The 288358-nt window shown below is 39.6% G+C and overlaps 4 protein-coding genes across 4 annotated transcripts; 1 reads left to right on the forward strand and 3 right to left on the reverse strand.

Moving 5' to 3' along the window:
- Window positions 1-22423: 22423 nt before the first annotated feature.
- On the forward strand, window positions 22424-28060 carry C6H11orf58 (chromosome 6 C11orf58 homolog). Its single transcript, XM_066320826.1, has 5 exons — window positions 22424-22579; window positions 22765-22845; window positions 24104-24164; window positions 25668-25777; window positions 26543-28060. Exons 1-5 carry the CDS (start codon window positions 22520-22522, stop codon window positions 26750-26752), a joined length of 522 nt encoding a protein of 173 aa, XP_066176923.1. The 5' UTR covers window positions 22424-22519; the 3' UTR covers window positions 26753-28060.
- A 5464-nt stretch (window positions 28061-33524) lies between these two features.
- PLEKHA7 (pleckstrin homology domain containing A7) lies at window positions 33525-183565 on the reverse strand. Its single transcript, XM_066320827.1, has 28 exons — window positions 183398-183565; window positions 183219-183295; window positions 183028-183085; window positions 95651-95734; window positions 88313-88424; window positions 82580-82684; window positions 80769-80841; window positions 79365-79465; window positions 72899-73077; window positions 70604-71089; window positions 64762-65278; window positions 62590-62676; window positions 60294-60347; window positions 56034-56102; window positions 55792-55872; window positions 54810-54959; window positions 53782-53883; window positions 50213-50321; window positions 49095-49333; window positions 48562-48750; window positions 48133-48250; window positions 47186-47265; window positions 46599-46799; window positions 43349-43501; window positions 40734-40867; window positions 39793-39935; window positions 36367-36475; window positions 33525-35151 (listed from the first exon to the last, which is right to left on the reverse strand). Exons 1-27 carry the CDS (start codon window positions 183478-183480, stop codon window positions 36378-36380), a joined length of 3882 nt encoding a protein of 1293 aa, XP_066176924.1. The 5' UTR covers window positions 183481-183565; the 3' UTR covers window positions 33525-35151; window positions 36367-36377.
- A 44382-nt stretch (window positions 183566-227947) lies between these two features.
- Window positions 227948-232022, reverse strand: RPS13 (ribosomal protein S13). Its single transcript, XM_066320828.1, has 6 exons — window positions 231941-232022; window positions 231648-231696; window positions 230205-230283; window positions 229133-229302; window positions 228707-228807; window positions 227948-228023 (listed from the first exon to the last, which is right to left on the reverse strand). The coding sequence occupies exons 1-6, from the start codon at window positions 231961-231963 to the stop codon at window positions 227990-227992; spliced, it is 456 nt and encodes a 151-aa protein (XP_066176925.1). The 5' UTR covers window positions 231964-232022; the 3' UTR covers window positions 227948-227989.
- Window positions 232023-232126: 104 nt separating this feature from the next.
- Window positions 232127-282765, reverse strand: PIK3C2A (phosphatidylinositol-4-phosphate 3-kinase catalytic subunit type 2 alpha). Its single transcript, XM_066320829.1, is given in 40 exon segments — window positions 232127-235151; window positions 235685-235810; window positions 236046-236155; window positions 236574-236655; window positions 236748-236865; window positions 237273-237397; window positions 239188-239395; window positions 240560-240669; window positions 241091-241247; window positions 241564-241664; window positions 241666-241734; window positions 242392-242528; window positions 243961-243975; window positions 243978-244070; window positions 244073-244088; window positions 244330-244422; window positions 245449-245553; window positions 246093-246181; window positions 246184-246272; window positions 246630-246724; window positions 246979-247072; window positions 247549-247737; window positions 248369-248511; window positions 249252-249360; window positions 251516-251683; window positions 253095-253217; window positions 253310-253487; window positions 253490-253522; window positions 253613-253655; window positions 255651-255794; window positions 258090-258153; window positions 258262-258341; window positions 258879-258990; window positions 259630-259750; window positions 262629-262697; window positions 262700-262762; window positions 262765-262784; window positions 264363-264463; window positions 269966-271140; window positions 282681-282765. Coding segments are annotated over 39 exon segments (5085 nt in total). The 5' UTR covers window positions 271076-271140; window positions 282681-282765; the 3' UTR covers window positions 232127-234968.
- Window positions 282766-288358: the final 5593 nt, after the last annotated feature.

Raw genomic sequence — 288358 nt, forward strand, 5'->3', positions numbered from 1 at the left:
GTTTCTTTTAAATTAACTTAGGAAATGTTTATGGTGTTCATCAAAGGAGCCCATATTCCTGGAAGTTGGAATTAAAAGGAAAAACATGTCAAGCAAAAAAAGAGCACTTTAGAATCAATATGGTCACACACCCCCCAGATCCCCAACTCATATAGTCAGCAAGCAATCATTTCTTTAGTATGGCAATTTTCCACTTAAGCACTGAAACCTCAACCTTGATTGTAAAGCAGTATTCAGGGGGTCATAGCTTCTGTCTGCTTTTCTTGTCCTTTCTACAACCAAGAGTTGCAAAGGAAATTTTTCATGTTATGTTGTTTTAATGTACAAAAGAGGGGAGAGCTGAATGTGGAATTAGCAATGTATTGGATTTGAATGCACACTTTTACCACAGCCCCACGTGATGAGCTTTTTCTAGAGCATCCTCCACAGCCGTGTTCAGCACAGGGAGTAATTCCTGAGAAACAACACTAAATTCTCTGACACACTTCCTAAGGTTCTGGGTCAAAGCAAGAGAAACAGGGATTTGTCAAGATCTATTTAATGAGTCTGAGACAGGAAAACACTCAAATCTGTGGTTTACATGTACTACACTATACCAAATCTTCTTTTTTTTTTTTTTTTTTTTTTTAATTAAAAAAAAAATCATCCCTCTCCTATACAGTATTTGGCACACTTGTTTTCCAAGAGTGAGATTCAAACTTTTCAAAGCCCTTACATAAGAAACTTGCTTCTTTTTGCTCAAAAAATTAATGAATGATACAAATCCTTTGATTTAGAGAGAAGCTTTATTTTGTGGAGAATATTAAGAGATTTTACTGTTGATATTTCCACATTAATATACATTATTTATCTCCACAGGGTGGCGAAAAAGAGAAAATTGCAAAGACTTACTGGGTGGCAGGAAGTGGGATTCACTATAATCAACAGCAGCAGGGGACTCTTTGAGGTTGTGTTGCAAGATATATTCAAGATTTTAGCAGAAAGAAAATAATTGCATTTAATATTGTGCTGGTGGGAAATAACATATGTTCAATCTTTTCCAGCTTTTACACTTACATTTAGATTTATACTCTTGCCCTTTCGATGCAGAGATGCTACTCCTTAAAATCTGGATTTATTTTTTTTTTAATTCTTATTTTTAACCACACTTATGCAGAGAATATCCTGTTATTAGCCAGTTAGATTTTTATGCTACTTGCAAATTTTACTTCAAAAATTTACTAAGGTTTCATGAACATACTCAGTGGACTAAATAAATAGCTCTACGTTCAATAGGCAAGCTATTGCCAAAACACAGTAAAGTTTCCAGCATTATTTTATTTTAGATTTTTTTTAATGTAAAACCCAAAGATTATATATTTTCTCTGATGTTTGCTTCAAATTTCTTTCTGGTTCAAATCACTACAGTTCTTAGAAATTCAGAACTTCTTAAAAATGGATGCAGCTCTTTCTGTGTAAAGAGTAACTAGTAAGTTGAGGAAATTTTTTCAGTTGGCTAATACAAAAAAGCTGACAGTCATATAAAGGTTTTCCACACTTAAAGGGATTAAAAATTTGTACATATGATAATTGAACTTCAGTCTTAGTTTATAGCTCATAAAAGTTCAGGAAATTAAAAGTAGCTGTCTAGTATAAGATAATTGTGCAGAATTCCTTTATAATCAAATACATACATACATACATACATACAGAGAGGTATCACTATAGCACATTTCAATATTGCTCAGTTTGCCCATGAAGTAGAAGAGAAACTGGCACTGGAGATGTTTGTCCCTTTCTCCCACCTTAAAAAAGACCTAGAAACAATTAATTTAGGGTAGATACCAGTATTTTTGAGACTAAGGCAAGTGAAGTGAATTCCAACTTGCACAATAATTGCAACTCTTGTCTAGTCTTACTGTTTACCTTTAGTCCTTCCCTGCTTTGTGCTACTCCAGAATGGGTGTCTCTGGGCAAATCATCATCTGTGCAAAAGGCTAAAGGAACAGTCATCATTTAGGTCAATAGGATCAGCCTATTCTTCCCTATGAATTTAGTTGCACACTTCAGGGAACCATATGAAATAATTTTTCAATGAAAATCTGTTCAAGTTGTTTTGGTTTTTTTTCCAGAACTCTATTGCCTTATTGATTTTTTCCATAAACATATGTATATATGTGTAAAAACACATCATGGATTTCTGGAATATGAAAGAGGCCAGACCTGGACTTCTTGACAGGGGCTTACAGGTGGCTACCAAAAGACTTAAAGTAGGAGTTGTGAGTGGGAAGAGGAGGTGGGGAAGAACAATCTTTCATTCAAGAACAGTCTTCTTAAAAGTCACGTCAACGCTAAACAGGCTGGTTCATTGGTAAAATGTAATAAATATATATACATATACTTCACAAGCTGCAATTCCACGGTTACTTTACATGGCTTAATGACTGGCATGTACTTTTTCTACTTTTTCTACTTTTTTTACTTTTTAAAAGAAATATTTACTTTTCTTGCTCCACCCTCACTGCCAGGAGTAACATGACATGGCTCTATGCTCTGTCAGCTGAAGCAACCTTTGTGGTTTTGGGGGGCAGGGAGAGGGGTTCTGTTGTGATTTGGAAAGCACACAAAAAGTCGTGCTGGCTCCAGAGGGAACAGCGGCAGGGAATGGCCAGAGAAATGTGGAACTGCAGCCTGCGGGTGGGATCCGATGGCACCTTAAACCTTTAAAGAATTCAAGTCGTCAGAGCCTCATCTACCAACCAAGGCTTTCTATTCTTTCCCTTGCCTCAGCGCTAACACCCACAGGAGCCAACCCAGGGAGGCTGCTGGTCTGTAAACTAACCCCACGAATGTGAAGAGGAAAAAAAAAAATAGAAGAACAACGAAACAACAAAAACGTTTCAGCCAGATCTGCTCCAAGGAGCAATTCACAGAAGGATCAGACAAGAGCCAGTGCCAGCACAGCGCAGAAGGTGGAAACACAGAGCCAGAGCCAATAGAGGAGAGGACAAGGCAGCCCAGACTTAGATCAACTCCAGCTGTGATGGACCCAGAGCTGGAGCCAGCCTGACCGCTTAGAAGCTTCCTAAAACCTCTGCACTTTCTCTGAAAACGCTGAGATAGAATGAGTAAGTATACGGAGTTTAAATTACCACAATACCAGAGAAATAAAATCAGGATTCTTACTTAAACACGGAACGGGTCAAGAAGCAAGAAAAAGCCCTCATGGTCCTAAAGGTATCTAGGAGAGTTTCTGTAGGGTGTAAAGGGTGTAACAGGCCAGGAAAAATCCTTCCTGAGCTACACAGATCATATTTTCTAAGCCTTCATTGTAGATGAGAAGATCAGGTAGAAGCCATTAGAGAAGGACTGAAAAAGACTGAAACCCATCAAGGGTAAGAGCTTGCATTTAGAAAATTAGTACTGTGGAAAACAGCACATTTTTCTCTGTGCAAATATCTAAATTCTGCCATCCCACACCCTTAAAATATGAATATTTTCTTACTTGAGGATGTATAGGTTTAGATTTATCTGGCTATTTGTAGGGCAATTACATACACATGAAGAAGTGCTGGAAAACTGGTTTACAAGAAAGGAGAAAAATATTTAGGAGACATCAAGTCCAGAACAAAAAGATTTCTAATATTACACTCAGACTGTAAATAAAACAAACAAAATCTAATATGTTGACTACAGTAACAGCAGCAAGGAAAAAAAGTCTCTGTAAAAGATCACTTTGGAAATTGCAGACAAAAGCTACAAAAGATTGGTGTATTAATTCCTAAAAGAGAATAGGCTATCTGGAAGTCCATAAATAAACAGTTATTAGTTAGTAAGTTTAGCTTTCCCATAGAAGATTGCACTAGTTGGAAGGAAGATAAAAACTGTCACTGATTTTGGGGAAAGCACCTAAAAATTTTAGAAAAGTTTGTATTGACCATATACTTGCCAAAAAGGCCCAGAACGAAGAATTCTAGCAGACAACAAGGTTGGACTGTTCCCAGATATACATTGAGTAGTAGGCAGGTCTTTGACTATGACTAGGCTAAATCAGTATTTAGAGATACTTTAGTACTCCCACCTCCTGCCTTCTGCTGATAATTTAGGAAATTAGTATAAATTATTTGCAGACACAAAAAGAGATGTCCAAAAGTATAGTAGCATGGTCAAGGTATATGAAAGGTTAACACAAACACATTCTGGAGGACAGCAGTGGAAAGCAGTATGGAAAGAGTGTAAGGATACTTCAAGAGGTAAATGGTGCAAATGAGAGGAATTCAAAGCAAAGAAAAGCGGCAAAAGTAATTCACATGCGATCAACACATTTTCAGATTTGGAGAATTATTACTGCATGACAGATTCCTGGAAATAAAAGTTTCTCAAAAATAAAGGTTTTATGTGTGATGTCCTCTGGTCCTATGTACAGTTATTGAAGAGATTGAAGGTAAGGAACTTGATTTTTCAAGTTTTGTTTACTGCCCTGCCCTGGCTGAGATAATAAAAGCAAAGTTTGGCTAATCCAATTTGAATATGTATTGATTTGTTGTTGTTAACAGCATTGCTCTACTATACTTTCTGTGTCCTTGAGCAAGCAGGAAGAAACCTGGGAAAGGAGAAATTCATGGCATGGGGAAGGATAGGGTGGCATCCCTGAGGCTGGGAAGATGAAATATGGGCTTTTATGATACAGCTACAAAAACACCTGTAAAAGCCACATCCTTCTGCTCAGCTTTGTTTATACGCATTTGGTATATCCAGTCCTCAAAACTGGATTTTTATTAGTCAAGAAGATCAAGTCGGTTGAACTCAAACTGCCTGTAGGAGCACAGCTCAAGGATTCAACCACCCTTAGTGGAGGGACTTAATTCGATTCAACACCTGATCAATTAGATTCAACACATTTCCTTAGGGAATTTGTCAGAAACAAGACATTTTTTAATTGTTGTCAAAACAAACAAACAAAACCCCAAAAAACCAAACCAAAAATAATGAAGCAGTAGTTTCTTAACAGTAGACATATGAGCAAGAATAAAATGACAACAGATGTACTTTCCCATGTACATTAGTTTAACCTAGAAACTACAACTCTTGTCTAAGCCAGTCTCCACAGAGTGGAGTGCCCAGATTTTGACCAATATTCTGTTTAATCAGTATGTGTAGATATACAACTGTGTACCTTGAGGGCAGCCTGGAACTGCTGTCGTCAGAGCAGACAATGCAGGCAACGCTTGGCAATTATCCCATGCTGTGTGCCATGGGGTTGTTCAATCCAGCATGCTTCCTCACAGTCCTGCCATCACAACAAATTATGATATAAGCATAGGAAACTTGACAATAATACAATTATGAACTAACCACCTTAATTTACTAGAGCACAGAGTATTCCAAAACAGTAACACGTTTCTTACCTTAAAAGGTTATTACAAGTGGGCAGAAATCACTGGTCTCCTTTTGTAATGAGCTCATGATATCAAATATCCTCTTTATTGAATGTTGGTCACTGGGCAAATTCATGGGTAATCAGTGAAGTTTTAAAATTTGCTGTATTGTCACTCATCTCCTGTAATACCTTAAGAAATACGTCCCTGCCTGATTAGATGTTTTGGTAGCATAAAAAGGAAATAAAAAACCCTCCAAAACACAGAGAATTTCAGATCTGCAAATGCATATCAGTGCAGCAAATATAAATTGGCCTGTTTTATTAAATGCCTTATTTTAGTATTATAAAAGCTTTAAAGTAGTTAACCAGCTCACCAGGACCCTAAAAACTAAGGCTGTCTTTTGTTTTGTTTTGTTTTGTTTTTAAACAGACTAAAGCCATCTCAACTCACCCAAAATCTTAGCTCCCCTGTGAAAAGACACATAAAAGGTTAAATCCTTAGAGAACAAAGAGAAATCCAAAGAAATTCCTCCATCCTAAATTGTCACCAGGATTACAGTTTAACTAATTGCAATACAAGAATGTGAACTGGGCTGCTTTTAGGACAGTGTGCAAATTTAAAACTGGTGAATACTAAAGGGGTTTTTTTATTCACACTGTCCTCGACTAGAACCTCTTTTCCTGCAAAACTATTAAAAGTGCCTGCAAGTGTACGTACACTCTGCATGTTTCTCAGGAATTACAGATATGAACATTTGAAGTTAAGAATTCTGAATTAAATCATAAATAGTTACATAATGTCTTTCTTACAATTGTAATTGTTTTGAATATGCAGTACTTACCTACTTACACATTGAAAAGTTGTACTTTAAAATGGAAACAGTTATGGTTCCAATCTGCTACTCATAACATACAAAAATAACAGATATACATATTTCAGTAGGCACTGTAATTTATTACTTTATCCTTTACCAAGAAAAACATTTTCAAGGATTTTTTTTTTACCAGAAGTTTATGAACTGAAGTTGGAAAGGTGGTTCTATAAGCCAAGTAAACAATTTCACTATCAATTACTTTCTCCCTTGCTTCCAAGTATCTGTTACACACAGACACTTCATTAAAGCAGATTGCAAAAAAAAAAATGTGCAACAGTATTTGCCTTTCATGTTGCAGCTTTAATTTACTTCAGTATGTTATCACACCCTTTCAAATAAGTAACTTTTGATTTACAATAACTTATTTTTTCACCACAGTCTAAAAAAATAATTGTTCTTTTAATATGGTAAATATTAATTTTCTTGATAAAAATTATTTATATTGTTATCCAAGAACAACAAAGCCATCATCAAAGATAAAAATAGCCATTGTCTGCATGTTCATTTCATTACGTATGTAAAAGATTGTTACCTCTGTTCAATTGCTCAACAGTCAGAATTCATTTTTATCACCCCAACAAAATAAACTCAGTCACTTTTAGCTGTGATACAAAATGACCAAAGAATAGACAACCAAACTCACAGCTGCATCTTATTCTACCAGGCACTACTCATAGATAGAAGATACACAGTAAAAGGAGATTCTATCCTGGTAAGTCCAAAGTTTGACAGACAAGAGAAACAGAAGGCATGAGGAAAGAATGTAATGCCTAAACAAAGGTGAGGGACATGGGGAAAAGAGAAGGTAAGAAAATGGCTATATGGTCACAGCCACTACATGACACAAACATACATTTGCATTCCTACAGATATATACATTCATATTTATAGATAATGATATAGATGTATATTTATATTCATGAAGACATAGGAAGACACATACATAGAAGATACACATTGATGATTTTACTTCCTGAAGAAATCCAAACATTTTGAAGAAACAGAAAAACACTTTGCTTGACCATACTCTTTACCTGTTAATGAACTGCTAATTAAGACTTAGCAAAATGCCTGGTCATAAATTTTACTATAGACTTTTTTCTCAAGGAAAACCTTTGTCCAGCAGATTTCCAATCATACAAACTAAATATTTTTTTGTTCTATCTGAATAATAGATGTATCTTTTTTGTGTGTCTTAACATGTATAATCAGAAAGCAAAAACAATTCACAGCTTTCTAACAGAAGTGAAATTAATGCCTATAATAAGAGAAGCTAATCAGGGCCAGCAAAACAAATAAAAAAATAAAATTGGGTTTCTTCATGGTCTTTCTGACACATCTCTTCCTATGCCAGACTGTGCAATGCTCTCTTTCATTGGCTGTTTCTCTAATCCTAATCCTTTCCTCTGTGACAGAAGACATGAGTTTCATGGCAGCCAAAGCAAAGCTGATCACTAGTACAAGATGTATGCTCAGACAAGGTCAAAACACTCATGGAAACAGGGAAATCAATGCCCACTCCAAGATCCAGCATCACCCTTCAACATGACTTCAAAGCTCCCCTGCTCACTTTGGTGTTGCAATCCCTGACCAAAATCTCTGTCCCACCTCAAACATGAACAGGTACCATTGCGGTCCCCAAGCTGCTGCTGAGGCCACAGAGTGGTAGTTTGACATAAAGGCAATAGTGTTTAGCAGAGATGCGAAACGAGATAAATGATGTGTTCTGCTGAGCCCCACAGAGGTGTACTGGCACCATGAAAACCCTGAAAGAATTCTGCACCTGCTTAAATTCAGAACAATCTTCCAACAAAAGGTAAGATTTTATTTTAGGTGCAACCTATCCTTTTTCTTCTGCTGTATTTCTGCAAGCACACTTGCCCACCATTTTACTTTAATTATCACAAATTACATGTTTCGTTGTTTTGTCCAGCAGAGATTTTGTCATTCTTATTATTGCCCGAGGACACGAGCCAGAACAATAAACAGCTCCTAATAAGTTCCCCTTACACAGCCTTGGACATGGCTAAAAACTTACCTCCTAAAGCCTGACCACACATGAATTGTGTTCAAACTTTGTCAGTCCTTAAAACAGAAAGTTTTCATTTATCCTGACATAAACATGAAGAAATATAGATTTAAAACTTCATTTTAAAAAACCAAAACAACGCATCACTTAAACACAGATCTAAATGTTGTATTTCACAGTGGCAGTGAAGGAGAGCACTCTGTATGCTCATTTAAAACAGAAAGTAAATATGAAATATATACATGAAATACAATGCATAGGCTTGTCAAACGGAAGGAATATTGTAACAGCAGATCCAGGGCTGTTCCTTTCTTACTTTCACTAGTCTACAAAAATTTCTCCTGACTTCCATTAACAAGATTGCTACCACTGGTAAGTCTCTGCATTTGACATGAAAATGAACAGAAGACTAATTTTAGGAATATTATAAACATCTTTCTAAAAGTATATCACTTTTTTTTCAATATGCAAAACATTTTCTTCCTGAATACCAAGGAGAAAACAGATATTTATTATCTAAGTTCCTCCTCAAAAGTATAGCTCCCCCACATTTCTCAGTTTTAGAACAGCTGGCCATCAATAGGGAACAGAGTGCTTAAATTCTTAAAATAATTGACAAGACACTGTGCAGACTCCAAAAAGCTTTTTGTAACAAGTGTCTCCTAAATCAAATATTAGAGCATTTCCCTGAGTGTATAATATGTGTGATATAGTCCAATGATTTGCTCATTACAGTAATTTTCCTTCTCTTCTGTTTTCAAGTTCCTTGGTCTTTTTTGGTTCACATTTGTGTCTATTCCCTTTTTTTTAAATACACAGTATATATTAAGAGCTGTCCAAAGAACATTTATGGTAAGAGATTATCCAATAAACACTGTTTTAAATGTCACAGAATAAGTTACACAGCTCACAAAGCACCCAAATAAATGGTTATTGTCTTGAAGCCTTTAGCACCTTTAACACTGTCCACAGCAAACCAAAGTTGTTTGAACAATTGAAAATGCAGAGAGAGCCTATACTGGTCCATTTCTAACACAACGGCTTAAGCAGCATGTCTTCATTCACTAAGCAGAGATTCCTGAAAGACATCACATTTTTGGGAGAGCAGTATTGCCCATTAACAAATGCTTTTCAAATCCCAACACTCAGTGGAGCCGTATTGTACTTTAAAGGTAACTACATGTACCTTTCAAAAATATTAAAGCATGTCCTCTAATAGCCCACTGAGTGTGGCAAATAAATCATTGCTGTGTCTGCATGTGCTGTACCTACAAAAAAAAGAGATCTAAAACAAAGACTTTATTTACCCCCCCTACAAAAACCATCTGTCACATAACTGCAAGAAAAACTCTGACCTCTCAAGTCTCTGTGCCTTAACCACTTGACCAACATAGACACCCACAAACACTCCTTGGCAATTATTTCCCAAGCAAAACTGCAGCACAGATAGATTGAAATAATTCTTCAACTGCTTGTACTTGCAGATGTAAACAGTACACAGCTCATAATCCACCTGCAGTTTTCAGAAGGTTTTGATGTCAACACTGTTCAAACACATCCTCTAAAATGTTGAGTCTATAATCCCACAATATGTGTCAGATAAAGGATTTCTTATTGATTTGAGGTCAGGATTTCAGCATAATGAAACTCATGCAAACTTAAGGCTTTTTATGTTGTTTCTTTTCCTTTGTCTGGCTACTCCCTTTCCACTTTTAAACATGCAATCTGTGATCCACTAGACTTAGGAAAAAATCCAAAACTGTTTTCCTTGTAATTCAGTACATCCAGATAAAACCATGCTAGAAGGTTATTACTGATGCCTTGTTTGCTCATGCTACACTCACAATCTATTATATGTAATCCCTGGATATTCTGAAAAATCACTGCTAGAATTAAAGAACCTTTGTTTGAACTTAAAATTTTGGTGAGTGAAAGGCATCTGCTAATAGAAGACAAGCTTGGAAAAAACCTGCAGAAAACTGTATTTCCTTTTCAAACTAGACACAAAAACAGCATCCAACCTCAACAAATTGGTTCAGGTGCCTAAGGTTAATATTCACAGTGTTTTCCTGGGACATATCTTGCCCTCCTTAACACATCCAGTGCTGCATCATTAACTCATTAAGTTTATTTAAAAACCCATCTCCCTGTTTGCGTGATAGGCTGCAGCTAACAGCCTGTTTTGTAAACTGAGCAAGTTTATTCTTGGTCTGTGTTCATGCAATGCTGAAGATTTGTCTACATACAAAAGTTATGCCTAATTACACTGATTTAATTTAATCAGCTCAAGCCCTCTACTGTGATGAGATAAGGTTGCCTTCTACATGTGAAGTTTCTCATTGGGAAAGATGGACACAACCCTTCTATGTTACTAAAGTTGCATTCATATGCTGGCTACACCTGCACAATTACTTAAATAAAACATAAAGTGCACATTTACACTTCTCTAGAACCTGAGTTTCAAACCTGAGACACATCTGGGAGTACATGGCCCTTAGAATTTTTGCTAAGAGATTTTACCAGGAATTAATGTACTTTTATTTGAGAGCTGATGCAAAGGTTCATATGTAATAGTTTCTGGTCTGAGTTTTGGCAGAACTAACTTCCTGAGCTTCTGTGGCATCCCAGTAGTTGAGAAGGTGTTGCAGTTTTCACTGTGACTGACTTTGGATGCTTTTAAATAGCATTCAGATGCATTTCTATTTGTTGCTCAGTAAACTAAAAACTGAAGTTGCAAAGTCACCTGAGCCAACATAACCCAGTAAATATTTGAAATTTTAAAAAGTACTGAAAATATTTCAGATTTTTTCCAACTTAGAATGAGATTCTTTTCAGTAGATTGCAAAATTAAATGGCTCTTCATTCCATGGTAGCACAGAACTATAAAACAATGTGAAACATTCATAATCTTAAATTTTATTAGTGGAAATACCTAATAAGAACCTTAATCATTGATGACATTGGTGTTTTTACAATTGAGGAGGAATCTCTATTCTAGGGCAGCAGGAACTGAGGAAAAATAACATTTAAGTATTACAAAGCCCTAGAATAAGTGGCTTTAATAATGGAATTTCAACAGTTATGTTTTAATAAACAGATTGTTCTGTAAGCAGTGGAAATGTTCATTGTGTGGCTACCACGTGACCATGTGTGCTGCAAAGCAATCCTCTACTTCAATAGTATATAAACATTATTAACTCTATGGATATGATGACAGAAACATTTTAAATGCTAGCAGACTGCAAAAGTAGTAGGTTATAGACTCTTGGATTGCTGGGGACAAGGTTATGGAACAGCCTATATGAGTTTTCAGTGCTCAGTAAATAACATCATTTGCATGTGGAAATTTTTAGGTGTAATATTCTTTCCTCACAAGATGCATAGAGATAAAAACACAACAAAAAATAAGATTTTTATATACATATACATATATATGCAAATCGCAGACTGCATGAAAAAGACTATGTATTATATAAAGATTATAGATGCATATTCCCTTATGAATTGAATATCTTATGAAATTCAGTGTAAGATAATGAAAATACAGATGGAGTGTTTAGGCTTCTCACTCAAATTACTGTTATCAACTATAAAGCAAAAATAGTCTGAAATGGCCAAGACTGTCTACAACAGACACAGCTTTTTTAGCTGGATAGATGAAAGATACACATGGCCCAAAAACTTTCATGTTATAAATCATTCCAGAAATAGTGATGGATTTATAGCCCCCTCTCAATAGTGCAGACAAGCAGTACTCTGATCCAAACCCCTGGGATCAGGCAGGTGGCCTGATACACCCTCACTTCAGACCGTGTGAATCCACCCAAGCATCAGCACTGAAAGTCATTAGCAAGGCATAAAGCATTTGGAACTGTAGCATATTTACCATTGTTCATATTTGAAATGTGGGTTTAAATATTTGGTGACTACCTGAAATTTTATTGAGGAACATTTGTTGGTTAATAAATCACTCCCCCACCCTGTTGCTCTACAGAACAACACTGAACTCTCTTGAAGGCTTGGGTGGCCCAAGAGTCTGTGGCTGCTCTCGGACTTCCCTTCCTAGATATATTTACCTTACTCCTACCATTTCATATGGAATTATTTGTTGGTTTCAGTGCCATTCCTTCCTCTGAGGCTGCACTTTCATCTCACTGAATTTTTATCTTTTAGTTTCATTTCGCCTCTTCATATGTTTTCTCAATACAGAAACCGAGGAAATGATTTCAAATGTAACTTCCTACGCTTCCCATCTCTTTGTGATTAGCAGGCACATTCTGAAAAGCACAATGATAGATTCCTTTGTATAGCGATTTCTCTGCAGATCTCACAAATAAGCAACAAAAAAATTCTCAGCATATATGGAATTTCAGCTTAGATGGTCACAAATTAAGCAGAGAAGGGTGTATGTTAGTTTAAACAAATTATTCACATTTTCCATTTTTGGTCTATAGCACAAGAAATTAGATAGTTAAATTTAAATGCAAAACTTTGTACAGGGTGCAAATCATGTCTGTATGTCAAAGTAAAATAACAAACTTAATGAGGAATGTTAAAAAAGCAAGACCCATTAGTTTAAAGATACATGGAAGCAGCCAAAGATGACAAACATGCATAAAATTCAAAACATGATGGAAAAAGGAACAGGCACTGAACCACATAAATCAGTGTTTTGAATTCTATTTCTCTGTGGGTATAATTGTACCTTAGTTTCTTATAATGATTTATTGAGGTAAATAGTCTGTATGGTTTAACAGCTACAGCTTCAAAGTGTCAGGCACAGACTCTCCTTTATTCATGAGGCAGCTGAGTATTGGGATGTGAATCAGCTTCTGTATTCTGGGACTTGGCAAAGTTTGTTTTTAAGGTCCTTATAAAGGATTCATGTTGATGCAGCTATTCAAATGTGAAAAACACTGTGCCGTAATGGATGAAATAGAAAAGCTTACAGTAATTCTGGAGGAAAAAAGTAAAAACACAGAAATAAACCATTCAGAATTACCTTCAGGAAAAAAAAAAAAAAAAAGGAACATCCCAGAGTTAATTTTAATACATTATATCATTAGGGGGAACACAGAAAAAAGCTAATTTCTTGATGAAGCACAAAAGTGTGATGGGATTCCAGAATTTACTTTTAAGTTAAAACAAAATCAAGTGCAAGAAAGAAATGGTAGAAGTTTAAGCTGCGACATTCGCATTTTGGGTTGATTGCCAAACCACACGTTCTATTGCTCTCAGACCAGGATAAACCAACCATTAACTAATCAAAAGAATCATTATCCATGAAAGCCATGATGGCATTTTAACAGTTCTTAATCTATTAATAAGAAAGAATAATTTGCAAAATATATTCCCTCTTCTGTTTACGTTCACAGGGCCATTCTTAGCAGAAATTATATGTAGGCTCCCATGGTGTAGAAACCCTATGAAAGCCATGAAAATTCACTAAGCTTCCTTATGTCCCGTGCCAAGATATTCAGCAGGAACTTTGGTCGTTGCCAAGAAACACGTGTGTGCCTCAGATACAGAAGCTCTGCGTGTACCGGTATTTCAACATTCCTGGAGAGAAATGTGACCCCTTGATGCATACACTGGTTTGCTGGCATGCTCACATTCCTCCCCATCTGTCAGAGTGGCATGCTGCCTTCTCACAAGGTGGGATGCCAGTTCTAGAGCACAGGTGCCAACCAAATATAGGTTCAGACTAATACTCTGCAAAATGTGGCAAATGACATTTCACCTGCAAGAGGACCATCCTACCTGTGGCCCATGCCAAATTAGGATTGCATGCTTCATTAGCAAAGGGGGTCATCAGCTGAAAATCACAAGCAGAACCAGAAATGCTGGCTTTCTGGATAACACCTCCTAGCTGAGAGCCTGCAGCAGCGAGGTTTAATCTACAATACACCAAATTTTCCTAACATTGCAGCCATACAGCCCTTTGGAGCAAGATGCAGCAGACCATGGACAGAGATCTCTGGAATTCATCCTCCCAGGCTCATTTCTGACAAATTTCAAGATTCTTAAAAAAGGCAAATGAATTAACAGTGGGGGGAAAGCATAAATAAAGATTTGTGTTTCCTCTAAGGGAGTTTCTAGCACTGCAAAGAAAACCATCTTCCTTTCAACTGTCGAAAAAACCCAAACTAAAAATAAAACTATTTTCAACCAAACTGCTCATATAATTCTAAAATGCTTAAAGTCTATAAAATATTTTTATAGAGATTGACATACAATATAAAAAGTATTTAGTTTCTAATCTGACTATTTATGTACACATGAAAGTCATGAACAGCCATTACACAAAAAATCATTCAACATGCAGTGACAACACTGGGTAATACATTAAATGGTATTTCAATATCCTCAGAATTAAGTATAGTTTGAACACTTTCATTCATAAAAATATTCCACACCATATTAATCTAACAAGAAAAATTTAATATTCAGTTGATCAATAAAATAGCCACAAAGTAGTGTTGGTTTTGCCTCCAAATTAGCACAGCCTACTTCATTTATAAATGTACAGAAAAAAGAGAAGACTTGCTAGACTGAAAAAATTACCAGTTTTCAGGAAACAATTTGCTACCCCTTCTTTGGTAATTTACTATGATTTCTGTAATTTATTTATCCCAGGATGTACCTGATATATCATCAGCTTTAGGCGGTTTTGTTAAACTGGCTATCCAAGAATTAGTCATATTACGCAGAATTCTGCTTTATTTAGGCTATTCAGAAGGCACACCACTGCTATTCCCAAATAACAAACTCAGAGCTATTAATTCTTACAAGCACAAAATTATAACCCAATCCATTCAATTCTATAATTACAATTCAACACACTAAGATGCAAAGTCCTGCCTCTGAGATGGAATAACCCCAAGCAACAGTACAGGCTGGGGGCCAACTGGCTAGAAAGCCTATTTGCAGGGAAAAAACTGGAGGTCCCTGTGGACAAACTGAATCATGAGACAGCAGTGTGCCCTGGCAGCAAAGGCAGCCAACAGCATCCCAGGCTGTTTTAAGAGAAGCACTGGCAGCAGATTGAGGGACCTGGTAATTTCCCTCTTCCTGGCATTTGAAAGACTGCATCAGGAGCAATGCTCCAGCTCTGGTCTTCCCAGGACAACACAGATACTGAAACAGTGAAGCAAGACACAACTGGGAGACTGCAGGGTCATATACAAGACAGAGAAGAAGCTGAGAGAGCTGGGCTCGCACAGCCTGGGGAAGGACAGCTGAAGGTCAGAGCTTATTGCTGCCTGCAACAGCCTAATAAGAGGGTGAAGGGAAGATGGAACAAGGCTCCTTGCAGAGGTGCACAGGGACATGACAAGAGCCAATGGACACAAGATGAACTATTCCAATTCAATATAAGGGGAAAAGAAATTACCTTGAGGGTGGTCAAACACTGGGCTAAGCTGCCAAGAAACACTGTGGCATCAGCATCCTTGGACTCAGTCCAGCTTGACTGGAGATGGCCCTGTGTAACCTGCTCTAATTGGACCTGCACCGAGCAAGAGTTAGGACTGGATGGCCCCCAGGTGGTGCTTTCCAATCTACTTATTTCTATGAAATGTGAGCTAGGATTTTGTATGATACGCATCCCAGTTTTAGCAATGTACAGGAACATTTCAGGGTATCACACTCCAGGCAATCACTGAACTATTCAGGGACAGCAGCCAGCCTTACGTTTGCTTTTCTTGTCTTTTCTTTCAAACAAAGTCTTCAGTCTTTTGTACAAAACTTACTTCTAGTAAATGAACAGCATTAGACATGGCTTTTATGCTATGCCTTCCCACTTTGAATCCCAAATGCTCTAGAAATGATGCATTACTTAACATAGAAACAGGCTCCTGTTATGCCCCCAGCAAAACAAGGAAGGTGGCATAAAGTCAGTAGAACAGCATATTTTTCTTCCTGGCACACTGTGCCTGTATGTCACAACCACTATCCTAATGTAAAGGAGATTGTCCTGCCTACAATTCCATGAGAGTCTTGGGCCAGCCATAAATATCATCATATTAAATGGACATGCTCTTTCATGCCTAGGTAAATTTATTTTAAATTTTTTATTTCAGATAAATAAAAATGTATTATTTCAGATTAAGAAAAATATCCTGATGCTTGGGCTGCAAATTTCCATGTTCAAAGTCAAAATGTACATCAATTGCTGCAGTATTGCACCTGCAACTTACTGTCATTTAGTATTAGAGTATGAATATCAAAATGGTAAAGTCTACTATAGTGCAGGCAGAGTGTACAGTAGGTTCTTGGCAATGCTGCCGTATAGCTTATAGTTTATTAATAGAGTGTAGATCTTGAAAACATCACTACATTAATTTTAAAGGCTTGATGTAAGAGAGAAGATATTGGTGTTAAATAGGTAAAAGAGCAATTAATTTCCCTTTTATTTTTGTGCTTCTTGCAGTCACTCAAAGCCAATAGGCTGTGACTGAAACACAATTAATAACCCATGAACCCAGTAGAGAAATAAAGCAAATATGTATTTTTATGTCCTTTGTAGAGTAGAGGTCTTCCAGTAGCTACGAGGAGCAAAAATCAGCATTGCCAAGGAGACACTCTGCCTGTGTTTTAAGGAACAAAGGTCACAGAACACATCCAAACAGCCCAAATTAGAGGGGTAATGAGTGATATACATTTTAAACAGATACTGTCAGAACACAAATTAATGAAAACATTTTTGCAGCAGGAAAAATCTTTCTGATGCAGTGGCAGCAGACAGTATTGTGATATAGCTCCATCAGGGAGGTGCAGGAGATTGGCAAGAAAAAAAAGCCTTCTGCAGTCTTCAAAGGTTGTTTGGACACTGGGTATATATGCAAAGTCTCTGTGCTCTACTGATGATGAAAGTTGAGGAGAAACATTTCTTTTCAAAAAGGACCCTGACATGGGAGCTGTGCAGATATATCAGAGCTTTAGCACACCTGGTTTTTTCACACTTTTAAAACATTTCTCTAAGGACCAAGTGAAACCAGCAGGATGAAGATACCTGGTGCTATTTCTTATTCCTTTCCACTGACCATTTCCACAAATGTTACCAAAGTCCCTAGGGAGAAAAACTACTACAAACATACAGGGTTAGGAAGGAGAACACACAGAGTCACAGTTTTTCCCATACCACTTACATTTCCTTCTAATTTCTCTTTGTTCATCCAATAAAAGATTCAAAGGTGTTAGGAACAGAAACAGCTATATGAAGAGACAAATTCTGTTTGCAGACAATTTTCAGCAGACTTCAAAGATTTTGGCTTACACAGCACTGTGAGACTCAAGAAAAAGGACAATGTTAATTTTGTTCAACCTTTTCCAACAGAGTCTTACTCACTAGAGTATGTTAAGCAGTGGTTAGTGCACACCATCTTCAATTACTCATGTGTTAAATTCACCAAGACAAACAGATAAAAATATCAACATTCTCTTTTTCCCTAAAGTATTCTGATTTACTACAGTGGATGAAACAGTATAGCAGAGGAAACAGAAGATACACCCAAGGAAGGATCTACAGAGTTTCCACCCTAAACAAACACAATTCATTTTGATAATACCGAAGACTTTCTCCTCATTCAGACTCACAGGAGAATAATTGAACTTGGCAGATACTTTCTGTGAAATGTCTTGTCTTTATTGGGGTTTTTATGTGCTAGCAAGCACAAAAGAAAAAGAAGGAAAGAAGTGAGACCTATAAAGCTTTGTCTTCACTGCAATAAAAATGATTTTTACTCAGGTACATTATTCTAGTGCTGTAGCTTGTACAGTGGGAAGTGAATAGGCCTAGTCTGTTTAACACAATGTAAAATCTTAAGAAAGAAAACAACTCTATCTCCTTATTTTGGGGTAGCTGGTACACATCAACGCCAAGTAGGAGATACATTGTTGGCCTTGCCTGGCTACACTGATATAAAAACTACCTGGGAACTGTCTGCAATAGGACTGCACCAAAACAAAGCTTCTTAATATACCTTTTAGGATGTTAGAAAATGGGAACTTTTAAAAATTCTTTGCAGAAGCCTAATGCATGTAGGGTTACTAGAAGCCTGCACAGACCTAGGTTCAAGGACATAATCTCTCCATTCTTTGTTTTCTTCCTTTGTTAAACTCGGGAAACAATTCTTTTTTTCTCTGGTGTTGAATAATGGCCTTTTCTGCTAGTCCAGAAATAAAAGTAAGTGAAGATAGTCTTTGAATTGATGTGCTGTCTGTCTTGTTTATGACAGAAACTATTTTAGTTTTAGATGGGAAGTGTTCTAAAAAAGCTTTTACAACAGGTTCAGAAATATAAAAGCCATTTCAGGATGAGGACTTCTCTATCCTTTATTTTGTTAGTCCTTGAAAGAGCTTTTTAAATGTTAACAGCTATGACTGCCTTCGCTCAACTGATGCTCCCTTCTCAGCACTCCTTCTGTTGACATCTCTTTCTTTGCTCTTAGCTCGTCTCTCCTTCTTCCCAGCAACTCCTTAAAAGAAAACTTAACAAGAGGCTGGAATTGAACTTTTGGCAGACATAGGGCCACTAAAACACATTGAATAAGTCTGTTGGCCAAGTCAGATTTCAGTAAAAGCGTTTCTTTCCTCGCTTTCAGTGCTACACAGAATATTTCCCACTCTTCCCTGTGGCACCCTCCACATATTGCAGTGACAACTACTAAGCAAAGCTGCTCAGAAAACAGCAAGCATTTTCAGCTTAAACAGGTTGAAAGAGATGAAAAGCTGGGTAATGTCATGCTTCTTTTTGATATGAAATAAAGTTTTTTGTCTAAAAAAATGTAATTTAAACTGTGCACTTAAAGTAGGTGTATGTGTACATATTTGGGGTTTTTTCAAGCTAAAAGATGGCATTAGTTTCCTTGTTAAGCTTTCTTACAGACAGGTACTGGCAGCATTCCCTGCCTCATGGTGATAGCTACTTTGAGTATCAGAAGTTCATTAGTAAAAATTAAACATTCTACAGCACTTGAGAAGAGGTTGATCCTGTTTTATAAGCCAATGTCAGTGAGCATATTACAAATTACAGTATCCAATTACTCTACAGCTAATATTTAGCACTTACACTGTGCTTTGAACACACACTCCTGCAACTGATAATTAATTCTTAATGCTGGCATGCAGATATATTATCCTAATTTCACAGATAAAGCAGAAAAGTGAGATAATTTGCCAAAAGCCACTCAATCTTGAGTGGAGTCAGGACTAAGCAGGGGAAGATTCAACCCTGTATCCATAGCTTCCAAGCCAAGGCTGACCACTATCTTGGTCACTATCTTGGTCACCATGGGAGAGTTTTATTATTGCAGCTTAGTCAATCACTGCATGGCAAAGACATCCTTATCACATTATACTATGAGAAATTATTTTGGCACTCAGATCTGGCTCTACTTTAATCTACCTTACAAGAAAAAAAAAAGATAAAATTAAAAATAATTGTAAAGAATTTATATCAGGATCTTCACTCTTCACACTGCTTCCACAAGATCTAGTTAGGCCTCAGCTTTCCCACTCCCATCCCTTTCCATGAAAGGAAATGAAATCTCATTATTTCAATGAGCATCATTTCAGCAAGATTCAGTCCATTTCACTGCACTTTGCCTCATACCATTCTATCTAATTGTTTTCACTTAAATTCAGAATTGCCTTTTTCTCCTTAACAAGGTTTTGTCTGCCTGCAAGTTTTTATAATACAGATTGCTGAGCTTCAAAACTTGGAAACTCCTCAATCAAGTGATTTTTCTGGCCTGACCTGTAACAGAGCTGGTGTGCACCTACCCTGCATCTGCAGAGATGGTTCCCATCCACAGACTGCAGCTCACCACAGCAGCAGCAATATATTGAAAAGTCTAAGGGGAGAACTGTACATGACAGCAAATAATTCTGTTGCCTTACTTGTCATTTCAGCTCATCTCACTCTTGACTCTTTTAATGTCCAACAATCGTTCCTCCCTCTACACAGGCAGCCATTTGCTTGAGGTTCTGTTTCTGCATCATAGCCAGTTTGTGCTTCATGACAAAACCTCAGCTCCTGTGAACAGAATGTTAACTTCAGGACAGCATCTTCAGAGAGACTATATCAAAACTGTGGAAAACTCTCACAAATATTGTCCAGAAGCCTTACTTACTGTTTTGTTTGTATTCCAGAACAGCCTCAGAGATTGGAGAAGACAGGTTTCTTCACAGAGACTCAGTGTCCCTTGTTGTGTGAATAATGACATTTCTCTGTTGCTCAAAAGAATACAGCAAATATAACACTGAATCCCAGCATGACAGCATTTTCAGAACTCCTTTCTTATAATTTTTTTAGTTACTGGAATTATAAGAAGCTCATGAGTCACACAACCTCAGACTTATCTGTAATACCTGCAGGAAGATAAGCAAAACCAAGATAAGCATAACCATTCTGCAACTGAGAGAATCCACATTTTTGTGAGCATTCAGATCACTCCATTTTTAAGTGATCCCACAGGCAGATGGTTGCCATTTAATGTTTAGAATATCTTTGTTTGGTAAGGTACATCTTTGCAAAAACAGAGCATTTCAAACAAGGGAGCAATAAACTAAGGAAGAAAAAAAATTTGTAAAAGCCTCTCGCTAAAATAACAGCACCAAAACATTATTCAAAATGTAAATAAAAACAAAATTAACAAACCATTAGTTGGACACATAAACATTTGTTCATTTCAGTTGTCCTGAAAAAGACTTGAACTTAACAATAAGCCACAAGACACAATCATAATAGCTGATTTGAGCAGTCTTGTTTTTTACACCTTTTTCCCCAAAGACAAAACTTCTCTATTTGTCCCGCAAGGGAAATACAGCCATGAAGTTACATTTTCACGCTTGTTTTTTATTGAGATATAGGTCTTTAAGTCTTTAACACTAACAACAACTTAACTTTAGAAAAAATGGAAAAATACCGTTTCACTGGTATTAGATTACCCCAATTCTTATTAATTTAAACAGACTAAAAATGCTGCTAGACACTACTAAAAAGTTGGGGTTTTAATTCATAAAGTAATGTCGTTTTCAGGGGTTGTTTTTTATAATTTTGCTTTTTGTTAGAAATAATTTTTAAATGCTAATATTTAAATTAATCTATTACTACAGTCTCTACTCTGTAGTACTACAATTATAATAGTCTGTACTTTTAAATATACAAAATAAGTTTAAAGAGGCATATATGCTATTCTCTCAGATTAATTCTCACTTCTGCTTTTATTGCTGTTACACAAGGACCACAGAACCTGCAGAAAACAAATGTAACAACTGTGCCTTTCTAATTGGTTTTGCACGCTCAAGCAGAGCAGTCACGCAAACGTGAAATAAAACATCATTATCCTAGTGTTAGTCTGCATAAAGAGCCGTTGAAAATAAATATATTCTACGTATCACATCATATTTCATACCATATATCGTATCGTAGTCATAGTTTGGGTTGGAATGGACCTAATCCATTCAAGAGCTAATTAAGACACTAACTTTTGCTCTTGAGGGGAAAAAAAAAAATTGCAATCGTTTGTTTTAAATGTTTCCATAGAAGGAGATTCCCTGGGCAGTCTGTTCCAGTGCTCTGCCACCCTCGCTGTAAGGAAATTTTTGCTCCTGTTGAAGGGGAACTTCTTGTTTATGGAGCCGTCGCTCCTCGTCCTGCAGCACTGTGAAGGGTTTGGCACCACCTCCTCTGCACCCGCCTTTGAGATACTTAAATACATAAAGCATGTTTATGTACGCACCAATAAATCTGTGGGCAGTGCGTGAATTTGTGCTTTGTACCCGTGTGGGAGCGATGGAACAACAGCGGCGGGGAACAGCCAGAGGCGCTGAGGGCTAAAGGGAACACCCGGAGCTCCGCACACACCGCTCCACGCGGGGCACACCAACTGCGGACCCGGCGGGCACTGCAGGACTCAAGTCCCCGCTCCGCCATCCCCGCTCCCGAGCGCCGAGAGAAGCGGGAAGCGCCGGGAAGCGCCGATAAACACCGTGAAGCGCCGATAAACCCCGGGAAGCGCCGGCACCCGTCCGCCGGCAGCGCGGCCGCCCGCCCCGAGGCGCAGCGCGGCCCGGCCCGCCCGTCACGGCCGCGGCGCCGCGGGGGCCTCTGGGACACGTAGTCCCCGCCGGCCCGCGCAGCGCCGCCGCCGCCCGCCCGGAACTACCGGTCCCGGCGCGCCCCGCGCCCGCCCCCGAGGGAGCGGCTCCGGCAGGAAGGCGGCAGCGCGGCCCGGTCAGCCAGCCGCGGCCATGAGCTCAGCCCGGGAGTCCCAGAGCCACCACGGCCTCAAGCGAGCGGCCTCCCCCGATGTAACCGGGCGCGGGGCGGCAGCGCGGCGGGAGGGGGTTGGCGGCGCGGGGGGCGGCGGCAGGGCCGCGGCTCGGCGGCGGAGCCCCCGGCGGGACGCGGGCAGGCCGCGGCCGCTCGGGCGGGCCGCGGCGGGGCGGAGGGGCCGCTCGGGGCGGGCGGGCGCAGTGAGCGTGTGCTCCCGCAGGGCTCCAGCAGCTGGGAGGCGGCGGACCTCGGCAACGAGGAGAGGAAGCAGAAATTCCTGCGGCTGATGGGCGCCGCGAAGGTGAGGCCGCCCCGCTGCCCATCGCTCCCACCCGGGGGGCGGGCACAGGGACCGGGTGCTCCCGGCGGGGCGCGGGGTGCTGCGGGGCGATCTGAGCGGAGTTACAACCACCCAGAGCTGCCGGGACTCGGGGCAGCTTCCCGAGGAGGAATCCTCCCAGGAGCATTTGGGTTTCACCGCTGTTGTGTCAGCAGCCGTGTTACACAAAACGTCGCTCGGAATGTGACGAGTCCCTGCGCCGCAGCTTCATCCCCACCCCACGCCTTAAATGCTTTCAGACCAGCTCCTAAAGTTATTTGTTGGCGCTTCCGAGAGAGAGGCCTTGTTACAAACTAACAAACTTACGTGCTAGGTCTGTAACTTTCTCTGTCGCTGAAAGGAAAAAAAAAACCACCCAACTTTGAAAGAGTGATAGCTGATAGACTAAACAGCTAAAGCAGTAAACCTAGGGAATATTTTTAAAGAGAAAATACGCAAAAACTAAGTTCTATGACGTTTGCTGCAAAACAGGTTCAATGTAATAATGCATTTTTCATGTATAAAATGTTGGTGTAATATTGCACTTCTACTTACTTTTAAAAAACATTTTTACTTGTAGTAACTTATTTTGCTTGAATACAGTAATTTTGTAAGCTAAAATAGCTAACTGTGCTAAAGAGGTGAAAGTTAGGCCTTTGTAGTGGATAGGGATACAATGCCCCATTAAAGCATCCCACTAGCACTAATCTTAATGCCTGCTTGGGTACTTAGTGCTGCTTGCTGTGTAATGCCAGTTCTTGCCTATTGGGACACATTTGCTAATGAGCAACTACTGAGCCAATAAATTAATCATCACTGTGAAGGTCTTACCTGACACTGTGAGCAGTCTAAAAGTGGGATCGTCGTAAGATGCGTGGTCTGAACTATTGCAGAGTGTCAAAGAAAGGGTGAATGATCAGAACATGGGTGTACACATCTTTCTAGCATTGTGTAGTATAGTTTTCCTATCAGTGGCAAGAAACAGAGTGAAATAGAACCGCCTCTGGGGTCTGGGAAGAGCAAAGAGTGTTTAGTTCTTGGGGCTTTGTTTGCAGAAAATTCAGCCAAAGAAAGATGAAAAAAGTTCACTTAGAGGCAGCAGCTGTTAGCCAGTAAAGCTTCCAGTCCTGCAGTTGGGTGGCAGGGTTTGACAGCAAACCTTTTCCATTCAAATGTCCAGGATGTTGGCGGAGCTGTCAGTGCACCCTGAAGCTCCAAAACAAACTGCCTTTTCTTTTAGAAAGAACATACTGGCCGCCTTGTTATCGGAGACCACAGATCAACCTCTCACTTCAGGACAGGTCAGTTTATCCAACAGCTGATACAAAGCTGGAAATCTAACCCTTATTTAGGAACATCCCAGTGCTCTGAGCTTGTAGATACGGCAGGGAGGGATTTCAGGTTTCGTGGCTGCAGCTGTAGGTGGGTGAGGTTGTGGAGTTGAAGTTCCTTATTTCCTAGATTACTGACAGATGGTTTCTCTGACTCTGCTCACTTGCCTTTTAGTCCAGTTTATGCCAGGATATCCAAACTAAATTATACATAGAAAAGGACAGGCGTTGATTTCTTCCTGACCTGGTTACCTGTTGAATAGAAAGATCTCTGCCCTAAAGCAATGAGGTAAAAGATCTGCAAGGTCATCTTGGTAGTCAGCAATAATTGGATGTCATGTAGGAGCATGGTTACTCCTTATCATGCTGTCTTAGGAAGTCAAAGTACATGGCACCAAGCTGGGTTGGACTGCACTGCCTGAGAGAAGCCTTGACAAAGCTTTGTGGAATAGCAGCTGTCACCATTCCAGAAAACTTCCCCTCATATTCCAGGAAGCTTTCCCTAATGCTCTGCACTGGTCATTTTTCACATGATAAAAAATTATCTACAGACCAAAATAAGCCTGAGGATTGGTTCCAGGTGCTGCTGCTGTTAGATTACAGAGACTGAGAATCACTCCTTCATACCTCAATTTCTAGAAACGAAGTTATGCTTCTCCTTAAAGTCATAAAGAATCAGTACTCATTTGTTAATAGCAAAAAGTTAAAATGCTGGGGTTTTAACACTTCTTTGTCCAACGTACAGTTCTTGGCCTTTTACAATAACATACAGCTCTAACTTCCAAATGAGGAAATGTGGGTTTGCAACACCACAAATAAAAGAGATACAAATTAAAAGCTAGTGTTGTAGGCCTCCTGGGGAGAATTAGAGATTTCTACCTTTTCCAACTACATAGGGCCCTTAACTATTTTAGACCACTACTCAAGTAAATAAAGGAGCTGTAGAAGTAGCTCATGAAAATTAGTTTTTCTGCTAATGCCCAAGGATGGAAAAATGCAGAGCTGTAGTAACTGCTCCTTGTAATTTGGGATGCATGAGAGAGTTTCAGAAAGGGCTCCATAAACAAGAGTGGTGCTATTGTCCCAAGGCGTGATGCTATATCTGAGGGATGATTTAATCACAGTAATCCCGTGTTATGTAGCGAAGGTCACAAAGTTTCTCCTTGCTGGGGCATGTTGCAGAGTTGGCTGGAGCACAGAGTACTCACACTGATTACATTTACCTTGTTCTGTAGAACATAACACTGCATAGCGCAGCTCTGGAATGCATCAGGTCTCAGGAACTTCCCTCTTTGTATCCTGCTTGCACACTTGCTGCTGTTGCTTTAGTCTGATGGTTTGTATGCAGTAATACTGGATCCTAGTTTAGAATGGTTATATTTAAACTTCTTGCCTTTGAAAATGTGACTTCCTGTAATTCGGTGTCTTTGTTAATTTGAACGAACCATAACCAAAGTACCCTGGACAATGCAGGGGAAGAAGACAAGAAAATGAACGAGGAGTTGGAGTCTCAGTACCAGCAGAGCATGGACAGCACCATGTCGGGGCGGAACCGGCGCCACTGCGGGCTTGGGTTCAGTGAGGTACTGAGTTCATTCCTGCAGTGACTTGGCTTTCCCTTCACTAACACAAGGTGCTGCTGGGTTTACAAGTCCAAGCACACTTCCATGGTTTGGGTTAAAGGACAGGCTTATTGCAGGCACTTGACTGCTGTTTGTGTACACTGTGGTGGCCATTTAAGGGCTCATAAATGGCTGATGCTTCTCGTTGTTCTGAGAAGTGATAAGACATGCCTTCATGCTTCAGAGCAGTCAGGGCACAAAGTGACTTCTCTTTAAATCAGGGTATTGCTGAGGAATACGTAAGTAGCCAGGATAACCATCTGCATTGTTTTTAGCAGTATCACTGGATTACTTCAGCATTCCTTATGCTGTAGTTAGCTAAGTGTCCTTTCAGAGATCAGTCACACATGTGAATTCTTGATGGTCTAGCCTTTAGTTCCGTTATGTTACACTCTGTGACAGGTATTCCAGTGTCACTACTGGAATTACTGAACTGATGTGATCTGGAACTTCAGACTCATTGAATGATGTCTTTAGGATTTCTGCTGTAACTAAATAAACCAGTGGCTGATGTATCCATGCATGTCACAGCTGGCATGATTAACCAGGGAGTTGCTTTCTGATTAATAATTCATGTCTTACAGGCCTCTGTTAAACAACACGGCCCATTTTAGTTCCAAAAGGACAGGAGCCATTAAGTGAAACAATCTCACTGGGGAATTTTAAAGGCTGCAATGGAGTTGCCACGGAATAATATTTTGTCTCTCTCATAATCTGAACTTACAGTTTCAGGAAGATGAACAAGAAGAGGAGGCAGCTGGACACTCCTCTGATGAGAGTTCAGAGGATTCTGAAAGTGGCTCTGACTCAGAGCAAGAGGAGTCTGCAGAGGAGCTACAAGCTACTGAAAAACATGATGAAGCTGAGGTTCCAGAAAACAAAAAAGAAGCAAAAAGTAATTATAAGATGATGTTTGTGAAAGCCAGTGGTTCATAACTGCAGATGTAACAGCTTTGTATTTAAAGTACAGTAAGCCTTATTGTTACAGTGCAAAGTGGAGGACTGCTACAGCACAAATCTTTGTATTTTGATTTTAAAAAGACCCTGTTAGATGACAAAAAGTAGTATTTGCTTTCTGTTGCCATGGATAACATTTTTATGGGCGCAGTGATATTACTGGTTTTTGTAAAGTGTATAAAATCCTGGATGGAGAAATAAATTTGTTTTGTTCCTGCCCAATCTTTACAATGTTATCTGAACTATCCCTTCCCTTATTCCATGCCAGATAAGGAAAGCTTCATGTTAGTGGTTTATTCAGTTAGTATCCCAGTCTTGAATTTTTAACTATTAAGATTACATGTGAATTACGTGATGTTGCATTAGTTGTAAAATACCAATATCAGCATTATTCTGTGATGTACTAGAGCTTTGAAAAATGATTTTGTCTATAGATGCTAGTGTTGGCAGGGCTGAGGAGAAATTCTTCACTTTTGTGACAGCATTGATCACTGTATCCATCTGAAGTCCTACAGCAGCTGCATAGAGAATATGTTTTAGAAAAGCATAACACAACAGAAGGCTCTAATTGCTTCTTTGGCCTTCTAACAAGGGGAAGGAGCTGTAGTTGTTTCTACCTTTCAGTAGAAAAGAGTGATTTTTTGAATTACTGGTTCCTGGCTAGAGCACTGAGCTGTTATTAAAAATAACACCTCCCAAAGAAACCAGTTTACTTTGAAAGAGAAAGTATACTTTGATAATGAAAAGGATATACAAATCATTTTAGCTTTTTTAAAATAGAGAATAAAGAGTTAAGTATGCGAGCCCTTCTTCCTTTTCTCCCTGCACATGTATCACTTGGAGGTCTTTTGCACAAGGCTGTACCTGTCAAGTCCAGCTGATATGCCTAGAAAGCCAGGAGTTCAGCAACTCCTTCCAGCAAGAATTAAACACATCCATTCCTCTGCAAAGTCATTGCATTCACGTAATGAATAAATTATCAGAGCTTTTTAGACTTCTTTTTCCTCTTAGTATGTCAGACAGATCTCCTGGCTGGGAGAACAGGACATCTGCCCTGTACCTCTATACTGCCACAGCAGCGTTCCAGGGGACACTTGGGATGCTCCTGGAGATTCCATTCTGTGTACAATTCCTGATGTGCAGACAACATTTCCAAGCCAGTCGGCTGAAGGAAAGCAGCAGTTTGTACTATCATTGCCTAGTTGAATGTAAACGCTGCAGCATCAGCTATTGGGGGAGGACCTGGAATAAGTATGGAAAAAATAAAAGTAATATTGTAAATAGAAACCGAGTGTAGATTTTGATTTCTGTGTTTTACTACATCTAAAAGCTTTTCCACTCATTCCATTTTAAGAGCAATGTTGCAGCAGCCACTGTCAGTCATTTGTACTTGATTTGCAGATTTGTTTTCCCAATACTGCAACCTTCTAATACATAGAGAAAAAGTTTTAAGTTGCTTGAGCATTCTAAAGAGAAAAAAACCTCTTCATGACTTTGGAAAGCTGCTCTGTCTCAAGGAGAGTGAGACGCCTCCCTAAGAGACCACCTGATTACTTTCCTAATAGACCCATTTCACATTTTCCTGGTTAGACACTCAAGATAAACTCGAACCAGCAGTTTTAGATTTCTAAAATGCTTTAGCTGTGGCTGCCACTCACCTCTCTGCCTTCTCTGTCCCAGCACCACTGCTCTCTGAGCTCTCCCACCAGCATGCAGCCATGCAGAGATTCACGTTGGGATCAGGAAAAGCAGATCCAGCTGGCCAGTCTGTACTGACAGAAACAATGAGGAGCTCTTCCACTTAGCCTCTGGCCTCCCTGATTGGGCCATAAGTTTCTGCTATAAATAAATAGAACACACAAAAATTTTAAAACACTATTCTAGATATAGCTCTGACCAGGGGAAGAAAAAAAAAAAAGGAAAAAATCAGCAGAGCTTCCATTCCCCAAAAGTAGAACACCAAATATGAACATCTGATGAGGTGTGGGGTAACATCTGTGATGCTGACCCAAGATTCACCTGCTCAAAATAGGAAGAGTTCTACACAGTCTGTTTCTGTCTAACATTTATAAACATTCTAAGAACTTGCAGACTGAGGCAGCATAAGCTGCTCCCTCTGTACCATGAAAGGCTGATTTAGCTCAGTTTGTGCAGTGAAGGTTTCAATTCAGGAGTCAGTTTTAGCAACATTTGATACAACAGTATCAGCAGTAGGGGCATGGATAGGAGCAAGATGGTTTCAGCTCACTGGAGACAGGGAACACAGGAAAATCAAAGTCAGTGTCTCGGCTGACTCCAGTCAGCCCTTTGCTTTTTCAAGTTAGTATGGAAGGAGCTCCCAGAGATGACAGCAGAACACATCATAAGCAGACACTGACTAATAAGAAGGGCAGCTGCATTTGTTAATGAAAACAAGATTTGTCCCCTGAAATTCATCAACTCAAAGACCAGTTAATTTCCATCTCAACAGAAAGGCAGAAGTCTGCCTGTTCTACACCTCGGGGAAGGACAGAAGTTAGGGCACAGAGGTTTGTCACAGAACAACCATCGCATCTGGTAAGCTTTCACCTGTTTCTAAACCACCCTTCTACACAAAGAGCAATACAGGTGCATTCTCAGCACTTGGCTTTGGAAAACACCTGAATGAGGGCAAATGCACTGGAGTGCTTGTTCCCCTTCCATTTGCCTGGGACAAGGAACCCCTCCAGGTGAGCTCCATCACAGCCCCAGTGCCCATAGGTCTGGCAGACACCACAGAGGGTGCTTCTAAGCCAGGCAAAAAGGGGATTCTCAGCATCCTATAGGAATTCTCTGAGGCCAAGGGAACCAGATCTGTAACTTGCCCTGTAGTTTCTTGCAAGTGCTTTGCAGTTTACTCTCCCTTTCTTCCTGAAGAGCAGGCTGACAACTCGATTCCTGAAAGCACAGTTTATAGGCCAGCTTCAAAGCAATAGGTCCCTCTAAGGCTCTGGTTGGGGAATTCACATGAAAGACGACGTGCACATGTTGTTCTGATGCCAGAGAGGACGGTTGGTAGAAATCTCCGTGGATTTGCTACAGTCCCCAGTACAGGGATTAAATTATGCACTGAAGCTGCCTCTGTAAACTGCAGGAGACAAAGAGAATAAGTGGCAGTGCAATATCTCATAATCAAAGCCTGGCACGGCTCTTTGCATCAGTCTCTTGGAAGCTGTCAGGGGATTAAGAGAAGGGACATCTGTCAAGGTACCCTCAACTGAAGGGACAAAGCAAAAATTGGTTTTGTTTGCTTTTAAACCTGTCACCTCTGCACTTTTCCTGAGAAAAATTTAGTGCAAGAGGAGTACCGCATTGTGATGCATTTCCTCAGTTTTTGCACAGCATTAAAGGAACACAGTATTTGGTGATTTAACCCAAGATGAGTTAATTTTGATGTGCAGGTGCAGAACAAGCTCACACTAACAGTTTGTGCTATTATCTATCCCAACCCAGTACCATTTATGGTGACCATATGAGGATTCAGTGGAGAAAAATAAAAAGGGAAGAGTGGTAAGAACTTTAGATGCTGTCTCGGAACAGAACACAGCCACCAGCAATAGAAAGACAATTGTGCTGCTACCAAAACACTACCCTGGAGTCATTATTAAATTCTCCTTCATCCACTACTACCATCAACATACCACTCCATTGTTTAACTCTTCCACAAGGCATTTTTTGTACTAGGACATGAAACATTGTCATTCGCCAGCTATTCCTTCTTACCTTCTCCACTACAATTTAGGCCAAGTCCTTTCATTGAAGTATTTTGCTGCTGTCCATGTCTATGTATTTCAGCTCTTTGCATCTTTTTATTACCTCTCATTTCCCTCCACCAGCTGTTCTCCACCCTCACCTTCAGCCTCTTACACCTTGCTTGCAGATACATCTCTGCCACTATTTTCTACAACCTCACTACACAACTTTGATTTCTTAATCTCTTCTTTCTTTTAGTGCTTCCTCATGCTACAGCTCCTGGTAAGAGGATTCAAGAAAACATCACTGTCCTTCAAGTTTACATCTGGTAACACAATTTCACCAACAGCTGCTCCAAAAATGCTAACTGTTACTGTTTTCTTTGGAGGCCCTTTTCCACTCTCTGTAAGGCAACCAGGAGCACTGACAAGTAAATAACAAGTCAACAGTGCTCAAATGAGCATATACTTTCTATATGCACTTTTTACACATATTCAATACTTTCTGGTCTTATTTACTTTATAATTAGCACTTGAAGTTATTCCACCATCTCCCAGCAATTTCATGGCAGCCTTTATAATTTCACCTCCCTCCTATATTTACCTGTACTTTAACATTCCAAGCGTGGTTGTTGCACAGGATACCTCAACAGACTTGTATTAAAAATGCTCTTTAAAATTCCAGAGCTTTGAACTAAAGAAATATCTCAAGAAGTTTTCATGGAAAGTTCATCGCGGTTGGTTCAATTCAGCTGCAGTTAGATGCACCTTTTCAAATAATGGGGGAAAAAAATGTAAAGGGGTCAGACCCAATCAATACAGTTGTTCAAACAGAATTTCAGGCACTGTGATGTGGGGATTTTTTGTGCTCTTTCTTTGTACTGCTCCACTATGAAGAAAGGTTGCTTTTGCTAGTAGAGCAATAAAAATCTTAGCCTTTTGAATACAGCCAAATAACCAATGGGGATCTTTACCAGGTGTGGAAAGTATAGCAATTTTTTCATGTTTTTCTTGCGCATGGCTTTGTTCTTTTTATAACCGCGCAGTACACGGGCACGCAGACACACACACAGAGCACAAGCAAACACTTTAAAATACCCACAGACGACATAAATCAGAGGGGTAGCATCACATCCTGCCTTCTGCATCTTCTAAGTTTTGACACCAAGTAAATCTGGTCTTTCCTTCATAGAACATTCAGAAGTTAATTGCTAAGACACCTGAGAAATAGGTGGTTTCCTAGAGGGGAACAGATGCTGATCTAAAATACACACACATATATTGGAAGACCTGGAAGCCAGAGGAGTAAATGGTGCAGGGGGGGAAAAAATGGTGTAAAGTACCAGAATGTGTCAGGAGCACTCTGCCTTCTCAAAACACCAAACACTCCCTCCAAAGGCTGTGGGGTACCCAAGACCACCTTGATGGGCTTTAAGAGCTTTTCGAAATAGTAGCATCCTTTACTAGCTTTTCCTTCCACACCTAATATACTTTTCAGAAGAGACTCTCTCAGTAGTTTCCTGAAAGACCTTTTTACCTACTTCTGAGGGGTTTTGGGGTTTTTTTGTTGGTAGTGGTTTTTTCTGCCCAAACGTTCCAAAACAGTCAGGATGTCTCTAAGTACTGCTTACCTGCCTGGTCCTTTAAAAGAATCAGCATAAATACAGATGCACAGACAAACAGTGCTGTAGCTCAGCAGGATTCCTTGCAGCCCAGCAATGCAAACAAACTCAAAATAATAGTGAAAAACAGGGGTGGGGGTTGTTGTGCAAGTCCAAAAAGGTGAAAGAGGTGCTACTTACAACTATCAGGCTGTACTTTTATAAATGCAGCTGGGCAGTAAAAGTTTAGTAACTTCAGCAGAAGAAATTGGAAACAGCTGTATATGGGAAGAGAATTCAGTCTGCAAAATTTTTGCTTGGCATAACATTACAAAATATTAATTAAAAACCAGCACAATCCGAGGAACTGACACTGCTTTCTAATGAGTGTGTTCAACTGGTCCCAAATGCTTCACTGTATAATAGGCAGAGGGGAAAAAGGGCCACTTTCTGACCAAAATTATATTGATCTGCAAGTTAACAATTGGGTTTTTTCTAGTTTTAATATTAGAAAGTAGCTTGTAACACCCTGAAAAGAGCATCTTGATTAAAAAAAACAGAAGTGAAAAAAGAAATTGACCCAAACCACTCTATGCATAGGAAAAACTAGCCACTACAATTTAAAAACTACACCCATCCTTACAAAAGATGGTCACTAAGAATAGCATTTCACACATTCAACAAAAAGGTTAGGAAGAAAAACAATCTTATAATTTTTTCCCCAAATATGGGATTGACTATGGAATAACCAAAATCCTTCGATCAAGACTGGCTTTATTGAAAATGTTAATGATGTCACTGTTTAGGGCAAAATCCTTTTCTTCCACATAAGCTTGAATGAGCAGATTTTGTGTGCAATCAAAGGAAGGAGAATTAACATCTCCCCCGGCCTGCAGAGCAGCAGTGCCTGTGCTCCTTTCCCTTCATTGCTTTGTCGTGCCCCACAAAAACAGGATGAGCACATGCTATGAAGCTCAGCTCCCAGTTTCTGCCACTCACATTCAAAGGCCAAGGACTCACAGCCACACTCACCCTCGAGTTGGTGCAGTCAACACTAAGCCATAGAGACATTTGTAATTGTTTTTTTCAAAAGGATTCAACACTTCCAGGGTTCTCCATCAAGCTGGTGCCTTTTGAGGGAACTGCTGGAAAGCCAAATGCTGCCAGTGAGCTGCAGCTTTGCCAGTGCCCACCACCTTCCCCTCAGCCAACACCCCACTCTTGCTATTCAAGAATAAAGATAGATTTCATCAAATGCTTAGAAAACATTTCTGAAAACAAAACAAAAGATCAACTAATAATCATCATCATCAAAATGCAGAATTGGTGTAGAGAGAGCCTGATTCAAATCTAAAATAAGTGCAAAACTGGGGAACTTCAACAGGATTTGAACCAAAGAAGAGCAAAACGTGATAAAAGCACAGATTGCTCCAAATTTCCAACTCGCTGGACACTGGTAAGAGAGCAGACAAGACAGAGGCAACAGGAGGCAGTTATGTTAATATTTTAATCTGTACATATACCATTTTCCAAACGGTTACATTTTATTTAAATTAATGTTTTCTTGCAAAATATTCATTTATGCTTTCAAAACTTTTTTTTTATAAAGGCAAAAAATAAATCATTATTTTGGCAAAAGGTTTTGTAGTTGATACTGGCAGTATTGAGGTAAAACAGATTGCATTAGCTAAATATATACTTTTAAGAATATTTCTGCGTATAGTGTTAATATAATATGATTTGTCTTACAGTCTGGAACACAGAGGTCAATTCCAAGGGGTTTTTAGCTTCTACTTGAATACAGGGAATAAAAACAAGTTAGTGGTTTCACAAAATACTGCAGAAGTATTTCTCAGTTATTTCTCATCCAGAGCTGAATTCAGCTACTAATTACATAACATTGGGAAGCTTTTGTATGTCTTGCATTTGATGCATACACAGGGTTTGTTATTAAAGTGTAGTTGCAGCAATTCATTTAACCTTATTTTCTCCTTAATTTAACCACCTCACCCTTCGCCCTATGCAGAAGTACAGCACAGAATTTCAAAGTTTGGCAAAGATAAGCACCAGGTGAATATACAAACAAAATTAGCAGGTGCCACATTCCATTAGTTCTGCTGTTTCCAGGATAAATACCAGTCAGTACGTTATATTGTAATGCCTATTGAAAACAAAAAATCAGATGAAAAATATATATCTACTAGCCAAATGATACATTATATTTTTTTATTGCTTACTTCACGTATTTTAATTAAAAGTCATCTTCTTTCACATCTCAACTTGCAAAAAAAAAATATTGTTAGCTGTTTGTTACAGAGGGGGCAGCACTACTGTCAAGGGCAACCTAACAAACTGTGGATTGATACCAGAAAGTTAATAATCTGGAATAAAAAAAAAAAAAGGGGGGGAGTTAAAAATGGCTTTTGTTGTGGCTTTCTTGAGAAATTTCAGCCATACTATGGTTACTAATATTTAGAAAGTCAAGCTAACAGTTCTTGCAATGGATTATTTAATGGGCAAAAGGGTGGGTGGGTAACTCTACAAAAATATTCAATCTGAAACACCCTTTCACCAAACCTGTCACAGGTGTTAGCTCTCTATCCACACCCTATCAATGTGCCTCTAGGTTTACTCAAATTTTCAGGTTTTTTTTTCACAAAACTTTACAATGTGCATCTGAGCCTGAGGGGGAAGTAACAGCATCTTTTAGTATCTATGCAAGTAGTGTCTTTTAAAATTAATTCAGCCCTTGATTTAAAAAAAAAAAATCTAAAATACATTGTTCTAAAAATACATTGTCAGTATTTTACAGAGTTTATTAAAAGTGCCGTTTATTCATATAAAAAGTGTGAACTAAACCGAAGTAAATAAAAAAAATGATCTGCAGTTTTCTTCATTTTCATAGAAAATTCCTCTATCATTCTCTGAATGCCTTTCCAGAAGGAGGTGTCATCAGCCAATGAGTATCTCCACAGAAACCTGGAAAAGAATCTCCTCTGTCTTCCACGTGGTGTCTCAAAGTGGGATTGGCCTCGAGTCTCTCATCAGTGTTCACTTACTGCTTTGGCTGGTGTGAAGGAAAATAAAACACGGTTAAATACTGAAGGGATCAACCAATGCCAAGCAGTAAGAAATTGCTGGAAACATTTTCTTTAAAGCCCTTTGCTGTTTGACAGGAGGAACAATTCACAAAGGCACGTTAAGTGAACAATTATCTCCTGATGCCACTGATGCTCAACTTCCTGTGTCCTCTGCACATCACAGCTACTTTCTTTCTCTGAAGACAAGGTAATTCTATATAAATATATATTTGTAGCTGTATATCTATGTGTATATATTTGTACAGACATGTGCTAGGCATGTTTTTAAGTCAGTCTGGAACCACAGAATGGCTGGGGTAGGAAGGGACCTCTGAAGGTCAGCCCCAGCCTCCTGCTCGAGTCTCTGGCACTGTACATTTGAGTTACTCAAGCAACCCTCTTTACTACTTCATCTGTGCTTTGTCTTCTAGTTCATTTTCAGGCAGTAAAATTAAGCCAAAGGAAATCAGAAAGGTAAGAATAATATAAACTGAAAATATGGATGCACAGCAAGTGCCTTAACTAGGGGCACACTTGGCAGTTGCATACAATATTTACACCTTTTCCTACTTCCAACTTCAAACAGGGAAAACTCTGCAAATCCTACCAAGAGGAGATACAAATACAGATTTTTTTTTAATTTTTTTTTTTGTAAGGACAACAAAATCATCACAATTTTAATACTTGAAGTGGCAAAATAACCTAACCAGAGATAAAAACCAATCCTCTCTTAACACGATGCAATAAAAGGCATGATCCAAACAAAACACTGCAGAATTAGTTACAAAGGGCCAAATTTTCAGCTCACCTCAGCTAAGAACTCCGATGCCAGCTCATGTGTAGGATACCAGCCCTCAAAGGAAGCCCCTTGCTTGTACAAGGGTGCACTTTGGTACACCAGAGTACAGAAGGCTGCTGAAAACCTGGCCCCCTGTTACCCAGAGCACAGATGTCTCCTCCCTTCACCACAGCAGGACCGAGGAAGCACCTCACCTGCAGAGCGACAGCACTTCACTGAAGACTTCATCAGCCCACGTGTTAGCTCATTAGAAGCAATATTTACAGGAATAAAAGCTTTCTGAAAAAGGAGCTGCATGCGTTCATTCGGTTGTAATTTCGGTTTAGTAAAGAAGTTAAAATTTAGCAAGCCACAGCACAGGCACGATGGCAAATCAGACATGCTGAGAGCAGTTAGTTCTTACTTGGAAGGTGTTTAAACAAATGTGTAGTGAAATCCATTGCTTAAGGGGGAGTGAGGTGGCTGTGGTGCAGAAGGTGAGGGTGCTTTGGGTGGGTAGGTCAACTGCTGAGCTAGAAGGGATCACACACAGGAATTAGGCTGCACAATCAAACATTCACATCATAAATGGTGTCACCTTAATTTTCTACCACATGAATAGGAAACCTGGTTAGCAATGAGTGAGGTGCTGCACTATTTTAGTCACGTGGAACACAAGGTAAACCACATTTCTACCTGCTGCTTTTTTCTACTCCTTGTATAAATTAAACAAATTAAGATTCCTCTTTGGATGAGAATATGGACAAGCTATCTTAAGATGAAATTTCACTGGAACACTACAAAGGCACACAACATTGACATACTCTCATCAGCCCTGCTTTTAAAGCTTTTGAAGCTCTGGACCAGCACTTATATTTGCTAATTTGATTTCCAGACTTCACTGAGACTGTACAGGTTTTCAACATTTTCTTTGTTATATGCCAGTGAGCAGAAACCAAAATAATATACAGAAAAATAATGTTTACAAAATTACATACACATATAACATTTTGCTTAGTGCAGCGCATGATACAGTAAATACATTTTCATACCTCAGCTTGAAAATACAGGATAAAGAATACAACGATTAGAACTATCCTTGTTTATAAACCAGAGTAATGGTATAGTATTAGAAGAAAATAATAATAAAATTGAAAAAATTGAAACTCGGTATAAAATTCTGCTTTTACGTTTTTGAGGGCCAAAGCACACAACAGGAAACAACTTGTTAATACTCTTGTATTTGACTTCAATCTTCCAGATCCTTGGCATGATTTCCACTCAAAAGGTTGATTTCTTATTAGGAACAAAGGAAACTCTTAAAATGCTAAGATTAGATAAATGTACAGCTTATCTTAGAAGATTTATATTAGCATAGTATCCTAACATAACTGCTTGCCCCCGAAAAATGGGCTAAGTTAAGCTTCACAGTCTTTTTCACAACAAATCTTTATAAAACAATCTACATAATTAGTTTGGGATTTTCAGGTCTGCTTCATCATCAAGGAGCAAATGATAACCCATACTTCAAAAATCAAACTACAAAAATAAGAATGTGAAGGAATCTGTAATATGAGACTAAATGAGAATGTAAAATCAGCTGTGCAAAGTGTCAAATTCTTTTATTTTAATCACCTTAGATCATCAGAAAATAGACCATCATTAAAAGACCTGAACTCTTTTCTGGTTTGTAGATTTTCTATTAAAACCAACCCACTCTGGCTTTTATTTTTTTTTTAGAATACTGTGAAAGGTGTTTGCTTTTAAAGGAGTAAGAAATAACTGAAATCAAAGCAAGACATGTTTCATGAAGTGAGTTTCTGACGTACAACTGTGGCAACAAAAGCTGTGCACAAACATAAACATTTGGAATTCCTTAAAAACCCTTAGTCTTTAGCTACTGCGCTGGGGTTTCTTTAAGTGTCTGAAAGATAAAATTGGTAGCTGCTATGCTTTACAAAGAAAACCTAAAGCCTTTCTCACAACTGACTGCAAATTTTCTGAAGTAGCATTTAAACATTTCCATGCTAATACACACTTTAATTTCCTCTTTGAAGAAAACTAAAGAATTAAGATTTTTGTGGTTGCATGTGTCTAAAAATTTTTGATGGATCACACTTTTGAAACAATTAATATTAAAAAAATTAAAATATAACAAATAAAATACCTATAGCAATGAATACTGAATTCAATACACAACGTTTTTAAAAATCAAGCCTATTTCAGTATTGTACACTGGCTACAAATTCAGGCACACCCAGAAGTAACTTAACCAGTCCCACAAAGACTTTTGAGTTGTGCTTTTGTGCTAATCACTTTCAAGGTAGCTTGAACTTTTTTATAGGTTTTATAGGTTTTTGTAAGTTTTTAGGACAAGTTCTTGGTTGCAGAGTAGAGCACATTTTTTACATAAACCTATAAAACAACTCTGCTCTTGTTGTACTGACACAGAAGAATAATTTCAAGTACTGGCTGTGTTCATCTGGGCTGATCTGAGCCCAAGATGTGTGTGTGACCTTTTCCCAGCAGAAGCTAGAACTCAAGTGGCAAAATGCTCCTCTGGCTCATACATCATGAAAAGAGTTCCCATTCCATAACACCAAAGGATTGGGGTACCTGTTACAAGGTTCTGGTCACTAGAACTGGGACCAAAGCACCTGTGGAAAAGCTCTGTTGATACACCAATGGGCCACAAGGTTATTCCTGAAATGCCCCCATGATTTTACAATTCTGTCTTTCTGTTTGTTTGGTCTAGCTTTATAATGTCTGGCCTCCTCAGCGAACAATTTTATCCCTGCCAGTCAGTTAAATTACCCACAGAAACTCTCTGAAGTCTCAAGATTCCTACCTTGGAAATGTATTCCATCCCCTCAAGATGCCATTCCCCTCAGGTTCAGCTGGCACTGCATCCCTGACTGTACAGCCACATTCAATCAACACTGTTACTGCAGATGCACGTTATGCATTCCGATATTGGAATAATCTGTCTTTAATGGGAAAGTCTCAAGGGCTGCTGTGGCAAGAGCCATAACTTTAAACTGACAACTTTGGATGAGAAATGTGCGTATTTTTTCTCCATCATAGTTGAAGTTTCCATTATTTCCATTCTCCACTGGAACAGTGAATGGTGCCAGTTATAAATGGCCAGTCAGACACTTGGGGAAACCGCTGCTGCACGGATTACTGTGTGATACAAATCTCTTGACATTTCTTACTTATTTCAACTATAAAGCAATCAAGAGTGAAATTATCACTTTTAGCAACATATTGCAAAGGATCTATTAATTTCCAGGCATTGAGCAGAATTCCTGCAAAGCTGTCTTGCTCTGACCTCTCATCCTGGTCACCAGACAGAAGCATGCCAATCCCCATTTTACAATGTCTTTTGCAGCCTGCTGTCACACAGCTGAAGCTGCAAACGATTGTAGCCCCATCTCAATCACTGGACCAGGGAATTTTTTCTCTTTAAAAAAATACTTTAAATCCCCCTTCCTTGATTTTCTTTGAAGTTGCATATCAATTTACTTCTAAAAAATGAACATAGAAATATTTGATTTAATGTGTTCCTAGAGAATAAAAATGTTAATTCTTTTAGCACTATTAGAGAAAGTTTGCAAGTTCTGAACTTACTGATCCTACTATTTTAGGATCCCCTTTATCCTGTCCACTGGAGGTGGAATACTCAATGTAAATCATTAGCCCCTCTCCATCTGTTACCTACACACACTTTTCACTATTTTGAACAGGAATGACTAAAACTTGCTCTTGTGCCAGGAGTTCAGCAACAACCCCACACAACTTGAGAAGCTGGTAAGGAATAGCTGTTATTTTGTAAATAACTAAGCATTACCTGCTACCTCCTTGCTCCTCTGAGAGGCTTCAGAAGCCAGAGCATATGAAATGGTAATGATGCGCTCCTGCTCCTGCAGCTGTGAATCTAAATCAATCGAGTTGTGTTTGTCCTGGGCAACAGTAGGCTGCAGATTGTGCATACTGGGGGGAAAGCGAAAAACAACATTAACATTTGCAAACACAAAGAATCCACCATGCAGATAAGAACAAGCCTGGATTCAGACAGCAGCTTTCAGATCTCATCCATCAAGTTCTGCGTTTTATTGCGGTTCTTTAAAATAGGGTTGATGTTGGATGCAAATGCCTACAGCACACAAGGAAAAATGACACAGCCACCACACATTCAGTCACAATTTCTGCACAGCCTTAACAACATCTGAAAGTCCTTTTTTAGAAATACAATTCATGTGCTTAAATAAAAGCATTACAAAAGTGCTATTTTCTTTTTTTTTTTTTTTTGCAGTTAGTAAAATTCCTTGCTAATGCTCAGAGGAAAAGGAACCTGGTGCTCCTCAGGCTGTATCCCTTCCAAAGAGAAAGCAGGTATCTGACATGTGAAATTCTGTAAACTGAATGATTCTTTATTAGATGTAAGTAGCCAGAAGTGTTGTTTGACAACTCCAACTCTCTGACCACAACAGAAACTTGCTCTCATGCTGACTTTTCTTCTGCTTTTGGCCAGATTTGTGCCTTTCCTTCCCCCTCACTCTAACCTGCAAGTCATTTGGTAAGGACTCTGGACATATACAAAATTCATCATGATGTCTTCTGCCTTGTTTCAGGAAGCAGCTGTAGGTATAGCACATAAATTCCGAGTGCATTTTCCCAAAGCTTCAAATTACATTCAGGTAACAGAAATAAAGACGGCTGTATTTTGTTACTTCCCAATGTTTAACATGAGCCCCTGTGTAAGATTTGGAAAAAACCCTAAAACCTAACCTTGATTTTGTGAGAATATTCTTTATTTTTTCTGCTTTACGCTGCCTGGCCGCCAGTTCTTCTGTAGAAAGAGGCTCTTCTGGCTCCAGTTCAACATAACGTTCTGGAATTACAACCTTCTCAGGTTTTGACAACTGTAGAAAGAAAGCAAGCATCGAGTTTTCAATAACAAAGACTTAAAAGAAATTGAGATAAATCCTCCTCAATGGGAGAACACAGTGAAAAGAATAAAGCATGGATTTTCACAGTCAGTACATGTACCTGGCACTAAACACTTACTACTTCTGGATATCTAGCTGATGCCCTTTCAACAGTGCTCCGTCTGATTCTTTTTACTTCAGAAGACAGATTGAGCAAATATTTAAGGGGATTACAGAAGAAATCAGAATCAACAGAAAACCTTTCTTCCGCTCAGGCTCAGAGCCCAAAGTAGGACAGTGCCTAAAGCTCTCACAGGAGAAAGAAGCAATCACTATGAGACTGCCTGGACAACCTGAGATATCAGTGTCGTGATATTTGTGTCATGCCAGCCAGAACTTCCTACATCTGAGAGGAAATATCACTGAAAGTTTTAACCCACGGTGTCGTTCTTTTAAGACTGGATAATCTTCTGTGAGAGAAGAGGGGGAAAAAGCAAAAAGAATTGAGGGGGAAAAAGCACAAAGCTGTGCGATTGTGACAACACATTGCATAAATTAATTCTGCAGAAAAAGAATTAATATGATTGCATGAAAGCTAGAGACTTTTTTTTGCTAGGACAAATTACTTTGTGGGAAATTTTCACTCCATCCAATGAAAATATAGTTTACAAGCTTTGAAAATCAATTCTTATCATACTGAACAGACTGCTTTTACAAACAAAAATAGAGGATATGTGAATAAATGGAAACCAAGCAAAGGAGAACTATTTTTTTTCTTCTTCTTACTGGAATTTTGTTAAAACACTCATGAGGCAATGAGTTTTCATAATTCAAAGTTTTCAATGAAAATAATCCTAAGATTTCTCACCACTGAACTTGGTTCACGTTTTTTCAGTGGATTATGTAAAGTGGCCTGACCTAACCCCCAGTGCTTACAGACTGAGTGATTCACAGGAAATCCCATGCCAAGAGCACACACTGGCACACTCAACCATACTAAAATCACAGCATCAAGTTTTTATACTTTCTTTTCAAGAGACCCAAAACCAATGCCACCAGAAAAACCCTCATTTTTCCACTACACTTCCCTACTTTTCAATCCAGCTCCTCTCTGGAGGTCTAGATATAGACATATATATACTCTTTTTTAAATGTCTATCTCCATACGGTATCTAACCTACATTAGCCCATCCCGTCACTTTCAGAATATCAAACCCATTAATCATCACAACAGCAGATGGATTTCCTTAAAGATACAACTGAGTATGCTTCCTTCTGAGGCACAGAGGTACCTCAAACACAGAAGTGCCTGCCAGAATGGCCACATGCAATGGAAAAGGACAACAAGGCCAGGCTGGATGGAGCTCTGGTTCAATGGAAGGTGTCCCTGCCCATAGCAGGGGGTGGGAATTAGATGATCTTTACAACACAAATCTATGATTCTAACCTGGGTAAACTGAGAAAGAAGCTTTACACTCAGAGCTTCAGACCTACTTCAGTTACTCCGAAGCAGGACAGACAGAAATGCCTATGGGCAAAAATGTCTCCTATCCAAGGCTTAAAGGAAGTACAAAGTGATTTCCATAGCCCCAGGGGCCTTCTGGAAAAGAGAAATTAATAGCAAAGTGCAACAAGCAAAGGCAGAAGAACAGAAGCTATTTTCTGTTTCTGAAGTTTACAGAAGCATTGCATTTTCTGTAAAAATTATACAAAGATTATCTGAAAGAGACACTCATTAGTAGAATTCAACAGATAACTACTCAGAGTAAACCAGGTAGAAATATCTCTCTCTTTAAAATGATACCCTGCCAACAGCTTTCAGAAGAGTACAGGTGCTTTACTAGTTTAATTATCATTAATAGTTTTACTGGTTTGCCATCTCCCACAGCATTTATCACAGCATAAGGTACCCCCTGAAGCCTTTCCACTTGCTGTGTTCTCTCCTTCCCACCAGATGGCTCAATCGCATTTCAAACTGACATTTCCTCTGTTACTGGAGCTGAGGAAAAACCTCATGCCCAGAACAAGAGCTGACAGAAATGTTTTCAAGCCCAAATAAAGCAGTGCTTCCTTTTCTCTATCACCATTTGCCATTCAACATGAAAAGTAGTAAGGTAGCTCTGGGGAGCTAACTTATCCTTCATTTCTCATTTTTAAATCCCCATCATGTTGTTTTCTTGGTTTTTTTCCCAATTTATAGAACTTTCCTTAACTTACTCACTCTTCCCTTCATAAAGTCTGAGTTATGTATTTCAAAGAGTACAGCCAACTATTCAATTTCTTTGTTCCACTAAAACACAATACGAACACAAACCTTACCAAGGTGCCACGTCATACATTTTCAGTACCCAAAAGACTCCTTTTAGTTCAAACTTCCGGCTAGCTTATGGAAGAAAAGATGAGAATCCACTGCCTAAAACTTAGAAAGGTTAATGTTTTGGGACAGAGAATAGAAGGCAAAAGACTGAGTGTTACCTCTCTGCTGATATCTAAATCATAGTCTTGAGGCTCCAGGTCTGTCTCTGTCACTGCTACTGGCTGAACTTTCAACCATTCATTTTCATCCTTGTCTTCTCCACGAATTGCCCTCTCAAGTAACTGCAAATCAAATTCTTGCTCTCGTTTCCACTGGTAATAGACACAAAACAATTAACAGCATTCAAGCATACTGCCAAACTCACCATATAGCAACGTACATTACTACTGCTGCAAACGCTGCACTGCTGACAGTCAGCAGGGCAAACCCTCAAAGTGACAACAGAAAGAAAATAAAGCTGCATTTCTTTATTTTGAGCTCTAGCTGTGCTGTGAGGAATTCAGAGTATTGTATAATTTTACATGTTCAGCAGTATGAGATTGCAAGAAAATTTTTAACCCATATTTTACATTTTCTGATTAACATGGAACCAGCTACACATGGAACACCACCTCTGGAAGCACAGCTGTCACCAGCAGTGAGCCGACAGAGTAGTCCTTGGCTTTGTAAAGAGGCAGTGCTGTGTGGTTCTGAATCACTACACAGAAAGGCTATTTACACTGCTGGTTGAGAATCACAACGTGAAAATTTTATGTATCTTTTTAGAATACACTGTTCAAAGTTGATAATATTTTGTGTGTTAGCATTAACTTGTCTCAAATGAAAAAATAATTGACTTTTAAACTCATCAGACTTTACTAAAATCAGAATCTAGCTACCTGCAAAAGCCTTTCACACAGTCATTAAAAGCAATATAAATCAGAACTATTAAATAAATACTTATTGATATTTAAATTTTGCATATTTAAACTAAGCTGCATAATGTAGAGTACCCAAAATCACTGCACAGTACTCCCTTCACAACTTGACACAATACAGTCACATATCAACTCACACTTAAGGACACTACCAATACCTTTTTGTTCAAAAAATTAAGTTCAGTTGTAGCATCATTCCATCCAGTAGATCTGAGCAACTTTACCATACATGATATTAGAAGCAGTAGGAAAAAGAAGGGACAAAAACAACAACAACAACAACAAAATTATCTCCTCAAGGTTTTGAGGGAATCAACAGGAGAATGTTGCACTTTTATGCTCCTTAAAAACATCTCCAGTATTTCTGGTACAAATCTTTGGCTTGTTTTGGATGAAGTTTGAACTCGATGTGAAGTCCTTAGACTTCATTATGTCACTTGCATTAATAAATCTAATTGAAACCTATTCATGCACAAGCTCTCAGCATTCACTCAGAAGATAAGTATCTTCTACGTATATTAAAAAGTTAAGTAGGTAAAAGGCAATTGTATCTCAAAAATTAATATGTTACAGAATTCAACAGAGAAAAGAACATTTTCTCATATGGGTACTCCAAACTCATCCTTCTACTCATATTCGAACCAGGCCTGATTGATATAGTATATTTTAAATACACACTATCATTCTCAAAGTTGTTGTTATATAATAGGGAAGAAAAAGATCAAACCATTCTTATGAAGCAGTACTTTTATTGGCTTTGATGTTGCAACTTTTACATTAAAAGGGCATTTTATATAACAAATGAATTCATGTACTGTGATCCATACTTAAAATGTCATCCTACACTTGAGAGCTGACCAATTAAAAATTAGAATTACACATACAATGTATGTTTAAAGCAAATGTTACACACTGAGCAGCACTTCAATTATACATTTAACTGTTTGCCATTGTGGCTGCTAAATAATTGTAATGCTGTAAGTAATTGTGCTATCAAACATGCTTTTGCATATCAAAGCCCTATAGGTACAAGAGATGACCTCTACAAAACACTACTAGGGCTGAAAAACTCTTATTTTAATTCTTTACAGCAAGAAAAAGACCAAGATGGCACCCAAATTTATAAATAAAGCTTTTGCCACAAATGTTAATACTGAGTGTTATGAAAATGCTTCAATTTGACTTGTGTACGTTAAGTGAGTCAGAAAACACAAACAGCTCAGATTTATTTCTTCCAATTAAAGTATGAAAGTTACAGTGGTACTACAGTACTACAATTCCCAAACATTATGCACTGTCTTTAAAAAAATTTGTGATTGCAAAACCGAAGACAAAACAGATGAATGTCTCCAAGCAGTGCACTCGTATTTACTGGGAAAGTAAATACAAAAAGAACTGGCTGCAAATTAGTGCTACAGAACAGTGGGAATGAAAAGCTGAATATTATAAGGTTTTTTAATGCCAGCAATTAACACACATGTACTAAATGCAATTAAGCCTGGTAAAAATTGAGTAGCCCAGTTAGAAATTTTAAAGTAACTACAAAATTCTGCAAATTAAAAACAAGCAAAAAAAATAAAATAAAAAGAAGAGGCATTAGGTATGATGAGTGACAAATTTAAAAGCAAGAGATCTTGTGCAATGAATTAGGTAAAACAAAGTGATCATTCTAAAGCTCTAGTGGACCAAATAAAAAATAAATTAAAAGACCACAGCATAAGTGCAATTACAGTACAATCCTGGTTTAGCACCAAGTGAGCAACTGGGTAACTTCACCAATTAGAATTGCTTTGGTTAGTATCCAAAATGTATCATTATAAATTCATCATCTGCACAGCATTTACTCTCAGAAAGCAACAAAAATACTTCTCTTCAGCAGCCTAAATTTGAGCCTTATTAGAATATTCTACATTTTGAGCTTTAAAGAATTCGTATCAATTAAAATACATTAGCTCTCACATAAACTCCTAATCAGCATGATTAGATTTTAAAACTGAATATCCATTTATCATCTTTTTTAAAAAGAACAAACAAGCACCACCTTGGTCTGATATTACCACCAACTATCTTGCAGGCTGATTTATGAATTAAAAGGAAAAACAACCATGGTGGGAAAGAACATTCTAAAAGGCCCATTCCATTACGAAGCAGTTTTAAAACTGTACAAGCTTCTGACACTTTCTAAATACAATTCCAAGGGGAAAAAAAAAATCATGGCTCTGAAATCACCCCAATATACCAGCATCTCCACTCATCACTAACCTCTGACCAACTTACCTGCTGAACCTTCTACATTTAACTTAGCTACAAGTGAAAAATATCATCTGTTCCTCACACTCTCTGAACCCATTTGATACCACAGAACACTAATTTAATTGGACTAGAAGCACCACACACGCTCAAGTGAAAGTGCTTGCCAGGGGAAAAAAAAAAAAAAAAAGAAATCCAAAGATATTTTTAGTTTAGTCCTTTTAAGGCATATCTAACATACTGAGCCTACGTCTGCAGACACGGGCCTGATGAAAGACCGAGATGAAACAGGCTGCCTTTCTCCTTGGCTAAGAGTTCTCTTGCGTTCCCGCACTAATGCCTTCTGATGTCTCTTCATTCTTTCTAGCTGCTCCTCTGCACTCATCTTGCCTCTTTGGTGGTCTCCAGAGTATAAACGTTCCAAGGCACTCTTTGGTCTCTCCTGGAGAAGTCACAAGGCACACAAAAACACGTGTTGTAATTAATACTTTATAAGAAGTACACAAAAAAAATGAACTCCTTCTCCTATCTCATTACTAAATTTTATTCTATTAACTTGGCACTTCTTTGCATATTTCAACTCCATATTTCCTATTAGAATTTTTGGTTCTAAACCTTGTTTTATAAATCTATTTGAAATGCAGTAAGTTGTTTGTCTGTTTTCCAGTTCATTTAAGAAAGTGAAAAATTGGAGACTTCATTAGATCACAGCTCTTGGTCCTCCCCAAGGCTACTGCAATCCCACTTGCTGCCACACAAAATATACTCTGGGCTTAACTATTTCAAACAGTTCAGACATTTGCCTTTGGAAGTCTATTTAAAACTTACCTTGGACCTATCCCTTCGAAGTGTTGCAAACGATGAAATGGTAGATGACTGGTGCAATCTGGAAGTTGATCCAGACAAACCTTTACAAGGAAAAAGAGAATGCCTTAAAATCAAATAAGACGAACTAAGACAAGTATCAGGGGGTTTTTTTATTATTATTTTATTATACTGTTTCTGTGGCATTCTGGTCACTATCTGAGCACACATTTTGCAATTCAGAAGATCATAAGAGGCATGAAATTTCATTTCAGTCACACATAATGCGCTTCAGGTCGCTACTGATCAAAATTCAGAAAATCAATAACAGTTCAGAAGCTTGTATTAAAGGAAGGATAGGTTGAACTCTGCTGTACAAGAGTTGATAGGCTGTAGCACAGATAAACAAATAATCACATCTATTAAAAAAATAAAATCTTATTCACAGTGAGAAATGAAGAAATAAGTGAAAGGCTAAGAAATTATTCATTTTTAGTCCAAATATGATCTCTATCCTCATCTCTGAAACAGTTACAGGACCATAGCACAGTAGGGATAGAGTGTCAAGTCAGATGTAATGTTTGGGGCACTATATTCCTATGAATATGACTGAATTGACTTTATCAGTTACGTTTTAATGGTCATATGAGCATTTCAAAAGTACTTGGAGCTTGCAAAAGATAGCACAGAAATTATGAGGAAAAGTAACTCTGAATATAAGAGATACTCTAAGAGCCAATCCCATGCTTTGCTATGGGGTTTTTTAAGCCTTTATATATCAAGTTGCTTTCCCAAAGGCTGATGGTCTGTAAAAGCACCATTAAAATGCACAAAACCTGTAAACTTCCACTGAATAGTTAATCTAAAAACAGTGATCTGGTGATAAAGATCATCTCCAGGAAATCCTACAAGAGAAAAGCTCCTATACAGACAGTACTGTTAAAGATTAACTCTATAAATTCCTGGCTTACCACGAGTAGGTAATGTCTGGTATCCACTGTCAGGGCTTATTAAAGCACTGGAAGGGTGGCTGAGGTCACCCCCTAGCATTGCCAGTTCTGGTTCACTCATGTATGAACGCAGTTCCACCTATACAGAAAAATGCTCATCAGCTCAAGTGGAATCACAGACAGCAAGTTTTAATAATCCTAAAACAAATCCCAAAGCTTTGCTTCTGGATTGCTACATCTCCCTCTGCCATTGTTATATGGCATAGATCATTATTATTATCATCATCATTATTATTATCATCATTATTATGGTGTCATTATTATTTCCCTGCCATTCTATACCATGATTACTTTACTAAAGGTCCATATATTTTACAGACAACAAAAATATATTATCCTCAAGGTTCCCATATCTTTGAGGTGCGGGTGTAGAGGTGTGTGAGTGCTCACCCTGTAATCTCCATTTACATACTGGCCGAGTTCTCTGTCTCTCTTTCTCTCGTCAGACTGACGCTTCAGGCCCCGCACCGAGGTGTGCCTGATGACAGTGGCTTCCCTCGGGAGGGGTGGGACAGCTGGTGGCTGATCCTCAGGACTGTACAGCTGAGGGAGAGGAGGTCTGGGCGGTGCTTCATCTTCCTGGGAACAGGAAAGCACAGGGATTTGGCAAAGAGCACGGAAACAGTCTGGCATAAACGGTAAATAAAGGCCAGTGCATTATACAAATTATTTGTGACTGCTTCAGCGGGCTCTCCTCTGTCCACACCAGAGCATTTCCAGGGAAGGCTCTGAATATGAATATGTCCTAAACCAGTCTATGGCCACTGTACCATAGGCTCCACATGTATTGTGCTGCAATAGCTCCAACACAAACACCTGAGGTGCCTCCACACTGTGCACTTCCCAACCGTGACACTTCCACTGCTCCCGACGGAAGGGAAATGGAAACACTGCTGAATGAATCACACAAGAGCAGTACTTACAACCTTTGGCTTGAGCTTGACTGGTGACTGAAGAGGTGGCTCGATTTTTTTCAGCTGCTGTGCTTGGTGCTGTGTCCTGGTCTGGAAATAAGGCTGTGGATACAGCCTAACCTCCAGAGGGGATTTAACCGGGCTGCGTGGAGGGCTCTGCGGGACTGAGAGTTTGCTCTCCACAGCTGAAAGGGAAGCTGGTAAGGAAGGCACTGAAGACTGAGAAAACGAAGGCACTGTTTTTCTCTCTAGGGGAGAAATAGACAAAAAACATTTCTTGATGAGGATCCAGCAAGTCTTTCAGGCCAAAAGTAAAGTTGAGTATCACAAAGTTCAGTATCATCCCATAGAATTCCTGGTGGAGCGCAATGGGAGCAAAGGAAAGGAAAGCCTGGGAGTCATATGAAATCTGTCCATAAACTGCATCTGGCCCCGTGCCACAGATTCCTGAAGTTGCCTACAGATCTAGACCATCTCAGAACTATTTTATCTCTGTATGCCAAAGGTGAGGAAAGATACTTTAAACACAAAGTGAAATTTGCAGTAGGCGTTAACAGTCTCCTGCTATCCCAACACATTAGGTCCTGTCTTTGAAACGTAATAAAGCCACTGCAATGCAGACCACACACACTTTCCCTTCCTCTCTTGCAGAGCTGATGTTGCTCTGCCCACCAAATACCTGCCTGAACAGGGAGGGGAAAGGCAACTGCAGCAAGGGCAGCTGGGCTGCATCCAAGGGGAGAAAAGAAACAATAAACCCACAGAAAAAAAACAGAGAAAAGCTCCTGGACAGGATGCAGAATAGATACTACACCAGTATGGGCCTGGCATGTGAGAGAAATCCCTCCTGCAACTTTAAGAATTTAGCCCATTATTGTTATTGTTGTTCCCCTTTTTTAAATGGCTTGTTACATTCTAGCACCACCGGTATGTGAAAACAAACAACAAACCCCTTTTTGTCACCTCAAGCAAAGAAACACCAAGTTAATGCACTCAATCAACAGAGATTTCTGACAGCAGAATTAACTGGATTTTCTGTAGCAGAACAAACTTCCAGATTATTTGCACAGACCCAAAGATGCAGCTGCGTTGGTATATTTTTTATTTTTTCGTCATGTTCTCCTTACCTGGATTCTTTATAGAGTCTACTATGGTTTTGTAGTTTGCTTTATTTGCACTCAAGCCAGCTGTAACATCTTCAATTCTCCACAAATCTTTTTGTATTTGTGTTTTCTCCTGTTGTTTGTAGTAAAAGGGGAAAAAAAAAAACCAATTATACCTCAGTTTTAACTTATTATGGGCCTTTCCTCCCTTTAGAAGGAAATACTACACTTCCAGAAAAACTACAGTTTGAGAACATACATGAAAACCTAGAAGTTTAGAAATCAGTTAATTATTTTAAAATAAAAACTAAAAAAGACAACACCAAGGAACATATCTTGTCCATAAAATTTATCACAGCATTTTCTGACTCTTGGAAGACTTCCTATAGAAAACAGTGGAAAAGAGACAAGTCTATATTTTTCTAGAATATTCTTCAGGTTATAAAAACAGAGTTGAATGTTCTACATAAAATGACCTTCCAGAACCTTTTAATTTGACCTCTGTTCTTAAATCCTACACCTATCAAACTTAAGACTGCTAAAGCAGCCTTACGAAACACCTTATTACATTTAGGGGAAATAGCCAGTATTAAAAAAGCAAAAAACAAGCTCAGAAGTGCTTGACAATTTTAATTTCTGCTTATATTTGAGTTGTTAGGCCTACTTGCCATGATGTGTTGTAGGTTAAAACATTATATTGCTGCTGCTCCAGGACTTGGTCTCATCTTGCATTCTATTTACTTTACCAAGGATTTCCAGGAGGAAAGAAAAAAAGAAAGGGAAGTTATGTCTACAGACTGGACTCTGCCTTGAGCTGCATCCTGCAGCCTGGCTCCTGAAGCCACCACTTCAGTCATTCCAAGCATCTTAAATAGCTGCTGTCATCTAATTAATTAAAGCCTGGTAACACCGATTTCAAACATTTGCATCAAGAATAAACTTAGTAAAACCAATACTATTAAAGAAAGCGAAGGCAGTGAAACACTTAAGTTAAGAATTGCTTACAAACTGCTCAAGAACTCCAGAAATTCATCACTTGCCCTGAGCTGCAAAATAGCTACTAATTAATCCTATAAGGCTGAGGGTGGGAAAAAAAAAAACTTCAGTAAAAGCTGTTACACCTCATAGAGCTAAGGAATGCATATAAATTGCTTTCCACTTTCTGTCTTAAATCAGGAAATATGTTCAGCCAGGTTACAGATCAGCAAACAGGGTGCCAAGAACACAAACATTTAAATGATGGAGAATGTTATTTGCCTGTAGTAAACTCACTCGATAGATAGGACATATTTTGAAAGATTGTCAGGACACAAACTATAAATTTGCACATTTCATTTCATTTTTCTGAGATTAATCATATTACAAGGAACAAAGTGATGGATTTACAATAATCAAGCCTCAGAACTGGTGAAAAAAACAGTGTGTTGCACTGAACATCCTGCTTCAGAAACCACTCAGAAAATGTTTGATTAGCAATGTAGAAAAGTCAGATCTTTTAATATTATTTCTTCCCATTACTTAAATATTGATGTGAAGAGAATATTTTAGATCTAAAATGGACCCAGGCTGAACGATAAGCAGATGAATTAATTTTAAAATTATGAAAGCCAAGATTACTGCTTACAGAAGGGCATAAATAAGCTTTATTGGCAAGCACGAAAAGGTAACTTGGAGAGAAAATTTTATTTCTCTAACTTCCTTCAAACAGAAACATAATTTAGAATGACATAAAACCAGAGGAGAAACACTTACCAACTAAGAAGTTATCACTGATAAAATAACCCATCTCAGTTAAATCCAGCATGCCCAGATCCTCCCCAACCCTTAAGCAAAAGGCAATTGAAGCTACATTCTAAAAAGCAAGATTTCCTCTGACCAAGCTGCTTAAACATTTAGGTTTTAACCTCTTAATTAATGCTACATAGAAATAACATCAGTGGTCTCCTACAGCAACTTGAGCCCGCAAATTTCCTGAATTTTTAATAATATTCCACGAAGATTGCATTTTTAAAAAATACAGTATGTATTAATTTAGTGCTATTGGAAAATACTAGATAAACAATCTTGAGTCTACATGCCCTTGGGCAGAGATCAAAAAAATTCTACTATGGGTACTTCAAGTGAGACTTCTTTGAAGGAATACAGGGGTTTTTTTAGAATATTCAGTACTTTCTGAAAAAATCAGTTCCCCTTAGAATCTCCAAAATAGGTATTCAGAAACATTTTTTTAAAACTTAACCAAACATATCTGTGCATACTTATATGTATGGATATATAAAAGCATACACATATACAACTGATAATGTGCTTATGGCTGTGTGTGTATTTATAATTAATCACTTATGTGATATGAGATGATAATCAAACTGAATTAACATTTTTTTCTGTGCAAACCACATTCCTTTCCATATGTATTGGTGAATCCCATGCCACACATCCAGTATTTTTAAGCATGTTTAAAGCCTAACTGGAAATTTTATCTCAAAGTAGTCTAAAAAGGTATATTTTGTTTAAAGGGGCAATCTGCCTTTGTTAAGCTAAGTAATTTCATACAAGCACCATTTTATTCTAATATTCCCCTGGGATTTTTTCTTTAAAATATTTTCTACAGCTGAGCTCAATTACATATTCTGACTCCAGAAACTGAATCACTTAGCCCCATACCCCAAAATGAAAAGTAAAAGAAAACGTACTTTGAAGACTGATGCCATCAAAAAAGGTTTTACAAGTCTTGCTCTGATACAGAACTTTGATTCATTAATAGTGAAAATAAACAGGCTTCAAATTATATCTGATCAGATATTAACTGCAAATAAAAATGCTAAAAAATTTAACTAGTGAGCTCTTCTGGTCCAGGATATTTGGAAAAGTAGATTAAGAGTTGAGAAAAATGTATACATTAATTGTGTTCTTTGTGTTCTGTTCACACAAAGGAAAAATAACCCAGTATTCCCTGAGAATAAAGTCACCAGTCGTAAGCAGGTATGCAGAAATAATCTGGTATTCCACATCCATTTCTGCAAAGAAAATATCTGAGCTTCAAACAAAGCTTCTGTTTAAAATCTGAAACTGAATAATTGATTTAAAACTGAGATGCCTTTCAATTACTGATGGCTGTTAAACACTTATTCCACTTCACAAAACAATCTGCAGAGATGAATCTCCCATAAACAGAAGAACACGACAAAGAACAAGTAATGACAATAACAACCAGAGACTGATGTTCTTAAAAATGGATAAAGAAGCCAACAATGTCAGATCAAATAAAGGGAAGACTAAGAGGTCCTGCACGGTCTTATAAACTAAATATGTTCTCAATGTCAAGATGTCAGCATGTAATAAAAACGTAATAAAATAATGACAAATTTGCATAGACAACTTATGAGAAACTATGGCACGTGCTGCAAGACAACGTAGTGTGTTTTTTTCACTGCACAGCCATGCTGCTACAGTGCCTGAACTCTGGAAACCAAATTACAAGGCAGCTGAGCGCACTGCAAAAATGGCAGAGAAAATCTCTCTTACGAAATGGTAACCTGAAGTTCAGACTAAATCATCCTCTAAGCATTTACAGGGTCCGGAAAAGGACTCACCTGAGATACCAATGAACTGTTCATTTGCTCCTGTAAGGCTTTTTTCAGTTGGCTCACATCCTTTTCTAATTTCAGATACTCATTCCAGGCATTTTCCATTTCCTGTTAACAGAAGGAATACTCTAATACAGTGCTAACTTCAAAACCACTTTCTCCATCCTCTAATTGAGCACCAAAGTGTTTTGAAGTAACTGTTGTTCTATTATAAAAAGAAGTAAAGAGTCCATTTAGTCTAAATTGTTGCTTAGACTGGATTATACACCTGAAAACACTCTAGAGCTGGCAGGATCAAGTCAAGAACCTGTAGTTAAAAAACTCTGGCCAGTTTCCTGACACAAAACCAAATTGGCATGTAGCAGAACCTCTGCACCAGAACAGCCCTTTTTACAGGGACTTGCTATTTAAGCCCACAAATACACCTTAAATGCTGACTGTGAAAGTCACACATTTTCTACAGACACAAACTGACTCGATACATTTAAATAATACTGCCACTTTAGTGATCAGACCTCACTATAGGGAAGGTGTTCATGCAATTCTAAAAACAGTCTTACAAAGAGCTAGTCTCATATTTATGAAGCGATAGTAATAATAGAAAGAACACATTAAATTACATTTGAATTTTACTAAGTTATAATATGAACAATAAATTTTTACTGAAACATCAACAGATTTTTTTTTCCAATTTCTTTTACCCTGGAAAAATATCCTGGAATCACATTTATATTTATAATTATATATGTCATTTTTATATATCTGAAAGACTTGCAATTTAAGCCCACACTTAAAATATAAAGACACTGAAAAGATTAGGGGTTTTTGTTTAGTTTGGGGGGAGGGATGGGAGGCAGGCATTGAAAAGTAAAACTGGAGACATTGTTTAATTTATTTTTTGCTTAGTTTAGTATCCTGTACCTTAACCAAAACTGTTCAGAACTGGTCTTAACTCCCCTATCCAATGACCAATCCAGTTTTAGTCTAACTGGGATTTTAATTACGGTTTTCTTGAAGCAACCAAAAACAAGTACCGTTGAAACTTTGGATATTTCAGCCCGAATATGTATAAGGTCCTCTTGCAAAAGTCTCTGCTGATAAGATATTTTGTCTGCATGTTGTGGTTGGTCTTTGTACTGATCCATCTGCCTGTGTAAAACCTCCAAAACAGATTCCAGCTGATCCTAATAAAGAAGATGAGAGTAAGTTTGTAACATTTACATGGAAATTTATGCATCTACTTGCAGGAATATGAAAGGTGTTTTCCATGCCCCAAGTCTTCCCTCTAAACCAACAGAGGTTAGGATTGGCCTCCTGTTTTGGAGACTCACATGTAAACAAAAACTGCAAGAGCCTTAATTACCATTACCTATTGTATCCACAATTATCTGATATTTTCTATTAAATCCTCTCATTAAGCAGCCAAAACCGTTGAAAACACAAAGCAGCGGGAGGGGAATTTTTCTGTTTACACACTGTACAAAAGTATAATTTACAGTTTCAGAAAAATGCTCTTAAGCAGTATAGAACTATGACAGCCCTACCACAGCCCAGCATGAGCTGTTTGTTTAAGGACAGGCTTTCATTCACTGCTAGGGGGGAAACAGTCATGTGAGGGTTTAAAATATTGTCTAAAACATGAAACAGGCCCAATTCATTTAGTCAGAAGTAACATGGAATTAATTTTGCACAGGAGCTCTTCTGAAATAGTCACCTGAAAAGTACTTTTATTTTAGAATATATTTTTTTATGAACCACCTTAATTTATTGACAGCTATAGTTCACAGGCAGGGAAGCAGATGGGTTTAAAATGTTCACTTTCAAAAACATGTTTTCTTAGAATGGGTACTCAATCCTAAAATAAAACCCCATTCCTGTTATCACAGAAGTATATACACACTATAGTGCAATCAGCATCCATTAATTCAACATTTTCTTTATAATTTATTATTTTATATGTTATGATTAGATAAAAGTTTCTATTTTATTTTGCTAAGCCTTTTTAAATCTACTTACTTTATTTTCCTTAAGGGCTCTTAGCTTGTCCTCCAAGTCCTGCAGAATTCTGTCCTGCTCACAGAAAACACTTAGCTTCACCTGGAAATGAAATCATATACATACATAAGGTTAGATTTAAAAAACCAAGCAGAAAAGTAACCATTTGTAATATTTCAGCCCTAGGAGCACAATAATGATCATGTAATTGTACAACACAAATCGACAAATCAGTGCAGGAGGTGCTGGTGTTGGATACTTACATCAATGTCACTTTCTGCAATCTTGACAGGTTTTGTGCTTCTTTCTTTCAATGTGTCACGTCCTGTCACCTAAGAGGAACAGATTTTCAAAATGTAAGAGATTTGCTGCAAACTAAAACCTAATTATGCTTCAGCAGTGAAAAGAAAATCAAAAGTGAATATTTAACACAAGTCAAGGAAAAAATAATAACATTTTGGATACAAGTTCTTTCAAATCTGACTTTAGTTTTTGAGAAGCATTAACAAAAGGGATTACTAGTTATATTAGATTATTTAGTAACTCTTCCAGCAGCTTGGAATTCTGTACCAAACATAATCCCACCTTGTCTATGGTTACAAAATTCCTTTTTCTGCAAAATCTAGTAGTTTGAACAGCCCTCCTCTAATAGCTTTCTTGAAGCTGAAGGACTGGAATTTAAAGGGATGGTTGCCACAATAGCAGTATTCATTAACGACTAAAAATACAACTTTTGGCAAGTGCTTCGTTCTACAAAGGACAGTATCTTCCTCAGCACAGGGTGGATTTTACTAACGACAGACTGTTATAAAAATGCTATAGTGGAATTAAATGCAACTGATCTATTTTGATGTGGCTGTCACGTACCAAATCTCTCATTCCATAAATCACTGGTTGCATATTCCATTTCTGGTGAGATTATTTTCTCACATAACACAGTTTTAGAATCAGTACTGAAACAATACTCAATTGTACTTCCAACCTTCACATCAACCTTAAAAATTAAGGCATGTCTGCGTCTGCAGAAATGTTTATTATTTGCATTGCCTACACAGGAACCTCTTTGTGAATAAAAGAGGTTAAGAAAAGAGTAATATAATACAGTTTGTAAATAATGCATTTTTTAAAGCCTTAAATGCTAATGATTTAATATCACCTCTTTAGAACATGTTTTAAGATTCGTTAGAGCAAATACTATCTTACCACAGGACCACCTGGTGATCAGTAATATTCATATACAGCATATTCTTATTCATATACAGGCAAAAGTTTATGAAGAAAAATTCACCTCAGTGTTGTCTTCAGTAATATAAGAGGAGAGATTTTGATACAAAAGCTGAAGCTGTTGGCTCTTTTAGTGAGGTAGGAGGGGTATAAAGGGGCAGTTGGCTTTTTTACCAACAGGCAATCTCCAAACTTGAGGCTAAATATTCTGCTAATTAACTCAAGAGTCACCTGCAGGATGATGTCAGCTTTTTAAAAGTAATTAAATTCTACTCCAAGTGAGGTAAATACTGTCTTCTCTCCTCAAGTGGCAGACTCCATTTAAAGACTTCTCATGCACCTTTGTGTGGTGAAACATTACTTCACACCATCACAAACAACAGTATTTATTGCCTCTAGAAGCTTTCCATTTTTTCTTTCCTTCAACAGCTACATGCTACATAGAAGAAAAAACCTGTCTTTCAAAAGTATTAATGAAATTATTTAAATGCTAAATCCCATTTATAATTGTAACATTTAATTAAATATAAACATAATATACATAAACATAAAGTATCAGCATATCAAAACAAATAATTCTGCATATATAATTACCTGCAAGCTAAGACAATGCAAAAGCCTTTTTCAAAGCAACCAAATTAACATAAAAAACAAGTCTACAGAATTTAGGGATATTTTAAATTACATAATCAGAACTGTAAGGAATTTGTTAGCTATCAAGCAGTCAACATGACAACATAATGAAGATTAAGCATGCTTTCACATTTTCAAAATTTCACACAGGAGTCACTGCTTGACACATTCATTTTCAAAACATGATAAAATGAAACCAAACACAGAGGTCAGCCATAATTTCGCATACAGACTCCAAAAGAAGGGGACCAAAAAAAAAAAAAAAGGGGGGGAAGTAAAAAAAAAAAATCTTACAGAAAGCACTATTGTGTACCAAAAGACACCTGTAAAAGCCAGAACACTGACTGCTAATTGAGAAAGCGATGGGATGAGCACATTTCAATGCAAGCAGTCTTACATGTATACTGGATAGTAACCCTTGTGCTGAGTTCTTTAGCACTTTGTATATCATGTTGATCAGAGGTCCATTATTTTCTATCTGTTTCAAACAAAAGTTTAGTCATAGCTTGTTACAGACGTCAAGATTTAAACCCCCAAATGTTACATCTCAAAACTCCACGAGCAGCAGTGATCACACACTCTCAGGTCACACCTAAGCACTTTGCAGTTAATTGCTCAGACACAATTCCATGTTGAGAAGTTCTATTTCGAAACCTCTAAGAAAGATCTTCAGAAATAACGGAGTTTAACTCCAGTTCCAAAATATTCAGTCCTAATTGAAATTGTTTAATCAGGGTGGGTCCAATTCAAAGCCCAGTGAAGTCAAAAGAGTGACTTGAACCAACTGGCTTTCTATCTAAGTCTCCAGTGTCTTAAATGGAAGATATTACACACATTACCTGGGAATTTGCTGTTACTAACATCTGTATCATTTCCTTATAAAAGTGCACTCTCCTTTTTCCCTCATATCAAAGCATAGCTACATTTTGTGGCAAAACACAAATGTAACCAATACAAAGACAGCTTCTCGAATTTCACATGCTCTCTTTTAATCTCTCAGCAACCTGACCAGAAATTTTACATTTCTGGACCACGACTGAAAGAAGGTTATTATTTGAAAATTTACATCATTCCTTTGGAAACACACTTGACATTTTGAGTGTTAAGATTTTCAAATGGGAACCAACTGGCATTAAGTTTCTTTTCACAGAAGTATCAGGTGCCCCCATGCATTTTTCTTTCTGGCTGCTTTTGTTAGGTGCTACAGGCAGCAGGAAGGCACAAGGGGAGCTCCTGAGAGAGCAAATAACTCCTCATGTCCCATACTCCAACAACTGAATCTGGACAGACTCCATCAGAAAGTTCTAATAATTTTGCTAAGCATATCACAACATTTTCAGAAGTTTGACCTGTGGTCACTTCAACTATGGAAATTATTGTGTTTTATAAGGGACAAAACACTGTGATTATTAATAATCTATCACCTTGTAGGACTTACTAAATTATATTTTGTCATAAAATTCATCTGATGGCTTGAGCTGCAGTTACACTTGGCGAAGCCATGAACAGATCAAGGACAAGGCTTAAAACAAAATGTGTCCAACCAATTTTAAATCTGTATATTAATGATTCCAACAGTTTACATATTTGATCATTTAGACTACATATACCTCACCTATATTATACGCTAAATACTACATATTATACATGCATATATTTACATTATACATATATATATATATTTATATATGGTACTCCATGTATGCATAGTAGTTATTACTAATATTTTCCATTTATATATTTGGTTATATATTCAGGAATTTAAACATCAGATAAAACTGAAATACACATAGGTGCAGTCAGTTCATAGGGAACAAACACCCCATGGCATCAGGGAACTCTGTACACACAAACCAGACAGACAACAAGGTGTCAAATTTCCCTTCACCTCGATTTTCAGGAACACCACATGAATTATATATGGAAAGACATCCTACCAACTATAGAAAATGGCAAACTACTTTGCTAAACAAAACAATTTTATCTTTTTGCTGGTTTTTCTCCTTCAAGACCTGATATTAAGAATTCTAGGTTTGCTTTCAAATTGTCAATCATCAAGTGTATCAGAAGTCATTTAGAGAGATTATAGGACCCTGAGCATCATATTTAATTGTTTGTTAAAAAGAAGTATCTCCTGACATTACTTGATCAGATGCTATCTATGGATGGATGGATGGATGGGTGCATTTGAAATCTTTTAGCTGTAATAACATGAAAACAATGACAGTGCTAATTAATCACATTTTCACAAGAACATATGGCACATTATACAAATAAGGGAAAAGTCAGTTTAAGAAGATTGAAAGGGGAAAAGCTGGATTAAGAGAACACGAGTTTTAACTTAGAGGTGTTGACTTCATATTGGTACTAATGCTGCAGCAGAGAAACATTTTCAACCTGTTTTTTATCTGATTTCCCTAAACCCATGTATCATTCATCACCAGTAACACAAGTCGTTCTTACAAACTAAAGCAACCACATTTTCTGAGTTTGCACTTTAATTGTATAGTCACTACTGAAAAGACACTCAATACTCCAAGCACAACACAGGCAAGAGACAGCTTCCATTTCTTACTTTAACATTTGCAGGTACAAAGATGATACAAGAAAGACAACCGGGTTGGAAAAAAAAAAAAAAAAAAAAGTAGACTCATCCAAAATCTTACCTTTAGATCCAAATACTCCAGATCCTTTTTCAACTGGATGTAAGTGTCATCCGCCTTCAGGTAAGTACATAGGGGGAAAAAAACAGTAAAATGTATTTGAATGATTGAAACCATTTCAGAATAGTTGGGTTTGCTATATACAAGAAAACAGATGGAATAGAGAACAAAATAACATAGTAGGAGCACATAAATGAAGCACATTTGCTCCACCAGCATATTGCTATTTACAGCTAAAAAATGGGCAAAATATTTCCCTAGAGCATTGCTACCTCATCACCCCCGCCCAAATATCTAGATTTTTGTTTCCACCTCTAATAGGACACAGAACTACCTGAAACAATACATTTTCAAAAAACTATTTTTTCAAGATCAATTTCCACTGACTAGCCCTTCACGGAAAAAGTTACAGTGGTGTTACTGAATGTCAGATGTAACTAGAAGACATAATATAATATATCATTAGAATACTTTTGATCACAATTCATATGCATTCATTCTTTTATTCAGGGAAAGTATGAAATAAATTTTGTCAATAAAATCCTGAAAAATATCTCACTTATGCAATTAGACAATCCATTTTGTCTTTTAAGTAACAGCATTCAAGTTGATCCTTACTTTTCATTATCTCACCTGTAATTGCTATCAGCTTAATTTTACAGTTACACTCATCTAGCAACCTCTTTATTACAGTCCCTTCAAGGAAAACATGCACAGAAGTCATAACAAAGTTATTTCTCCTCTCTTGAAAGGGAATATTTGCAATACAAAATAAAGTTTAACTGTTGCAAATGTGCTACATGTAGTTAGCCAAAATGCCCAAAACTTCCTAGAATTTTAAATGCTATTTTATCATCTCGTATCCTGGGTGCAATTAACTTCAGAATAAAAGAAAAACACAACTATACCTTTTCTCAAGTTTTGAGCCAATGAGAATGTGTAGTTAGAAAAAGAAAAGAAAAACCCTTTATGCCATAAAATCAATAGATCACACTTGCATTTCTTTAGAGGTGTTCACTTACAATTTTTGTCAGATCAGCTTGTAAGGATGCTGAGGATTTGACTAGAAAGTCTGCCCATTTTTGGAGAAATCTCTGTTATTACCACCCATCTTAGAGCAATTGTTCTGTAGGTGAGGCAATCGGGAAATGAAACATTTCAATTCAAAAAAATCACTTTCGTTTTGGGCCAAAGCCTTCACCAATTCCAAGGAGAGTCACCAGATTTTATTCCCAGGTGGCTCCATGTTTTGAGGCTCTAATAGGAACCGGAGAGCTCTGTGAGTACATTTCTGTTTGATTTCAGATTTATAAGCTCCAGAACACCAGTGCAATCAAGAGCACCACTGATGACCCAAGACGCTCCTGAGCTTTTATGAACCAATGTTCACCTGCAGAACTGACACGGTTACAAGCTCATATGAATGTACAGACTGGCTGATGCATTTCAATTTGCAGGTGACACAGCATGTGGCACAGGGAGCCAACCCCATCATGAAAGCAGCACAAAGAAATGGTTTTGCTCTAGAATGAACTGATACGGTATTTTAACCCACATTTCTGAAGATGCAGCATTTTCAGAAATAGTATAAATACACAGCATAAAAAGGAAAGTAGACACTTTGAAACAGATGCGCTGGCACCCTGTAACTTAAAAATGCTCATCTTTCATAGCAAATACAGTAAGCAAAGAAAAACCGCAAACAACCTGGGCACTGTAGAATACCAAAGAATGGGCAAGGAAGCACAGACTCAAGCATGCCACCAATGAAGCATTTGCAGAGTCACAAAATGCCACAGATGAGCCACGCAGCAGCTGACCTGATAGGTGGAATTAGTTGGCAAGTGCTGCAGTAACTGAGCGATTGTGTAATTTCTTATACTAGCCAACTTAGCCTGATGTCTCCTTAATCGAATGAGAAGCAATGTTAGCTCTTCGGGCTGCAGGTATTTAGACACATTGTAAAGAGGAAATTAGCAGTCTTCAGGGAGAAGAACTATAATTACATTTTTCACCTCAGTGCCCAGAAAGCAGTTACTTGACATGACTAAGCAATTATTTAATTAACTTTGCATTTGGTCAAATAAACATAATAAAACTTGAATCCTGTAATAACAGACAGCTCGCCCCTGTTCATGTTGCAGATAAAGGCAAAAGTCCTATGGGCTTTACTGGGTTAAGATTAAGTTCTCATTCGAGTCACTTATGCTTTAACTAATAAAGTTAAGATTAAAGACTGGGTTTCAAAGCTCAGCTGCACTAGTGTGAGGACACAGGAGGAGCCGTGCTCTGCACTTACCGACTTGCCGTGCAAGCTGGGCGCGCTCACCGTGTGTGTCATGTAGCCCATGGCAGGCATGGAGCGCCGGTCCAGGTGAGTGGAGCTCTGCAAGAAGCCACAGCATGTGAGGACTGTGTCCAGTGGCAGCTGTGCTGCACCTGAGGGCAAATTCAGTCTGCACCTCTGCCACAGATTTTCTGTTTGAATTCATGGTGTGCTAGATCAGGGTAACGCTCACGGGCCAGCCCCGTCCTTTGACGATCAAAAACTTATGAATGAACAAATGCAAATTCAGCACCTGCAATGCTGGGCAGAGCAGAGGACTGTGGCAGCCCAAGATGCTTCAGCAGAACATGCAATGTAGCTTCCAGAAAATAAAAAAAAGGTCATGATGTTACCCCCACCCCCCAATGTCTCCTAGAAAAAGGTTTGTTTGCATGATGCCCTCCGACAGCAGGCCTGCACTGCACACAGTAACAACTGTGAATGCTCTCTTTTAGCCAGGGAACATGAAGCTACTGACATGACTGACACCTTGTGGCAATGGTTTCCATCAATACCAAGGGGTTTTTTAATAATCATCCTTGATATGCCCCTTTCTGCTTACAATAAGAAAGCCTACTGCACACTCATTCTTTCATCTTTCTCTTAAAGCCAAACTTCTATGGCTTTCTTCTTTTTGTAAATGTCTCACAGTTTATTTTTATTCCTGTCTCTGAATTTCACTGAATGCCACTTTGTTTTGCCTCCCCTGCCTTGATCTTTTTTAAGTGCGACTGGGTGGAATTTAATAAAGTAGTACAGGGAGCATGGAGTATCACGGATTTATGCAGACACACACACGTTTCAATGTAGAATGACGTTTTGTGTTTACATAGAAAAATGTGAGCATTTTTTTCTACAAACTTTCACAGAAGTTCCAGAGAGAAGTTTTAATGATGAGGAACTGTGTTTCCCAATATGGGTGAAGCCAAGATGCCATAAAAAAGCGCTTAAAATTTCTGCAGTTACATTGGACAGGAAAGGAAAAAAACTGCTGTACATGCCTTTGTAACGATGTAATGCTTGTTCAACTTATATATGGAGAAACCAATGTGTGGTAGAATATAATGAGTTAAAAAAAATATCAATCTCCAGCACTACAAATCACTAGACTATTTCACACTCTGACAGAATATTATAAACTTATAAATGCTGAAAGACACTCAACAGCTACACCACACATACACCAGGAAAAAGATCTGAACTGTGCATGAAGCAGCAGCCTAAATTCAGATTTTGAGGTCAGATACCCCCGCATTTGGTATCTGGATTTACAAGTCTCTCTCTTTGCAAACACTTCCCCTATCAGAGTCCATGGCTGAGGTCAAAGGATTAAGTGAATACAGAAGCTTTCAATACCAATTATTCCAGACTGACCAAGACAATTCAATCCTTCACTGATTCAACACAAATTTCCTCAAATTCCTTAGGCAACGAGATTTGGAGTACCAAAGAATGAAATCTCTGTCACCTTTGGATAAGAAGGTATAACAGTCCCTCCAAAAAAAGTCCACACTGAAACTGTGAAGAAGTTTGAAGTTTCAGACAAACACTATTTGGTTTTGTTTAGCCCAAAACTATTTTGTTTTGTTTAGACTGCAATGGACCTGAACTATTAAATGCATGAAAAATTATATATTTTACAATAATAATATAACAATAATGTAACTAAATAATAATACATTAATAATAATAATACAATATTAATAATGTAACTAAAAACAATCAGCTGCAAGACTAACTACTACTAACTGCAGAGAAAGCAGTCACGGCAATCACAAAGCTACATGCAAAACAAATAATCAAGGAAGATTTCATGCTGCTGAGTTTTATATTTTTGCCTTTATACTCTCTATTAAAATACTACCATCCGTATACTTTATGCATGGAAGCATATGTCTTCCAGTTTTTTATTAAAAGTATTCCAAACCTAAGTGATGTGACACCAATTTTCCTTTCCTAACCAACAGGAGTTAATAAATCTGATCAGAATGGCAAAAGCTTGAGGAGAAAATTATTCCTTGTATTAGTTTTCACGACTTACATCTTTCACACACGAGGAAGGATGCAATGAACCACGACTAAATAAACTCCCCATGCATGACACCACGTGTAGAATGGTTTGTAATCAGTTAAAAGGGTACCAACCTTTACAGCACGATTCCGTATCTTCCTGGGGGATCCAGCAAAAGGAACATCCACAGTCTGTCTCTCATCAGATGGTTTAACTGTGAGCCTTTCTGCAGGAGTATGTGGTCTCCGTGGGAGAAAGTTTTTGGGAGGTCCAGGTGGAGGAATATCAGACGGAGAGGGAGGAACAGATATTGACCGTGGAACATCCAATGAACTTTTTGACTTAGCACGATCAATAAGGTCTGAAGAACCTACATAAAGCGGGGCCGTGGGGCTGCCATGTTTGAACTGCTGTCTCTGCTGCCACTCATAGAGCTGCCAAACAGTTCCATCCTTATTTGCTTTCCTTTCCTCCTGGGACATCTTCAAGTGGCTTACACGATCTTGTGCATATTTGTAGTCGCTCGGCAAATTGCGGTTTGGTGGTGGTGAGCTCCCTGAAGGCTGCCTGGTATTCTTTGGCAAAGTGTGATAGTTTTCAGGAAAAGGAGGATTGGGACCCTGACGTGTAAGAGTCTGATCAGAAGCGAGGCTGTAAAAAAAGGGAAGAAAAGTGTCAATTTTAGCACACGCTGGCGAGTGGGAGTGACTGATAAAAAAACACCTCTAATGACACAGGCATAGGAGCTTCAAGACATCTAACAGACATTTCAAAAGAATTTACAGAAATATTAACAGAGTAATATTAATGACATCTATCCTGCACACATCTATCCCACACTGTATAAATACAGGATTTTAATTTAGTGTTTAACCTAGTATGAACTACTAGAAACAAACTTAGAGATCAGCAGCATTATGTACTTAAACTAAAAAGAAAGTCAAGAAGATGAAGAAACGAATTATTGTCATGTTTATCGCGTGATTCTGTAAATTAAAATACTCCTTTTCACAGAAAGTGTGCTCACCACTAGGTGGTGCAGTTTACGAAAACAAATGCATGTTCAATATAAATATCCTTAAAAGTAAGAAGAAATCTCACCAATCCCAGAATACTTCAGATAATTTTTGTTCATGTGAATGAAGCAAAAAGAAAATGGTAAGAAACTGCTCAAAGTCCTCAGGTCTGTATGATTTACTTTCACCTAATGCTACTGATTCTACTGACTGGAGCAACATGAGACTTTCTACAACAAAGGTCATTGACAAATTAGAATATAAAAAGAGGCATTACATTCTGGCTTTAGTACTGCACCCACAAAACACTTAAACTGTGCAAACTAGATATTTTAGTAGGTAGTCTTAAGACAGAACTAGCAGAAGTTTTAACAAAGTCCAGTTAGCTCCCTCTCCTGCTTTGGAGTCAAAATCTTTCCAAAGCCTCATACATAGGAGCCTGCCTGGCTAATTTCTGATTCTTCAGTCCAACATCTGAGGGTTTTATACTTGCAGTCATTTGCCCATTGATTCAGAATCTCCAAAGAGAAAAGCATTCAACTAGGCTTGCTACAAAGCATCAACACAAAAAAGCCTCAAAACTAAAACAAAAAACAACCCAGCACAAAACCACACAAAGAAAGAAACTCTGAGCATGTTTTCATCACTTCACTCGATAAGTTCCACTCTGCATGAGAGGGAGACCTCATGGTTTGGAAAATGCAGGAATTCCACATGAAAGAAAGGCCAGGATAGAAAAGAACATCTTTGTTCAGCATCCAAGAATAACTGAAGCAAGGAGGAAAGAATTGCTACCAGTAACTGCTGCTTAGGAGTTGCCACCATCTCTTTTTACTTGCAGGATTTGGCACTGTTGGACTGCCCTGAAATACGGATACTCTCAAGAGGAAACATAACTGCTCATGCCAGCAGGCAGAATAACTGCCCTGCAGTGCCTGGACAATTACAAATCTGTAAAGGCTCTGCTCTCTTACACCACAAAAACTCGCTGTTACCTCGAATTTCAGAGTGAAGGGTAAAGCAGGCAGGTAGTACGAACACAAGCAACTCAAAGACCAGCATACAGTGGTCCTGCAGCCTCTTTCAATTCTCTAATTCATTGCATCATATGCACTTTGAATGTCCTGTATTTCACTGCCAATTTTTTCCACATGTGGTAGAAATATATTTTCTCTAGATAGCAATAAGAACTGAGAATGCTTGGAGTGGATAATGCTTCAAAAGGACATTGGAGAGAGGCATGAAGCTAAGACAAATTTCTCTGTGGAAAAACAGAGTAGAGATTTTGAAAACTCCTATACTCCAATTTAATAGAGACCTCACGAAGGCAGGCCCTTCATGGATGTTCCAAACCATCTGTGTGTGATTATTTTCTAACTGGACATTAAAAAGCAGAGCAATGAGATCAGCTGGAATTGGTGGCACCTGCCCCTGAAAACCACCTGAAAGGCTCCTTTCAGACCTTCCAGTTATTGAGATCTCTCTGAAACACTGGCATGAATCTTACCAAAGCAGGTATTGGTGACTGAAGTCACCAGGGCTGGCAGCTTTAGGAACAAAACCAAAGACCACGTAAGCTTTGTTGGGGGCAAGGGGAATCATGCCTTCCTTCCAGAAAAGGATGAAATTTTCTGAGAAGAACTAAAAACCGTTATTTTGAAAATAGTACATGGAGCAGCTGATATGAGCCTGTTTCGTGCAATACTTCAGCCTGCTATAAAAAGAGAACAAAGTTGAATGTGCGTTACATTGCACAGGGAAAGTCATATTCAGAGCTGAACTTTGGAGGCAACTGCCTACATACAGGCACATTGTGTTTTTTCAGTATGTGAAGTAGGGAGAAACCTCAAGCTGAGATGACAAGCTTTAAGCTGATGGCATCTCTACCATACAAGGTTTGAGATGCTTAGGGATAATTTGCATCATATAAATATAGGCTCTGAGGCAACACAACTTCTAGGTAAAGACCAATGTCCCAAGTGGCTCAAATTAGTCCACAACAGACCATGGACTATTGCTTTCTCAGAGATTAAGTGCAGAAGTGACCAAAAGCAGCTGTTCTTGAGAATATCCCTCATTTGAATGATGAGGTATAGAGAATATAAAAAGGAAAGCAGACATTAAAGAGTGAATAAATGGCCTGATGTCATGTTATATGACTACTGGCCATGAAAATCATTCAGGGTCTGCCATGAGAAGCAACCACACAGAAGATATTGTAAAAAGAGAAGATAGATGTTCAAAAGACAACAAGTTCTATTATTAGAAACACTGTGCCCATTCATGGGAATGCACAGAAGCTAACAAAGACAAGTAATGTCTCTTCCTTAAGCAAATCAGGAAGGGACGGAAAGTTCTGTGCAACAAGAAAGGTTTTAACACTACTTGCAAGAAAGGAAGTAACTCAATATGACTGCATCTAGTGGGGAAATACTAAGCTTAATTGGATTCACATATTTTTAAAATGCAAGTAAATGTTAGAAATAGCAAATTCTTCATAATTATACATGGACTAAGTTTATGCAGACACTGGAACCAGATGAAAACCTAACAATTTTTTAACAGCTGCCGTTTGAGGTCCTGACCTTGACCTTTAATTCCTCAAACCCAAAACCACCTGAAAGCATCCTTTGAGACCTTCCAGTTCTTGAGATCTCTCTGAAAGGCTGGCATGAATGTTACCAAAGCAGGTATTCCTGCAGGTATCTGCTGACAACAGAGTGGGATTAGACGGCTACACTGGGTGTCACTGGAGTGCAGCTGAGAGGTCACTAACAGAGGTGGATGTCCAAAGTGACAGCTAACATTTACAACTCAGTGCTTTATTGAAAGGGGAAGTAAAACATCTGTTTGAAAGGTCAAAAGATCTATATAGAAGGTGCCATTCCTACAAATGATCATACTGGATTTGTGTGAACCCTTTAGCTGAAAAGACTTCACCCTCATCATAATCAACCTGCTGGCAAGCACTGCATCTGTACACACCTGAGCCAGTAAACAAATAAAGCTGTACTCATTCTGTGTTCAAGAATTATCCAGCTTTCTGAATCCTCAGAGGTCCTCCATTTATAACACTTCAGCTGGAATAACAACTAACATGGAGCTTTAAAAAATTAAGTGGTCAACTACTACTTGTTAAAATCAAAATGGAATGCCAATCAAATTATGATCTCTGGCTTAAATTTCTACACCGCGCAATCAGGAAGATATTTGACAACTAAAATTCAACGTCTATCCATCATTTGACTACACTGCAGCAACCTCAGCAGGCTAGGAAAAGGTGCCATTTAAAAGATGACTCTAACTATCTTTGGGAAGGTAACATGCAATTTATTCTGAACGCAGAGAATATAATGACATTTGTCAGGAAAAGGCAAAGAAAACAAGGTCAACTGAGCCGAACCAGACATTTTTAGAGATATGCATATGCAGATATAAAGCTATATCTAGAAATAGGTATACACACAGATATACATATCTATCTATATTTTTTCACTGAATACTTAGCAGCTCCAGCTGAGGTAGCTGGTTTCTTCTAGAACAAAGCTTGCAACAACACTATTTAACACTGCACCCGATACACACCTCTAAAGTTAATTTACTGGAAAGAGTAATTAGGAAGAAAACCATACTTATTTAGCTATCAGTCAAGCCTCTCACTGCCAGGACTTCTGATGTAAAAAACATCAACACAAGCTTTTTAAGCATGAGCTCATTAGTTCAATCATTTTCTCTATGATTTCAGGAAAATCAATGTGTGTAATAAGAACCAACTTACCAAGGACTTTTTTCATTAAACTTATATTCTTTTGGGAAGTACTGATTGATATACAAGCAAAAAAGATGGAAGTTAATTGACTCTAGCAGTCAAAAAGAACATTAAACAACATAAAAAGAAAAAAGAAAGCTTCTTCAAGGGTAATTTCAAGGATAAAAGAGTAGAAGAATGGACTTCTACACAAGTCTTAAACTTCTTACTGGCTCTGAATTGACAAACGTTAGCTTAAAAAAGCATTTTAAAAATTTCCAAAATGTTTTTTTCCTTCCTGAAAACCACATGCCAATGTCTCTTGTTTGCTTATGCTATAATTAGATTTGAGCAGATTCATAAAACACTAATTCAGTAGAATAAGGATATTTGAAAAATCCTCACAGTAGCATCAAGCCCAACTGTTTTTCCTGCCACTTGACACAAGGTGACATTCTGAACAGACACACATATCCATCACTTAATTTTTCCAACTGGTACTTAATCTGACTTTGAAAGCAAAACAATTACAAGATTTTCAAACCACAAAAGCATTCCAGTGTGCCATTTCACCTATTTGTACTATTTATGTAATTTTCAGGGACAGAAAATGGAGAACAGAATCCTGGAGACCTTCTTAGGATGTCTTAATTAACTAAATGAATATATGATGACCTTTCAATATGTGATACACACACTGTGACTCTGAATGCACTGATCTGATAGAGGACTGAATGGATGTTTGGAACAATAACAGAAGAGAGAAGAAAAGTAATGAGCATTCTATACTTTTTAAAGTGGGAAACAAACAATTACCTGTAATTTACATTGTGAAACTGTTTATGAATAAGAGACAACTGAAGGTTGCACTTCACTTTCTGGCTCTTCAAAATTTAGGCAAATTTTAAGAAGTTTTAAGCATCCACAGCAATTTAAAAAAGAAAATAAAATAGCATGCTAATCTCACTTATTCTCTTTGCAATACTGTGACAATATTAAAGAAATTTGAATAGCTAATCCCATATTGGCTTTCCCAGGAGATAAATGCTTGAATAATACCATTCTGCACTGAAGGAAAAAGTAAATTTCCTTATATATTGTCTCTGCCAAATATTGTTCTGATTTGCACCAAAGGTATTACTAACACACATTTTCCTTTAATTGAAGAAAATGCCACTTGGCCATCTAGTTAAAGATGGGCCTATTACTAACCTTTTTGTATCTCCTTTCTGGACTTTTACCCAGTGCTCCACTTGAGCCATGTTCGTTTTCCTTTGAAACTGCTTATCTGGATTTGTTCTGGGAACAAACCCTCTTTTATACGAGCCAGTACCATTCTGCTCCACTAGGCCAGCACTCCTACTTAATGAATTAGGAAGTGTTCCATTCTTCTCAGCTGGTTGAGGCTGAGCTACTTGGGACCACGATGCATTCGTTAAGTCGGGAAATAATGAATCAGCTTCTGTTAACGCATGCTTAGCCTTTCCCTTTTTGGTTTCCAGAGTTTCTTTTCTGTGGATGTAACGCTCCTCCTCCTCCTTTTCTCTTCTTATCTCCTCACGCTTATCGTATCCGAGCATTTCAGCTGATTTCTGATAACTTTCTTTTGTGTCTGTAATCTCTGCCTTCACACACTCTTTGCAGGCATCCACATGATTCACCTGGGGAACAGCCTGCTGATCCACTTTTTCGGTTTCCCTGAAAAGAAAATGCGTGTCAGTAATGAACACTGCTTAACTGAGAAAAGTTGGTGTGGTCTTGCTGCTCTTCCACAAAGGATACCCACAAAATCACTGTCTGCAGACCGTGATATATTTGATATGTTAGGATAAATATGCTCAGCAAAACTCAGTTGCTATCCCAGTTATACAAAAGTTACCTTTATTGTGCTTCCAAGGAAGCAGAAATTATTTGCATACATCTGTAGAAATGACTGAAAATACCAGTATTGTATGAAAGAAATGCTCAATATAACATTATGTACAAAAAAGCTATAAATAAAAAAAAACCCTTTCCCTCCTAGAAGGATAGGAAAAGAAAAAAAAAACCTGAAAGCCGAAAAAATCAAAACTAAGTTGGCAACTGCTCATGGCAAAATATAAAAAAAGTCTTTCATATCTCTGTAGATGCCTCAGGGACTAGTCTCTTCTGGCCGAGAGGACAGAGCAATATCTACATTTAAGTCAGTACTATTGCCCAGGGGATTTCTATGGGGGAGCTACTGCTGAAGAAAAAATTGCTCCATGCTGCAGTGCACACTAGTTTACTTATTCACCTTATTGCCCAAGTAATACCAGAAACCTTGACACTAAAATTTGAACACACTAAAAGATGTCTGAGGATTCTAAAGGTTTCATGTTGCTTTTGACACATAACATACTTCATTTGCAATTTTCCTCATCTCCTTATAACAACAAGCTTCTCAACAACTTTTTTTTTCTCTCACAATGTGATGTGTTCTCACTGATCTCAGGGCAGCACCTCATCTCTGAAATTAAGCTCAGCTTCTATAAAGCTTTACGGAAAGTAAATTCAGGCTAAGTGCCATGGCAAAATTGTTTTCATGTCAGTCTAATTAGAAAAGAATAGTCTACTTAGGAGTAAGGCTATTGGATCAATACTTCTAATGTGCCACACTTCCCCAATTTTTCTTTCAATTATTCCTGTCCTGACAAAAAAGATAAAGAAACAGGTACCAGTTTGTTTCTTGAAATTTAAATTGAATCTGAAAAGCCTTAACACAATATCATAGAAGATGTAAAGCTCTGGATGAGATGCTGATCCTTTGCTCATATTTGACTGGCCAGAAGAAAGCTGTGTGAGACACTCAGAGAACCTGCACCACAACATTTCAGTCCTCACAGCCCACAGTGGTTAAAGCAGAGTTGTCTCACAAAACAGTCATCTTCATGTGGAGGATCAGGGAAGGAGTCATATTCCAAAGCCAAAACATCAAGAAGGCTACACCAATTTAAGGAAAAAACTGGAAGCACATTTTGGCACAGCTGAATTTGCATTAATTAGTTGATATCCATTAACTCTATTGCATTTGTGATTTACCCATCCTTAGCATTCTTTTTCCTCCTTAACAGCACTTCAATCCTAGTTCTGAACACTCATTTGAAACAACTCAAACTTCTGATCATTCTCTTATACTTTTCTCTACCAAAGGCTGCCAATTGGCTGCTGCAGGTGTATGAATTTGCCCCAGAAACCGGAACTTTTTACCTGAAATTTCCTAAAATATTTTATATAGAGAAATTAATCCAGGTCACTAAACGTGGGCACACAACTTGCATGCATACACCAACACTGAACACCAGGTTTTCTCTACTAATATCAGTTGGCTATTTTGCAATAGAATGCGAATCAAAAATAATTATTTCTTTAAAAGGTGAAAGAGTTTTATGCACCTATCTACAAACAGCAGTGTCAGATACCACCACGGGTGAGACTTACGTGACATAGGTAAATTTTTTTTTAAAAAAGCTTGAGAGTGGAACTTGCCTCTTCAGTGAAGAGCGTGTCTGCATGAGAGCAGCCTGGTTCATGGCCCGGATCCAGGCGTTCATGTCCTCCTGGGTGTCAGCACTGAAGTAGTACGTCCTCATCCCGGTGTGCTCCGCCTGAGAGCCAATGACAGAATTCTTGTTGTAAATATATGCCCGCATACCTGTGTGAACAGCCTGGAAGAAAACAAGAAGAAATACTAGTCAGATGGCTCTTTCACGTTTCTGCCTAAAAATTAACTTAAAAAAAAACTTTTCCGATTCCTTGACTGTTTCTTGAATTTGGGGTGAATTATCACACTGCCACAATGGGCTATAAGTGCAGTAAACTCAAAAGGCATTCCAATTTTTACTGAAATTCTTCTGCATCTTTCTAGAGCTATTAAGCTGAAAGTCCAGTGCTTATGATTTTCACAGTGGGAAAATTCAGCTTTTCTTTTTCTTTTAATTGATACATTTCATTTGCCATAAATACTATACTAAACAAACTGAAGAAATCCCTGTACTAAACCAATTTAAGAAATTCTCAATGAGATATGCATCAGCAAGTCAATTTTTCCAGCTCATTTAATGAAGAAATTTATTCAGAGAAAACACAGACAAAAATCTTAAGTTTTAAGCAATTAAACTGCTAATTTAAGAATCGATTATAATGCATGTTAAAACCTTTTGGTTAAAGCGTGCACTCGAACACATATTAGCTGCAAAGTCACAAGACTTAGTGATAAAAGTTAGTAATATGATGGAATTATCACAGCACATAAAATACTGACAATTATCTCTGCACACCAAAATACTCCATGAAATTCCACTGTGAACTAGAGGCACTGGGCAATTTCTCTATAAATATATTCAATATTCAAATGGATTCAATATGGAATATCTTTGTAACTCTAGGCTAGTTGAATTTAATCAAATCTCATCCATATTTGCATTAGCAATAGTATAAATATTACCAAACCAGCTAAGTCCTGCAACACTTCAGATTAGCAGGGATTCATCTCCTTACTTTCCAAAAAAATTGAAGACCATATACTCTGCTTGAAAGCTCTTGTAATGATATTAAAATGAAATTAATAATTTAAACTTATTTTTATAAAACTAAGCCTGCTATCACATACAAAAGCTAATAGCATTGACTACTGCTGACATGGGGTTTTTTTAAAAGGAAAAGAATTATATCAAATTTTTAATTTGGCTACATCTGTTTCTAAAGGGTAAATGTATTTTGCAAGTCCTGCCTAAATAATGGGTCATTTTATATTGATGAAAGCCTCTTTTCCTCATTATTCTAAATCAAATTTTTAAAAAACTATCATAGAGACAATCATAGATTGCTTCAGAAATACAATAGTTTTGACTAAACCCAGGCTCTATTTAATCCAGAGCAGCCCTTCCTAAACATTATAACTTCAGTTGTTTACCTAGAATTTCCCAAATTACCATGACCTTGGAGACTCGTATCAACAACTCCAAAGAGCAAAATATATGCTTGCTATTACAGTGCTTTTAAGTAAGTTCTGTGCAAAATTTCCTCCCTTGCTATGGCAGGCTGTTCCCCTGAATGTGTGAAACGTGGCCTTTCCCTTCTGTGCCTCAAGCAAGGAAGCCTGAGTTTGTTTTGAAAACTGGAGACTGAAGTAGAACAGCCAGCTAGAAAAAGGAGGAGGAGGAGGAAAAGGAAGAGAAGGAAAAGGTTACATAAAGAAGTCAAGACTCTCTGCTGCTCAAAAGTCTCCACTTCCCAACAACATTGGCTGAAAAGGGAATACAAGGTGGTTTCTTCTCAATTCCCACCATTAGCTGCCTACCTGAACACAGGAAAACAGGATTTACATTAAACAATAGCTCTGATCAATCACATATCTAGAAATCAAAGGACTTTATTCGTGGTTGCCTGGTTGAGTTCTTTGGCTTTTCTTTGTTGTTATTGGGGGTTGTCTTTTTTCTCCATTTTCAGAACATGAGAATGCTCAAAGCAAATACTATTTGGAAGCATTAATTCATTCTAATTTACAGTTACAGTGTATGAAGAGACCAAAAACTGGCAGCTCCTGATACAAAGGAAAATGGTGACTTTAATGTGAGACTCCATGCCTACAGAGCTTCTTCAACAGAGCAGGTTGATCCCACAGAAGGTGTCAAAATTCAGAAGTGAATCGATTCCTGCAGCAAAGCAGACTCTGCATGTCCCACTGCAGATGATGCAGTAGCACACAACCATTCATTGGTTTTAGAATTGCTTTAAAACCCCAGAATTTTGGGTAACTATCTGCAGAGACCGCATACCACACCAAGAAATGGATTTAACAGCAGTCCTAAGTGACCTGTACGCCCTAATCAACATAACCCACCTGTGGTTTAGGTTTCTCTTTGAACACAGCTTGCAAGCACTGCCTAAGAGGTGCAGGTGAAAACAGCATCAAAATGCAAACTGTGCTGCACCACTCTTTCTTGAGAGACTGAAGCTCTCACAGCCTTTAACATTCCCAGCTTCAGAAGGGAGAGTGGAGATGGTGTGCGATTATCAAACACAATATCCTGAAGTTTACAATATGTAACACTGGTTAAGGAAAAATTCAAATTTATTTCAGTTATTTATTAGTAGTGTGTTTTATATGCAAGAAAGACACTTTGTGCCAACATCCTGTAGCTGTCCCTGCTGGCAGACAGAAGCTAGCAGGCCTTTTGGGTTTGGATTTTTTTTTTAAAGCCAAAGCTATTAGGATGGCTACAGCATACTAAAAAGCCTATAACACAGCACATGCTCACATGTACACCATACACACAACACTGAAAAAATAATATTGGTACCTATTCACGCATTCAGATGCCTTAATGTGGATAGATTGAGAAGAAAAGCAGTCTCTCTCCCATAGTGCACAGTAGGAGAAATGGACAGTAAACCCCAAGAGCATATCAACAGGACAAGACAAGGACAAAAAATTAAACAAGTTAAAATCATTAAAAGATTCACCTTAAAAAAAAAAAAAAAAAAAAAAAAAAAAAAACAAAAAAAAAAAAAAAAACCACCAGCAAAACAAAGCCCCCTCCAAAAAATCCCCAAAAAACACAACAACAGGCTCTACTAAAAGTAACTAATGCCTACAGCTGCTACGTTCATCTCCACTTGTTCAAAACACCTAAGAGAGAAAAGCCACCATTCACAGAACAAAGGGATAACTAAGAAAACAGTTTTCTAGTAACTGTAATCTCTCCAAGTTAGTTCTGTCAATAAGCTATATAATACAGAAAATTCTTCCTTCTCCTGAATTTTCATACTTATGAACCCTTTATGAGCAAAAATTGAAATAATACTCTGAGCCTTCACTACAAACTCAACAACATCCCCCTACAACCCAACTCATCTTTCACCTTTAAATACTATTGAGCTTCTTGAGGATTTCTAGAAGCTTGAACCCTCCCCCTCTTTCAAATTAGAAAACAGCACCTCTCAAATTTACAACCCTTGGCATTTCTTCACCTGACTCCCCAGACCCAGAGTAATATGGGAGCCTGAGGAAAAAACAGTGATTCAGAGAATATAAAGAAACAAACTATGTCAATTTTTTATTTTTTTTAAGGAAAACCAGTGAGATTAAAGAAACAGACAGGAAGTTTGTCCTTGTCTCAGCAGTCTAAGCAATGAACAAATACTTCCATTAGTAAGACCATTTAAAAATAATTTTAATGTTTGAGGACAAGGCCTCCAAAGAGACTGTGATGACACAAACCTCCATAAACTGATACTATTCCTGTCCAAAATTATTGTATTACTACAAAGTATAGTCATTTCTCTGTTAATCACAGGAAATATTTCCAGCTATATTATATTAACGTTTTGCAAGCCTTTTCACATTAAAATCTGGACACTGAATTTGTGCTCACTCATACTGGTACCAACAAAAAACTGTTATTTTAAAATGCAGCTATTAGATTAACTAAATATCTTTAGGATGCAAGGTGCTGAACTAAATGTGCAGTGAAGATCCTGAGTTTTAACTCACACACAGCTTAGAACAGTGCCTTCCAGCTAATCACAGCACTTTGACTGGCACAAATAAAGGAAGTGAAAAAACTGTCAAGAGTCAAAAACTGTATTAGGATAGAGAACTGAAACAAAGTTTCTAAAAAAAAAAAAAAAAAAATCCATATAGCGTTCTATTTCAAAGGAGGGGTTTGACTGCATTTCAAATGCCTGCACATAGTTCTGCAGGCCTGTAACTGTTAAACATCCAAAGAGACGTGAAAACTTATGCTGGACCTCAGGAATGATGAAAGGAAAAGGATTTTGAGAACTCCTACAGTGCACATTTTAACACTTTGCAGGGTTTAACACAGACCCCAGAGAGCATGCATTTTACAAGCCTCCTTCTAACCAGATCATATGCAAAAAGCATCCACATATTTGCTTAGCAAATCTCCCTCCTCTAGTTTCACAAACAAGAGAGTTCAATTTTTTTCCAGTTTTGCTCTTTCCCTAGCTTCCAAACTCATTGCCACTTCAAATGGGAGCCAATCGCTCTGTTGTAAGAGATTTACAACAATCTCAATAAAGAACAGGCCAAATGTAAGAAGTGCCATGGCTCATTCTCCCACTCATTCAGGTCTTAAATGCGAAAAAACCCCTTATCTTTCTGTTGGGCTTAATCTGCCTGTGTGTTCTATTTCTGGCTTCGAGACACAATGTCCATCTAAGCTCTGGGTCCCGAGGTGCTCTGAAGAGATAAAGGTAATGGCTGCTGAGTGATGGATGGCAGCACGGGTGTGCTCCTGCTGTGGGGTGCCCACAGCCAGCTCTGTGACCACTGACCATCACTGCTGGACAGGGTCTGCACTGCGCACAAAATCCCCCTCTGCCCTTGGAGCTGGGTCGGAATAAAATCAAACTGCAGGATCCAGCCTGCAGTCAGTCAAACACCTACAGCAGAGTTAAAACTGGCCTGACAAACTGACACATGAAATCTTGATTTATTTTTTTTTTTTACAGAGTTTTCTAGCATAACCTTTCTTTTGCTATCAACACCCTATTTCTATCTCTATCAACCTTTTAGTAATGACCCTGTGTTGAAAGTTTCAGGTTACTGGTTCATTATATTTTCAGAAGAAGACTCAGGTTAAATACCTGGTAGAGCTCATATAGATATGATAACCTAAAAAGGAACAGGGGAAGTCTACACTTGCTTCTGTAAAGCTTTAACCATGACCAAACCATGGATTCCACTCCACTTGGCCAGTGGTGACTTAAGAGCGTGTGTAAACACCGTATGAATAAAATCAAAAGCAAGCAACCCTAGAAGAAAGAGTACATCGAGTTCCCATCTTTCAGTACGTGCTTCCTCCTAGGAAAAGGCTCTAGAAAAGGAGAGCTTTATGAATCACACTCAGTAAATACTGGAGGTGAAATGTTTTTCTTAAGCAAAGATTTCTTTGTAGCTTTATCCTGATAACTCATGCTCAGTGCATTTGAAAAAGTACAATAAACATTTCCACAAAGTGCACTGAGTCTTTTTTAAACACATTTCAGAAGTTAATATTTGTTTAATAAATTTCAAACCATTATCCACTTGAGCACAGAACTGAAAGTAATAAAAGGCAGTTTCAATTTTAAAACACCTCAAAAAATCAAAATGCAAGAGAAAGTCAGATGTTCTTCGTACTTTCAGCACAGAAAATATTAAACAGAGATTCCTTCTAGATCTCCTAAAGTATGCCTGATCAAAACCTGATTTTTAAATTACTTTTAAATTTACACAGCTGATCTGCTTGATATAAAAACAAGCTCTGACTTGAAATCTGCCACAGGCACAGAAGTTCCTCAACTTTGCCTAAGTACTGCAGTTTTGACAATCATTTGGAGTCAGTTTGTTGCACTATCAAGAAGTACATGTTTTACTTCACATAACAAAGACTAGAACTGTAAATTATACAAATATACTTATTTATAGCAAAAAAAAGGGCACAAAACCACCCACAAACTAGAGTACATTTTCCTTTAAAAAGTCCAGACCACTTAGCATGACTAAGTGGTGTCATTTTCTAACTGTGAGATCTGAGTCGATTCTTTTCTTTTAAAAAAAACCACAACAAAACCAGACAGACATCAGTCCATTATGAGATCAAGCACTCTATTACAAAGTAAATAAGACAACTTTTCTTCCAATTTGTAAACAGTACTGGAGCAACTTGTCAATACTAATTTCTGATTTTAGAAACAGGCTCTTTACTCAGAGACACTTCATTAAGCTATAAGGACACTTACGAAGTAACAGACATGAATGTCAATTCATAAGCAAAAAAAAAAAAAGGTGCCACATCACATTTGAACAGGCAGTCAATACACCTGTCTGCTTTTAAAAACTAGTAACAAGTAAAACAGGAAAACAGATGATGTTCTTGTTTACAACAACAGCTTTTCTAATGCAAATAAATCATGAATAAGCTGATAAGCTTTGCAAATGTACCTTAAAAGAAAATTTGCGATTTATACGATCTTCAGGTCCAACTGGAGATATGACATAACTAGGCAATGGGATGCTGCCCAGAACAGACTCTTCTCTGCTGTCTGTGGAATAAAAAAAATAGAATTTAGTTCCCTGCACTGCTCAGCGGGCTAACAATGTATTCTCCTTTATGGACACAGAGAAAACAGGCATTAAGTAGAAACAAGAGTGGTTCAGACTGAATATAAGGAAAAGCATTTTCCAAGGACAGAGCAACAGGGGCAGAGGCCAAGGAAGAAGCTGTGCCATCTCCATCCTTGGAGCTTTTCAGTGCCTGACTTGATTAAGCCCTGAGCAACCTGGGCTGACTCTTTTCCTGACCCTGCTTTCAGCAGGCGCTGGGATGGGACACTTCCTGAAGTCCCTTCTGACGTGAATTCAGTTATGACTCAACACCAATAATACATGCAGAAAAACATGCTAGTTTTAAAGAAAAAAAGACTGGACTTGGTTTTCTTCATTTTCTCTGATTTTTCAAATCAGGTTCGGTTTTTATTGAGGGTGGGTTTTTTGTGTGTTTTTTTGGTTTTTGGGGTTTTTTGTTTGTTTGTGTTTTTTGGGGCTTTTTTGTTTTGTTTTGGTTTTGGGGAAGGGTTTTTTGGGGGGGAGGGGGGTGGGAGTTGGATGTTGCTTTTTAGCTTCCGCCAGAAGAATACACTTCAAGAATAAAGCTTATTCTGCCAAATGAACAGTGACAGGCTGGAAAACATGCTGGACTTTCCATTTAGCACTGTCCATCAAGGCTAATTGCTATGATTAGGAAACCTCTCTTACTGCTGGCTCCAAGTGATGAACAGCAGAAATGCAGCGTCTGGAAATATGAATTCCAAGTCTGCTATTTCTGTCAGGCTTTCCCAAAACTGTAGCACATGAAGTATTCAAAACTTGAAAATAACCTTAAGTAATACCTAGTTAGGTCTAAGATCACATCTAACCTTTTTTGGTAGAATTACTGGATTTAGAAGTTCTCACTGTTGCTTTGTCCCTTGGATTAAAACTGAACTAATGTTCTGATCTGGCCATTTTCGAGAGCATTCTATAAAAACTCAGATGTCCAAGTGCAAACTAGTAGATACCAGAACACAGATGGGAAAAATCTTATTTATTCCAGTCAGATGTTCTGCAACATAAACCATGACATATACCAAACATAAATTATGTGAAAAAGTACCATAGAGCATCCTTTGCTTCCCCTACTCTGGCTTAGAATTTGCTGTGCATTCAAGATGTCTGGTCAAGCAATTGTTTCACTGTTCATCACAGAACAACTAACTTTATCTGAGGAGTTCAGTTAGTTCACGCATTCACCACAATTTGTACAGATAAATTGTTCAGACTAACTCAAAGCAGCTCAGATCTACTCACCTTTGTAATAAAACAAGCAATAATCAGCAAGCACAAACCATCGTCTCTTCCATAACCGCATTCCAGAGCTATCCTGAAATGCAAGAAATGTGGCACACTTTTCATTTCAGGAAAGTTAACAGACACAGTGCTGATCCAGGCAGTAGTTTACCAGAAGTTTACCTAAATGCAACTGCTAATTGCAAGACAAATGGTTTATATCTTACCAAAATATTGTGTACTAAGAAACATAAGAGGCAAAACATCCAGCTATAAAATAATGAGGGCAAAATACTCAAACTGCTATTCTTCATTAATTAAACCCTCATCCCAAAGAGCATTCAGATTAACCTTGTACACAACCAACGCTTATTTTATCTGCAATAAAGAACTGAAGTGTATTTCTGGATGGCACAAACTCCAACAAAGATTGCCTGCAGACCAAAATGAAAATCACTACACAGCTGTGAAGTATGACCTCACATTTGAGGCAATGATATCCTATAATTCAATCACCATATGTTACCCATGCCTAAAATGTAATTTAATCAAATATTCCTTAGGAAATAAAACAGGATGCATAATGTGCAAATTTTAATGAAGTATAATATAATATGCCTGTGGAGGTATATATAGATATAGGTATATATAACCTTGTCAAAATGAGTAATATTTGCATTGAAATTAGTTTCTGAAGCTTTTAAAATTCCCAGACTATAACCTAGGCAAGCATCACTTTTTCAGCTCAGGTAGGTTTTGATGAGACCAGCAGCATGAAAAGCACCTTCTGATTTTAAGGGCTTACAAGCCAAGGTTAGGGGACAGAAGGAAACAGGATATACAACATTGCTCTAGCTATTTCCCTCCTCCTTTTTGCAATCAAATTAAGTATGGAAAGACTTTCTTCTCTTCCCATTTTCATGCTACAAGGCTAGCAACACATACTGTGAGTTCTGATTCTGTCCAGAAAACTAATGGACTTGGGTAGCGGATGTAAGAGAGCTGAGAGCAGAACACAGCAGAATTACACCTCTCCACCCAGGAGGAAGCAGACAGCTGTCAGCTACTTCACTTTCCTGTGCACGTAAAACCATAACTGTATGCCTCAGATTCCAGCCTTCTCCTGAAATCTGAGCTGCTAGATCCCTGGTGATAATCGGGTAGACACGGGCTGCCCAATGAGAAGCAGTGGAACTATTCCCCTACAACAAACAGCTTTGTTTACTTATTACACTCAAAGATGTGTTTCTGTCAGCTTAAGAGTTTAAGAGATGGCAGCTGTAGAATTCTGTTCAGTGGATGAAATTCTATGATCCAGACTCTGCTGGCTACTGGTCTTGGTGACAGCAATGTGTGGTGAATAGGGCCCCATTTCCCATAATTTTCTCCCTCCTGTTTCTGGAGAACAAAAGGGCGTAAGGATCATAATTGAACCTTTGATTAGGGTGGAAGTGTAAAACCAAGTAAATAGAATAAGGCCTTCACAGCCACCCTCAGGCTCACTGTGTTCTGAGGGAATCAAAGATCACCTTGACAACAAGCCAACAGCATAAACCAGGGAAAATAACCTTATTTATAGCCTCAATATTGAGCTGTGATGGTGACTGTCCATTTATCAGTTTCCTCTTCTGAATTATACCCATTTGTAAATCTTGGTTTTCACACTTGCCGAGCATGAATTCCTCCTCATGGAAGTCTGTGGAACAGACTGCCAACACTGCCCTGTGTCACCAATACTCAAGCTTCTGCTTTCTCATTTCCTTGGAAGGCACTGGCTCTTCCTTGATGATTGCATTGAAAAAAACGGAAAAAACAGGAGATCACACGCATACCTGTTTGTGCAGCCAGCCTCTTACTATCACAGGAACGTTGAGATTCCTCCTGATAGCTTGTTCCCTCTTCCCAAAGCTGTGAACTTTGTTTCCAGTCTTCACAACCTGTGAAGAAGTATAAATGCAGCAGTGGTTTCTGCACTGTACAGAGACTCATTTCACATTACAAACAGTTTCACTGCAATAACTTATACTTCATTACACAGCAACAAAGTATTCATGGCATTTTCAAGGGCAAGTAAACAGGCAACGATATTTACAGCAGAGCAAAGTCAATCTTCATCAGGATGGTGTTGCTGAAGAGCAGCAGCGCTGGTGTGTCAAGGCAGAAGGGCAGAACTGAGGAAATTTTAGTGTGCCTGGGAAGTTTTTTTGAGAGCTGCGTGCAAGTCTCTGGACAATACTGCACAAGCCTCTTACACGCAAAGGACTTGGAGCAGCTGAATTCCACTCTTACTCTTCTTTGTTTGGGTTTTTGAGGAGGGGTTGGGGTGGGGGTTTTTTGCGGATTTTAATTTTTCTTTCCTGTTTAAATTCAAACAACACTGGTAGTTTAATAAAATGCCTGGACTCTGGCCCTGCAAACAAAAGGAGAAGACAGTGGCGCTACCAGGGAAGAGACACACACGGCAGCCAGTGGAGCCACAAGGTAATGATTTGTGTCTTAACAAAACCTCCGTTTTGACTCACATGGACAAAACTATTTCAAAAACAAACAAGCAAGGCCCATCCACCTGTGTAAAAGCAAGAATCACTTAATGAGTAATTTGCCTGTTCTTTTCCAGTCTCAGACCAGTTTGCTCCTCCAATTGCTTTAGAACAGACTGATTCTTACAATTGACGCCAACTTCTCCAAGAAAAGAGCTTTCCTACAGTGTCTCTCTTTTTAATCTCTGAGCTTGTCAGGGTACAGATGCTCTGTGTACTGCAGGCAAACAAAGCTCTGGGAACAAGCATATTCATCATACACAAGGGATAACATCACAAAAATATCACAGTGTACTGCTCCTGCCAGTCAGGCAACATCTGGAGTAGAAGACGGCATATAATGAAAATAATTCTAGCAAAATATTATAACTTGAAATAGATTCTGTTGATTGGATTGATGAAGGCCAGACTTTACCAATCTGCACTAAATTTCCTGTCTTAATTAAGTGTTAAGATAATAGCTATAATCAGTATGAAAAAAAAGCACTTCTTTTTTGGTGCTGTGGCATATGAAACAGTGAGGTAGACTGAACAGTTGTGAGGAGCTGTCAAAGGGCAGGATTTCCCCAGCACCTACCAGTGCCCCAACACACCACAGGTGGTCACCTGAGGAAAAAAACCCATACCTGTCCGCCTGTCCATGGCTGTTGGCACAAACCCAGCAGAGCAGGTTGTAAAACAGGTTTCTGAGGAGGTGCCCCTGCCATCCAGCTGGCAAAAACCAGCTGATAGCAAAAGTCGGGTGAGAATGGTATCATCAAGATCTCCCAGGCTGTGTCTCTGCCACACCTGTGCTAAGGCACTCAGCTAACAGGCTGCAGAGCACTGGCTTGGGGCAAACACAGCCCTGTACAGGCAGTTTGCAAGAAAAATGAAAAGTAAGCAATACAGTTGAGTTCTTAAAAATTGTTGCCGAATGTTAAGACGCAACAGCTACATTAAAAGGGTGATGAAAAATAATGAGGCCCAAATTTGTTAAAGCTCTGAAAGTCAAAAATCTATTTTTATTCTGCTTTTACTTTATTTATACTTTGCAGCTGAACAGAAATCATTTTACAAAATGTACAGAATTTAGTTGCCTAATCTTTCTCTCATGTAGATCTTTGGAAGGGTGGAAGAACTGAGGAGCAGTTGAAGTGTAGCTGATCTAGCCTTACAGCAGCATTTAAATTTGTTTGGGTTTTTTTTTAAATCAGATCTTTTAATCAAGCACTTTCTTTGATAGTATTTTTTTTAAAAATGCAGATGACAATCTAGAAAAATCATCCTTGGACTTGGTCAAAAGACTGAACAATTTCTACGGCATGGGAGCAGGAACATTTTTCCAAAGGCTGTGTATTATATGTCAATCCAATACCCATAATGGAAACAAAATTATCATTTTAGGATACTTTATGTAATTAAAATTCTCATATAATCTTCAATATCGATCCTCTCATTCTGCTCTGGAATAAAACGAAGCATAACAGATACTGCATGTCATGCCTTGCTTCCACTGGCTAGACTAAGAAATTGGTTTAAAAGAAAAAGTATATTTTTAAACTATTTCTCTGTACTGCAGTAGTCTTTTCCTAACATAAAATATTCTGATATTATTGTCATGAGTTTAAAAATGCAGGTCAGCACAGCTATCTGTATCACTGAAGACACAAAAGTCACTTTTTACTTGAGTACATTTGTTATGCTGACTTGCTTGTGAATGACTGGAGAAACAGAACTCAAAAATGTCAAGAGCCAAAATTTTCAAATCCCTTTTCATCACTGCCTCATCTTCTTTATTACAGTAACTTGCAGTTGAGAAGGAAAGTTGCTAACTTACTTATATAATTTTTTTCTTTCTTTTAAACAAAAAAGTATAGACAGACTTTAATTTGGAACAGATTTTTTAAATAGTAAACAGGAAGACTGTATCTTGGTTAAAATATGCAAATACATATGCATAATACAACATGGAACTTTCAACCTCAAAGGAATTTGAAAAAAATCAACCCATAAAAAGCCACCTGTTGCAAACTCTTTAACTCAAAAAATCTCAGTGCTAAGGAATGAACTTATGAATACTTTCAGCATTTCTAAGAAAACAACATAAAATCCATATTTTTCAGATAGAAAAAACTGAAACTCTGCAAAAATCCTGCTCTTAATTTTGAGCATTCACATACAGTGGCTGTGAATGAGAGACCCTGTGTTCCACTCCAGCTCCAGACAGTCCCAGGGCTGGCACATCACATAGCTGTCACCACTGCTAGACCCATTCTTGACTTGTATTCCTCACCAGTTTATCTCAGAGAAATACCAGCAACTACCAGTGTCATCACTAATTCAATGACTTCTGTTATGCAGGATCCATCCAAAACATGCTCTCAAAATGTAGATAGTAAATATATTCCTTACTATACTTTCATTTTTGACTTGGCCCAAGTCCTGCAAGCCACAGCAACATTTACAAACTTCCATTCGCACCACCAGATGTTTTGAAAGACCAAATTCCAAATGGACCTTACTGTCAAAATGAAACAGATCCTTATTCCTCCACAGCCTAAATTAATAATCAATATAAATGGCTTTTAATATGGTTAATCATGTAATTGAATTTGCTACGAACGAGCAGATCGTTGGGACAGAGAATAATAACTGCAGTTTATCAAAATGCCTTTTTGCTTTTCATTTCCTCAACCCCTCAAACGTCAAAGAGCAGGAACAGACTTTAGACTGTATTGGTCTAAAGTCTTTAGATGACTTACTCAGACAACTCCTGAATCAAAATACTGGCCCCAAATTTGCACAGCTCTATAGAAAAACACAGTCTGAATTTGGCCAGGATTCCAACACCATATATACATCATTCTGTGATGGCATTTGCAGGACCAAATCATAGAAGCATTTCATTAAAAAAAAAAAATTAGCCGTGGCTAAGTAGAGAACATGTTCATGTCTAGCCTCATGTCTGCATCTGGGAACTCACTCTTTGAAAGAATCATTATGGAATTCAGGGAAGAAAACACTTAGAAATAGATGGAAAGACCTTAAAATCTACTCTCAACCTGCCAAAAATCCACCTCAAAGTGGAGGACACAGGTTATTTATGTTACAGCCTTTTTTCTCACTGCTAGTTCTCTTGAAATAATTTTTGTATTAGGCTGTGAAGGAATTCGACAGACCTTCTGATTCTTCACAACGAGAGAAGTGATTTCAAGCCTGTTAACACATGCAATGATCAAACAAAGCACATGTAAGAAAGATGTTGGTTCACCTTAATTAAAACTCCAGTATTCATTAAGGACCCAAAGTAGAATGGATCTTATAAAAACAAACTTGGTGGAGAAGCAAAGTACTGGCAAGGCCTCAGTGAGAGCTTTATTCTAAGTCTAAAGCTACCACGTGTTAAAAAAATCCATACCTGGGAGCCTGCCAGAAGCATGCATAGTCACCCTTACACTGGACTGCAAACAGAATTGAAAGAGACACCAAAAACCAGACCAACCAAAGCCTTGGGAGGCGATTCTGGATATTTTCTAAGCTGTGATGAAAAAAGCTTTACCCTCCCATTCAGCTGCGTGGTTCTGGCATGCCCAGTGAATTAACCTCCAGCATGTGGGTGGCCTGGGAGTGGAATCCAGTCCCCATTTTTAATCTCTGACTAGATCAGTGCAGGCACCTGACAAAGGGAAGCAGCAGGAGCAGGGGTCAGAGGATACACACTTTTTGGCAGAAGTGTGATCCTGGCTAAGTTTAAGCCAACTGTGTCACTGGAGAATTCCCCAGCTCAAAGCACTGTATCAGGTCTCCAGTAAGTTTGCTGGTTTAGAGAGCAGAAAAATTATCTTTTTGCCTCTAATCCAGGCTTTAGAAAAATCAGAGTAAGGAGGGTAAATACGGTAAAAGCAAATGCTGACATACTTTGGTAAGTTCAACTCTTCAAATATGAAAAATAAGCGTTTCAAGTAATTCAAGTAACCTACTACACTTACTGTTTGCAGTGATAATTTCATCTAGCACTTTAAAGATAAATGTATTCTTGAGATTTGATACACTACAATCTTTGTGTTGGTCCAATAACTTATACACTTGGGGTTTCAAAAAAATAATTTTAAAACAATTAATTTTAACTTCTCTTGAAATTGTATCATCTCCTATACTCAAGCACATCAAAACATTAGTAAAAAGATTTTAAGTATTCCAACTAAACAAAATATCCTTGCAATCAATTTGGTTAAGTCCTTTCTTAAACTCGGTTACATAAAAGGCTGCCCACTTTTGCATTTAAAAGAAAAAAACCAACTGGAAAGTTTACAAACTGCAGTCAAAGTTAAGAAAATTATCTTATCTCTGATAATTCTTTCAATATTGCTCTATCCTTTTTTATCCACCCACTACCATTCTCACTGTACTGTCATTTATTGTAAGGTCAAAGAAGCATTAAAATAGATGGTGACACTTCAAGTACAGCACTTTATTATATTTCGTTCAATAATGGACACAGGTCTTTTGTCAATGACAAGGCATGGACTTTTCCATTATTAAACATTATGTGTGTGAACTTGGTGCCTGCACTGCTCGTGCACTGCACTGATGGCAGAAAAGGATTTAATTGTTACAGAGAAGAGGAAAGGCAGTAAGATCTCATGACAAAGAAAGAACTGCAAATTCCTGGTATCACGCATCACTTCTTGCCATACACACTGGACCACCAAAACACTTGCTGAAATACTAATATTACATATATTTACTTCCATTTGTAAGACACTCAAACTTTCCATGTCACAATAATCACTGCGTTAGAAGTTCCCATTCGTGCTATCATGTGGGTATATTTAGTGCTTCTAAAAGAGCTGTAGCAGTGCTGTTACTGCTGTATACAGTGCTGCTAAAAGATTTGTGTCTGGGTAGAAGATGTTATCTCTTCTCTGAGGTCATACTGGATTTCTAGGCTGAATGCACAGCCCTACTGAAATAAGCATAAAAATACTGGATTTAAAATTAGGGAAGTTTTGATCAACAAGCTGAAAAAATCTTTTCCTTTACCTTAGAGCCAGGTTTTGTATCAACAGCGGACGTAGTTACTGCAGTGGACGTTTCACTGACCATGCTTGAAGGCCTTTGGTTTATTTGTTGGTTGGACATAGATGAATTCTGTCTAGAAAGCAAACAAAACCAAATAGTTGTTTTAAACATTCAGTTTGGCATTTTTATATTTAAAATTCACAGTGTGCAGATGAACGACAAGTTAGTCAAATATTTCCCATGTGCCTGCAAGTTCCTTTGCACCACTCCTGTTACTTTGATTTCAGGTCTTTCTGAAGCAGTGACATCTGATGATTGGTATTTGTCTATGCATCAGGAGGGAGAAATCTGCCAAACTGTCTGCAAACCCAAGAGAGAATCAAGATATAACAAGGAGGGTGGTAAGAGAGAAGATAAGGCCTATGCAGTGAAAGCAAACTGTGCCCAATTTAGAGACTTGGCCACAAACCTGTGAAAGAGCCAGTACTGGGAAGAAAAGGACAGGAATCAGCACTTGGCAATAACACTTGGCTTTTTATTTAAAATCAAACTGAGTCTAGACTGCTGTTAGATCTTTCACTAACTTAATGCTGTATCTTTGAATCTGCCCAAAATATGATTCATAGCATAATATGAATTATTAAAATACCTTTTAAGCAAAATGGTGCAATTCACGGCAGGTAATTGTCAGAAATGTGTAATTTCTGAGTCATCCTAAGATTCCAGAAATCCTGATAACTACCTCAGATATCCATTTAAAGCATAAGTGAGGTCAATCCTACCAGAACAACCTGTTCAACAGGCAAGAATTCAGTACAGCTACCCAGATTAAGAATCAAGAGGATAAATGGAAGGGCAAAATAAAATCTCTGTGAAGAGAAGCTTCAGCAGCCGAGCTTGACACCAGCATCAAATGAAATTAAAACCACAGGTGGCATTTTCAAAAATCACTAACAACATAATTTAGCAAATAACAAGTAGCAATACAGTCACATCAGAAAAGAAAACACAACAAAACAAACAATTAACAACACATGATTTTTTTTTCCCAGTCACCAAAGCCATTTCTTAGAAAAACCAGAAATAAGCTACACCAAACACGGTTGCTGCTACCACTGAAATGCAGATCTGAACACAACAGAGAACAGAAAAATTTTGAGGAGGTATCACGAGAACAGAGAAGAGTCTGTGATTTTAGTAGCTCAACACAAGGTTTAACAGAGGACAAAGTATTTGCCACCACTGCTTTTCCTCAGTTACAACCTGAACAATTAGCTGTCCAAAAGCTTGTATAGGTGGCTCGGTGTCAGGGAAAGCATATTTTTCCATTTGAGACCAGAGTTTCAATGAAGCTTGCAAGTAAGTAACACAATTTAGGTCCCATTTTATTTATACCCTGCATATCTGGCATAAATAGCTTCTTTCTAGATTTCATACGTAACCTCAGGTCCAAGAAATAAGAACAACCTACAGCAAGCCCCTAAAATTCCTGGCCATCCTTTAAAGCAAGAGAACTTAATCATGTCAGTTTGAGTCAATTCTCCTCACCTCTTACAGACCAGGTAATCCACTTCAGCTTTTAATCACATTTTGATCTAGTCTCTGCAAAAATGCAGATTAAGAAATTTCCCATATATGACACTGCCTGACTAAGCTATTTCTGTTGATGAAAATGAAAAATACACTTTAAGTTTAGACAAATTGGAATTAATTTTCCCAATAAAAATTCACAAAGAAGAAATAACCCAGGAGGAATGATCCTAATTCAAAATTTTTACTCTGGTTTAACAGATTTTCATTATTTCCCAAAATACTGTTTCACAGCACGTTAAAGACACTGCACTTTCAAAAAAATAAAATTACAGAGGAAAATAAGCTATATGTTTAACAAGACCATCATGAGAAAATCATAATACAATAGAGAATGATAAAAATGTAATTTCTAAGCATTTATGTGATCAGACAGTGATTTCTCTTCCACTTGCTACTAGAAGTGATCACTGCCAAGAAACCAGGCTTTCCCTTTCTAGTAGTATCAAATTAACGATAATCTTCAAATTCACAAGCAGAAAAATGCTTTTTAAAAAATGTGAGGTTGTTGCCATGGAAGAATTCAAATAGCAAGCAAAGGCGACATGAAGTCCATTGAAAGGGAAATTACATTATTATTCTCCTTTAAAAAGTCTTCAGCACCAAACACTGGTGATACAAACTTGTTGTACCCAACATTTAACAGAAAACACAAAACAATACTGCAAATTTATTTCAGTATTTGTATATAGTATTTCGAGGATAGAACAGACTTTCTGCATGAGATCAGAAAATAAAACTCAGGTATTCAAGTCTCTTAAGAGCTAATCAATATTCTCAGTGTTTTTAAAAGCAAACAAAAATTGGAATAATATGCAGAATCACCTGAAACACCCTGGCATGTTAAGGGAACTAACATTGTCCTAATCGTTTTTAGAGATTCAACTTTAAAAATAAATGACTACAGCATTGACTCTGTGCATTCAGAAACATTAGTTCAAAGTTGCTATTACAAAAGATATTTGATAATATCTGCTATCAAAGATACCCCGTTCTGTCTTCTGTACTGATGGTGTTTTACTATTTTCAGGCTAGTTTTCTTACTGCCTCCCACAAGTGTGTGAATACACACACAGAATTGCAGTGTGTCCATTTGGAGCTCCAGTACCGTGTAAATATTTTTAAGTACTTGAAAATAACACTCTATATAATATCTCCTGTCAAGCAACTCCCTGCTCTACTTAAACATTGCTAGTACATCTCCAGAAACCATATTTACCAGCTGAAAAAATTACATAGCCAACATTATGGTTATTAAAAAACCCCGACACCAAACAAGAACAATAAAAAGAAAATTACTACACCAGTAGCCCATATTGAAAATGCAATACTCACGAGAGATCATAAAGATCAGTCCACTTGGAAGATCCACATCCATACTGGCAACTTAAAAAGTTTATTTCTTGGAATCAGACATGATGCAATAATATTGTGTCAATGTAGTTTTATTACTAATAAATTTCCTAGTCAGCTAAATAGAAAAAAAAACAACCCTCTCCTAGTGCTACTATACATGTAAACAAGGTAGATATTTATTTTGGGGTTGTTTGGGTCTCCTCTTTCCTCTCCACCTGATATTTTTGCTGCTATAGTAACCAAATGCAATAGATAAAATAAGATGGCTCTCTCCCAAGAGGTGATACACAGGTTTTATCAGGCACACAAAAACAGGCAAGAAAGAGGATAGCTCTCATTGGATTAAGCACACTATATTTTCCCTCCATATGTCTACATTTATGTTCAAGTCTTATCTTTTTTAAAGTAAAATCTTCTCATTTGCAAACACACTGCTATGTGTGTTTATATACAGCTCCTAATACACAACTTGTGTGTTTAACATTAGTTCCATGGCTGCATGTGCCTGATTCTTCATTTCTGTCCACAATTACTTAAAGGACAGTCATTTAAACAAAGATATGAGAGGAGAAATCTACACATGATACACAACTATCCTAAGTAATTCTATCATAGATTCTTTTCAGGGAAAAGCATGTGTAACAATGCAGTTAACTAAAAACCTAAGACCTGTCTGGCAGACTTATCATTAATTCTCACTAGTCCATCAGCTGCTTAAGAAAGGTCCCTTTGTGGATTAAGGGTTCATCAAAAACCCTTAATGAAAGCAAAACACAGAAATCAAGGGGCAGTTGTGAAACGGATGGGCTTCCCATACAGCAAGACACTCAGATTATTTCAACGTGATCCTAAAAACTGTGAGGTGAACAAGTCAAAAGAACATAAAAATTATTCTAGACAAAAACTGAAACGCTGGCAGAAAGAGACAGAAAAATAATCTTCAGATACAAGCAACCATGATGCCAAACTTAATTCAATGCAAACAGCAGCAAAGTAATTCAAAGGAGGAAAAAATAAAAAACATCTCTGCAGTTCTATCACTCAGAACAACCTTGTCAAGGAAAGGTTATTTTTAAATATCAGCTCAATGAGTAACAGCAGCCAAAGTATGTTAAGAATTATTAGTAAAGGAATAGAGAAGGAAAAGTACAATTAAATTATTATAACAAACAATGAGCTCATAGGCTCAATCTTGCAGTCACCTATGATCAATCATTCCACCAGAAAAAAAGAAACCAAAAAGTGACATGCAGAAAAGCTGGCTCTCAAGCAGAGCTAGTGAAAGGTACAGAACACACATCCCACATACCAAGCGACCACAGCTGCTAAGCTTGGAAAAACAGAGTACAAGGTAGGGATTTGATAGTGGTCCTAGCTAAGAACGTTTTAGGAAATAAGGAATCACTACTTAAAAGAAAAAAGTAATCTAAATTAGAACACCTTTAGGAAGAAGGAATAGTATAAGGATCAAAAGATGATGTAATTCAAAAGTCACAGGTTCCAGCTTGAAAAGCAAAATTGATGTGATATTGTTTAAACGCCTTGGGAAAAGACCAGTGAAATATACTCTCAGCCTTCTACTGGAAGTGTCCATTTCTCATTTGATCAAGTGAATCAAGGGCATTTGGTTCACAACTGAGTCATAATCAAGCTAGGATTACATCACTCATTGGTGTAATTTTCCAAAACTTGTTCCCAAATCTTCTTGCCAGAACACTGCTTCCAGGATGAGGAATGGCCAGAGCAGTCCCCACATTCATCATTTCTACATGACTGTAAATTACTTTTCTGATGTAAAATGCATCCCTTTAAATAGATATGTGTATTGCAGCCTGAACAAGTTTGTGCTCACTTCTCCCTACTAGCTCCCAGTCAACATCTGTTGACATCTCCTCGGCCCTAATCTTAAATTAAAATCAACAGTCAGTAATAAATCATGTCACAACAGCACTGAAGAACAAATCACCTTTTATGAAACCCTGAAGAGTGCTACTGCTCCAGATAGGGTTCTTCAGTTATAGGAAAAAGCACTCTTGGTCAAAGGAACCCACAATGGAAAGTTTCCACAGACCATGCCAATGCAGAGAGTTGCCTCCCCGACCTGAGTCCTTCTGGTGGAAATCATTTCATCATGTGATAGGGATCTACAACACTGATCCCCAACTGATACATGATCAACACCACCAGTTCTGAGCAATCCCTGATGCCTGAGGGAAAAGGACTGAAAGCTCTTACAGTTCCTAGGCCTTAGGACAGGGAGGTGCCAACAGCTCCTCAGATTTCCCCAGGCACATCCACATATGTCAACATCATCTCCTGACAGGAACTCACACATGGTGAAGAGCCTCTGTGTCAACTCCCACTGCTGCACAGAAGTGGTACAAAACTAAGGAAACCAGAGCATCCCACACATTTGAAAAAGACATCTTTAAAGCAATTTTAACTGACAGATTAAAAGCAGCTGATTGTAAAAAACACTGTATGTTCTTGAGGCCAATAATAAAGCTTAGAGAAACATTCTTGCAAAGCCTGTTTCCTGAGCAGCGACTGGAAACATTTACTATTCTCTCTCCCTCCAGCCATTCCCTCTTCTTTTAGAACTGAAACCACCTCTCTCTACTAATTCTACTACAGTGTAGGATTTTTCCTGGTTTTGATACCATCTCAGTGCAAGTAACTGAAGTCTACATGTTCAGATCCTCCTCCAAATAAGCACTTCCATTTCTCTCCCAAAAAAGTTTCTAACATACATTAAAGATCGCTAAATCCATGTACCACCAACAAGTACTTCTTTCAATTCTGTTTTTAGTATTTTATCAGCTACCATGACTACAAATGAAAAACAGCCTAGGCAAGACTGACTCATCCAGGCAGGCACCCCAAGAGCCTATACAAACACCTATTTTCCAGTACATATGTTTAAATTCATATTAAATTTGACTGAACCTTTACAATGGATAAATCAAGAATCAATTAACAGATGGAACTTTGGAACACATGCTCAGTGGCTATTGTCCATACTTTCTGTGGGATTTGCTGGTTTGCAACATACCTGTTTGTCCTCTCCAGGAGAGAGAGGTGGAGCAGCTCGTTTCACACCTGTAAATGAGCTAAACCCAGCCAGGCAGCAAAGCACCTTCATACCCAATCCCAGGCCTCTCCTACAAGGTTATATTTGATGGTAGTTCTCATCGGGCATCTTAACATAGGATTGGCCTTGGCTTTGCTTTGACTTGGGGGAGAGCAACTCTTCAGCTGGTGGTTTTTAGGGGTTTTCTCCTATTGTTGGTTTTGGTTTTTAAACTCTTTGAGAAGTTCTTCTCAGGGCTTTTTATCAGAACCTCTGAGCTCTACAGCCATGTTCTACCTCTCCAAGTCACAGGAGAAGACATTGCTGGAAAAGGCTCAATCTCCTGGGAGTGCTGAACCGCCTTCCTCTAGACCTCATCCTTCTTAACTGCTTTTGACAGCAGTCCAACCAAAATGTAAAGCAAATTAAATGCCACAGAATTTGAAATGCAAAGAGCTCAGAACTGCATAGGCAGCCACAGAAACTCCACATCCAGGCCATCACAGCAGGATGCCCAGACTCTGCGACACATGAGGGGATAGAGGCTGTTTGAACCGGGCTGGAAAACTGGCCTGGAAAAGAAAAACTAGCTGGTGTTTTCCCATTCTTCCTGCCCTTTGGTTTTAGAAGGGATGGAGAATTATGTCCAAGACTCTCTTTTCTGTCTAGGGAAGATACCCAGTCGTTCCATTAGAGAAGGATTGCAGGAGCAATCTAGCAGGCAGCCAGGATGACAAGGAGGAGTAGAAGCCTACAGAGAAATAGTGCATGATCCAAGCCAAGACCAGCCCAAAGGTGACCGAATTCACCAGACTGAACACCTACATTTCTTACTTTTATTTGGTTTTTATCAGACAATCAAGATAAAATATGCTGGAAACAAATACATTCAACACCATTTTTCTAGAGCAAAGGAAAACACCTGATCAATATAGAACATCCTAAACAAAAGAAAACCAAGGAAATACAATGGAAACTAGTAGTATTTTGTGTATATCAATTTCAACCTTCCAATATGCTGCAAACGCACTTTACATTTACATTCTGTTTACCTGATATTTATGTAAGACTAAAGCACTATTGTTTAAGCATATTTATTATTTTGTTAGTTTATTCTTGGGTTTGTCTGGGTTTTTTTTGAAGATTTGATAATGACTTTCCTTCAAGTGCTAGCATGGAATCAAAAACATACTATTCACAATGAGAAGCAAAATTTTAAGCACAAACCTCAATTAAATTTTTCTGCAATACTGGAAGAACTGTCAATAAATTAAAGTACTAATCTACTGTAGGTAAATGTGTTAGTGTTTTAGGTTTCTTGACATGGGTATAAAACTACTTACTCTTCTCGTAAAATAAATTCAATATTTTCTGGAGAAACCTGTCCTGTCACAGGATGTCTAAATGACGTGGTCTGCTGATTATGGCTGAAAGGAAAAAAAAAGAAAAAAGGAAAAAGAAAATTAATATTGCTATACTCAGTAAAATACAAATCTCTAAAAGGCAGAACTTTTTATATTGATGCTTTGCTGCTCTATTCCAGAAATTAAACATATTTCTGAGGTACTTCTCAAGTCTGAAATGTTTTCAGCTCCTACCTATGTTCTTGTCGACTTTCCCAATGGCACATTGTGCCATTTAATTATTAAGCAGGTTGATGTTTTAAAAGTAAACTAGTTGCAATCTTTAAGACACACTTGATTTTTATGATTATTTACACCTGGCTGTTACCAGATTATTTAGATATAGCATAAAAATTACACAACACAAATTTCTGACTTGTGTTTCTGTAAATTTCGCAGAATAAAACCAATAAAATAACTTGAAATGCTGCTGCACAACATTTTACACAATTCTTGTTATTTAATGAGGTCACAGAGAGAAATTATGTGGAAGCCATTTCTTGCATGTTTCTTTTCCCTCTAATATGATACTTCTCTAAAGATTTATCTTTACACCTTCATGCAGAGGCCCACATATAACCTTAGCTGTGTGCCTGCATGGTCTATATAAAACAACATTATTTAGTACTTCATCAAAACTGAATTAAAGGGTTTCTATAAACCTTCCTCTCAGAGTGCTATCTATACATTTTGCTGTCCTCTGTGAAACATTTCTTTTCATCAAAGATAAATATCTCACCTATCTGTGAACCAAGCACTCATTTAAGATTCTAAATTTTTTCTGGGTTAACAATTCTTAGGTAAACACCATCCAAAACCAGAACTCACATCAAATGTAGCAAAATACTAACACGCTCTGAGTATGTTCAGAAAGTAAAAATAACAAGACCATTGAAAGAACTGTACCTCTAAGAGGCAAAAATGAAAACTTGATGTGTTTTCCTATTTAGAGGTTTGGAATTCTTCCTCTTGTAAGGCCTATTTGGTTTCAAGCATTACAGATTTGACCCTGCTCTCCAGCATACCAGGATGTCCCCAGCACAGAATAAAGAAATAAAGAAATAAAGATAACATTCTGCTGACTAAAGGGCAGCTAAGAATCAAACAGCTCACAAAGCCATAACATTCCAATGTAAATAGCTCAGGACATGTCTTGATTTAAAAAACAAACCAAAACCAAGCAAACCAAAACCAACCAACCTCTAACAACAACAAAAACCCCACAAACTGCTCACGTTAAGTCCCACTCAGGCCATAAACACAGACGTTTGGCATGTTATAAACTTCCCACCCTTTTCCAACACACCTTGCTACATCAAGTCAGATATAAGGAAACCATACAATGAACACTTCCAATAGTAAGCTGAAAGCTGTAACAACTTATGCAACATCAGAAGGCCTTTTTCCAGCCTCACCTATTACAAAAATGCTCACCCTAGAGCCATTGGAAACTGTGAACAAGATATGGGCTATCAATTCCACTGCACCAGGGATGGCTTTTGCTCCCCAGACTGCTGAGAACTGACCTGTCCTACAGCTGTGGGTTAATAAAGTTTCATAAAGGTTAATGAAGTTTCTAACTCTTCAGTTTTTCCATGAAATCAGATATTTAGAGAAAGTATCTTCAGTAAACACACAGTGCTAACATCTACAAAGTGACCAAGATCTACTTCCTCACAAAACCACTGATGATTATTGTTTTCTAAAAAAGCATAGTGGGAGATTTAATTTTGTGTCTACATCCAAAGAGTGGGATAGGAACTTGAGATGTTTTCACAGAAAACCATAAATAAATAAATTATCACTCTAACAATCTAACTCCATGTTTGTCACAGTCCAGTTTTAAGTTGAAAGCTTTTCCTTTCAAACCAGGCCTGATGCAGCCTGTTAAACCTTAGATGCTTAGGTGAGGACTGCTGTCAAAACAAGTGCAGATGCCTTGTTAGCTTAAAAAATGAAAGTACCTTGCCAGCTATATTCTCCAGTGGCAGAGGAACTGCCAACAAGGTCTCATCTGCAGGCTCTCAGTCATTAATAACTCACTCTCCAATTAAGACTAAGAAAAAGATGTATTCCAGAAGTGCTCTGAGCTTATTCAGGATGGGAAGTTTCCCATTATACCATACTAGCACATACACAAATGCTTTATTCTATCTCAGGAAATAAATTCACCAGAAGATGAATTAGTCCTTTTAGTTGCAAATAAAGAGCAAGTGCATTACCAATAAGACTGAATATTACTTACTAATAATAAAGCTTTCAGCTGGAAAGTAAGCACTTTTTAAAGTATCTGAGCAATGCATTTTAGAACAAGATTGCACGTCAAACAAACACTACAGCAGAGAAACAGAAGGATGGCTCTGTTGCTGCATAAAATGCAGATGGTAACTTCACAGACAAGAAGAGGGCACATAAACCCAAAACTTCCCACAAATCTGCAGCTTCAATCCATAGGACTTCACCGGGAAGAAAGAAATGAAACCCCTGCCACTAACAATTAGTTTTGCAGAACACAGTGGTTTATTTGAATTTGAAAAGTGAGAGTTTAAGTGTTTTGCCTCACAGGACTCATTAAGACTAAGCGATACTATTCAAAACAGCCTATACAACAGATGGCTAATGCCTTGCAACAAGGAATTAGATAGCAGGGAGATTTTCGCTCACAATGAGAGCAGTCAAACATTGGAAGAGGTTGCCTAGCAAGGCTGTGGAATCTCCTTCCTTGGAAACATCCGAAATGTAGCCAGATAAGGCTCCAGGCTACCACAAGCTTTCTAAGTTGGTTCCAACTTTGAAGCTGGCCTGGCTGGACGAGATGGGGTTCAGAGCCTCCTTCCAATATAAATTATTCTGTTCTGTCGTTCTCTGCTGCTCCCTCCATACTTTCTCTGCAAATACAATTGAATTCCCATACCACCTTTGACGCTTTCGCAGTATTTAAATGGATTTATTCCAAAACTATTAGCTTGTTTTCACCAGGATGAGGGAAATTGAATAGTTGCATTTTTAGATGATGATTTTTTGTTGTTGTTTTCATGTCTTTCTAACATTTGCTTAACAGTGATATCTGTTTACACAGCACTGATAACAATAACATCGCCAGTCAGTGTGCTCTAAACTTGTCGCAGTGCAAGTTTTCCTTCCTTTCCAAGCACAGACTAAGAAAAGACCTGGCAGAGTTTTTCTATGGACACAATAGCTACCCAAGAAGTAGTTAATCACCTGTATTTCCTCCAAATGGCAACTACTGAATGTGTTCCTATTGCCCAGAAATCTACCAGGTACAACAGGCACAATAGATGTGCCTTAATAAAAGGGCACGATAAGCTGTTCCACTCTCCATGCCCCTTTTATTTTATTTTTTTTTTCACTAGAGAAAGATGTAATAGCTTCAACAAAACTGGGAAAGGCTTATGATGCTTCACCACGTGAATTCTGAATGCCTTGGAGCTTGCATTAGTACAACACAATACATTTGAAATGCCAAGCTAAGTTTTCTAGCTACCCTACAAATTTTCTGTGTGATCAATTATGGCATTTTTTTTCCCCAGCAACCATCTTTTAATTTTAATAGTTTTATATTATCTTGATTTTGTACAGATACTGGTAATCAGAGTCATGAAAGCAAAGCAAGTATAAAAACATGAAAAATCCACAGAAAATTCATTTATTACTATCTACCACTACCAGCATTACTAAATTACACTACAGACTGTTATGTTACTCTGAATTTCAAAATTCCCACCATTTTCAAAGAACACCACTTTCCAAGGCTAGTAATAGTTAAGATTCATGAAAGAATCACAGTTCAAAATCATTTTCTTTGTAATTAGATACCTCACCACAAACTCCATGAATTCACAGCATGTATACACAACTTTTACCAACATAAGAACTCAGTCACCCACTATCTTGAGAGATGCAAACCAGGCTCTAACCCTATAGTATAATGGAGACAGGCAGGCACTTTTGCTTGCATGGATCCTTTTGCAGAACTCATAGTTAATATGTCTTCAATTAATTTTGTATTTGAGTCAAAGCCAAGTCCTAATTATTAATTTTTGGACATGGCTGATGCTGATGACCTTTCATTTGAAGTGAAGCAAGTGTATAGATTGTCTCTGGAGTAATTTAAATGCACAGGCAGCTGAAACTTGAAATGTGTGAATCCACTATTGATGGAGTCTACATCACATTAACAGCAAATTTATAAGCTGTGAGAAAAATTCATATTGTCATTGGACAGATGCCCTATAAATTAGTACAAGCCATTTCTACAGCATTTATTTTCCAGGCAGGCTGATTCCTTCACACTTACCTATAAGACTAGATGAGCATAAACATCTTTATGTTGAATACCTCAAATGGTGATGACAGTTAAGGGTGGGCACCCACCCACACTTCCATGGGTGATTTAGGTGTGGGTGCAGCTGACAGAAGAACTCGTGCAGTGAAGAACTTTTCAGCCATTGAATTGCTACTCCAAACAGGAGAAAGTGCTTGTATCTAACCAGGCAAACAGCCAGGAATAGTTTGCTTTATTTCATAATATATTTCTGAAATACATCAATGGCTTCAAAATAGTTCCAGCACTGCCTTCTGAGTATTTTTTGGATATTAGCTTTAAGAATTGGTTAGAACAAGTACCAACAAATAGTCCAGGAAAAACAGCACCCTCAAAGTTCTGCAAGCTGGAAGAAAAAGAGAGAGAGAATTTGAAAGGATTAGGAATACTAACTAATTGTATTACTCAAGCAAAAGCACTGACAAGCTGCACATACACAACTCCATCTTTTCAAGACACTGAACATGATCCAATACTTCAAAATAGTAGTGTCTCATCAGAGTATCAGGAAAATCCTTGTCCCACTATAAACAGTGTCCAGGAGACTTTGATAAAGTCAAAATTTCACACACACACCCCTCCCTTAGTTAAATTAGCATCCTAACCTAGAAATTACTCCGTAAGAATCACAGAGTAAAAGTGATTCTCTCAAATCTTACATCCTGCTCACATGAGAACTCGTAAGTGTTTAGTTGTTCAGTCTGAATACAATTCTGTAACTAGCAGCAGTCAACACAAGAGTCTGGGCTTATAAAGACAGATGAAAGGGGACGAGATGGCCTGACACCAGATTTTATCATATTTTCACTTCTGGTAGAAGCTCGCAGATAAGAAGAGTCTGAAACAAACAGTAAAGTGACAGTCACGCTCTCATGTCGTGTCATCCTTCTACCCAGTTCACTGATGATGAGGTTAAATGGGAACTGCAAGTTACCTTGGAAATGAAAAAAAAATCTCTTTTCCTGTCTTAATGAACTACTAAAGATATATGTAACATAGTATCCAGTAGTATCAGCAGGAAAGACTTTGTTAATGAAAATGCTTTTAAGAACGGAACTAATAAAACAATGGCAATCTAATATGGAAAATGCCACGGGAATCACTACAAATATTTTCAGTCATTAAAAGCACAGATAAGAGGATGAATACACTATCATCACAGGATCAACACAGATTTCCATGAGTAATGCAGGCTGAAGTCATCTGCTGATTCACAAATCCTTTTGATGCATAGCATGAGAAACTGTCAGGGGTTTATTAACTCACAAAAACAAAATGCATCCACTGAACTTGAAATTAAAGGGGAAAAGCATGTAAGTCTCAAAGACAAGGAAACCTTTAGAAAAGAAGAATTTGATTCTATTTCATGACTTCTGCAGTTTTAGAAAAATTGTAGTCCCTGCCTTCAAAATCAAAAATTAACTTTAAAACCTCTCTGATAACACAGACACACAAACTATCCATTCTCTAATAAAAAATAAAGTGGTGATATCTTGAAGCAACATGATTTAAAAACCCTGGGTAAAAGCAGCCCATTCTTACATTCCAATATCAACCATAGTGAGGAAGCCACCCAACAAGCAGTGCCACATAAAGATACTATTTTGGAAAAAGTATTTACGGGAAACTTTACACAAAAATATCACAGATCTTAGGGTTTAAGCCATAACAAAACTAGTTAAAATAAAATAGGTGTTCACATCCATAGCATCTAAATTTACCAAAGGAGGCTGAAAACCCTCAGTAGTGCTATTTGAACCTATTAAACTTTGATGCAAAGACATCATACATACAATAGACAACGAAATCCACTTTGTTCTAAATATCAAAGCAAATACAAGCTTTCCAGCATCCAGTTTTCATCTAAGTATCAAACCATACAGTGTAGAAAGTTGAAGCAATTTAACACAACCGCTATAAGAGCTGAATAAAACAGATTTTGAAAACTTGTTCTGCTGCCACACAGGGCATATAACCTCAAAACATTTTATCATCATTGGCTTTTTAATGCCAAAAATGGATTTTAACTTAAGATAAATGTACTCCTGATTTATTATTTATTGAATTTAATCCATAACACAAAAGATGTGATTATCAGAGGACCGTACTTCAGACTGAGACCTTGCTGTGTGTGCCCTCAGACAATGTGGAAATACACTGCCCTTTTCACCTCTCCATAAAATGGAAATGTTTTATCTACCACCTACACCATGGGAATGGCATTTTAATCAAATACAAAATCACAAGTGTCCAGGATGGAATGAAGGAATTATAGCCGGTATCCATCAAGTTGTCCCAGGGCTACAGTCTAGAATACTGAATCCAATTTTGGACTTCCTCATACAGGAAAGGCACCAACAAATCGAAGTGAGTGCAGCAGAGGGGCACTAAAGTGGTCCTGAGCACCTGTGGTGAGGAGAGAGCCAAGGAACCAAGCCCTGCCCAGCTTCAGAGGGCCCTGCCAGCACCAACCAAGAAGGTTCTTCACTGTGGTACCTCACGGGAGCAAGCATAAAATGAAACAAGAAACCTTCAGACTGCTTGGAGGAGAAGCTTCTTCCCCTCGAGGACACAACAGTGTACAGTAGGGATAGCAAAGCATTAGAACAGGCTGCCCAGAGAGGTTGGGCAGTCCCTACCCTTGAGGGTTTTCAACACTAGAGTGGAGGAAGAGCTGAGAAATCCGGTCTGACCTCAGCACTGACCATGGTCTGTGCAGAAGGCTGCAGAGAAGAGCTGAGGCCTCACCCAATCCAAGCTGCCCAACTATCATAAGGCTAGGTACAATTCCTACTAATATCACAAAAGGCAAACAAAACCCAAAACAGGCTAGCAAGTTTCACATAATAGATTTTGCTATGAGAAAAATGTAAAAATTACGTATCATTTACAGAGAAAAACTCAAAAGGGCATTAAAACACGGTTTGTTCCTCCAGTCTTTCATAACACTGTTAATTAACTCCTTCAGCAACTAAATAAATCTGAAGTCCATTTACATTCTACTAATAAATATTCTATTAAAGCAGAGAATTTATGCAGGCTGGGTTCCTGAGCTTTTTATTTGCTAGGACACAAGTTCCAACCAAAGTCTTTCCTAGTCAAGGTCATTCAAAACACCCACGGGTCTGTCTCAGCCCCTCTGTAGCCCTACCCATGTCCTGCACAGTTTCACAGTACTATTGAGGTTCTGACCATAACCCTACAAAGCTCATGCCCCTCAGAAAGCAGGCTACAGAATAAACAGGGATATCAACATCATATTAACTGAATTCATGTTTAGTGTGAAGAAACCACAATCCTCACAGAGCACACCTATTCCTGTGGGTTGGTTGGTTGGTAATGTTTACTGGCATATATATTAATAAAAGTTCCTTCATTAGTAACAAACTGCTCCAGCCTGTGGAAGCCTTGTGGTTAATTGTGAAACCCTTCAAATTCTATTCATCTGCAGCTTAGGAAAAAAAAAAAAAAAAAAAAAGAGGAAAATATTATAGCAACAAAGTTATTTCTTTTGGCTTGTGTGATTCTTGACTGTTTTAAAGGAGTTCCTCCTTCCCCTATCTCACTCAATTCACTGTATTGGATAAAATGCAATGCATCTCCTCCAAAGTTAAGTGCATTTGTAAAATGTTTTTTTTCTTATCAAATCTTAAGTATTAAATGGACTACAGTACTCCTGAGAGGCACATAATACCAAGTTTTTGTTTGAGAGAGGATTAGCAATGCAAGATCATCCTGCCTAGAGCAACAGGTATGAATTAATGGAGCTTTTCAGGCTGACTCTTTGGAGCTGTGAATTACACACCTCATTGCTACTTTCCTTTCCAAAGAAGCCCAGCACTGAAATACTGGCATGTTCTAAAGCCATGACATCAGCATCTGCTCACAGAATGCTACAGCAAATCACACACAGAGCCAAGATTAAGGTTTTAGGATAGGAACTGTCAAACAGATATGGAAAAATCTCTTTCTAGATTATGCACAGTGTATAAAGTACACAGAAAATATCTTCGTAATTCAACAAAAAGCTCAGCAGTACAGAAAAAAAAAGGGAGGATTTATTGCTATACAACTATAAAGATACAAAGCTACCTGAAGTTGATTATTTCAGTATACCTTGCCCAAAGAAACAACCCACAGCCAACCTGATCTTACAAAAATGTAGAAATACTCAGTGGCCTCAAGTAAGACAAGCACAAAAACTCCTCAGACATCTCCAAACACCCACAGAAATATTCCGGTAGCGTTCTTTTCTTTCGCATCTACAGAATGGAAAATATGCTAAAATATACATGACACTACTAGACAACATTTATACAATGAAGAAAAAATACAATCATTAGTACCATTTCAATACTGTACTAAGTAATTCCAACCTCTAAAACATCTTCAGTTTAATTCTCATTATTTGGTGCAAATGCAGAAAGCCAAACAAACTTTTGAAAATTAACTACTTTAGTGTGTGTAACTCCAGAATGTTCTTTGCTAAACACAAACCAATTAAGTCACTCTCCAGAAATACAACTATTTTCAGTTGTCCAGCGTCACCACTCCAGCCCCCAACTCCTCACTATGTAATCAAAGCATGTCAGGTCATAATATAACCTGCAGCAGTGGATTAATAACAATTTACATTACTGGCATAAGTTATGCTGAGTTTAGTGTACTGGATGTCACATTTTTTACATATACAGTTTAATGTACTGGATGTTCACATTTGGTATGTGAACCAAACATAAATGAAACTGAATATAACTCTCATATAATAACATTCTGTGCTACATTTCCTGAGTCAACACATTGCACTGTCAGAAGGTGAAAAATTGAGAATAAAATAATACAGTAAAATTCAATGGCAAGGGGGGCACTGAACCCAGCCACAGAAGAAACATTTGCATTTTCTTAATGTCACTAAGACACATTAACAGTGCCCAAACAACCAGTTCAGAAATAGTCCAGAGTACACACAACTGATGACAATATGTAGATTTAGTGGCTAAGGAAAATAGCACAAGTAATGCATCAAGAAGCACACTTTCACTCTTCCTGTGCTTAAGCTAGCAAACACACTTGTAAAATGACCTTGTTGGTTTTCTGTGAAGTGGCTCAGAGGTTTCATTTAGATTAGCAAACATGTGTATGCATTATTAGATACGATGCAGTCATCTGGGGACAGCATGAGGCTTCAAAATTGGTTCTGAATGACACTCTGCAGGAAACCACATTATTCCATTGGAGAAGATGAAAATCCCTTCCTTAGGCATGGAGACTGCTATTCTTTATTAAAGGAACTGGAAAGATGAAGCAACTACTATCTTTCACAATATGACTGGAAGTGAACAACCGCACAGGACGGCCAAAATGCCAACACAGACAAAAATCAGGCTCCTCAGCTCCAGGGAGCAACACTGCAGCACAACCCAGCCAAAAGCCAGCTCTTAGCACATCACTATCTATAGGGGAGCTATCAGCTGCATTCCTCCTGGGCCGCTTGAGCAGCATGCTGTGGCCTCTTGGCCTGGTTCTTGTCCTGTAGCTCCAGAGCGGTGTGGCCCCAGCAGAGCCCTCCCTTGTCACCAGAGTGAAGCCAGTGCAGAAAACACCTCCAAGGGCACAACAGTGCTGTTCCTGCTGCTTTGTCACCAGGGGACCCACAGCCTGCACAGCTCCACGGCATAGCTCACATCACTGAGCATCAGACACATGCCCTTAAACCAGACCTCAGCCAGGCAGCTGCAGCAACAACCACCTCCCTGTCACCTTGGCAGCACACGGACAAGCTCTCTGCCACGTCCCCAGACTGTGAGGACAGTCCCATGGGGGTCACTTCCCGCCCTCAAGGCATCCCCCCGTGTGATGCTGTCAAACAACAGGTCCAGGGCAGAGCAGAGGCACCCCTGGGACTGCAGGTCTCTGCTGGGCTGGCTCCCCCTGGCAGCCCAGGCACAGGCAAGGGCAGCGCTGCAGCAAGAGAAGCTGCCAGCGGGAGAACTCTCACACTGCTGACAAGGCCTGGGGTGAGAACGGGATTAGAGACTCAAAGAAATTCCAAAAAGACTTTTTCAGATCCTGCATTAAGTCCTTTCAATGCCAAGAAAGCCTCTATCAAGCATGTGACTGAAACTTGGCAGCTAAGGGGGGTGAAGTAACTTCACATGAAATAATATTTGTTCTTTAGGTAATTATTTAACAGAACATATGATGATAGAATGCCTTTGAAAAATGTAGATCTTTAAACTTACAGAAAACTTTGTAATCTCTTGAAAATACAGGTATTAAATAGTCCTTCACCACCCTGGGAGCTAATTTTTTTCCCTTTCAGATACAGCAAGAACAAAAATAAAGTGCTCCAAAGCATATGACTGAACAGAGCCAGACTAAGAGTTAGACAGTTCTGGTAAATTCACAGCAACATATAGTAAAAAGGTTTATATTCAATGCTAACTTTTAAAATGCAAACACTCCAAGTCTACCATGACAAGTATCATATGCATTAATACTTAATCAAAAGGATTACAAGCAACACAATACCTTTCCATGCTTTCATTAGTTCCATTGTATTCTAATTTACGAACAACAGAAATGTCAAAAATAACTTCTCTGAATATGTGCTGTCCCTGAAATAAAACTCAGTAGACTACAATTGCAGAGTCTACTTTAAAACAAATAAGAAAATTGAAACTGAATTAAGAAATCAGATGACTGATTTCTGCTGAATAAGTCTTCCCTTACACAGTGATTTTGCTTTGAAGTTATATTCATCAGTTTTGCATTATAAAGTTGAAAAAATTTGAATTCATGGCATAATGAATTTCACTTATTTTGGAAACCGGGCTGGGACTCAGAAATAAGTCTTTACAGAGAAATTAAGTTCTCCCTCAAGAAAAGCGAAAGAAGTGTCTGGATTTGCGGTATCTGAAGTTTTTCTGCATCATTAACAGATTAAAGAAGTTAATGGTTTTGGCAGTACTACATGGGAATTTGAGAGATCAGGATTCAGATTTTAGCTCTGAAGCAAATTTCCTGTACAGTCTTCCTTTTTATATGAAATCATCATTTTATTAAGACCTTCAAAAGAGAGAAAACGTGCCTACCAATTTAGACTCTCAACTTCATTTGCAGCTTTCAGGATGCTACTGCAGTACATACAAGTAAAAACATTCATTGTTTTTCAATAGCAGAAAGCACTACTTCAACCTTTCCAAAGAATTCCAGCAAAGCTGAGAAGAGAGAACAGGTTGAAACTCCTGAATCTAGATAAACAAGACACACTGCAGCCTTCCAGATTAATCATTTATGCATTTACTGCATAAATGATTATTTATCGTAATGAACAATCATTTAGAAAATCTCTCCCAGTGTCTAGAACTTTGTTCTTCAAAATATTTTCATCCAACATAAAATCATCTTTATTCTGAAAACAACATTTTGGCAACATCAGAGCTCTTTTCACTTCAAGAACTAATTGTATGGATGTGGGAAGAAGGCGGTTGCCTTTCCTCCTCCTGTACTCTTTCAGAGCTGTGAGGTAACACACTGTAAAACAGGATACGACTGTACAAGCATAATGAATCCTAATGCATTGCAACACCCACAAAGCAAGTTCAGCAAAATTACTTGGCAAGATTAAACTGCCAGTGCACTTCTTCTGAACTGAACCAATTAATGCCACCTGAAAACTTGCATCTCTAAATATAAGTCTCTCCAAAACTAAGCTCAGTCTGAGATGAACTTTCCTACACTATTTAATATCTTTCTGCTCAGTTACTTTCTAGTCTCTCTAAACTTACTTCACTCAGGTACAACTTATAAATAACCACACTGAAACATCATGTTCAGCCTAACATGACCCAGAAATTGTTTGCTTCTGTAGTATCATAGATTGACATTTTATTACTGTTCTTTGTAAACCATCTAAGAATCTAAACCTAAGCCATTGACGTTAATACAACAGATTTAATTCCAGAAGCAATGAGTGGCAATACTGATTCATCTCAAAGGACAACACTAGAAAGACACAACCACATTGCAATGCAAATTGGTGTCAAATCAAAGTGAAAGGAGGGAAAAGGTCCCATTTCTGAATACAAATACACTCTCTCTAGGAAAATTTAAACATAAGTTCATTGTTCTTAATTGTATAACACAGATTTTGTTTTCTATCCAGTATTCTGGGGTTCTCACATTATATGCCATAACTTCAAGCTTTAATGCCTCTGAATTTAATTACCATTAGAGAGCTCAAAAATCCTGCAAAGACCATGTGCATATTCTACATTCCTTGGATGTGGCAAGGTTTGCAGAATAAGATATTGTATTCTAAAGACATAAAGAGCAGCTTGAACTTTTTGGCACCTTAAGATGTTTGGTTCTAGATTCCTTACATACTTGTTTTCATTCTCAAATACTTCTATTGACATAAATATAGGCATGAGAACTACAAAATAGACACAAAAACTATTTTGTTGATGCCTTAGAAAATTACAAGTGAGAGTCACAGTGGGAAGGAAAGAAACCTCACTAACGTTCCATTTGGAAACAGACAGTATTTTGGAAATAGAGTTTTGTTTTAAGTAACAGGATCTAAAGAAAGTAAACAATGTAACTGATTAAAGTTCCACCAGGAATGTTTGTGACTACTCAGCACGCCCTGTAGGGAAGGACAACAAAAGAAAGGTATCAGCCAGGTACTTTGCTACGAATTGTGTGAGAGCCCATCCCCCTGCATCTTGTACTGAAAACTTGCCAGAAGAAAAAGAAAAAAGAGCCTTGACAGCAGGACTAAGAATCATGTTGTTTCCTAACAGTCTTCCCCAGAAGTTTACCCAAAGGAAGAAAAAACATGTACTCTTTTCTACTAAGTGATCTTACCCTATCCATAAAATCATAAATGCAAGGATGGTGGTTCAATTTTGAAGGTATTTTCTGCTATAGCTAAAAGCAAATTCATAAAGAAAAAAGAAATAATCCATATCCATGCCATGTAACACCAACTATTTTTGGAAGCAAGGAACATTCACCTAACGCCAAGTGGTGTGTATCAAAGACACATGCAAGATGCCACATTTCTAACTGCTTACCAACAGAAGAATAAAAAGGTCATTAATAAGCCAAGCAACAAATACAAGGGAATAATTGAACATTTTCAAGGACTGTCCTGTGAGCTGCATTAATAGTTTATATAACCTGACCTCCATTAGATGCTTGTAGAATTGATACGTCTGTGTATTTGGTAGAATAGGTAAAGAGGTCACTCAAGACAATAGAAGCACACATTAGCTCTACTGTTACCTTACATAACTGCTAAAAAGCTAGTGTACTTTTCAGCTGGAGCCTATTAAACCAGCCCTCAGGTAAAGTAATAGGATGCTTATCCTGTAAGTAATGTCACTCCAATGTAATGACCACAGAATCAGAAGGGTTTGCACTGCAAGGGACCCTATAGATGACTGATTTCCAATCCCCTGCCGTGGGCAGCACGCCTCCCACTAGGACAGGTGGGTCAGAGCCCCCCCCAATCTGTCCTTCAACTCTTCCAGGGATGAGGCATCCAAAACTTCTCTGGGCAACCCATTCCAGTGGCTCACTACCCTCACAGTAAAGAATTTCTTCCTAGTGTTTAATCTAAACATGCCTTCTTTCAGTTTAAAGCCATTACCCCACACTATCACCTCATTCCAATAATGAGATTATCCTCAACTATAAGTTCCCTGGAGCCTTCTTCAGGCTGAACAACTCCAACCCTCTCAGCCTTCCCTCTTGCAGGAGGTGCTCCAGCCCTCTGACCACCTTCACAGCCTCCCTCTGGACCCACCTAAGCTGGAAAACTACCCTGAGAGCTCAGAAACCAACTACTACCTGAAATTACCATGAGTGGCTGGACTAACAAAAAAATTACATGTCCTTCATTAGGCACATGGTATTGCAACACACAGAGCTCAGGTCACAGGACTTTCCCTTAGGCAAACAAAATTCCAGCAACTGAAGAAAGTCACAGAAACAGTGGAGAGATTTCCCTTGCTTCCTAATCCTCTACAACTGAGATGTTCTCTTCTGCTCCTTGAACTCCCAACTGTCCCCTCGGGCTCAAAGTACAGGTAGTTCCAGTTCTTCATAGAATTATCCTGTCCTCTTCCTCACACAACAACTAATGTATAACAATATTATAATCGAATTATAAACATATAGGTTATATTAATGCATAATTATACAACATTTACAATCCAGATCACTATATATTCATAAATTCACTAATCAAAACCAAAGTGTTAACTGACCTATGAGATTCCAAATTAAGGCAGACTTTTTAAGATGCAAAAAATTCAGAATGCAGAATGTGGGACATTAGCAGCAGTAGTTGTATCTACGAATTAAATCTCAATGGTATCAATTAGCAGATTTCTCAGGAAATAATTAAAATGGGATTCTCAATTCCATTTTCACAACACCACTTTAACAGCAACCTCCATAATATGAGAGAATCTTGGAAAACTTTTCATTTTAAATCTTCTCAGGGCCTGTATTTACAGCATTATTTTGCAAATATGTTTCAGACATTCCTATCTCCAAATATCATAGCAACACTGCATGTATTGCTTCAGGCTCTTCCACCCCCAGTCTCTCTAAACTCTTCACCCTCCAGCAGGATTTTCCCCATGCACCACTTTTAATCCAAACAGACTGTCATAACACTGGGGTCACTATAGAAATCCTGAACTACCAGCACAGACAGCAGAGACACATTCTATCTTCCAAAAACCAGCTGAAGTTCAAGACACATCCATCTCAACTTTCTCAAGAATATTTTCCAACAACTTTTTACATTCTTCATTCATGGAGAACTATCAACATCTGCAACAAGCTGGCACCAAAACATAAAGAGAAAACTAGAATGTAAGCCCTTGAGTTGCAAAATAACATTGCTCTGGCACACTTTCTCTTCCTTATTGTATTTTCTTCATCTCTTCCTTTTTACTTATTGAGATGTTTCCATTCACAATATTTTCTTGTTACTGAAATGTCAGAATGACCAAAGAGAGAAAACTGCACTACAGCGTCTCTGTATTTCCATTGTGGAGTTTCTAAGAACAAACTTTAACAGCAAAAAAACATGAACAAAACACTTCTTGCAACTAAAACCATATAACTTACTTTAACATCCACAAAGCCCTGAACTATAGCAGGTAACACTTGCTAATAATAAATTAAGAATTACTACAAAGCAGGAGGCAAAGTACAGATTAAGGTAGAAGCTGTAAAATGCCAATTTTTCCATCTAATATTTTTGTAGTTAAAAGTCTAATCACATTATTTTAACTGGCAAGAAGCAGAGTTCCTGTAGAGGACTAAAGAATGAAGTATGAGTTACAGGCCCTTATTATTATCTTCCAGTGTAAAATATGGTTATTTTACACAAAAGGCAGAGATCACATTGTTTGCTTACTGGATCACAAAGCAGCTTCGCCTCATACTGCCTATATTCACATTTTTAAATAACCTATTTTGAAATACTTCCATTTATTTTTGTTTAAATGACAAACTCCTGTGTGCATTCTTCTCTTGTGTACCAGAACAGAATCAGCTACTCTATTTTCTGAACTAGTACTCTGTATGTTATTCGAATGAAAATGCCAAGAAATTACTCATCACACTAAAAACTCCCTTAATGGAAAGTAATTATAATGGTCAATATGACTGTAGTATCAGAGGTATTTTTCCTAGTAAGAAAATAAAGCACACCACAGTTCAAAACACAAAGCAGTTTAAAACAAGCAAACAAAATATTGCTTAGAATTAATTAACCAGAAAGTGTATTATCTTCATAAGGAAGGGAAAAATTTCTGCACAGACAGAAGCCACAATTACCAAGGAACAGCAAGACTTCTACAACAGTGAAATAATAATACCCTTTGCATAGTTGAGACACATTAATGGTATCCTAAAAGTCTAAATTACAACCTTGGTAATAGTTAAACTACTTCATAGACCAAAATAAATCCATACGAATGAAACCTGAAAAAACTGAGATGGCATTTGCCTACTACAATGTATAAACTGATTACAGTTGTGATCTGTGAACAATGTAAAGACATGCCTTAGTTCAAACACTTCAAACAGGAGAACTCACACTTCTCAGTGTTTGCAGAATTAAGATCAACGGACAGCAAGCAGTACATCTCCTTCTGTCAGTCTGAAAAGGATTCTTACATACAATTTTTGCAAAAATAGATCTTAAATATCATTAGCCCCAGGAAGAGTTAAAACAGAGAGTGGTAATCTTGGGAAGTGTAAGTCTACTGAGAGAATATACAGAAAGCAATGATACCTAAAGCTTGTAGGCAGTAAAAAAATACACTTCAGTGCTCTTAATGTAATGTACTTAACCTCATGTTTAAACAGCGCTTTTCATGTAAGAACATGTTCTGAATCACTGAGCTCATAAAATCGTGAATCAGAAGCAAACAGAAAAAAAGGCTTTCAACATCCTCAGTTCACTTCTTCCTCAGCAAATGAAACCGAACCCCTGTCATGGTTTATCAAGCACAGAATGACAGTTCAGATCTAAGATATTTGATCACCTCTGAGAAAAATTTGGTCAAATGCACAATTATGAAGATTTCATTGCATAGTTTCAATGGATTTTTCCTCCAGTCTTTCAGCAGTCTTTCAGCTCATCTACTAGTTCAGTGACAGTCTGCACAAAACAAATTTTCCTGAACTACTATGTGGCCCAAACCAAAAATTAAAATGCACCTCTCCCCCAAAATATGTTTACAGGTACTTTTTCTTGTACTTTTATAGATACATATGCAAAAAGAAACATACACGTAAGATATGCACATGTAGGAACATATTTGCACACTTCAGGTTTTCACCTTGAAGCTCTAGTAATTTCTGAAATTACACAGATTTCCTGAAGATTAAAGTTCTCAAAATGCTCCAAGTTGATCTTTTACACACCTAGTAGCAGCATGTAGGTTTTGACTACGATGCCCTCCATGCAATAAAGGTATCAAGGCTGTCAAATTGCACCACTGAAAATCCAAGAGAAACCTTCAATTCAGCTGATTATCAGAAAGCTGATACATCAGTAAGCCAATATAAATTAATTCACACCTACCGATAGTAAGAACATGAACTCAGTCAGCCAGCTGAAAGCATAATAATGATGTTTGGGAAGAAAAAATTTCCCCTAAAACAGCTCTCAGAACTTAAAGAAAGTATCTTATATTTGAAGAAACCCAGATATCTGGTAATAAGGATGCGTGTGACTGGATTACTATTTGGAATTCAGAGTTTTAAGACAAACACAAACTTCAGTGCAGCACTACCTGATACAAACACAATTGTACCGTGAAAATCTCACTTCCCTCGTAATCTAAAATAATGGAATTTACAGGGATAAAAGCACTGTAGAAACTGTAAAATCAAGAATGCATAATTTCCCTTGCTGAGTATGTAATGTTCACCACACGTTTTGAAAACCCAGTGAAGAAACCCTATTTTGTCCTGAAATCCTTTCTGAAATACTGCAACTGTTCACAATGAAGCTCTGAGTAGCAATTACTCACTTTTGACTTGTCACTCAATTGTCACCATGACAACAACAAAAACCTTTTCATGCCTGGAGAAGACAATAGGAATTTTAATTGCTGAAATTCATTCTGCTGACAGTTGGAGTGAAACTAAACTCTACTTTCTAAAATAAAATTATAATACCAATTTAAAATTGCAAGAGTAATAGGATTTTTTTCCTCTTGAACATCCTGCTCTTTGTATTTATTTCCTCACGTTCAGATTTAGTACTTGCCATTTATCAAATACTTCGGTGAATATGATCTTCAGGATGGCTGGAAGAGTATTATTCATGGCAATGCAAACTAAGATTTGTCATTCACCTCAGCAGGAAATCTCAAATGTTTATCAGGGATTGATTGTCCAAGCCAATACCCCCACAGATTGGTTGGTTACCTGCAGAGGAGTGGAGGCAAAGCTGAGGCAAGATTTCTCTTGGTTTTTCTAGTCTTGGGGAAAAAAAATGAAAAAAACAATTATAAATGCAGATGTGGGCTTTTTAAAATATAATGGGTTAAATATTGTTTAAAAAATTAATTAAAAGGCATCATGGATTGAATCCTGCAGATTCTTAAACGTAAGTCTCTACCTTGACAGGGCTATTCATTGCTCACAGCATGCATAAACAATTCTGGGGATTAGAAAATATTTTCAGTTCCCTGCTAAAAATACTCAAGTGGATAAAAAGCAGAATGCTTGGTGTTAATTCTTCTCCATGCTACCACGAAGTACAAACTATAGAAGTTATTTATACAATCACATAGCCATGTTTGTCTCCAACAAACTGGAAAATGAATACACCTTGATAATGTCATAATTTGCTGTTATTTGTAGCTGTTCCTGTGCCTATCATCAAACAACAACATTTAAAGAAAATTCTGAACATCAATCAAGTAGCAAAGGACCAGTGGAGTTGACTTTTCTCAGCAAACTGATATTTTTCTACCAGAAGAACATCCTTTTGTGAAGAGTTAGTGTTGGATTAACAAAGTAAAAACTTGACTTCTTGGCCTATATCTACCATGACATGTCCTATCAGGAAACATTAAAAAAATAAAGTTATATGATGCAAGAATATACAAATTAGGATAAAAATGCAAAATTATGGTAAAACTAATAGTCATTCATGTTTCAGAAAATATCAATCAATTGACAATGTAGATAGATTGCCCGGAAAGGCAAAAATCCCATTTTCTTTTGATGTTAAAGATATGTGTTCAACAAGAGAAGAAAAAAAAAACCCATCAAACAGGACCACTAAGCATTCAGTTTGCATTATGCAAACAAAATTCATACAGATTCAGAATTACAGAAAAGACCTCTGAGATCATCGAGTCCAACCTATGAGCCCCACCATGCCAACCAGACCATGACACTGAGTGCCACATCCAGTCTTTCCTGAAACATCTCCTAGGACGGTGACTCCACCACCTTCCTGAGTATCCCATTCCAACGCTCAATCACTCTTTCTGAGAAGAAATTCATCCTGATGTCCAGCCTAAACCTTCCCCGACACACCCTAAAACTGTGTCCTCTCATCTTGTGGCTGGTTGTCTGGGAGGAGAGAGCTGACTACAACCTCCTTTCAGGCAGATGGAGTGAGTGATAAGGTCCCCCCAAGCCTCCTCTTCTCCAGGCTAAACACCCCCAACCGCAATAGGAAGAACAAAACAAATCAACAGAAGAAAAGCACGTGGGAACAAAGCAAATATTCTGATACCACAGCATGTCCTTAAGAACTGTGGACTCAACCCAGAAAGATCTTCTAGCGAAAGATTTGCAAAACAAATAATGAAGAAGGACACCTGGAAAGCATAAATTCCTACAAGATTTGGGCTCAATGGGGAACCTGTTCCATAAAGTGAGAAAGAGTAACTTTTTATTCTGATCAGTAAGACCCTGACATGACTGAGAAGGCAGCATTAAATGGAGAATGATGATTTCATCATTGATCTCTTGAAAGTAAACGACATTGCAGGAAACTTGAAATTTTGGGAGGATGCATAAAATCAAAGATTTGAGGAATTCATGTCTGAACCAAACATCCTCACTAATACCACAAATAGTACCGACAGCACTGCACTGAAGCCAAGTACTTCACAAACATTGCAGAAGCCTCCAAAATGTCTAGAAATAACTTTTTCACAGGAAGTGATTTAAACCACGAAATCATTAAAAGAACACAGATGGCAAAAAAAATCCTGTACACGTTAAAAAGTACATGGCTGTTAGATAAAATACATTTTAAAAATTTCATCTTAGTATTCAACTTCCTACATAGCTCAATGGTTTGGTTTATTATTTTTTCTAAGTCAAGGGCAGCATTTTTATTGTCATCCAGAACTCATCAAGGAACTCAATGAAGTAGCAAATCATTAAAATAGACTATTCTTAGAAAACATGTATGTATTTTTCTACCAAAAAGAAGTGTCCTTCTATGAAGAGTTAGTGCTGAATTGCTTATTACTCCAAGGGCAAGGAATGGTAGGGAGCCAAAGCCCTTTATTTCTGCATACTGTTCCAAACTATGATGAAGCAAGAGTGATGACTGCCTTTCTAAAATGCATAATTTAACAACAGCAGGCTTATTCACACAACCTAGCAAGTTCTACAGGCAGAATGCTCTAAATCAGCACCAAAAAAAAAAATTCTAGCATGTGTACTGATTAGAAAAAATCAACTAAATAAAAATCTATACAATTAATAACCTGTATTTACTTTGTTTAACTTGTCATACTAAAGAAGTTAAACATTTAAACCAGTAGAGACTTTCTATAACCAACATTGATTTCAATCAAATTTCCTAAAGCAACCAAACAACACAGGAGAGCTCCTGGAATTATTTACATCAATACCTTGAATCCAGACTGGGTTGGATAAAGACAGTAAACCACTTACATAGTACCCGAATAGAGGCTTTTATGAAATATTAAGGTATTCAATCCTTTTCACAAAAGCCTCACTTGATAGCAAGTGACAGCATCAATCGAAAAATCCAAGCCTTTTTAAGAAGGATTTTAAGAAGTGTCAGACCCAGCTATTTGTCTTAGAGCTGACCATTCATAGTTGTGCTTACTAGGAAGAAACACAGAGATGTGCGAGTTATTTGTGCTACAATATATCCCATCAGCTAAGATGCAGGGGAGTTCACTCCAGCAATGGGTAAGATTTTCTAGAGCAGCAAAGTAAAAAAAGATCAGAATTCAAGATGAACAATCCACAGCGTGACAGTGGTTCTAGAGCAGTATCTTTAGAAATAACCATTAAAACAATAATAAAATAACAAGTTGTATATACACACACAAACTCATTGTATGTTCTCTCCCACAGTAAAATTTGATCCTGTGTTAAACCTTAACCAGCATCCCAAGCTGGGTGAGAAGGGAGTGATCTTAGCTCCATGGAAATTCACTGTGGTCGTAACTGAAGACAAAGCATCCCTGAAAGCCAAATCTAAAATCAAGGAATAAACTTCCATCCTGCCAACTACCTAATTATTGCCTTAAATCACTCCAAACATTTTCCTGGCTATCTTTAGCACTCTGACTTGCACCTCTATCATATCCCATCTACATAATACATAAAAGGGATAAGAACAATTCTGTTACTGCAGTCGTTGGCCTTCCTCCGTTCTGGGAAAGAGACTTCATCTATTAGCAATAACTAATTACGTTTGTGCTCTACAGCACTTTTATGTTAGATTCCTTATATTTTAAAATTCATTAATAAAATTATGAAGTGATGGAAGCCACTATCCACTACCAACATGAACTCATAATATTAAACTAAAACAAGAAGAGCCAATAAGCCAATTCCAATTTTATTTGTTGAATTATAAAACCCTCATATTTAGCAATTTCTCAAATACTGTGAATGTTTCATAGAAGTTTGTTCTACGCACAGAAGCATTTAACTTCTGTTGATCAGAATGAAAAGCACTAGTTTTACTAGCAGAAAGGAGAACTGACTCAGGAGCAGCTGCTTCCAGACACCAATATTATTAATCACATTAATCAAGCTACTGGAATTATTTCAATAATTAGCTCATTTTCCTGGCGGATCTTAAAGAATTTCCAAAATCACAAACATCTGGATACACGTTATACACAGCAAGTAACATTTCAGTAACAATTCAGCATGGACATTAGATTTTTAAAGATACAAAATTTCAGCATGTGGTATATAGGGAAAGCAAGTTACGAGTTAAAACTACAACCACTGTTTCGGAAGTAGGAAATGAAAAATAATGCACATTTTATACTCTGCTCTGTAGTTGGAAATGTCAATATTTAGAGAAAAAGTTCTCCTTCATTTACACCACAAAATTATTTGCCTCAAGACTGTACTCAGACATACCAGCTGAGTTGCTGTTGCTCTCATGTAAGTGTCATTTGGCACTACAACCAGAGTTGAAAATCTTTTGCTCTTCACTAATCAAACAAAAGAATTATCTCAAGGAATTAATCCATTTATACTCCTAGTGATTACTTAGTGATGACCCTGCATCCATCACATCAGATCCCTGTGTAATTTGATGCAAACACCAAAACACAGCGATCCAAACAGGCAGGAAACAGACAACACATTTTCTGAAACACACTGAAGGGCACTGGTACTTTGCAAAACACAAGTGTGTTGTACATTACCAAAGTAAGGCTAAATTAATTCCATTTTCATTTAAAAACAAACAAACAAGCACCCATCAAAACAAACAGAATAAACCAAAGAAGGGCAGCAGAAGACCAAGCTGGATGGGAAGCACAATGGTAGATATAGTCAGGACACAGGGAAACAATCTTCATCTCCTCAAGCACCATTTGTGTGACTGCTGCTGATCCCACTACTTGGGCAGCAATTTTCCAGAAGAGTGCAAAACATCTGCTTAGGCAACCACCAAATTACCAATCACATCTGACAGAGGTAGTAAAACCATGGGGGGGTTGTGAAAATGTTAATTGATGTGCATGCAGCAGTTTTGCAGTTGTCTGATATGAATACTGAGAAGTCACCTTTGTCTTATGGGTATCTCCTACTTCTGCTTTCTGTCCTGGTTATCACCAAAGAAAACTTCTGTTTCTGTGTGAGAACTCTCCACAGAACACAGCGCTGTGTGCAAATGAGCACATCATGACCCAAGCCCTACCATGACAACTCTGAATCCAGAATAAATCAGCAGCTGAAAGAAAGCCAGAGATGCCAATTGGAAACAAATGATGTTTTGAGCTCAAGAAGATGGCCTTAGTACTGAGCACCATGATGGTTGGCATGCCTCTGACTTTGACTTTAAAGGCAAATATTGTCATGGGAAGGAAGCTGACTGTAGCATAGCGGCCTAGTCAAAGAACCTCTTACATTCCAACCAGTTTCTGCAGAGTCTCACGGGACAATTCATGCCATTTGAGTTTATCAGTTTGGCCTACAGCAGTTTCTTTCCACTGTCCAGAAAGGGCTCCTCTCTTAGAAAGAACTAATTCACCCATCTGAACCCCACTCCTAAACTCGAACCACAATTTCTTGCACAACACAAGGTGCCTCCGGCTGGGCTCCAGTCAAGGCTGCCAGTATTTCATCAGAGTTCTGTGAAATAAACACACATGCAGGGCTTTGATCCGAGACACATGTCCCAACACTTACACATCTCCACTTCCAAATCAGTGCACTTAACCGTGATCAGCAGATTCGCAATGATCACTCTATCAAAAAAGTTCTGTACCTAAGCAGAGCTTAATGTGCTGTATGTGATGCAAGGAGAAGCTGAATTAACTGTCAAGACTAATGTGCAGCATGAGGGTATTCACAACTGGAGAAACAACCAAGGAATAGGCAATAGTTTAAAAATAACAGAGCAGAGAAGAGATTCATGTATCGAGACACAACTGCTTAACAGAACTAGTCAGGCACCAGCATTGCTCCAAAGAGCTGCAGCCCAAACTCCTATTGTGGTTCCTGACACATCCTGTACTCAAGTGAAAAAAGAATAAACGGTGCCATTGACTCTCTATCTGTAATGCTTCCAGCTTCTAAAAATTCACAGTCATAATACAAAAAACAGATTATAGGAGTATGTTTGCAGACTTTTACCCAAGAAACTGGAAAGAGTAAAGAATATCTTAGAATACTATTTTAATATACATTAATACTGATAAAAGTATACAGGAAGTTTCTTTCAAATCACTGACTTAGGAAGTACAAATTTTCAATGCCTTGATTGTTAGGAAAATTTAGGGTTTAAAACATGCAAAATTATGACATTTAAGCAATTGAAGTTTTCAGAACAGCTTGTACTTCAAAATAAGGGGCTTATCTTCAGGAGCTTTTAGCATCCGAAATACAGCACATCATGACCCAGCAGGGTGAGAGTGGGCAGAAAAGAACACAAAGAGAAAGCACAATGGAGTGAAATCAAGACCCGTGGTGCAAAGCAATAGAAAACTTTACATTACCAAATCCACTGCACATTTGCCTAATGTTTTCAGCACATGGAAGTAAAGCAGGCCCAGCAGACAGCAGAAATAAATCCATAAAAGAAAAACACTTCCGCCAGGGAACATGAAAGACTCTTAGCAGGCATTAATAGATCCATGATGCTTTTCTTTAATTTAACAATTCTGAATTGTGAACTGAGATTTTCATATAACAAGCTGACACAGGCCATATACTAAATATTCTGTATTTCATCCATCTATAGTAATACAGTGCAGGGAGAAAACAAACTTGCCTTTAAGGTTTCCACATGAATTTCCAAAATCAGAATGAAAAATTTATTGCATCTTCCCCCATCCAAAAGCTATACCAACACTTCCTACTGGTCTTCATAGACACAGCACAGCTCAGAAAAGCTGGAGTTAAAACACCAGAAATACCTGGTGGACACACATGAAAAGCATTCTAAGTAAAACCCAGTCGATTTGCAATACAAATACATTTTTCTAATCATTACACACATGCTGACTTTTCATTAGTGCGAACAATTCACAGCAGAGAAATTCTTGTGAACAGTATTTCTGGATCTGTGAAATCACCTCAAACCTCACCCTCTCCAAGAGAAAACAAAGGCACAATTAAAAGACTCTACAATGATGGGCAATGCAAAGTTTTCCTTTTCTTCCCTTCAGGCAACCTTTTTTGTTTTTTAAGAGCAATGGAAAGGACCGAACAGCTGTAGGAAAATTAAGGGAAACACTCTAACTTTTACCTGAAAGGGGACAGGAAGAGGGAATTGAAAACAGTAAAAGCCAGGAGAAGCTCAGAAAGATCACACAATTACATTTTTCAGAACAGTAATACATGAATAACCAACAGTTATGAATTCCATAAGCCAGGATGTATTTCAAAACCAGAAATCTTACCTGGTAAACAGCACACAAGCATAAAGCAAGTAATTTTTATCACATCCACTTCTGAATAGGCTTAAGCAAAGGGAGTAACCTGGTAAAAAACCAGAGTGGGGACAGAGCTAATGACATGTCTTAAAGCAAGAAAGACAAGCTTGAACTTGATGCAGTTTAACAGGAGAGCCAAGAAACGGATTTTTCAAACGGATGATGTAGTTAAAGCAGCAGGTAAAATGTGGATTATTTAGACAGGAATAGGGAGGAGGAGGGGAAGTGCTACAGAGCTCCAAGAACGTTGCAGCAGCCCTGCAAAGAGACAAGGCCTTTCTCTAACAGGAGGCTCTCCAAAGCCAAAGGGAAAATGGGCAGGTCTACAACACCTTAGAGAGAGGAGCAGCAAAGCGCAGAGAGAGTTCAAATTTGAGAAGTGAAAGAACAGAGCAGAGATGCTGTCCCACTGTAGGAGAAGGCAGCAGCCATAGGGAACAGAAAACTAAGCCAATAATGTCACAGCAAGCAATGTTCAAGGGCATAACACCCAAGAGTTTCCAAGGAAAAACATGTAACAATGTCTGAAAATGACACAGGTCCTAATTTCTGAGGAAGTGCTCTATGGGATCAGATGTTTCACTTGGGGCAGGTCATAGCCCAGACACACCAGGGAAGCAGCATCCTCATGTAGTGCCCTGGCACCTTCCCCACATGAGCTCATAATCTCAGCCATTACACTCCTCTCCACTGTAATTGTCTGTTTCAGCAGATGATTATTCCTCAGCCAAAGCCACGAGTGAATGAAACCTCTTGCAGGAGCTGAAAACCTGATGTAAATTTTGAAAAGGCAAGCACCATCAGCATTATCTGCATTGCAGTCATCTCAGCAGCACAGAGACATTTCCACGTCAACAGGACCAAGCGTCTGCTGAAATAAGTGTCTTATTTAAGATGGCTCTCCTCAGCATGTGAGAAAAAACTAGTCTGGTTTTCTGCAAATAGTCTAAAAATGGAATATATAAGCACCCATTTTCTAAGTGCTCAGATTTATTCTCCTTTTCTGCAGGAAGATGTCCTTCAATGAATTGCAGGACTCATGAAACTGGATTAGCAATGTCATAAATCACACACCTGCCAAAATAACAGCATAAAAAGTGAGACTAAATATAACCTACATCTGATTTGAATAGATACAATCTATATTTAACAATTTGTTATAACTCAAATATTAGCAGACACTTATTCAAATATCAACATAAATCACAGCATTAGTTTTAATTTTCCTACAGTTAATTGTTTTAAAAACAACTTTTAGGCTTTTGTAATGCCCTCATTTATGATTTAATAAGTTTTGAATTTGCATAAAGAAGAAACTTGCAAATTTATGCTTCACAAATTTTCTGCCAGTACTCCAACCTTTTTCCTCCAAACCAAATTGTAACAAAATCCTAGTTTACATTTCTCAAATTATCAATGAAATGCTTCACAAACCAGGACTAGTTCTAGGACCATCATTTATACTGCAGGATTTAGTACAAGCCAAAATTTTTCTTACAAATACTGCAAAGAACAGTATTTCCCTATAGGCTCTATTTCTAAGACCCAAACTTAGTTTCCATATTTAATTTCAAAACCACTGTATTAAGAGCATAAACTCAGAGTGTTACAGAGTGATTCTGTGATCTATGTTTTACTGCTTAACATGAACTCTCTCAACACTCCAAGTAAATCTCAGAAAATCTCCAGACACATCCCTGCATGGATTTTAAAAAAGAAATCAAGAGCTACCCAGGCACCTTCAGCTCGAAGAGAATCAGAGTGGAAATCTGGGGAAGCACACTTCTAAATGAAGATCCATGATAATTCATTAACTTAATGATGCAAGTAGATTACTCAGCTGTTGAGGCAGAAATGGCAACAGAAAGAACCAAGGAGAATTCAGAACCATCATCATTCACAAAACCAAGTCGGCGTACATTTATACCAACACAGACAAAACTTTGTTTCAGAACACAGACTCAAATTCCCCTAAAACAGCAGAAATAATGCATGATGTTCCAAAAATAAAGGAACAAACTGCCACTTCATGCTGAAGTCCTCAGAATAATGAAAGTACAAAACATTTTACATCTGAATCTCTAGTTATACTAGACTTTTTCCTTTCTTCATAATGAATAATGTGTTAGAAAACAGCAGTTAAGAAAAAAGCCACGCAGAACTTGCTGTAACTGGTTCTGCCACCCAAATATCAATGTCATTAGAAGAACTGCAATTACATTTCTGTGAATAAGAGCCTGAAATACCTGAAAGCACAAGAAGAAATATTCAAAGTTTCAGTCAGAATTAATTAGAAAAGTAAGCAGTCCACATCACAACTACTGCTTTGCACCATTTGCAGTTTATTCTTTTGCCTCCTTTTAAGGACACTTAATAGATAACATTATCATAACGCTCATATTTTTCCTCAGAGTTTCCTCTTTCCTGACAGAATGATTTATAATGAATTGTTGCAATCAGCCACCCGTTCATCTGATTACACCCTTGCCAGCAAGTGTAACCTGAGCCACACTCGGAATGTGCACGGAGAGACCTGAGGAGCCCCAAGTGACACAGATGCCTAAAGAAGGCAATGCCCAATGGAACTCGGCAGAGGTGGAACAAGCCCAGCACCACTGCCAGCAGTTTCACGAGAGCTCAGTTTAACAGCAGGGCAGCATCAGCACACACAGCTCCACAGCTGGTCCTGCAGGGAGCCGTGGGCAGGAGGGTGTCCATCTCCTCGTCACTCACGGACAGTGGCTTTTCATTTCTGAGTAAGATGGGACAAAATAGGAGAGAGAAGAAAAATATGGAAAAAAGGAGATTAAACAGAGAGAGGAAAAATGGGGGATTGGCAGGAAAGCAAGAGGTAAGAGACCAGCAAGAGCAAAGAGATTTGCCATATCAGAGGCATTTTGTAAGAGAAGCATTCCTACCAGCTCCACTTTTCCAAGCAAGCGACTGAGGCAAGTCGTGCAATACCACAAGGAACCACAACTCCAACACACACCTTAATCAACATCGCTCACCACTTCTGTCTTCTGGACAAAAGTCAGATGATGACCTTGCCACCTGCCTCATCTCTAACAGTCTTCCTATCAATCCTGTCTTCTCAAAGAGCACCTTGTGCCTAAGATTTATTCCCGGCAAGCTGAACTCTTCTTTCAAGTCCAATCTTGCTTAACAAGTTACTTTTTATTATGGGAAGCTTTTTTATGCGTTGTTTGTTCTGTCAAGCCCAAATAACTGCTGACATTCTAATCATGAGGCCCCTAAGAAAAAAATATCTTTTGCTTAAAAGCAATCTTTTCATTTGCCTATAAAGCAATTATACATATATATAATGTTTAAATCATTTTAATATAAAAATAGCCTGCCCACATTTTAAATATTGCAGAGAATAAAATACATAAAACTGTCCTCTTCAGATTTTAATCATTCCCTCTCTTACTTAAATCTGAATTTAATATATTCCTACAGCAAATCTTTTTCTTTAGTAGTTCTTCCCAAGCCCTGAAGAAGGAATTATCTTTCTAAAAACCAGAGACCAATCTCCCTCTCCTTACATGAAAGCTACATTTTGTTGTAGCCATATATAAAAACCAAATTCTATGGGGAATCAGCTTCCACAGCCAGCGTGAATTTAGCACACCATGTTCTTGCATATATTTTGTCCATTGAGTCAAAAACTCTGCTCTCCCCTTTCTCCTCCTCTTCTCCCTACAGGAGAGGCAACAGCTCTGAACCAGCAAAGAACATAAAATACAGGAAGCTTTGCTCAACTGATTTAGTTATTCCAAGAAAAATGCAACAGTAAATCCCTGTCATACACATGCCTACTGCCAAATATTCAGAACAGCAATATTAAATAGCTACCTAGGACTTTCTCTAACACTAACAAACAAATGTAGTAATCTAATTTTTGTTATTCTTGATTACTGTTTGCCTGGGCACGTGACTTCTCAAAAGATTTTTATTTCAGGTAAACTTGCCAAATTATGCTACAAAGAAAACTGAGTAAATTTGTTTCTTTACAAGCGTTCAGTGTCTTCTAACACTGCACAACATGGAAGCGATCAAGATTTATTCCTCTGTCTAAAATACAGCAGGTTTTTTTTTAACTTAAGAAATGGATTCTGACAAAAGGCAACATTTGAAGTGGGGAGTGGCTCCCCCTTTAAAAGAAAAGCAGTGGCTTAATGCTGCAAAATCTCTTCCCTTCCACAGATAAGCTCTGCCCATTTGTTGCTTAGGCTATTGCTAAGACTGGATTTAATTTGCATCGACTGCATTCAGAATCAACTGCACAGGTGCAATTGACTCATACTGAATTCACAAGATTACAAGTTTTCACTATCAACTTTGGTTTTCAACTGGATGTTTTCCCCCTTTTCTTTATTAGCAGACAGAAGAGGTACAACAGCATGTGCAATTCGAAGACTTCTGTTGTGAACACGGTTTCCATTAACCTTGCTGGAAGCAGGAATTCCAGTATTGCATAGGGATGCAGAAGGTTCTTAGTTTGGTAAGGACAAAGGGTAATTTTCTTACAAAGAGTATCACAGCCCACCAGCAAAACTCCAGCTACATCACAGAAACACCATTAATTGCTCCATACCTGAGACACAGTTGGGTTTTGTATTATCCCACATCTCCACATAAGGAAAGAGATGTAACTCCTATTCAAAACTGTGTCTGAGCATGTATTTGTGAGGCAAACAAAAACAACAACATTTTTCTAAAATGGCTACAATCTGCTGATATCCCAGTGGAGCTGAAAGCTCTGGCTTCCCCCATAAAACATGTCTAGAATACCAGATGTCTTCTTTGCCAAAGGAATACTCACAAGACTACACTCTTCTTGTCTAGCAGCCTAAAGCAACGAGAGATAGCAAAAGTTCTTACAATAAACAGCTCTTGTCATACCAGGGCAACTGGGAGAAAGACATGAGTAAAGCCTTTGTTCTTAATCTCTGCTGATTAAGTTTATGAAAATCAAACATGGTGAGACTATTTTGAAAGACTTTTGAACAGACTTCCTTCTACACCATATGACATACAAAGAAAACCCAACATTACACGATAAAACAGGTGAAAAATGCAAGCTCTGTGGCTGATGTCATACTAGCCAGAGTAATGACAGGTTTACTTGCAGGCTTACTTTGTCTACCATTTAAATTTTAACAACAAATTCTACATTTGCTGCTACCTATCTTGAAGCAGATGAATTATAGACGGCCATATTTTCTCTGAATTTCTATATCAAATACCAAACCTGTAATAGAACAAAGACGATAAATTACTCCAAGTGTTTTTTTCAATCACATGAGGCTTTTTCTACAATAAATATCTAGATCAGATCTCCTTTACTGTGTCCTTATAAAAGAAAACAGGAGGGTTTTTTTATCACAGTCAACCTAAATAATATCAATGTCTAAATTTTGTTCAAATATGGAAGAGCAAGAAACACCAATTCTGCACTACATGGATACAAAAACCGAATTACAATATGGCTCAGAAAACACTGTTCCCAATCTGAACTCTGGATTCATGCAATGCCATAATCCACAGCCAACCAGGAGGCCATGCTACCCTGAGTGACCCAGTTTTGGAGACAGCATCTTGAGATGCATCTTTATCACCTGCAAGATAAACAATGCCCTGAGCAATCTTAGAAAACCATAAACGAACAAAACACTGACTGTGCATTCCTCCAGAACAGGCTCCCATCAATAATTTATCCGCATTTCTACAAAAATACTATTCCAAAACTATTATTCTTTATGGACAACAGAAAGCACAATCCATTCTGAACACTAGGCAATCCCAATGACAACTCTGATTCGTGGAAAATTAGTTTTATTTAAAAAAAATACTTCCTGAAGAGAGAGCTTTTCCAGAATTCTGTTCAGGACTTTTATGCCATCTCACTACCAAGCCACAGTAGATTTAATGTCAATATACAAATTTAGCATAATGTATACTAACCTTCCCACTAGAGATCACAAACCAATCATGACCACAAACCAATCATGATAAACAGCAGTCCCACTGCCTATTTATTTACTGGGGAAAGTTCACTCACCAGTAATGACAGGTAGAGTGCATTGGTGACTCTAATTCAGCCCTGTCTCTGTAAGGTACATTACTCCTCAAGCAATAATGGATGCATGTAACTATTCTGAAAGAAAAATTCTGCACTGAGGATGAGCTCTAAAAGGACTGCAGGAATACTAATTTTACATTTTACAGTTATCAGTGGTTGTAGACAATGTAAGAAACTTCTCTTCCTAGGCACTGAAACAGTTGCAAAGTCAGAATGACTTAGTCATTAAAGGAAGTTAGTCCACCCAACTTTGCACACATAAAGCAGGATCTTAATAAGCTCAGTTGCATATAACAGAAACTAATTATCTTATCTGAAAAGTATTTAACACAGACTTCACTGAAATGCTGAATAACTATTTAAAACTATGCAAGAAACAGAAAGGAAAGAATTAAAACCAAAATGCAGATAAGCAACAGGGATACAAAAGTTCAGGAACTTTAATCTCTCTCTCTTCACAACAGAGGACTTAGAACCCAGACAGACTTCTTAGGTCTCTCAGAACGAGACCTTCATTCTCGCCCAGAAGGTCACTGTGGAAACTTGGGAGTTGGGTTATGGCTCTGGACATTCTGCTGTTAAGGAGCAGGAGTGAAAAGCTGTGACTTTGACTAAGCACCTAACACACGGGTAGGAAGAGAGGGTTTTCACATCAGCTGCCATTTACTGAATTTCTGTTGTCTAATTTCCAGCTTATTCATGCCTTTTATCACAAAAAATGTCCAGAAAAAAAGGATAAAGCTTGCTAGTCTCCAGCATCCACTAAAGTCAGGCCAAAGGAAAATCAACAATGAGGAGCCACTGTGACTGACCTCTCAAGGGCTAACTCTGGTACCCTTGAGCAGACAGCCCCAGTAGTGCTACAGAAACACAAATATTTGAATTTATTTCAAGAAACATATAAAAAAGTGTTTAAATCAACTCTATGGAGAATCAGTCTTGTTTCTACTCACAAGTGACCACCACTGCAGCCTTACCAAACTAACCCATACCACTGTCTGTGCTGCAGTTCACAGAGATTGTCTGATTCATTCTCTAGATCCAAGTATGTTAATAATTAACTTATTCTCTTATCCTTCTCTTCATATGTCTTACTGAAAGATGAGTAATAGCACAAAACTCCCATCCTAACTCCCATTTTCCCCTCCCTCTGCTATTGTTGCAGGGACTGACTTCATATTTAGACACAATAAACAGGGATTACATTCCTTTATTAAGGTGTGCCAGAAACCTGAGCTCTTTCAGCCACAGAAGTACTGTAATACATTCCCTCTAATTATTATGCAATATTACAGTGTTCTACAGCAGTAAGAGTAATTTCATTGTTAGGATCCAGCCCATTCACTAGAAAACTGTTATACAGCACTTTCAGAAGGAAGGATTATCAATAAAACAGGAGTGTTGAAAGATTAAATAAGCCTGTACAATATAGCTTTACCACAACACTGATATTTATAACCATTTCACAGTGCACATTTTGTGTGAATGGTCTTAGAAGCAAAACGTCAGTAAGTACTTCTGTTTATTTACCTTATGTAATTATATGTGAAAAGACTTAAAATCATTAATGTTTTAGAAGTCTATATAATTTTCTTTTCCCAACACCATAACTATCTGACTCTCAATAAATGACAGAAATATCTGAATACATAACTCTCTTTAAAAAAATCTCCAAGGTTACAACTTAATTTTTCTAGTCAGAAAAACTCTGAAAATATTTAGTATATTAGAAATAAAAATATTTCCTTTAAATAAAAGTGAACTTAACTATAAGGTCAGGCACATAGCATTCTAAAATAGTATTTGTGGTTTTCAGCTTCTTAACTCTCCAATTTCATTTTTTTTTCTGAGAACAAAGAAATAGGGGAAAAAAAATTGGTTAACACACTCATCATGCTACAGCTCTATACGCAACTGCATTAAAAGGTAAAACTTAAAACACGATATACCTGCATGACACCTGGTAGAATGGATATCCTGGTAGAGGAAGAGAGTTTGAAAATCCAGACTGGCTCGACATTGCCTCCAGGTATTGTATCCACTTAAATCTCTTCTATATTCCATATGTTAATTCCCTGCTAAAAAAATACGTGCGCACGTATCCATCCGTACCTTCGTTCAGAGCTAACTAAAAAGAAACCAAGTGCATGCTCGAAGGTCTCGAGGATTCTGCCCGCATTTCAAACTGCTTCCTCAGTAGTGAAATTCCTAAAAGCCAACACCCTCATGACATCACATACTACAAAATCATAAACACGCCACTGCGAGGCAAGGACAGCCCGTGGGTTTTGGCTCGACAGAGAGCCCTGCACCGCATTCTTGTAGCGAGCACAGTGCCTTTCAGGCAGAGACCTGCTGCCTGGAACAGCAGCCCTGCTCTGGCAGGCAGCCAGCAACCAGCACAACTTATTGCCAATGCCGCAAATCCCTCCGACCGACCGCCTAATGAGCAGCCACACTGCAGGTGAAACACCGTTTCAGCCCCTTCACGAGGATTTCCTTCCCAAGGCAAGGGATCCGTGACCTTGAACTTGGTGACAAAAGCGTCATCGAAACATTTCAGCTAACTGCACGCTGCACACTGTTGTTTTGTAAGCGAGATCAGACTGCGCTGCACACCACGGTAGCAGGAGAAATCCTACCGAGCTTCCCCTGCTAAGGAAGAATCCTCTAATGCTACACCCCCAACTATGGGAAAAGCAGGAGGGAAGGAGAGGAGATGGAATCTTAAAACACGTTATTTAAGCTCCTGAATATAGATATAAAATTATGTGCATGCCTTCCTGCAGTATTTTACTACTGCTTAAATCAAAGAAATATCAAAAGCGATGTTTCTTTTGATATATAGTACAATGGTAAGTTACATGAAAGTTATTTGGACACGCTTTCCTCAAGAGAGAAAAAGACTGCTGGAAAGCAGGAAAACATGTGAGTAGTCACAGTATTGCCCAGTGGCATGACTGATGTCAAATAGACTTAAATGATTCTCTGCCTACACTACTCGTAAGGAAGGTGTACAATGCCCTCACACATGGATTTGCTTAATTTAAGGAAAATTTTAAATAAAAGAGATTCTTTAATTATTTCATTACCTATGCTAGCTGCACTGGAAAACATTAAAATGTTGAGTTTAATACCTCTATCCTATGACATACGATTTACTTTCAACTATTTTGCTTTTGGAAAAAGAATAATCAGTTTCACCTGGTTTATCACAAGTTTATTATCAACATGTCCATCATAAGAAAAATGGTACAAAACTTTGTCACTATTCTAGGTACCTTTTCAAGTTTGACTAAAAGACATAGGTCACTGCATAAGGCTCCGATTCCTTAAATCCTATAAAAGTGCCAGGATAACAAAGAGAGCACAGTCTGCCCAAAAAAGTTTTGGCGTTTGTTTTTGGTTTTTTTTTTTATTTGCACAACTCATACGCCATGAAAAACAAAGAAGCTTCTGGGTATGGAATTTTAAATAAGAGTTTCCCTTTCTCCTGGCTGTGAAGAGAGAGCCTGAAAAGGCAAATCAAGCACAAATATTGTTGTGGTATCAGCTGAAATTTTACAGACTTGAAAAAGCATCATCTCTCTCATGTCCAGTACAGAGCACTCACTCCACAAATAGACAGCTCTCAAAAACCACTTGGGGACCACCAAAGAAAGTTGTGCACATGAGAGAGGAAGAGAAAACTCTACTAAACCTGTGTAAGTCCCCTTTGCCTAATGAGGGATGTCAGGATAAATACTGCTTAACTTCCATGTCCATGGCCACAGCTGCTGAGGGACGTGCCTGTGGTGCCTCTGCACCGCTGGGGCTGGCCCTGAGGAGTCCCCTTGTGTGCACATCCCTGAAACACTTTTATTCTGTGTACCTACTCATCTTCTATTTGGTGTCTTCTCCACACTGATAATGGCAGCATTTATGCAGTAACTCTCATCTCAGAATAATTCCTCCTAGTCCCAGCCGGGATTGAGACTTCCCATTGGATTTGCCAGCTGAAAAAGAATGTTAGTGTCAAACTGGCAGATTACAAGTTTATAAATTAGGAGTCTTAGAGGTTGCCAGTGGCTTGCCGTGGCATTTTGCAAAAATCACATAGTCCCTTAATGCTTAGCTTATCCATATAATAAGGAAAATACTGCCTCATAGCAAAGGAATGATGTGAGGTTAATTTTTTTTGTAATTAAGTATTGAAATCCTCTGATTAAAGATTTATGAAGGGATAAAACAGCTGTAGCATTTGAGGGAAAAGATGTGTGGGAATATTCAGAATAGAGCTTTTTTTCTGTCTCCTGCTCCTAGCTCTTAACACAACAGAAACATTATTGCTCTGAAATTCTAATTTAAATATAAAAGCCATTTAAATTTTAAAGTATCGTGGAAAGTGCAGTTTTTAAATGGGTGAACAGCATTCCATAACATTTAAAGATGGAGATAAGTGAGATGACAAGAGGCAGACAAAAACTGTATTTAGGATGATCTTTACAGAAGCAGAATCCTTCACTGGTAGGCATCACACTTCAGTCACTTGGAAACAAAAAGGGAAAGTGTGGCTTAGGACAGAGAAAAGGGAAAGAAAATCTGATTGGGACCAAAGAGAAAGCCTCCCCACAATGAAACCCAACGGTTAACAATTGCCCTTTTTTAATTAGTTCCACAAGCAGACTGGATTGCAGAACACAACCACTTTTGAGATCCAGATCTAACTTGCCAAACACCACCTCCACTGAAAGAGACAAGCAGGTTTCATTCCAACTGCAGTCACATCTTTTGGAAATTTGCTTCCTTGTTTCAGAGCCAACGAGCTCACTTAAAAATAACCACCTCAGTATTGTTTGGCACAGCATGTCATGCAACACTTACTACTCTGCTGAAACAAAATTAAACCGAGAAAAGAAGTTTGAGACACAAGTACTGTGTGCTCCAGAATTTACAGTGACCTTAGTACTGAAGGAAGTGACCTGTTAGAACATTTAATGCTGCTGCTTGAAAAGGTATGAGATACTTAACTGAGATCTAACTGCAGTTCAAAAAGCAAGGACAGGCTGAAAGACTGAAGAACAAATTCATGACCATTTTCAGTTATTTCAAAGAAGTAGCATCCTTGGTAAACTAATGAAAAATTTCTTTAAAGCCAAGTCAGGCTGAAGAAAAAATAGAAACTAACCTCATAACTAACAATCAATTTCATCAAGTCTGGAACTGAGAGCAGGCATTCTGTAGACAATTATGTGACTGTATATCAAAATGCATATAAAATGTTCAGTATTCATAAAAATAGAATGAAGTGTCACACAAAAATTATTGTAACATCAATACGGTAAATCAGTAATTTACTCCCATCTAAAGTGTTATATTTGATATTTTTACCGCATGCTGTATTAGTGTCTAATAAATTAGACAGTGAATTAGAACAAAAACAAAAAATGTAAAATAAAATTACATGCAGTATGAAAAGAACAGTATTCACAAAGAAAATATTACAAAGATATTCAATATAATGAGTAGTATTTAGATGAAATAATGCAAAGTCTTTCCCTCCTTTCTGTACCAAACACAAAAATAAAGAAATATTCAACAATACTAAAGGATAATGGCAAATTTGCTAATGAAGAAGGACACTCCCTGGAAATGTAAAACGCATCCAGAGTTAAAAACTAACTGGATATTTACATAGGAAAAAAACAAACAAACAAAATTCCCCAAACCCGAACAACCCAGAAGTAGAGGCTGGAAGGAAAGAGGACTTATAAATAACATCAGTACTTTGTGAGAAAGCCATCTAACCTCACTGCCAATAAATGCCTCTCTTACTCTTGCCCAAGACTGACCGTGGGTTCAATGACAATAGATAATCTCTGCTGCACTCCTAAACTTGCTGGTCAAACAACTCAGCTAAATGTTGTTTCTTTTGCTAATGATTGTTAATAACCAGTAGAGGTCAAATCTCACATGTGGATACCAAGGAAAAAGTTGATCTCTTTTTCTTCCTTTTTTTTTTTTTTTTTTTTCGTTTCCCCAGTACTTTTTCATCTGACCTACCCAGGCATTCACTGGTTAACACAGGGTCCAGCTTCAAATTCAAAACTCCTCCAAAAGGAGATATCACATACAACGACTTGGATTGGAAGAGACCTTAATATCAACCCCTTCCATGGGCAGGGACACTAGATCAGGCTTCCCACACCCCATCCAGCCTGGTGTTGAACTCTTCCAGGGATGAGGCATTCACAGCTTCCTTGGGCAGCCTGTGCCACTACCCTCACAGGGAGAAAGGAAAGCAAAAGATGAAGACATCCTTCGCAAGGTAAAATGCCAACTCACTCCTCCCTGCTGACAAGACTGATGGAACTCCATAAAACGGAAATAGTAAGAGCCTTGAAGTGTAAAGTATCTGAAATTTAAGGAATTTATTTCCATTAAGGATTTGTCCTTCGAGGAAGAGTGAAGTAAATATAACGGGAAAACATAGCAGTAGGTTATATTTTAGGTAAGGACACATTTCTGCATCTAGAAGCTTTATCTTAAGGACATAGAATCACAGAATAATTAAGGTTAGAGAAGGTCTCCAAGATTAGCAAGCACAACCTGTGAAGAAACACCACCTTGTCAACTAAACCACAACACTCAGTGCCACGTCCAGTTGTTTCTTAAACACCCCCAGGGACAGTGACTTTACCACTTCCCTGGGTAGTCTGTTTCAATTCCTCAGTGAAAAAATTCTCCCTGATATCCCACCTGAACCTCCTCCAGTGCAGCTTGAGGCCATTTCCTCTCATCCTGTCACTGGATTTCTGGGAGGAGAGACCACTCCCAGCCGGAGACCAATAATTCCTGTATCCAAAAAAAGGTCTAGAACTTAGTTTAAATATCTGAGAATTCATAGTCGAGTTACTAGACTTACATGTCCACTTGCTACCTTAGTCCTTACAGACCTTCTTCCTTGGACTAAGAAATTATATTTTTAGCTTTTTTTTTTTTTTTTTTTACCCCCAATCTGGAACAAGAAGGAAGCCAATATTAAAGTCTTATCTAAATGAGATTTATTTCTAGGCCAAACATAAAACTGCTTTTAGCTACTTTACTAGAAAGGCTGTAAACATGTTCAGAGTCCAACACCATCACCCTGACTTGCAAGGCCACCTAAGCAGCATTACCCAAAAGCCATTCAGCCACCAGGAACTCCATGGGGACACCCTGCACATTCCAGTAACACATCAGGTCAAAAGTCACCGTTCACGCACTATTGCCACATTGTCATTAATACTCAAAGCACACCACCACAGCCTTTGTGCCCAAACCAGAGGTGACAGGCCTCCCTCTCTTTCCTTTTTCACTCTTCTTGCATGTTGGCACTCCACATTTATCCACAGCTGAAGGCTCCATTCCTTTTACTCTCCTCTGGGTGCTCAAGAGACAGCATCCTTCTTCAGGCTTTGCACATGAATGCAGCCATCATCACTGATTTCAGTTACTCCACAGCTCAGGTAACTTTTACCTGCTGCAGATGTTCAGCAGTCAGCCATGAATTCTCAACACTCTGAACGGCTCTCACACACATTCTGTGATACCAAACATGGGAAAAATCATGCACTAGAACTGAGATTTATAAACTGCAATCTGGATCTAGATGCCAGATAGGCAGCGTACATTTCTTTACTGTTTAGCAAGTGCTCAGGCAGAAGCTAAACAACTCTTCATGGTGGCCAAAGGTTCTCAATTGATTCATGAGTAACTGAGCATGGCTGGCACCCTGCCTGGCAGAGAGATAACCCCGTCCTGTTGAACTAGAGCAGTGAACCCTCCAGTCTGCACACCCAAAGCCACAAGGAGGTTGCTGTGTAACCAGCTGCTGTGTTCTCAACCAAGCCATTCTGCCCCGCAGCTGTCTGAACCAGCCTGTAACAATCTGCAGAAGGAGCAAGAAAAATCCTTGTCAGCAGTAAAACATCGGGATGTCTTCTGGGGCAGGGAAGAACACCTGAGCTGTAAATTAACCTCCTGCAAGTCATGAAACAACATAGACATAAAGCCATTGACCATGACAGAGACAAGAAGGGTGAAGGACCCTGCTTACAGCCTTGCCCTCCTCTCCAACTGCAATTCCAGCTGAAACAATTAGCCTCAAGAAACCTGCAACTGGAAACTAACCTCCAGGATTCACATGATCACTGGTGACAGTCTGAGGCACACAGACATTACCTATTCTGTACCTGAGCACATCAAACAGCCTGTACTGCACATCCCTGAATTCTAACCTAGGTAAACTCTGGGGGATGATCTCAACCTTAACACTAGGAAATGTTAGCACGTTCACTCTCTACCATCCCCATGACCTTTAGCCAGGAAAATGAGCAAACAGCACCTGGCCACACAGTCATTACCAGCAAGGGGGAAACTGCTCTTCCAGGAAAACAGGAGATCCACCCTACACAGCAAAGATTTTTAATGCCTGTACCTTCTACAGAGACCATTTCAGAGTGACAGTTCTATTTTCTGCTTACTGCATTTGTAAATACAAGAGTATAAATCCTGTGCACAGTGGAATCGGCCGGTATTACACATTTCAGCTCAAAGATAATGTGAGAATCAAATTACAGTCTCTCACTGTATGAAATAATTACATGTTCTTACATCTGAAATTACTTTTATAAAGACCAGGAAAATAGCGTTCGTGAAGACATTACATTATTATATATAGAGAAAAAAATAAATATGCAGAGCCAGAAATGGGATTAAGCTACTCTATCCTACTTAAAAATTAATTATACTGGCTAGAGACAAATACTTCCTGTCAAGTGACCTGAAAATATTCAGCAGAAAACGAACTAAAATGATTGAATTTGGAAAAAGACAAAAAAAAAAAAAAAAACCCACCAAAAAACAAAAACACAACACACCACCAAAAAAACCATGCACCAAAACTCTGAGTCAGCCAAATAAACTTCAAGGAACTAACTTTTGCTAAAACAAACAGGAAATCTAGTATTGCATAATTACTGAGCATGCATGCAAGTAAATTGGACTGAAGTGACTTAATTGGAACAGTCACTGCAAATATATGGAGAAGCCACAATGCTGATATTATATGCAAATATTTAAATTACTTTGAATTTAGACAGCAAGGTTACTTTCTATCATGGCGCAAATACTAACTTGTGTGGGCTACCAGAACATAGTAAATTCCTCTCTCCACAGACACAGTTTTTTAATACAAACTAAACAGATGCCTATTTAATGGCATTCAGCTTGCTGGCCCTTGATGAAGCTCCAGAGTAAATAATATACTTCTTGTAGGATAGCAAACATAGACAGGGAATCTATTTTTGAGGTTCAGGATAAATGAAAGTCTTCTGCACAAGAGGGGCATCACACAGTGTGCGTTTTAATCGAGACATATTTTAGGTTAACAGCCCTGATAAATTTTTATCTGTAATAATAACCTGTTCAAAATTCAAAAAAAACACTAGCAAATAAACTGTAACTACAATGCCTTGCAAATGGTGCAAATCACCTATCAGGTGACACAAAAGGTGTTACAAGTAGAGGCATATGTAGCACTGTCATCTCACTTTTAAGTTGGCATTTTGTGTCATTCCGTGCGCCTCCAAAGAACAAAAGTAAAAAGAAACTGTTGGGTGTACCAACACCTGCGGCCAGGGTGATAAATGAAACCATTTCCCAAATAAGCTTTCCTAATTAAGGACTGTAAACCAGAGCTGGCTTGCATTCAGTTATTACCACTGTTACAAGTAATCTGAAATATTCTTGATAAAATATTTTTAGCATCAACACCAGCATATTAAAACCAGTTGAAGGTCATAAGGGTGAAATAAATAAAAGTTCACACTCAGGAAAATATCAGATTCATTCCTAAAACTACACAGAAGTGTTGTGAAAACTCCCTATTTAAATCAGTTGAAGATTTTTTTAATAGTTATCATCTTAATATATTATAATCTGTGGATTTAAAAAATGAAACAGCATATCCATCCATTCTTGGATTACATCTATAATATTTTACTTATTCGTCCCCACAGGCACTCCTGGGCTACTAAAAAGGGTGAGTTTTCTTTTGTTAAAAGACAGAAACATTGCATACATAGTTTTAATCAATTTTATGTCTTCTCAACCTCCCTGAAGAAATATTTAATTTGCTTAATTAGACAGATGGCACTTTTTATTATACTTGTATTTGCACTTAAGAAAATTAATTTGCATAGCAAAATTTTTATTTTTTAGGTCAATCTGTGTGCCACTAAATTACAATTCAGAAGTACAAACTAAAGTATTATAAAATCTATTCTCTAAAATATAAGTATTTCATACTAGTATTTTTAAGCAGTGAACCACCGAAATTTTTCATTCTGTGTTGGTGTACAAACTTAAATTACTTTAGGCATACTCTTCTACATTAATTTACATTAATCTCAGGAAAAAAAAGCCAAAGAATTCTTTACATCCCTTTAACAGGAATCTGTTACATGACTATTATTTCCATACTATACCCAAACTTGAAGTGGAAGAAATTAAACTTTACTATGACGTTATACACTGCACATCTGACCCATAGTCACACTGTTAAGAATTGAATAGACTGCACGGAATTCGAAAAGAACAACGATATTTGCAAAAAAAGGAGAAAAAAAAATAAAACACCCACAAAAAAAAAAAAAAAAAAAACCTATAAGCATCAGGAATGGCCACTTGCTTTCAAAGGCAGAAGACGCATTTCTATGCAAAACAGGACATCTCTTAAAATGTACACTGACTTACACACACACACAAATCACTAATTATATTTCAATTAATCTTCTGAAGCCAGTGAAATGACTCATGTTTACAACACCTAACCTCAGGTGCTTTGTCAAAAGAGAAAGGCTTTTTTTTTTTTTCCCCTCCCCATAAGAACAAGAGGGATAAAAAGGTGAAGGATATAGACTCAAACTTGGACAATCAAACCTATGACTCAGCACCGTAAGAAAAAGCCAAGGTAAGGCATGATTTGATTTGCAACTAAGCTTTGGGTTGCTACAGCAACTTCATTACTTCAGAAGATATTAGGAATACTTCCATTCTTCCTCCCTCATAATTAAATCTGCTTAAATGCTTTGGAAATCATTCAAATACTTATTTTCCTTGATAAGAATTGATCATCAGTTTGAAGGCTAATTCTTATGAAGACCAAGAAACAATCAGGATTTTTCACAAATCCGGAATGTAAGTGCTGAGCCAAAGGCAGGAATATCTGACATTCACTGCCCTAATTACTGAAGATAATAGGACTCAGCCTTCAGACAGGTATTCTAAGCACAAAGCAAACTTTGCAAAACACACCATTAGGTAAACAGTGCACATTTAGAGTTTCTAGATGGAAAACTCAGGTTTAGTAAGACATCAGTACAAAATCCTCATATTACCTCAGGCATTCAGCACACAGGAAAAAAAACAGTTTCAAATGAAACATTATAAGTTGTTTGGTTTTTTTGCAAGGACTGAGCATTGATACATACCTAAAACAGTACCTTTTCATAACTCTGTTTGCAGACCCGTCAGCTCCAGTCAGCCATTAAGAGTTCTCATAATTAAGCCTGAAGCACTCATAAGCATTCAAAAGTGAAGCACAGTCATTAACAAGGACCATGCTTGCACTCTCCCTATTAGCTGGGAAAAAATTCATTAATGCCTTCACTCCTCTGTTTCTGCCCAGGGAAAGAAAGCAAGAGGAGGGAAGAAGATTAGAGCAGAACACCGCCCTACATTGCCATCATTTCCTCCAACAGGTCAGCCACACAGAGGAAAAGGACCAAAAATGGACTCAAATTGGCTTCAGGGCTTCAGACTGGCTTAAGAGGAACAAACCAGAATTAACTTGATTTATGTAACTGATGTGAGTTACATGTGGCCCTGCCACAACCATCCACTCAGTGCCATCATTCTCTCGTGTGTTTTGAGATAAAGGCAATACATTTAACTCAAGATATATCGAGAAACTGTAATTATGATATTATATCCAAGGTAATTCTTAAAACCAGAAAACAGATGTTTAAATGATGCATCATTTTTTAATTAGCTCTCAGCATTTTTCCCTACCCATTCAACTTCTGTGGTGGAGATCACAGCAGCTTTGCAGAATTAAGTTTATGGACAACCACCTTTTGGATTTTCTCCCATCTTGAACAAGTTAATCAGCTTGTTCTCTAAAGCTAAATTCAATATATTCTTTCAGGAAAATACCCCTACTCTGAATAATTACTTGAAGCAAAGCACAAACAGTTATTGCACACATGATTTTAATGGAAATTCTTACAAAATTGGAGCACTTAATGGATAGGGCAATTAAAACTGTAAATTTCTCCTCAGATGTATGAATTAAAAATCTCTGCACTTTGGTGAGGTATGAAATTTATTAAAAGAGCATTGACATGTTCCATGACTCCTACTTCAAAACAACCAAATTATCAGGAATTATTATGCATTATATTAAAACTGTCTTCAAAAATACCAAATGACTTCTGGTCTAAGTGCTTCAGTAAGTTTAAAACTTTCCTGTTACAAACTTCCATACAAACCAATCAGAAAACTCACTGTTAGTGCTCTCAGTAACTAAATTTTGTCTCAACAATACTCTGTGTGAAAACAATTACCTAACGTGTTATGTTAATATAAGTACCTCGCATTGTTTCAATTAGATTTGCCTTACAGCTCTTCCTAATAAATCTAGTTGCAAGAGACGGACTTGCCTTATTTTCTCTAAAACATTGCTAATTTAAAATTAAATATTAGACAACCCACAGTCTTTGAGAAACTCAACACGTTGCCTGCCACGTACATCAAAGCATATGGATTTTATATGAGTTTTGTTTTGCTGCAAACACACAGAGAAACCTTTGTCAAAATCCCACCAGTTACAAACGCATGACTGAAATTCTCCCTGCATTTGGGAGCAGAAGGGGGCTGTCATTTGTCACCAGGTTGCTTTGACTTTACTCTCATTGCTTGATACAACACAAACAATAAAAGGCAAAACTACCATACCCTTTATACAAAGGGATGTAATTCTAAAAGTAAGATAAAATCAAATAAAATTCTGTGAAACTGCAAGCCTTGTTTCCTTTCCTGTTCACCGAATATATGTGTGAGAAATAAAACCTTTACCTAAGCTTGTATTTTCCTCATCACCACAGGATCAAAAACTTCAAAAGTTTGGAAATAATCCAACTACTTCTTACTTACCTTATAAATGAGATATGAAAATACATGCAAAAAAGTGGTTCTAGAAGTAAATGCTATACAGGAACCTCCACCAAAATATACCAAGAGGTGAGATCTAGCAAGTAAGTGACAAGCTATCCTAACTCAACATTTGTTTTCGATTAATTTACATTTAATTGCAGGTGCTCACAAAGTTTAAAAAAGGAAAACATTGATCTCTGCTCACTGCAGAATATTTTATTCTGCAATCATAATATTAGAGAGTCACTTAGACGGTAAGTTACTTTTACTTTGAAATAATATTTACATAATGGTACACCAGCAAACAGGTCCCAGACAGCTCTTCCTAGGGGTGCATTAGACCAGAAACAACCAACATCAGGAAGAAGCTGCTGCCTCTCGGCTGAGCTGACAAACTTTCACTCTTCAACTTCATACAAATATAGCAGTAATTACTCGCTTAACCTGACTGCAGTTCCCACATTGTTCACTCCCACAGACTACATGGGCCAGGAGGGGATGACTGTCTTCCTGCAGTGCTACACGTAATGGCTGAAACCCCCATGTCCCTGCCGTCCTTCCAACAGCTCTTCAGGACCAACCAAAAGTGCCTTTTCCACACCTGAGGTGCCAGTAAAATCAATGCTTACACTCCCTGGCTGAAAGGGGGGGTTGCCTGTAGGGCTGTTTAAAAAACATCATTTAGCAGCTGAGTTGATTAGACTGCTCTATCCAGTTTTGGATATTTAACCAACCACTTCTCAGATTCCCCCAGTTTTCCCATCACCACCTCACCATGTTGGTGACTGTCTTTTTCTCCTCCATTTTCCAAGACTCCTATTGCCTCCACTCTCCCTAACACCTATTCTGCCCATTCCTAGTGGAACTATTACTTTTCAACCTGTTTTGAGCTTTATTTTGGCTTCAGGGAAAATACTGTTTCATATCTTCACCACTCCTCGAAAACCAGAACTGTCTCATTGCCAAGAAAAACACAACTTTTTACATGTTAATTTTAAATTCTAAAAGAGAATAGTTGATGAAATATACTAAAAAGAAAAGAAAAAAGAAAAAAGAAAAAAAAAGAAAAAAAGAAAAAAAAAGAAAAAAAAAAAGAAAAGAAAGAAAAAAAGAAGAATAAAAAAAAACATGAAACAAGACCACCTCTCTTTCCACAGCATTTTGATTAGAAAAGCTGAAGATTGCAACCTTACTTCATGGCTACTTTAGTACACCTGACCAGTTTTCTCACTTAAAAAACAGGGACGGAAGGGGAGACAGTCTTAAAGAGATTAGTCTTTAACGATGAAAAAGGAAGCATTAAGTATAAAATGAGACACAATATTCAAACTTCCAAAGGATCACTATAAAAATTCAACAGATGGGAATGTTAACTAGGGGATCTGTGTTACTGATGGCCTTTGAAGAGAGGAGAACAAGATGCCTGATGATTTGTGGACTTGCCTTCCAGATCTGGTATATCGTCTCAAATGGAATAGACACAGGATGTATCAATATGCTAAACAGATTTTCTGCACAGAGAAACACTCTGAAGGCCTGTGAAGCTGTCTGAACAGTTTTCATTAGGTCTATGCTTTTGGCATAGAAAACATAACTCTGTAAGGAGCTCCAATTAAAATCATAATGGCTCTACAAGTATTTAAAAACACACAAAATATCCCTTCAATGGATTTCTCCAAACCAAGAAAACACATCCCCTCAAGCATGACATGTTTGGTACTATAAAGAAATTAGAGCTGCAATACCACAGACTGTGAAGCTACTACTCTCTAAGACTAGACTTCAGATACTTCAAATTCTGATTTATTCCTATCTAACATCCTAAAATGTCAAAGCCACTCCCAGGTTACTTGTGTTCCAACAGATTAGTTTTGCCATTTTGCCAGACAGAGAAAAGCACTGCAATTCTACTACAGAAGCTTCCAAGTGTTTGTTCAGCCTAAAGACACACCGTAAACCTCACATCATAAGTGATGTGTTATTATAGAAGACTTTTCCTTCTGCATTGCAGGCTAAAAGCAGCATAATAATGATCTAGAAAACTACAGAGGATGTTCTCTGGGCTTTAATTCGAAATGTCAGAAGTACACTGCAGACTTCACCATATTTCTTCTAAAAAATTAATTATCAAAAGCACAGAAACACCAGATCTCCCAAGATTCACTTTTATACCTCATTCTATTTCTAAATGCTTGAGCTCAAAAGATTTCTAAATATTTTTTAAACCAATTTAATTATCTAAAGTATGCTACTAATTCTGTAAGCATGCTGAAAAACATTCCAAAGGTGCTTCAACAATCTCAACTGGTAATAATTTAAATGATGAATCAAGTACCACACTGCAGGAGCAGCTACTTGTAATAAAATTTCCTCATGATGGCAGCATAAACCATTCTCATGAAGTGCATTCCTACTCACAAAAGTGAGACCTCAGCTGCTCTAGAAATTGTGTTTGTTACCTTTTCTCCCCTCTTCACACTGTCATTTTTACACTACTTTCTTTACAGTCTTCGGATTTAGTCCCCAGAATTCCACAGGAGTATCATTCTCCTTCACACATGCAATTTACGAAGAAAGATGAGGCACTACCCTACAGAGTATTTTGACAAGGGATGGTTTTATGCAGCTTCCCCATACATCCCACTGGATTTTGTATCATTTGTATATTCTACTTTGGCAACTCTGCAACTGCACAATCTACACATCTGTGTGAATCACTGAGTTAATGCTTCAATCAAGATCTATGAAGTTCTTCTGAAGAATGATCTTCCATCAAGTTCTGTTTATGATCTTCCGTCAAGTTCTGTTTGCTTTTAGTTGTTTCTGCACTACAAAGAGGACAACACCATGACTTGCAAGATCCCACTGCCAGGATTCTGAAAATCTGGCACTTAGTCTTACTGACCCTCCACAGTGTACAAATCACCAGGATTTATAGGCAGTTGTGTACTTTTATAAGACATGAAATTCATTGAGTTCAAAACCTGCATAGATTTCAGCTCATGAGCAAATTACAACAATTAAGTCTGTGTTGACTAATAATAGGTTTGAGATTTAAAAAAATCATCGCCATGCAGGAAAGACTTTGTTTAAAAGCTGTTACTAGTGCAAATCACTCTTTTTAGACTGTGCTGCAAGCACAGCTTTGCTGAGGCTCCTATTGCTAAAAATCTCATTGCTTGAGATTGAAAAGGTCAGCCAATGCCCCCCTCAGATCAGTCACCACAAGCTGTTCCTTAACTGAGTCCTACCAAAATAATCCGACTTTTTCAAACCATACAGTAGAGTATAAAAGAACCCAGATCACTGAGACAGCAGCTGATGAAAGACAACATAAACAGTTAAGTTTAGCTGATCCTAGGGGACAGTAAGCTCCCTGAGACTGACCAGCAAGAATGAGTGATGTCCCCAATCTCCTGCTCAGTTACAAGTTTCATATCTGTCTACAGCCTTTAAAAGTGCACTAAGCCCTCACTTGTTTTACAATGCCTACACAGAGTCTAAAGACCAGAAGTGTATCTTGATATATTTCACCTTCATGTTACTGACTACCTCTGCTTAAATATACCTAGAAACCATCCCAATTTACGAGTTTACACTCTCTCTGATTAATTTCCAACTGCTTAAAGGAAGCAATCTTGAAACTCCATGAAAATGAAAATAAACAGCCACTCGTCCTACTTCTAGATGCTAACAAACCCTAAAAGAATAAACATCAGTGAAGAAATGAAAAATGCAAAAATTGCAAGTCTGGTTTGGATAGAACATAAGCTAGGAGAAACACAAATAAAATATTCTAGCCCATGAAATACAGGATAGATCTTGTTCTGGCTTGGCACCCCTGGACAGAGCAAACATTGTTGTAACACCCAAAAGCAGCAGCAAAGGTTATTTGGCTGTAGTTAAGTTTTTCCTCTCTCCTCTCATGTCTTGGCAGTTTTATCTGCACTAGGGTAAGGAGGGTGGTTAACGCTAATTTTCTCAAATCTGACCCAGATTACACTGATTGAAAAGACTGGCCCTATCTTAATTTGAGGGTTTACAATAAGAAGATTAAAACAAACCACCAGCATCTTTGGTTTTAAGCACTACACTCACTGAGGAGCAAACAAGTACCACATCATAGAAAAAGTAGCTGTCATTACACCACATCTCCCAAACACTTATGGTTTCTAAGAGAATTATCATCCCTCCAGAAACCTCCCATTTTCTTCTCCAAACACCAATACAGTACAGCTATTTTGGCCAAGACAGCAGCAGGGCTTTATCACATTTCCTCTGCTTAACAGGATTTTTCAAATGAGCAGCAAAGCCTGGGAGCAGCTGGAGCTTCTGAGGAGGATTGCCTCATTATTGTGGAGAGCCTGCCTGAGACCTGGCTGCGAGAGAAAGGACATAGCAGCCAGATCCAGCTAGTCTCTGTGTGAGGGGCTAGGCGCGTGTGGTGTACGTGACTAATCCAAGGGCAGAGCGCCCCTGAGCACAGATGTTAGATGACAACAGGGATGTTGAAAGTACATGGTATGCAGAAAAGTATATGGAATTAGGGAAGTTGCAACCACAAGGCTAACCGCAAGAGTTATATGTGTTAGAAGAGCTGTAACCAATCATGAGCTATGCTTTTGTAATATGTATGAGCTAATTACTGACTGTATAAGAATGTTGATTTTGATCACAATAAATCGAGATCTGTTGACCATGACAGCATGAGGCATTTCTCCCATCTTTTCCAATATCTGGTGACCCCGACGTGATGCGATGCGTCCCTACAGGAGTTGAGAAAAGATGATGGGTTCGGATCCTGCTGCAACCAGGATGGCATAAGGGCAATAAGCGAGGAAGCCCCGGCCCTGAGTGATCGCAACGGCGAGCTCAGCCGATACGTGCTGCCGAGACCTTGGAGAGGTTGCAACAGCGCTGACGTGAGTAATGGATAGGCAAGCAGCATATGAGTTATTTATCGCCTGCCTAAGGCAGAGACGGATACAGGGTATCGACCTGGATAAAGAGTTACTTTCACTTTTAAGACGTGAGGAGTCTTATGAGTTTTTTACTAATCCCCATACAGTTACGATTTGAGTGGACAGTTTTACCACAAGGTATGCGAAATTCACCAACCTTGTGTCAGCTTTATGTAGATGCAGCATTACAGCCTTTACGCCGGCAAATGCCAGAGACAGTTATCTACCATTATATGGATGATATCTTGTTTGCACAGCAACATGAATTTTTGCCTGATCAGGTGGAGTGTATCAAAACCACGCTGGCAGACCACTCTTTAGTCGTCGCCACAGAAAAAATCCAGAAGTCTGCTCCTTGGAAGTACCTTGGGTGGACCATAACGGAAAGTAGAATTAGACCGCAAAAACTGCTGGGGGCTGTCACCCTGACTACATTACACGAAGCGCAAAAACTTTTGGGGGATTTGCAGTGGCTCAAACCTGTTGTAGGTATCCCTAATACCTTGCTCCAGATTCTCCAGCCTCTTTTGAAAGGGACAGATCCCTGCACCCCGGTGTCTTTGACTCCTCGGCAGAAAGACGCTTTACATCAGATATTACGCTGTGTGGCTGAGGGGTTTGTTTCCCGTTTGGACCCTGCCTCCCCGGTGACTCTTACGGTATGGCACAGTCGATCGGGTCACCTGCTTGGGGCCCTTACGCAACACAAAAAAGAAAAGGGGGAGGCCCGGGTGCTAGAATGGATGTCCCCACCACTGCAAACAAAGAAAACAATAACAACAAAAATTGAAAATTTGGCACGACTGATACAACGAGGCAGACTGCGAGTCCTGGAAGTCATGGGTTGTGAACCAGCTATCATTTACCTCCCCCTGGAAAAAGCCACCCTGGACTGGTATTTGTTGAATTCTGCTGAGCTTGCAGAGGCACTGCTGGGATCGGGGGCTCACATAGAAACAGGCCCGCTCCGCCCAAAAGCGCTGCAGTGGTTGGGTGAATGGGATTGGATTGCCCGACCCCTACGTGAGGACAAGCCAATTGCTGGCGCTCTTACTGCTTTCACAGATGCCGGACGTAAATCCCGCAGTGCAGCTGTTGTTTGGCAAGAAAAGGGGGAATGGAAACAACATCTCCTAAAAGCAGAACCTGAGGACTCCTTACAGACGCTTGAACTACTGGCTGTGGTTTGGGCTGTATCGCACCTGAATGGACCCCTTAATGTTGTGTCGGACTCTCTTTATGTGGTGGGAGTGGCATCCCGGATTGAAGACTCCACGATTAAGGAAGTTGCCAACAAACGACTGTTTAGCTTGTTTATGCAGCTGAAACGGGCCTTGGGAGATAGAACAGAGCCCTATGCAATTATACACATCAGGAGCCATAAGTGGGACATTGGGTTGGGGGAAGGCAATAAGAAAGCAGATGAGCTAGTTTCTGCCGCTGTGATGCCAGCCTTGCCACCCTTCACAATGGCTAGGGAGGCCCATTCACTATATCATCAAAATGCGAGGGGGTTACAAAGGCAGTTTGGAATTACGAAAGCAGAAGCTACGAATATAGTGCGTAGCTGCCCTGTTTGTAGCAACCACAATCAGGGTTTTGGGCTGGGTCAAGGGGTAAATCCTAGAGGCACAGCTAGTAATCAGATTTGGCAGACTGATGTTACACATATAAATGCTTTTGGGAAGCTAAAATATGTCCATGTCACAGTAGACACCTTTAGTCATTATGTTTGGGCCACGGCGCAAGCAGGGGAAAAAGCGCTGCATGTTATTCGGCATTTATTATCATGCTTTGCTGTAATGGGGGTGTGTCAACAGTTGAAAACGGACAATGGGCCGGCATATGTTAGTAAAAAGGTTGAAGCATTTTTGATACAGTGGGGAATTAAACATGTTACAGGAATACCCCATAATCCACAAGGTCAAGCCATTGTGGAGCGAACACATGGCACCTTGAAAACATACTTAAACAAGTTTAAGGAGGTGAGGGATGTTCAGCAGCGATTAGCAAAGGCCTTATTTGTGATGAACCATTTGTGCATCTTTGGGTCAGCAACCACACCTGCTGCTGTCACCCACACTCTGGAGGAAAAGGAAGACAGTAGTGTACTAAAGAACACAGGGGTCTGGGTAAAATACAAATGCCCCAGGCTAGGGGAGTGGAAAGGCCCGGCTCAAGTACTATACTGGGGAAGGGGGTATCTCTGTGTTTCTACCCCTACAGGACCAGAGTGGATACCGGCTCGGAACGCGAGACCAGCGCTGCGGCCTCAAGCTGGAGCCAACCCACATCAGGAATCCCTGACTGAGACTGGGTCTGCTACTCAGAGTTAATCATAAACATGGGGTCAATTTTGATTATAGTGGCCATCATGCAAGGAGTAGAAGGTTTTTGGGTTCCCCCACAACCCAAAGAAAATGTATGGGTTACCTTGGCAAATCAGACAGGCCAAGAGGCAATTTGTCTGTCTCTCTCCTCTCTCGGTAACCCCTTTACCACCTGTTTGGTGGGATTGCCCACTGATGTGTGGCCATGTCCTAGCCAACTTCAGTCATTTGGCTTTTGTAATTCCAGCCAAAACTATACTGATCATTGGGACCAAATTGTTCCCTACCTCCCTCCAGCCCCTAGGGAACCTCAAGAGCTAGAGATACTTGGATCAGTGAAGGCAGATGCCTGCGTTATGTTTAACTGGACAAGTACCCTTCGAGCTAATGGTACCCCTAAGGGAAATCAAACTTTCCCTGTAATTGTTAATGCTACTATAGATGCATATAGAAATGCTACTGTTTGGTGCAATTATACAAGCCTCAATGTTTCCCTATCTTCTAATACTCCGCTTGCTTTGCCAAAAGGGATATTTTTTATTTGTGGGGATAGGGCATGGGCTGGTATTCCATCGAGGATAGAGGGTGGTCCGTGTACATTAGGAAGGTTGACTTTATTGACACCTAATATGACTATGATCCTACAAAAATACAGAAATCATACTCGACTAAGGTTAAAACGAATGATACATGCATACACCCGTGAGTGTAAGGATGAGGTAACTGTTTGGTCCCCAAGTGAAATCATTGCAATGTCATTTTTTGTTCCTCAAGCAGCAGCTGCTCGGGCGTTGACTTTATTAGATAGGATGGCCTGTTGGTTGGCTAAACAAACGAATGCTACTTCCCGAGCTATTTCGGACCTGCTGATTGATGTGGATTCAGTGCGGCATGCGACCCTTCAAAACAGAGCAGCTATCGACTTCTTGCTGCTGGCGCAGGGACATGGATGTGAAGAGTTTGAAGGAATGTGCTGCATGAACTTATCTGATCACTCGGTCTCCATTCATGCTCAAATTTCTAAACTGCAGGAACTAACCACACATTTGCAGAAGTCCACAGGCTTTGGGTTTGATGATTGGTTAAAGGGACTTGGGTTTGGCCCTTGGGTTACCTCAATACTACAACATGGGATAACTTTGATTATTGTGATTGGAGTTATGTTATTGCTATTGCCATGCTTTATAAAATGCTTGCAGCGTATGTTTATAAATATGATTGATGGTTATGGGAAACAATTTTTGTTGGCACAAAAAGAAAACGGGGGAAGTGTGGAGAGCCTGCCTGAGACCTGGCTGCGAGAGAAAGGACATAGCAGCCAGATCCAGCTAGTCTCTGTGTGAGGGGCTAGGCGCGTGTGGTGTACGTGACTAATCCAAGGGCAGAGCGCCCCTGAGCACAGATGTTAGATGACAACAGGGATGTTGAAAGTACATGGTATGCAGAAAAGTATATGGAATTAGGGAAGTTGCAACCACAAGGCTAACCGCAAGAGTTATATGTGTTAGAAGAGCTGTAACCAATCATGAGCTATGCTTTTGTAATATGTATGAGCTAATTACTGACTGTATAAGAATGTTGATTTTGATCACAATAAATCGAGATCTGTTGACCATGACAGCATGAGGCATTTCTCCCATCTTTTCCAATAATTATCAGTAGCAAGAAGCAGAATAAATGAAGCAGAGCAAAAAGCCAAGCTCTCCATCTGAAGGGACAGTTACTAGGTTTAAAAATCACAGCCTAAAATCAAGACTCTGCTGCTGGTACGTACATCTGTGTACATTATTATATAAAAACAATATCATATAGGAGTCCTAGGTGAATTTACAGCTTTTTGTTCCGTTATGTAACATTAGTTTAATTAGAGAAAGGTGATGGCAGTTGAGTTATGCGAAAGAATACCTAGATGCAATTAGAAACCACCACTTCTACCAGTTTCAGCCAGGCACTTCAAAAATATAATGAAATATTCATGGCCATATTGTGACATAAGAGCCTACAACCAGCTTAAAAGATGCAAGAGGAATTGCACAACAGCCTGTCACTCAAAAAAAGAGAAACAAAAATTATGAAAAGGTGTATTTAGCAAGACCAACTTTCCCTCTCAAATTGTTTTTTACTCTAGTCTTGTCTCTCATTGTTAGAAACTATCAGAAAACACTAATTTTTATACAGATGTAATGTTATAAATACTGCGTGAACAAGTTTTTTTGTCAATTATCAGACAAAAGTTTTAATATGTAGGACATTATTAGTTAAACACAAATTTAAGGAAGAAAAGCCTGAGGTTTTGAAAAGCAAAAGAAGTAGAACATTCAAAATTAGACCCAAAGTATGATCTAACAAGTGAAAGGAGAGAAATGCAGAGATAATGCATAATGAATGCCTGAGAGTAAACTGATCAGTAAGCAGGAGGCACCTAGCAGAAGTCACCACTGTAACAGGGCAGTGAAAAAGACAAAATTCAGTGCCAGGGTACATCATGACAGGTATTTCCAGAAGAGACAAGGAAATATCTCAAGCAGCCTTCAACTGTGTTTCAGCAAGTCTTCATCAAGATTATCATGCTACATTCTAGACAATCCACATTTAGAAACCATCAAATGGGTGCATGTAAAAAGAGCTTTGTGTACCTGGGGAAGAGATCAGGACACATCAAGTACAAACAAAAAAAAAATCCAGACGCAATTAATCAGTCCATGAGATGACAATGTGGTGAAAATCAGGAGACATAACTGAGTCACTACCTGCTTGCAGGCATCAGAAACAAAGGCAATTCACCAGTATGTCATAACACTGTTCATGCAAAGAATTTGTTGCTGTTTGCAAATATCAATAAATATTTTGGATTCTACTACATCTCTAAAACCATGAATCTTCTCCAATTGTGCAAACACCTGCTTGTTTCCAACTCCAAAACTTCTGAATCAAGAATTCTCAATAGAAGTCCTTCATCTCCAACATACTAGAAGATAATCTGTTATGAGTTTACCCTGCTAAGCTACTATGCAAAGTAGATTTAACTCTTCTTTTCTCGTGTCCTTAAACTGCCTTGATTCCAGCAAGAGTACTGGAATCTCTTCCTTACTCCCTCACTAATCAAATGAATGACAAGGGCATGTTCTTCTTTGCTGGCAAAGTAGGAGCTCAATTGTCATACAAAATTTCATTAGGAATATACCTCCTTCTGATATGATCCCAAGCCCATAAGCTGGAATTCCCAAGTCAGGAATCCCAGACTGCTCTGGATTCATTAGATTGCCCCAGAAGTATAAACCCACTTTGCTGCTGTTCAACCTGTGCAGTCAGGATGTCCAACCTACTGAGACACCAATGTTAAAAGCTTCAAACGATCTAACTAAATCTAGAGAAAGGAAGATATTCCTGCTTCATGCGTAAAAGAACAAACAGCAATACCCAAAATCTTGCCCCAAATTAATCTGAGGAAGACTTTGGAGATTAAGCCTCACCCTTTCCCAGTGAAGAATTGCAGGGACACAGAAAATCCTAGACAAGAACAGGTTTCAGGCAATCAGCCAGTCCAATCTTCTGCTGAAACTAAGACTTTAGATGATCCAGGGTCATCCAAACTCAATCTTGAATACTTCCAGCAAGGGAAATTCCACCCCTCCTCCAACATTTAACTGTTCCCAAAACGAAGAATCACCTTTCCTGACTGATCAGGGATGACAGGGAAGGCTCAGAATTGCTATGGATGGACGAGGCTAATGCTTTTACAGCCCCTTCAAGCCCCAAAGAATGGAAGCACCATCCTTGTAAGCACACAGCTTTTCTTAGGTGTGCATTTTTCAGAACTGTGGGGGGGAATAAGAGGATGGATTTGCTACACTCTTACTTATGCTAGAAATAAATATTACGTTAAATGAAACATTGATGTATTTTTAATCAATGTACCGTAAGTACCAAACCTGGCCATAGAGCAGCTGACAAGAACAACCACACTGGAACACATTTGGCTAAGAGGCACTTGTTCATTAGCACTCCAGCAAGAAGAGTCACGCAGAGTGGCATTAGCCAGGGAAATACACATTTCCAATTCTCTGGGCCAGCCCTGCCTTCAATCCAACAAAAAGCTTTTGGCAGGCAGCTAAGAGCTGCCATTTGCAAACAGAGGTGGTATTTGGCATCTTTACTCAGACCCCCAGCTCCTGGAATCATGTAATGACTTGAGAATGCATGCTTTCATCTTATAAAGATGGTCCCAACATTCCTATTTTAAGAGGAAAAATTGGCCCTAGAGATGCTCAGGTAAAAAAAAAAAAAAAAAAAAAAAAAAAAAAAAAAAAAGAGAGAGAGAGAGAGAGAGAGAGATAAATATGTGGGTATAAATACCAGAGAAGGCCAGTAAATCTAGAAAATGTTAAGCAATTCTACATAAGTATAGATTCCAGATATTTTATTGCACTCCATAGATAAACCATGATCAGGTGCACAATTATGCTGTTGTTGTTTTTTTTTCATTTTACTCAGAAGAGGCTCCTAACTCCCAAACTCTAACAATTTCCCTTGTATGTTTTTTTCCCTTCCCCCTGCAACAACAAAAAAAAAAAAAAAAAAAAAAAAAAAAAAAAAAAAAAAAAAAAAATCAGAATTTGACCTCACAGAGACAGTAGCTCAAAATGAATTTAAATAAAGCAAAACCAGGTACAATTCTCCATTTACTATTTCTCTGCTGCCTCATTTCTAGATACCTTTTTAAAACTAAACAAGCCATTTAAACTATTGGCATAATTGGCATATTTGGTCCCATAAGTGGGACCAAAAAAAGTTCCATTCAAGTAAATTCTACAAGGAAGCAAAGGCAATTTGGTGATTTTCTTATAAAGCTGCTGTAGTCCCTCACAATGAAGACCAAAGTAACACACATGGAAAAGTAACCATTTGAGCCAAGCACACTAAAGTCTTACAAGAATTAGAGCAAGACAATCACAGATGCCTGCACTGACATTTTTAAGTTGCTGTAACTGGCTTGAAGTTTTGCTATAGCATTAGTGACAATAATGGAGTTCTTCAGTAGCACTGGTTTGACTGAAAAAAGAAGAGTTTTTTTAAAACAAACATTTACCCACAAATATTTTAGCTCATACACTGAAAAATCACAATAAACAATGAAGATCTGCACAAACATCTCTCACAGAGCTCTCTACCGTTCTTTGGAAAAAAAAAAAAATCCAATCCAACAAGCACTCCTCTTCTGGGTTTGCCAAATTCATGAAGTTTCATAGCTGTATTATGTTATTTAAGCCAACTGAGCCAGAATAGATAAGCATTTCATGCACAGAGTACTAATAAGATCTAAAATTCAGGCTTGCCTTTCAGGGTGCTTACCAGACACAGCCACTCTTCACAGCATAGAGCTAAAAAGGAAACCAATGCAGAAGCCGACCAAAAGCCAAGCTCCATAAACCTTCTAAATTTACTAAGGCAGTTTTAAACAACACTAGACTACAGGCTATGTAGAGCTGCCATTTGGAGGGTGAAGAAATGCTGACAGAAACATGCTGACAGAAACCTCATGACATCCAAGAACGACAAATGCAGGCTCGTGGGATGGAATACCCCATGCAGCAAAGGCTGAAGAACAACTGCCTACAAAACAGCTTTTTACAAAGGGCTCCTAAGGGTCCTTGTGAAGAAGTTGAACACAATTTATTTATTTATGACACTACTTTCCTTCTACATCTTGATCTCTTCACTGTGTTAGAGCAGGGAAATGTAGAAAACAAACAAGAGAATCCATACTGAGAGAGTATTAAACACCTTCAAGTCTCCTAGAACAAGCAGCACCAGGAAAGGAAGGTCAGGAACAGATAGTCCTTGTCTCAAGACCAAGAACCAGCACATCACAATAAGCTGGTTCACTAATAAGGACTGACGGGCTCCTGCAGAAAAGCACAGGCTGACAAAAAGAATTATGGAAGCCTCATACTTTGCCAGCTGCAAGTTCCTTGTCCCCATCACCTGGAAACGCATCTAACAAAAATCAGTTTCAACAAAATTCAGAAAGACCCTCCTCACACACAGAGCTCCTTTGGTCCTCTCGGTGCACTCTCCAGAAGAACATTTCCATTATTTCCATGAAGCTGAATGTTCTCACTCTGAATAAAGACGAACATTTAACAAAGACAGAAATGGAAAATTACACCATTGATGCTCATTGTCTGTCTCAGATACAAACACTGAGATTTTTGAAATAAGTACTTTTTTCTATTTCTATTATTCATTCTAAACTTATTTCTCTTTAAAAAATATATGACATTCCTTTAAAACAGGCTTTGATAAGAATGGTTTCAAATTACATTTTATTCCAATATTTCTGTTTCCCCACTGTCTCAGGAATACTCACAAATGTAGATATAACCTTACACCATTGTATTCTTCAGATTCATCAGGAAATTTGCTTGGCTTAAATCTGTCTTCTTTAAAGCGTACATTTAAACATAAAATTTTATGCTCTTCCTGCCTGTTAATTCAGAAGACTTTGTCTAAATCTGACCAGCTTGTTTCCTTCTCAATTTTATTTAATTCTTTATGAACTATTGCTATAATTCTGAAAATTGTAGCCCCTCATCAAAACAAAGACATGTAAAATAATTGCATTAATTGCAACCTGGTATTTCCAGTAAAGAAGAAATGCAGAGAATCAAATGTGTGACAAGCCCATATTAAAGAAAATGCCTCATTCCCACAATTCTTTTTTTTCTTTCTACATTAAACAGTACTCTGTTATTTAGAAATCCTCACAATTGATACACTGGAGCTTAATTTTGGAATTATTTCTCACCGATTATATGCCATAATCACCAGTACATTCTACCAATATAATTTATTTTTGTAGATAATAAGTTACTGTTCCCAACTCTCCCCCACCCAAAGGCACAGAAAGAGCCACACTTGATCTAATAAAACTCTTAGGACTTAAGAAATATTCTAGCAGCTTTGTTACAAAACAAAACAACAAAACAAAACACCAAAACCCACTCACAATTCCTACGCTCTTTGTTAGATTTCATTATGAAATAGACATAGGACACCATTCAAATTCCCCACCTCAAGTTAAAAATATGAGTTTGTTTTGCCATCTGTGGAAACTATTTTGCAGGCAATCAATACCACAAAGATCAATAAACCCTATAATGGATTTCCTTCCCAAACCTTTACAAAATAGCTCCATATTAGCATAAAAAGCAGACAGCAGAAGACTGCAAATTAGCTGCCGTTTTCAACCTGACTACATAAACATCTGAACAACAATAAACAATTTATTCTATTTATTTAAATGAATCACTTCCATTTGCTCACCAGGAACTATATATGGGCAGGTAATCCTTCTGCTTTCTGGGATACAGAGAAGTGTGCCTTCTGTAATTGGGTTTAATCCACAAATGCTTCAAGAACACTGTCCAGCAGCAGAGTCCCATTCCCTCCATCGTCAACAAATGCCTTCTGCAGAAGTGAAAGGAAGGCATGCCATCTTGCAGGAAAGGTTCCCATTGCACTCATCCTTACAGTTTAGCTGGCCTTTCTTCACACTGTTAAGCAACACGTTTTGTTAAATGTCACACCAAGTGCATTCCATGAGATGGAATGTACCATGGTGTCCCCACAGAAAGCACATCCTCCCACCACAGCTGATGATTTCAACGCTTCTTTGTACTCCTTTTTTAAAAAAAAAAAAAAAAAAAAAAAAAATGGACAAAAATAGCAAGTTTTTTACAGTAGTAACTCCCCATGTACCAAAACAATAGCTTGGTATTTTCCAAAGCTCTTGAAAAGTTTGAAGTTCCCCATCTCAAAAAGTAGCAAAACAAAGTGCCCCATGCATAGGAAATTCTACAAACCTATAGTACATATCAGAATACATCAGTGATCTAACCTGCAGATCCTTACATTCAGTTTCCATAAATAGTACATTAAAGCCTAAACTATGTTAAAAGAATTCATATCTGTATTCTAAACTTCACAAGACATTCATTGTCTATAAGCATTGGTAAAGTGCCCATTTTTTAAAACAAGTTTAATGCTCTTCCAATAAAATTTTAATAAAGGCATTGTTTAGCAAATTCCTACTTTTTCTTACCTCTGTCAAAGGATTTTTGGCATAATAACTTCATTTTAAAGCTCACATGAAATCCAAGGTAAGCTTTCATAGGTAAAACTACTTAATTTTAATTATCTATTGTTTTTATTTAACTGGAGCTTATTTTAGTTCTGCTCAGGGAAGTGACATGCATAAAAACCAAAGGCTAGATAAGAGGGATCTAAGCAGATTAATGTAATAAAAAGTAAAATAAAATTACTGCAGATAGGAAGTGTAAAAACCAAACTTCAAGGACAACTGCCAAATCTCCAGAAATGTCTGCTCTCCTGGGAGGCGAAAATCTCCGAGATGTGCTCTACTTAATTTTCATCTGCCATGCAGTTCCACTGAACGAGTCACTGTAAAAAGTCCAACAAAGATCCCACTACTACGGAAAGGAACAGTCCCAGCTCCTGCCTTCCCAATATCTCCTCTGCACTGGTACTGGTGCCTGTGCAGCCCTGCAGCACAGCAAAGGGAAAGTGATCCAGCTCAAATCAGAACCCCACAGGATGTGCTCCCAGCTAGAGCAAAGAACGTGAGCTGGAGCATCAGGCTGCCAAACAAGGGTTCCAGGACTGGGCAGGAAAGGGCTGCAAAGGAAAGACACCAAGGAAATGTCGGCATCCCCCTCCACTGACAGCTCACTCTTGGAGTAATTTAAGCCCCACTGAAATTTATTTGTGGTGTGCTCATCCACAGCCATCAGGAAAGGACTTCACACCTTTCCCTTCTAATGAAATTGAAGCTGTTGGATTAATTTGCCTCTAACTCATCCATGCAGTAATACAAAACTCACTGGAATCACCAAGCTTCAGATTAGACCTTTAATGACCTAGAGTGGTGAAAGGACACAATTTACTTTCCTTGTCCTTTGTTTCCCAGAAATGCTCAGAAACAGGCACATGTTAATTCCTTTGCCTCTTCCACTCCCACACAACAGCTGTAAGTAGCTCTCTGTCTGCTGGCAAAAGCTACTTCAACCAAGCACATAACATCCCCCCTAACCAAAATAGTAACCCAAGAAAGAAATTCCAAAGTCCTAGGAAGCAACAACAGACCTTCCAGAGCACCATTTAAAGCTCCTCAGAATACACAAGGCATATGCCTATGATGCAGCGAGGGGACTTGAGAAATGGTACCACACAGAAGACAAAAGTACAGAAACTACCCAAGGCCACTTGTTTATAAAAAAAGTCTTGGTTCTCCTCCCCATTTGTTTTAAAACCTAAAAAAGGTGAACATCTACTGAAATGAAGGGGAAAAGAGAATATTCTCTTAAATAATATAACCTTCAAAATAGGTACTGCAGTACCCTTAATGATTTATTCATGGGTTTTCTGACTTACACAACTCCAGTTCTTTGTCTTTCACTTAGATACTCCCGCTGATGGTATTTTGTTAGCTGTTAGGAAACTGAAAGCTCACAACAGCTATTGTCACAAATGAGAAGCAAAACTAGGTCTTTTTTGAACAGCTTAATTATATACAGGCAGAAAACATTTGAGGGCCAAACAGAAAAACAGCAAGATATTTTAGAGTCTGTGTTCAGACTCTAAAATCAAAACTTTGTTTAATCCCAGAGTATCTAGACTAAATAAGAAAAAAAAAAAAACCATGAAATGTTACACTGCAGAAGCAACTATACATTCTGAAATAATAATATAAATTTCAAGGAAGACAGCATTACTGTTTTCTTTTTATAAATACTTGTTATTCCATCAGTCCCAGACTAGTAGAAAGCTGAAAATACTGCATAGCAAGGAGAGAGCTCTCCTCTCTGGACCCAAATCAACAAGGACAGCAGTTCACATGTAGGAATTAACTTCAGGATCTTTATTGAAAATATTTAAGGAAAGTTATTTACCCAGGTGACTTTTCTAGCCCTGTTCCAAGAAGACCCAGCATCAACCAGGTACCAGCTGCAGAGTGAATTGATAGAAAGCAGCTGCACATTAAGTTTTCACATAAGACACATTCTTGTATCTCTAAGCATCAATTGCTGAGCTAGTCACTGCATTGCAGTCCCCTGCATCTCACAGTGGAAAGAAAGGAAATTTGGAGGAACAAGTCACCAGATCTATTTTAGATGCCAAGATCCATGAAGCAGCCCTGGAAATTACATTCTGCTGCCTATACATGAACCCAAAAGTGACTTTCTCAGGTGTCATCTCTATACCTACAGCTAGACAAGAAGTAAACCTGTATGATTTCTAGCTGATGGGCTTCAAAGGAGAGCCATGGGTGAGCATCACACTTGACAGCTGGGCAATCATTAAAGACCCCTGTCAGTCCCCACAAGACTAAGCCTGGTTTGACAGTGGCACAGATTTCAGAACACTTTGTTTTGCGCACTCACCCTTCTGGCAGCTGACATCACACGGTCATATCAGGACACAAGGGTCCCAGACACCCTCAGCACAATCCCTCCTTCCCCTCTTAAGGGGCAAGAAAACCTGTAATTCTACTAAAAACATGATTTCAACATCCTTAGTAAAGATGATTCTAGAAAATAACCCATGCATAAATGTCTTTAAACACAGTATTAGTGAATAAAATAGCACAAGGAATGACAGATGCTAAAAAGCAGAACCAAAACAACACTTCTACTGAAGTAACAGTCAACAATGTAAAAGCATACTTAAAACTAATCCCACTTAATTCTAATGAATACTTCACTTCTTTATGTTAAATAAACTACAGGGCAATTATAAAGCATCTAAATTATTTGCATCTGTATTTATGAATGCTACTGTAAAAATGTTTCTAAATGTAAAACTTTTTAACAGACAGGACAGAAAATAATTTTGGAATTAATTGTATAGATTTGCATTTTTAAATATAAGTGTACCATATGGCTTTATATACAAGTACACATGTATATTTGTATTTATATGCATATTATATCTTTTTATATAAAGTATTCTGCCAATACTTCTGTTCAGTCTAAGACTGTACTGAAAAGATAAGATAAAATTATTATCTACCAAAGTAATTTATTAAATTAATAGCTATTGTTCTTCACCCAAGAGCAGCATACAGCTGAATACCCTCAAGTCACACAGTATTTATTGAGATACACATAGAATTGTGCAATTTCTACTGAACACTTGGAAGTTTCTCTCTCACAAAACCTACATATATAATACAAAAAATTAAAATTAAATATATATTGACAATGCTGTTCAACAAGTCCATGCTATCACAGCATTTTTTGCAAACACAACTGTGCCAGGAAAGAAGTTCACAGAAATAGGAATACAGAGACACTGAAAAGAGTAACTTTTAGATTGGAGCCTTCAGGATCAGATTACTTTAAGAATATCCAAGAACATAAAAGAAGCAAACACTGTTAGAACCAATCTATGCCAAAACTGAAAGCACAATTAAATGGCTGAATTGGTATCACAAGAAAGTCTAGCCAAAGAGCCTTTTTCCATTTTCTAAGGCAGGACTGCAGCTTGTCCTGGATCAGCAGGGAGTACAGGGGTCTTGTGCAGCAGGACTCCAATTTGGAAATTATTTTAAAAAGGAACTGCACTGCACATTGTGTAACTTCCAAATACACTTGGGGAGAGTAGACTGAATTATAATTTGCCCATGTGAGTCTGACTATAATGAAGTTGCCCAGAATACTTAAAAGGAATTAATTCAAACTTTAAAGTTTTGGGGAAAAAAAAAACAACAACAACAAAAAAACCCCAATTCACAACATTTAGTCATCACGCTGAAGGAAAAGATGACTAAACGTAACCAATTTGGAATGACATTGTTTAAAACGCTATTAATCAAAAAATTTGGACAAGAATCTGAAGGTAGTGAGATGGGGAATAAGACAATCAGAACAACAGGAGGGAAAAAAATCCAAGAAACAAATACAGAGTAACAAACACCCTACCTGATAAATCTAATCCTGTATACATTCCACTTCCACTTTATTTTTCAAAGAGATGCATATAAACATGTGAATGAAAGAATTAAAACTGCCAAAAGCTTAGTTAGAAATAGCAAAATATTGCTTTTAAGACAGTTCCTCTTTTTGGCCTTTCTGTGCCTTTTTCCACTTCCAGAACTATACCAGCAACTACAGCCTTTGCTATAATTTCTACACAGTCTGAAACTTAACTTGTTATCAAAATGTCTGCCTATGTCAAAGTACAATGTTTTCTACACAGACAGAAATTATGTTTCTTTAATCAAAGTATACTGGTTTAAAATGCAGAACTCTGACAGCCTGGCTTTCCCAGTTTTAATACATTCCCTAAAACAGTTCAGAAAAAGTTAAACTGCAGGACGGGAGAAATGCATGTCAGGAATGTAACACCATGAAAAAATGAATCTGTGACAAGCTTGAGGTTTATGAGACTGTAACTACATTAATTTTCAACACATTTAGATTTTCCTTAAATTTGAGTGACCCATTATTTAACAATCCTCATTTTCCATCCATTAAAATTTCACTTATGAATACTTCTCACAACTGTCAGCACACTCAGCTGACATGAAAGGCTATTGTTAAAAGCTCATATAAAAGAGAACAATAAAGACAGATAACTGTGAATTTACCTCAGAGAACAGAAAGTTTCTGGGAAAAGTCAAGGCATGAGATTTAAAGCTGACAGAATAAAGCTTTTTATTATTTATCAACCAGCAAATCTTTTAAGTAGGCTACCTTAAGAGAGTGCAAGTACCATTTATCCTTCAACCCTATTTCACACACAATTTTTGCCTCCTATCTTTTCACGTGTTTGCTAATACTCACTATTTATGGGTACTTTGGTAGAAAGCCCATCAGCAAGGATGATGCACATTCTGGCCAAACATCTTGCACAAGGAGGACTTGATGGAGGTGTGGGTCACGGGACCTCAAAAGTGTAGTTCCAAATTCACATCAACCATTTTAGGAGAGCAATGGGCACATCCATAGCTGCAGAATTAACAGGGAAAAAATGCCATACACCATCCTCCTCCTTCACACCATCACATTTCCTGTGTCTTTCATCCCAGGTGTAGTTTCAGCCAACGCTGTTCTGACTTACTGATACTTTTCCTGTCCTTGCTGGAGCTCCCTTGTCCTGAAGTGCTACTGCACATTGGCCCCTGAGGTCTGGCCCTCCCCAGCACAAACCACACCACTGTTTACACATTCCTACATTTCTTCTGCGTGGCTGGTGAACACAGGACCTCCACCACTTCTTCAGCTGATTGCAACTCAGATAACTGAATGGAACTTATGAGGCACACATAATGAGAGTTAATTATGTTCACATGATGCAGCCGAATTTATGGTCGCACAAAACCTCAGCTACTCTGACAATCACACAGACCTAACAAATCCTCATGCCCAAGGCAACAAGTACACTACACTGACTTCAGAAGAGGCAAGACAGGACAAACATGCCCAGGTGTGCTAACCCAAACCTCAGCAGGATGGCTTACCTAAATCCTCCACGCAAAATTAAATGCATGTACTTCTACAAAGATTTAGGCTAGAATTTAACTACCTAAGAAACACATGTGGTTATTAGATTGTTCAGAAACAAACAGCAACAACTATTTTCTTTGAGTAGTTTAGCTACATAAATTTGACCTTTTTAAGTACTGACAGAAGCCCAGCTCCAGTGAGATTCAAAACTGTGAACACACAATCAATCATCTAACTTTATCATAAAGCTTAAAAACAAAAGGCTCAAAAAATGGATGACAATTTTGAACACAACTGCTGAAGAAATTACATTTTCTAAAAAGGCAATCCTCAAGGTCACCAGCTGAATCATCACCAAATAACCTTTACATTCATTAACCAAGACAGACGTCATCTGTTACATTTCAAGATTTCCCCCTCATAAAAATCATGAGTAAAACAGGCAGTAAATGCATCTGTCCACCCTATAACAGTGTATATAACCAGCACAGAGACACCACAGACATCTGATTTCATACCAATTATAAGTGATGCAGAAATGAAGTAAAAAACAACCAAATACATGTGCTGAGTAATAGGAAAAATAACTCCTATTAGTTTTAATAACTTCATTATTCAGTTTATATTTATAACAGTTGTAGGACAGACTTTATAAACAAGCAAACTTTGATATGTGTGGTGCCATTGTTCTGGTTTTGTTCTAGTACTTTATGCATAGAAATTGCAAATCATTCATATATTTAAGGAATACAAACAAACATACTTGGTTCCAGTCAAATAGATACTCTCTCCAGCTTTACTACAAGTGTTTTCCCCCTTTCTTTGACCTTTCTAAATTCTTGGAATGTCACACAGAGAGGATTTTACAGAAGTACAACGCCTATGTGAGGTACTGTATTCTCTACACCAAACAATTCTGTCTGCAATAGAATGGCAGCACGTGACATATTGAAAAGCACTGCAAGTATGCACATGTGCATCCTGGCCAAATTAACATTCCCAGGATTTGGCCCTGGCTTTAAACCACCAAGCAGACATGCTCTAGTTATATCCCGTAAAGATACACTGTTTGTTTGCATAGCTACTGTATTTTTTCCACACCAAGTAATTCAGCAATCACAGAAGTAAAGTGGGGACTTAATGTTTCCTTGTTTACTGACCAGTATACAACTGAGTAATCTCCTAACCATCCTTGGAAAAGCTCATGTCCAAGCATTATATAAATACAGCTGCTCACATTCTGCACACATCCCTCCACTAACTCTTTCCCTCTCCTGTTATGAGCTGCAAAAAGTAAAAATTTCTTGAGCAGCACATAAACACGACCCTCACTGTTCTAATGGTCCAAAAACAAACAAAGCATTTATGGTCTAAAATATTTCAAACAACTATTTTTCATTCTAGTGTATAAATAGAAAACTATTGTGAAATATATCCAGCCTATTCAATAATCACTCATCTTAACTGAAGATACTGTTTTCCAAAGCCATTCTCAAGGAACCAGAAGTCACAAAGAAGTTGAAAACTTACATCACATGTATGAACAAAAGCAATTGTTGTTGTGTCTGAATAAGGCTGACCACAAATACTTCACACTACAACAGGCTCTTTATGGTAGAATCCAAGAACTTTAACAATTTAAAGTAACAATGACGTTTTACTGGAACTTGCCTGGAATCTACTCCTCGATTTGCTGGGTAGCTCTCCACTAGAACATTTACTGCACTAGCAGCATCTCTGTAAAACCTTCCCAGCCAAAGCATGCCCTCTGACATTTAATGCTCATTTTCCACACATCCAGCATGACTTTTAACTCACTTGTGTATCAACACAAGTCCTGCAGTTCCGTGCTGATGCAAATCTTAAGTCCTGTCATTTCCACACGTGCATGTGTGGGAAGAGGGAGGGTATGTTTGTTTTTAAATACAGCTAGCATAACTTGCCTTACTTCCCAGACTCTGGATGATAAGAAAAAGGTTTTTGAAAGCTGTTTTATTGGCAGTATGTATGGGTTTCAAGTCATGCATGTATCTGCAGGCAAGCACATTTGCTGCACAGGGGTCTGTCTACCTTTGGACCTCTACCAGTTTCCCCTTACAGTTCAATACCAGTTTATAGCAGAATTTACAGAGGAAAACAACAAAGATTCCATGAGTAATCCATGCCAAGCCCCAATTAAGGCTTTCAAAACAATAATTACTTGGTGTCAATTATGCCAGCACTTCTTATATGAGCACGCTTTAAGAATCCAAGAAGGGCTAGCCAAAGACGGCAAACACTTTATTAGCCTTTATTCATTCAACAGAATCTCTCTAAAAGCATCTATAAACCCAAATCTGCAGCAGCTGTCTACATTTTTTATTGTAACCCTCAGCACTGCGAAAAGAATAGGCCTTTAGTTTGGAACTAGTTATTTTTGCATTTCTATACAGAAACACACTAAAAAGGCTCAAAAAGAGACATACGTTAAAGGTTTTTAATTGTCATCCTAGTCTCAATACTCTTTTTAATGACTGAAACACTGTTCCTTTGGAGTAAACAACAGGAGTTACCAACACATGCACCTCCTCATTGCAAAAAACTACTCAAATTATGTAACAGCCTCAAAATGAAGTCATTAGAAGACACAGGAGCATTACAGGACCCAGCTGATTGGGGTTTTTTAAATGCAATATTAAGGTTATCCTTTCTGTCAGCACATATTTAGTTGGCCATCACCTCTTTCAAAGCACATGCATTATAAGAAGGTTTTCACAAACTGCTTTTTTGAAGCCAATAAAGTAGATTTTCTTTTAAAGGAGAACAAAACCCCAAAACAAATAAAACCAAACCAAGCAATGGAGTAATCCAATTATTAGCAAGCAAGCCACAAAAACAGGCACATCATATACAAAAGCACATAAATTTCAGGAAAAATACACAGCACATTTTAAAAAATCCCCCATAGAAAACCACATCAGCAAAACTGATTCCTGTTTTTCATAATGAACAGTGCCAAATCTAAGTGGATAGCATTATTCCAAGTAAGTTATTTAACTGATGTTTAGAAATTATTGGTGCCAACATATCCCTCCACATGAAGTACTCAGAAGGATTTAGCATCCTCTAAATAATCATGCAGAGATGCTGCAGAACCAAATGACAAAAGCACAGCTGTCTGTCTCCTTGAGGCAGAGCACACCACTCACTAACTTTTAAAGGCACAATTTCAGTACAAATTTGATTTATGAACTGAAGAAAAAAATGCCAAGTGACTGAAGCAAATAAAGCTAAAACTAAAGGTCTTTCCCTAACTTCAGCTTTTACGGACAGAGATCAGATATAATCTTTAAATTTAATAATGCATAGGTTAGTTATTTAAAAAATAAGGTGCTATTTTATCCTAAACGTGAATTTGGTGGAGCGAAAAAAAAAAAAAAAAAAAAAAAAAAAAAAACCACACCAAAAAAAAAAAAAAAAACACACTGAAACTATCCAGCCGATTTTTGCTGCACTTAGAAATTTTATGTCAACTTTCCAAGCCCTCAATGGTGCTCTTGGAGGATTTGCTAATGTCTCCACCCCAAGGTGGGACCACCAACCCGAGAGCGTGTTTTAAACCCCCATATTTTACAAAAGAAACAAACAAACATAATCCTACTAGAACTATGTTCTGCCTTCAGTGAGATTGGAAAGCCCCTGAAGATGAGTTGAGCCGGCAGAACAACCCAAACCTGCCAGAACAATTCATCTGGCTTAGATGCTCTTCCTCGCAGCCAGGAATGCTCAGAACCAGAGGTATTTCAGCTTGGATAAACTCTCCTGGCAGCTCTCCTGTGAGCAGAGCAGAGGTTTGGGGATGGGGATGAAGGAGGGCAGGCAGACTGTCTCACCTGGAGGACACCTGGCCAGGACTGCTCCGCGCTGCGGGGAGGATGCACGCTCCCAGGGAACAGGCACACGCACGTCCCAGGCACACCATGGAGCAATCCCATGCAGACACCCCCAGCTCTGCCAGGGCTCTTCCCACTGCAAAGGGCGAGCAGCTCCCAGAGAAATGGCAAGTGAAGCTCTTCTCCTGCCGTCTACAGTAGTGCTGATCTTCGGTGATTAAATGCAAACTCTGTTAAAACGTTTGCATAATGATATCCTGCAATATCCAAAGTACTGCATGTTGCTGTGTTTATAGTAGGCTGCCTCTGTTTTTAGTGGCCTCATATGCCATATAAACAGAAGAGAAGGATACACTGTTCTTATTGTCACAATCACCCACATTGAACCACATTATTTTAAGTTACTGGTTCTAAAAGGAAAAACAGTTCTAGCATCGTTATTTGCTTCAATGTCCAACTTAATTCCGTGCAGACAATACTAGGCAGATCATTTAAATAAATTTCACCAGACACAAAACTCCAAGTACACCACAATTCTACTCTAATTTTCGGGCTTTATGCAATTACAGAAACCACTCAAAATTCCCACGTTATCTTGGAAAACAATGATCTAAACCTGCTCTTAGTTATGAAACTAAGGAGCTTAGAGAAAAGATGTATCATTTAACTGTTTTTCAAGATTAATTAATCCGAAGTGAGACATTTAAAAAGTAGATTTATTCCTTAACAGTCGCAAAGTTGGCACCAAAAATGCCCTCTTGTGGCACAGCAGAACCCTGCAGAGCCTGCCCCAGGGTCCTCCAACTTAGCTCTTAGAACAAGAATGTGTGACTCAAGGCTTGTTTAGAAACTAAAATGAGATAAGGAAAGCAGTTTCTAAAGTAAACTAAAACTGCAGGTATCATTCAGAGTTTGAATGAATGCTTGAACTCAGTTTCTCTATGGGCTCTTTAATTATTTTTTTTTTTAGTGTTAATCTGAGTAGTGCGTACATCTGGCCCTCCTATAAATCTGAGCATAATCCAATTCCTGGGGAAAGCTGCTCTCTCGCTTGGACAGAGCACTGTCACTTCAGCAGATTCCTGAAAGGGCAGTTTTCATGCTGCTTGAAACTCTTTATTAAGGAATATGTGTAGAAACAATTTCAATATCTTCAACAATAGGCAACAATTTCCAAGACTGCCTCACTCTCTCCCACGTCAGACCATTAATTCTCAGATGTACCACTGATTTGAGAGGAACAACTGATAGACAACTACAATCAACAGATTTTTCCCTCACGGAGCAAAGCTAGCACAGTACACATTTTCCTGTTAATAGAAAAGTGGCTGCAACCGCTTCAATTCCCTTACCTGGAAGCAGCATCTTTCACACAAATATTATTTTTGCTGCTTTTCTAGCTCTCAGCCTGCAGAAATGATCTTAAAAGTAGTAGTCATTTGCAAGCAAACAATAAATGGAAAAAAAAAAAGCCATTAAGAAACCCTTTAAACTGAAGTCAACCCTCCACAAGCACTAAAATCCTGATGCCCAGGCATGAAGAGGGGCTTCTCCCATCCTGACCCTGCAATACAGCAAAGAGCACATTCTTGAACACATCACTCCCTTGGTTGCATCTGCTCAATCAATGCCAGTTTTGGCAGCCTCCCAAATTATTCCTTTTATTCCTGAGGACAGTCCCCAACAGCTTGGGTCCCTCACCCTGCTCCTCTCTGAGCAGTCTGCAGTGAGAGGTGTTATCTGTTTTTCCCCAAACACGGCTCAAGTAGGAAGCAGCTGTTTGGAGGCGCAGGAAAACCTTATTTCAGCTGCCAGCTCACCTGCAGCAGCCCACAGCAAGGTCACACTCACTAAGGTGAGCTCATTCCAAGTGCTCAGATGGAGCTGGCAGCAGCAGGAGAGAACAGGCAGGTTTGTTACATCTGACATGAAAAACAAAGCATTTTGATCTTTTGCCTGAGTGCAATAATTTAAAAACCACCACAAAACAGTTTTACACTCTATTAAAAACCCTCAATCAAGCATAAAATTTTAGTTTAAATATTAAGACAACTTTAGAACACAAGACATTTTAATTATTTGAGTATCTGACACTATTTTAGACACGAGCCATTCATGTATGGTTTTTACAAAGGCATTTTCAAAGTTTGCACTTGAAGTTTCAGGAACCTTTTTTAAATACTTGTTAGAAAACCCAAGCATTTTAAAGTGAAGTTACTGTTTAATCCTCAGTGAAATCACTAGGTCATTTCATCTGTAAGAGCACAGATGTAAACTCAAAAGAGTTACATCTTTTTTGAGTCAGTGAGTGTTTTCTCAAAACTTGGTTTGTACGTAGCTGAGACGGAAGTTTCCCCACAAAGAGCAGGATGCACACAACTGTATTGTTAGTGGTCTGGGCCCCCCAGACAACAGAACACCTATGAAATGGCCATGGAAACACACACACGCCTGGCAATGAACACCAGAGCAGAGTCCTCGGGACAAAGCTCTGCCAGCCACACTGCAAAGTGACTCAGGCAGTTCAGAAACCACGCAGGATTATGGTGACAGAGTTTAGCAACCAACGTGACAACAGGGGAAACCAGTAGGATCGAGACATTTTTCATCATTTTGCTCACCCAGCACTTGGCGTAAAGATTCTCAAATCAAAAGTCCTTAGGCTGCATTCCTCCAGGTGGAAGAGTTCAACAGCCCTTTTCTTCCTAAATACAACTGGGCTTTCCATCACTTTTGAAAGCAATAAATCAGTATTTCCTTCCAGAGTTATCCTTGCTTGTGTCTATTTTCTACATCCTGCTCTTGCTAAACGGACAAGTTCACTGTCAGCCACTGAGGAAAACCAAGCCACAGAAAGATCTACAACCCACTTATCTGCTCAAGATCCCAACCCAATAAAAGCTGCCATTTTTCAGACAGCTGTATATAGTCCTCCTCCAGTGCTTACAGAATAGATGTATGTGTGCACACACCCACATGAAAGGAGTGAGATGGGCTGGGGAAGGACAGAAAAAGAAATCACAAGTGTCCTTATTACCTCAGAATGGTTAAGCCACACCTATGATTGCAGGAGATTAAGTCTCCAACTAGTAGGAGGCTTCCTCCTCAATCAGCCTTCCTCAGGCATATCATAACAAGAAATTCCTCTCTCCACAGTTTGTCCCAGATCACTAACCTGAGTCCCAGGTTGCTGTCCCAGGATGCCTGCAGCTCTCTTAGTCCCTCTGTCTTCTGATCCTGGAAGGAAATTCTCAATCTCTGCACCCACCCATCTTGACTCAGCAAGTCTCCTCTCCAGAGCATCAGCCTCCCATTTAGGCAGAGAGTACAATTTCCCAATCCCCACAGGAAACAACTCCTCATAATCCTTGAGCAGCTGAACTAGGAAGGTCTGTCATTTACAACATCACTTAGTGTATGCATGTTTCAACAAATGGTATCGATTGCACAGGTCACAAGTATTTCACTTCTCTTGAAACAAGAGCACTTCCCCATCAGCAACAAGGCAAGAATCCATCTGACAATTGTGGGTCCCTCAGCTGTTTCCAGCTTCTACGACCAGTTAAGATAACAAATTATACAGGATATCCTTATACCAGGCAACTTTAAAAAGGCAGCTGTGACATTTAAGATAAGCTTCTTTAGCAGGCAATCTAAGAAGCCTATACAAAAAAAAACACACATTATTATTAAGAGCTTATGAAGCAGCAGCCAATTTGAGTGGGCAGGTGTGTTTTTCTTCCAAGCATTCAAATCGTGGCTTTTCACAACTCAGAATCTCTAAAAACTGTTATTCTTTTAGTGTTTTTAAAGTTTATTTTCACAGGAACGTTACATAAATAAAAACCTGTTTTTCATGCCCTGCAGAAACTGTTTTCAACACTGATGGGGGAGGGGGGATACCAACCTAAGAGCTAGAAAGCTTTGAAGGGCATTCCTCTCCTGCTGCATTTCAGATTAAGTACAAATTCCTTCCTCTACTTGTCAGACCTGTTGACAAGAGAGTAGTCCTCACGATTAACCACTTAAAAAATAAAATTAAAAACTCAGTTTTTAATGTTAACGGTTAGAGTTACCATAGTCCTCTTGAAAATTGAGTTAGTGAGTGGAGTCTTTATCCCAAATAACGGTAAAGATCCATACATTCAAAATGAAGGAAAATGAACATAAAAACATCTTTAAGCTGAAAGTTTACTGCCAATTTCTGACTGACCCAACTGAAACAGCATGAATTCCAGCAACGACTTAGGACAGAATAGCTCCTAACATTTTACAAAGCTTTCGAAAGAGATACAACTATTTTTTCCCCAGCATAAAAACCAAAAACCCCCACCCAATACAGAAATATTTCCTCAAAGCAATTTGTGTCAGTAAGTATAGTATTTATCCTGTTTTTATGAAGATGGCAAGTGCTCACCTCTCAGAAGATTTATTTATCCAGCATCAGATATCAAAAAAGCCTCCACTAGGACAGTCTTTGACCTGCTTGAGCCTCAGGAATACTCTCTGCAGGGGGAGAGGAGAAGCTGCTAGCTATAGAATTATAAATGTATTTTAACATAAATGCATTTTGACATAAACTGATTAGGAAGAGGGAATAACTTCACTGTCAAAGTCTTCCAAGATTAGAACTCTGCAACTGTCTTAAATAATGGAAGCCACTACAAAAGCAACTGTTACCTTAGATGGAACAACACAGAAATTTTGTTTTTCTTCTTTTTTTTTTCTCCACATGCAGCATTCAGAAGTCCAGAGGGGTGGGTTTGGTTTTTCCTAGCAGACGAAGTGTAAAGGTTTGTTTTTAAGACCTTGATGCCAAACCATCTCAGGAGCTTTTCGAAATGCATACACACACAATTATTTCAACACAATACCACAAAAGCCTTTTCCGTATTATTTTTGGAAACTCTGCACTTTAACATCATCTTTGTTAATTTAATTTGCCCATAACATAAAGTGATAAAGAAATTAACATATTTCTTAACTACTTTCAAATTTTTGTTTAATGCTTTAGCTTCTGGGCAGGTACAGAGAAAATATTTCCTTCTCTCATTCAGTGAATTCAGTTAACAAATATGTCAGAAGTGAAGAAAAACTACCAGGAACACACTTAAACCTCTTTTTCTTTTTGCAACACATGACCCACTGGGAATGGGAGAACAAATTTACATGGCTTTAGATTAAAATCAGCTTGAAAAACAGAAAAGGAAATCACGATTTACTATTCAAAATTACCTGAAGCACTCAAGAAAAAAGTACTGTAAGATTTAAAAAAACCCATTTGTATCATAGACTATTAAGACACATTTTATTTTAGCTCACTTCAGAAGTGAAATTCCAGTGGGATCCATGTATTAACTGTCACAATTTGTTTTGTGACTTCTATTCCAGATCACAAAACATGCATTTCTGGAAACACAGGGTGCAGCATAAAATACCCACTGGAAGATTTCATATACTAAATTCAGAACAGTCCAAAACATTACCAAAAAACCTACAAGTAAGCAAAAGCATTTAAATGGTTAAGCAGGGTACAGCTCATAATCAGAAGTAATTTTTTTTCATGAAGACAACAGTTCAACTACTGACAACTTCTGACACACTACTTCCCCATAAAAAGTAATTTCTCTAAAGAGAAATTGTTTTGTCTACCTGACAAAAAGTTAAAAGCTTCCAGAACATTGGTTTTCTTAAAATAATCTGTTCCTAAGTGCACCTTAAACTAAACTAAACTTTAGTCTTAACTAAAGCTCAACCTAAAGAAAACCAGTCAGCTGAGAGAGAAGCACACTCCCTTTAAATCAGCAGAACACTGGGGCTTTCCTAACTCTGCTCCTCCACTCTAATTCTTCATATGGGCAATCCTCCCAAACCATAACACTCTCAACTCACAGCTTCTCCATACTTCTGCTCGCCTCCTGAGCAAAGAAATCTTACTCTGGTAATTTAATATTTTCACTGCAAATATCAGGTGCCAAAATAAATGGAATGTCAAGTTAATTGGCATGGAAGAGCTGTTGAGTCAAATTAAACACAAAAATGAATAATGCACTAGAATTCTTAATATATTTGCAGAGGTCAACAATCTCTCAATTTCTGTATTACTGCAGAACCAAGAAATCCTGTGACAGAACGCTTAAGAACTCTGTTAAATCAATCAAACATATAATCACACTTAATTTGTATTTTCACCTACGTCATTTACAGACACCAAAATTCACCAAGAGCAGGACTTCCAGTACATTTCTCTCAAATGTATGGGTCAAACTATTAACAGTTTCACCCCAAACTGTTATACAGATAAGTAATAATAAGTAAAAAAACATGTTCATTATCAATCACGGAATTCCTGAAAAATTAGATGAAAGGAACAAAAAGTTGATGTATCATTAACATTCTGGGAAAAAAAAATATTGATGCCAAATGTTACTTTTACTCCAATTCCAACTGCATTAGTTTATTTGGAATTATCAGAGTTTATCCAGTGCATTAATAGAATTTCTTAATTCTGCTACTAATCACAGAAATCTCAAAAATCCATGCGATAAAACAACTTGGATTTTTCTTTTTGGAGCAAACAGATAATTTTCTCTCTAAAGAAAATAGATACATTATTCACTAGCAGCCCAATATCTATCAGAATTAAGGGGTTTTTCTGTACTCCCCCTGCCCACCAAGAAAAAGCAACTGTTTACAATGTACCTCATCCTAAGTGATAGAAACTACTTAGGAAACAGCTGTGTAACAGTCTGAACAGAGATTTACAAGTGTTTTCATTTCTACACACAAACAAGGCTCTTCTGCTCATCAATAATTCAAATACTACTCACAATTTACAACTACTTCCTTTTAAGATTCCAGGCAACACTTAATCTGATTTCCACAAACAACAGTTTCCTTGAGCTCCTGCTGTCTGCCCACCACAGTGACACAGGAGGCACTCCCCAAATTGCTAATTGCAATTCCTCTATTGCACCTATTGAGGAAGATGAGCTGGATAAAACCTGGACTCCTGTAGCTCCCATCTACTCCTTCTTTTTTGTGAGAGAAAAGTCACATCATCCATAAACAGGAGCTTCAATTCTCCTCCTTGATCTCAGTCTTTAGCCCACGTTATTTATCAATATCATTTAACAGTTTATTTGCTGACTGCTGCATCTCATCAATGGGGAAAAAAGAAAAAAATAAAAAAAAAAAAAAAAAGAAAAAAAAAACAACTGGGACCTTCCTTATAGGCAACATTTATGCAGCAAATGGTGCAGAAAGAGAACACAGATTAGGGGAGAGAGGGGGGAAGAAACCACATTTGAAACCATCCATATTGTCCAGCATAAACACTACTTCTGGCCTTTTCTAGTCCACGCTGCTCACTGTCCAAAATGCTTCATCTCTTTTCTGATTTCTGAACATATGACACATCCAGAAGTCCACAGGAAAGGTTTTCAGTTCACTACTTACCTGCATTTCCAGAAGTATTTCACATCCTTCCTGCTCTTTTGCTAACTTTGGTTCTATTCCTTACACAAACTCAGCTTAACCAGTGTTTTCACAAACTTCCAATATTTGGGACATTCAACCATTATTATTATTATTATTATCATTATTATAACTGAACCATCAGCTCAGGCACTGCCCCTGCTGCTCAGCTGCCATCCCAAGGGAAAGCCACAGCTGAGATCCCACCTGCCCCATTTAAAGAAGTGCAACACAGTTGCTGGAGGGTCTGGAGCACAAGCCTTAGGAGGAGCAGCTGAGGGAGCTGGGAGTGTTTAACCTGGAGAAAAGGAGGATCAGGGAGACCTTATTGCTCTCTATAACCACCTGAAAGGAGGCTGTAGCCAGGTGAGGGTCAGCCTCTTCTCCCAGAAACAGGCAACAGGACAAGAGGAAATGGCCTCAAGCTATGCCAGGGGAGATTTAAATTAGATATTGGAAAGAATTACTTCACCAAAAGGGTTGTCTGGCATTGGAACAGGCTGCCCAGGGAAGTAGTTGAGTCACCATTCCTGGGAATATTTAAATTCATTGGCACTTGGGACATGGTTTAATGATGGACTTGGCAGTGCCAGGTTAATGGTTGGACTTGATAATCTTAGGTTTCTAATCTAAATGATTCCTTACTGTAGTCACTAAAAGGAGTAGATGTTCCCGTGTAGTGCAGAAATCTACCCAGCACCAGGGTTATCTAAACTTTAAACCTCATGCAAAATTTGAAGACATTTCTCCTGAAATTCTCCGGATCACCTGGCAAAACCAGCAATATTGTTGCAACATTTCAAATTGCTCAGTGAGAGAGAAACCACCAGAATTTAAAAATCCATACTATTTTAGACCTCTCAGCAAGGTCTAGACTCTGCATCAGTACAGCAGCTCCTGCTCAGCAAATACTGGGTATTATTTTAGATGCCTTATTCATGTATTCTAATAACTTGTCTTTAACCTTGACACCGGATGCTCTGGGTGAGTAATGTTAAATGTGACTTCTGCTTCTACCTGAAATGGTTTTTAATCCTTCAACTTCAAGGAGAATGCAGAAGCAAAACCTGAATTTCATGCCCAACAATCACATGCCACAGTAAGAAAAGTTACCAATAAGGGGAGAAAAACCATATAGTGACACTGGAAAAACATCTGACACACTTCAGTGAAGTAAAGATCTATCATTCCCCATTTCAACTGAAGGGACCAAATATCCTGTGAAATGAGTATATCAAAGCCCGACTTGATATCTGTAATCTCTTCATTTGAAGAATTTCATGTAATGATTTTACATGAGAAATAAAAATCATTGACTTTTTTTTTTTTTTAAATGAGTTCAAACTGCACCTCACTACAAAGCCAACTGGAAGAGCAAAAGGAAAGTGGTTAGGCTATTTCAAATTGAATACTGGGAATAATAAAACACAGCGTTGAAAGAATAAATCTCATCACTAAGTGAAATAGTTTTAGGCAGTCAAGCATTTCTATGCTAAAAAAGTAAAGCACAAAAGTAGCATTTAAAGAACAGCATTAATCTATGATTTCCAAGGAAGGAAATAAAAACATCTACTCAAGCCATTTGACAATATAATTGTCTTAATTGGAAAGCAAGCAAAGACTTCACATTTAAAAAATTGCATGTTCACTAATTCCACTCTTTAAGTAAAACAATTTTAACAGGAGGCTGATATTCTGAGATGGTAACAATAAATATCAAGTGTTTGATAACTGTCGTTAAGAAAAATGGATTTCATCATCTTGCAGCAAACTTTTATTAATTTAATTCAGCATGGTCCTGAATCGCCATGTCCTCTGTGGAACAACTGTCCACATCTGGATTTTGTCAGTGTTTTCTCACCATGCAAACAGCTGATGTTATAATTCCTGATCTTCAGCAAAAGGTAAAGAAAATATGACTGCTTTACCAACCAGTGAAAATTACATAAAATGAATCCCATCCATTAGCACAGTTCTGTCTCCAGATGTGTTTAAAGATTTTGCTGAGAAAGATCTAACAGATCTATTATCCCAGGTATTAGGACAAGGCCCAGTTATTTTCCTTGATTCAAAGCAGGCACTGAACTCAAGCATTCAGAGGTTAACATGCAGAGCAGACGTTTAAAACATCAAAACATTAAAAAGACAAACATTTTAAAAAATAATTAATTTAGCTTTTGGCCTTTGATTTATGCTGCTCAATAGACAAACACTGCCTTGATATTTTCATTGCTCTCATTTATACTGGTGTTGGTTTCCTAAGCTAGTGAAAGCCAATCTTCCTTCTCCCTAGAATAAGAACAAAAAAGTAACTGCAAAAAGTAAAGAGCAATAAATATGAAAGTTAAGTTGAAGTTGCTGCTCAAGTGTTTTGCTACTTTGAAGATGAATGTGAAACTATGACATTTTGAAACAAACATGCTGCTTGCAAAAGGCAATAACTACATTTTTCCAGATTAAATAAAACAGAAAATTAACAGCAGCTTTCCTGCTTACTGTATTTTACAGAGCCTACACAGAGCTCCTCAAAAAATCACCTGCATATTGCAGAACTAATGTGTACTTTCAAGTGCTTCAGTCAGCTCTTAGTTCAGAATATTTGTTCTCTGGTAAGTAAATAAAAATATAATAAAAGTCCTTACTTGACAAAGAACTGTAAATAAAACCCAGTATTACTCAAGTGCTTCATTTCAGCAGTGCATCCCAATCTCATTTTAAAAGTTTTGGTGGTTTCGGTTGTACTTTTTATTAAACTGAAGATAAAACCTTTAAAGATACAGATAAGCAACAAGGAAAACAAGGGTTTAAACACAAAACTTCAGGCAGAAAAGCACATACCTGCTATGTACTGGTAACAAGATTTTGTACCTGTCTAGACAAGTCAATGACATTCTTGCCAAGTATTCCGTGGCAGACAATCAAAAAGAGAAGGGTTGGGCGCTAACCAGATTCTTCTTGGATTTTAACATCTTTAATTACAAACCAGCTTTTAAATTAAAAGTTCTGCTTCTAAAGACATAGAGCAGACCTTGTAAAACAGTCTAATAATGCTGTAGGAAAAGACAATTAAGCTATAAATAAAGTGCCCCATCTTTTACCGTTATCCCAACTGAGGCCATAAAAAAAAGAAAAGTTTAAAAAGCACATCTAGGAGGCAAAGACAAAACAAATTAGATTTAGCAGCAAATTAGAGTCTGCAGTCATACTGGCTAGAATTGGATGTGATATTAAATAAATGTGACACCACATTTATTCAAGTCGGTCTTTGCAGAGATCCAGCACTACAATACTGAAGCAGCACACTTAATCTGTACCAAAGAAATGTAAATATTTGCGATGATAGCGAACTTGGCTCAGTAGTGAGGTTAAAACTCATTTTAGTATAATCCATCTGCACCAAGTGGAACGATGGGAAAATGCAGGGTATAGAACACATGTATTTCACTGCACACACTTCTTTTCTCTGAAGCATTTGCTAAGATTGTTCAGGATTGCCAGACCTGCCTGGAAAAAGGTACCTTTTTGTCTCCTCCATTTATAAAATGCATCAACATCTTGCACTGTTGGCCTGCAGATGGGTAATCCTTTTCACTAGGTCCAGTTCCTAGAGTTGACTATTGATAGACGGAAAAAGCAACCTTTTTCAACAAAACACGTAGCTTTAATATCAAGATTCTGCTGTTCTAAATATTTGAGATTTTCTCGTTTCTGGCAGATAATGAGCAGTTAATAAAACTAAAACTGTTGAATAAATTATCTGTTTCCTCATCTGATCTGACAGGCATATTGCGCAGTTGTAAAATCAGTCTGAAACATAACTCAAGATTATTAAAACTACGTTTAAGACTACAGCAATACCTGCCCAGTACAGCTGCATGACTGTATTTATTCTTAATCTTTAGACGTACTTTCAGAAATACTGAAACCCTCACTGCCATAGATGCCTTCTTTAAAAAGGCACGTACATTCACCTGCACAGATCCAAGGAATCCAGAAGTGGACACCGCTTTAGTAAAGAGGCTGAATGAATGAAATTTTTCTTACACATTAATGTTCAAAAAGCTGGAATGTGTAGTACACAAAACGTGGAGGCTGGCAGCTTTGCAAAACCAGTTCATGCCTTAGTTTCGGAGCTACAACACAAGAAAGCCACATAGCCCCAACCAGAACAAAAGAATGTTGATCTGTTTCCCAGAAAACTTTGATTTCCAGAAGCGTTTAACACCTAAGAAAGCATCTCACTCAAAGTGTGTGTGTTATCCTTGCTGACCTCCTCAGGCAGTCAAAATTCAGTTTTCCTACATGCGTGTACCTTGGAATAAAGGCAAATAGGGATTAATGAACCAAGCTAAGTACTCTGTGGTGCAGCCTTGCTTTCAAAACAAACAAACTCCAGCACCTTCCCTTATGTGCTCCTCCCTCCCCTAAGGAATGCACACAGCATCCCTCTCCATTCACATACCTTGCCGAACCAAACCACACGTGGTGTTTTCCTCACACACAGTTCCAGAGGCCACTCTGAAAGTCAGGCATCACGAACAACTCACCCTTTTCCCGCTTTCTGGGAGCTGAGCTGCAAAAGCACTCCCTCTGCTCTCCGCAATTGTCAGCCAGCCCTGCCCCAGCACAAATCCATCAGCATTTACTGCACTCATTCATGAGTGATCTCCCATTTTAACTGTCATCAGAAGGGACAATTAATTGTTTCCCCAGCTGGAATGAAACACAGCTAGTGTATCCAACCAGCAGATGCAATATTCCCAGCTCAGTTCTGCCCACAAGGCGGGACAACAGAATGTATTAAACAGGCTGTCTGACCAAACGCAAAGCGGGAGAACAGAGGACAAAAGAGAGACGCGGAGAAACTCGTACAAGCAGTGAGATTGACCGTATATAGCTCTGCTTTCCCACAGCCCGAATGGAACGCTGTCTTCCAAGAAAGTTTAAAACGAGGAGAGGAAGGAGCGGCAGGGTTTTCCCAGCCCGGCAGCTCTCCTCCTGCGGCCAGGAGCCAGCAGAGGCCGCCCAAGACCAGGGATCGCTCCCGCAGAACGGCGGGACGGGCCGCGGCTCCCCGAGCCTCGCCGCCCAGCCAACAGCCGCCGCCGGCAGCTTTCCTCCGCTCCTCATCGCACACCCGCCTTTCGCCCCGGATCGCCTCACTGAAGGCTAGCCACGGGCAGCTCCTGGCTGCAGGCTATCGCTGCTGGCCAGAATCCACGCTGCTGCACAGGGCGCTCCCAAGGTTACCCAAACTACGTCTTCTACCCCTTGTCGACAACCACTCCACGGTTCTTTCCCTAAAAGTTTCCCCACGACACCCTGTAGCACACAAAAGCCATTCACCGGAGACTATCCTCGCATTTTCTAGAGATGGTGTGAACATATCGCTTTTGGTGAAGCTCTCACGTGGTTCCAGCCACCCAATTTTCATTCCACTCCAGGAAGTCCCCCCAGCTGGAACTGGCCGAGCACAGCAGTGACACAGTGACAGGTTCATGGGCCAGCTCCTCATAGGTGGGTTTCATGTCAGTTCATGCACTTACTTACACATTAACTTTTATTTAAGCACAGGGTCAAGAACCACAAAGGACATAATCTACACAGAAGAGCTCATCATTATGAGGGTCATCACTATTTCTTGCAGTAGCTAAGTGTTCCAGTATCTCTTACTTCTCCAGCATGGAGAACAGAGCAAGAAAAAACAATTTGTTTACAGCAGGTCAAGGAACATACAGTACAGTAAAAAGTGTTTTAGCCCACCTAAATAGCCACCAAAAAAGAAACAGTTTTCAACATCCTTCAAAGAGTGGGGAAGATAGGAATTTCTGCAGGGCAGAAGAAACCCGTTGATTAAATTTATTAATGAGATTATAAAAAAATCTTCTCAGATAATCAAAAGGACTGAACTCAATAATCCAGACGGTCTCCTCCCCTTTGGGCTTCTGTGATTAAATAGTCATTAAGTGGGTATCATCTGCAGCCCACTGTGGGTGAACCTGAGCTCCTGTATGGTTTTCAGTGACATTGTACCTGAATGCACACACTTGGCACAGCAGAATCAAAGTTAAAAAGGCAGACTTCTGTCTAGTGTGCTTTGCTCTTTCCAAACACTTGAAACACATACCATGCATATTTCCTACACACAGTACAGGCTAAATACAAGAATTAAAGACTAGCAGTTGCAAAGAGTTACTGACTATTGCTATGCCAATTCCATGTGTTTGTTTCTCGTACAGCCACTTTGTTACCCAAAGGCCAAGTTGAACTAGAAACTGACTTCAGAAACAAATAGAAGGTTAACTTCAGATATTTAAGTGCTGATTTGTACTTTTTTGTTCCTAATTCTAGGCTACATTTTGAATGTATGATTATCTTTCAGATGTGCAATACCTTAGCAGAGGTACATAAAGAACCTCTGTAGCAGCAGTATGCTTTAACATTTAAATATACAAGACAGTTAGGTACCTAACACTGCAAGAACAGATCTCTTCACACCAATAGCCACCTCAATCTTTGAAAGCTGTGTAAAGGTAAGAAAAGAGCATTCCACACTTTCCCTGCTTTCCAACTTCCCCGAGTCCTTTTGACGATCAGAAAAAGAGAAGCAAATGGAAAGAAAAACCTGCAATGTAAAGCATACATGCACTGCTTTACCATCATCACTACCTTTCCCTGCATGTCCCATCTCCTTCTCCACAAAGAGTTTGCCAACCACAATTAACACTGCACATCACAACCTAACCACCAGAAACAAACCAGAGCCAGTGCTGTCCAGTCTTCATTCAGTTCCACACCTGCTCAGCAACAACCTTTCTGCAGTGACACTCCCAAAAAGCACTTGCCCCACAAACACAAGGCATTTGAAAAACATCAGTAAACAAACAAAAGAAAGAGATGGAAAAGTGTGGTGCAAGCTGCATTCAGCACTCAAAAACTGTGACTCCACTACTACATGGAGATCCAGAAGAATCAATTTATACATCACTAATTTAATGTTTTATTTTGTGATTTTAGGGTAAGAGGCAGCACTGTCCTAACAGGGTTTGCCACCATCAAGAAAACCTGAGGAATATTTGGAAGAGAGAAAACAATTTGCAAAGGTATGGATGTGCACAAATGGGAAGAACTGGAATGTAGCTTCCCAGTATAAATTACAGTTCTTAAAATTTAAAGCACTAAAGAAAAAGAAAGACCTGCATGTATCAGTCAATTGGCAGTATTCACATGTGCTGTGAGTGTGGGCGTCTTCCCTAAATAGGCAAACAACCCAAAATGCAGAAAACTGAGAAATTTTTAGAGCCAAGAAAGCACTTTTGTTGTCTGAAAGCCTCACAAAAGCTCACTCCAGCAGAGGATTCTGTTCACTCACATGCAACAAAGATGACTTCATATTGCAAGAGGTGCAGAGAAGAGCTACAGGATAATCAAACAGATGGAGAGTCCTTTTTAAAAGGCTGCACAAAGAACTTGGCTTGCTTAGCTGAGCAAAACATGGCTAAGAGGGAATGTGATTTCAGACAAGCATCTCGAGTAAATAACCAAAAGGAAAACAGTACCCCTTCAACTACAGGATAGCTGCCCAAGTACAGCACAGCAAAAAACATTCTAAACCACAGCACGTTAATTTGGAAAGCTTCTATCCAACAGAAGTGGAGTTTTAGAAGTTTTCAAACTCCTGTTAGGTGGAAAGAGGAGGAAAACTTACACAGTTTTGATATGAAACTTGACCAGGTTATAAAACTTTGTTTTACTTCATGATGTTTCAAACCTTTGTTTTACTACATGATGTTTCAAGTTTGTCCACAGTATTGAAAGAAGCAATAAAAACATGGAAGTAAATGGACATTAGTCTTTTTACATCAAATACAGCTCACATCCAATATTTTCTCTTGTATTTTCATGATCTCAGAAATCAGTTGCATAAGTGGAGTTAGCCTGCATATAGTTAAATAAAATGTTTGATTGAAGTTATTTGAAACAGCAATAATATTTCGTAATACTTCTAATTTCACTAGAGAAATAATAATAAGACTCACAAGATCCATTAAGGGGCCAATGTGGTAAAACTACAATAGGGTGTATTAACTGGTGAAATTATCACAAGGGGGAGGGGTTACTTGGAACATTCCTCCTGACACCCTTCAATAAATTAGTAGCCAAGGAATAACAATGTGCTTGTGAAATTTCTGTAGACAACACCAGACTGGAACTGTCACCAGTACAAAGAGGACTGGGTAGTTACCCATGAGAGTTCATGGGTTTTGAGAGCTGGAATGCCAGAAAACAGAATTTAATAGTACAACATGTGAAATCATGCGTTTAGGGACCAGTAACCTTTTCTGTAAGCTGAGAACTCATCACGTGGAAGCAGCACAGGAAGAATGAACAGGGCAGTGAGGTATGGAAATCATCATCTAAGGATACTGATGTCTACATGAGCACAACAAGAGCTCAGTATGCTCATGGAAGTAAAAATGAGAAATTCCACTAGGCTCAGGAAGCCTCTGAGCTGAAATTAGAGAGGTTAGAGCAGTGCTGGGGGAAGTATTACTGCTGAAGAGTTAAATACTGTATTCCATACCCGGAGGATCTTTGGTCTGAAGCAGTTCAACTGAACAGATTTATGTTAAAACATTGCTCTGTCTCCTCACAAAACTTTGCTTGACTAAAGATGATTGAGTTTATTAAATTGCTCAGTAAAACACATACTCCATTCCTTATTTCATTTCCTGCAGCAGTTCCAGCCCAAGGTAAAGAACACTATTAGCACAAATTATGAAAATGACTGCACATAACTCTAATTCAATGGATCGGAAATCTGTGCCCAAGGTTTGTAAAAAACAAAACTTTTGTAACTACCTGACAAACAAGAGACGGTCTTCCAAACAGAGCAGTTGGGAAGAAGAATGTAAGCTGTTCCAAAACTGCCCTAGTAAGTTTCTAGACAGGACAGAAAAACAAATAGATGTATTTCCACACCTAGAAGTTTATGTACCTATGTAAAGGATCTGTTTACAGTACACTTACACACTGGATATTTTAGAGCTCCATCTCCAGGGTGTGCAACCAGCAGAACTTTTACTCCTTACTTTCAACACGCTGGCCATAGATAAAGGGTGGCAGCCCTAAGTGTTATTGAGCTGCTCTCCAGTGCTTTGCTACTACCTCCTGCTCAGAGTCAAGGGCTAAACCAGCTGCCCAGCCCAGCTCTGTGAGGAATTCTCTGGCTCAGACAAATGAAGATTGAATGCCTTTTTTTCTCCTCTGTGGGTGAAAAAAAGAACATTTTAAAATAATTTGCAATTTTATTTAACAAGCATCCAACATGCAAGGCATTTGTTATACCTTCAGTCAGTTGCTCCTTCACCTGGCTCAGTGTGGTTTGGAAGTTTGATATCTGCTAAAACCTCGAGTTACTCAAAGATTTTGGGGTACATCTGCAGGCATTTCAAAACTGGACAACTGTGACACGGCTGTCAGCAGTGATTGGGGCTGTACTTCACAACCTGGGTTAGCCATCCCAGTCCTGCACTGAAGCAACGAGATAGTCTGAGCATTTTCCAGTCCTTTTCTGTTGGTTCCAGTAACCAACTTCTGTTGGTTCCATTAACTCTGGCACTCATATTTCCAAAGGAAAACGCGAAGACATCACACGTGACACGTGACTCTATATCCAAGACGTACCAGAGTTTTACTCATTTGATTAAATCTCTACTTTTACATCCGTGTTTGGCTTTGTAAAAGCCTTATACCTGCAACATCTGAAAGAAGCTCTCTTAGTTATCCTACTTCACTGCTACACGCTTGCATGTCATAGAGTAAAAGCACCTCAATAAGCAGCAGATCCCTGCTTGTAACTGCTCCCTGAACATGAAACGCCACATGAAAGATCCCGACAGCCACCAGCAGCCCTGGCAAGGCAACTTCATCCGTTCAGCCCCGTCTCTGGGAAGAGACACTGGAAGCCTTTCACTTGCAAAACTTCCTGGGGCTGCGTCCACAGCCACGAGCCATTTGAAATAACAAAACCACCATCCACCTTCCACCCTGGCCGGCGCTCGGCGAGGCAACGCTCCACCTGCCGCAAACCTCGCTGTAAATAGCGGGGAGCGGGTGAGCAGCCAGCTCACAAACAAACACACGCAAAAAAAAACCTCAAACAAACAGGGAAAACTGAAGTGCCGCCTCCAAGGAAACCTGTTGCTGACCGCAGCCAGAGCGCGGCTGGGGGGATCCCGCATCCCGCTGCGCCCGGAGCCAACTTTGGCGCGGCGCAGCGCGGTGCCGCGCTCTCCGGCGCGGATCGTCAATGGATGGAGCGCGGACGTGCGGGGTCGGTGCGGGGTCGGTGCGGGGGCGGCCGGGCTGAGCCCGAGCCCGAGCCTGAGCCTGAGCCCGAGCCTGAGCCCGAGCCCGAGCCTGAGCCCGAGCCCGAGCCCGAGCCCGAGCCCGGGCCGGGGCCGCGCCGCCAGCGCCCCCCGGCTTTGGGCGGCCGGCGCGGGGCCGGGAGCGGTACTCACTCGATGAAGTAGCTGGCGCCCTCCTCCGAGAACCCCTCCTCCCATCCGCGGGGCAGGTCTGCAAGGCACGGGGAGCGGGGAAAGAGAGAGAGAGAGCGGGAAGGAGGGGTGAGAACTTCTCCCGCGGAGCCCCCCGGCCGCGGGGCGGGGGCCGAGGAGGGGGCGCCGCGCCGCCGGCCGCGGGCACCCACCTGAGCGGATCATGTGGCCGGAGTTGACGGGCTCGCCGGTGCGCGGATGCAGCCAAGTGGTGGTGCGGGTCAGGTCGCTGCGAGGGAGAAGCGGAAAACATGCACCTGTTAGCGAGGGCGGCGGCGGGCGGGAGCGGGGCCGCGCCGAACCCCGCGCCCCTCCCGCGGCGCCCCCTTACTCGATGAAGAAGACGCGCCCGTCCCCGCAGACGCCGTAGGACCAGTGCTCAGGTAGAGTGTCCCGCCCCACCGCCGCCGCCATGTTCGCCGTGCGCGCAGCCGGCCGGGGCGGGGGTGCTGGCGGGCGGGCGGCCGGCGCTCGGCGCCCGGCGCCCGGCTCTGCTCGGCAGCGCCACCGCGGCGCGGGCGGGGGGCCACACCTCCCGCCCCTCGGGAGGCCGCGGGCGCGGCGGCGGGAGCGGGAACCTGCGCCGCTGCCGCCCGGCTTTGTCCGCCGCTGCCCCGCGCCCGCCCCCCGGCCCCGCGTGGGCTGCCGGCCCTGGCGAGCCCGGCGAGGCGCAGCGGCCCCCCGCGGCCAGCCCCGGGGCCGGCTCCGGGGCCACCTCCGCGCCCAGCTCCATGGCCGGCTCTGGGGCCACCTCCGCGGCCAGCTCCATGGCCGGCTCTGGGGCCACCTCCGCGGCCAGCTCCATGGCCAGCCCCGGGGCCGGCTCTGGGGCCACCTCCGCGGCCAGCCCCGCGGCCAGGCTCTACGGCCAGCCCCGCGGTCACCCCCGCGGCCAGCGCGGCGGCCGGCGGTCAACTCGCGGGCGGGAGCCGCACATCCCCTCAGGCGCTCCGTGGCCGGGATTGTCCCGTGCCCCGCTCCCGGAGCCCTGGGAGCCGCGCCCTCAGCGAGGGATGTACAGGTGTGAGCGCACCTGGCTGCCGCCGTGCCCCGGGGACGCGCTCGCCAGCGGCGCCAGGTGAGGAGGGACACGCAGGCCGCGGGGACTTTGAGCCTCGGGCACAGGGTACGGGGGCACCGAGGTTAAAACGTCGCAGAGAGGCAGCGGCGGCAGCCGGCTGACAAAGCAGAGCTGTCACCGGCGTCGGGAGGGACCTGTGCCAGCCCCTGTGTTCATCCATGACCTAGAAAAGGCAGGAGGGTAACGTGAGAGCCCGCTCGGTGCATTTCAGCCAGGTTGGGCTGCCTCCCAGTCAGACCAAGACCCTTACGGGCGCTGGTGTGATGTGTGCCCATGCTCCAGCTGGAGTTAAGTGCTCCAGTCACTCAGAATGTGATTTAGGGACAGAGTGGATGGGTCCAGCAAGGAGTGGGCTGCCGTACAGCAGAACCCGTAGGTTTGTTACTCTCATCCTAGCGCCAGCCAGCAGAGCGAGGATGGATGCCAGGTGAGGAGTCCCAGCCAGTGCCTTGGCTTTGCCGTGGCGGTGGTTGCAGCAGGAGAGGAGGATTGACAAAGCCAAGGGGGTAAGGTGCAGAAATGCCTCTTCAGTGAGGTGGCTGAGCCAAACATGGGCTCTTGGGCGGGTTCTTGCTGTTCTGATACTGGGGAAGAGAGAAGGATCAAAAAGGCAGGAAATGGGACATTTGCAAGCTTGGCATAGAAGGAGAGTGTTAAACGGGAAAGACAAGCTGCAAAGAGGGGTGGGGAAGGGTAGGTGGCTCTGACTGGGGACAGGTTAGTAAAGAAAAACAGAGGAGACCAGCTGAGGACACGGCTGTGGGGGAGAGCGCCAGCATGCAGGGGGAGAGTGCTGCAGTACAGGGGAAATGATAACGTTTGCTTCTTCTTCTAAATAACCAAAATAAATCATCAGGAGAAAGCGGGAGGCAAGAAAAGCAGCATCAGTCAGGAGAGAGAGGGCTTGGCTGTATTTCACGGCAGTTTCAGACAACATTGCAGGTCTGGTGCATCAAGATAGCTTTGTGTAGACTTGCCTTTTTGGCCACTGTTGGAGAAGATACTCTACTGTGTATATATACACTATATATACTATATGTATACACTATATTAATGTGGTTCGTCTAACAACCAAGAATGGTCATTACTGTGGCACACACAGCAGACTAACTGATATTCTCATCTTCCAACAAACCACAGAATTTTAGTTTATTCACAGTTATAAAGCTGGAGGGAGTATCTTCTAGCCCTTTATCCTATGTCAAAATTTTGATTAAAACTTCTAATACTAAAACTTCTGTGCCTTCTAAAAAAAAAATTAAAAAAAACCTTATTGGGTTTCCATGGCAAAGTTTTGGAATAGAGGGGGCCACAGGAGTGGCTTTGGTCATAAGCTGCTTCCCTTACATCCAACAGAGGCAATGCCAGTCATGAGGATGGACTCGACACTGGCCAATGTATTGGGTAAGGGATTTTAAAAGGGAAAAAAGTGAGCACGAAGGAGGAATTGGGCCCAGAGAATGAGTGAGATGAGTGAGAACATGTGAGAGGAACAGCCCTACAGATACCAAGGGCAGTGCAGAAGGAGGGGGAGGAGGTGCTCCAGGCAGTGGAGCTGAGATTCCCCTGCAGCCCATGGAGGGCCACAGGGATGCAGAGATCCACCTGCAGCCTGTGGAGGACTCCACTGCAGACCAAGTGGATGCCTGAGGGAGGCTGTGACCCCATGGGAAGCCTGTGCTGGAGCAGGGACCTGCAAACCCAGGGTCCAGGAACCCATGGTGGAGCAGGATTGCTGGCAGGAATTGTGACTGTGGAGGACCTACGCTGGAGCAGCCTGTTCCTGAAGGAAGGACCACACCCCGTGGAAGGAACCCACACTGGAGCAGCCCATGGGAAGGGACTTAATTGGAGAAGTTGATGGAGAACTGTCTTCCAGGGGAGGGACCCCATGCTGGAACAGTGTGAGGAGTTCTCCCCCTGAGGAAGAGGAGTGGCAGAGGCAATGTGATGAACTGACCACAGCCCCCATTCCCCATCCCTCTGTGCTACTGAGAGGGAGGAGGTAGAGAATCAGGAATAAAATTGGAAGAATGGGGGGGGGGGGTAGGGGAAAGTGTTTTTAAGAATCGACTTTATTTCTCAATATCCTATTCTGATTAGATTGGTAATAAATTTGGGAAATTCACTAAGCTGAGTCTCTTTTGCCCATCACAGTAACTGGTGAGGGATTTCTACCTGCCCTTACCTCGACCCACGAGCCTTTCATTATGTTTTCTCTCCCCTGACCATCTGAGGAGAGAGAATCACAGAGCAGCTTTGGTGGGCACCTGATGTCCAACCAGTGTCAACCCACCACAGAAGCCCTAACAATTCTGAGTCATTCTGATTAGGTGTGAGTTATCACAGAACCGGCAGTAAGGTCAGTTCTAGTGCAATTCCAAAGTAAATCAAATAAAGTTACTTAGTGTCACTGCATGTTTAGATCTGTGCTGAAGAGATGAAGACCAGCTCCTGCTCTAGAGTTACTCATTTGCCATGATGCTCTGAAGCAAGGATTCTATGCTCCATCAGCTGCATGAACTCATTGCATTTCGCTTGTAACTCCACCAGGTTTTGGCCATTCAACCACTGTGACAAAATAGGGTCGTCCACCTCAAATGAATAGTAACTCCATTGAATAAACATTGTGTTTTGGATTTCAGGTCCTAAAAGCATTTGTACTGAGTCAAACTAAATGCCTGTTTAGCCTAATATTCTGTCTCATGTCCCAACAGGAGCAGGTGCCAGGAAAGAGCGCAGGAGCCAGATGGTCATAGGTGACTCCCCAGCTTCTTTCCTCAGCTCTAGTACCCACATCCAGTGCTTGCCTGCAGAAGCTGTGAGCTCAGAAAGCTCTTGCTCAAGATGTTGTCTCCATGTCTTACTCCTAATGGATCTTTTCTGTGAAGCTGTCCAGACTAGAGCCCAGATAACTTCTATCATCCAGCATTAGCAAAGTGCTCCTAATGCTCATCTTACCTGAGCTGTGTATGAAGAATCACCTTTTCTCTTTGTTTTGAACCCAGATCCCATTACATTGATTTTCTTCAGTTCCTGCAATGAAAGAGACTGGGATCACTAGGGCAGCCTCCTGCAGTGTCAGCATTGATTTTAGACCAGGTGGACCAGGCCTGTGTCCAGGTAAGGATGTGAAAATACTCCAAGGACAGAAATCCAACAGCCTCTCTTAACAACTAGTTCCCATGTGCCTGTGGTGAAAATACTTTCATTATATCAATTTAGAAACTCCCTGATTCAATTTGTCACCATTGTCATAGGACCAAATCTTAAGCTGATGCATCATGGTGCCTGAGGCATCTTATCACATACACCTGCAAATTACAGAGAAATGCATTATTGAAAAAGCATATTTTTTTATAGTAACTTGCAGAGCTCTATTCCAAAATTAAGATCGAGATGAAAACTTAGTCTAGATTCATGAAGGTTCACAAGCTGTTGGTCTTATCAAGAGGTAAGTTTGTGATTTAGAGCCCTGGAGGAAGAATGCCTCAAGGCATTATTCATTAATAAGATTAACAGATTCTTCTGGTTTTTCTGGTTTTTTTTTTTGGTGGTGTTTTTTTTGTTTTTGTTTTTGTTTTTGTTTTTGTTTTTGTTTTTTCCCCAGGCTCTGGTTCCAGTTCTGCCTGGATGATATCAGAAACTTTTCTATTACATATCATTCATTTTGAACTCTAGAGGCACTGTCTGGAAGAAACTATTTGGGGTAAAATTGGAACCTTAAGGCCACAATATCTGGAACTCAGCTAAAGGAAGTGAAATATGCTCTTCAACAAGGGTCTAATAACAGCTAGGATATTTGAGGCTCCCTTTGTTGATAACTGGGTGATTGAAGGAGACATCATGAGGTCCCTGAATACTGCAAGTTTAAACCCACATTTGACAGCTTTATAGGAGGAATGTGTCACTAATATTACTTGTTCTGTCTGCATCCTCTGGGAACACATTTTTGGATGACTTCATTTAATTGGGAGAGCAGTGCTACGTTTTAAAGGATGCCAAAATCTATATCTGCATTGAACTAGAGAGTCACAGAATGGTTTGGGTTGGAAGGGACCTTCAAGAGCACCTCATTCCAGTCCCCCAGCCCTGGGGGGCAGGGACACCCTCCACTATCCCAGGTTGCTCAGAGCTCCATCCAGCCTGGCCTTGAACACTTCCAGGGCTGGGGCATCCACAGCTTCTCTGGGCAACCACCAGTGACTCACCACACTCACAGTGAAGAATTTAATCTAATATATATTCTAAACCTCTCCTCTTTCACTATAAAACTATTACCCTTTTCCTATCACTACATGACCTTGCTATTTCCAGAATAAACTCACTGAATATGGACATCCTTTCTACCTCATCCCTTTCTTTTCAGGCCTTGCCCTTACAGCCCAGGGTGAACCCAGCTCCATCCTGGCAGTGGCAACATCCAAATACTCTCATTTCCTCTTTATTCCACTTTCATTACACACAGCTCCACCTCTTGCACCATTCAGGTAGGCACATTTCTCTGCACTTTTTCAACCCTTCATATGCTTTAACTGTTCAACAAAACATGGAGTAGGAATCTGCAAATAATGCGGGAGACACTACATGAGAATCACAAAGAAAAAGAAAAAGGTTTCATTTCCATCAGTCACAATTAGATCCAGTGTCTAGAAGGTTACAGATTCACAGCTGGATTTCAGCATGATATGTACTCTAATGATCTATTTCCTATTTTTCAGAGAATTCAATACAATTGAATTTGATGATCTTAGAGGTCAAAAGCTGCTGCTATTTCAGGAAGCTTAAATAAGGTACAATGCATAGAAAAGCCTGCTAGTTATGACTTTTTCGTCATGACCTGTATATTTCATAAAGGATAAGCACAACTTATAAAAGGTGCGAGGCCAGACAGAGGCAGAGCATTTGAAGAGTAATGAATCTGAATTATTAAATCCTGGTTAAGAAAGCTTATAAGCCATAATGCAAATCATGTATTATGCCCTTTAGCTGCAAAACATGTATTATACCTTTTAGCATGGTTTTCCAGCTCTGCTTCAAACAGTTGAGAATTAAAATCATGAAAGGTTTCATGGTGAGATGGATTAATTTGCAAGACAATTTCAGAGCAGTTCATTGTCTGATTATACTGAAATATAGGTTGTGCAACCACATTGTTCTTCAGTACTGTGTAGTGTGATTCTCATTTAGCAGTAGTAAGACAGTAGAAATTAATACATTGATTCTTAGAAGTAGAAGAATGTATTAATCAGACAATAGGGGAAATAGGGAAGAGATCTTGGAAACTAGGCAAATCCACATTCCTGGAAAATTTCCAATGCTGTTACTCCAAAACTGCAACACTCTTTCAGATTATGGAAGAACTACACTAAGGAATTACTATGGTATATTTATTTAAATTGGAGAAAACACCTTCAGCTGTTGGATGGGGGAAAGCCATCTGAGGAGTACCAACAGAACTCTTCAGTTTGAAAAAAAAAAGGCCATGTACAGCTAGAGCCAGTGTCAAGCTGTAGGATAAAGAAGCACTTAATGAAATAGATCAAACATGCAGAAAGATTTTTTTTCTAGTCTGAAGTCTTAGGATGGTTTAAAACATGAAGAGGACAAATTAAAAAGATCCAAGTTCAAGACCAAACCTTACTTTAGTGGATAGGGAAAGCAAACAAGATAACAAAAAGATCACTATTGGATTATTTTGAAACTAAAATATAGTTGATTTGATTTAAGACATACCAATCAATTTTTTTCTTTCTTCATCCGTGTCAGGATGAGTAGAAAACAGCCAAGATGAATTTGAAGATAGATGATACATAGAAATTTTCCCAAATGTAATGAGCAGTAAAGCAGCCTAAGCAGCAATATAATGGTATTTCCCTTATCACTAATTTCTAAAGGCTGGCTCAGACAAAATTGCTGTCAGGGAAATTCTAAGTATACTTACTTTGTCTCAGGTCAAGAGCTATGAAAAGGTGATCTCACAGGGTCCATTTTAGTCTGTATTTCTGTGAGGAGAAATGCTGGTTCAAAATGACTTTTAGAAATAGATGGATATCAAAAATTGTCATCACCTGATAGGTACTAAGGAGCACCTTATTGAGTGGTTATCTAGTTGACAGGAAGAATTCACGGCAACCTCTTGAATTTAAAGATTTCTGTTATTTACAAGGAGAGGAAGGACAATCCCTGATACAGTTAAAGAAGATAAGCAACTTGCACAGTGGTACTACTGATGACATGACTAAATATAGAGCACGTGCTCGTTCCTGATCTGGTGTGTTTTCTGTTGAACCACACAACCTACAGAAGTCAGGAGAGCTAGACAGAAGGAAGTGCAAAAGTCACAAGATACCTACAAAAATTCGGCACACCATCTGCAAGACATCATTCATTTCCAGCCCTAAGCACTTTCCAGCCTAAGCGTTAATATAGAAATAATATATGTATTTATACAATGCCAAAAAAGTCTTGAGCAGAACAGAAAAGGTATTGTCTCCAATAGATTGTGTTTTACCTTTCTATAAGTGCTGGCATTAAATGAAACATCTTTTACACTTTCTATACAGGGCAGTTCATGCTCTGGGGAAAGTGATGGCAAATTTTAGACAAATTAAGATTTTTGGGGCCTATTTTCCTTGCAATAGACTGAGAAGTTTTCCTAAATTTCCATGGGACCTGTGTCAGGCAACAGAATTCTAAGAGCACCAGAAGATAAATATAGCTGATAAAGTGAGAAAGATTAAATAATGGTAAATGTATTGTTGAAGGAACTCCAAATACGGAAAAAGGAATTATTCATTTTCCTGGCCACTGGAAAGAATATAAACAAGTTCAAATTGTATCCACAGTTCCTTTGAGGAAGATGTGGAGCATGACATTGTACAAGAATAGTTTGGAGGGTCACTGTCTCTCTGTGCAGCAGGATCTGACTGGAGACTGCACACAGGCATCAGCCCAGACAGTGACACTGCTGAGCAAGACAGATGGGAAAATGACATTGAGAAGGCAACACTGGTGCTGCATAACAAATCCAAACTTCTCCTTCCAAAACATGCTGAACTCTCCTACAATTAAAAAAAAAAAAAAAAAAAAAAAAAAAAAGTTAAAAGGTTTTCTTTTCCAAACCACCAATGGTTTTCAAAAGTATGTTCTCACTGAAAGTACCCTTTGTGAAATCCAGAAGATATCTTCAAAATAATTCTGTTTTCCTTACAAATGTCCTTCATGTTTAAAGACATCCTACTGATTGACCTTCTAGATGCAAACAACTGAATATATCCAATTACCTCTCTCTCACCTGAATATCCATTTGCCCAAAAGATTTAAATTCATAGAATCAAGTTAAGCATGTCCCCTGAAATGCACAAAAATGCACACAAAAGCAAAAATGAATGAATGCATTCCCTAATTACTGTCAATTTACAATTTCCTGTGACACAAGCTTTTATGATTACTATATTTAATATAGTCCCATCTCCTCTTCATTTTCTCTCTTTTGCATTTTACAAAGTCTCAATAATTTACATACCCAGCATCTAGAATCCACACCCTAGCATATATTTGGTAATCAAAAATTAAACTAAATAACAAATAGCCATAATCTTGTCTTGACAAGTCTTATTCTAAACAGAGGTGGCAATAGTTAAATGTCTGCGCAGTGCTCAAGTTATTTGTAGAAGGGAGAAGTACAAAAGAACAATTATGTGCCAAAGTCACGGGATCTTTTCCAGAAATTTAACTTACACTTTGTAATGAACACTTGAGGGTATTTTCCTTTCATTTTTTTTTTCTTTGGCAAAGGACACTGTAAGCCTGGCAGCACTGAGAAACCCTCAGTTCTTCAACACTGATGTACCTGTGACTATCAATATTTGGTTTGTTTTAAAGCAGACGCTCGAAGTCAATTCCGTATTTTTGAACACAGACTCCCTGTCATTCCATGACACCTGAGTATGAAGAGATCCTTTTTTATGAAATGGAACAAATGCAAAGACAAACATCACTGATCCTTAAGACTAAAATCTTCAAACTTTTAAATCAAACTGTTCAATTCCCTGATGTTTCCTCAGGAATTATGCATTTGATTTCTTTCCCCAAGATATGTCACTTTATTTCCATCAAAGCTTTTTTCCCCAGTATTTCCACCATTTTATGACTGGTATTACCCTTTTTCCAGCCCTTTTTGGTGACTGCCATTTTTTGCAACTACGTATCATAGTTAGGGCAAGCAGGGTGTCACATATTCCCAACAATCTTTGCTAGAACATTTTTTTCTAAAGAATTTAGGACCTCTGAATTCACTTTCCAGGCTCCTCTCAAAAGCTTGCTCTCCATTTGCTTTGGAAGACCTAAAACTTCACCCTGGAGTCCCCATAGTAGTAATAGAAACTAACCTGTTCAACAGGATGTTTTCAAGTGTGAATCTATCAAAGATAAAACAGATTTTCACCTCATTTTTCTTACTACACCCATAAATAGCTTGCCACTACTCTGTAGATCACTTAACACACCTCTGTGCATACTAATAGCAAGCCCCACACAAGACTCCAGACAAGATTCCATTTTAGCATCTTCTGCCCCACCTTTCCAGAAATGTTACTTTCTCAGCGGGCTTGTAACTCGCTAAGGTCTCAGTCCTCTTCCTAAATAACGTTTTGCCAGGCAGAACAATCTCTTCCCATTGTAGTCTCCCAAATCCTTCTTTCAAGGACCCCTCTGCAAAAGAATCTAAGAATTTGATTATCTGCTTGGCTCCAGAGGGAGGTAGCTGAGGGTTAATCATTCTCCTTCATTTTTCTGGCAACATGAAGTGTGCATGCCTCAAAACAGCTTTCCAATATCTGACTTCTCTCCAGTTTCTTCCTGCTTTTTGTTACAATCTCAGTACAGATGCCTTCTTGAGAATCCTCCATATCTCTTTTTGTCTCTTCCTATGCTTGGGCTCAAGTCCTTCTGTGGTTTTCATTCCACAGTCTCCTGCTGCACACCAGTACCCCTTCCACTCTGGGCTTCAATGATTTGCAACAGCAATCACTTTCCAAAGGCAGTCTAATAAACCATCTATATGTGAGCATGACAAAACCAGTAGCTATAGTAACAGGAAAGCTTTAAACAAAACTGAAAAAAATTAAAGTCTGAGGGATATCAGTCAACTGTTCCTCCATCCCCGAATATTGCACCGTTCCATAACTGTCCTTCTGTGTTCCTTTGCCTGATTTTATCTCCACCTAGCCCAAAACACAGTGAGATAAAAATAAAACTTTATTTTGCTTGGCTTAGGGAGGAAAAATAAATAAATAATCACGCACAACAAAACTAGGAAAAGGTTGTCTTTTCCACCTCCTCCCAAAAAAAAAGAAAAAAAAGTAAGTTGCCAAACTGTCACTGTCCCAGCAGTAAGGCCACATGTTGATACTTGTGACCCATCTTGCTGTCACACAGACCAGAGAGCAATTTCTGGCAGGTAAACACAAGTACAAGAGAAAGAACTTTCTGCAGGTTCTTGAGCAGAACTCAGAATCTGGCTGGACTGAGTCAAGGTAGTTTTTAAAAATGCTTGATTTCTAACTGTCATATATTTTTCATTCCCTTGAGCCTGTGTAGGTGGACTTCCAGAGAAAAGACCAAAATAGACTCAGGGTCTCAAGTTCATTTGGCCCCTCAAAAGGTCAGTAAGTTCAGTAAAACATTGTTCAGTAATTTAGCACACTTATACCTGCGTCACACCTTTTCGTTCCTGTGTGTTAGAATATGCATGTCGAAACAGATAAACAGTACATACTTAATTAATACCAAATAATCTTCATTATTTTATATAGACTAAAAGAAACTGACCTGTCTTTGTTTACTGCAGTATTATATCTTTACTACAGTAGTATATCTTTCTTGTTTCAGCATTCCTTTCAGCATTGACCATTCCTTTCTTGAGGGAGTAGGACTATTCATATATCTTTTAAATATATACAAATGTGTTGCTCTTCTCAATAAAACCCACCTGAAATAGATTTCCTTTTAATCAGTGAAATTAGTAGCCATGGAAATCAGGAGAGCGAATTATGTATTTCAGCAAGGAATATCCTGATATTTGTCAAACTGGAATATTATTATATCTGATTCAATTTTACACATTGACATCTCTCCATTGTTATTGATTAATGCTTAAAGCTCTCTAAGGTTGTTATACAACACTGTTATAAATAACTTATATTATTTAGATACATAATGGATGTGATCTTTACAAATGATGAATTATATCCCCCTTCTTAATTACAGCATCCTCTGAAATCTAATTTAAATAGTAGCTAAGCAGATTAAATTCAAAAGCAAGAACAACAGCAAAGCAGTTTACAAAATGATAAATTTATGGGGTTTTTTCTCTCAGTGCTGTAGAGTTTTGCCACAGAGTGGTTTGTAAAGTAACATCTTTCTCAATATCTTATTAGATCACTGTAATCTGGATTTACATATTGATTCATTCAGTTTCAATGTCAATCAAGACATTGAAAATTTAATAAAAAACAACTCTAATTGCTCCTCGGAGACTTAACAATAATTACTCACGAATCATCTCAATGTGGCAGACGTCTTTGAGATGTTCTGTTTTTCAAGCATAACAATTGCGCGTCTCTTTTGGGCACTGCGTACTCAAATCAGCATTTCACTCACTGAGATGTTGAAGGCTGCCTCAACAACATATCACATAGGGGCTACACTTGATAAAATCGAAACTGTATTCTGTCAACAATAATTATGTGGGTGTTTTGCTCATTCCCTGCTATAGCTGTCCCATGGCAACAGCGTGGAAACAGCGCTCGTTTTTTAAATACATAAATGACTGCTTTGATGACACATTTCTGGCTCAGGTTTGGCAAAGGCTCGGTGAAAACAAAGACTTTTTTGAGAAACTATCACAACTACTTCTATTATATGCAAATCTGTAGAGAATGTGCTAATTCCCCGGTGCAGCTTTGCAGTAGCAGTGGCAGAAGTGGCCTGAGGCATTTCCAGGCACTGATAACAAGCCAGCATTTCCACTTCAGGCCTTTCTCTCCACCTTCGGTGAATTTCACAACAAATACCTCAACTGAAGGTCATTATTCCACTTAACCCTGCCTTTGGGGTTGTTGCTGATAAGGCAAATCAGATAAAATCACACTAAAATTCCACATTTTATCAGAAGTATGTCCATTTTATCAGAATTATGTCCATTTTATCAGAATTATGTTCATTTTATCAGAAGTATGTCCATTTTATCAGAATTATGTCTGTCTGGAGTGCTGAAAAAACAGCTGGTGGTATTGATGATTTTGTCATATGAACTCTGGTACATGGGAAATCAGCTTTGCAGTTTTCAGTTTTAACCATTTTGAGAATATTTAATTTTCTAAGATTATTTTATGGCTTGTGAACCAAGAAGAATAGGTATTGTACAGACAGTTCATAAAGCAGTCACAAGGTGAATTAAGATTGCAGGTTTTACCCTTGGCTCTGTGAACATCCAAGCTCCAATGAAATAAGACCTGATGGCAGGATCAAGTGCACCTACAGCTCCAGCCTTTCAAATATCAGCTTCACTGAGAAAAGTAGCAAAAATTATACCATTGTGGGGTTTTTTTTCCTGATATGAGCACCCTGAATAATATTGTTTCATTTAAGTCGATACTAATGCAAGGAGAAACATCTGGAGATTAACAAAGTGGACCAGATTCAGGCTGGATTTTTAGAAGGAACCATTTAATAACCCACCATATGTCCCTGAGAGCATTTTTTCCTTTCGTTTTAACATTCTAAAGGGATTTTAAGAACCAAACGTAGCACTAACAAAATGTAAAATCCATGGATATGTGTATTTAAGATAAATCTATGATACAATTCAAAGAATAGAACAGGTTTTGCACTAGGGGGAAGAAACACAACTCAAAGTAAGGCAACACATAATGTCAAGCTGTACATTGGAGTTTTAACAAAGCCCAGTGTGCCTGGAATGTCCACTAGCGACATATCAATTGTCTTTTGTATTGTCACATGGATGTAAAGGAAACCAGGAGTGTTTGCTATCAGCATCTGATTAACCACTGAATTCTAACCATAGTTTTGGAACAAAGAACAATTCTATTTGATGCCAACCATTGTCTGTGGCAGGGAAACAACACAGTTTCCATTAGAAGAGGATGAATTTTAATTCTGATAAGATGTGGGTATGAAATGCTAACTTAAGCCAAATGAATATTCATATGGGAAAGTGAAAATAGGTGTCAAGGACTTGCTGCACTTAAGTCCTGAGTTACATGAAAACTGTACACCATTCAACAAAACAACAAGGTTTCTAATGATTACTTTCCCCATATAATTTATTCATCTATTCCAGAGCAGTGTTTCAGGGCTTAATGAGTATTTGTAAAGCTCTGACTGAAATGCACTCACAAAATGCAAAACATTAAACCATTTACAATGAATGAAGTAGTGTAGATTACTGGTTCAGAAAAGCCACTGCAGCTCATCAACATGTGCATTTGAAGGGTGTATTACTTCACCAGGCCCCTGTTCACAGTCCTGTGTAGCTGAAAGGCTAAGCGTGCTTCCTTCCCACTGAATCCACTCTGATGTGCAGAGACAAAAGAAAAGTTGAGGAACTTTCTCTCTTCTCTTGTTTCACCCCATGTCCCCCATGTTTTGCCCTATGGAGGTAATCTCATATCACATCTCAAAGAACAGCTTGGAGAATAAACAAGATTAAGTAGCAATAGAATGGTTTGGGTTGGAAGGGACCTTAAAGACCATCTCATTCCAACCCTCCCACGGTGGGCAGGGACACCTCCCACTAGACCAGAGAGCTGGAAGTCCCATCCAGCGTGGCCTTGAACACTTCCAGGGATGGGACATCCACAATTCCCCTGTAAAACCTGCTCCAGTGCCTCACCACCCGCCCTGGGAAGAACTGAAGTCACCTCTTGTTCCTTGTGTGGTCGTGTTTCTTCCTGGAACGTCAGCTTTCTGAATCAGAGGTTTCTGAAAGTCTCTGGTGCAGCAGGCTTCTCTGAGCACAAGTGGCAGACAAGGTGACCTCATGCTTCCATGTGCTGTTTGTTGATATGACTCTCTTGCCCAGTGTTGCAGTGCCATTGCACCTGTTACAGATGCTGTATGCTCTTTAAACTAGATAAATTACTACCAAAACAGATTTTTTTTTTAAATGTTAATTTTCTTAAACTATTTTTTTTTCTTCTTTGTATGCTGATAGTTTCTTTATCACTATTAATAAAATCTCGTGTAACACTAATGATGGTAAAGAGTAGTCCCAGTAATTCTAAAGGAAATCCAAGACTTCATAAGACCAGATTTTAGTAGGAAAAGAGAAAGATCAGGCAAAATAAAGATTCTGGGATTAAGTAATCCTCCTTTCCACGATAACTAACTCTTGCCCAGACATTTTAATTCTACATCATGCTGTGCACAATAAATGAGAAGACAGGAAAGGCAAAATCTTGGCTTTTTATATCTCACACCTCTCTGCCCATTAGTTCATCTCTTCTACACCTGTCAATGGTAGTTGTTTCTGCTTTCTTTCTTCCCTCATACACTGCATCTACTGCACCTTGGGACGCAGGAGAGGGTATATTTATATACATATGCAAATACATAAACATATACATCAATGCCAATGTACAAACAAATAATAAAGGTGTCAGTGGTCCATGGCAGCCTCCTGGATGGAGAGGAGCACACATTATTGTTATGTCCTTTTTATTAAATTAGCCAGCTTGGAAGTTTAATGTCAGTTTTCCTCATTAGCCAGGCGTAGTAACTGGTTTGGCTGAAATATAATCTAATAAGGGGTTAGTATGGGGACTGAAGGAAAAAAAAAAAAGGAAAAAAAAAACGCCCAGAAGAGACATGACTGAAATCACAGACTATACCAATTTCCTTAGCATACTGTATGTGCAGATAATATTTATAGAAACCAGCATCTCCCAGAAATAGGCATTACGTTAATTAAAATGTGTTGTAGCCTAAGATTACATTTTATTAATTCCTGTTTGCAAGAAGGTCATGTCTAATGATTTCCTCTTGGAGTTACTGGTTTTAGCAATCAGACCATTAAAGGTTTTGATTCTTGTTCTACTTGTGAAATTACTCAGATTCTTGCAAACAGAAGTGCCAATTCCCTGATCTTCTGGTATTCTTTTAAAGTTTTTGCCCCAGTGGGATTTTCTTTTTCTTGAGAGAAAACAGCTGCACATACAACATCAGGAATTGTAATTAATTTTGCACCAGTCCAGAATAAAAGCCATGTGTTCAGATAACCAGGATACTCCAGCACTCTAAATATCCAGGATAAATTATTGTAAGAGACCAATACTGTTCTCAATTGCATTATCGCTGCATTCAATGCACAATAGCAATTGTGCTTTACAGCTGGCACAAATATATAATTCCTTGTGAATAATTAATGCTGAATTACACTGTAAATGCATATTTAAGTATTCATGACATTTTACAGAAAAACACATATGCAAAGTTCTCCCGATGAATGAGATATGAATTAAAAAATAACCACCTCCCTCACTTTAACCCCTTGGGGAGAGGGAACATTTTGACCACTGTCAAAAGAGTGTATTGAAATCACATCTTTTAAAGCATTTTGTAAACATGCAGAAACTCTAGAGAGAACATCAGAGTGGTTAGATGGACAGGCAGAGGCACAAAGAAACGTGACCGATTTATCTGTTTCAATAAAAGGCAGTGGTTTGTCCTGAATCTCTTCTAAATACATCAGTGTCTGATATCACCAGGAGCACTTGCACATAACACACAGCAAATTCCACCCTTCTAAGCAACATTAATATAAGTTTCAAACCCTTCTAAGTAATATTAATTAATCACATTTCTTACCTGAGTTCACCGAGGGATCTAACTGAAGGCAGTTAACCAATTAAAGAGCAGTGGCCAGGGCTGTGGAAAATGGGGGAGGAATTTTGGAACTTTACACCTATTTTGCACACCCTAAAGATTACTCAGCTCAATTCCTCTGAATTTTGGGCAATATGAGCACCTGTGGTGATTGAAAGCATTTTGTGGAACCAGCACATGCTTTGGTTCTGTGTCCACGGTTCATTCTTGTGGGTGCTTTTAAAGATGCAGCCTCCTCATGTTCAGACACAAGCTTAGCTGTTTCTGGTGATTAATGCAATATATTGGCACAAGAAGTGCAAATATCTGTAATCATGTCTCACTCGGGGTGCCTGATGACCTGAGAGCAAAGAGCAGGCACATCATGAAAACTGAGGAGGGGGCTTTCAGACGGGTAAGGAGGAGCCGGAGAAATGCAGATCCTCCCTAACATAATAAGGATCAGGACAGATCTCCAGCATTCTTCAAATGTTGCTAGTTTTATATGTCCTGGATTTGTTCTACAATTTAAAAATTCTCTTGTTTTGACATTTGTCTAAGCAAGAATGTCATTCCTAGCACCTGCGTTTGAGCTCCTGCAGGAAAGTCTCTCAGTAAAAATAGCTGTCATCTAAAAAAGTCATGCCAGAAAACTTGTTGATCAACTTCCTGCATTCCTGTTCCCTTAAGAAATGAGTTCTGAAAGGCTTCTTCAAGGAACAAGGAAAATTGTTGCTTACTAACAGTCACAGGCAATGTTTTCTAGAAAATTTTAAGCGTGAGCATCTACTAAGGTTTTATTCACATAAGGAAATCTCAGTGTAACTAAATTCATTTAAGAACTTGCTTGGTGAAGGGCTCTACTCCTCCTGAGGGCATGTCAGTTTGTTTAGACAGTCAGAAAACCCAGATGTGTTGTTTTTACCACGAGCAAGGGCACACGACTGAGGAGGATCTGGCTGTGGCAGCCGTGCAATCTGCAGCTGAGGCAAGCTGAGGGCACAGCTCCAGCTTGTTGCCAGTCCCACATGGTCAGAGTGCCCTTGCCAGCAGCACTGCAACACTGGAAAGATTTGAGGAGCTAAACAGCATCTCCTCTTTACCTGCAAGCAAAAAAAAAGTTACTATTCTTTCCCTAAGCCTCTAGTTTGGCTTTTCTCAGTCTTTGCAGGTGGCTTGAAGCACTCCAACGTTTCTCTCTTTTCACCTGCTATCTCCTCCCTTCCTCCCCTAACCTGACCTAAAGTAAGTCCTGCCTTCAGACTTCACCCATACTCGGAAGCATCTTCCAAAAACAGTGCATTGCGAAATGTACAATTGCTATCTGCAGTCTATTCTACAAAGCTTTGATAACACAGTTTGCCAGATAAGAATGTGAAAAGAAATCCATATCTTATATGGCCACACTGGCAAAATGACAGAATATTTTGCCAATATTTGGCCAATATTCTGTGCCAATATTCTTGGTGGCTTTCAGGGAAGCGGGAAATAAGCCTAGTAGAAAAACTTCCCCACATGACATGCTGCACCTTCCATATGGCCCTCTGCTATCCTGGCTGCACCAGCACAGGCAAACTAATAATACTTACAAGTGTGAGATGTGCAGGTTTCATAACAGCATTCCAGTAGGAGTAATTGTTTCCAGTTTTAAGACAGAACTTGTCAGGTTTGGGAACGAGACTGAACGCGGTTGCACCTGCGACAGCAGAAGGCTGGGTGCAATCACCCCACAGGCCCTACATTTCAGAGTGAAGAACAAACCAAACAAACAACCAACTGAAATCCTGGGGAAAAAAAAAAAAAAAAAGAAAAAGAAAAAAAAAAAAAGAAGAAAAAAAAAAAAAAAAAAAAAAAAAAGAGCCAAGCCTCAGACAGAGCAGAACAAAGGTAGTTACACATTAGCCAGCACTCGTGCTCCTGTGTGGCTTCCCTGGCTGGATTGCTGGAGCTGCCAGGGAGAAGAGCATGAGCCAGCAGGGCCACAGCAGTCGCTGCCACCTAACAGCTCCTTTGGCACACAGAGTAAAATAAAAAATATTACAAAACAAGGAAGAAGGAAAAAATATTTTAAAAAAGCAGCCTTTCTCCATCCCCACTCTGTCTCCCAGATACACAGCAATCTTGGAAAAAGAGGGAGAAGGGAGAGAATATTTTCAGGGGTGGCAAATGCATCCACAGTTCCTAGCAGCAGGCAGACTGAGCAGGTTTGTGGTGCTGCACTGAGACCTTAATTGCACTGAAGGTGCTACTGGCAGTGTGCCATGACAATGTGTGCTGGGAGTTGATTCCTATTTGGAAGAGTATAAAAAGACAGAAGACACAGAAAGCAAGAAAAGAGATGGAAAGTAACTTGTCCAGAGGGTGAGTCACTATTCAGAGCCAAAGCAGGCTCCTGAATGTGCATAAGGCCAATGTCTTTCCTATTGGGGAACTTTTCTCTCTGGCTTTACTTCATTCCACCTCCAGCTCCTCTAGCAAAAACTATCCAGTGGCAGCTCACTTCAGCCAGGTTTTGGTGGGTCTCAGGACCCAGGGGTAGATGCAGAACAACGCAGAGCCTCTGAGCCAAGGAGGAGTACGTGGCTCATTCTGCACAGGGTGTAACACCAGCACAGCCTTTTCTAGGAGGGGACTCACAGATCCACAGCACAGACTGGCACTGCAAAGTGTTTCACAGGCCTGCAGGTGGAAATGGAAAGAGAACAATGGATTCATTCTAAGAATTGACAGTCCTAAAACCTGCTTGCAGATTTGGAGAATTCTGACAGGGGGGAGGAGCTTCTTGCTTTAAAAAAAAGCGGTAGCTCTGCTGTTTCTCCTGGAAAGGGAGCCCATCTCTTTGACTGCCTTCTGCAACTTGTCTTATCATTCCCACTGAATGAGTTTTTAAATCTCAGGCTGAAAAGAATTACGTGCAACTCTCACAGCTGAATTAAGGCCACCTCCAACTGCTAGTATCTCTGAAGTGGGATAACGCTATTCCTCTGTGTGGAGGAGAGAAATTTAGTGTGAAGGAATGGGTACACTGTGGGTTATTAGTGAAGTTTGTTTGTTCTTTACTAAAATTGCTTTGCAAAACAGTCTGATTTACATTTGGTGGCATTTTTCATCAAAGAATATTATTGGAATAAATGTTTAGTATACCCTTGCCAAAAAAAAAAAAAAAAAAAAAAAAAAAAAAAAAACAAAAACACCCACAACAGGAAATTAACATGCAAGGCAAAGAGCAAAAGACCAATTCAACTCCCCTTTGGATTTTCTTAGGAATCAAAAGCCACGTGGAGTAAACATTTGCCAGCTCAACTATTTGAACTGTCTCATACATATCTCTCTAATAGCCTCTGTAATAACTAACAGAGCACAATACCTAGAAAAGATGCCAGCACACCACAAATATGAGGCTGTTGATAGGATTAAGCATAACCCTGTCTCACCAATGAATAAAGAAAATAAGAAATGCAACTGTGGAGTGTTGAATAGGACTAAGATACACTTATGACAAGCTTTCAGTGGTTTTTGTGCACGGAAGAGCTTCACTGAGAAGGTCATGCATGAATTCTGAAAAAATGGCATTATTACTGAGGAATGCCAGGCAAAGCAGGAAATAATCTTTAATTAATTTGTGAGGAACTTTCATTTGGCACACACAGTCTGCCAAATAAAGACAGAACAGTAGCTTTCTTATTAAGCTGATAAAATCGACCAAAAGTGAAGAAATCCCATAGTCAAAAAGCATTAGAACAATGGATTTTTACTAGGAGATGTAATAGGAATCCACAGGGAATCCTGGCAATGCTCACTGGGTTTTTTCTCCTGAAATCAAAAGTATTTCTGACAGAAAAAAGAACCAATCTTTACATTCTTTGCTTTTCCAGACTTTTACTCAATATTTGATCTCAGGCAGAGTAAAATGCAAGTAGATTCAAACTTATTCATCAATTCTAACAATTCAAAGTACTGCACTTTGTCTTTTCCTTATCGCTATTATTGTCTTTGTAATTTCATTTCCAATTGCCACCTCCATCTCCCACCGGCTTGCACAGGTATTAAGGGATATTTTTGTCATTTGTAAAATGCTGGGGAAACTCGTGATAATAGGCACTTCATAAACGTCAGGTGTTATTTTAGTGAATCTGGGACAAACTGCTGGTTTCAAACATAATTGGCTACAATGGAAAAACTGGAGCATCTGTAGGAAACTAGGCCATGGTAGGTGTGAGGTGCTAATATTTATCCTAATGTGGCAGCTTTGTCTCAGTTCATAGGAGCTCACCCCTATGCACTGAGGTGTGTGAGCAAAAGAGCAGTTAAAGGAACTTTATCTTTATTTGAAAGTGCTTCCTGGGAACAGGAAGCAATTCAGCAGATCAGTGTGTTTGTTTTTCACATCCACAAGCCAAAATTTAAATCTCACTTAAGCCTAAAGGGAAACAAGTTGGGCTATTTCAGCGTAATCCCTTCAGAAATGTATTCTCTTCACAGGAAAACCGCTCAGCACAGTAGCAGCTCTGTGCAGGAGAAGCCTCACACTGAAACATTAGAACTGCTACAGTTTAGGTTAGAGGGAGACTCTTTATTGGCAGCCTTTATAACAATATCCTATATAAATTCATAAGCGGTCTTAGCATATTGACATCCTGGAAAGGAAATATGGAAAACTTGCCTAGGAGCTGCTTGCATTAATCTTCATTCTATCCTGTACTGGCATCTTTCCCAGTTTCCTATGCCCAAAGTTCACAATGTCTGTTTTTAAAGGAACACACTGACCCTTATAGAGAAGAGCCCAGAAAGCCTGATTTGCTACTAGTTTTAATTTTCATATCCTCTCTTCCTAAAACAAGGAGGTGCTGAAGTGCAGCTTTTAAATGAGCCAAGAGAAAACAGCCTTTATGTGAAAAAATTTGGCGTGCAAATCAGATGACTAAGGAATGTGTATTGATCACACCACCGGGCCTTATGGAGACAGAATAAAGCAGCAGTATTCCATGGAGCTAAAGCTCATGGTCCAGTCTCACTAAGGTGGACCAGCACTGGCTCTTTGCCATGGGCTGTGAGCAGCTGTGCAGGAGCTGGGACCAGTGGAAATCTCAAGAATGTTTTCTTTCTGCAAACTCCTCACCACGGCCAGCAGTGATTTTGCCTTTGTGAAGCAAGTTTTAGACTCCACACACCCCCTCTGAGTGAGGAAGGGAGAGGTGAGATCAGAGCCAAGCAGCTGATTGATAGCTGCAGTGCAGGCACACTCAGGAAAGTTCCTGGAAAAATAAAGTACTGCACGCTGTGAGACAAGGAGGTTCAAGGATTTCTGTGCAACAGAACCACTTCACTCTTCCAGGAAACTGAACCAGCAAAACACTTCTAGTGCATATACAGGTCGACTGGCAAAACAGGGCTCATTTAGTCATCAGGAAAACACCCTCCCTCTTGGTGAAACAGGCTGACAAGATAACAGCCTAAGTTGCCCTGGCACCTATGGATCTCTGCCATGACATTAAGGAGCCCAGAGTTCACCTCTCTTCTCAACAGAACATGAGCACACCACCAAATCTCATTATAAACCTCTGATATGTCTCTTTCTTTTAAAAGTCAAGAGTCCTGGCACAAGGGTTTGGGAGGAGACTGCCCTGTTGTAGCTGTCCCAATGCTGCAAAGTGCCCAGCTCTGCCCCTGCTGAAGTGGAAACCCCATGCAGTGCTGAGTTTCCTACTAGCACATGCACTCCTTGCACCTCCTTGAAACCCCTGGCAAAAGGAACAGGGCTTGCTGAGGGGTCCTGGTGGGAAGATGTACTTGTCATGTTCTCAAACTGAAGGGACTGTGTCACCAACTCAAGGGGAGATGCAACACAAAGCCTGGTTTTGGGGTGTGTCTATAAATCTATAGGACACCAGACATGGTCAGTATGTCTATCATTTTGCCTGCCTCTGACTACCCCAAAATGTCTTTCCAAGACCTTACTTATTCCTTGATGGTGATGGTGATAATTTATTCTGGGTTACAGTGAATACATAGGTTCCATACTTATCAACTCCAAGGTTAGCAAAGGATACTGCCTGCTGTTCTTGTTATCTAAGCTAATTTATTAAAATTAAGTTAGTTTACCTGCTGACCTCTATGCAATGCGTTAAGGGTATTCCTCAACAATCCATTATATTAGTCTCTGGGAAAATCAGCAGCAAGAGATAAGACTAATACCTTCTAAAACCTTTCTAAGCAAAGCTCCCCTGTAGCAAGGTTGTTACCCTATAGCTCCTGCCATATACAGCACATACTGTGCTAATGGAGATGCAACACTAGCAGAGATTCTAGGTCAAGTTTCACACACTTCCAGCACAGCTACTGTGGATTTAGGCTGGGAAATCTGAAAGAAGAGTTTGTCCCTCACTGATACTGTGAGGATGTGAGGACAGTGTGAGATGATCACCTAAATTAAACACAATGCATTTTTTATGCACTGGAGATCAAGAATACCTTTGTTTCTAACATTTTGAAGTTTTCCCTCTGATGCATGCTCATAATTCCCACTGATATCTATAATACAATCTGTGCCCCAATTCCCATTATCCTGGCACACTGCTCTCAGTGACAAATGACAGAGAGGATGAAGACAACAATAAAAGGGACATTATTAAGGCAGGTAAAACTTCCCACTAAGAGTAAGTCTTAAAATATGTATGTTAGATGAATGGACACAGAAACCACTCGCCTGAGTGCCTTTATCACTCAACTAAAAAGATATCTAGGAAAAAGATATCTAGGAAAAAGATATCCCCACTGCTTTGGCAAGAGGCACAGCCTGCATTTGCTCCCTGAACACACTTATTCATAGCTTCCTCTCATTTTTATACAAACACCAGGGGCTGGTCTAGCCAAAGTTTCCTCTCCCTGTGGCTGACACGATTTGCAGTTTGGCTTTATCAGCTGTGCATAGGAAAGTAAAGACACCACACCCAGGCTGCTCCTTGCACCTCCCCTTCTCCTTCTCCCACCCTGCCTGGACCTGCTGCACAAAGGAGAAGCAGCTGGAGCAGGTTCAGCACGGAGAACTCCGTGTTAAAGGCATTTTCCTGCAAAGCCCAATGCCTGCTTCAAGCCTCTGGTGTTATGGAACAAAGGAGTCACAGCCCAGCACACATCCCTGCATTTTGGGCATGGTTTTGAGATGGGATATACTGCACAGTATTACCAACCTGCATCTTCAAACCTGGGTCAGTCCCTAAGACTAACAGTGAACAGCTTACAAACATTTTCATTTTTAAAAAGCCTTTGTTTTCTGAGCCTTGGTGTTTTCCAGCCTTAGGTTCACACTCCTGAGACCATAATCACCCTCAGGAGAACTGTAAGCATTTCATTTTCAGACAGAATCTGGCAGTCTGGCCTAATCCCATGACTCAAGGCTGCTAAAAGAAAAAAAGGTGGAGGGGGCATAGAGAAGGGTATTAAATACATAATAAAGCATGAAAGGTACCAATATCCAATTCAGAATTGTATTCTATGATGGTACCAGCCAAAATTACTCTATCTCTAAGAACTATTCTAACACAGCAGAAAGCAAAGTTTAAAAAAACCCCTTAGGTTTGCATTTTACTTGCAAACCTTCTGGCAGAGTGAAAGGCCAGGCAGAGACCTTCACTTCATCTGTCACTTGACATTTTTGGAACATCTTTGTTACTGAAGGACCGAAACTTTGCAGCAGTGAAATTTCAATGTATGGGAAGCAAGGGCAAAGGGAAGAACATACAGACAGAAGCTTGCCAAACACAAGCAGAGTAGCTGGAGGATTTATTTCACTCTACTCTCATCCCAACCATGCAACAAACCAGAGGAAGGATGTCTTGTGATTGAACACTGGCCTGGAACATCCGAGTTCAGTTCCCAAATACTTCATAAAGTTTCAGACTTAGTTGTCATCTTACAAATACACAAAGGAAAATAATGTTTCCTTTCTTGCACTCTTGTTCTGTCCTTTTTCTTCATATTGTGAATCTGCATCTTAATTGATGTGAGCTACTTAGCAAAAGGAAGCTCTGATTTCAGCAGGGGCTTGTAGCTACTGTAACAGCAAATCATAATCTGAACCAAATCCCACCTCAAACCTCTGCAAAAAGTTCAGCTCTTTAGGAGCAGGAATTACTGCTGTAAACAGCCTCTGAGCCAGTTGAGAGCAGATATCCTGCAGTTCTTATTCCAGCAACCTTTCACTTTTTGACTAAAATACTTAAAGAATCTAAAAATACAGTGTGAAATAAATCACGCTGCCTAAAATTCTACTTTCCCTCCCCTCAAATCGTATGCCTTTTATTCTGAAATGGGAAAATGGCAAAAGCAACAATGAAAGGGTGATTATTAATCTTTGATCCTGAGTCACTTTCTCTTACAGAGCCCTATTCTTCACCTCAGGAAGTGTGATACAGGAGCACTCCCACAGCCTGATTAAAGGTTCAGGTATGGGGTCACACAATGCACAAAGAGATCTGCAGAGTTTCAGAGAGCAACAGTGTATTTAATGTGTGACTAAAGGCAAGCACGATAAAGAACGCAATAATGAACATTGCTAATGATTGCCATAGCTGTGAAACTGCCACAGAACTCTTCGAGGTAATTGTGGTGAGAAATTGAGTTGTTTGTTAAGAAAGAAATGGTCAAATCTGTTTTCCAGAGTGCTAGCCTGGGTGATTACAAAACAGAACTTGCTGGGAATGCCAACTTGCTGGAAAATGGCAGCGTGCCCTCCTCAATCGAAAACAGCCAAAGGGACCAAGGTTTTACTGGCTCACCCGAAAGCTGAGGAATTAGAATTGAAAACAAGCCGGGTGGGGTAGCTAACAACAGGGATTTCAGGTTTGTCAGCAAAGAGATGCCTCAGAGAAGGGTCAGAGGTTACACCTGGAGATTTAGAAGATAATGACAGAGTTCAGACAGGCATCAAACCCATCTGGTCCCTCGGAAAGCAAATTGTCATCAAGTCCAGTTCTGAAAAAGAACAACTTGGCTTAAGATGCTAAATTCATTACTTCCTAAGGAAGATGCTCACCCCAGCTCTCCTTTCTTAAGTGAAGAATTAGAAGACATATTTTTTTTAAAAAGAAGACACCCGAGTCTGAATTTTTAAAAGTCCACAGACAAACCAGCTGTTGCAGGAGCCCCAGGTGACTGAAACACCAACCCGGCCTGCAAGCCCTTACCACTGCTCCCTCTGAAGATTACTTTTATGGCAACAACTTTCCTGCAAGGGCACTGCAGCTCTCTGAAACGCCCTGAAATCGCAGATGAGGACAGAGCCGTGTCTCCCCGAGAGCAGGCAGCGCAGGCAGAGCAGCAGGCTCGCAGCCAGCCCGCCTTGGGAATGGCATCCCAGTCCCGCGCTGGGCAGGAGCCTCTCCTTTCACCCACACAAAGGAGGACGTGTGAGCATGAAATCCACTTTGAGCACTGCTCACAGAGCTGAGTCTAAAGACTGCTTTGGCCTGGCCACCATGAGGAGCTGCATTTTGATGTTCACACTGTCGGAAAACACCTTTTTTCCTCCCCCCGCTCCTCTACCATTCATAAGGGTTTTTATGTTCTAAGTCATTTTAGAAATCCAGCTTAAGAACTTGATTCTGGGTATCTAGAATTTATGGCGTTTCCAGAAGGGAAGCAGCGGTAAAGATTATAGGAAATCAGGAGATTTACTGTTAACCTACTAGTCCCTCAAGGTTTCTGCATCTTCGGCCAGATACAAAAAAGCAACTTTTCTTTTGTGAAGTCATACTTTACACTCAAGTGTAACACTGCCAAATTTTTAAGGTGGTAATCTGGTAAGAACTGGCAAAACAGTAGGACAAACATGAATTTTCACATGCCTTTTACTAGATCTAACAGCAATTCAGCACGTTTCAAGAACTCTGCTCAATTTGTCAGTTTATGAGCAACCTTATAACTAATCTAAACATAAAGGCTTAACTAACCATAAAAGCTTGCTCACCTACTCTGTCAAGGGAGTGGGGTTTTGTATCTCTCAAAGAAATTTTGATTAGACAGAACATAAGGAGTTTCCAACCATTTGATAACAGTAACTATTAAATATTCATTCAGATCTGGATTTAGTGAAAGGTATTCTGAAAAGTCCTAAAGTATGAAAATGCACTGGCTATCAGATATAATGTGGGCTGTTGTGCTGACAACTGTACATGAGCAGGAGAAAAAAAAAGATTTGGTGACCTTGTTTCTGCATGTACTTGTGAAAAAAAAGCCCAACAACAAAGCTAAACAAACCCCAAACAACCTCTATTTGTGAGGGCTCATGAAAAGTTTTATATCTATAAAGCTCTGGCAGTCCTTTGTCTCATCTTGCTGCATATTAGGGATATATTTCACATTCAAATTTGACTTACAGCAATAAGCAGCCAGTACAGTTCATGCCCTGTGTGACTCACAGATTGTAGTCAAATACACTGTTTCACAAAAGGGGTGTCAAGGACACTCGTCAGCATTCTAGAAAAAAGACAGAACCATCTCTGATAATTCAGACACTAAAATCCCCACGAATTTTTTATCATCATTACTTAAAGAACTGGAGACAGCAATGGCTACCAAAGATGAAGCACAGATATTTCAATGTGGTGGCTCTGCATTATGTTATTCTTAACCTTTTCTATTTTTTAGTTTCTAAAAAAGCTGCTGCATCCATCCACTGTACTGGAAAATTCAGTGGCATGAATGGTTCTAAATTTAGGATGCAGGACACTGCAGCTGTGATAACATTTCGGAAGTGGAAGGCATAGTGGGTACATGACATATTTAGATAAGAGGACTATTTTTAGTCAAAATGAAGCTCAGTTTTGGCTACTTTAGCAAGTGCACTAATTTGGCTAATCAGCTCAGATAGACTTTATCCCAGCTCCCATTCTCACCTGCAAGGTACTGTACACTGCGACCCCTTCTCCCTAACTTGTCCTTTAAAAAATAATGGGTAAACCAGGAGAAAAGTAATCACAAACTTGTCACATGCATTTCTGCTACCCCTTCCTCAGCATCCAGTGGCAGATACTTGGAGAAAGGCCAGCGACCTGTCTAGACCACTACACTCTGATGTAGCACAGCTATGCTCTCCCACAATTTTCTCCTCTCACCCAACTGCTTTTGTTGGTCTCCTCCAAATGGAACAAATTATCTGCTGATCCATTTCTGCTAAGTACAGCATTTTATTGCACCAAGAGACTGCAGCCTACTATCTCTCTTCCACTTACTTCAAGCTGAAAATGTTGCTCCATGACTGGATCATGTTTCACCTCTTTTTTTCTTTTTAAACCCCCTACCAAGCTCTCCCCTTTTACATCCTTTTCTCCTTTAAACACATCTTGTCTTCAGAGTAATCCATCCTGCTTCCTTAAGCCTGAGCCTGGCTTCTGTAGGATCTCGTTTTGACACATACTTGCCATGTCATTTTTAGATAGCAAGTTCTCCATCACAGAAAACAGATTATTGACAGCCACACAGGAAAGTGCCAGATTTAAAATCAGAGTCCAGGCTTTCAAGTCAGGAGCTATTAGGCACATGCTTTAAAAACTTGGCTTTTAAATTGGCCTTTATTTATAGAAAAATGTTTTTAATACATTTCAGTGAAAATCAGTAATCTGATCAAGACTGAAAGCAGTTATAATTTGTAATATTGAGACAGATTTTCATTAACAAGCTGCGTACAAATTAAGGTTAATTATTTCCGGACTAATCCATACCAACTTCTCAACATAAAGGTTTAAATTTTTTCCTTTTTTGAGGAGAAATTGGCAGTCATATGTTTCAAGTACTGCTGCAGCTCTGATCTCCAACCAGGAAAGTATAAGTTAAGTCCTAACTGTTTCATATGGCTGGGATTTGGGCATCTGCAGCAGAGCAGTAGATTTGTGCTTCTCCAAAAGCACAGAGCTCAGCAGACTGGGTTATGTGTTTGAAATGAAGCTGGGTGCTAACGAGCCTTACCCAGCATTCACTATCCACAGAGAATTCCCAGTCTGTGGCTCCACAGAGCTTGGAGTCAGCTTTGCAAATCACAGGATGACCTGGGTTGGAAGGAATTTTAAAGATTATGCACTTCCAACCCCCTGCCACAAGCAGAGACACCTTCCACTACACCAGGCTGCTCAGAGCCCCATCCAACCTGGCCTTGAACACTGCCAGGGATGGGACATCCATAACTTCTCTGGGCAACCTCTTCCACTGCCTCACCACTCTCACAGCAAGGATTGTTTTCCTAACATATAATTTAAACCTACTCTTTCAGTTTTAAGCCATTCCCCGTTGTCCTGTCACTGTATGCTCTTGTAAGAAGTCTCTCTGCATCTTTCCTGTAGGCTCTCTTCAGGTGATGGAGGGTCACAATTAGGCCACCTACCCAAATATACACACATGACCAGATTACTGTCTCAGAGAAACCAGCTAAACAGCACTGTTTTCCATGGAGTCACACTGGAGGAAATCAAAAAAACCCAAAAGAAAAAAAAAAAAGGAAAAAACACTTTAGATTACCAGCAGTATGATGAAATTTTCAACTCCCTGAAATTTTCCAGAGAGTCCACAGTCATATCAATGATGCCTTTAACAAACTCAAATCTCAATACCAGAAATTAGGCCCCATTCATTATTTTTATCCCTTAATCCTGCTGAGCTCCCAGAAGATTTGTTGTACTGCATTTGAATTTCTCTTGCAGTATTTCAGGGTGCATTTTGATGGAAGAATTCCACTACTCGAGGCGCTCTCTCCCAGCTTATTGCACCAACACTGCTCTCTTGTGGCAGACGCTTAAAGGGAATGATTGATCCATGCTCTACACACAACTTAGCTAGTACCATCCAGTGGGCTGAGGGTACTTACAAAGCCACCACCAATAAAAATGGATGCTCACATTTTGATAGATAAAACAGACAAAAAGCAACAGCAGATCACTAATTTTTCTTACTGGATATGAAATATTCAGGTGCTCATCCTCATGCCTCTGCCATTGCCAAGACTTTGCAGAGAGAACTCTGCTTTTGTAATTCTCTTTTCTGACCTTTTCCACTGAGATACATGTATCAGACCAAACCTAACAACCATTCTGTGCATTTTTAAATGTCTTTCAGAAATTCAAATCTGCTCCTCAAAAGGAAACACCATTGTTTTTCTCTATGAACTCTCACAGTTACCTGATGATTTGAATTCACCATTTATAAAAAAATTACTGTTTCCCAGACATGATTCATACTAGCAGGCTACAGAAGACAATAAACTGCTAAATACATTCATTTTCTTGATTTGAGCAGTGCAATGAAGACACAAATTCAATAAACAGGAGGCCAAGTGGCTACAAAGTTGCCTATAAATGGGAAAGGGAAACCAAAACTGCAGTTCAATTAGATAACTAAAGTGCCCAAATCATCCAGAGTTTTAGTGGATTTTTTTTTCCTTCTTCATAGCTCTGAGATTATCACTGATGCCCTAAGGAAGCAATTCTCCCCGGATAAGCATCAACCATCAGATTTGCTACTTTTTTATTATTTGCAGATTGAAAAAAAAATAATGTTGGTTTTCTTCACCATGGTAGGAAAGACTTAACTTGTGTGTAGCGTGGACATCAACCATCAGAAAGGCAAATATCCCCTGGACAGGCATGTAACAGCACACACAGCACACAAGTCTGACACTCACAGTGATACGGGTGCTATCACAAGACACTCATTTAAAACAGACACACAGCGTTAGTGACACTTTGCCACAGCAGACTCATGGCATCAAAATGAATCCCTAATAAAGGGTCACACGGGCATCAGGACAATTAAGACAATCCACAACATGGGAAAAAAACCTCAGCTACATGTATATAACCCAGTGTGATAACTCAGTGGTTTGTTTTGGGTTTTTTTAATGCAATTCAACACATTCAGGTACTGACCAGAGCTGAGTAGGTGGTGGATTTTTACAAACTGATGGAAGCAGGTGGTGGATTTTTAAGAACAGCTTGCCCTTCTTCTCCTCTGCCTTTTCCTTCCTTGGTGCACCATTTGACTTGCAGAATTCAAAGCTGCTTTACATTTGTTAGCAGAACCTAGAGGCCTCTACATGCAAATCTCTCCCTCTGACCAGCAGGTCAGTCCAGCCTCAGCCTCAGGGCCTGCTCTTGCTGCTCCCATGCCCTTTACCATTGGGTAGGGCCCTATCCATGGGAAGGGTTTGGATATGCTGCACCTTTTACAAGCAAGTTAATTGAGCAGCTTCCCCAGGCAGTCCCCAGGAATCAAAGCTTTCTGTCTACTCAGCTTTTCCAGAAAGGTCATGACAGTGATGCCAGCTCTTGTTTATCCCTCCCATTGCTTCTGCTGCCTGTGTAAACACTGGACAAACAGCCCTGCCAGGGCCAAGAACTGCAGCTGGAGTACCCAGCCCCCATGGCTCCAGAGGGGGAGATCCAGGGAAGCCACTGGCCAAACACACTTGCAACAACCCCAAAGGAAAGGCCAGCAGCACCATCGTTGGTCTGAACCTCCAGGAGGATGGCCCAGAGCTGAAGGACAACAAAGGTTTTTGTGGTGGAAACCCTGACCTGTTCCAGCACACGAGGCTTTTTTTTGCTGCAGAAAGATGGAAATCCTTAAAAAGGGTCCCAGGCTAAGGCTGATTTTGCTTTGTCAGTGACAACCCACCGTGTGACAGAACACAGGCATCCGGTGTTCCACTCAATTGTCATATTTTGATTGCATCTGTCACACACTGGTAGATCTTCAGGTTGAGGGAGATGATGAGCTTTTTAGTTTTCCTTTCTCACAGCTTCGTGCTGTATGCCTCTGCAGGAATGAACTTGTCAACCCAGATGCAAAATGAATGAATGGCTTTTAATCACTTTGATAATGTTAACGTTATTGCTTTGACAGAATAGCAGCAGATAGAGTTTGCTGATTCAGCCACTTGTGTAACGATCTAATGGGCTTTTCTGGCTAATGCCATGCTCTAAAAATATACACTGGACTAATAGATGAGCCTCTGCTATACTGAAAAACAGGCTCATTAAGACAATTCCTCTGAAAAGTGGCATTTTTATGACAAGATACTGAAGCATTTAATTACCCTCTATCCTGACAGAGCTGAAAGAAATTAATTAAAGAGAAAAAAAAACCCTTTGCAGCGATGTAGCAGATCTTGAGGTAGGAAAAGATGCCAGCAGTCAGTGGTGTAAAGGGAAATCTGCGAAGTGTGAGGCTGTTTCCCCAAAGGAAGCAGTCTGTTGATAGGCCACAGATTGCCCTTCATTTACTCGGAACAGAAGGCCAGGTTCTGGGAGGGGGGCTGTCATTACAGCACAGTTCATTTTCGCTGCTCCAGTCCGCGCCAGGAGAATATCGGCGGCTGCTGAAGGATGGGGAAGCCGGCGGCTTGGGAAGGCAGGAGAGACTTCGGTGATATTTGAGGTGAGGGACTTGTTTTCACTGTAGAGTTAGCCCGGATCATCCGTCCTTAAGCTCATTCCCTGCCCTCCCGGAGTACGTGAGGGGAGGCAGCGGCTCTGCTCAGCCTGCAGCGGGCCCGGGGCCAGCAGCTCCGGCACACGGCGGGGTTGTGCCGGGAAGCAGCGCCGGGAGACTCCGGGAGCGGCCCCGCGGCTGCCCTGGCCCGGCCCCGGGACAGCGGATGGCATCAGCTCAGCCCTGCCGCCAGCCACAGAAACACACCCCGTGCCGCGTTTGGGGCAGGGACCAGCGACTCGGGAAAACATCGCAGAAAACACCGCGAACTTCTTTTTGACAGCATCAACCAACCAAATAACCCCCCTATCTGCTTTAGGGTTTGGGTTTTTTCCTCCCTAAACTCCGCTGTCGGTCAGTCCAGCTGAGCACCCTGCTGCAGCAGCCTGCTGACACCCAGAGAGGGGCAGAGGGGCAGACCGCGAAATCCTGCTTAAGCAGGGCTGGTATCACACGAGAAATCCACAGCCTGGGTTATCCCCGCTGTAGCCTCAAGGCACATTTCCTTACAAAGAGTTAACACTTAATCAGCCTAAAGACTTTTGCATGTGAGTGCGGGCTAAGTCAGTAGCCTGGCTGGAATTCCCGGTGCTGCAGGGGTGAAGGCAGGCCCACAGTGACCGTGAGGGAGCAGATGGAATTCTGCCTCCTGCAAAGAACAGCTCCACCGGGCACTGAGAAATCATCAACTGCTCAGAGCAGCGTCCTTTACATCTTGCCTTTACAGCAAATTCCAGACTTAATAGAACCATGGGCCGTGGCCTGTGTGCCACAGACAGATGGGGCCTCCAGCCCCCCGTCCTTTCTAGCAGCTCTCTTTCCATTTCTGTCACAGGCACATGTGGGTGACACAGCGGGCAGAAGAGTCTCACAGAATAAGTGGAACTTCAGCTGCTCAGACAGCCTGTGCCAGCTTGTCCAACAACGAAATGAGGTTGATTGTTTTAACCCTTTTCCTTTTGCTATTTCGCTGTGGGATCCCTGTTCCAAGTCAGCAATGTTTGCCTGCCTTTGAACCCCCGAGCATCCCACTGCCATGACCAGGAAAGCTCACACCGCCCAGAGGCAGAGGTTCACTCTACAAAACCAGTGAAGCCCATGTTACTCTCTGCATTTAATTCACGTGTGTGTATGCGAAAACTGGGAGTTTTCCATCTTTGGCACAAAAGCACAGACACACACACACCTGCTCATTTCAACCCTTTAGAGAATTTTCGCAGTTTTAAATACCGTGGCCCCGGCAAACAAACGGATATCCAGGTACCCCTCTAGGAGCCCTAATCAAAGGCTGAATTTGAGTCCCAGTGTGAGAGGGCAGATGTGGGTATCGGTATCAGCACGGGGTAACAGGACACCCATACTCCAGCCCGGGCACAGCTCCAGCCCCGGCCATGCCAGCACCTGATCCTGCTCCGGAGGCACTTGTCACCAGCAAGGAGCTCACGGCACTGCCCTGGGGACACTGCCGAACAGCAGGTCATTGCCCTGAGTGTGCTGCTAAAAAGATGGGGATGTAAAGAACTAGATGGTCCCCCAGTGCTTCCTTGCCTTTGGCTGTCAGTGGGAAGCTGGCATGAGAACGCCCCTGCTGCCAGCAGGAGCCCCGCACCTGCTGCACATCCCTGCCTGGCTGGGAAAGGTGACCCTTCCTGGCAGGAGAGAGGCTGCTGCAGCTCCCTCTTTGCCAGAGCCACTCCTCACTGCCACAGTCGACACCTCTGTCCAAGATGTACGGCGTTTTTATGACTGCAATTAACAAAAAGAAGCAGCTGTTCAAACAATGTATATATAGTGGCAAGTGCTAATACTTTGAGGAAACATACCCAACTACAATTCAGCACATCCCTTCCCTCCATCGTAGAGGATAAGAGAAGGGCTGAAAACAGCTGAGTGGACATAAAGAGCTCACAAATGCCTTATTAATAAGTGTGTTGGATCTAATGATCTGTGAAACTGAAATGAGATTATTTGGATTATCTCATTAAACAAGAATAATAGCAATAGTAACCGGGTAGTAATTAAGAGTGGGCCAATCCAAGGACAAACTAAGTAATAAGGCCAAAAAGACTCTTAATTAACACTCTGCTTGTTTGTGCCTGTACTTCTACACCCAGAATTTATGAAGAAATGAAAAACAGTGGATAATGAAACGGCCTGATTTTAACAACCAGAAGAGAAGCCACTGGCTACCCACACCTGCACGGAGCATTCAGTCTGAAAATTAAACAATGACTAAATGGTGCTATTTGGGCAGAGCCAGCCCTGAGGAAACAAAAACACATAGCCAAAATGTTAAACTGCTTTCAAAGGCTGGGCAATTAGCAATCAGCTCCGGGCATATCTGCAGGGTAGGAACAGAACAGAAACAATCCATAATCTCAGCCTTTCTCAGGCTTTAACCACCAGCCATCGCAGCCTCCCAACAAAAGCATAGCTTCTCCTCAAAGCTTGAGAGCAGCTCCCGAAGGCTTCAGTGCATAATTTGAAGTGAAACATCACATGAATTTTCCCTTTAAGGCGTTGTTTATATGTAGGTATCAGAAGCTCTTTGGCTCAGGGCAAAGAACAGGACACCTCTGCAGGCTCACAGGGACGATGGGGCATGAGGGATTAAACATGACAGAATCAGCCTGAGTGGCATTAGGTCAAAAGGTCCCTGGTATTGAAGCCTGAAGTAATTACTGTTGTGCAAAACCCACTGCTACCCTTGCCTTCCCTAAGTACTCCTTACTTAACAGGAAAAGCAGGCGCTATAAAATACAGTGCAGGACTAAAAGGCTTTCTGTCCCAGGAGACTGGATAAACGATTCTAAAAGGTGAAGACAAACTGCTCCGAGGCCTTTGCTCACAGCACTGTCCTCTCGTGGCTTTCCTAAGGCAGAGCGATCTGGCTTAATGCTCCAGGGTTACTGAGCCCAAACACGTCAGGGACTGCATTTACCAAAGGAACTTAAATTCAAAATGTCAGGACACAAAGCATTTATCTATCTCCCTTTAAGACTTTGCTTCCACACGCTGAATTATTAACATTAGCAAAGAAAGAAAAATAAAAGGGTAACTGAAGGAAGGTACCCTGAAGAAAGGTGTCTTTGTTACCAGAGTTATTACATCAAGAACAGGAACTGCGCCCATACAAAACACACTCATCACTCTCCATGGAGAATGGTGCAATTCGAATCTTGCTTTTGTAGCAAATTTGAACTGTAAAAGAACTATAGAGGGGGTTAATTAATTTTAAAAAATGACAATGGCTCATAGACGTTTGAAAGACAGAGAAAAATAATGCAAACCCAGTGACTGCTCAATTGCCCTCAAGGGAAAAGAGGCAGATTAACCTGTGAAAAACACTCAGAGTAATTCAAGACTGAGGGAAGAAACATTTGAACAATAATCATAAGGGGAAAACCTACTCTACTAAGAAGGTTGGGATCCCTCTGAGAGGAACTACAACACTGCCACATATAAAACTAATTATCCTAATTTTCTGTTTGACTTGCCCTTCACTGGGCCGCTTGGGCTGTGGTCTGTCCCCACGCTGGGCGATGTCCCTGTGCCAAAGCTTCTTTCTCTTGGCTGTCCCCCTTTTTACCCAGACCTATGTGGGTCACACAGCAGGGAGGGGAAGAGTCTCCCAGAAAAGGCATTGGTGGCAGAAACCTCCTGCTACTGGGGCCGCACAAACTCATGTCAGGCACAGTTTCCCAGATTTGCTGGGTTGGTGGCACCAGCCAGGCATGGAGAGAAAGCTGCTGAAGTGCCAAGCCTCCTCCAGCACGGTGTGAGCTGCGTGACCCACACACCCACTCACTCCTGTGCTGCCCTGAGCCAGCTGTCAGGCAGAGCTGAGCCCGCAGCCGGCACGGCAGCGAAGAGCATTTAACAGACACTTGTGCTGACAGGGATCCTCTGCTGACTCCCTTTCCTCACACCACCTCCACCCTTGTGTCAGATCTGCTGTCTGCAGACCCAATGGATTGCAATTCCAGCAGCACCAGACTGCTGCACCAAAATTCCTTCAAAGGGTAAACTGCACCCTACATTGCCACTGAGAGGACTTCTGGGTCCCCTTCACTGGGGTGATGTTTTAGCTTGAGTTTTAGCTTTCATGTATTTCAGATTCTGTGCTGCCTACAAGTGTAGTTCTGGGCCTCATATTAAGTGACAGTAAGCTCTTTTCACAGAGTAGGGAGACAAAACAAATCTTTTTCCTGCTGGAGACGAAGGACAATTTTCTGGCCCAAAAGCACAGACAGCAATGGACTGAAGGGAGGAACAAGAAGGATGAGACCTCACAACCTGAAGCTGGAATAGGACAATTAACCCCCAATATGCAAATGGACCAAACCTTATAAAAGTGTCAGATCTCGTGACTGGGGGTCCATTTTGTGACCTTTCTTGGTCCACCTTGGGTGTAGCCCTGGTCAGACTCTTGTCCTGCCCAAGGCATATCTTAAAGACCTTTCAACAGATACCTACTTTATTCTCTAGCTCTGTCCAGTCTCTGTTTCAGGTCAACCTTCCCAAGGCATTAGGTGGTGGCAAACAGTGATGCCAAAAATGCCAGCAGCAGGAGAGGGAAAGAGGATCAGACGACAGGAAACAGCTCACACCTGATGAACAGGGAGCATATGCAAAGTGCACAGATACAGAGCTGTTGTTCTTTGTGAGATCTTCACCCCCAGAGCAAGCTGAAGCCTAAATGAACACAAATGAGGCTAGACAATTTTTCCAGCCATGGAAGTGTGGAATCTTTAGCAGCTGGTGATCTGCTAAAGGATCACCATCTTGGAGGGGAAGTGATGGAAGAGACAGCACTCAGACTACCCCAGCTACATCTAACAGATCAGAGCAAGTTACAAAGAACACACATCAGGACTGCAGGCATTTGAACATACTCCCTGATGAGCTTTAGTGCTTTGATAAGTGCAGGAGTACACAGGGACTAGGCAGGAGAAAAAACCCCACTGCTTGAAATACCCAGCAAAATCTAATCCATGCTCTGTTGCTGGGTTTGTGGCCATAAAAACACACGGCAATGTCACTGCTGCAGACCTCCAGGACAACTACACCTTAACGCTTCTTCACAGCCCCTGGGTCTTCCCATGAAAAATACAGAGCAAGAGGCAATTTCCTACTATCTCCCAGCTCACAGGGGAGGAAATATTAAGACTGAAAATACACCCATGACCAACTCTTTTACCTACATCATGTGCTTGTACCTACTCTGTAGTCTGATGCTAACACAGCTTTCTTTCACGTCTAACACAAATGTTTAAGGATTAAAAGTCAGGATGCTTAGAGGAAGGCTTATTATTGTGCCTAAGAAAAGTTCTTTTTAACACTGGCTGACACACATTCAATATGTTCTAGGGGCATTTTTAAGAAAAGATTCTCACAAATTTGCACAAGTCTGGGAGATAGAGATTTGTGCAATCCACAAAGCATCCTTTGTGGAAGTTTCCATGCAGGCTGCTGAACCAAATCCAGTAATGTGTCTGTGGGAGCACCCCTCTAAAGCAGCACTTCAGCACATCTGTTTCACTGCTGGTGCTGCCTCTTGCACGACCGACCACCTCTGCAGCTTTCCAAAACTGCTGCTCAGTTCCTTGTGCTTCCAGAGTGAGCCCTTGCAAAGACATCAGAGTGGAGCATGTGCTGTTATATCCACCACTTCTGGGTAAAGCTCAGGTTCCTCATCCCAAATACCATTTCACTACAGGGTAAATGATGGGGCAGAACCCCCCAGTTCAAACCTGGCTGTCAGTAGCACACTGGAGCGAAAAACATTGAACAGGACAGTGGAAGGAATAATCCCAACCCAAACTGCAAGCTACATAAACAGTCCTAAACTGCTGCATGCCGTGGGATTATCCATCAATGTGGGGAGCTGCAGCCAAAGCCTGTGTTTTGTTAGACCCTATCTATCTTCTGTATCTGCAGTGTGACATTTCCGATTACAGCTGCTTTCAGAGGAGCTTTACAATTTTGTTGGGCAGACAAATCTAATTGCTGTTTAATACCAAACAACGCTGCAGCAGGACATGATTGCTTTGCTTAAATAACATTGTTCCATTAAACTGCTCAGATTTAACCCTATTAGTTGGATCTCTGAATCAGAAGCAAGGCTGACAGGAATCATTCTATGAAACAGAATTTTTTACTTGACTGATTTGCAGCTCTCAGAGTTTTATTAAACAGCTGCAGAATGGACTGATCTTTGTCAAGAAGAGGAGACACAATTTCCAGAGGTCATTGAAACATAGAATTTGCCCATACTTTAAGGAAAATCCTGCATATTTGGTAGCCTAATTGAGTGTAATATTGTGCAGGAATTTATCACAGAATTTGTAAGCTAAGAAGTTTCAAACCTGCAAAGTGACAGAGTTTTAACTGTACAACAGGGCCAAGCTCCTTAATTCTCCTCCTTTTTATGTCCTCCTTTCCTACATCCAAATTTGCCATACACAGAAAGACAAGGTAGCAGCAGGATACCAGATCATGATCTGCTTTGAGCTGACCGAAGAACTGAGTTATGAGCCCAAGAGCACAATCAGGTAGACAAACCTTGGTGACAAAGCTGGCTCCATTTCCCTGGTTCTCCTTTAAGGAAGGAAGGTCCAGCCCACTCCCCACTATGGGCAGGAAGAGGTTGGGGAACAGTTCCCTCCACTCTGAGCCTTGTACATACATCAGTGCAAAGAGGGATTATTGTCACTGCCCACCATTGTCCACCAAGAGCCACTCTGGGATCCTGTGCCAGGAGTCAGTGCCATGGTCTGTGTCCCCAGAAGCCTGTGTGAGCTGCCTCCACTCTCTGCTCTGCAGCACTCCCCACACAGGCTATTTACATAAAAACACCCACCTCTGTTTAAAGTGCGACTATCACAGGCAGGACAAGAAACTGGGATCCAGGACTCAGAGCTGCTGCCAAGCTCTCCTGCTGCCCCAAGCAACCCCTTTTGGTGCTTTCTGCCTCTCTCACCCTGCAAAGCTGCATGTATCTACTCTATTTTCACACAAACCACTGAAATTATGGGTCAAAATTACTACGTAGGAGTCAGATATCAGTGAAATAGTGTTTCTGAAGCATCACGTTTGCAAAACTCATATTTGGTGAATTCCAGAAAACTAAACACTCTCCAGAAACTGACTATTCCCAGGTCATTACCCAACACTCACGAAGAATTTGGGACCACTGAAACCACCACATCCTTGCACATTACAGGAATGTTATTTGTTACTAAGAGCTTTATTTATTAATCATATATGGCTTTGAGATTCTAGCTTGATTGAGGCTACCTAAATACCATTTAAAAATATTATTCTTGTATTGCTGTATTGCTATACAGATACAGTACTGAAAACAACAGAACTAAACCAAAATAAAAACCAGAGCTGAATCTACTGCTGAAGAAAGTTATCAGGAACAACTACCTAAGTGAAGTGTGAGGAGATATCTGTAGCATGAGTTTGAGGTGTAAATGGAATACCCAATATAATAGATAGATATTGCTCCATCAGCAGTTTCTGAGAATTTATCCATTTATAGCCCTAGTTCTGCCAAGGCCAGCAGAGCTGAGCAAGATAGGATGGACTTAAAAAAAAAAAAAAAAAAAAAAAAAAAAAAGGCAGATGCTATGGTTTCTCTGCAACAACAAAGCATCAGAAAATAAACCTCATGAGGAAACGGTTTCTTTTATAGCCCTGTATTTCACAACAGCTTTCAGTGTGCCCCTGTGTCCACTAAAATATATTATACTGGAAGAGGTTTCCCATCCCCTTTCTTGCAAATCTCAAATGCCTTCAGCATCAGAACGGCTCCCCTTAGATTCGGATTCTTCCCAAGTTCATTTAACCTGATTAATATTTAATGGCCGTCACTGGTTTCTTCACCCAGTCAGTCAACAGCTTCTACAGTTCAAAACACCAGTCACCCTCTTCCCACTCCGGCATAACCCAGGACTCGGGATCTACGGAAATTATTCATCTGCATCAGAAAGAACTTGAAGGAGCTCTAAAAGAGATTGATCCCTGACAGCTGCACTAAACTTGAAAGCCCTTTCCTGGCTCTGAAGAAGGAGAATTCTGACCTGAAAAGGGGTCTTGAGTGAGCAGCCTCAAAGGGAATAAAATATCAGCCTGTAAAACCAGCAGTCACTAGAAAACTCAGGTGATCTTTTAATGTAGGTACACCTCTAGCCTCAGGCACAGCCGACATAATTACCTACCACCCAGTGTTTCGGCTCAGGGCTGGAGGTAACAGGCTGTGCTTCACTTCCTTGGCCCTAAACCCTGGGCGAGGCTCCAGAAAGGAGCTGCCAGCCCTTCCGTAGTCACCAGGCCCAGCAGCACAATGGGCAGTTTAGCCTCACATCCAATACATATTGCCCTGCCATTAACGTTATCCTTTCTTAGCGATTCAGCTCCAGTTACGGCTGCATCTGTGCTGGGTGACATCTCTAATAAACCCCGTGGCGAGAGGAGAGCACTCACACTCACCACCAACACTGCTCAGTACAAAGTTATAGATTGCTAACCGGAGGGAATTTATCCTGAAAACAGAAGGGGTGGCGGGGGGAGAGAAAAAAAGAGGGAAGCCTTCATTTATCCAACTGCAACTACGTCCAGAAATCCTTGGAAGCAGGAGCAGGACACTCACGGCCATACCATCGGGGCAGCAAACACTGTGGAAGCGTTTCCTGCTGCCAAGTTATGTGCTGGCGAAGGAGGGAGGTTACCAGGGCACAGCCACGCATTGTCATGCTAATGTGCCCGCTTACTGAGGGGACTTCCCAGCAACAGCCGCGTTCTTTCACCAGTTTGATCCCGGCATTGAAAGGGGAACAAAACAACCGCATGAACGTGAAGCAGCATTCGCTTAAGCCAGAATCACCAGCCATCCCAGAGCCCGGCGAGCACCGAACCTGCCTTCGGTGAATTCCACAGGCTCTACTGCTCTTTATTTAAATGGGAACGGGGAAAGAAACCGGCCCGTGATCCCCGAGAAATGCGTGAGGTGCTTTTTAACTACACCGTGTTTCACCATCTGTAAGTGACACTGAAAACAGTGGAAGAAAGTGACACACACGGCATCGCTCCGAGAAAAAACGCGGTGCACTTTCCATTCACTTTTTGCTATTTGGTATTAACTTGCAATCAATGTTTTTGAGCTCAAAATTAAAACGCACAGTGGTAGAAAATGCAACTGGAAACAGGCTGTTTCTAAGAAAAGACAAAGCAGCACATACTTGCGGCTCTACCTTTAAAATCCACAGAATTTCTTGCCTTTTCAGATTGTCACTGCTGTAGCTTGGTTTACCTTTTTTTGCCCCTTTTCAGCTAAATAAATTCATGGTTTCCAGCAGTGGGAATGACTTAACAGCAGAATAACTGGTGTTCAAGTTTCCTCACTTGAAATAAATTACTAAGGTTTTTGTCACAGAGGTACCCGTAAACAGGAACTGCCAGTCAGAAAAATTCATGGGTAAAAGATGGTTTATTTGCCTCCACAACAGAACCAGTCACACACCACCAAAGCCTTCAGAATAAAGAGATACCTAGCACTAAGAGAGTCGTCTGGCCAGGACTGAATCAAAGCTTTCCCTTAAATCCCTGTCAAGGTTAATCCTTTTCATACTTAACAGTCACCTTTCAAATGCTTTCCTAGAAACAGAAGTAGAAACTGCACATGGCACCTACTGATTTAACCAAAGACCTTTCTGGACTTACCATTCCAGGCTGAAGTGAAGAAAACATGAAGGTGTGTTCATCCATTTGAGTGCTGCCCTAGCTGACCCAAATCAGGGTAGGCTAAACTAATGTTACCTAAAGAAAAAGGAAGGAAATCGGTTTGACTGATTTGCAAAAAAGGAGGCTGCTCCTCTCTGGAGAAGAAAGGGCCAAGGGAGATGGAAGTGACAGAGGCTGAGAGCTTCTTTCTGATGTGTGCCCCAGCAAAATGCAACAAAAAGCTCATACTGGGATAGGAAAGAAATAAAATAATCATTGTTCAGATTTGTACCTGCTGGGAGAGCAAAAAGTGCTGCTGGAGGAAAAGGCAAATTTGTACATTGCTGCTGGGAATAAGGCTAAACCAGTACACTCTGAAGGTTAAATCAAGGCAAGGGAAGCCATAAAGAGACGTGACAGGAGAAAGCAAGAGGGCAGAGGGGCCCAAAGCCTGAGAACACCCACAGTGTTAAGGGAGACAGAAGCCAGAGTGGTGCCTGGAGATAACCATGAGGCAGGGGAAGTTTGTGCTAGCCCTTAAAAAAAAATCGACTTTGAGAAACCATATGCTTGTCTGGGTTTATCCCCATTGTCACATCTCTCCAGAGAAGAGAAGTTACTGTACCTTTACAGAGTGGAAGAAAGACTCCACTAACTTGCCTGGGGCAGCCCTGGTGCTCAGAACATAGCAGAAAACGTAGCAGACTACCCGAGTGAGTTTCACAGCCTGTACCACAAATGATAAACTTACCTGATGCTTCCAAGCAACCCTTCTCCTCCTGGAGCCCATCAGTCTGACACACTGCTCAGTTTCATAGGTTCCAAGGGTCTGTCCCCAGGGAGGATCTACCCCTGCCAAGGCCTGACCCCGCTGTTCCCACAGCAGCTGCTGAGCAGACAAGGGTAAGGGAGCCCAACTCCTGCTGTGCCTGTTCTGGCAGCCCAAAGGGTCAGGGACGGACAGTCCCTGAGCTGCAACAACAGCACCAGCAGGTCAAGGCAGGGGGTTCTGCTCCAGTGAGGCCCCACCTGGGGCACTGCATCCAGCCCTGGGGTCTCCAGTGTAAAAGGAATGAGGAACTATTGGAGCAAATCCAGAGAAGGGCGATGAAGCTGCTGAAGTGGACTGGAGCAGCTCCCCTATGAAGACAGGATGCGGTTTTTCAGTCTAGACAACTGAAAAGTATCTGAAAGAGGCCTACAGGGAAGCTGGGCAGGGACACTTCCTCAGAAGCTGTAGTGGTAGGACAAGGAGTAATGGGTCCAAACAGAGAGGGGAAGTTTAGGTCATGTATTAGGAACAAATTCTTTGCTATGAGAGTGGTGAGGCACTGGAACAAGGTTTTGGCAGCCCCATCCCTGGAAGTGTTCAGGACCAGACTGGATGGGGCTCTGAGACGTCCCTGCCCAATGCAGGGGGTTACAACTGGGTAATCTTTAATGTCCTTTTCAATACAGGCCATTCTGATTTTATGATTAATCCTACTGAGGACAATTTACCTAAACCAGCCTGTATGATTTACAGGAAATACACAATCTTTAGCAACATAAGCAGCAGAACTCTGACCATAACGAACAATCGCAACACCATTACTATTCCTCAACAAGAATACGGCGTACGTCTCAGGAAAACACCTTCAGCTTCAGTGAGCTCCCCAAGCCCCTGGAGCAGCCGGCAATCCTTTCTGCTGTCCGTGGGGAGCGCGGCCCCGCAGGCGGCGCTGCTGGGTGTGCGGGGCTGGCGGCAGCGCTGGCTCCCAGCGCCACCTCCCGCCCGCCGGCACACGGCTCCGGAGCCGGGAGAGTCCGGGACACCTGGGCACGGCTCCGGAGCCGGGAGAGTCCGGGACACCCGGGCACGGCTCCGGAGCCGGGAGAGTCCGGGACACCCGGGCACGGCTCCGGAGCCGGGAGAGTCCGGGACACCTGGGCACGGCTCCGGAGCCGGGAGAGTCCGGGACACCTGGGCACGGCTCCGGAGCCGGGAGAGTCCCGGACACCTGGGCACGGCTCCGGAGCCGGGAGAGTCCGGGACACCTGGGCACGGCTCCGGAGCCGGGAGAGTCCGGGACACCTGGGCACGGCTCCGGAGCCGGGAGAGTCCGGGACACCTGGGCACGGCTCCGGAGCCGGGAGAGTCCGGGACACCTGGGCACGGCTCCGGAGCCGGGAGAGTCCGGGACACCTGGGCACGGCTCCGGAGCCGGGAGAGTCCGGGACACCTGGGCACGGCTCCGGAGAGCGGGGAGAGTCCGGGACACCTGGGCACGGCTCCGGAGCCGGGAGAGTCCGGGACACCTGGGCACGGCTCCGGAGCCGGGAGAGTCCGGGACACCTGGGCACGGCTCCGGAGCCGGGAGAGTCCGGGACACCTGGGCACGGCTCCGGAGAGCCGGGAGAGTCCGGGGCACCTGGGCACGGCTCCGGAGAGCGGGGAGAGTCCGGGACACCTGGGCACGGCTCCGGAGAGCGGGGAGAGTCCGGGACACCCGGGCACGGCTCCGGAGCCGGGAGAGTCCGGGACACCTGGGCACGGCTCCGGAGCCGGGAGAGTCCGGGACACCTGGGCACGGCTCCGGAGCCGGGAGAGTCCGGGACACCTGGGCACGGCTCCGGAGCCGGGAGAGTCCGGGACACCCGGGCACGGCTCCGGAGAGCCGGGAGAGTCCGGGACACCTGGGCACGGCTCCGGACAGCCGGGAGCCAGGAGAGTCCCCGGGCTGTGCGGATGGAGGGCGGAACTCCCCACTACTTCACACTGAGATTGCAACGCTGCACTTTCCTCTCCCAACTCTTTAATTACGGGTCTATATTTAGCTTCGCAATTTGCCAGGGGAATCCCGTTTTTCTGTGAAATCCAGGTCCCACTAGTTAAGGTCTAGAAAGTAGCTACTACACTACACAAAAATGACATGGCTTAGGTGAATTTACTCAGCTTTTCAAGATGATGAAAGTTAAGTAATGCACCCACATTAAGAAGCAAGTGACAACTCAGAGTAACTCCATTTATAATTTTCTCCCAGGGAAGGAGAAAGCTGTCAGTCTGTTTTCCACGTTTCTTCAGCAGAAAAGTGACTTCAGGTCAAAGCTATTAAAAATCTGGAGGCTCTTTGGGTTTATGGAAAACTATTCCAGCAAGACACAGCATCTGAGAAGAGCTAAAACTGCTGTCCACATTTACCCAAATCTCAAAGATTACTCTTAGACTTACTTAAAAATGACAGCAAGTTACTGCCGGGAACCGGGTGATGTCTGCTGAAGCTCTCTGCACAAGCAACAGCTCCACATGACAAGTGATGAATTAACCTCTCCAATTTTGTTTTAACCCCCCACCTCCTGCATAACCCCTTGTACAATTTCTGTATTTCCAAATCTTCCTGCTGTCACTGCTTTCTTCCCCAGTTCTCCTGCAGGACACCAGAGGCAGAGCCCCACATGAATAAAATGCACTTGCAGGAAATGAATAGGGCACTTTACTGGCTTGAGACTCCTGGGTAATAAAAAGCCAAACCAGTTTAAGCACAGACACCAACATCCAGCTGGTGCAGCATGCAACAACCAAAACCCAGATCTGATACTGCAGGACAGCAATACAGAAACCACAGCCACATGCCTGCTCCACCTGGAAAAAGGTTCTGTTTACAGGCAGCTTCCTAAAAGACGCAGAAGCTTCCAACACACCACCCATTTAGAGACAACACAAACTCAGGTAACGAAAATTTATTCTTTCAGTAAGTCAGTCAGCTCTTATGCAACCAGGGCAGAAGCTGTGGATGATTCACTAAAAAGAGAGGAGAGAAAAGAGAGAAATATTAATTACAGAGGCAGTTTTTCAAATTAGTTACCAAAAACAAAGTTTCAGTTAAAACTTTTAACGATCAGTTAACTACTACCAGCAGCTGAACCACTATTTAAAATTTTTTTATGGCCTAAGATTTCACTCTCCCTTTTACAATAAAAATCCTAGGGTGGCAGCATAAAACCCTATCTTTAAAAACCAGGCTGGCTGCACTTGAGTCTCCTTAGAGAAACAAGGCTAATCCTAACATCTACGGGAATTCTATGGTGGTTACCTCCCCTAGAGAAAAGGTACAAGTTACCTTCCTTTTTGTCATGGCTACTAAGCCACTTCTCACTAAGCTTTGAAAGTGATATGAACTATAAAAGTACCTGAGAACCAAGACCACAGTTTAAAGTGTTATAAAAATTGCCTGGTAGTGACTTAATTTGTTGAGATCATTATTTTTATCCAAGAGTTACAAACAAAAGTCATTTTGCCCAGGTAAAAGTTTCACTGATTTTTCAGTTGATTTTTTATGAAATACTTGCTCTCTGCTGCCTGGTGTGTGACACACACCTATCACAATGCACTCTTCACCCTCTGAATGACAGCCCCAGCTGTTATAGACAGTTTACAAGACCTTGCAGTTTTCAGTGCCAAGAGGAATGCAGGAGAAGACTTACTACTTCCAGTTGGGTGGCAGCACTCTCTTGGTTTTGTAGTAGCGAGCCAACCTATGGATCCTGCTCTCAATCAGAATCAGGCGGAACTTGGCATCTTTGTCCTGGAAAACAAAGTTACATGACAACGTTACAACTACTTGGACTTCTCAAGGTAGAATTCACATGAGATTCAGTAAAGCAAATGATCCACAGCTACTGCTAAAAACTTCACATTTCCATTACTATTGTAAAGTCAGAGCAGAACTAGCATGGTTTAAACACTGCTTTTATATTTCTTTTCACAAAGACCATTCTTGATCAAAATGCCTCCCCAGCCTCAGAAGTTGACTCAAAGGGGGACTAACAGCACACAGAGTCTTTGCTTTGTCACTGTATGTGAACTACTGTGTCACAGACACCGAGTTATCTCATTAAAGGAGCACTCACCTTTCTGTTTCTCTCAAGGTGCTTGCGAACAGCAACTGCCTTCTTGATCAAGTGATAAAGATCCTCTGGGAGGTCTGGGGCCAGTCCCTTGGATTTAAGGATCCTCAGAATCTTGTTGCCAGTAACGAAGCGAACCTGGGCAACACCGTGGGAGTCCCTCAGGATCACACCTGAAACACACATGTACATCTGACACTGCAAATAACAAACACACACGAAAATATCTGGTGAAACTGACCGCAGTTACACCTATCCAAAAAAAGGTCTCCAAGTTAAAAACCTTTCTAGTGGCGACTGAAGAAATGGCAGACAATGAGTGAGCAAAGTTCAACTCACAGAAGATGAAACATTTTATCTGGGAACACTTAAAGGACAACTGATTCCCCATCATGCTTAGGCAGGTAGCTCATGAGGTGTTCATCTTTTCCAATACTATTGGAAAATCTTCTTAAAACAGAACTCACTAAACCAATGTATTCAATCACTCTATGGATCCCTCTAGAAGGAATTCATACTGCTCTGAGGATTACAGTAATAAAAAAATTAATTTACAGCACCTACTCAGACGGCCCACATGACCAGATAAAGCTGTGTCAGGCAAACACTTCAGCTCTGGAAGGGTTCAAACCCCAGAATCAGGTCATGGTGTGGCTGCAGTGCCTGGCTCAGTAAACCCCACAGGGCTGCTGGTACTGGAAAATTTCCTCCAGGAAACTGGGCACACCAAGCTTCCCTATAACATCTATTAATGGCCATTCCTCAGGACAGGCTGTAAGATGAAACCGATGCTTGAAGTCTTCCACTTGAAAAAAACAAAAAACTAACCCACTGCCTCACCAAATATGCTCCCTGCAAGAACAACACACAAAATGTCCCAGTGCTGGACTGGCTGATCCTTGTGGCAGGATATTACCCTAGGACTCTCAGTGGTATCCACAGTGAACACAGGTGAACACCAGAAATGCTGTGTTCCCTTAGGACGTTATTTAATATAAGGTGAAGGAATAATTACAATATTACAGTCTGAAAAATGTGATCTGGTCTCCATTCAGGAGTGGTTTATAATCCTTACCAATCTGGGAGGGAGTCAGGCCTTTCTTAGCCAACTTGTAGATCTGTTCCTTTACATCATCAGACGTAAGTTTCAGCCACTAAAGAAAATTAGAAAAACAAAACCAACTGATTAACAACTACTTAATACAGAGGCACAGGCAAGCTACATGAAAACTTTTAATAAATGGCAGAAAGAGATGCCTTGTAATGCTTGAAAAAACAATCAAGAACTGAAATTGCACTTTCAGTGATACAGAAACTTTTAGGCATATAATAAATCTATAGTGCTAGTGAAATGTCAGGGGGGGAAGGCAGAAACAAAGATGAAAGTCTCCATTTAAGAAACTCCACAAAGCCGCCAACCAACTACTTTATTATCATTTTACTTTAACTGTCACAACAGAAGCACAAATCCAATGTTACAGACAAAAAAATGAACCACTGCCCTTGAGAAGAAATCCTTTACCTAGTTCCTTTGACAAATAAAAAATTGAGACCCGTTTAGCCACCTCTCAGTAAAGTACCAACACAGATAAGTGAAAAATCAGACCAGGTACACTAACTAATTTAAAAAAGAAACGAACATACCAAGATAGGACTGTGCCTTTTCCATTAATTTTATGTTAAACAATACAGATAAAGCCACTGCTTCCATGATTATTAATGGGAAAACAACACCAACAAGCTTTGTTTTCCTATTAGCTTACTTTTAATTGTATCTATTTAATTCCAGATTTTGTGTTCATGTTCTCATTTCGCTGTTTTTTACTCCATGCCTTTCCACATGCATCACAAATTCTTTTGCCAACTAAGAGATTCTCTCTTTCCTGAAGGAATGATCTTGCAAAGGAGGACCGAGAAAGTAATTTTAAGTGGAAATACCCTTAAAAGAACTAAGAGCACACCAAAATGACCTCGTTTAGTCCCTTAACCAACAAATTAGTTGTAAGTATTTTTAAAGGCAATCGATTTATTCTACGATAGCAAACTCTAGTGTGAAAGCATTGATTTAATCTCTAGGAATTATCAGCATACACACTCGAAGTATTTGAAGAAATACTTAAATAGAAAAAGGTACGAGATGAAAAGAGACTTCCTTGCCACATGAACCACCTGGCCAGGAAAAGACACTCGCTTTCTCTGTATACTAGATCATCTCAGAAACATGGAATTTTTAGGGTTGAGGGACTTCTGGAGATGATCTAATCCAACCCCCTCCCCAAAGCAGGGTGACCTAGAGCAGATTACAGAGGAGCACATCCAGGTGGGCTTTGAATGCTTCCACAGAGGAAGACGCCACCATCTCTCCAGGAAGCCTGCTCCATCACATGCCAAGCGAGCATTTACACAGGCCACAGCTTAAAAGCGATGACGCAAAATACTGCAGATCTCCTTTTCCCTCGCTCCGTGGGCAGCCCGAGCTGCGCTGTGGGTCCCAGAAGGTTCTGGGGAAGGTACTCACCGTGGGCACGCTGCGCCTGTAGGGCAAGGCCGACTGGGACAGGCCCTTTCTGCGGGGAGAAGCACATCAGACACTCAGCGCCCGAGCTGAGGGACTCGGCCCCGCGGCCCGAGCCTTCCCCACCCCGCCGCCATGTCCACACGGCCGCCCGCCTCCCTCGCCCTCCCCGCACGTGGCGGAACGCTCCCGCGGCACCCTTCCCGCCCCCGGCCCGGTTGGCGGCGCCCCCCGCTCCCTCTGAGCGGCCCCGGGCCGTCCCCCGGGCGCGGCCCCGGCCCGGCCTTGCGGCTCACCCGGGAGCGTGCATGCGGCCCATGATGGCGGCGGAGCAGAGCGCGGAGAGGGAGCGGCCCCGCCCGCCCGCTTCCGCAGGAAGCGCCGGCCCCGCCCCCGGCCCCGCCCCCGGCGGCGACAGCCAATCAGCGGCGCGCGCCCTCAGCCGCCCCGCCCCTTTCCCCAGAGAGCGGCCACGCGTTGGGTTTTATTCCAGAATAGTGTTTAATGTACGTACAGGAGAGTTAGGGAGTCACAGCCGACCCGCCCGACGCGGGGCCATATTGTACATCTTTATTATCGTTTAATTAAAGTATTTGGTTCTCAGAGATACACAGACGGAGGGCGCCGCCCTGCTCTCGCTGCCCTCCGGCCCCGCGGCGCGGCGCCGGGAAGGGCGGACACAGCGGGCCCGGGGCGGCCCTGGCCTTAAGGCAGGTGACGGCGGGTTCTGCACAACCCTGCACTTGTAAAAACACAGAAAAGAGCGTTTACCAAAGGTCGCACATGCGTCCAGAGACAGGCAGCTGTAGGTCGTACAAAGGCAGTAATAAAAAGTTCAGTGCAAAGTTGGAGGTTAGTAGAGGAAGAGGTCCTAGCGCAAGCTGCTGCTCTCACATACTAACACAAGGTCTGGAGGGACAACTACACCCCTGGCTGCAGGTCAAACGGTGCATTAAAGATTTTTTTTTTTCCTTTTCATTGAACAAGATATAAAAAGCTGTTAAAACTACATTTTCAAGCTATGTAGCATACCGGTAAATTCCATCCCAATCAAATATTTCCCTCTTTCACATCCATCTTGGTTTTTCTACATAGTATGGTAAATTCTTATTGCAACAATCAGGTTTTTTGTAACTGAGAATAGTGCAAAGAGGTGCAAGCTTGGTGCTGGTCCTCTATATGTGTGGAGAGGCCAAGGCCAAATCCCATAGACAACATAAAATCCATGACTATAAAAAGCTCCAGCCAGTGACGATTTTGATAAGGAAGGGAAAGGCACAAAATGAGTTAAGCTATGAAGAAGATTAAATCAGAAGTCAGGACATGTGCTAACAATAATACAGTACTATACTTTTTTTTTTTTTTTCAGTCCGGACAACTGTTAAAACTGCAAATCATTTTTTAAATGATTTTAGTTTAATTGTATTTTGTGCTGTAAGACACTGTGCTTTAATAGCAAACTGCAAAAAAGGCAGTCCATATTGCTTTCATTTTATTTCACAATGGAACGTTTCACAAAAACAGTAGTCTACTTTCCTGTGTTTCAGTGACTTGTGATTCTAATGATGGAATGGAGTAAGTCTCAAAAGCGTCAAGTGAGCAGGAAATATATCTAGTTAGTTATACAGTTTATTATTTACAGGCTATATACTAAATGAAAAATATGCAGAGGATGCCTACTACAACTGGGATTTGCTAGCGCCCATTAGTATTGGCCCAGTTTCTAACATTCAAGGTATCATTAGCTTTTTAATTGCAATAATTCCTATGAAATTGGACCGTGAATCATTTAGGCACCAGAAGATTCAAGTTTACTTCTCTCTTCTGTATTGAAGGGAGATTGGTCAATAGCAGGGGAAGGAAAATTTGGACTATAAAATAGGCTTTTAGTGTTGGGTAGATAGAAGGCTTTCCCTGTATTGTGTCCTCATTCATAGTTGCATATTTCACTTTAAAAGTTTGCTTCGAGATTTTGTACTAAAGAAGTGTGCAACTTCAGAGCTTTGCTGACACAGAACATGAACATCCTAAATCCCAAATAAGGTGAACAAAAAGGTGACACCTGTAGTGCAGAAAGCCCTAATAAACCAGTGGTATTAATGGGAGACAGTGACATTTGCATTCCACTGTTACCATGTATTCAAATCTAATGCTCCTTGGAATTAAGTATTTTAAGTGGGAGTAGTTCTTACTGGGAGTGAGAAATAGTTCACTGCTGTGAACTGCTAAAGGAAAAAAAAGCTAGCCAAGTTCCTCTCTCAAAGCTGTTAATTGAACTAATTTCTGGCCTGCAATTCATCCAGCAGTGGTGCTTTTCAACTAGAGGCCACCCTTTCCCTGGAAGCACAGATGCAAATGCCACTTTGGATTAGTGTTTGAATCTGTTCCACACTTAATCACTGCAGTATTGAAAGTTCTAGAAATTACAACAAAAACCCCCACTGAGAAGCTGGGCACATTTCCTACAGTACCACATTCAGCCATTCTTGTTTCAATCTTTGGAGACCATGGGTAGAAGATGGAACAGAAAAAATGTATTTTAATTTGAACAAATTGTGAAGATCAGTATAAGTGATGCTATTTGTAAATAACACATCCTGGGAAAAGGCTTCCAGTAGGACCTGCAAGGTATCAAATATGAGAATGTTCCCCCTTTATAAGGAGCTGAAAAGTTAATATGTATACATATTTAAATACCAGAAATGAGGTAAAAGATAAGCATTTGAATTATAAGGCACCATTATTTACAACTTCCACTATTGGCACTCACTCCAATAAGTCTCAGAGAAGCATGAATCTGGGATTAAATGTAATGCTAAGGAATTTTTCCAGCCCTTCAACCTTCATTTCTACAGGTGTGTATGCAGCCACCAAAATTTTACCTGTTGCTGTTTCTGTGGTGTCTCATTAGTAGTGGGAATGTAGTCCTCAAGTATGCAATTCCTTTGATGTTCTCCAGCATCGTGTCATAGATGACACAACAGCGGCAACAAATTAAAAGCAAAAATGCACTGCATCCACAGACCTAATGACTGAGTTATGGTTCAACCCACCAGCATGGTCAAACTGCTCACCTCACTTTCACTGATGGTTTAAAAACCCCTTCCTTTACCCACAACTCTTAAATGCGTACAAATGATGCTTTGATAACATCCCATGGGTATAAACCAGGTTTTTTTGCAATCCTCCAGATTAGGCTACCTGAACATTGGTCCAACTTATCTGTTGAAATGGAGAGTCCCTTGTTTTAAGATGTACAGGTTATCTTCAAGTAGGAAGATGCACAAAGCATGAGTGAATACAACTGTTCTGGTGTGGCTGAGTTCACAGATAGGGTACAGCAGTCAGTCGATACCAGTTAACAGTCTCCTTGCTCAAGTTGAAGTCCTTCAGTGGGAGTGTAATTCCACCCAGGAAGAAGTTCTCACGTAACGATTCCGCACTGAGCACACTTAACTGGAGCTCCCTCTGTTTCAGAGTCTCCATGCTGTATCCACTGTACACCAGCTAAAAGGTGAGAAGTCAAGAATGTTCTGGTTAGCCAAAAGGAATTACCCAGACTGCCCTTTCTTCTGACTGCCCAGCCACTGACAGGTATCTGAACTGCACATTATGACCATTCAGTACGTCCCTTTCTCAGACAACGGCCTGAAGGACACCCCTAGTTTACTTTGTGCTCTCAATGTGAAGTGTTTAAAAGGACTGGTGTTTTTTCACTGAAGTACTATTTACACTCCAAGACTTCTGAATTCATTTTTCTCCACATGATGAGTCAGTGAATCCAGGGCAGGGGGATTTTAGTTTAAGATTCTTTACCTTCTCCACATCAGTCCTCAGAGTCTGAGAAATTTCTGCTTACTTGTAGTAGCACACTGATCTAATTCAGTTGCTTTATATTTAAACAGGGCATGAATTTTTTAAAACAGTTCCTTTTCTGTTTATACACATTCACAGATTTTTTTTAGAAAATACTCTAATTACTGCTTAGAATAAGAGATTATAGCAAGCTATAGGAAGTTGACACATCAATTTTAACTTGCCATTTCATTGAAAGTTGGGTTTCTTGTCTTCCGGGAGATTTTGGTTTTGCGTTTGGATGTTTTGTGCGTGTCTGGAAGTAAGTAAGTTTTCACATAGGGATTTGGATCTGCACCATCTTCTGTAACCTACAGCCAAAGAAACAAGACAAGTTAGAAAACTAATGAGTGCATAACTGTTTGCATATTTATTTTCAAGTGTGTACACTTTGTAATCAAGCTAATCAAAAGCAACAGTTAGTTAAGCTGGCAGTTGGAAAATTTAGAGGGAAACAGAGAGTTTCACTATTCCTGCATCAATCTAAGTCAAGATGGTAATTGAGAAAATGGAGGTTTTGGCAGTCAGTGCAGTATCTCCACTCACCAGGTCTTTGATGTGCATCACCATGATAAATAGAGTGCTATTTCTATAGGATATGGATAGCTTCACTTCTCCTCCCACTTTGCCTGAGGTAGGACTTGATGGACTTGTATCTGAAATAACAGACAATCATTTCTTTTGTAATATTGGTACATCACTACTACACTGACTTACCACATATGGGAAAAAAATACAAGCCTCAGACCAAGTTAAGTTCCTGATTTTATTTCTAGATCCCTAACAGAGGCAAGGCTATAAGCTTTAAAGGTTTTTGCATTCTCTTGCAAGAACCAGCTTGGAGGATTGGAGTGAAAACCTGAATAATTTAGTCAAGCCATAAACAAGCCCCAGTGATCACACACATTACAGCAATTTTTGGTATGTATGTCCTTGAAACTGTACGTAGGCACATTTGCAAAGACAGTGATACAGTTTAAAATGAGAGAAAACTACAGTTAACTAAAAAAGATTTCAAAGATTTACACTGTAAATGTGCTGTACCACACCATTCAATTTATAAACATCCCTTACCTGCAGGTCTGGCTATTCCATCTATTCCTTCCACTTTGTCATCACGAAGTAACGGATGGAAAAAAGTATAAACAAGATCACACTAAATTTGAAAGAAATGTTACATGTTAGTTTAACTGTTAAAAAGCACCAAAACTTGAAAACCAGCACTTGATTTAAATTATGTGTACTCACTTCTGCCACCTCTGGAGAACTGTTCATCAGGCTCTGTATGTAGCTGTTGAGCTCCACTTTTCTTTTGGCTGCTACATCTTTGATATGTGTTCTTCCCAGAACCATCTTATTAGGAAAGCTACACGAGAAGAGCAACACAGAGTTTTCAGTTAATTTATCAGAAGCAAGTACAGTAGGATTCCACTGTCATTTCTATCCTGAAGTTTCCAGCCTTTTTTTTTTTTTTTTCCCCCAATCTTGAGTGGAAACACAGCACACTGATACATTATGACACTCCAGAAAAGGCAATGAAATATTTATAAATAATTATTATATGTGATATGACACACAGACCACAACATTGAGATGCTCCTCTGGATCTCCTCCTTAAAACTGAGAGACAACTGTTTTCTCTCTGAATTGCCAACTTTGAGGTCTAGCTTGCCCTTCAGCAGTTTTGTCTCCATTTCAAGCTATTTCTTCCTCCACCCAGCTGGGAGCAGTTTTGTTGCTTTTGTAATAGTGATGAGTGAGTTAGGAACATACCCTGGTAACTTCCAAAGAGGAAAGAGAATGCCAAGTTTGTTGTGGAGCTCCTGGAACTCATCAAATGTTCGGAAGACAAACGTTGGCTCAACTTGCCCTTCTCTCAAAACTCTCACTACATAGATCTGCCCAAAACACAAAAATAATAGCAGTTTATGTAAAAGTATTATAAAATGGCTTAACAGCAAAATTTTCTTCACAATCAACTCTTTCTCCTATAGTAATCCTCCTCCTGAATACGTATCCCATTATTACATCCCCTATTCCACCATTTGCATTTCATGGTAGAGTTAGAGTTATAAATAGCCCTTCATGCAAAGTAACATCACATGATCTTCCCATAAGGTAGAGCCACAGCTTAGAGAAGGATGATGAAGGTAGGTAAAGCTGAGCTGGGCACACTCTCCCTTTGAAGCTGATTGGAAGTTCATACCAGGTATACAAAACATTAACATTGGTGCAGGATTACATTGAGACATGTATCTGTGGGGCCAGAACTATCACAGAACCCTTCAGGGTTGGTTTTTTTTTTTTTTTCAATTTAATTCCCTCCTGATTCTAAAGGATTCCACTTGTAAAGTGATAACTTGATGAGAGGATGCAAGTGCACTGCATTATACAAAAAGAATTTTTTTAAAGTACTGTGGGTACAGTCCCAAGATATATTCACATAATTCAAGGGAAATGAAGTTTGAGAGCGGCACAGGAAATTCAGTTCAGTGGCCTCATTTTATGGGTGGAGGAGTAAAATTCATAACATATAATTTAACTTTAAAATCTAGACAGAATCTAGACCATCCTAACAGTTCCTGGAAGAGGCAAGGCTGTTCTGGCTTAAACAAGGAATTCTCAAATACATTTACTATACAGTGATTCAGTACAAAGCTCTTCACTCCCAGCATTAGTCAGATCTGGTTTACCTTCCTTTGCTGGTGTCTTACCAGATTAAGACATGTACAGCAAACACAGCTTGGAAAGAGACGTACATTTGCATCTATCAATATACCTCACTTCATAAAAAAGTTCAGGACTTTTTGTATGTAACTTGAGCTGGTTAATCCAGTCCAGCAAAAGCAGTAGAGAAATAAAATAACTAAAAAAAATTGAAGGTTGCACATCTGCATAGGAAAACAAATATAACATCTCAAAGTGTACCCAGGTCTATTAAAATCCTGAGGGCAATTTGCAATGGTTGGTGCCCCTAGTAGGACTAAGAGTGTAAGTGCCTTAGTACAGGAAACAAAGATTTTACTTAGGAGGAACAAATCAAACTTTAATGGAGGGTCAGACCAAAACCACAGTGCCTGATTTAACGACTCCTACTCAGGAAGGAGCCATTTTACAGAAGGCAGCTACATAAAAGCCCATCAGCATGACTCAAATTCCTGTATTTTAAAATAATCTCCACCAACACTACTTCAGCCCTTTCTACTCCCTTCTAGATGCTTTTCAAGAGGTGTTTTCATCTTGAAGGATATCATGGGATGCTAGAAATGCCAGTCTGTACTCTAGCAGTGCTGTTGCTGATTTACCCTGGCCAGCAGCTCAGCACCCACACAGCTGCTTGCTCACTCCCACCCCCTCACCAGTGGGACAGTGGGGAGAACAAGAGCAAGAGTGAGAAGATCTGTGGGCTGAGATAAAGACAGTTCTGGGGAGGGAAGGTGACGCAAGCCAATCACCACAGCTCACAAGCAGATCCATGCTCAGCCAGTTCCCAAACTGCCACCTTGGAAGACAACCCTGGTCCTGTCCCCTGCTTTCTTCCTACACTCACAGTTTTTATTGCTGACAGACACATTATACACTGTGGAATATCCCTCTGGCTGGTTTTGGTCAGCTGTCCCTGCTGTGTCTTGTTGGAAGAAAATGCACCATTATCTTCCCTGAGTGGAAACAGCTCCCACATACTTACGTAATGTTTATCTGGGTTGTATCTCTTCTGATACGTAAACACAGACACTTGTTTGATTCGGCCGTCTTGTTTGAGAGAATAGGTTTTAGCAGAAAACGACAGGATGGGCTCATCATTAGAAGGCAGACCTGAGAAACGCAGCTGAGCCAAGTTGTGAATGAAGAAATTGAACTTAGTGGCAACACTTCCCAGACTGGATTCGATCAGTCTAGAAAAAGAAAATGTCAAAACACACAAAAGTAGTTCTGTCAGTGCATCAGACTGAAGTGTAAGAAAAATAAACTCTATTTCTTACTGAGAAAGAAAAGATTCTTAAGAATGATCAATTGGCTATATAAATAGTATCATACCAACATTTAATACCAGACTCAGTATCCAAACTTTGGAATAGGTTTTTATGAAGATGTGAAGGCTTTCCAGATATGCATCCAACTCTGGAGCCCTGGCAAGACACAGACCTGTTGGAGCAGGTCCGGAGGAGGGCGACAGAAATTATCAGAAGATGAACACCTCTCCTGTGAGAACAGCCTGAGAGAATGGGGATCGCTCAGACGAGAGAAGGCTCTAGAGAAATCTTACTGTGGCCTTTTAGGGGGAGGCCATTCCTACTTACAGGGAACTTACACAAAAGATGGGGACAAACATTTTAGCAGGACCTGTTGTGAGAGGACAAGAGATGAAGTACATGACAATAGATTCAGATTAGATATAAGAAAGAAAATTTTTCTACAGTAAGAGCAGTGAAACACGGGAACAGGTCGTTGGGACAGATCTCTGAGGAAATTAATCTAGTTGAGGATGTCCCTGCTCATTGCAGGTGGACTGGTCTTGAATGGCCTTCAAAGATCCCTTCCTACCAAAACTTTTCTACAATTCTAAGTTGCAAGCCACTGGGGTTTCCCCTGTGTACCTGAAGTACAGTAACACTTTTTGAACATTTAGCAACACCTCGGTTACACTGTATGCACTCCTCCACTTACACTGGGGCATCATCCCTCTCACCCCAGTGTGCAAAAGCACTTCTCCAAGAGAGAACCTCTTTACAATGCAATCATATACTCTGCTATTAAACAATTTAGAATGTATTCAAAATGTAAGCGTTGAACAGCCAGACAGAATTACTCTCAGCACTTGAACCCAATTTTTCACACAAGGTCACCCCTAAAATCTGCAAGGTATTTTAGCACAAGCATTACTCTTATATGGAATTGATCTTAGTTATGTAGCTAACAGATATGTTATGATTGTACAGTGTAACCATCAACTTGTACAGACACGTTTGTGACTATCCCTAGTACATTTTTTTCCAATCACAAATCTCCCATTAAGTGGATGATGCTGGGAGATATTTTAGTTTTCCCTTATTCAGTACCTTGTAAAGAAAATGGTGGCTTCTGCATCTGTTGTTTGTGGCTGGAGAGCATCCTGGACATACTTCAAGTCCTGAATCCCACTTAGTTCTGGTAACCCAGAAGAAAGCATCTACAAGGAATTGAAATTTAGTTTTAATGCAATAAACCTAGTATGATTTTATACTGAAATGATCAAGACTTAGACCCTCAAATTCACTTGTAGCTACACTATATTTTAAATACTAACAGCAATGGACAACAAGTACTTATAATCAACAGTTATTCACTATTTCTGCTGAATTGAAAGCAGTTAAAAAGGTCTTTGCTGCGTGATTAGTGGTAGTGTATTAGTTTTAAATTTTCAAGAAAGTGGTAGGCAGTAAAAAAGCTTAAAAGACTCCAAATAAAGCCTCCCAAAAAGTAGATCAGATATTTATGGTGTTTAAAAAAAGCCTGCATGATGAATTTCTGCAGCATAAAAAGCACAGTTTTTAATACAACCCAGCACGACAGATCTATAAAGTTTCAGTGTGAATGTGAAAAATGATTACCAATGAAAGTAGGTTAAGGAAGAGGCTGGCGTGTTTCCTTATCAAGTTGTAAGCTTGGCAACAGAGATCCACAAACAGCTGAAAGCGAATTGTGGGTTTTTCCCCGCCATTGATGACATAAGCCATATCTGACGTCAGCACAAAGGGAGCTCGATCCCTGTTCAAAAAGCACAGAATTGTGAGTTTATCATAAGGTCTCTTCATTGCTATGGGCTTCCTGCTGCCCTCCATGCCCACCCTGAAGTAATTACATTCAATATCCCATTAATGCTTTTAATGGAATATTTAATGTAATTTTTTAATATTTGGTTTATATTTTTTAACCAAATGTGTTTGGGTTGGGTTCCTCTCCCCAGTGCTGGCCTCAGGTTACACAGCACATCCAATCATACTGGACCTACAGCAGACCTCCCAGAGCAACACTTGGAAAGAAAATCACTTCATTCTCCACACTGCTTAGGCAGAGACAATACCTTTTAAAGCTACCAAACATTTGCGCATGTCCCAAAAACTTTCCAAAGTCGATGTGAAACATGTGCCCAGTGTTCCGGAGCATTATGTTATCGTTGTGGCGGGTCACAGATTCCCAGGACATAAGTGGCTACACAGCACCCTGCACAAGAGTAGATAAAGTTTTCTGAAGCCTGGGAGGGAGAGAAAAGAAGTGAATTGACATCAAATATTAGTGGAAAAATGTAATTCATGCATTCAACAGTCAATCTTGATGAGTGCAAATCCAACAGACCCTAAATTTGCCACTTTTTTTCCAAATACCATTCTTCCAACAGTTAGCTTTGCTGTATCTCTTGATAGCCCACTCTCCAGCAAAAACAGATATTTTGTTTTTATATACATGAAAGAGAAAGAGGAGTTGAAGACAAATCACAAAACTACATTAGCAAAGGAAAGGGTACAGAACTTGCATTTCCAGTGTACTGTAAAGGCATTATAGCCCCCAAAAATTTTAATTTCTGGATCTCGTGTACAGGGAGAGGCCACTGCTTCTGAACCACAATTAAGAGTGGTCACTACTACCCCCTCTCTTAAATTTAAAGTACATTTTTTTGTATCCAATAAAAAGCCTTGAAGAGAATCCTGAAAATCCATCTGGCTCCTTTTATAAAGGGAATTTAATTTGCTCCTTTCAAGTACAGAAAAAAAATTCTGAAATACACAAACGGAAAATTTCAATGGAAGACCTGGAATATGAATTTCATTCTTTCATCAGATTGTTCTTAGCCCTTTTTAAAAAATCTTAAAAAAAACCAAACAAACCAAAAACAACACTGCTTAAAAGTTACCTTTTCATACTCCTCCTCTGTAGGATTATACTTCCGCAACCATTCAGCCAGAGGCTTGTCCTTAAAAGAACCTGTCACTCCATATTCCACTTGAATTTTCCTAAGTGTATCTGAAGCAGGAACAAGCTCTACCATGCCTTGATATAAAATAAATAAAGTCTATTTAGTTCTCTCTAAGTTATGTAGCGTTTTATTATTCAGTAGAAACTTTCCTAACAATGATGAGTCCTACAGCCTCAGACCAACCTTCAAAACCCAGTCAGGGGCACAAACATTCTAGTAGTCCCCTAAGCATTCACAGACTGTTACAAATAAACCATGAAACACATGTAACAATCCAACTTGGCTTACTTTTACTACAACTAGAAGTTACAGTTGCTACAATGCACATTTAAGTTATATTTGAATTATTAGTTTCAGTCACAGAAACTCCAATTAGACGTCTAATTTGGGCAAAATACTTGATGCTGACAATCATACACACTGACAGTGAAATAATCTAGTAACTTTATCTGCTGTCAAGTGTTGAAAAGACCAGACATTGGCTTTATATGTGGCCTTACTTTGGAGATATAATTTACTAAAAATATTTGTATAGCTAAAATCACAAAATGGAAACATTTAGTTGATTAACAGAATTCACTTTTATCTTGGCAAAGCTACTAAAGATACATCTGTAATTTACATCCATTTACTTTTCCCCTTTAATCTTTGAGTACACTTAAGGACACTAATATTAGCAGCAAGAAAAAAAAAAAGGCTACATAAAGCATCATTCAGAGTAGAGGAAAAGCCATCTGTTTCTCTAAAAAGCAATTCTCACATAGAATAGAAGCTTTTTGCTTAGTTTTGCAACCTAGATTTCCATCTTTTCCGTGTATTTAGAGTTTTGGTCATGCGTTCACCTGACTGAGAAATATTAAGCTATTGTTTATCCTCTGAAATATTTGGTTTCTATTGCTAGCTCTACAGAATTAGCTAAAAGTAGCAAAAAGCATGTTCAAGGTGCAGGCAGTATTTGCACTCAGAGTTCTGTACCTCTTGCAAACCCCAGAGACAGCCGCTATTGCCAAGGAACTTTCACCAGCCATGACACTACTCTGGGGGACAGTGTGTGTGCATGGCAAGGGCTGGCTCAAATTTTCTTCTTTTTGCACATTTCAGTACAAGAACAATACTCCCTGACTCAGCTGCACCAGATTCCAAACACTTCAGCATTTTGGTTGTGCAATGGAATGCTTTCACCATAATTAAACTTTCAGAATTAGGATTACTGCAGCACCATTATTTTCTTGTGTTGCAGTAAGAGCATCAGAGCACCTTAGCTTTATCACTGTATTTGTTTGTTCCACTGTTCATTGACAAAAGATGCTGAAAGAAGAACATTTGAATGCCACAACAGCCATGAGGAAATTCAGAACAATCTAACTTGTTATACTCTCAAGTACTGAAGTTCCTTGCAGTGGAACTGTTCCTTGGGGCACCTTCTGCCCAGAGGTTTTTCACTATCAGCATGACAAGAAATTGAAGGAGGGGAGCAAAGATGAAAGGCAGCATCTGTTTTAGCACCTCTGTCTTTTCCATTGAGAGACACTTGAAGATAACCATCCTTAGATCTAGTCCCTCCTGCAGCCAGATCTTATCCATGATCTTAATCATTTGTAAAGCCAACATATCTGTCTCAGATCTTCTCCAACCTTAAATGGAAAAAAAGTTAATCAGTGACATACTAAACTTAAAAGAGAAACAGGCTACAATTAAACTTTCACATGTGGTAGATTTTTATGCTTTATGGCCTGTTCTCATGTTGCTTTCTAGATACACAGGAGCAAACTCATGTAGTAACTAAGCTTATTGGTCTATGCTAAAATTAATTGAGACCAATGAAATAGTGATTATTATTCAACTTCTTTTCTCCATGACACATGTAAGGCCTACCTTAAACATCACATTAATTTCTTCTCCCAGTGGGTCTGCATTTATCAGCGCAACTTTGAGTGGTACTGCATTGGAGCTGAAGAAAGAACAGGCCTGCAAGTAGATTAGTGTCAATGGTCAGAAAGGACTATTCCTGCTAGCCCAGAAAACAAGACATTCTGACAACAAGCAGGTTTGACACACAATGTGTCTATTCAGACTTTTAACATTTCAATTGTGGTGAATATGTGCTGCCTCTGAATAACGAGCCCTTTGGCTATTATTTGTTGAATTCTTGTACAAAAGCCAACAGTGTTGCACAGTGACGTTTTATACATTCTGAAGGGAAGAGTGAAACATGAATAAATATTTTATCAGCAGCTTTTTTTTGAAACACAGAAGATATTAAAAATGTGTATTTGTGTGTTTCACTGTATCTTCTATTTATCTGCTTTCAAGTCCCTGCTGATGATTTAATAGTTACAGTAGAGAAGGAAAGTGAGATGAGCTGTCTCTCAAACACAGGATTCGTTCAAGCGTTAACAAACTTTTAGGTTTTCAGTCATGCATGATGATATAATCAAGACTGTGGTTGAGCAGATATTGTCAAACCTTGCAGAGTTCTGGAAAAATAATGTACCTGCTTCTCCTACATTACTTGCTGGATCTTCACAATACAATAAGCTACTGCCTCCTTCCCCAGCATCTCTGGACACAATCAGTAACAGGTCGCTCCATGTGTTTCACAGTATTTACTCACTGCTTGAACTTTATATTCTTGGTCAATGTCCTCTTGTGATTACTAATGCACACAGGACTTTTTCATGCCCCTCTCTGAGTAGTGCTTTGCTATAACTAGGATTGTTGGTCTCAGGGACAGAGTCTGAAGGTGTAATTGGTTATTGCAGATACATGTCTTTATTTTTTAACACAATGCCTTTGTTGGTTTACACCATTTTGTACACATTTTATCTTTGCTCAGTGAATTTTGCTGCCTTATTCAATCAGCATTTTTGATCAAACCCCACCTCCACAGCACAAAGAGCTTTCAATCACTTAAAGTGATTTTTTTTCATTTGTAAAAGCTTTACCTAGATGTAATTTTTACAAAAGGGTTTTGAAACCCTGAATGTGCAGTACCTTAATGTTTAACTCTTTTGCCACAAGACTGGGATTGAGAGGCAAACGGCATTTGTTCTTCAAGAAAAACAACTGCACACGCTCCATGCCATTCTGCAAGGCAACCTGCAGACAAAAAGAAAAATCAGCTGACATTTTCCTAACTGAAGCATCTACAGAAAACCTCTGGACAAAGTTACCCCAAAGGCATTATTTTAACTCCTCAATGTCAAAAGAATGCTAGAAACTCTTGCTGCTGGCTTAGCTATTAAAAATACCTAAGCCTAGCAATGTAACACTCATTGCACGTTTGTGGGGGTTTTTTTGACTGAATCAGATGACAGCATCCCACTCCATCAAACTGTAAGTTCTATTATCAGCAAAAAACCAGATCCATTTTTTTTGCATGATGAGATTATTCTTCAGCAGTAAAGTTTCCAATTCATTTCCAGTTGATCAGACACAGAAACCAGCCTATACTATCTTGCCCTATCACCTCACCACTTGTTTCAGATGACAAACTTGACAAAAGCAACTTAATGCAAAGCATTAAGCTTTGCAGAGCAACAGGTTCATAAATCTTCCTATACATTTACATAACATTTTTAATTTAGATAAAAAAGACAATTAAGTGGATTAGTTCTGAATTAAAAATACATACACACCTGCCGAGCAGATCCACTTGTTTGCTTTACTCTTTCTGCTACCATTCCAAAGAGCTGCACTAGCCTGGTCTGCTTCTCCAGCTCTTCCTCAGCCTTTTTCCACAGACTGATAGAAAAGCTCCAAGAATTTGCTCATACCTTACACCAAACTTGGTATCATACAGCGTATCCTTAAGAAGCCTGAAATAAAGGATATAAGTTAAATTTTCCTATGGAAAATACAACAAGCAATGCAATATTAAGGCATTAAAATATTTTAATGAATTAGTACTACATATGTCTGAATTTACTGATACACAGGATAGAAAAGACAAGATATTTGTGTTTTGCATAGGCACTGTCTGTTCTTTCGTTTAAAAAAAAAAAACAAACAAAAAAAAACCCAACCAACAACCAGGATCTACATTCTCTATAATCACCATTCCTAACAGTCATTGTTATGTTATTGAATGATGATGTTAAGAAGGATTTTTTAATCTGGAAATATTAATCTTGAGGCACACAAATTACAGGAGCAATGGAACAAAGAACCCTTACCAGTACAAGTAGTGTGCAATCCGAATGCTTCCCAGTGCCCGAGCCAAAAGAAATTTCACAAGAGCACTGTCAAGGTAGGTTTCATACTTCAGTGCCTAAATACAATGGAAATTACATAAATCAGGTCTGCATTTAATTCTTGATGAAGACTTACTTTGTGACTAATGCACAGACAGAATTACCACAAATACTTGGACAGTCACAGAGTGATTATTTATTCAAACTGTTTCCCCTACTGAGCATTACAGTTAGAGGCACACAACTGCACTTCTGCCTCTATTCAGAAGCAATTCCTTTGGGTTTTCAAGATCCAGAAAAATTCAAACCTCTGTGTAGGCAGAGGTCTTACCTGTACAAACTGAGGGAGGAAATCTGTTAACTCATCATCACTCAATGTCTCTATCCAGTTCACAGCTGTATTTCGTACTTCCTGATCTGCAAACCTAGAAAGTCACCACAAACCCACATCAAGTTTTCTCTGCTCATGTAGGATTTTTTTCTTATTCTTTTTCTGAGATCAGCTAGATAGAAAAGCAACCATATAAAGTATTTAAAAGCTGAATAGGGGACCTTCAAGTAGGAGGCCCTTCATCACATAAGATGCAACTGCATGTCCATGTTTAGGATAAGCACACCCAAAACCTCTCAAAACTCTGGCTGTATAAACTCCTGTCCTGTTGCATGTTAAACCTCAGAACCCTAACCACTGTTACTGTGCTTTCACTCACTATATGATTTGGTTAAGCCTGCATCATTAAGGAAGTACGGGGTTCTTTTAAAATTCTAAAAATATTTAACTTTTGCTACAAGAAATTCAGCATTTTTTTCTCACAGACCACCACTGCAGGACCTTTTACTGAAGAAGAGTCACTTAATGCTGAACAAAACACAGAGAGTTTATTTATACTAGTTTTCTTACTTTGAATCAAGTAGTTCCAGTGCAGCTAAGGGTGATAAAGGAGGCCACCGCTGAAGTAATGAATATATTTCTGGAAGACTTGCCCAGTCCCAGTGAGGGGCACTGACCAGTATTTTTGGTAGGCAATTAGGATGGCTATGACAATAATGTCTCTTCTCCCACAAAAATTCTTTATCTTCTTTCGACAGCCTGCAGACAAGAGCATTTCAGTTTATAATGCATATGACAAACCATCACCTGAATAACCCCAATGCCACTGATGGTTGTATTCATATAGATAATTTAACACACAGAATGGAATGACATTGAAATGACTCTTTCCTCCACGAAAGTCAAAACAAGAAGTCAAATAAAGCCTCAGACATTAAGGAAACATATGCTCAAATTTATAATTTGGGCAGCACAAAATTAAGTTTTAGCATAATCTGAAATAAACCAAAACCATCAATGTTAATTCGGTGCAGATGAGTAGGAAATGCCAGAAAAGCTTCCATGGCACACAAACAGCCACTGCTGAGACTGCCACTGCTCCCTGGAACTGAGAAATGTTCCAAGCAGGAACAGGTGACTATAACAGGCAGGCAAAGAGGCAGCAGTCTCGAAGCAAGAAACTTATTATAGCACCAGCCATGGAAACCACAAGGAAATTCATTAAGTCAGTTCCATGATTTCACATGTTTAATTCAATCTCTTGTTTAAATCCCTACAGGTCTTGAAATATATTGAAAAAAAATACAGAAACTTAAGAATATATAGGCATTCCACTTGAGCTACAAATTGTCATGTGCAAGAAGAGCCTAGCTGGAAGAGATGGACATACCCAATGGTGGTATCCTTGGAGAGAATAGCAAGGAGACGTTCTCTCAATGGTTTTTCTAATGTTTCTACAGAATGATGCACAGTAGTCTTTGCAGCTTGAGGCATTTTATACTCAATATCAAAAGCATGGGATGGGAAGTCAATCTGGAAAAAAAAAGAAAAAAGATGATGCAAATCCTTAAGTAGAGAAAGCTCACCTTTCCAGCAATCTCAGATGCTTGGATATCTGAACTCTTTGCTTCTACAAGTGCAACAGTCCCCAGATACTGCTGGCTGAAATTTTTTTTCCATCTTAATTTTTCTGCATGACTATGGTTCCTAAATGTACAGCTGTGTTATTGCACAATGCAGTGGCTGCAGCACTCATCAGAAGAGAAGTGAGAACGCTTAGAGCAGAGATAATCACAGAACTGTTCAAACCCACACCAGTGGTTTCCACTCAACCACTGACTCAGGCATGTTTTGGGACTACTGAGCAATGCCTAGTAAGGCACTTACTCTTTGGAGGGAAATTTGAGCTCTGAATGGAGAGAGAGAGCTTCTTTGTGTAAAGGAGCTGGAATTGCTACTGCTTGTGTCCAAACAACTCCCATCTCGGCACACATTCCTATGGATTGCTTTCAAAAACATCCTTTACCAGTACTGACAGCATGTAATGCCAAAGCACATCTGATTTCTCTTACTTCCAGACAGTTATTCAATAACAGATTTGTACAGACTTCCAGGGGCTTCCCATTCTTTGCCCTTACACTTTAGTAATCACTATTCTACACTCACTTTGAAATATTAGCAGTATACTTTCCCTCTCCCTAAACATTCATCTAATATGAGTTACAAGTCACAATATTCAGACTAAGATAGAGTAAATCAGAATTATGTATCACCTGCAATACTACTCTTTCCATATTTCCTTTCTTACTGGTCACCCCTGACACATGATGTGGATGTGACGAGGTCCACAGTTGCAACAGCTTTGTCCCACAAGTTAGCAATCTGAGAAAAAACATGTACAGGTTATTAGCATCACAGTCTGTTTACTTCACCAAGATAGTAGCTGTCAAATTAATTAACTGATTTTCAGTGGCTGTCATCTGTACTTTATGTGCTTTAAAGGGCTGCACACACCTTTTAGGTGGAAAAGGCAAAGGTGAAAGTTCAGGGTTGATTTAGTTGACACAGATAAATTAGATGCTCCCTGTTCTTTTAAGTCAGAAAAGGAATACTGTTGCCTCTGAGAAAAAAAACTGAACACAAACACACCTCCCCCTCTCTTAGCTTCTAGAAAAAAGGCCCAGGTATATGAATCTTACAGGCATCACCATTTGCTTAGACTTTCCACATTACCAGATTCTGCAAGGGCATATCAAATGATATTTGCATTTGCCAGTGTATTTCCAACATTAATACCATTTCCAACTGTAGTAGGGCACAACAGGCTACACTTCATAAATAAATTAAGTGTTGAATGTTAGGTACAGTAAACTTCTATCATCACTTTTCAAACGAAAATGTTGCTCTAAGACTGCTTGAAGGCCAAACCTTAGGTATATTTTGAAAGACATTTTAGGGTTTATATGTATTTCAAATAAAGAACAAGCTGTTATATGTGAATATTGATTAACTAGAAGCTCGTCATGCCATTAAAGATTACCAAATTGTGCCACTAAAGCACAACTGAACAGCTTATTCTTTTAAATAATTCTCCAGTTTAATACAGTTGCCACAGCCTTCTATCTCATCCTCAAGTAATGAGTTTTAAGCCACTCCACATTTTAACTTGGCCATGGATTCTTCCAAAAACACATACAAAACCAGTTTTGTTCTCTCTATATTTCAGTCGCTTTCAAGTTTTAGCTCCTGCCTGACATTGATGCTATTTTCAACTGTAACTGAAATATCTGGCTACCAAGTTTAATTACCTAGTCTGGATTTAATTTATGTGGTCTGCAAGACTACTAAGCATCTCTACAGCTGCTATGTACAGGTTACTCAGCAAGCTCTGCAGCAACACGCACCACAGCAGTGCTCTGCATAAACAGAAAATACAGTTTTCTCCCAAACTCCTATGAGAATACCATGAAGACAAAATAAATTTGAATTTAAATCAAAAGCTGTGTTTTCAAGTACTGTGAAATGTGGAATTTAGATAGGAGACCGAAATGCAGCATTTAAACAGAAGGTTGAAATAAGCATAATTTATGAAAAGAAATCCAAGCTTTGGTGGAGACTGAAAGCAGCTGCAGGCCATCTTTGCAATGCAGGAAATCCTAAACTCTGTGACACCCTCAAGCTGTTGGAATCATCTCCTTTCAAGGAGAAAGCAGAACAAGAAATCAAATCCAGAACCAGAGGGTGCAAAGCACACAAAACAGACACAAGCAACACACAGCAGTAACTGCCCAGGAAAAATTTGGCTGTGTTTGAAGCTTTGCTTGAAAATTTAAACTTCCAGTCAGACCTAGAAGTCAGCAGCACACATAAATAGGAAACCTTAAGCATGAATGCAGAAGCTGTTTCCCAATGGTGTGATCACTTCTGCAACATGATGTCTAATTTGGGCACCTGTGGTTCAAGTCTACTGGTTAATGTCTCACTGAGTAGCTGCCCAAGTGATAAGCATTTTGGAATGCACTTGGTAATCAAAGTAGGAAGCAAAAAGCAACTTGAACCAATCCAGAAACACTCAGCTTAGGAAAGTTACAGCAGGCTTTTCATTCTTAGTGAAAAATGTGTAACAGCATCCAGCAACTGTGTTTGAAGGAAAGCCAGTTCAAACCAGAAATATGCCATAAGTTTAACACACTTGTTAATTATCCCTGTATTTTAGTTGTTTAAAATAAATCCAGCTCTGAATCAAAAGGAATAATTTTAGAATATTCTAGGATATAATCATCCAAACAATATTCAACTTCCTCCAGCAGTAAAGTTTTTCAGCCAGTTAGATGGAAATCCTACAATACAGGATCACATTTTGTCCTCTATTTAATGAAATGTATTTTTTCTGTATCAGTATAGTTTACAACTCTTATCTTTATCACGGCCTACTACATTCAGTATCAGAGAGGCAATTTCTATAGTTATGGGTGTGGAGGAAGCTTTACACAGAGCAAATTATATTGATATTCTTACCCATGTTTTGGATACTTACCGCCTAAAATCAAAAAGAGGTAGAGAAACCTGACCCAAAATTTCTGGGCCCTTTCTCTGCCTATTTGAGTCAGGGGAACTCCCACTACTTTGATTTAGGATTCCAAACAAAGTCAGACATAAGAGTGATTCCAAAGGCAACTGTGAAATCTGGATGGGAAAAATTATTCTACAAAATAAAAGTATTAAAATAATTCAATTAGAAAAAAAGGCAGCAGTTAGTAAGTTACAGGCTTATCCACATAATCCATTTATGCCTCTTGCTTTCAAAAAGTCAATTAACATTGAAGAACAAGTGTTAAATATCCATGCAATCAAATTTCACTCCAGCTCCACACCAATAGTCTGTAAAACTTGCTAAATTGCACGTCTGCACTGCAGTCAGATTTGGAGCAACCCTTTTTAATCTCTGTCTATTAAATCACATTCCTTGCACAGAATTGACCTGCCCAGCATAACCAGTTTTCCCACTCCACTCAGTAGGAAGGGCACATAAAATTCCCTGTTAGCCACCTCCTAATTCTTCAGACTGAAAGGGTCAGCTGACAATAGTTTCCCAACCAAATGAAAGAATCTATTAAGAACTACTGAAAGTTAAATTCTAAATGGTACAAAACCTAAAAAACAGCAGCTGAGGAGTTACACCTCACCGAGCTATTCAAGCTTCCACTTTTGTTTACACTGCTTTTACTGCCTAAAAATGTTCTTTCAGTCTGATTTCCCTGTAAAACATGACAATTGCACCATAAAGCACTACACTGTTGTCAGCAGCTTTTAAGCAATCTAGCAGACCTTTCACTTTAACACTAGTACTTGCCAGCAAAAGATCTGACAATTAATCCCATGCATCACCAGAAAAAAAAGGTAGTTGGAGTACTCTCTGAAGGGAGGTGTTCTAGAAACTCTCATTGCTGGTCTGAAATAATTTGCTCACCACAAACTTTCAGGTTATTCCTTAGGGTCTATCTCTGACCTTTAAAAACAGTCAGGAGAGTAGATATGGGGCATCACAGAGCTCACATGATGCTTCAGCTATGACAGGCTGCCTGATAACTCAAGTGGCAGAGATTAAGCTGTGCACAGATAATGAAAAATGCTCCCCTTTCAGTTATCAGATACCACCTGCCATTATCTCCCTATCTTTTCTCTGCATGCTTTTCCTTCTTCCTTTCCACCCTCTGCACTTGGAATAAAAACCAATTCAACATTCATGTTAGTAAAAGTGAGTTGCTTTTCCTCTCCATTTATTAAATTGAGCAGTACATACAAGCAAGCTTTATTCTTTAATCCCTCTTAAAGCAGCACAAGCCATTCCCATTGCAAGGAATGTTATGGCCTCCCAACTCCCTGTAATTGTATGCTACAAACACATTAGCAAAGGGCACTTGTCCAGCATTTCCATTCTCCCTTTTAAAATGAGCACTGAAATACCATTTGGAAAAATATTTCTGATTTTGATCAGTAAATTTTTCTTTGGATGCTTGAAATGGAATTAGAACCAAGAGTTGCTTGAATGACTGTATTCAGCAGCTAACTAAAACAAAACTTTTATTGAGTTTTAACAGGCTGAAGTCACTTACAGTTCATCCCATTTAATCAAGTAGAAGAAGTTCTTGTATGTGCCAACCTTCTTGGACTGAACAGGTTTGAACAGATCTTTTCCATTATGGGTCAGAGAACAAATCAAGTAGTATTTTTCATAACTGGACAAGGAAAAACAATTAAACATAAAAAACCCATAAAAACATTTTAAATAATCTATAAAAGGAGGAATTTTACAATAAGTAAGTCTTACTTTGACACCCAACCAGAAGAAATTCCATGAGCAGCAAATATTGTGAATTGGAGATGTTCTGTGGCAGTCCAAGCTTCCTTGGTACTCTTACTCTCTTCTGGAGAAATGGCTGCTGAACTGCTACAGGAATTTGTGTGGAGTTGCAGAAGGGCCTCAACTGCCCTTGTTAACTGGTCTAACTCACTTTCAGAGGGTTTGCAGGCTGCAGTGAACCTAAATGATAATTTATTTTATTTATGCGTTTCTTCCTAAATTAGCCACCTCAAAACAAGTTTTAAATAAAAATTGAAGAATTTGACTCACCAGAAGGGCTCTTGCTATTGTCATCACCACATTTTAAGGATACCTACACAATCAGAGGAAATTTAAAGTCAGAGGAAATTTCAATACTGAAAATCCATATTAATTTTCCACAGCTATTAAGTACCTTATACAGAAATAATGCAGTATCTTAATTAGGGTCATATTTAAGTTTATGTACCACATCTTCTCACTCAAAGTTCCTCAAGAATTAACTAACAGCATCACAATTTCCATATGATGCAGCAACTATTCACCAAATTCAAAAGCTCATTTTTTGTCAGGTCACCTGTTTTGACATTCCTTATCAATTCCAGAAAGACACACTACATTGGAATATTGCTCAGGATAATCTAACTTCTCTAGGTAGAGATAAAGCTTGCTCTGGCTGTTACGGATGAAAGCAGAGGTCATTAGCTTATTGTCCAGTAATTTAAGTCTGAACAGCTTCAAACAGTTTTTTTGTCATTGTTTGTGGCATTTGGTAAGGCACCTTTTTGTTGGCAGAGTTATAAATTTACTGAATTAAAAAAATATTAAACAACTGAGAAAACGAACAGTAAGGACTGTTACGTTGTACCATCTCTGTTTGCTTTTTGGTCTGCTAAAATGGAAGTCTCAACATGATACAACATCACAGCAATGTCTAGTCTCAACAAAAACACTGTTGAAACCAAGAGGTGACAAACAAATCATGGGAATTTACTCCCTTCTAATCAGGAAGGGTTGCATGCCAAATTCAAGCCCTGATAACACTGAACTTTTTAACGAAAACTAAGCTTGTGGTTTAAAATCAAACTTCAGCGAATTTTTAACTTCCTAAGAAGTTTGCCACTAGTGGTGCAGAAGAATGAAAGCTCTCCTTACACTTTTCGTGTACTAATTTCGCATCTTCAACTTGAAGTTTGAGTATCAAAAAAAGTCACATTCTTACAAAAAAACCCGGTTATTTCTTCCAATCACAAAGAATTACTTTTTTAAAAAATAAAATCAAACAGTATCTTACAAAAGATTACAATGCAACAGTCTCCAACATTTATAGTAATTTTGTTTCTGAAAGCAGTCCTACATGCCTTCGTACACATTACTGTGTAAGCCAATGTCCATCATAAAATAACTGCAGGGTTTTATTCATAAAATCCCACCTTTTTCAAATTCTACTGGAGCAACATTATTTTTAGGAGCTACTTGTACACTATAATCCAATTATTTCTACAGCTTTCTCCTATCAAAAAGCAAACACTGAAAAAATATTTATATGCTGTATTTCACTATGTTGTCCTCTTGTCTTCTGCACCACCCTGTAAGAATTTTAGTTCTTGTGACAACTATATTAATCTGTCTTCTACTCAGTATTACAAATATCATTGATGAAGCTAAAAGCAAATAGAGCATCACATGAATCGCCACTCTAGTAAGGCAACAGGACAACAGAAAGAGCATTATAATTATTCAGCTTTTTTATTTGCACACTTCTTCACTTACTGACTGTTTTTACAAGATGACTTGAGACCGTTCTGCTCAAGTGAACATTCATTATTAGGCAGTTGCATCATCAAAGTCTGTGTTATTTGAGAGATTTTGGGTTTGTCCTTATGCTCAGGAATGAAGGAGCATGAACAGTTAAGAGTTTTAAGATGCTTGCCAGGCACAAACTCAACTGGGAAAATACATGATGTCAATTCCTCCTTTAAAGCATAACTGCATTAATTTTAGACAGCATGAGCTCCTGTCAGTTCCCCTCAGTTAGATTTAGTGGCATCTCCAGTGACACAAGTTTCTAGTTACAGAACCAGAAAAAGTACTTTAAAATTAGCCACTATTTAGAAAAGGAAAATATTCCCAAATCAAGCAATTAATACATTAACAGCAGACTGATAAATAAAAATACATGGAAGATGTCAAGCAAAATAAATAAATAACATACAACAAAAAATCCCAACATAAGCCTGACAGAACTACTGCGGCTACTGCCAGCTACTAAAGACTGTGAAATAACATTAATCAGTTCAAATATTCAATTTACAGAGTGAAAGTTTACCTCAGCGTTTTTAATCCTTGGGAGATTAACAGCCCTCCTGAGCTTCTTCACTGATTCCGTTATTGCAGGAGTCTCTACACAGTCCAACGTAGAACAGATTTTTCTGACAGTCTTAATTACATGATCTACTGCTTTATGCTGGTTCTAATAAGGAATGTATGAGAGAACAGATTGATCTGATCACAATTGTGAAACTCAGTATTGCTTTAATGCTTTTTAATGAATTGCCAAGAAAACATCACTATGAGATGCATACCTCCATTACATTAAACTGTGGTGTAATGACTGGAATAAAGAAAAACCTCAATATTGAGAACTTCCGTAAGAATGCCAAAAGCACAGTAGTACATATCCCAGAATGGGGTGCCGGGAAACATTAGGAGATTCCAACCATTTTTCTATTAAAGTGTTGGCAAAACAATTATTTTCTAATGAGATACTAAGCTCAGTTTCCTTCGTGGCCTAAAAAGAAAGTGCAGTTCAAAGAAGAAAATTCAATTAGTGTGAGGAAGCAATGCTAAAGAAGCTGTGTTTCAATTTAAGCCCACAGAGATACAGGTTTAGATTACACTGACACTTCTACTACTTACACTACAGTACTGCTTCCATGATGGAACTCTCTTTTTACTTCATTTAATATACTTTTGTAGGCTACTTAAGACAAAGTTGAGCTGCTGCTAATATTCTCTTCCTTCTACTCTTCCAACAGAAGAAAAGCCACTTGAGTGAAATCTGAATTATCCTAGGTTTCCTGGGGTTTGTTTTTTAATTAAGGAGAATCTTCACCCGATTTTAAAGAACACATGTAGAAAATTAGAATATCTGCTTCAAAATAATGGTTTACTTTTTAAAGGCTTAATGTAGGCTTTTTTCACAATAACTTCTGAGCACTTACAACTAAGTAAGAGGAATAATTATTGCAATATTCTCTCACTAAGACATAAATTGATTCCCAACCACCACTCTCCCAGATATATTCTTGTGGCCTTTCTACAAATGGATAGCAAAGAAGCCATTTGAATCAGAAAGTTTTTAAATTGAGAACTACCTGGCAACAATTAACTGTTCTGGTAAGAAATAACCACGAAGTTAGAAGACACTGTAAATATTTAAGCCATTCTTCCAAAGCTAACGAATTGAAGGCAACAGCTTCTTTGTGACACGGAAAGAGAAATTTCCACTGCTGTTTTCCTCACATGCCCTCATATCTCAACAAAAACAAACTGATAACTTTCCAAGTGTTCAACAATGTGAAATCAAAGCCTACATACAAATTATTTATGGATTACCACTTGGATTAGCAAGCTTCGGCTACTGAATATGTACAGGAATTCACTTCATGAAATAAAAAAAAAATCAAATGCAGAACTGCTGCTATTTAGGCCTAATCATCACCACCTACAAACTACATCTCCCAACCTCAAAAAGACTACAGAGAGTAGAACACAAGTCTGAATTGAGATGTTTTGCATTCCTCATCTCAGCCTATGAAATCATAGCTAAACAAAGAAGCTGAAGCAGCTGTAAGAGCAAAGCAACAAAACGACCACCATGTCAGGGAGCAGTAACAGCTCACTCTTGTACAAAAAGGTGTGTTCAAAACTACCCTTGAGAACGTGGTGAATCACCATCAAGGGAACTAAACAATACTGAGGGAGTATGGAAATAGCAGATAGCAGCTTGTTCAGACCTGCATTCCTGGAGAGGCAAACAAACACAGTGGAAATGAAAAGTATTGCAATTAAGTAATTCATTTCAAGACTGCTCTTACAGAAACTGGTTAAGAAACATAGTTACTTCAGCAGTTAAAAGCACCTTCTCCTTTGAGAAATGAGCAAAGCAGTTATATCCATAAGCTTTTGCAGATGGGATATTACTCCAAACTATTCAAAATTCAAGCTGCTTTAAGCTACCTGCCATACACTGAAAGAGAGATTTTTTTGACAAGGTATTTTAAATTAATTGAATAATGCAGAATAAGACATTATTATGCTTTGTATAGAACTTCCTTGTATATTCCAAATGTGCTTCAGTTTTAACTCTCATTGTACACAACTATTCCTGCTCTCTAGTATGCAGATTTTTAACTGTTAGTAAATAGATCCTTCATGGATGTCAACAACAGCCATAGTCAGAATTCAGACCTCTTTCCTATTCTCCTGAATTAATGTCTTCCAGCATGTTTCAGACAGAGGTTATCTTGCACCCCAGGACTTGGAAGATCCATTTCTAGTTGTGATGATCAGGCAATAACTGGTTTGCAGGAAAAGCCAGGAAGAAGAACAGAACTCTAAATACCCATGACTATAGTTTCACATTTGACAGCTTGTTCAGATTCTCAGTTTCTCTGAGAAAACCTGCAAGCCTTTTTCCCAGCTACCTGATCAGTGAATTTGGTCATGCTGCTTTTGCTTCAGCAGTAATCTACAATGACCTTACCTCATTCTTAAGGGCTATGGTAACTTGCTTGTGATACACCTCAAGAAGCTCTTCAATGGAAGACCTGCAAGAAAGAATAGTTATTGAACACAAGTACAAGACAGAACACAACCTTGGTGAGGAATTCAGCAGTGATCAGCACTTGATTATTAAAATAACCACAGAACATTACCTTATGATAGGCTCTCTGAAAGGCTTCTCTACTTTGTAGAGGTGTCTGGTCAGATGTACAGGTGTCCTGTCATCATCTTCCTGCAATAAAATATCAGATACTAAGTCCAGTTCTCCTCTTTCTATAATATGTATACTGTTTTAGAAGATTAATTACTAGTTGAAGGGGAAAAATGTAAGGTGATCTCTTCAAAGGGGAAAAGAAATAACTATTTAATAGCCTGTGAAATGAGTATACGTGAGGACAGAGGGAAGAAACAGCCACCAGCTGCCCAACTATGCAGATACCAAATACTCCTTCCTCCCTCTTTGGTCTGATGCATTTAATTAAACTCAAAAACTGTTCCCAACTTTTATTTAACTCTGAAATTTGTTCCTTCTTTTTCAAGCCTCCAGTTCAGTCCAACTGCTTGCACACTTTTTCCAGGAATAAAATACTATGTTCTAGTAAGGGCATTGTCCATATTTACGTATTTTGCCTTGTGAAAATTCAGTTGTGCATTTCACTTCCTCATAGGATCAGCATTTCCAGCAGCAGGCAGCCATGCCAATTTGTCAGTCACACCAGGAGGTGACACCTTGGGCCCAGCAGTCCCCTGCAGACAGGGAGGTACTCACTGTTCGTGCCAGGTCGCTGCACATCCCGCTGTGGGTGAGCAGCTGCAGTTTGATGTCCGTGTCCCACTTGCGGCAGTTCTGGATGTACTCGTGACTCCCGATGCAGTGCTTGCTGTGAAACAAAAGCAAGCTACAGCCACACCCAAAGCACTGCTTTCCCAAAAACTCACACAAAATATTCCAGGCAACCTGTTGCCATGAAGCAAGGAAAGGGTGAATCAACCCCCCGCCATCCTTGATCTGATTTTTTACTTCGGCACCAGTTTTTATACACTACTGCAGATATCTGTACTAGTGCTAAAACTCAAAACCACAGTGGTTAACACTGAAACCAAATATTCTAACCCAGAAAACTAACGGGGCTTTGTAAGCCATTAGTTTTGGAAAAAAACACAACAAAAAAACCCAAACCAAAAATCAAACCAAGAAACAAACAACGGCAAACCACAACCCCCCAGTTTATTTGAGAACAGTTGATTCTTTTTTCAGTTTCTGAGATTTGAAGAGTGCTCAAAAACTACAATATCTATCTACAGAAATGCTCTAGAAGCATGCGTTAGAACAGAGTTGATGACAACCTGCTTTGCTGTATCCCAGAACAATTCCAAAAACTTCTGATCTTCGTGCAAAGAGTGACTCCCTTACATTTTAAAGGTTTCTTTCACACATTTAATCACTAGAGATACACTTTTCAATAACTGTGTCAAGAAAAAGCATGAAATTAAATATTAATGGAAAAGAGTTTGCTTACTTCTGTAAAACTTCTTCTTGGCCACAGACTTTCAGGATATAGCTGCCAATGTCCACTTCATTCAAGTCATCATGCACCCAGCAAAGTGCCTGCATTATTATAAGTTCAACAGGGGAACTCACTGTTTAAAGAAAGTACATCCAAAAGTTAAGTTCAAATCTATAGTGAGTGGTATTAAGTATTGTCACTTAGAAATTGTAGTTATTTAATACTTCTTATTCATTTAATATTTAAGACTTCCACACTTCTATTGTCACCTAAACGTCATAGTTGGAGATCTTAATTTTCTCTCACCAAGAAAGCTAGCCCATAAAATTTGCCTGCCAATATAAAAAGCCCCCAGCAATCTTTATTAATTATGATATAGTTCAATCACTTAACCAGAAGTACAAACACAGTCTGCAGGACAGAGGACAGCCTCTCTCTCTCTCTCTCTTTTTTTTTTTTTTTTTTTTTTTTTTTTTTTTTTTTTAATTATAAACTTGTCCTATTTAGCAAGGACTTCAAATAGGTAAGTGGTCCCAGAGGCACTCAAAGTTTAAAAAACACTATCTGAAGAGTTGGAGATAGAAACTCCTCTATTTGTTCTGCTTTTGAGGAACTGAATACCAGCTGCAGCTGAGGCAAATTCTATAGGAAGTCCTTTTCCCTTTTTCCTTTCCACTTGCCCAGGGAAGTTTCCACCTAGTACAGAGCAGATCCCAGTTAAGATCACTGAGCCTTTGCAAAATGCAACTCTTAGCTACCAGTAATTTTGTATCAGCTCCAAATGTTTTCTGGAAAATTAGTGTTTCTTCTATCCAGCAACTACAGAGCAAAAAAATAATCCAGTCAACACCAAAATCCATTGCCTTACAGCCACCAGCTGTCACTGACTAAAAATACAGATATGTTTGAATGACACAAATGTTTAAATCCAAAATAGCCCTCCCTACCTAGCTTCTGATGATCCTTTAAATAATTTGTGGACAGTATCACTAAATGCCTTGAAATTCTGTAAAAAAACCCTGCTGTATAAAAGCAACTTTATATTTTGTCAGCACCTTCAGAATGGGGGTTTTCCCCCTCCAGGGACCTCCCTGATTTTTTTTTATAGGAAGAAATATTGCTACTGTGATAGATATGGTAGAGAGGTAATGCCACAACAATATTTTCCACAACACAACACATGTGCTTCACCTCATTAACAAATAATTAATTATTACAAGCACAAATGTAGCTGATAACAGATGAAGAATGACCATGTGAAATTCAACAAGGAAGTATGAATCCAGAAACACTTTAAGTCATTAAGACTGTTTTAACTTATTATTGGGTGAAATCACTGTGCTACCTTCAACAGAGAATACATAGAAAAAAGTACTGATAGTTCCTGCAGGGATATTTTCTGTGCTGTAGTCACAGGCTGCACTGCCAAAGGTCTGCCAGCCCTGAAAAGCCCAGTGAAAACTGCCAAGATGTTACCACCTTTTCCCTGCCCTACATCTTATTCAAAGGCATTAATTCCTTGTTGACACACAGTGTTTGCTCAGACAGAGCAAACTTCCATGCAAAGTCTAATAAATGAATGCAAAATGAATCCAAATAAGCTCTAAAGTTCATCCATTTCCCTCCTGAGTCCTTTCTACAAACTGAGTTGTCAGAGCACTGAGAGGCTGCAGTTCTTTCTGAGCAAGACTGAAAGCCACACTGAAGTAAAGCAGCTCTAGCATCAGGATGCTGAGGTCCACAGCAACTTGACCAAGAAGAGAAGGAATTAAAGGCAGAGAATAACTTTAAATACCCCCTGTTACTAGTCACATACCCACCTTTCTCCAGCTATGGAAGACAAATAGTTTAACTGTGTTAGTTTCAGCATCAGAAAAAAAGCAAGGGAGTAGAAAGTGTAAAGAAGAAAATATGTGGGGTTAGATTGCAAAATACATTCCAAGCTATTTACAAAAAATACTAGAAATAAAGGGCTGAAGCCCTAACATTTTAGTACCTTACCAAAGCCTTCTGCAGGAAAGGATTAAGCTTGTAATATTACACAAGAGTAGTCTTAAGGATTAAGTGCAGAAACCTTCCTAGGCTGTATTTAAAATCCATCTCATTTCTTAACAAAAGATTATTGAATCACCACAGAATAAATGTAAAGTCCAGCACATTAATATAGAATGAAAACACTGATGCACTGAGAGCTTGTTTTTCCACAGAGCAGCAAGTTCATCTGAAAAATCCAGATTTTTTGAGAAAAGCCAGCTCTGAGCATCTACACTGTCAGAAGTTGAGATCCAAATGATAACCCTCACAAGTGACAAGAGATTACAGAAGTATAGAGGCAAAAACGTTTATTACCAGTTATTTTATCACCCACAACTGCCAGAAGTTGACAGCATGCAGTTACAAACACAACCAATGTGCTCAGACTGCACAGAGAATATGAATTTTTGTGGCACAACCAGGCAAACCTCAAAGGCCACCCCAAACCAATATTGATGGTTACCCACAAAACTGGGACAGCCAGTTGTGGCACATCCAACAGTATTATTTTAGTGCTTGTGTTCAGAAGCACGTATTGAAGGCAAGCAATAGATAGCTTTAGCTTTGTTCTTGTTTGCCAGCAGCAGTTTGCCTGAATTTTTAGATAACCTAAAAAATTTATTTTATGTTCGTGCTGAAATGAAAAATTAAACAATAAAAAAATCTCTGTCCTGGTGTCCTTATCCCCTCAATAACTATAAAGTACAAAGTCTTGAAAAACTGTTTTATTCTATCTAGCTATGGACAGAATAGTGTTTCTAGTTTGCTGGACTTTGCTTATTTACAGTTTGTCAATTTCTAAATATTTTCTGATGGAGACACTGACCCAGAACTAGGCTTTTCCTCAGTCACCTTTTCCACATTTCCCACAAACAACCATGCCCCTGAGACCCAGGGATTACAAAATCTGAAAGGCTGTCCTAGGCTGAGTGTATAGTCTTTAACAGCAAACTCCAACTGAAGAAGCAGGGACATACCATCGCATGTGAAAGTCACTGGTTGCTGGAATTCTTCGATTTCTATTGAAACCTTGATACTGGCACTCTCCCACTTATATCTCTTTGCAGCATGATTGGACTCAGCACAAAACCTGGGTTTGTTTGCTGATCATATAAGGAAACTTGGTCCTTAGTCTGGAAGAAGAGAAGGTTCATGAAACATTGCAATGGAGAAGCCCAAGACTAAAGCAAAATAACATGGTGATAACCACAAGGCAGAACAGTAAAGACTACCTTTGGCTCTCTACCTAAATTGCATGTGCAAAGCACCATTTAATTTTTCTCGTCTCAACAGAACATTGCCCACAATAATTACACAAGTAATAGTTAGACAGGAAAAAAATCCTAGCATATAATCAGGCAGGTTTTCCACATAGCTTAAAATATTTAACAGGTCAATTCTTACAGGACATATTCAGCTTCTGCAGGAGCTAAGCTCTATAACAGTTCTTCAACAGGTATTCCACATAATTTTCTACAAGTTACTTTACAAAAAAAAAAAAAAAAAAAAAGAACAACAAAACACTTCATGTTTCAGTTCTTAGAAGTCAAATCTGAACTCAGTTACCATGCAGAAGGTAGCTAGTCCAAGCCATGGAAGTTGAGGAAGAGGCATTAATTGAGGCAAAGGTTTTTTATTAGGACATAAACAGTATTGCTTTTTATCTTCTGCTGCTTAATATGGATAAAACAATTCAACCCTAAACTTCTGCCAGTATTAAAAATGTTATAGGAGATTAAGAACACCCTCTATAAGGATCATTTATTTAATCATCTTGATTCTGGACAATACCAAGATCCTCCAGCAGGAGTTGTCCAGTTGAAAGTTCATCAGTATTTTAAACACTGAGTCTTGAAAGAAAGGGTAACAATTAGATTTAACCAGAAAGTGTTGCAACAAGCCTATCCTATGTGAGCTTTGCCCTAATGTTGTTCATCAGTATTTTCCCATATGTATGACTTTTCATTGGTTTTGTGGAGTTTCCTTTGCATTTCTTAAACATTCCTACTTAAAAAAATTAGATGCTATCATTGAGATCCAAAGATCTCTATTTCCACCATTATTTCTTGAATTTTGATCTTAAAAGAAAAAAAAAAAACCAAGAGTAGTTTGTCTCTCCAAGAAGAAAACAAAAAAATAATTCTCATTGAATTGTGGCAGTAAGAAAAAAATACCACACGATCTTTAAGGAACTTCACGATCTGATCTAAGCAGAGGCAAGTTTAAAGGCTTCATGTTACAGAATTCCAGTTGTGGAAGCAACAAAAATAAAAGCATTTAAAGGTTGGAAATCCACTGAGTGACAGATTTTGTGAGGTGTATCAGCTAACAGGAAAAAAAAACTTCAAATTCTTTCAACAGAAATTGTAATAAAAACCCAACGAGATACAGAAAAACTTAGAGATAAAAAAGTCTTATAAAAACAAGGAAAAGTGAAAGTCACAGGACCAAAATAAGAAAGAGGACATATGATAAACAATAATCTTAGTACTGAAGATCTTAACTGAAGATCTGTTTCATTCTTGAAAAAAAAATAAACAAACCAGGACAAAACCAGGAAAAACTGAGATAAGAAAAGGAAAAAGGTACATACTAAGTCCGTCCCATCAAGCAAAAAAATAGGACTGTTCCTGTCAAGCTAACTGAAAATGAATCATCCAGCATTTTTTCCCCCTCTTCTGAAAGGTAATTCATATTCAGTCATTTCTTACTTTGTAACTGCTTCAGAAAAAGCTGACAGTTCTTGATTCTGCCCTTCAACTGCTTGGAGAAGCACGTTTTCTGTCAGCATGCCAGTGGTCCCATTGTCTTTCTGCAACTCAAAGATAACACAGCATTTAAACAGCTGCAAACATATTCCTAAAGCCAGCAAAGCCACATGCAGGTGATAGATTTTAATGAGTCTGAGGTTTACTATCAGTTTTACATCTGTTTCTAAATGGAGAAAACTGTATGTCACTACTAACTTGAAAAGTATAGATCCACCAGAGCAGTGACCCTTGACTCCTCATTTATTTGCCAGCATTGTTACCAGTTAATACTAAGTTGCAAGCAGTTCCTGAGCTCTCAGCAGTGACCTGTTGCATTTGGATTTGGCTAAATTCAGCTGAACCACAGATGAAAGAAAAACATATTTTTCCTCCAGTTCTGCAATTCACATTCAGTGTAGTTCCAGAAAGAACCACTACATATCACTGGTGCCCATGATTCTCTCTTCCTACAAAGCAGGAAAATACAAGTTGAACACTGGAAGGAAATAGCATTCAGAACATGAAACTTACAACTAACCCATGGAATCAATTTACCACTGTTTTAATCCCTTATGCCACATGCTCCTATCACCTCCCAAAACCCACAATCTTCAAAGTGTCCAATCTAAAAATAACTGCTAAAAGAGAGCTGCCGTTTCAAACAGCAAATCTTATAAACCTAAAAAAAAACAGCAAAGGTTTTAAATCTGTATCTGTGTTCTGATCCAATTCACAGTACATCCATACAAATGCTGGAGTGAGCAAAAAGCAGAGAAAAGTTCGAATAACCAGTGGAACTCAGTTGTCCATAGTCTAAAAGCCACTAGCCTGAAGGATTCATGAAGGTCCTTCCAGGTCCTCCCTGGAATAAATTACATGACCAGATACATTTTCCATTCAAAGATTTTATAATGCTTATAGAAACCTTTAATCCAACCACAAGACCAGGAACAAAGCAGACTGCACTACAGTTTTTCTGAAAATCACCACAATTTATTCAGATTTGAGGCAGTGATTAATTACTTAACTAGTATGTGGGTTATTTATTATTAGCCAAAGTAGTCAGCTAATTTCATTAGAGGGTATCAGACAATATAGCTAAATTGGACTCTCAGAAAAGGGGTCAAATCTGAGAGAGCCACATACTGTCAGGTCTTTTCCTTTAAGCACTTTTTTCCCTTCAAATCAACTTGTTTAAGCAGTACAGCATAAGTTGGAAGAGATACAACCTATAATTGCCACTTGAATTGCATTTAAACCTAATTATTTCAGCTAAAATATTGGTTGCATGAACACTGATCAGTCAAAAGAATAAATTCTGTGTAATTGGGGATTAGCCATACCACAGGAGACAATTAGAGGAAGCTGTAAAGCCACAAAACTTGAAATGAGCTGCAGGAGCACACATACCTTAAATTTAAATGGGTTTTTACTGTAACATCTCAGACAAGTTCTATCACATAAAAATACTGGGCAACCTCACAAGACCTGCTAACCTGTGCAACTGTATCTAGTAAACACACTCTCTAAGCAATTGCACAACAACACCACCAAAAATCACAAGGAAACAGGCAGGAACATACCCAGGGAAAAGCAAACACCTCTGATGAAGGTTAATCACCTGCTGGTTGGCACTCAAAACTCAGCCACTACAAATCAAGAAGCTGCCTCTACAAGTGGTAAATTCAATTTAAAAACTCTTTAAGGAATACTACAAGTAAGGTTCCAAAGCACTAGGCAACCATAGGGATAAAAGCACTAAACAAGGGGCCTACTTCAATAAAGTCACACCGGTGATGAAACACCATTTCATGCCACTACATGATACTTTCAAATTCCTTACAGAAGAAATTTGCAGGTTATTCTACTGTTATATTCAAAGTTTAGGGAACTAACAAGGCATGTCAACACATGCAAGCTTAGCCAGGGTAAATAATAAATTCTAATCTAACGAGCAAGGAAAAAAAGATTTGGTTATCCATGGTCACCTCAGGGTCACATTTGGCTAAGGAGAGAAACCTCATGGTATTACAAATAGTAATGATGGAAAAGACCCCTCTGGTGGAAAATTAGGAACATCAAACACATTCTTATTTTTAGCTGAACTTCAATACTAATTTTTGATTACTTTTGGAAAATAATTTCAGGACAACAAGCTCTGCAGAACTAAGGGTTCTATTTAAACCCACTGGACTCAGATGGGTTTTGAGCAACAAGTAGAATTTTAATTTCTTTAACTTCCACTTGGGCCAATCTAGGAGGTGCAAACGCCATCAGTCAAAGAGGAAATAACTTGAGAGAAAGGACTTCAGGCCAAATGAGATAAATAGTTCATGTCATCACAGGCTGCAAAAATAGAAGCGGTCTGTAAATACAATTAATCTGAACAATGGCAAAGAAACCCAAACTCCAATAAATTAACAAAAGTCAAGTTAAATAAAATTCCATGAGTATACAAAGCCACAAGACTCAGCAGCTCTGTGGAAAGCAAGAGAAAACAACACATAAAAGAGGACAAATTATGCTTTTTGCTTCTGCTTTCAGAAATGAGTGACAAATACTGAAGTATTTAAAGGGACTACTAAATTATATGCTACTTCAAATCATAATATACATTAAATAGGCAAAATAAGAATAGATACCATAGATACTACCATCAAAACAAAGCAATCTATTGATCCAGGATTAAACAAATAGTCGCAAGTTTTGATAGAATCAAGATATATTTTTGATTGACTCAAAATACTAGTGTTTTTGTTTAAAGTGGCAGCGAGAACTGAGGTTTTTTAGGAAGGGTTTGGGGGTATGATCCAGACTTGTTAAGATGCAAGACTTAAAAACATACTTCGAAGAACATATAAACCTGGGGTAAACTGGGTAAAATACAAGAGAACTGCTAAAAATAGAGACTACATAACTCAGCTTCCTATTATACTGAATAGAGAAATATTTAAACCATAAAATAAAGCAGAAGCACTGGATAGGCAAAGAGAGACTATCCAGAGTATATATCCAGTTGAGAGACTCATCTTTAAATCTATTTATTTTCTTCTTTAATAACTCAGCAGAAACAACCCTGTTAACTTACAGTCTTGTATCATCGTCTACCTTCGTAACACAGGCTAGAACCTGTGTGATGCCAAACAAGTTTGGAGGAGCACAAGGGGAAAGTAAATCTCAAACCTTCCATTGGGCATTCACTGCAGAAGTCTGCTATAAATTAAGAACTTGCTTGAAAAAGATGGTGACTTAATTAAAAATTAATTGACTACAGAATTGATGTTATGATGCTATCACAAATAAAGCAAATGCAATAAAAGAGTTGCAAGCAGGATGCTCCTGCCTGTAATGAGGGTTTATTCATTCTAATGTACAAGGCACATGGTACACTGTGCTGTCACACAGAGAGCTAAAATTCTCAGAAGTCATCTCCAAAAAAATAAAAAAGGAAAGAGAAGCTCTCACACAGAGCTTGCAATGAAAGCTGACAGAAAGTCACCATCTCTTGTAGCATATTGAGGCAAATATCAAATGATTCTTTCATCTTAAGTACCTGCTGTTCCATCCTGAAAGAAGAACATTTGCTAACAGCTAGTTACAAATGTGCTCTGCTGAAAATCAGATGACTGATGAGGAGGAGCTGGAACAGCCTTTAAATCAGAAGTGGCAGGAAGGAAAGACCACATGTGAAGGCAGAGCTTGAACTTCATTTATGAATCAGTAGTCAGTACATGGCATGCAGATACCAGGAGACTGGACCTTATGAACAGGAAAAGACCCTTTGAAATCCTACATTGTTGAAAAAAGCCTGGAATGTATAAAGCCAGATTTCAATCAGCAACAGTGAAACATTACTTCCCACAGACACCACCTGAGAAGCACTGATCCAGTGTAACCCAGTTATTAGTCAGGAGTTAATTACAGTCAACCAACCACAACTGAAAAACTGACAAAACACATCACCAGATGACAGAGCAAACTGAGAAGCAAAGCCCAAATTTACATGCCTCTCCAAATACTTGGAAATAACAGAGCCCATGTATCACAGCTCAACAGCAAGTGGGGAAAAAAATATAAAATTAAGTCAGACCCAAGATCTGTACACATGGCACAAAAACCAGAGAGAAAGGATTCTTCGGGTTTCAGGGTGGTTTTTATTCCTTCTCCACTGGCCTTCTACTGAACTTTTGCCAGAATACTGACACCTAACCCAGGAAAAAACAGGAAATCCTTCAAATGAGGGACCAAAAATTTCACTTCAGTGGGAAATTTAGACAGCCTTTTAGGCCACAGTCTAGTAAATATTCCTATTTCTGAGAAAGAAAAAAAACCCTCCTCCAGTTTGGGAGTGGAAAGGGAAAAAATTCAGGAATTATTTGGAAAATATCCTTGAGTGATAACAGTTGGGTTTTTATGGCATGTCTCTAGCCTGTTAAAAACACCTAGAAAGACAACACCTAAGATTTAAAACAGCTGTAAACCAGAGTCTCCAAAGCAAAAAAAATTGTTTACTTCCCATTCTCTAACCAGTTTCTACAAATACAATTTTTTGGCCATTATCACCCTTGCCAGGGTGCTGGCTTTTCCACTGAAAACTTCTCCACTTCTCTTTCTTGTACTCCACCAAAAAAAACCCAACAAACTCAAAGCCTAGAAGCATTCTATCCCTTCTAGTGAACTGACTAATATTTTAAAACACAATGTCTTTTTTTTTTTTTGTGTAGTGAAATTATCACAGAAGGAATTAAAAATATATAAAAGGTTAAATAACGTACAGTCTTTTCCTGGACTTGGGAAAAAGTAGGATGCCCTAATGGGGCGTAATTCAGCAGATGAGAGTGTGACAGTATTGATGACCTGCTGCAGTTTGCTTTTGACCACAAACTGCATGTGCTCCATGTTCAAAGATACGAGTGGCACAACTAAAGCCCCTGATGAGAGTTTGCTCCTGAATGTTTTATTCAAGTGATCCTAGAGAAGATCTTTTGCCCTGCCTGATAAAAGTACATCACACAGATGTTTTGTCTTCTTCTAGAGCAGAAATACAGTGTTTCTGACCCAGCAGCCACTCTACCCACCCAGCACAGTATAACCCAAAGTTCTCTCTAGCATTCCTACACAGAAGGAAAGCTTTCTACCTACAGAAGAGAATTATTGCGGTCTTGTGAAAGGCAAGATAAAACTTTCAGTGCTTAGCTTACCACCTTTTTATTTCACCGTATCATGCGAAGTGCTCATAAAATTGAAATATTTATCCATTATTTAGACACTTAATTGTGCTGAGTATTATTTCTATTTCTTACTGGAGCATTGAGTCGAGAAACAGCAATTTCCTCAGTAAATGTAAAAGGATTACACAAGGGTAGAGGTATTTTGGGAGATAATTCAGTGGTAATGTTCAATTTTCTGAATAGCATTAATACATATGCTATAACATCACATTATTTGGACACTGCTCAAGCCAAGTAATACACATAAAGTAAATAACAGACTTTAAAGTGGCTTTAAGTACTGTTGTTAATCTTTACTGTTATACTGCAATTTCAAGATACTGATTTACATACCTGTGATGTTTGGCCCTGTAACTTTGCAAGCTGAGTTGTTCTCATGTTTAAGGACTGACTCCTCGTTACTGTCGCTCCAGAAGATTTCCCATTAACCTTCCTCTCCAGATGACAAGCTAGTAACAGCTTTTCCTCTAACAGAACAGCATCCCATGGGTCTTCAGCAGTCATACTTGAAACCCTCTCCCCATCATCCTCTGCCTTGTTTAAAGTCTCCACAGTGTCCACTTTTGGCTTACTCAGAGGATCCAAATCCAGCCAGTCGAATTTACTGACGTCCCCGCAGCTCTCTGAGGCTGGCAGGTTGGACACTGCAGACTTGATGGACGTCATTTCCAGGTCCGTGCTCGACTTCCCATTCCTCAGGAATTCCGAAGTGCTTGCAATTTTGTCAAATACTTTTGCCATTTCTGGTGTAAGTACTGGAGGGTATAAAGATAGGCCTCCATGTGGATGGAAAGGTGTGGTAGCTGCCAGTGGGTATGAAATGTATTGTGACTGTCTTGGAGGACCAAAATAAATAGGCTCTCTAGAGGGATAGGACGACATACTTGGATGGAATCCATTCTGAAATACACCAGTCTGTTTTGTGTAAGAAGCTGAGGTGTAAATAGGAGGTAAAGTGCATGTCACAGGTGCTGGTATTCCAGGTGTCCACTGTCTCCTCTGACCCGTGGGCCCAAGGTAAAATTGTGAAGACACGGATGGGCTCAAAATAGGACTTGCTGGTAATGTAGGTGCTTTACTAGATTCAAAATTGTCATCCAGCAGCAGTTTCTCTAGTTCAGCATGAGTAAGCTTCTCTATGTCAATGGTACTTAGTTTATCTTCCATGCTCTTGGCATCAGACTCTGGAAACACCATGAGATCATGGTCCTGCTTGTTATGAGTCTGTGCTTTTTGTCTGGGGCTGCTTAAAGAATGAAAGGTTTGTTTATTACCAGCTACACCTCTTTCTTTCTGCATCTTGGCTAATGCCTCAGCTTCCATCTGCAGTGCCTCCTCTTTGTCCACGTCTTTTGACCTTGGGGCTGACAGAGAAGGTGAGGAGCGCTGTTTGAATCCATTGCTGCTGGATATCTGGGCCATGCCGCAAGAGCAGATGTCCATGTAAAGCAGCAACACTTCCCTCACACTGGTTGTCCACCCTTGGCTTCAGAGCGGATTTAGCAGACCTGGAAAGGAAATGAAACATTAGAAACCCATGCAACAAATCACATCAGGACAACTACTAAGTCACACACCACCAGCTGACAAAGTTGCACATGTCGTTCAGAAACCCAGGCTGTAACATTTTCAACAGGCCAATTTTTTGGCTTTTTGTGGGGGAGGGAGTCAAACATAAAAAGAAGCTACACATATAAATTCAGAGTATTTGAATTATGCAAGACCCATTTGTTTTTCTTACTCTGCCTCCTGGTGCTAGAAGCACTTGGTTTCTTTTTGCATTGCTGGACCCAAGACACACACAAATCACCCTCAGGTATGTAGCGGTTTTCAGACTTGAGCAATTACACAGGTGCAATCTTGGGAGTAGAAGTCATTCTAAATACTATACAAATATAGCATTGATAAAGTCCATTATCAAGAGGACTTCCACCTTACTTCACTAGATTACAAAACAAGACCTTTCAAACTGCTGTACCACGATTATAATGGTCATAATGACACTGAAGGACCTCTCTTCCTTTGGAAAATATTGTACTTTGCCCTCTTAACAAGAAAAATAATGGTTATGAAATGATATTTCTTGGAGAAGCAAAATAAGCCATTTAAGCACAGCTGCTCATTGACTAATCTCTTGAATAGCTCTTTACAGGAAGTGTTATTCACTACTAGGTAAGGGAAGAAACTACAAAAGGTCACTTTTGCTTAAGGCCACCACCAAGAAAATGGTATTTTACATTTCTCCAATTCCAGTCATGTACTTAGGGCTATGATAGAACTTTCCATATCCATCACAATATCTCTGCAGTCTCTTTATTAAAATAATCTTGCAAGAGATGACCACAAGAACTGTGTTATTTTTCAGCATTACTTCTACTTTATTCTCCAGCTTTTTGCACACAGCTGGGTCAGAGCCGAGCCCAGCAGATAAGATGTCTCCCAGCAATAGCCAGTATGCACATCGAGCAGCAAGATAAAAATCAGGAATAATGAGTTTCTGCTAGGAGGGTTACATAACCAGCAATCCTCATTAAAACACAGTTTCACCGAACTAGATGAGCCTTATAGATGCAAATCATTCTGAGTTTAAGTCATGCAATAATCTACAAATTAAGAATACACTGCAGCAAATAAGGCAGAGAACTCAAAATTCTTTATGTTCTCTTTTAATTCACATCCATTAGAAGAGTTTGGATTTTAGACAAGGGTTTTTTTTTTTTGGGGTGATTTTTTTTTTTTTTTCTGTCCTTGAATCAAACCAGCAAGATGTGCTTCAAACAAAGTGACTGTATTTCTCTGGACTCCCCACACAGACAGCAAGATTCTTAACAGATTTATAACAGATTCTTTAAATTCTTTAAGTCTGGCCAAGCTTTTGTTTTATCTACTTCATTTCAATGGCTTATAGTGTGAAGGACAGACATCTTTACAAGAGGTTCTACACATTTCAGCTCAGTCTGAAGACAAATCCAAGTGAAACCCTTCACAAAGTAAAATTAACTAAGAAATGATGTTACAGTTACCAAGACAAGATTTAAACAAAAAAGGGTGGCTTCAGAAAGACTCAAACTGTGACAGACTAAAGAAATTATAAAACCATGAAAAACGCACAACTCAGATCCTGGGACATAAAGTCTTTAGGAGGAGCTTTGAAAATTACAGGTATGAATCCATTCCACAGGATAATTATGCAAATATTCAACACAGACAAAGTCTACAGAAAAAAAAACCAGACACCAGATCCTCTTTTGTACAGTATTTGAAGCTGCAGAGTTTGCCACCCATCAAAGCCATAAATATTGCCATTAGGAAGAAGTCTTGCCCTGTCTGCTGCCTACCCTATCTCCAGAGCTTAGTGTAGAACACAATCAGGGAATCATTAAAAAACAAAACAAAACAAACAAACAAACAAACAAAAAACACACCAAAAAAAAAAAAAAAACCCAAAACAAAACACTAATTATTCTGCAGAGCTCCTTTATAGACAATGCAGGTCTCTGGTCCCATTAAGGGCACAAATGTGGCCTTCAATTATTTACTACACACCTGTCAGCAGGACAACCATATTAAAAACTTCTCCTGAAGACGTACTGAGTATTTTGTAAATGGTTTAAGCCTACCAGCCACAGGTAATATCCTAATGAGAAGCCTCATACACTTGACACCACCTTCTCAGACTGTCTAGAAAGCTAAGCTGGCTTTAATCCCTTCATTAACTTACAGCTGGTTAAAACTGCTATGTCAGATTTTTAGATGCAAGAACACCCTGACTTATGAAGTCCTCTCAAGAATTCCTACTTGGCTTTTCCAAGAAGAAGCAGCCTGAGGTAAGTGCAGTTTGCAGTTTTCAGAGTCTTGCTGTTGCCTAAGGATTGTAAAGAGCAGTAGGGATTTTTCCTGAACTTTGTTCAAAAAAATAAAATCTAATCATGCTTTCTGAGACTATTCAGAACTGCTTGGGCTACAACTTACAAGATTATCAATGCATTCAGGTGCTGCTTGACAATTACAAGAGAGTTTTTCTTACGGAGATAAAAAAAAATTGTATGGTCTTCAAAGTGTTTATATTTAACAACAGCCAGCTTTAAAAAAAAAAAAAACAAGCCTTATTTTTCTACTGAAATCGATGGCCTTGATCTCCATATCACTAAGGAGTCTCCTGTTCACAAGGAGAGTCACTGTTCAAGGAAGTCACAACTACAGATAAAAACACATTCCTCAGCTCTCAGAAACAGGGTACACAGCTACCACAACACCTTCATTCACAACATCTAGAGAATCCCAGTCACTCAGTAACTGCTTGTTTATTGCACAACTTCACATAACAGTGCTGTATTTTGGTCAGTTTATGACAGCACACTTGCACTGATGAATCCAGCAGCTTCTAGCATTCAAGAGAGAAGGTTATTGTTAGTGGTTATCTAAAAAAATTTAATTTTAGCCTTGCGCTTTGCAAGATAGCCTCAACAGCATACATACACATAATAAGATTGCTTTGTTTAAGTCCTGTCCTTAGGAAACTTCTAAAGTCAGTGTATAAATGTCTGTCAAATTTTACAGACACACTGCAGGGGTTTTTTTCAAACAGTTTGACATAAAAAAACCCTAATATTCAAAAAATCTGACAAAATTGCAACAGTTTTGGCACAACTTTACCCTGCATGCCAGCTCTAAGCAGTAAATTCATATAACATCAGAAGAAAAGCTCCCCAGGCATAAGCATGATTAAAATACTGATAGACCTCCTTTTAAATGCTAACCATGCAGCATCAGTTAACTTTTTCACATAAGTTTAGCTTCACTTTGAAACTCTCACTTTGCAGCCATCTAAGTTCAAAGGCAGAGAGTGAGCAGAATTTAAACTTCTCCAACATTTACAAAGAGAAGGGCAAATTCCACTAGGATCATCTATCAGCAGGCAACTCCTCAAACACTCAGAAAAATAAGTTTCAATTCAAATCCTGGAATCCTGAACCATTACTGACCAATCTATAGAAACTCACCAGAAGTTTGCAACAACTGGAGGTCATTGAGGACCCAGAGGTGATCCTTGCAGAGCTAGGACTGCTCTCATCTGAACTGCTGCACACTATTTTAAGTAACAGTAATAATCAGTTTTCAGCTGTCAATCTATTCACCTCAAGAGCACTCCTCTTGCCAAGCACTCAAAGAATGTGAGAAACATTTAGTTTATTTTTCAAGGAAAGCCAGAATTGAAGAGATTATAACAGAAGGCAATTGAAGAAATTATAACAGAAATTAAGAAGTGATAAAACAATCCCTTACACCACTTACTTGTCCCTTAATTTTGAAATTAAACAGATACATTCGTATTTGTGTGAAGTCACCACATTTCCACTGCTCCAGCAGAACCTCACCTGCTTCCTTTAAAAGTGGGTCTAAAACCTCAACAATTTATCTACAGCCCTGACCAAGGATAGTGTCTCCTGCAGTCAGATTTCACTAACTTGAAGCAGTATTTCCTTTCTCAACCAGCTGTGATCAGACAGGAGTCTGCAGACCTCTTTGGCTCTGGTCTAGCAGAGTTTCTGCAAGAGCAACGCTTCCTTGGTAACAATTTTACATAAATATGTTTAGAGACTAAAGCTAATTTGATCACCTGTGTATTGTTATATAATTTTGTGTATTGCACATCATTCATTATTTCAGAGGAGTAAAATACTCTTAAAAAAAGAACCAGCAAGAAAAGTCATTAATAATCAAGAACCAAGAAACTGCAAGATGCCTGACCATCTCCTTCAGATCAAAGCCTCTACAGGGAATGGAAATGAACTTTAAACCAGATTTTCATTTAGAGAGACTTACATTAGGGGGAAAAAAAAAAAAAAAAAAAAAAAAAAAAAAAAAAAAAAAAAAAAAAAAAACAAACAAAAAAAACACGATAAAAGACATGCACTAGTCTAGCAAATACATAAAATGGAACCAGGCAGAATTTTCTTTCCAATAAGGAATTTATAGCTTTCTGGTAAGAAGCTTTGGGGAACCATTGCAAGAATTACATCTCTACCAGGACAAAGACTCACAAAATCTAAATTAGCTTCCTATCTCAATAAGCAAGGGATGACTTCATCAGAAATAAATCGTTTTACCTTAAGCAGAGGTAATCTCACCATCTGCTCATGTACATGTCAGCATTCTTCTCTATTTCAGATGAGTTGCACAGCTTTCTTTTTGAAAACACCCAAGGCTTGTAATACCCTATTTATAATTTGTTCTACGCAAGCACAGAACATATTATTTGGTAATTTCTTTACAAGAAGTACTTTATAGCTATCAGAAATCTGTGCACATGAATTCCCTGGAGTCCAAGCACTAAATACAGAAGCAATGATAACAAGTCAGGCCATTTCCTGCATTCCTTATAAAGTAAGGCCTTGGCATACAGTAGCCAGTGCTTCCTCAAAACAAGTGCAATTTTCAAAGCAACTTTGAGGTTATTGGGCCATTAAAGAAAACAAAAATAAAAATACTTGAAGCATTTGCCTCATATTGAATCATAGCTAACTTACAAATTAACAAATCTTGCCTGCATACCAGAGACAGTAGCAGTTTTATGGGAAACTGGGGAAAACTTAGCAAAATATGACAGCAGTAATATACTGTGGAAAATACTAATCATCTGCAAAGGAATTCATAGCCAGACATTTGCCACAGCAGGAAAACTCCTTAGTAAAAAAAAGAAAGAAAAAAGTCACAAGAACTTTGATGTTCAGAAGCCCTCTCTGCCAGATGCATTCAGATTGCTACAAACTGAGAAAAAACTGAGCACATACTCACGATGTGACTTCTTGAGGTAAGACTGTTATTCTTTTTAAATAATGTTAGGTTTAAACTGGAGTTTTTCTCAATAGCAAACAGTTTTGAAAGGTCAGTGTTAAAGCTATACAGTTCTATCACACTATCTTTCCATTAAAAACTTAGTAGCTGCTTTAATCCAGTCATTTTAGCAAAATTAGCAAGTGCCTCCTTGCAAATAAGATTAACCAGATTAAGTTAACCAGAAAAATAAATTCATTTTGTTTCAGCTCATATCTACAGAACCTTCAAAGGCAACTGCGCTAGCTCAAATACAGGTGCAATTTTTAATTGGGCACAAACCCTGAACTGACACTGATTTCATTTGTTTTGCTCAAATCATTCAGATCATAAATACCTAAGCAGGAACCACATCTCTTAACTTTGATTTTGAAATTTCATTTACGTCTAGAAAGTACAATTTCATCACAAAACCTTTGATCTTGAGGGCTAGGCAAGAATAGGATGTTTCTAGCACTAGAACAGGAAGTCTCAGCCTTTAAGGTCTTTCAACATCAGCAACAAATCCCTTGAAAAATCCAACCTCAGCTGTTTCAGTACTTATAAAAATTTATGAACTATTGAAATCAATTTTCACCCGGGACACTGTGCAGAGGATCGTTAGTAGATACGGCACACTTGGTAGCTGCTGTTAAATTTGAATCTTCAGGTTTTGATCAATGTTTCAAGAGACACAAAGCATGGATGCACCTGTCATGATGTTCCAGGCAGACCTCAGTGAGGGCAGCTACAGGTGTCTACAGACCATGTGTTTCCCATGGCCACACTCTTCCCCTGCAATGGTTTTCACCACTGGCCACTGCAAGCCCTTCCATCAGTAGATGTGGATACATGCAGATTTGCTACAGCAGGCTTACTCAACACATTTCTGCTATTATAGTCCCCCCCTCAAATTTTGAATCTAATCATCACTCCATTTAAGTCTGTTAAGAGATGGGGGTCATAAAGATAATTGAATCCCATGTAAGTTTCATGAAACAAAACCCCTGACCCTGCCAAGAACAGTGGATGTCACAGCCAGAAGAAAACCCTAGCATGAGCTCATATAACTGGACACTGCTGATTTATCACCAGGATAAACTTAATAAATGATTGAATCATGGCAAGAAGTCCTTAGAGCCAATCAGAGGAAGACACAAATCAACAGGAAGCCTGGCATCAGTTTCATCAGCTGTACAACTACTCACCAAACTTTGCATCCCAATTTCCTCCCATCATGTTCTCAGCTTCCTAACAGCACCCTCCTATTCTGTTCCTGCCCAGTATTTTCTGGATGCAGGTATCAGAAAAGAGCAAGAATGAAACTGATGGCATCCCAGGCTGTTTCATTCCGATGCACTTAGCCAAGATAGTTTTTTCCATGCCTTACAGCCAAGCTTATTACCCGCATTGTTTGACAAAGGCTAGGAATTCTAGTTCTGTTGCAATGTTTCTCCTTACAGAATAATGCTTTCAATTCCTCTCCTCCTGTTTCAAAAGTTTGCTTTTAAAAACTCTGTACTGGTTCCCTTGCTCTACAGACACCTCTTAAGCTGTGTTTTCCTCCACGTCACCCTGACGTACACAGTCCCTCCACCAACCCCACTTCTCAAAGGCTACTTGAAAACACTCATGCAATACAAACTTTCACACAGAATCAACATTAGCTGCTGGCTTAAGGGAAGGCTTTTTCCTATTCTTTAAGTGAGGTCATTATCCCAAATATTTTGATTCCCCAGCTGAATAATTGGTGCAGTAACTCCTGATTTGCAAAGTAGTTTTATTCTGGAATATCACTTTCATGGAACAATTAAGGTCCCTGGAAGGGACCTTAGTTATTCATGCAGTGTGGAGCCTGACCCCAGTAGAGAATGCCAAATTACCTGGAGCATGTAGCTGAACTAGTACTTCCATTAATCCCAATCCCAGCAGAACTAAACAGAAGACAACATTTTAAACTACATATCCAATTTTATCAAAACCATAGGAAGTGTCTAGTGTAGGTAGAACAGAGAAAGAGGACAGAAACATCTCTGCTGTCTGCTTTAATTACCACAACCGAGATGCCCAAATGCCTTCCATATAGTTCTAAAATATTCTGCAGCATAGACAGAGGACCATGTTAAAATCTCAATTTTTCCTCAATTACGTGCCCAAAGTAAGCCCTGCAGACATTCTCCTAATGTTGCAAAACACCGAAAACACAACAAAATGCAGGAGGCTCATGATGCAAGGTATAGAGGCTGTTAACACAGGGAGATGAAAATAACCCTCCCCCACAGAGATCCTATTTACTCCCTGTGCAGCAGTGCACAACAGACACCTTCAACAAAACATCATCAAAAACAGGCATGGAGAGGAAACACTGACACCTCAGCTCCGGCCCAGACTTAACTCTGTATCACAGTATTAATATCACCCTACCAGTCTAACCTAATGCAATTCTGCTGCAGTAGCCAAATTATTTCCACCACTTGCTTCAGCAGCTGAGTTTCCCCTCAGGCAGGAAACTTGCACAGTTTCAATTATAACCAGCAGATGCTTCTTAGTCACACACCTCATATTCACAGGAGATGGAGCAGAATTGCTGATTACTAATTGACAGAACCAATGCACCATTCACGTGTACCTCCATGCTTTATCCATTGGAAAATACAAAATGCTTATTACGTGTATTGATTCGACAACTATGGGGTTTGTTTTTTTTACAATACACAGGTAGAGGACTGAACAGGGTGGCTACACTCAGACCAAAGGTTCATCTCATCCTTATCTTGTCTCTAAAGGTGGCTTTGGAAATGCAAAGAGGAAAAAGCTAAACCAACACAAACACTTCCTCAAAATACCCTTCTAGTCTCCACAAATTTGGCACTCAAGTACTTCCTGAATCCTGAGTTAACTTCTCTAAGATTAAGACTCTTGATGGACTTTTTCATCAGGAATTTGTTCAGATGAATGTTGAACTTGGGTAAACTTCCAGCTGTCACCTTGTAACAGCACTGTCACCATGCTCTGCTCCTCTCCTGTGATTACAACCCAAGCAGAAGACAGGATTGGTTACTGATGACCTGTTCTGGATCATCAGCTACAAACATCAACTACAACACTCAAGCCTACAAGCTCAATTGTATTTCCTCTGGGTCACAATGGACTAAACAAACTCCAGATCTGATCCAGTGCCATTCCCTTAGCACAAACACCACAACGTCCTCACACACTACACACTACACACTGAAAGTTGTGGTTGGGTTCTTGTAAGTGATGTTTTGTTTGTAACTTCAAATTACATGTCACATGAAACATGCAGACATACCTTCTCCCTCTTATTTCCATTTCTTCCCTCTGAAGTGACCATCACTTGGACAGTGTAATCTAAAGAAATACTTTCAGGCTGCATTTCTACAAAGTTATAGATTGAAGTAGTATTTCTCATGACTTTTTAATGTGAGCTTGGACTAAAGCATTTCATTCTAAAATTTTTATAGCTTAAGTGAGGTTTACCATTACTGCTATGATTTTAAAACATTTCTTCTTTCCCTTCCCAGACCAGCCTGGAAACAACTCCATCATCTCACAAACTTACATCACACCAACTCCTCACCTACAAAGGGCTGGATGATGCTGTATTAGATGACTGATTTTATTGACCACTGTTGATAAAGACTGAACCCTGGTTCTGGTAATTAATTACACATCCACATCTTCTACTTAAAATAGAACAATATGTTTACACAGTTACACATCCATAAAGCAAACAACTTACATTTGTGTAATACTCTCATTTTTAAGCTTGTTGTATTATCCTAAAAACAAACAAACACCAAATAATTTCTGCACTGACAGCAGACACTAAAAGGCAATACTTCTAAAACTAAAAAAATCCCAAGCAATAGAAGCTCCTTACTTGAATGTCTTTAAGGCTGACATTATATTTTATGCATTTTAGTCATGCCAGTGTTGGACTTACACCTGCTTACACACCAGTGCTACTGCACTGCAATTTCCAAAGCTCCCATAAGGCCACCTTAAGATTGTTCAAGAGTTTAAAAGACAAACAACATGCAATCCTACTCTAATAAAATTCAAATCTAGCATTCTTTTTTTTAAAATAACCCCATACCGTCTGGTTTTGATCCCACATCAAAGCCTAAGACAACAACGAAAAAAGCTCTCCAAAACATCACCTCAGCATTTTTATTTCTTAAACAACATTTTCATCCAAGTGTCTCCAGTTAGCCAGTAAATACAACAGCAACACTGAGTAAGAAATATCACCACAATTTAGTTTCAAAAGTAAGAAACAAAGGAACACCAAATCAGAAAGTATTTTTTACTTGACATTTTGAAGTGCATAATTTTCCATTTAAGGCATTCAATATTCTTTGATAGGACACAGCGAGCTACTCAAACTGGACAAAAATAACTAAGTCATCAATTTCAAATTTCAATACAATGATTATATGTCATGATGAACCTCTATGTTTGAGTTATAAGAGATGACAGCAATAACCCACAGCTAAGAGGAACTTCAAGTATATAAATCAGTATTACTATTGCACTGTAATTAAGACAAATCTATTTCATTAAATAAATCAAAATTTTAAATATTTCCTGAGATCTCCTTCGTATTTTTCATAAACAAGCATCTCTAAGAAACATACAGCACAACATTTAATAAGATAAGACTCTAAATAACCTATTACTTGTCTGGTTTGTGGTCCCCTCCCCAAAAGGTCATTTACTTCAAGTATTTGTCCTTTCTGCCTGTGTTCTCTCCCTCTGCCTTTATCTTTAATGCAACTTTCTTTTACTGTCTCCTTCTTCTTACCTGTTTTGCTCCAATTTGCTTTTACAAAAGAACAAACACTACCCCAAAAAAACAAACAGCCCTTGGTGGGAATTACAATTCCTTTCTCCCACTCCCACAAAAGTGAAGCCAATTTAAGCAACTTCTCTTCCTCCCAGACGCATGAAGTTTTTTACAGGCCCACTCTCAGTGTTGGGGGAATGAAGCACACAGCTCCCTTCAAAACCAACAAAGCCATATAAAAAATACTTTTGTCTGTCTGATTTCATTTCCCCTGCCCCATTTCTGCTTCCCCTTTGGATTCTTCATAAATCATCCATCACCACTACTCCTGAACACAGCTTATATTCAAAGAAAGTATTGCACAACATCTCGTACAAACATCAGACATTTTTTTCTTAAATTTTCAGTTCCCCTTGGGAAGAGATCTGCATTAAACACGCAACTTTTAGTTAAAATCTCTGCATCTCTCCTCTACCCTAAATCAGTTTAACTGTGCTATTTTCTAGTATTAGGCTTGTAATAAGTAATATAACGAGTAAAGAGACCACCAGAATCTCCTTTTCCTCCAAACGCTTTTCTTTCGACTGCGTCTTGCTACCACATCCTTTCCTCAACAACAGCATAGCTGAAGTGGGAGGTTACTTGCGCTAACAAAGGTGCAGGAATACCTTTTTTATTGTGTTGATACAGAATAATAAACTAGATGGAGCCAAGAACAGCAAGGCAGTCGCAAACTTCCATGTAGCACTAGAAATACAGGCAAAGCTCCCGGAGGAAACAGCAGAGCTGTTTAGGGATCAGCTTAGTAAACATCCAACTTCTCTGGAACCACAGCAACTCGGGGCGAGCGAGCCCGCTCCAAAGCCAACAAGGGGAAGAACAAAAAGGAAATGTAAACCTGGAGGGTCTCTGCAGCGACCGCCAAGGTGCCCCCTGCTCCGGGCACCTCCCGAGCCCCCCGCTCCGTGCGGTGACAGCTCCCCGCCGCCCCGGAGACTTCGCCCCCGGCTCCACAAAGCACCTCCGGCACCTGCGGGGCGCGGGCAGCTTTACCCCCGGCCGGCTCCGCGCCCCGAGCGGCGCCGCTCCAGCGCTCCACACACGCAGTTCCCGGCTGGAAGCGCTTCCCGCAGGCAGCGCCGCCGCCCGGCTCGGGGAGCCCGCCCGGCTCCGGGAGCGGGACGGGCCGTGCGGACAGCCTGCCCCGGAGCCGGGCCCGCCGCCCGCAGGTGCCGCCCGGCAGCCCCGGGGCCGCGCCGAGGCCGCGCCGGCGGCGGGCGGCGCCCGGAGGCCGAGGGTCGCGGCGACCCCCGGGCGGGGCGGGCGGAGCGGGGCACGGAGCGAGCGGCCCCCGGCAGGGCGGGCCCGGGCCGGTGCGGGGGCCCGCGGCTCGCCCCGACCCCCGGGGCTCCCCGCGCCTACCTCGGCCATTTCCCCTCGTCCCCGCTGCTCCCGGCGGGAGCGCTCCAGGCTGCGGGCAGCTCCCCCCGCTCCGCCGCGCTGCGCTCACTTCCGCCCGGCCGCCGGGGCGGAGCGGGGCGGGGCGGGCGCCGGGCCCGGCCCCGGGGCCGCCTCACCTGAGCGCCGCCGCGCACCGAGCCCGTCCCGCCGGGAGCCCGTCCCGCCGGGGGCGGCTGCGGGGGGGCGCGGGGCCGGCTGGCGCTGGGGTGACTCTCCGTCATTTCCTCCCTTATCGCCCGATCTTCCCAAGAATGCTCGGCATGACTGGGAACTTGCCCAACGCACCAGAAACGTCCGTCGGGGGGGCCGGAGCCGCGGACACAATGGACTTCCTCAGCCGCCGGCAGCGGGGGAAGGGCCGGGACGGGGCCGAGCAGTGAGCCGGAGGAGCCGGGGAGCCCCAGCACATGGGGCTGGGCTGCAGGGGCGAACACCATCGACTGCTAGAGGACCGCCCCGGTGGTTTGCAACAACAGGTTCCACTAGACAGAATTTTGCTTAACTAACTTCAGAAACTACTTGGCCGGCAAGGGCAGATCCCTGTCGTCAGCTCCAACCTTCCTGACATACCAACACGTTTCAGAAAGACCAAATATTTTGGTTTGACCTTCACAATAGCTTCAAAAGAATGAAATGCTTTGGGTATGCCCGAAAGTATTGCATGTGGGATTTCACACAAAGCGTAGACAATGGGCCTTTCATAAGATCAGATTAAAAGTTGTCATGGACATGTAAACGTAGCAGTATTATTTTTAATGTACATGTAAAAAAAATTCCAAACAGAATAACTTTATATTCCATCCACGCATGGAATTACTTAAAATAAGCTAAGAGTTCAGTTTATGCCTGTTGGTACTTTAGTCTGCACTTTTAGCACACTGAAATTCCAAAAAATACAAAACACTTACTGAAGCATAGAAGACACATGAGAAGAAGACACATCGGCTTAGAAGCTACAATTCAAATTAATTATGAAAAATTAGTCAGGAATACATTGCTGTCAGTCATATTTTTACTGTGGATATATATAACCATCATTTTAGCTTCTAAGCATTTTCTGTTGGATAGATCTTGACTTGACACCTTTAAGGTCAATGAAAGCCCTTGCAGATGACTTCAGCATGAGCAAAATGGGGACTTGGAAGACTGACACAAAATATCTTCCTGGAGAGTCATCACAGACATGAGTTTAATTACATAGATTTAAAAAATTACCAAAGTTCTTACTACTCTTGTGATCTAAGCCATCAGGAATTTTTCAGGCTGACAGTTAGTAGGTGTAGAAATTAATCCTTTCTAATGCCATTCCAGTTTTGACAATTAATAAGCAAAATCTGCTCCAGTTCTGAACACAGAGTGGAGCATCATTAGAAGAAATCTACTCAAAAAAAAAAAAAAAATTCAAGGTTCCTTTCCAGGTGGTCTGTCCAAATAGACCTTCCTTTCAGATTGCATTTTAGACTTTTTGTCCTGGCAGTCGTGTTTCCTGGCCAGCTCCTCTGCTGGGCTCCTGTGGTGATCCTGGCCAGGAGAGCACTGTACTTGGAGCAGTGAGTGACCCACGGCAATGATGCTTTACAGAGGACCAGTGTCTTTCTGACTGGGATCCTGCTGCAAACCAGTGCCATGGTGTTCATGCTACTCTCCCCTTCACGTACAGGTCACATTAAACTGCTCCCAATTGCACCGATGACTCACTGGCCATAGGGTTTAGTCCTGGGATAACCATTTGCCAATGTTTCATCCTTTGCTAAGTGAAGGAACATTAACCTGATTAGTCTGAACAAAAGGCAGTTGCCACACCCAACAGTCCCAACAAGATCGTGTTGGAATGAGATATCTCTAAGGTCCCTTCCAACCCTAGCCATCCTATGATTCCATGATTCCATGATCACAGCTATTTGATTGAACCTCCATCGTGTTATTACATAATATGTGACAGTAGGTCAAATATGAATCTTACTAGTTAAGATAGGAAAGATGATTTGGTTCATTCTGTGGATTGGTGAAGAATTTTAGACTATTATCAAGCCTGCCTATCAGTATCATTATAACTGCAAGAACTTTTACTGTCTGTGCTTTTACTTGGAAATTATTTCCTTCTTGTCAAAAATTTTTCTTGCTATTCCATATTTGAAAAAAATAATTTAAGCCCATCCTTTTTAGCCCTATCTCATTTTTGAAGACGCTTCATGTTAAATAGGTGCTGATTTCATGTTATCACACTGAATACAAACTGAGTGTGCTATTCCTTCCTTTGCTTTCACAGTCAAAGAATCATTAAGGTTGGAAAATACTTCCAGGATCACTGAACCCAACCTTTGACCAAACACCATGCTATCAACCAGACCATGGCAATCAGTGCCGTGCCCAGTCATTTCTTTACCACCTCCAGGGATGGTGATTCCACTGCAACCCTGGGCACTCCTCCAGTGCTTGACAACACTTTCAGTGAAGAAATTATTCCTGATGTCCAGCCTAAACCTCACCTGGCACAGCTTGAGGCCATTTCCTCCTGTCCTGTCACTGAGAGAAGAGACCTACCCTCACCTGACTACAACCTCCTTTCAGCATTGTAGAGAGCAATAAGGTCCTCCCCTGAGCCTCCTTTTCTCCAGGTTAAACAACCCCACTCCCTCAGCTCTTCCTCAGACCCTTCACCAACTTTGTTGCCATTCTCCAGACCAGCTGCAGCACTTCAATGTCTTTCCTGAATTGAGGGGCTCAGAACTGGACGCAGGATTCAAGGTGCCATCTCAGCAGTGATGACTCCAAGGGGACAATCACTGCCTTAGTACTGCTGGCCCCACTATTTGTGACACAGGCCAGCACCTTGCACTGAAGAGCAACTCCAACACAAGTACTTTTTGCCCTGTTTTCATTGTTCCTCAGCTACATCCACATTACCCAAGTACCAATTATCAGGTGCACTCTGGAAATGGTACCAGCCAGTTTTAGAAATAGCATCTGTATGTCAGATGCCAAATAGCCTCTCCATAGCTGGGCAGCCACAGCAGCCCTCCTTCAAGAAAGACAACTGGCAGGCCGTGGAAGCTCAGCTTCCAGGCAAAGTGACACTGTTCCCTAGAGAGCTGAGTCAAGAAGGGAACAGAGGCATAGCCTGCAGACTTGCTTAGGAATGGATGATTACAAGTTACCCATTCCCACCTGCAGAAATGACACCAGCTTTGAAGTATTTCTCATACAGGAAGTTATTAATGTGCCCATGTAGAAGCAATGCACAAGGTGTGTGTCTCAGCAGCTTCACAGTCTTGTTCCCATGTGCCTTGTCTGTGATACACAGATCAAATGCCATAACTGCCCTGGCAGTTTTCAGGAGATAAAACTATGATAAAAATGATGATATTTTCACTTGATAAAACTATGGCTTGTAAAAAACCCACAGTTTATTAAATAACATTTTAATGAAAATTTAAATTGCACACCACAGATGGAATAAATGAGAGAATTTGGTCAAATATTTGGAGAGAGTAAGTGTGCTTGCTATGCTGATAGTCAAACATCCCAAAAGAACTGACAGACAGCATATGCAAACACCAAATCAGCTTGTATAACTAACAATATTGACACTGGTATTAACTGGAAATATGACAAACTGTCACTGGTAGATGCTTTTTTAAACAATATCTAGGATATAAGGAAGCCTGAAGTATACCTAGATCAAAAAGATGCCTACACATAACAAAACTGAACAAATGTGTTGTGACTATAACACATGGGAAGTAAAAAACAAAACAAAACCAAAACACACAAAACTCAAAAAACCAAACACCCACCATCAAAACAAAAACAAAAAAAGAATAACTACAAAGACTTTAAAGCCAAAATTTCCTTAATTTTCTTCTAAGCATAAAATGCATTTATGTTCCCCCCTGATTTAACAGGTGAATGCCTTGAGCTACCGGAATTGCTGCTTGCCTTTAACTAACTGGAAAGAATAAACTTCATGTCTATTGTTAGAGTATCCTTTTTGTAAATGACAAATTGTTAGTAGAGCACAGGGATTATTAAAGGACAAATGTGCTTCCTGTGACAATAGGAAGAAGAAGCATATCCTACCAAGGACAAAAACCTCTTCACAGAATCCATGCCATCTACCAGGACATGGTAAAACCCCCACACCCACTTTGTGCAGCGTGGAAATCCCCGGGATTTCATTCACTGCGGTGTGGACTGCAACACAAAGGTTGGATTTGAAAGCAGACCAACTCAGATTGTGCAGGAAACTAAAATCATGCAACTACATCTACAATTTCAGTATGAGGCTGCTCTTAGCATGGCTGCTGGATTCAGTGATGTTTGAATCAAAGACAAAACAGCTTTTATCTTGTTATATTTATATTTATCTTGTTATCTTATTATATTTACTTAAAGAAATCATGTTAAATATACTAAGAAACTAAGCCTAAACAGAGTAAACACTAAAAAAATCTACCAATTCCCAGCTAATCAAGACACTGATAACCTCAAGGTGACCTCTATATATATTTAAAGGCAACAAGTCTTAAGAGATAATTTTGGAACAACTGGTAATTTGTATCAAAATTGCAGCCAGAGTTTAGTAGCTATAAACTTTTTTTCTCTGCAAACCAGCAGAGGGAGACAGGCTCTATTTTACTCTGAAAGAAAACAGAAGACTATTACTGCAAAAACGACACCTTCTGAAAACTCACTATAATTTCCTAGCTTAGGCATGCAATACTTTTCTCGGTCATTTTGAACTCTATGATTAATACTCTTTTTTTTTTTTTTTTTTTTTTTAAGTGCTTATCCAAGCTTAAAAGGCTGTTGCTTACATCTGAAGATGTTTAGACAACAGCATGTTCCTATTAATACTTCACTATGGATTTCTCTCAAGGAGAAAGGGGATATCAGTTTTAGCAATGACTGAAAGAAAAACTAGGCTGTGGTTTCGTTTTTGTTGTTTGACTGTCATGCAGCAGCTTGCATGTGTTTGCACCATGTCTAAAGTCTGCATATGCCTCTCAAAATCTAAACAATAATTTCAGCTGGCTTTACATATGAGTTACATATTTAAGGACTAAATATAAGAAGAAAGTTCTGTTCTAAAGTAAAAACCACAAAAACAACTCCTGGTGGTTTCAAGTGCAAGTCAAATGTTCCCTTGGGTTAATTTCTTAGGATTCAGGTCTTGCTTCAGGAAATGGGAATTTAGGCATTACAAGCCAAAATGTTACTACAGATCTTGGCACAGAAACTTAGGTATGTCTCATATGGTTTAGGCAACACTCTCTACAGAATTACATAACAGGGCATAGATTTGAAATTAATGAAGTATTTTTCATAATTACCTATAGTTTTACAAATAAGTTATGTCCAGAAGAGCTACTAGAACAGGGACTTGAACAGAAATAATTTTACACATGTCACTACTTGTTTTACTGTAAATAGTTGGTGATAGTATTTTTTTTTATAAACTCCCTTTTGCAGATGGTTTATTTTCCCAGGAAAGAAACTCTAAGAAATGCTTTTTGGATAGAATGCGTTCTAAGCAGTATGCATGACTGCTATAAATTTAAATAAATCTGAAATTAAATAAAGTTTCTGAATATTCCTAAAACAGAATGTAAGCAGAAGAGATAGAAAATGCATGCAGA

This window comes from Sylvia atricapilla, chromosome 6 (genome assembly GCF_009819655.1).
Source record: "Sylvia atricapilla isolate bSylAtr1 chromosome 6, bSylAtr1.pri, whole genome shotgun sequence".
NCBI lineage: Eukaryota > Metazoa > Chordata > Aves > Passeriformes > Sylviidae > Sylvia > Sylvia atricapilla.

Bases quoted from the DNA above. Each gene is read 5' to 3' on its own strand.
- C6H11orf58 (XM_066320826.1), top strand. From the start codon at position 22,520: ATGAGCTCAGCCCGGGAGTCCCAGAGCCACCACGGCCTCAAGCGAGCG. The intron at 24,165-25,667 runs GTCAGTTTATCC...TGGACAATGCAG, and splicing joins AACCTCTCACTTCAGGACAG to GGGAAGAAGACAAGAAAATG. The intron at 25,778-26,542 runs GTACTGAGTTCA...CTGAACTTACAG, and splicing joins GCGGGCTTGGGTTCAGTGAG to TTTCAGGAAGATGAACAAGA.
- PLEKHA7 (XM_066320827.1), bottom strand. From the start codon at position 183,480: ATGGCGGCGGCGGTGGGGCGGGACACTCTACCTGAGCACTGGTCCTAC. The intron at 79,466-80,768 runs GTGAGTAGATCT...TTTATTCCACAG, and splicing joins TTGCTTGTTTTATTACAAAG to ACAGCAGAGAAGAGTCTGTT. The intron at 53,884-54,809 runs GTACTTGTTTTT...TTCTGTTAACAG, and splicing joins AAATATCCAAAGTTTCAACG to GAAATGGAAAATGCCTGGAA.
- RPS13 (XM_066320828.1), bottom strand. From the start codon at position 231,963: ATGGGCCGCATGCACGCTCCCGG. The intron at 228,808-229,132 runs GTGAGTGCTCCT...TTTGTTTTCCAG, and splicing joins ACCTTGAGAGAAACAGAAAG to GACAAAGATGCCAAGTTCCG. The intron at 228,024-228,706 runs GTAAGTCTTCTC...CTCTCTTTTTAG, and splicing joins CTGCCACCCAACTGGAAGTA to TGAATCATCCACAGCTTCTG.